At 48.9% G+C, this 282,983-nt stretch overlaps 8 protein-coding genes, 2 long non-coding RNA genes, 1 other non-coding gene and 1 pseudogene across 23 annotated transcripts; 7 read left to right on the top strand and 5 right to left on the bottom strand.

Moving 5' to 3' along the window:
- Positions 1 to 85,136: 85,136 nt before the first annotated feature.
- On the top strand, positions 85,137 to 97,458 carry CSF3R (colony stimulating factor 3 receptor). The gene is made up of 17 exons (XM_037499821.2): positions 85,137 to 85,248; positions 86,314 to 86,368; positions 88,135 to 88,218; positions 89,278 to 89,577; positions 90,447 to 90,570; positions 90,721 to 90,908; positions 91,559 to 91,728; positions 91,853 to 92,006; positions 92,105 to 92,184; positions 92,965 to 93,178; positions 94,043 to 94,231; positions 94,638 to 94,739; positions 95,325 to 95,471; positions 95,583 to 95,723; positions 95,929 to 96,022; positions 96,263 to 96,344; positions 96,753 to 97,458. Exons 3-17 carry the CDS (start codon positions 88,155 to 88,157, stop codon positions 97,230 to 97,232), a joined length of 2,529 nt encoding a protein of 842 aa, XP_037355718.1. The 5' UTR covers positions 85,137 to 85,248; positions 86,314 to 86,368; positions 88,135 to 88,154; the 3' UTR covers positions 97,233 to 97,458.
- Positions 92,756 to 105,043, bottom strand: LOC119236147 (uncharacterized). Of its 4 annotated transcripts, XR_008550393.1 has the most exons (5): positions 104,695 to 105,043; positions 97,911 to 97,986; positions 96,733 to 96,815; positions 93,457 to 93,484; positions 92,756 to 92,867 (listed from the first exon to the last, which is right to left on the bottom strand). It is a non-coding gene; the product is annotated as an uncharacterized LOC119236147 (long non-coding RNA). The 4 variants fall into 4 exon arrangements; XR_005122989.2 differs by lacking the exon at positions 92,756 to 92,867 and having other exon boundaries at positions 93,093 to 93,484; XR_005122988.2 differs by lacking the exons at positions 92,756 to 92,867; positions 104,695 to 105,043 and adding an exon at positions 99,912 to 100,031 and having other exon boundaries at positions 93,093 to 93,484.
- Positions 100,090 to 108,412, top strand: MRPS15 (mitochondrial ribosomal protein S15). The gene is made up of 8 exons (XM_037499815.2): positions 100,090 to 100,324; positions 100,602 to 100,646; positions 102,253 to 102,328; positions 103,115 to 103,163; positions 103,641 to 103,725; positions 104,614 to 104,672; positions 105,940 to 106,131; positions 106,379 to 108,412. The coding sequence occupies exons 1-8, from the start codon at positions 100,189 to 100,191 to the stop codon at positions 106,511 to 106,513; spliced, it is 777 nt and encodes a 258-aa protein (XP_037355712.1). The 5' UTR covers positions 100,090 to 100,188; the 3' UTR covers positions 106,514 to 108,412.
- A 1,726-nt stretch (positions 108,413 to 110,138) lies between these two features.
- Positions 110,139 to 133,359, top strand: OSCP1 (organic solute carrier partner 1). The gene is made up of 10 exons (XM_037499816.2): positions 110,139 to 110,355; positions 120,762 to 120,916; positions 123,319 to 123,486; positions 124,021 to 124,101; positions 128,800 to 128,903; positions 129,340 to 129,468; positions 129,939 to 130,008; positions 131,587 to 131,726; positions 132,682 to 132,745; positions 132,986 to 133,359. The coding sequence occupies exons 1-10, from the start codon at positions 110,244 to 110,246 to the stop codon at positions 133,100 to 133,102; spliced, it is 1,140 nt and encodes a 379-aa protein (XP_037355713.1). The 5' UTR covers positions 110,139 to 110,243; the 3' UTR covers positions 133,103 to 133,359.
- A 5,837-nt stretch (positions 133,360 to 139,196) lies between these two features.
- LSM10 (LSM10, U7 small nuclear RNA associated) lies at positions 139,197 to 141,653 on the top strand. Of its 3 annotated transcripts, none has more exons than XM_037499819.2 (2): positions 139,197 to 139,343; positions 140,822 to 141,653. In XM_037499819.2, the coding sequence occupies exon 2, from the start codon at positions 140,869 to 140,871 to the stop codon at positions 141,238 to 141,240; it is 372 nt and encodes a 123-aa protein (XP_037355716.1). In that variant the 5' UTR covers positions 139,197 to 139,343; positions 140,822 to 140,868; the 3' UTR covers positions 141,241 to 141,653. The 3 variants fall into 3 exon arrangements, with proteins under 3 accessions (XP_037355716.1, XP_037355717.1, XP_037355715.1); XM_037499820.2 differs by having other exon boundaries at positions 139,197 to 139,472; positions 140,846 to 141,653; XM_037499818.2 differs by having other exon boundaries at positions 139,197 to 139,472; positions 140,822 to 141,652.
- A 6,334-nt stretch (positions 141,654 to 147,987) lies between these two features.
- On the top strand, positions 147,988 to 185,057 carry STK40 (serine/threonine kinase 40). Of its 5 annotated transcripts, XM_054690804.1 has the most exons (12): positions 163,026 to 163,127; positions 163,695 to 163,808; positions 164,648 to 164,767; positions 167,907 to 167,992; positions 168,363 to 168,506; positions 170,457 to 170,684; positions 171,504 to 171,556; positions 176,943 to 177,058; positions 179,995 to 180,139; positions 180,285 to 180,404; positions 181,381 to 181,465; positions 182,790 to 185,057. In XM_054690804.1, the coding sequence occupies exons 1-12, from the start codon at positions 163,070 to 163,072 to the stop codon at positions 183,006 to 183,008; spliced, it is 1,488 nt and encodes a 495-aa protein (XP_054546779.1). In that variant the 5' UTR covers positions 163,026 to 163,069; the 3' UTR covers positions 183,009 to 185,057. The 5 variants fall into 5 exon arrangements, with proteins under 5 accessions (XP_037355711.1, XP_054546782.1, XP_054546781.1 ...); XM_037499814.2 differs by lacking the exons at positions 163,026 to 163,127; positions 163,695 to 163,808 and adding an exon at positions 147,988 to 148,089; XM_054690807.1 differs by lacking the exons at positions 163,026 to 163,127; positions 163,695 to 163,808 and adding an exon at positions 153,053 to 153,852.
- On the bottom strand, positions 157,383 to 161,651 carry LOC119236148 (uncharacterized). Its single transcript, XR_005122991.1, has 3 exons — positions 161,530 to 161,651; positions 158,914 to 158,975; positions 157,383 to 157,511 (listed from the first exon to the last, which is right to left on the bottom strand). It is a non-coding gene; the product is annotated as an uncharacterized LOC119236148 (long non-coding RNA).
- A 7,069-nt stretch (positions 185,058 to 192,126) lies between the features above and the next one.
- On the top strand, positions 192,127 to 194,086 carry EVA1B (eva-1 homolog B). Its single transcript, XM_037500668.2, has 2 exons — positions 192,127 to 192,452; positions 192,748 to 194,086. Exons 1-2 carry the CDS (start codon positions 192,383 to 192,385, stop codon positions 193,176 to 193,178), a joined length of 501 nt encoding a protein of 166 aa, XP_037356565.1. The 5' UTR covers positions 192,127 to 192,382; the 3' UTR covers positions 193,179 to 194,086.
- An 89-nt stretch (positions 194,087 to 194,175) lies between these two features.
- SH3D21 (SH3 domain containing 21) lies at positions 194,176 to 206,148 on the bottom strand. 2 transcript variants are annotated; one of them, XM_037500666.2, is made up of 17 exons: positions 206,056 to 206,148; positions 205,744 to 205,901; positions 205,593 to 205,656; positions 205,246 to 205,364; positions 204,914 to 205,004; positions 204,695 to 204,750; positions 204,564 to 204,609; positions 204,317 to 204,417; positions 204,102 to 204,188; positions 203,906 to 203,948; positions 197,023 to 197,070; positions 196,104 to 196,203; positions 195,956 to 196,008; positions 195,727 to 195,821; positions 194,613 to 195,571; positions 194,460 to 194,523; positions 194,176 to 194,391 (listed from the first exon to the last, which is right to left on the bottom strand). In XM_037500666.2, the coding sequence occupies exons 1-17, from the start codon at positions 206,057 to 206,059 to the stop codon at positions 194,320 to 194,322; spliced, it is 2,160 nt and encodes a 719-aa protein (XP_037356563.1). In that variant the 5' UTR covers positions 206,060 to 206,148; the 3' UTR covers positions 194,176 to 194,319. The 2 variants fall into 2 exon arrangements, with proteins under 2 accessions (XP_037356563.1, XP_037356562.1); XM_037500665.2 differs by lacking the exons at positions 204,914 to 205,004; positions 205,593 to 205,656; positions 205,744 to 205,901; positions 206,056 to 206,148 and having other exon boundaries at positions 194,177 to 194,391; positions 205,246 to 205,377.
- Positions 206,149 to 207,168: 1,020 nt separating this feature from the next.
- On the bottom strand, positions 207,169 to 263,504 carry THRAP3 (thyroid hormone receptor associated protein 3). 3 transcript variants are annotated; one of them, XM_037500662.2, is made up of 12 exons: positions 263,402 to 263,504; positions 249,395 to 249,499; positions 228,961 to 229,128; positions 223,825 to 224,727; positions 221,031 to 221,741; positions 220,097 to 220,269; positions 218,633 to 218,744; positions 217,540 to 217,624; positions 215,465 to 215,652; positions 209,602 to 209,797; positions 209,013 to 209,156; positions 207,169 to 208,727 (listed from the first exon to the last, which is right to left on the bottom strand). In XM_037500662.2, the coding sequence occupies exons 3-12, from the start codon at positions 229,095 to 229,097 to the stop codon at positions 208,506 to 208,508; spliced, it is 2,871 nt and encodes a 956-aa protein (XP_037356559.1). In that variant the 5' UTR covers positions 229,098 to 229,128; positions 249,395 to 249,499; positions 263,402 to 263,504; the 3' UTR covers positions 207,169 to 208,505. The 3 variants fall into 3 exon arrangements, with proteins under 3 accessions (XP_037356559.1, XP_037356561.1, XP_037356560.1); XM_037500664.2 differs by having other exon boundaries at positions 209,013 to 209,153; XM_037500663.2 differs by lacking the exon at positions 263,402 to 263,504 and adding an exon at positions 263,081 to 263,152.
- On the top strand, positions 258,673 to 258,840 carry LOC119237389 (U4 spliceosomal RNA; annotated as a pseudogene).
- Positions 263,505 to 280,968: 17,464 nt separating the features above from the next.
- LOC119237305 (U6 spliceosomal RNA) lies at positions 280,969 to 281,070 on the bottom strand. Its single transcript, XR_005123251.1, has one exon. It is a non-coding gene; the product is annotated as a U6 spliceosomal RNA (small nuclear RNA).
- Between the last annotated feature and the right edge of the window lie 1,913 nt (positions 281,071 to 282,983).

Here is a 282,983-nt window from a genome sequence, read left to right as displayed (position 1 = left end):
AGAGAGGTGAAGCCATGTGCCTAAGGTCACCCAGGGGGAGCAGGGGTCCCAACTCAGATCTCCGGTCTTCTCTCCAAGAAGCTTCCTCCTTGTCCCATAGGAAGGAGACGAAGCACCAACCTGGGAGGATCCCAAGACTGTAGGTTTCGCAGCACCTTATGGCTCACAAAAGGGATACATGCGCACTGAGCTCTTCTGCTTTGTCCTTCTAAGACTCAGAGCTGACAAGAAAAGACCAACTATGGCCACAGCCCCACCGTGGGGTCACATCAGGGCAGGGAGAGAGGAGGTGCTGTGTCAGCACAGTCTCCCCAGCAAACCCTGGCCATTTGCCCTCCAAGTCTCCATCTTGCCTTGTATTTACTGGTGCTGCCTGCAACACATGTAACACACCGACCTCGCAGAACTGAAGAGCTGCCTGCAGAATGCCAGCATTGCCAGGGCCAGCAGATCAGATGAACAGAGGCTGGGACATTCTGCATCTCCCTCTGGTGCATGTCAGTTGCCCATGAACTCACTGGGGACAGCAGGCAAGGGAGACTCCACGGGCCTCTCCCTTCTTGCCTGCCTGGCAGCCCTGCCTCCAGACTCAGCCTGGGACCCAGATTCTTCCATTTATAATTTATCATTATTGATTGATCAAGTCAATGAGTGCAGTGAACAGGGGCAAGAGGCGGGAAAAAATTTGAGCCCCATGAACATGTCATAGCCCACACAAGTCCAGCTGTGCTCCAAATATGGCCGGTCTTTGAGCCCCAGACTTCTGAACATGGAGGCCCCCAAATAAAATTTTTTGTTTATCATTTATTGAACATCTACTATCTACCAACCCTCTCACCCACAACATCATTTGCTTTATTACCTCTAATTTATAAGAAAGGTAACAGACACAGAGGGAGGCACTGAGCCAGGATTTGAACATAGGGCAGTCTCACTTTGAAGCCTGTATTTTCTACTTTTTTGCACTTTCCCCGTGAATTGTCTTCCTTGAGAATTCCTATTCATCCTTCAAAACCCAACATTACCCCTCTCCCAGATCTACTCACCCCAATTGATTCCCTCCAGTTTTTATTTCCTGTTCCCATAAGTCCCTGTATCCAGGGCTCTTTACCATGGCCCAGAAGGTCCCAACAATCTGGAGCCCGCCACTTTTTCAGCCTCTCTTTAATGCATCCCTCTCCCCAGGCTTCATGCAGTTTTTTTTAAGGATCTTGCTCTGTTGTAGATCAGTCTTCACACATACTGTTCCCTCTGCCAGTAACACCCTACCTGCCCTTCCCCAATACCCCTTTAGCTGGCCACTTCCTACTCATTCTGTAGGTCTCAATGTCACTTCTTGAAAGAAGCCCCCTTTACCCTAGGACTCCCAGGTTAAATCAGGACCCTATGTTTGTCTTAACATGTCAGGATTCTGTGTGAGACCCTGACTTCTTTGTGTTCATAGCAACTACCAAAAAGTATAATGGTGGAGTTAGTAAGATAATTATTTGTCTCTTCTCTGTCTTTCCCACATGATAATCAGCTCCATGAGTGTAGGGTCTTTGTCTACCTTGTTCCTCAATGTATCCACAAGCTCAAAAAATTATTTCAAATAACAGTTACTAAACACAAAAGTACCTGACATCAGAAACAATCTCCAACTACGGGTGACTTTCACCACCACCTCCTGACTCAACCGGCAAGCAACTCCTCACCAAACACACCTGCCATCCTACACAGGTGCTTAGTGACATGCAAACGTCCCTGCACCCGGACTCTCACAGGTACAAGCGGCACCCATGTCACACCCAGGCGCACGGAGCCACGGGGTCACACACAGGCAGAGAGAACAGCATAGCCCCACCAGCCCACACTAACACTTACAAGCAGAGACAGTGACGACAGCCACAGTGTCCCATGTACACATTCTCACATGGACGGTCACACAGTCACAGCCCCAGTCACACAGACACTAGCACACATGTAGCATACAGCATCACTCACACAGTCTCACACCCCTAGACACTGTCACACACACACACAGGAAGGCACACCCCACCCCATTGCTCCCCTTCCTGCCCATGTACACACAACCACACACGCACACACTCACACACACCCCACAACAGTGATGTCTGGAGAGGGCTTCTAAAAGCCTCGGGGACAACCCTTCTCAGCAAATGAATCTCTTTTCAGGGTCTCCCAGAAGCCTCTGCTCCCTTCTATCACCCTCTACCCCTTCTCTTGGCATCTGCCCACCCATCTCACCCATCCCAGCTTCTGCACATTCAAGGCTGGAGCAGGTGTGAACGGCATGGCCAAAGCAGGCAAGGACCACTCCACAGAACTGTTTACTACTCACAACCACTGGTAATTATTTGCTCTCCTCCTTTTTTTATGCATTTCCATATAAAATTACTCTCTCTGATTCTTGGGAAGAATTTAAATGAGAAAATCGCACAATGAAGCCTGCTGGGTAATGAGAAGCCATTGTCGTTTCTCAGGTTCTGAGTGATTCTCACCCCAGAAAACAGGAACTTGATTGTATAGAGAAGCCTGATTCCGGTGGCTCTGAAGAACTGGGATCAGAAAGGGACCCACATGTGTGGGAGTGTGGTTGCACGTGTGTGAAGTTCTTGCTGAGTGTGCGTCTGCAAGCGTGGCGCTGTGTTGTATGTGTCTTGGTGTGAATGAGTGCCTGTGTGTGTGTCAATTCCATGTCCCTATTGCTGCATAACAAACAGCCCTCAAAAATTAGTGGCTTAAAACGAAACTCATTTTCGCATTGCTCATGATTTTGTAGATCAGAAGCCAGGGCTAGGCTCACTGGGTAAGAGTCCTGTTCCGAGGAGTCTGAACAGAAATAGTTATAGTGGAAGATGGACATTCTGGTGGGTTCAGAGTAGCTTCACTTACAAGTGTTGCATTGGCCAGAATGAGCAGGCTAGGTTCTTGCCAGAACATTCAACAAGAAAGCTACATGTAGCCCCTCCTGCAGGACAGACTCGGGGTAGCTCAGAGCACCCAGAGAGTTTCCTAATGGGGTATAAACTGCAAGGATTCTTCTGGGCTGGCTTCAGAAATTTCAGAACCACATTCTATTGGCCCTGCCAGATACAAAGGAAGGGAATGAGATTCCACAGCCCTCAGCAGGAGAAGTGGTGTAAGTTTTGCAGCCATTTCTAGTGCATCTGTGTATCACATTCCAGAAGCATTGCAGGGCAGAGGAAAGTCACTGCATTTAAAAGAGGCGGGGAGGTGTATTTGAATCCCAAAGTCTCAGAGTGCAAGCTGCATGGCCTGGGGCAGCCTGCCTCCACTGAGCCTCAGGATCCTGCTCTGCCAAATGCTGTTGTTATAAAGTTCAGACAACAGCATTAGTGAGCATATACCATGTGCCAGGCAGGGCACTCCACCCCGCCCTGTCCTGGGTCACACACCTCAGGGGACTTGTGGGGTGGGGCTAGGGATAGAGGGAGTAAGAGAGACACAGACACTTCTCTGAGGCCCAGACAGCCTCTTGCAGTCACATCAAGACCCCAACCCCCAGCAGCCTGCCTCCCGCCAGCTTCCTGATGATGCTGTCTATTCTCTATCCCGTGCCAAGGCCCAAGGTGAGCCCTAGAGCCTCCACCATCTGCTCCAGCTGGGCTGGCTAGAGGCGGCTTCATCAGCTCAGGGGCGTCCCTGGCTAACAATGGCGTTAATTTTTCATTTGTTTGTTTGATTTTCCACAGTGAATGAGAAATGTTGGAACAACATCTGGAACCGCCCCAGGCTGAGGCACGCAGAGCGGCAGTGGCAACAGTGACAGCTCCAAATACAACACTCGCCACAAACATACACAAACTATGGACATGAAGGCACATCTGCACACACACATGTATGTCTACGTGCACGCAGGTGCACGTACACATTCAGAGCACCAGGTCTGGGCCAGTGCCTGGGAAGACCACAGCCCCAAGGTGGCCCCTGAGTCCTCAGCCCAGTCCTGGTGATGTGACTGTGATTGTGTAAGTGTGTCCCTCTAAGGCTGAGGATGGGCTGCAGGGTAGCCACATTATGGGCCTCATCCCCCCAAACACCCTTAGTTTCCAATTGGATCTGCAGTCCCTACTGCCTGCTAAGTCCAAGCTCAGTGACAATCAGTACACCCCGCCCCCGGCAATACCACCCTCCCATTCCAGGTCTACACCTGCCACCCTCCCACCACGCCATGTAGGCCAGCCTTCATGGCACCTCTACCTACCTCATTCTCACCTCCTGTCCTGGCTCCACCTTCCTACACATCACCATCTAAGAACTCCCCCAGGCTGAGGGCTGTAGTGGTGCTCAGATAAGCACCAGTACCCTCCCCTCCTGTTAGGGGGAGCTACGGCCCCAAACTACAGAAGAATAGGAAGAAAGACTTCTTGCATTCATAATTCCAGTCATTGAATGTCCTTCCTTTAGATGAAGAAGGACAGTGCAAGACTGTGGGTCCTGCTCACTGTCAGGGTACAAACTTACCAGTTCAGGTCCCTACGTCATTTTTGCTATAAGACACAACAAAGGCCTTCAAAGCACATGGTCTCTCCAGCCTCAGGTTAAGACCTGGATTCCCTTGGTCTGCCAGCAATTGTGCTGACAGTTAACTATAATAGTTATCCTAACTAACATTTAGTGAGCACTTACTATGTGCCAGGCATCCTGCTAAGCACTTTATAGGCATTGTCCTATTGAGTTCTTACAGCTTCCCTATAAGGTAGGTGTTATTTTACCCAGTTTGGGGTAAGAAAATGAAGCTTAAAGATTAGGTAACTTGCCCATGGATGCCCAGCTAATTAGTGGCAAAGCCAGGGTTCAAATAGAAATTTTGTACAACTTCAGTATCAGAACCCCACATCCTCACCAGGACACACAGGTGTGATAGTGTCTGTGGTCAGGGAACAAGTGCTGAGCGTGACTGAATGGTCTGCCCTCTGTTGCCAGCAGCTGAGCACTGCAGATACCAAAAGGATGGAAGCTAACCAATGCCGACAAGAACAAAAAGGTCCAAGCTTAGCGTAGATTCTGTCTTCCCAAACTCGGTCATCCTGCACTATCTTGATCTCTGCTTCAAATCCTGTTGTCCCCAACTAAACTCTAAACCTCTGGGACACATGCATGTTTTATGCATTTCCATGGAGATTCTATGTCCTCTTTTTCACCCACATTTTGCATGGTTGTCCACTAGTTGGTTAGGTGGATGGTGAGTGAGTTGTTTGCATGGGTCATTGGTTGTTAGCTTGAATGGTGGAATGATCAATTACTTGAATGTGGATGAACTGGTTGGATGGGGTTGGCATGTAGGATGAGATTGTGGGGGTGAGGGGTGCTGATCCCTGAGTGGGAAACTTAATATAGGAATTCTAATGGGGGTTCTCTTAGGCTAGAACAGCTCTCCCCAGGAGAGAAAATAGAACCCTGAAGTGCTTCTGCCTTCCTGTCTTCCCTCACCCTGCCCAGCCAGGTCAGGGCTTACAGGAGGATCCAGTTGATTCTCCTTCCCTATCCTTGGCCCTAAATGGCCCAACGAGAAGAAACCAGTCACTAGGAGGGCATTGAGAAGCCTGACATGGTCACCCCTGGAAACACATGGCTACCTGAGTGCCCTTGGTTGAATGAGTGGGCACTGAGTGGTCCTGAAGGCTGGGGTGCCACAACCGAGACAGCAGGGAGCCCATCACTTACAACAGTTCGACTCATGCTGCCCGCAAAAAAAGGTCATGTGCTCCGATATGAGTAATTAATTTTCTCCAAGCCATGTTGAAAAGGTTAACCTGATTTATGGTACGCAATTGAGTGTAGAATGGGTTGTGTATCTTGTAAAAGGCCCATTCCAGCGTCTGCGTCTATAGACTCGCCTGCGGCTGGGCATCAGCTGGGAGCTGGCCCTACCTTTGCCATTATGCAGAATTCACATGAAATCCCAAAAAGGAGCCCCACTTGGCTATGAAGCTGCTTCCTGTCCTCCAAATCCTAGCAAGGGGTCACTGGAGTATGCAAAAGCGGATGTCTTCTGCTCCTGTCACAACCCCCCATGCAATTAAAGTCTTGATCTTAATCTCCGCATCATTCAGGGTCCCAAAAAGAAAAACCCTGTACTGAGCTTGAATTCTGAGTTCAAGGTCAGGCTTCTTCACTATCTCTCTGGCCTTGGTGCTAGGCTACACAGTCTCCCAGCTTCTAAGATGGGGTGAGGATGCATTGCCTCTCGCCTTCCTGATGACAACTCACTAGCTGTGTGAGCCTGAACAAGATACCTAACCTCTCTGTGCCTCAGTTTCCTCATCTCAATACACATGTCAATAGTAATAGTACCTATCTCATAAACTTGTTGTGAGAATTGCATGAGTTAATAATTGTAAGATCTCAGGACAGTGTTGAGTTCATAGCAAATGGTACGTAAGGTTTATTAAATAAATGAATAAAGTCTTGCGATGAGAGATGACCAGGGGCTGAGATGTCTAGATGTCCTCAGGAGGGGGGTCAGACAAAGCCAGAGCCTGGGCAGCATGGTCACCAGAGCCTTGGCTCTCAGCTGAGGACCCTGATAGTCCTGGGCCCCCAGAATGTATTGCACTCTGGTGGGCATATAGCATGAAGATGGAAAACAGGATGTTATGACTGGGGGAATTTTTTCTTTCTCATGTCAGACTGTGCTCACCCAAATACAAACTCTGCTCCCCAGATCTGGCCAGGAGTCTGCCCATCAAACCCAAAGATGCTAGTCTAGCACCACCTAGTGGAAAGACTGAGGTCAGCATGGGGGTGTCTTCTGAGCCCCTACTTGGGGAGGGAAAAGGAGTAGAGGTGCTTACCTTTGCAGATCCGTGGTAGGTAGGTCTATACGCATGTATCATGTGTGTGATTCTGAATGTCTGTGTGATTACTGAGTTAGTATGTATGAGGAACTTAGACCAGTGTTTGACATGTAGAAAGCATTTAATAAATGTTTGTTGTCATTATTCTCATATGTGTACATGAACATCTAGACAGCTGAGTGTTTATATAGCTGTGGGTGTACAGATATTTACATGCCTTTATCTGTATTTAGGATTGGTACTGACTATCTCCATTCTGCAGATGAAGAACCTGAGGCACAAACTTAGGTAACTTGCCCAAGGTCAAAGTTAGCCAGAGGTAGAGCTGGGATTCAAACCCAGGTGGTCTGCCCCCAGTAGAGCAGGAATGGCAGCCAACATGGACGCGTTTAGTAAATAAGTATCACTATTAGTAGCTCCAGGTCTGCAGCTGCTAGAGACACTGGCTGCTCCAGACTCTCCCAACCAAGAGTCTATGCCCAGGTGAACAGTGAAGGTGAGATAGTTTCTGTCACAAAGGCTTGAGCAGAAGACCATCCCCGTTCTTTGTGGAATAAAAAGGTGAAGGGAAGGATGCAACTGAGCTGAGTTGTCAGAGACACTTAGGGTTAATTTGGTGTGTGCAGAAAATAAATCTGGGTGTGGAACTGAGAGCCAGAGCAGGGGGTCGAGAACGCGGGAACACATCTGTGCATCTCCCTGTCATCTCGAATTTCATATTTACTTCTCTTGATGAGATTTCGTCATGCTCGATTACAATTCATAGACTCATGTTTCCAGATTTTATGCATCAAAATGCTCTGATTTACAGAGTCACCCTAAGCCTGACACTGGCCTCTCCCAAAGTGCTGTTTCTGAGCATGGGCTCTGAAGCTTGTCCTGGGGTCACCCGGAGGCTTCTTTCTGGGTACAGTGGCCTCTGGAGAGCCTCAGGAGGAATGCAGCCTGGCTGGCAAGAACACCAAACATCCACCTGTGGTCACGCCAGGGTGCAAAGATTGTGGGGTGGCCACCTAGCAGCCAAGGACATACCCACGCTGACCCTACCTTCCAGCCCTCCTCCTGCCCCCCCCGGGACCCTCCCATCTGGCTGTGAGACACTCTCCCTTGCTAGTCTTGAGAAAGCAAGTGTTGCTTCTAACCAATAGAACGTGGCAAAGTGACAGGATGTCACTTCTGTGATTACATTACATAAGATGGTTCTCTTGGTTAGAAGTGAGTCACAGGTCCTCAAGGAGAGGAGATTATACAAGAACATGAATTCCAAGAGGGGGATTATAGAAGCCACCTCGGCGAGTGCCTGCCACACCAGTCCTCACAGGGGCCTGTGACACTGGTGACACCACCTGCATTTTACGACAAGAGGAGGCTGAGGCTTATCAACATCAAGGACATTGTTCAAGGTCACACAAGTAGAAAAACACTGGTCTAGGACCTGAACCCTTGTCTGTTTCCTTCTGCAACCTGAGTGCTTCCCCACAGGACAAAACCATAGAAGAGTAATCAGGTGTAAGCCCAAACCCACCTACTTGGCAAGAAATCCCTGAGGGACTTTCACATATAAACTATGTAGCACCTCAGCCTCCTCTAGGAGAAAAACCCCAGAGCTCCAGGGTAGGGGCTCTCGGTGTGGCCAAGCCTATACATGGCAAATCCCCAAGCCCAGGAGGCATTTTCACCCCATTCTCAGGCTGGCATCTTGACCATGACGGCAAAGATGGACCCCTGTTAATTTTGCTGACTGGCCTTCCTCTTGCCAGCTCCTCCCAGAAACAAGATTACAAATCTATCCCTTGGCTCCTGCCTGCCCATCTGCATTTTGAGTCTCCTAGCATTCCCCGTGTCCTCTCCTGGAAAGGTTTGAGGAAATTTATGAAAGCAGGTTGCCTTGAAAGAATTGAGGGTAAGATACCTCTACTGCACACCTATTTTGTGCCTTGACACACTGATTATTTAATCCTCTCAACAAACTTCCAAGGTAGTTATTATTTCCAGGCTATGTAGAAGAAAACTGAATCTCAGGGAAAGCAACTTGACCAAAGTCATATCTAGTATATGAAAGAATTTGGGTTCACCCAGGTCTGTCTGGTCACAAGCCAGTGTACATCCCCCCAGTCAGCTCTCTTTGAAGTTCCTCTCATCTCCTTCTTGGCCTCTCCATCCAGTTTCTGGACTCCTGGTCTTTCTAACCTATTTAGGACAAGGATCAATGCTATTCTGATTTGTGGGATTCCCTCTCCCAAACCCGCCCTCCCATAAACTCGTCCATCATTGGCAGGAGCGGGAGGAGTGTCTCCATGGGACAGAATTCTTTCATGCAATACCAGAAGCCAACCAACACAAGCAGTTTATAACTGAGTCCTGGCTACCTATCATGCATCGCTGGTCTCTGACCATGGTGTTAATCTGTTATTTTTCCAATTCTCAAAGTTCAACTAAAGACTCTACTCGAACCTCACAAATGGCACAGATGTCTGTCTTGCAGCCTCCTGCACATCCGGTCTTTGGAATCCCTGCCAATCTGCCAATCACCTGCCCAGGTCCCTGTTTGGGATCCTGATTCCGGGTGAGTTGTCTGTTTCTATGGGATCCAAGCTTCGCCTCCAGTTCCTTTCATGCCCCAAAGGGACCTACAGCACCTGTTGGCTGCTGAACTCGCAACACTTTAGCCATTGACACCTTACCACGTTTGCCCCGGGACTGGCAACTCACCTGGCTCTAGTTGACTCCATCTTGGCCATCTCCTGTGTTTTTCATCTCTTGCTTCATTTTCCCTCCCTGATCTCCTCAAATGCATTCTTATGGATCTTATCCAGTCCATATCCCTACTTCTAGCTGCTTTTTCAAAAGAGATCACCTCTCTTTGCTACACTATCCATTGCCACTATCACACTACATCCCTACCACTGCCCCCATCACCACCATTGTCATCAACAAGCTGTCACTTTCATCACAACCCCCCAAAACCATCCACACCATCACCTCTAATTCCACCATGACCTATCACCACCCCGCTTTCCTAGCATCACCTCTAATAGCATAATCCCAACACAATTCACTTTTTCATCATCCCCACTCTTACATATCCATCACTACCATCCCCACTGCCATTGTCACTTACCAAAACCTTTATTAATCACTTAATCAGGGCTCAGATGTCTTAATTGGGAACTGAACTAAGTTAGGAAGGCATAGGTTCTATTCTCGGATTATTCATGGGCTAATGCTAATTTGTCAGGACCAAGATTGATTTGCTCACTCTTTGCTGTCCTTATCTCCTTTGCCAACACTTCTGTAGTGCACTTCTAAGAAAATGCCTGTCCTTTCTGATGCCCAGTCACTGTCGGCCTCGTGCCTTTCTGGGAAACACCATACTTCCTCCTTCCCAGAGTCTCCTCTATCTGAGTTGGAGGCCATTTCTCTACCAGGCCCTCCTGATCCCGGCTGCTACTACCACTTCCAGTCTTTCCTGGAACCCAGGAAAAGCTGTGCCTCTACCCCCACCCTGGGCAGCTAAGAGGTTGGCATTGATTACCAGCCCTATAATTACCCTGCAGGCACTAGCAGGGATTTCAAGGCTGATTGACTTCAAATGAGAAATCCATGGGGATGCAGGGAGGGCGGGGACCCTTTGCTGGAGAAGGGGTAGGGAGGAAGCTGCCCTCACCTGCGTGGGCCTCTGTGTTCAGAGCCACAGCTTTGGCAAGGGACTATGTGCCTGCTGTGCCAGTGCCTGGAGGCCTCCCCTGGAGGCTGTGGGATCTAAACAAGTCAGGTCCCCTGCCCTCAGGCACATAACCTTAGAAAGGCTGAGAGAAGAGGAGAGACGCTGGCGACACCTCTGGGAGCAGACACTGAGGGCCCCTCCTTCCTGGATGCACAGGGGAAAGCTAGAGAGCTAGGGTGACAGCTTGGGGGTGTGCGGCAGTTCAGCATGCCACTTAAGGCATTAAAAGAAACTGTTCCTGAACCCGGGGGATTCAGAAGTGCGGCCCCACTGGGAAATGCCTTCTGAAATGAGACACATACATAAACATACTCTGATCTCACGCCTATTTATAAGCCTGTGAATTTACTCCAGGCACCTGCACGCACACACACCCCTACGCTCATGAATTCAGATCCACAAGTTCAGAGGCAGAATCATCACAAAAGGAAGGGCGCACACACGCCAGGCCTACCTCTCTCTCACACACACACGAGCACATTCTACACTCTCATACGTCATCTTCACGCACATGTGTGCACACCTCTTCAAACACATTCTCACATACTCAGAAGTCAAATACCCAGAGAAAAAGAGATGTCACCCACGCACTCGTGTGCTCCTTGAGAAATTGCGGAAAGAGGTGAACCACTTGTTCTTTTCTCCTGCTCCCCCTCGCAGAAGGGTTTTCATTTAAGAGTTGCCTGAGCCCAAGCTTTCAGATTACAGTCTAGACTATATAGGTTTCCTAAAGATAAGGCTGAGAAATTGATTTCAATTACCAAAGTGGAGAGGCTGCACTTCTCAGCCTCCAGAGCGAAGCATTAACCCTGGAGATCCGGGAGCTGGCGAAGCGGAGAGCTCCTCAGCTGGCACACGCAAGCCCAAGAACGGGTGCTAGAGTTCACGTGTGCACACCCGCATGCAAAGTCTGCCTTGCACATGCACACAGCTTGGGCAATGAGCCCAGGTCTTTGAGTCAGGAGCCCTGGGCCCTTGCCTCAGCTCTGCAAGATGCTGCGTGTGATCTTGGAAACACACCTTCCCCTCCTAGCTTCTCTTTGACTGCATTCCTGCTCCCAAGTGAGGCTCCTGGGGCCTCAGTCTCTCTCCTGGATGAGTACCCATCTCTGTCCAGACTCCAACTCCCCCAGGAGACTGAGGCAGGCACTCAGGTGCCTTCAAACCCTGCCTCTTCTCCACGCTGCATCAAGGCTGGGGCAGAGGTCCCACACGCCAGAAGCTAACCGGGCCTGTGTTTATCAGACATGAACAGCATCAGCTGCAGCAGCAGGCACTCTGGAATCTCAGTGGCTTCAAGGGCTTTTTCTCTTATACACAAAATCCTGTGTGCGTTCATTTTCTATTACTACCACAGCAAGTTCCCGCAGAATTAGTAGCTTTAAAAAATACCATTTATTATCCCATGATAGACAAGATGTCCAAGCTGGGTTTGGCTGGTTCCTCTACTTAGGGTACCACAAGGCCAAAATCAAGGTATTGGCCAGAAGGGCTCTTACTGAATTCTGGGGAGAATTCTGAGAAATTCTAGGGAGAATTCTGAGAAATTCTGGGGAGATTGCTTCCAAGTTCATTCAGGCTGTTAGTGGATTATAAGACTGAGATCCCCATCTCTGTGCATCTGTGTGTGGCCAGGAGCCATTTTCAGCTTTTAGAGGCTGCCCACGCCCCTTGCTCCATGACCTCTTCCATCTTCAAAGCCAGCAATGGCACATCAAGTTCTTCCCACACTTCAAATCTAATTCCCCTCCCTCTTCTGCTTTTAAGGACTCACATGATTGCATTGAATTTACCCAGATAATCTAGGATAATCTCTTTATCTAAGGTCATCTAATTGGTAATTGTTGTTGTATCTGCAAAGTCCCTTTCACTGTGTAATTGAATATATTCATAGATATCACATCAGAAGACAAAGGTCGGGCCTCCCTGGTGGCGCAAGGGGTTAAGCACCGCACTATGAAGCAATCCGCAGCCTCTGCAGCATGAGTTCGATCCCCGGCTGGCCAGGGAGCAACCCACATGGCGAGGCAGACCTCTCCTGTCTCACCCGCTGCTCCTCAGCAGTGTATTTTAGTCAATCTGCATGTTCTGTTCCCTACTCTGTCTCTGGTGAATCCTCTCACCCCCCTCATCTCTGGCCTGTACCCCAGCTCTTGTATGCACAAATAAATAAATCTTTTTTTTTAAAAAAAAAGGACAAAGGTCATGGGGATTAAAATTCCACCTACCCCAGTCAGTCACGCGGCAGGGGTCCAGGGTGTCCAGGCTCCCCTGTAATACAGTCCTGCCCTCCTCAGGCTGTGGCACCCATTGTCGCCATGCAAGGCTGGGTAATTTCAAGGGTTGTCTCCAAGTGCATCCTGGAAGTCACTTGCATCAGTTCTGCCTACATCTCATTGGCTAGAACCAGTCATGTGGCCCAACCGAGCTGCAGGGAAGGCTGGGAAGCATACTGCAGCACACAGCTGTTCTCTCCCAGGGGCCAAGCTCCAAGTACTCAAAAGGCAGGGCCGTGGGAGGTAGAGACAGCCTGCTATGCTGTTTTTTATGGAGAAGCTGCAGGAATCTGCATCTCAGAACCTCGGCCTGGGGGTCTCCTTTCCAAGGCCTCTGGGGGGAGAGGGGAGGGGTTCTGCCATGAGCTGACACCCACTGACACGATCTGATGCATGGAGTTCAGGAAACGGAATGTGAAGGACTCGCAAGCTCAGAGCAATATCCAGAACACAAGACAGGATTGTGAGGCGATCCTCAGGAGCTCCTAAAGTGGAGTTTCTGCCAAGTTCCTGAGGCGCCACCCCTGGGGAATCCAGTGGGACCTCCTCAGAGTCAGTCTAGGGGACGGTTCCATCAGCCATGCCCGCTTCTCTCCTACCCACCCCTCCCCGCACCCCCGTGCTCTCCCAGAGTCTTAATGAGCTTGGCCTCTGGTCTCTCCCGCCCTCCCCCCACCCCTCGTGGAGGACCAGCACGAGGGCCCACGTCCCATAGCACCATGTGGACCAAATGTAGCTGACAAGGGAAATGCTTCCCTACAAACCCAGGGCTGACATTCTTTAGTAGAAGGACAGGGAGGAAAGAATGCCCAGTCTTCTTCCACTGTGGCCTGCCTGATTTTCCAGGGATATGACCATCTCAAGGAGACAAGCACCAGGATCACCACAGTGACTGCGCATGACCGAATAAGCTAGAAAACTCAAACCATCACCCAACCTGCTCAGCTGAGTACAACCCATAGAGCTCTGGGGAAAACCAGGACAGTAAGCCTTGGATAGGAGCATGCAGGGCCAGGAGCACGGCAGTGGCAGCTTGAAGCCAGTCAGGCACGTGATTGGGGAAACAGAGGCAAGATTAAGACATAGAAAACCTGTTTGGAGGGTTAGGTGACCTGGGAGTGAAACCTCCAGCTTTAAGGTTCCTGGGTGGCTGTGATGGGGGAATATAATGGAGGCATCCAATGATGAGAAGACCCCGGTGGTGGTTATATTTGCAAATGGAAAGTGAAATAGGTTATCAGAGGAAAGTTAGAGCAACAGGCAAGAGACTTGCCAACAGCACTTAGGCCAGAAGATGTTTTTTTGCTGCCTAAATCAACTGAATATTTTAAAATCTTTTTCCACGGCTGCAGAAGATGTTCCAAGGCAAATCAGGAGTCGTTGCCTTGGGAAGACTCTGTACAATCACAGTTAGACAAGGGAATAAAAACCACAGGAATAAAAAAGACAGAAATGACGTGCTCTAGGCAGGGGAAGCAAATAGTCTATTTAAAGGAACAGTCTTGGCTTCTGCACCTCTGAGCCCCTAGTCCCTTCCCATCCCAAGAAAGTAAAGTCTGAGACAGAGGTTTACACACAGTAGTGTATTTTGGGGAAGTATCGTTGGGATAGAAATGGGCTGGAAAGAAAAATGAAAATCCAGTACAATGGTGCAGTAGCCACTGCTACAGGCAGCTTGGGCTCAGCCCTGCCCAGACCCTCTGAGGAAAGGCACTGTGTAGAACACAAGGAATGATTCATCTGGAGGTAGAAGGGGGAATATTTATCCACCAGCTCCTGATCGATCCCCACTACTCAAGGGTTGCCCCAACAGTAGTGTCCTGGTATATCAGCTTGGGGGCAGGAGAGTCCTGATTCTTAGCAGTGGCCAATCCCCATGGTGCAAATACTACCACTGAGGCTGATTTAAGCTGCAGTGGTTTAACACCTGACTAGAAAATTCCCTGAATATACACAAACGGCTCTCACAGGCTGGATGAGGTAGCTCCAGGGTATCACCCACCCACTCTCTCAGGTTGCACATGTTTGGGCACCGAGTTTGGCCACAGGAACCTGGAGCCTCAGACTGGGAGACCCTGGAGCAGGCTGGTGATGTGGCTGGTGCCCTGCACCAGGCGTTGTCACTTTGCTTCCTAGGGGGTGCCAGCATTGGTCTCACTGAATTGAGTGTCCCCCAGGGTGGTACAGAAGGTCATCCTGCAAACAGTCAACTCTCCCCACTCACAGTTCCCTCAAATTTCCACCTCTGAGTCCCCATAAGGCCGGGAGGGATGGTGGGCAGTCCACAGGCCTCCCAGTCAGGCCTCCCAGCCCAGTCCACACCTAGTCCACAGGCCTCCCAGCCACAGTGGAACTACACTGCTTCTCCTCCATCCAGGCCCCAAAACCCCTGAGAATGGCTTCTGCCCATCTACGTCTGTGAGCAGATGAACCCTAGAGGTTGCTAACCACCTTGTAGTTAGGTAAAAGCCCAGAGATAGGGCAGGACTCACATTAGGAAAAGCCAGTGGCAAGGGTCACATCCAAGCCAGGGGTTGTAGAGGCCGACGTTTGAACACCAGTCAAGACAGAAGGTAGCAGGAGCCAGGTGAACAACAAACACTCAAGTGTCACTGCCAAGTTTGTAGACAACAGGGGCGCCTGGGATAGCAGAGAGGAAGGTCAGGGGGCTATATCTGAACCACCCAGAAAATTCTGGCACCAGCATCTTCAAGTGTGTGAACACATGTGTGCATGCATCTTCTCTGCTGCACTAAGGGTTGCTTTTCAGGAGCCCAAAAGAAGAGAAAGCGTGGACTATGGAGTCTAGACTATTCCTTCTGAAGAAAGGAGGGGGATCACACGGACCCTCCTAGTGAGGGACCTCCCTCCTGTAGTCATAGGGTGATAGGGCCGAGAAAGCTCTCCTGACCGGAAAGGTCACATTTTAACAGCATAGATTCAGACCCAGGAGAGGCATTTTCAGGCAGGTCTTGCTGCTTATCACTGCCCCAGCATCCACGGCCAGGTGCCTGCTTGGGATGCATGTGGACGGGCAGCAAAGGACGGGACATTTCCGATCGGAACAAGCTCCAGCTGGGGCCAGATGCCAGGGACCCCTCCAAAGTCTCATCTCCATCTTTCATCTCCAACTCTGCCTGCCCAACACGCTGAGTCTCAGTGGACGCTGCTCGCTGCCCTCCGAGGGGAGGTGGGGGAGGCGAAGGGAGAGCACGGAGCCGGGAGCATGAGTATTCCCTTTCCGCTCCTCTGCGCCTTAATTAAGTGCTTCCATTCCCTCCTTCCTCTCCACACAGGCCGGCAGAGATAAGGCATTGATCCCCTCCCAGGGGAGGGGGGAGCCGGCTGGAGGCCTGCAATTCTCTTTGTGGGACAAGACAGATGGCTTATTAGTGAGTCCTTAATTGTGTGGATTGTAACTTGGAGAAGTTCAAAAAGGAAAGAAAAGGCATCTGAGCTGGGGGCTGCCTGGAGTCCATTCCTCCCCTCAAGGAGGGTTCAGCTCTAGCTACACCCTTGACAGAAGAGCTGCGCCTTGGTCAGCCCAGCCCAGCACCTCCAAGGGAGAAGCTAGAACTCAGGAAGTTTCTGGATCAAGGACAAGGAAACCATCTCAGGGAACCAGAATGACATTCCATGTTGCCCAGTACAGTGAAGGGTACGGTCCTGAGTGCAGAGCCCAAAGCCCTGGGCTTAGGGTCCAGCTGCCACTGGGCCTTGGTCTCCCTTTTCATCAAATGAGAAGACTGACCTGCATCCACGGTGTTGAAACTATGTGTGAAGATGGTGGCCAGGAGAGGTAAATGGAGAAATCAGAGCTCCACCCTCTTCCAGGTCCATTTAGCTCTCTTTGGGTCCTGGAATTTCATGTAAGCTCTGAACATGAGGCACACTATTCGGCTTCTTTGTCTCAAATGCTTCAGCTCTAAAATGGGTGTACTAGGATAGTCATGCGCTAACGGTTCCCCGTACAGAGCAGGAACTCAGTCATTTTTACTTCTTTTTAAAACAGACAGCCGAGGCCTCCCTGGTGGCCTTGGGGTTAAGTCTCAGCACTATCACGCTATCTCCACTGCGGCCTGCCGGGGGGCCAGGGAGCTGACCCATACACGGCGCAGCAGACCTCTCCTGTCTTCTCCACAGCTCCCCTTATCAGTGTATTTCAGTAGATTCGCCTATTCTGCTCCCCACTCTGTCTCTGGTGAATGCTCTCACCCCCCGCACCTCTGGCCTCCACCCCAGTTCTTCTATGCCAAATTATAAAATAGACAGCCAAGATATGGAAACAACCAAATGCCCCAGAACAGATAAGTGGATCGAGAAGATGTGGTACATAGATACAACAGAATACTACTCAGTGATCAAAAAAGATAAATTCATGCCATTTGGATGGAGCTGGAAGCGATTATTCTAAGGGAAGTGAGCCAGAAGGAGAAAGATAAATACCGGATGGTTTCACTTGTATGTGGAATCTAGAGAAACCAAACAAAGGATCAGACAAAGACAAACTGTAAGACTGACCTGTGAAAGCAGACCAATCTGAGACACTCAGGAGGGGAGCAGGGAGCAGAGAATGGCCGGGGGAGAGAGCGAGATGGCATGTGGTGGAGGACTGTGGGTACTCTGGGGATGGGGAGCCTATGGTGACGCCATCCCAGGGGAGAAACCCTATATTGCAGAAAAATAAACAAGGATTTAAAAAAAAAAAAAAAAAGAGGCAGTTTTTTTTGCTTAAACAAACAAACAAAAAAGATCAGATTGAACCACAAAATAGCTCCAGGTCAGGTTATTGGCCCTATCTTCAGGGTAGCTTAGAGACTTAGGGAAGTTAATTATCTTGGCAACAGACACACAGCTGCCCGTAGCAGCCCAGGGCTGAGCGCTCCTGAGCCCTCCCCTTCTGGGGTCCATAGAAAGGGGTGGTGGTCTCCCACAGGTGACTGACTCACACCACTCCCCAAGCACACACTGACCACACCCAGCCAGAGAGGAGACACTTCCCTTAGTATGTTTGCACCCCCCCCTCCTCCACCCCCATCCCCCCCCCCCCAAGCTTGGTCTCTTCCTGCCCCTCCCTGGTAGCCCAGGAGGGCAGGTGCCCTGACTAGGAGGAGCTGGAGAAAGCAGGTTCCCAAATCTCTGGCTGGTTTCAAAAAACTGGAGCCCAAAGCACCAAACGTTCTTTCTCAAATGCAGATGTTGAGAATCAAGACCACAGTTTCCTGCAGGGGTTTTCCAACCAAGTGCCATAGCACCCCAGGGCCGTTGAAAGGAGTTTTGAGGGTCACCCAGTATGTAAGAGTTCACAACCAGGGCTCCCCCACCTTTCCCCCCGCTGGCCGCTCTCCAACCAGAACATCTCCACTTTCCCTACTTTCTTTGGGGGTGTCCAGATGAGATTTCACTTTCTTTTTAAAAGTTTAAAAATTCTCACTTTGTGGATTTCTCAGAGCAGAAGTTAGAGAGTAAGGTTCCAGCCCCAGCTCTGTGCTATGGCCTTTGCACACCCTCCCTCTCTGGGTACAGACTGGACAAGGAAGTGTGTCTCCACCAGGCACTTCCACCTGTCTGCCAGCTGGAAAAAACGGGGCTGCACCGTGAGAGGGGTGGGACCAGGTGTGGGGGGGACATCACATAGCCTGCAGCCCCCATGTGCTTCTCTCCAAAGTAACAGGAGGACTAATAAAGCCTGGCCTGGCCCTGTTTTCTTCCTCTTCTCTCTCTGGAAATATTGATACTGGTTTGCCAAGGAGGAAAAACAACTCTTCTCTGCTTACAGCAGGAGGAGGACAAGGAAAATGAGCCTGCTCATTAGCAAGACTGGCCAGAGTTGGCTCCCCCTTGTCCCCCTGTTCTTGGAAACTGGGAGTAAATCACAGATGAGAGATATTCATCTGTTTGCATTTAATTTGAGGCTGAAGTTCTTGGCTCTTGACAATGAAAGCTGCATTCCAACGTGCAGGACCAGGAGGGGGTAGGGGGTGGAGGAGTGATTACTACCTGCAAGGCGCAGTAATTATAAATCAAGGGCTTCTCTGTAATATCTGGGTCCCTTCACTGTTTCCTTGGTGATTAAAGCAGCACGGATAAGTCAGGGCAGGGTGGCTGATTTAAAGGGGCATTGGTGAGAACTGGCACTTCCCAGTCCTCTGGGAAAATCTATCTCCCATCAGTTACAGGATACAAAGCCCTTTATCAAGTGCCTACCATAAGCTAAGCCTGAGCGCAGAGCATTAGAGACTTTATCTTCATACATCCCCCAACAGCCCTGGAGGGAACATGGGGAGAGTGAAAGCTCCATTTTACTTCTGTGGAAACTGAGGCTCAGAGAAGGTTCATCATTTGCTCAAATCACAAAACTTGAGCCAGAGTCAAAGCAGACCTGCCTCACTCCAAATTCTACACCTTCCCCCTGGTTCCTAAGTCTCCAGATAAGAACAAATGGTTCCTACCTGAGTGCTTCCTGCTGCTCTGGGTGTTTTGATCATCTTGTTTATTCCTTTTAGTGATCTATGAGGCGAGGGCTAGTCCCCATTTTACAGATGACAAACCTGAAGCAAAAGAAATGAAATCAACTCCACGATCACACACCTGTTAGAAAAGGAGCTTGAGTCATCTCCAGTTGACTCAGTTGGCTACTTCCCTTCAATGACTGTCCGGCAGCCAGAGGGCTGAGAAGGCTGCGCTGGAGCCCGGGGCAAGAGAACCACAGTGGAGAGGAGGCAGCTGCCCTGGGTGGCCCCACCCAGGGCAGAGTTTGTGGGGGCTTGACTGTGCAAGCATTTCTGGCAGAGTCAGAAAAGCGAAGGGCTTGGGGCCACCTTAAGTCCTGCCCAAGGTGACAGCGGGAAGAGCAAGGACTCCACAGTAGGAATCCATAGAGAGGACCCACAGAGCAGCAGCTGAGGGGAGCAGAGGAGACACAGAGCAGCCCCCTAGGTTATGTTAGCGGGCAGAATGAGGAGCACCTGGAGCCCCCAAACCTTGCATGCTCTAAATGAGTTCTGCCATCCTCAGTGCATAAGACCTTCAATAGAAAAGAACTTTAATAGAATTAGTGTGCAAGAGTGAGAAGAAAATAACAAATATAGTTTTCCAATAAAACACCCAAAGTTACCCATGCCCTGGTGGGTAAATGCCCAGCCAAGTAGGGTTGGCCCAAAGCAGGGCCACTCAGGCCCGAAAGCCTTCCCCAGGTCTAAGGCACCTTCCGGTGGGGACCCATAGCAAAGGGGCAGAAGGGGCCAGGCAAGTCTGGAAGGAAAAGAGCAAAATCAAAGTACAAGCCAAAGTATAGGCTACTATTGTCGGCTTCCCCATGGTCTCTTGCTCACGTCTCTTTCAAGTCCCTGGTGCAAATCACATGTCTCTGCCCCACAAGGCTCCTTCAAGTCTTCTCTTTGCAGTGGTGCAGCTTCCCCTCAATTCTCAGCTCAGCCCTTCACTGAGTGAGCAGGAACAAGGGCCCTCCCCTTTTTAGATTACACTGTTACAATTACAGAGCCTTATTCAGACTGCAGCAAGCCCTTCCCCAGCCCCCAGGGGTCAGTCCTCACAGCCACACCCACCTGTCCCCTATAGCCTGTCAGCTGCTCTGCTGGGGGCGGGAAAGATTTGACACTGAACCAATGGGGATTACTATCTGGGACAACATGCAAAGTTTTGAATTGAAACCCGCTTGATACCTAAAAATGACTTTTTTTTTTTTTAAGATTTGTTTATTTATACAAGCACTGGGTACAGTCAGAAGCACGGGAGGGTGAGAGAATTCACCAGAGCCAGAGGGGAGAGCAGAGCAGGCAGACTGATGAAGTACACTGCTGAGGGGAGCAGCGGGCGGCAGGAGAGGTCTGCGCGCCATGTGGGACCCTAGCCTGGCGGCCAGGGATGGAACCAGTGCTGCAGAGGCTGCGGGCAGCTTCTCAACCCAGTGCTCAACCGCTGCACCACCAGGGAGGCCCCTAAAAATGACTTTTAATATGAACGTGTTGCTTAAAGGTGAGCCATTGAACTACGGGAGTAAAATTTAAAAGAACAACGGGAGACACCAATAAATTTGTATTTTGCTTACATTCCCATGAATTGCAATTTGCAATTTTTCTATATTGGATTGTGGGATGAGGTATCCGAAATTACAGAGAAAAATTCTAAGGTCCAGCCCAGAGCAGAATTAAGGAAAGGATTTGTCCGCTAATGGAGCTGTGCAGATGAGCGTGAGCCCCTGGTCCAGGCTGGGAGCTCACACTTCAGGAGAAGCAAGTGTAAAGCTCTGAGAGCCTTGTGAGTAGCAGCACTCCAGGAGGCCCAGGGAGCCTGTACTGTCTCCACACTGGCCTGGCTCTGTCCTTGAGACCACTTGTCCCCCTCACAAGCCACAGGAGGCTGAGATAAAATAATTCTGGAACTTATTCTGCAGACAATTGTAAATCACTGAAAATATTTAAGCAAGAAAGTAGCTGGGACTTCACTTACTTGAGACCCCGGGAGTCAAGAGGGCAGAGAAGGAGTCTTAGGCTCTCCAGGGCATGACTTCTGGCTATATCTGGGGTACAGCCACCCATCTACCCAGCCTCTGGCTCCCGGTTATATGCCTTTCCAGCTTCTCTCTTTGAATGGGTCTCTACCACCCCAGGAACAGGCCCCAAGCCTTCAAGGGTGCCGTTCCTGATGCAGTTGTCCTTTCTTCTTCCAGCCCGAGACCTCCTTGGCCCAAACACCAGCATCTCCCCAAATGCCTGAGATGCCGTGTCTGCCTGGGCCTCAGGAGAGCCAGTCAGAAACCCAGTGAACCAGGAAGGTGGTAGGTCTCCCAGGTCCCAAATCCCAGATCCCTTGAGGTTCTAAGGAGAGCAAGGTAACCCTTGCATCTCCCCCGCGGGCCTGTTCACAAAGATGAGCAGAGAGTATTCCACGCAGACATGCGCTCCAGCTGGCTCCCACCCACCTGACTTCAGATCTCAAGTCACCACCAGTTCCAGATTGGATCCACCTCTTGCTGTAGCTCCAGCTTCTGCTCTAGAACCAGGCTCAGGAGCCAGGCTTCCTGGATTCAAATCCTCACCTACTACTTAGTAGCTGTGTGACTTTAGGCAAGTTACTTAACCTCTCTGGTGAAACAGGCTCACCTGGTAGGCCACAGTGAGACTGAGAGTTAACAGAACAGTGGCTCCCTGGCACATCTGCTCTACATAACTTCTTGCCCCTGGTTCTAGTGCTGATTCCAGACCTCACCTGCCTTCCTGGTTTTCTGGGCTCAGAGGGCTGATTTATTGCCCTCACCCCCCTCTCTCTCTCCAAGGCGGATTGCTTTGAATGCGATCTGTAATCTCCCAAAAGGCCCCAGAGGGACCCATCGGCTCCTTCTAAGGAGCATTAACTCAAACAGTAACCAGCTCTCCGCGCCTGCCAGGAGGCCAGGTCCTTGGGGAGCCCTCAGACTGCTGAAGGGGAGCTAGCAGCTCGTTTTCCAGCCCAGGAGTGAGGCTGCAAGGTGGCCATCACCACCATCCCATGCATGTCCAGGAGGCTGCTACCTCAGAGGCCCTGCCCTACTGCCAGGTGAGTCCAGGGGCAGGGGAGAGGGGATGGCTGCAGGGCCCCTGGACAGGCACCACATGTGGCTCAAGCTTTCTCTCTTCCTGGGGTTGGGAGCAGCCCTCAACCTCCCAGCAAACGGATTCCCTATGGGTTAGACCACAACTTCTGCCCAGGACACTCTGCTTCTTGTCCTTCCCATGGGGTGAAAATTTAGAGTCCCCCAGTAACTAGTTCACTGAGGTCCTCCCAGAGCTCGGGGAGGGCTTGCTGGAGTAAGGAGCTGCTCACAGGAGTGAGATGCTGCTGGAGCCTGGAGCCAGCCCTCAGGGTAACAACAGGAGCTGGGCCCAGGGTGGGGCAGTGGGGTGTGGGGAGACCACCAGCTGCCAGGGCTGCCTCAGAAGTTCTCACTCTCAGCTGCAGACACTGTCCACAGCCCCAACCCCCAGATGCTGAGATTCGTCTGGGCCCCCAGAGAGTGGGGATGATCCAGGAGAGAGGGCTGGGGCCTGGGGAGAGAAAGAAAAGTTTCTGCCATGTTGTTAACAAACAGGTTCTCCTAAGGTCAGAGTTGGGGCTCCCCCCAGACTGGGCTCCTGAGGACAGAGTTCAGCATCTTTTCACACAGAGCACCTCTGGAGCCCTATCTCCAGACATTCCCCAAATCTGGGACTCTCTATGGAATGTTCCGGCCATTCCCCCATCCTCACCACCAAGCCTCTCTCCACTCCACCCCTGCCCCCTCTCTCAATCTGAACAGCCTCTGGAGTTGACTGGGAAGAGCCAGGGTTGATAGGAGCGAGGAGCCTCATCCACCCCATCCTATTCTAGCTCTGGCAGAAGAGAAGGGGGTGCTGTGATGCCTCGGGGCTCATGGGGGGGCTTTCAAAATCCCCTTCCCCTCTCTCCGATCTCCCCTGTCTACTGCCTCCTCCCCTCTGCATTTAACCAAGAGCAAGTCCCTGTGCAAAAGTACAACAAACCTCTCTCTTCACCTCTCCTGCCTCCTGTTACAGACCTGCAACTTGGAAGCGTATAGACTGGATTCTGATGGGAGTGGTCAAGGGGGCAGCCAGTATCTAGTTACACCAAGGAGTGCCCACTGTGTCCTGGCTGGAGACAAGACTTGGCAGTGGACCCTTGGCTGTCCGCTCAGCCTGGCCACTGTCCTGCTGTCCACTCCCACAGGCGAGCCACAGGGCTCAGGAAATGGAGCATAATGAACCCCCATCACGAACTCTACCCTCAGTAAGACCCGGAATCAAAGGGTAAAATAGTAGCAAACATTGGGACCCTCACATGGGCCACCCCAGGTCCCATTCGCTCCTCCCAACAAGCCTCTGGGTTCATGCCTGATTCTTATCACTCCTGTGTTACAACCGAGGCACAGAAAGTTCAGGCAGCTTCCTAAGGCAAAGGGCTAAGAAAGGCAGCATCAGGTTGGGGGTGCAGTCCCCATCTATGAAGTTCTGACTGAGCTTTCCAGGGCTTTTACAGCCTTAGCATCACTGATTCCGCAAACCTCCCTGTGCGGTGAGCGCTACTATGTCACTATAAAACAATGAAAGAGCTGAGGCGGAGGTTAAGGAACAAATTCCTATGTAAACTCCTAGAAGGCAGATATTTCTCAGTAATTCACTTCTATATCCCCAGGCTCCAAAACCTCCAAAATGGAAACACTCAAAAAAATATTTCTTGTGCGAATGAATGAATGAACAAAAAAAACAAATGAACAATTGCTTCTAGGCTCAGGCCGTGGCGCCTTACAAGCTTGACAAATGATCTCCATCAGCCCCAACCTCCCCCAGCATCCCCTGAGGCTGGAACACAGAGGCCCAGCCTATAACCCCAGAAGGTCTAAGAAACCAGGACACCTAGGTGTAGCTGTGGCCTCCATGAGATCTGATGAGTGCAGGGGAGACAGAAGAACATGCAGTCCCATCAGTGCCTTCAAGTCAATGCAGCAAGAAGTATTGAAAGCTGGCCCCTGAGCCCAGCTTGCTTGAGACTGGTCTGGGGCCGGGGGGGTGATCCACCAGTAGGGAGACCTATTATGCTGTCTGCCAGCCTGTCCACAAGCTCATAGGCCAGAGTCAGCCAACCCCTTGCCCAGCTCTCCACAGAGAGAGGTCACAGTCTGAACCTAGAAGCCCCCTCCAGCTAATCCCCCAGTATATTCAGACCCCCTGACCTCTTACTCCATGCCTGAGTGGGGGAACCCACTGGGCCACGAAGGGATTGAGCCCTAGGGAGGAGAGAGAATAGAGAAAAATAAATGATTCCCTGCCCCGCCCCCTCCCGATAGGCACAGATGCAGGTTGCCACTCAAAAAGCAATCTCTCCAAACGTTTAAAAACTGCCTGCAATTTATATCTTGTGCTTGACAGAGCATCTCCAAGTCATTTCCTGGCGCAGAGAAGTATAGACTCCTGGGCTCAGGGGGCTTCTCCCCCCAAACTAGGTCACTAGGTTGGGTACCCCCATAGGGGAGGGGAGGGAACAGATAAAGAAACCCCCTTTGAGCCCCTTCCCACCTGGGAGGGAGTCAGAGGGAGATCCCGAAGGCCAATAGCTGCAACCACAGCCAAGAATCTCCCAAAGGACAGAGCCACAAACAGCTCTGTGAGTAAACTCCCACTCACGCCACGGGAAGCAAGTGATTCTAATGCAGTGTGTCCTGTGCACTAAGACAGAGAGCATGGGGACCAGTGGCCTCAGGGCAGGGCGGTGTCAGCCTTCTCAGACTGACACAGAGGAAGTAATCTCCAAAGAAGGCACAGCTTGGGCCAAAGCACAGAGGTGTAAAAGAACCTGAACTGGAGCCCGCAAGGCCAGAGGGGCAGTAGGAGGCAGCTGGATGGGCAGGGATTGGGGCTCCTTGGCCCAGGGGCACTAGTTGTGCCTCTCATCATGTGTCCATTGGGTCTTCAAGGACTTCAAGGGATATTAATGAAGGAACAAAGAGAGACAGAGACAACCGGAAGAGGAGAGAGGCCACTCAGGAAAGAGGTAGGTCTCAGAGCAAGCTGGAGACCTGAGAGCTGGAATGTCCCTTCCTCCCTTGCCTCCCACCAGGGGCTAGGGAAGCCTTCACCCCTTATCTCCTTCCATCCTCCCCTCTAACGACACCCCCTGCATGTTCACCCTTGCCCGTCTGAAAGTTCCCTCCCCAGAACCTTTGCCCCTGCTGTTTCCTGCCTCGAATGCCCTTCCTGTGGCCCTTGGGATGGCAGTCCCTTCTCCTGACAGGGTGCCCATTCAAGGGGCCTGGAGGGCCTCCTCTGACCTCAGTATGGAACCCCTCCCCAGGCCCCACCACCCTTTCCATTGTCTTCAGGGCATTTACCATCTGAAATTAGCTTATTATAGTTTCCGTCATTATTCTTTGTCACCTGCCCAGAATGTTAAACTCCATGGGCCCAGAGCCTTTGGCTCATTCCCAGAGACAGCCCAAGCACCATGAACAGTGCCTGGTGCATAGTAAGCATTCAGTGAATACCTGCCCGCTGCACAGGCCTCACACAGCACCTGAGACGCAGGCTCCCTGGGCAGGGTGGGGCTTTTCTGCCCGCACACTCCAGTCCCACTGCTATCTGTGTAGTTCCTTGTGCAATTAATCATGTTCTGTCAGTGAAACTCTCTGTGTTGTCATTGGAGGCTGCATCTCATTCATCTCTGTCTTGCCCCAGGGCCCTGCACATAGTATGTTCTCAATCAGGGGTTCCCTGTCATTAGTCCTCCCCACCTCCCCCCTGCATGAGTGATGGGCTCCGCAGCAGACACACCTGAGGGCTGATGAGACGCCCCCTGCCACTACCCCTGTTGGCCCCTTTGAGCAAAGGGGAGGAGCTATGGGGGTGGCAGCTCAAAGAGGACACTCCTTGGCAAGGACTCACCACCTTGCCCAAGTGAAAATTCCCGGCTTAGGCAGGAAAGTAACTGTGCAGCCAGAATGACACAGGAGGTCTTGGTCTCCAAAGGACCAGCTTCCAGCTCAGGAGACAGCTTCGCCACTCAGGAGCTGGGTGACTCTGGCAAAACAACTCACTGCTCTGAACCCAGGTCTCAGGTCAGAAGAAACTCGGTGTTACATGGACACAGAGCGCCTCGCACACACTTAGCATCTGGTCAGGCTGATAATGCTAGCAATAAAGATAATAGCAGGACCAGCTAACAGAGATCAAGCCCGGCTCAGTGCTGACCACTTTCAGTGCTGTATTTAGTCTTCACAAAAGTCCTGACCTGGGGTCTCCCCGGTGGCGCAGCAGTTAAGTGCTGGGTTGTGAAGCTGCCCGCAGCCTCTGCAGCGCCGGTTCGATCCCCAGCTGCTCCAGGGACACCAGAGGAGGGTCCCACATGGCGCACAGACCTCTTCTGCCGCCCGCTGCTCTCCTCAGCAGTGTACTTTGGTCCTTCTGCCTGCCCTGCTCCCCGCTCTGGCTCTGGTGAATTCTCTCACCCTCCTGCGCTTCTGACTATATCCAGTGCTTGCATGCATAAATAAATAAACAAATAAATAAATAAATAAATCTTAAAAAAAAAAAAAAAAAGTCCTGACCTGGGGACCTGGGTACTCTGAGGAACACCATGTTGCAGGTGAGCGCAGGGGGATCCTGAGAGGTTAAGTGACTTGCCCAGGGTCACTGAGCTGACAAGCAGCAGAGACAAGCTGGAAGCCAGAGAGTCTGGCTTAGGAGGCCACCCTATTCCTATGGCTAAAACACCACCTAACTGAAGTAAAGCCGGGCTTTGCCTCTCCCAGCCTCAATCTCCCTGTCCATGAAATGGGTGCAGTGACTCTGCCTGCCCAGAGGGATGTCAAGAGGGGTGGGCTGGGCCGGAGAGCACCCTCCACAGCCCCGCCGTGGCCTCTCCCTCTGCGCCCGGGGGGGTGCAGCCCGCTCCAAGCCAGCGCTCTAAGCAGAAAGCCGCCTGGAGAACAGAGCCAGCTGATAAAACAAGTATCGGCTGCTCATTTGGTAAATGGGATTTGGTTAGAAAGATGAACGCTGCCACTTCTGGCTAATGTGTCATGTAAATTCTAATGATAATACAGCTCCCGCGCCCGCGCCCGCCCCGCGCCCGCCGCCTCTGCTGCTGCCGCTCAATTATCTCCCGAGGCTCCTGGCAGAATCCATGCTTCACTGGGATCCGCGCCCCAGCCTGCCTCCCCAGCCGCAAATAATGAAAACCCGCCTCGTCCGCGAGATTGCTCACTTACATTTTCTATTAATTTTTTCCTTTCAGAGGAAAAATGAGAGGAGCTAGGGAAGAAGGCGGGAGATGGGGGTGGGGCCGAACTGCAGCCTTTCGAGGCCCTCGAGGCCCACGAGGCCGTGATCCCGGAGTGGACACGCAGACGGCCTGGGGAAGACACGGCCCCGTCGTGGCCTCCCTTGGCTATGGGGTCCTGAGACAGAGGGAACTCGCAGGTCAGAGGTTCAGCGGGCAGAACCAGGCCCTTGGGTGGGGGAAGAGGCACTGGGCTAGGGTTGGAGCTGGAGTGCCCACCCTCCACTCGCTTGCTGTGTGGCTTTGGGCAAATATCTGGTGGTGACGGGGCTGCCCCTAGAGAAAAGGTGTGGGGGTGAGAGGGACCCTCACTCTGTATTCTACACACTTCTGTTTTGTTTTTTATAGTGAGGATGTACTTCATTTGTAACAATAACAATGACTTAAAGTGCAAGAAAGGTGTAAGCTTTGTGGACTAATTCAAAATTAAGTCTAAGGGCCTCCCCAATGGTGCAGTGGGTTGAGGGCAGCACTGTGAAGCTGTCCGCAGCCTCCACAGCACGGGTTCGATTCCCGGCTGGGCAGGGAGATACCCACATGGTGAGGCAGACCTCTCCTGTCTCGCCCGCTGCTCCCCTCAGCAGTGTATTTCAGTCAATCTGCCTATTCTGCTCCCCACTCTGCCTCTGGTGAATCCTCTCACCCCTATACCTCTGGCCTGTACCCCAGTTCTTGTATGCATAAATAAATCTTTAAAAATAAATAAATAAAATAAAAATTAAGTCTATCTGAGAGAAGTTTCCTTTGTCCTTCCTTTTTCTGGCCCAGTAACAATCCCTGCCAGGAAGTCCTCTGACACCAAACGTAAATCCTTCAAATACCAGGCTCATTCCTGGGCTGTCTCCAGATGAGAGGGAGAAGCAGGCAGGATTCTCTGCCCAGGCCCAGCCTGAAGCTCTGGCCAGTGCTGCCTGCACCCACTGCCCTGGGAGCCAGCCCTGGGGCCCAGGAGTAGAGAGGAGGGAGACAGATTCAGCCTTGCCCCACCCTGAGGAGAGCTCCCCACTTCTAAAGAGGGATTTTCCTGGCAGAGGCAGCAGCCCCTTCAGCTCCTAGGATGCGTGGGATGCCTTCAGGCCCAACATATGTGGGATCTTCTAAAACAGGGACAGGGAAGGAGGAAAAATAAAGTCTGTTCCCCCAGATCTGTTGCCTCAACATGCAGAGGCCTCCAGAAATGCTTCCCGCAAGAGACAATGGAGGTCCAGATTCAGAGACAAAGTCCCAGTGCACAGATGGGTAAACTGAGACCCACTGGGCGAGAAAGGATGGGCTCTGGCTCACCCTGCATGGTAGGTTAGAGGCAAAACGAGGACTGAAACTGGAAAGCCCTGGCTTGGAACATGAGGAGGAGACCACTGGCCTCCTCCATCCAGGGGATGAGAGAAGAGAGATGGGGAGACCAGTAGTTGTACAGACAAGAGCTGGAGAAGCTGGTACTGGGTTAAAAAAGGAAGAAGGGCTGCCCACGCTGGCACACTAGGGGGCTGTTTCAGGGTCCCCTGTCCCAGCTGATAGATGGTAGACATGACAGGTACTGCTCAAAAATCTTCTTCCTTCCTGGCTGGTGGTAGTATTGCACTTCCTGTAGTTGGAAATCAGGCACACTACTATTCTGGCCACTTCTGTTAGTAGTGTGGCCACTCCTGGGCCCGAGCATTTAAGTGCCATCATATATTCCAGAGCTGTCTTGTCCTCTGCCCAACAAGTGGCAAATCCAAGATGGCAGCTGCTCTGTAGGCCAAGGGAGCAAGATAGAGTGGCAATGATGAACAGAGACTGTTGACTCTTTCTGGACATGGAGCAGAAATGAGAAAAAGTCTGCTGATTTTATCCACAGAGTCTCAGGGCTATTTGTTAAGACAGTACAACATGGCCTGTGCTAACTGGTAGGTAATATATGAGTTTTGGAACCAGATGGTGGGGATTCAAATCCCACCCAGTCCACTGACTCTCTGAATGACCTCAGGCAAGTCCTTTTCCCTCTGGCTCTCTGTCTCCCCTTTTATAAATATAGAGGACCCAGGCATGAGATTCCCTCCAGATCCCAGAATTCCAGGGACTCTCTAGCCTTATCTTAAAAATCTCCCCACCATGACCAACGTCGCACAAGTTCCTGATGGCACCAGGAATACAGCACGTCCCTGAGGGTTCTCGGAGGGACATCTTTCTGAGGCAATGGGGATTTCTAACCTTGCCCTCATGGAAATGATCCAGGAACTTTAATCATGCAGATTTCTTACCCTGATTCCCAGAAATTCCCTTGTGGTGGGTCTGAGGCAGCACCTCTGAGGCCGTGTTTGGGAAGTCCCAGGCCAGCGGATCTTCCATAGATCTCCCCAAATCTGGCAAGGGGGAGGCTGGACTAAACAGGCCAAATCCAGCCTGGACCCCCAAAGAGCCCACTGCCCTTCCTTTGTACGGGAGACACTGCCTCCACCCCCTCCCAGGGCCCGAAGGGCCCCCTCCTCAGGCGGTCCTGGCTATATTTTAGATAAAAGCGAAATGGGTACTCAATAATGCAGCTGGAACCCAGCTCACCTGCACTGCCACATGTCTCCCCAGCGGGTGCCAGCTGGATGAATCTAGCCTGGAGGCTGGCTCCTCCCACCATTTCCCTCCCTGCTCCTCCCCAGTTCCCCACTGGGCCAAGAGGAGAAAAACAACAAAGTGTGAATTTCTGATTAAAACCCAGCCTCTGCTTATCACTCTAGCTGTTCTTGCAGGAGTGGGGACAGATCCACTGGTGTGTGCATGCTCCTGTGTGTTCAGGGTGTGTGTGTGTGTCACTGGTGGAGGATGCCCAAGAAGGGATATATGTGAGCGTCCCTGTGTCCCCTGGAGCCTGGGGTATAAAAGTGTGTGCCCATCTTGGGTGAGTGTATGTATTTGCGTGTATCTGTACGTACAGAGCCCTGGGTGCGAGTGTGTGTGCGTGTATGCATGGATATGCTTAGGAGGGTGTGTGACAGTGAATGCATTCAGACACACACCTTCCTACAGAAAAGCTTCTGGTTAAACTAATACCCTTAGTTTGCAGTAGTGGGTTAATAAAAAAAAATTGATTCTGGGGGAAAATCTTAAAAAAATACAAACACCTTCACACCTTCACAGTGCCAACATTTTATTTCAACTCAAAGCATCTAAGTTTTTGCCTTTTTAAATATCTCTAGTGCAGGACCAAAGTCTTCCCTTTTTCTGGGTCTGCTGATGGGGGCTCTGTCATCCTTCTTGGGTAAACTAAACCCACAACACATCACTCTCGACTTCCAATTTCAATTTCTCTAAAGTGGAGCAAAAACTTAAAAGACACTCCTAAAGTGATATATGAGTGCCAAATCTTCTAGATTTCTACAATTTTGTTTCCAATCTTCTCTTACAGTTGCTTATCCACACCTAATTTGACAGCAATTTTTTTAGCAATTCACCTATACAGTCTTTCTAAAGATTCAATTTCATTTTCTAGAAAGGACAACTTTTTGTGTGTTCACAATATTTCGGTTGACTTATTTAATGAAGTTACACAACCTTAATAACAAATGCCACTGGCATAAACAAACTTGGCAGTGAAACTGATGAAACTGACCCTTTCTAAGTCCTTGATTTAGCCTGTGAGAGCAGAAGCCCTAATCTGTTAGAGAGTAGACTCTCCAAGGGGGCAAGGCATTTGTGTGTGTGTGTGTGCGTGCGCACGCTCCCACCCTGGCCGGTGTGAGTACATCTGAGTGCCCCAGCCCAGACCACTGGGAACCATGGTTATCCACTCAGTCATCTGTCCACCGCAGATGACAGTGATGGGATTAGGGCTGGGGCCTCTTCTTGAGTGCTCTGCATACTGGCTGTTGGTGAAATGAGCTGTGTCCCGGGCAGCAAGACATAGCTAGGGACAGTGCTGAGCCAGCAGGTCATGAGTATCCACTCACTACCATTTCTTGCACTCTCCCAACAACCTATAAGACTTGAGCTTTCACCCCACAAAAGGAAACAGACTCTGACAGGTGAGGGACTTCCCCTGCAGATGGGGTACAGTCTGCTGTAAACACAGGACTCTCAGGCCACCACTGGCCAGAACACCTCCCCAAAAGGTGTGATGCCACAGGCCTCCTCTGAAGCACTTTTGATCCATCATGGATACAGCTCCTCATGGGCTTCTGTAGAGCTGGATGGAGGGTGGGGTAATAGGGAGGCACACTAGTGGTGCCAGGAGATGGGGAGGGAGGGTGCTGGGGGAAAGCTGGCACCCACTACTAACCAGACCAGGGCTTATCGCAGCAAAGTCTCTGGGTTCTTCAAAGTCACCCACATCTGGGCCTCCCTGGTGGTGCAGCGGTTGAACGCTGGGTTGTGAAGCTGCCCGCAGCCTCTGCAGCGCCAGTTCCATCCCCGGCCGCCGGGCGAGGGTCCCACATGGCGTGCAGACCTCTCCTGCCGCCCACTGCTCCCCTCAGCAGTGTACTTCGTCACTCTGCCTATTCTACTCTCCCGCTCTGGCTCTGGTGAATTCTCTCACCCTCCCCTGCCTCTGACTGTACCCAGTGCTTGTATAAATAAATAAATAAATCTTTAAAAAAAAAAAAACAAAGTCACTCACATCCACCTGGACATGACGCTCTCGTCATCCTCAGGAGGGAGGAGAAGAAATTCATCTCCTTATTTTACAGATAAGGAAACAGAGCCCAGAGAGGCCCCCTTAGCAGGGAGTGGGGATTCGCATGACCCCCCAACATCTCTGCTCTCTACCACCCCTATGCTCAATACCTGATAATTAATAAGTGCACAATAAAATGCATACTACAGATCTGGGTGGCCAGATGAACCACACAACATTTTGTGTAGTATATGCCGAATGCTGAATGGAGTATACTTATTTCATATTCAAAAATATTAGGCATCCTGTATTTTTATTGGTTAAATCTGGAATCCTATGATGACCCCCTCCCACTCACCCACTTAAAAGACACCCAGGGAGACACTGGGAAAGGAGTGTCAGGCCCCACCTTGCCAGAAAAAGAGGTGGCCCAATGGAGAGGCTTTGGGAGGAACTAGGGGGACCCTCACACGCAGCCCAGCCTGAGCTCCTGGGTGTTCCTGCACTGGGGGTGTTACTCGTCAGCATTTAAAATAAGAGCACATGAAAATGCTGTGATACATGCACCTGTCCAGGGAAATGCAGCCGTTTTATTATTATTATTATTATTATTATTATTATTATTATTATTATTATTATTATTATTATTCAGGTGGTAAAATTAAGGCAGAGAGAAAGAAAATGACTAGTTCAAGGCCACCAGGAACCAGTAGCATATCAGACAGATGCCCATGCCCATGCCAGGCCTTCTATGTCCTGGCCCTGGGCACTGCCACTGTCCAGCTGCTATCTAGCTTTGTGACCAAGAGGCCGCAGCTGGCTGGGCCGTGAGGCTCAGAGATCTATCGTGATGTTCTCCATCTCTGAGCAGCTGCTTCCTCCAGCACCCTGGGGCACAGGCAGCAACTAAGAGCCTGTGAGGGGTCTAAACTCACCCACTGCTACCTCCTGAGTCCCCCTGTTATCTGAGAGTGCTTCCCAGCCCCCAACTCTGGATAGTCTGGATCTGTGCTGGGCTAAGGGAGCAGGGAGGCCAAGCCTGTGGCTCCTGGGAGGGAGGGGCCTCTCACACCCAGGTCACTGCCGGTTGCAACTGCCAGGAGAAACAGGTCCTTCTGAGCCTCTCCTGGGGTTGGGGAGCAACTGAGAGAGGGAATGTGGTGGCCTCACAAGAGACCAGCACAGCTCCTGCTGTGCCCTGCCTGAGGCTCCACAGGGGCCAGAACTCTGCCCGCCCACTGCCCCACCTCTCTCCCCACCCCCAGCTCCCCATCTGTAACCCTAGGAGCTGCTGACAGTTCCCATCTGCTCCTCCCTGACTTCCTGGGGAAAGGGAGGGATGAGGGCAAGCCAAGAAAGGTGGAGCAGAGAGAGGAAAGTAGGTTTCTGATGTTTAGCTGCTCCCATCTCATGCAGAAGGACTACTAGTCGCTCCAGCCTACACAGGTGCCCCCTGTCCTGCTGCCAGGGACCTTCTCTGACCTGCACGTGTGGCACCACTGCTAAAGGTAGGAGGATCTTTAAGAGAAAAATTACAGCTACTTGCTGTCCTGCCTGGACTCCCAGACCTAACCACTGGAAATCTTTAGCTCCCAGAGGGACTTCCTCAAGAAAAGAAAGGAAAAACCTTTCTCCCAATCCAGGAATTCCTAAGGTGCCTCCTCTGGGCAACCCACCCAACCTTCTTCCCTCTTTTTGTTCTGGGGGCGGGGGTGGGGTAGGAGGGAGCTTGAAGACCTGCGCCCAGGCCACAGCCTCAGCCCTTCCGGCCCAGCCCCCTCCTGGCACTTCCAGCTCCACTCCTGCTCGCCAATGCTGCCATCTAGAGGCAAGATTGAGCACTGCCGGGACTGGTGCGGGGTCCAGGAGCCTCAGGGACTCTGCACTCCCAAGCCCACTGCGAAGAATGGACCCAGGAAGGCCACGCGCAGACCCTTTGTCCTGAAGGCGCTGGGGGAGGTTATCTCATCCACCCCCTGCTTCCAGGCAGCTGTGCGGCCATGAGCTGTTTCCTGGCCCCTTGTCCACTGAGCAACCCCCTTCAGGAAACCCAGGCCCAAGAAGAGAACACTGAGTGCTGGGCACTCCTTGTATGTCCCCTCCTCAGAGACTCAGGCAGCGGCCGTTTGGGTGATGCTGCTCCGTGTTACGAAGGACACAGACGCAGGTGGGCAGAGACCTCCTGCACCTCAACATGAGCAGTTTCCTGCTTTCATTTCCTGGGGCTCACTTGAGCATCTCGAAGCTTTGCTAATGCATCATCCCTATGCTGGAGGAGCCCCTTTTGTCCAGGCAACCCAGAAACATCTCAGACTCTGCCCTTGCCCTGAGCATGCTCCCCAGGGGGGTGGGAGGAGCAGGACTCCTGGCCTGTTCCACTCACCAGGAAGTTACCCCCAAAGCATGAGCCATGAGATCCTTGTGAGAAGTCATCACCTGTGACAGGAATATCCACAGAGTCATCCACGCCAGGCTGCACCCCCTGGAGTTCCAGCTCCTGTCCTGCGGAGCTCTGCTTCAGAGGCTGCCAGTGAAGGGCGGGGAGAGGCCGCCACGCTCCAGTCCTCTCCTCCAGAGGGCCAGCCTCTCCCAGGGCGTCTGTGCCCACCCCAGTCAGCTGACGAAGCTAGAGAACCCGCAGGGCCTGACTCACAAGAGGTGCTAGGCCTGTTTGAAGAATGAGGGAGTAAATGAATTTCGGGGCTGCCTCCACCCAGGGCCAGTGAAGCTCTAGAGTAGAGGAGACCAAGAGCCAAGCATTCTGGTCCCTGTTCTACTTCTCATTTGCTGTGTGACCCAAGGCAAGATTCTGCTCTCTGGGCCTCAGTTTCATGTGTGCATAAAGGGGAACTGGACTAGCCAGGATGCCTCAAAAGCAGGCAAAAGGAAGGGACTTGGTATAAGGCAGGAGGCCTAAATCCACTCAACTGCCCTGACTCCCCTGCCCTTTGCAGCCTGGGTGGAAGGCGCAGCCATGAGCTGGTGCCCATGCAGACTCAGGAATCGCTGACCTCTACACTGTGTATGACGAAGCACAATTGTGTGTACACGCAAGCTTGTACTCAGGTGCATGAAGTCACATGCACACACACGTGCATGCACAAGCACCGTGTACACACACCCGCATCTGCACACCACACACTCCAATGCACGCCCCCTGCTCAGCCCTGCAGAGCCTCAGGAACAAGTTTAGGGACGCACTGAAGTTATGAAATTGATTTCTCTGAGAACAGTTGGAATTAGTTTTAATTATCTTTATCTTTCTTCCAATTGTGCTCTCAGCCTTCTCCTTGCTGTTTAATCCATCGCTATCGACTTCCCCCGCAGGCGCCAGGGAGGGGAGTTGCGGGTGGGGTGGGCAGTGTATTTGTTTTCAGAAAAAATAAACAACAGCGACAACCACCCCTCCTAACCTCTTCCTCTGCACCAGCCTCTCCCGGGCAGTCGGCAGGGCTTTCTGCACCCAGATGCATGTACACGCGAGCACCCCACAGCCAGACCTCATTTTCCAAGGACGCCCACTCTGGAAACCCTTCCTGACCAAGGCATGGGGGAACTGAGCTGTGATGTGTTCAGATTTCAACATCTCACAAGGTCGACCTTTGGTGGCTGAGCTTCATTCAGGAGTCTCAGATCCCTGCTGAAAGCATCTGTCCACCTCACTCTCCAGGCTCCTTTCCTGAGCCCAGCCCCAGCACACAGGGCCTCCCCAGTCAGGGCCTGGGTCTGACTCATCTCTGAGACTCAATATTTATTGAGTAGGTAATCAATAAATATTTAATGATGAATGAGTAGAGTGAGTGAGTGAATGAATGAAAAGCCTCTTTCATTCTTTCAACCAACGCTGAGCACCAGTAATGCTTCAGCCACTGGAGATATAGAAATTAACATGGACGCATTCATCCTAGGGGACCTACCCACCTGGGGGGTTCAATGGTGGGCGGGTGTCCCCCTGAGCTAGAATAAAGGGGATACCTGGGAAAGAAAAAGACAAAGGCAAATAGGCAAATCATTTTTTTTCAGGTGGGGTTGATTTCCTCTTCCTGATCTACCTAGACCTGGGGGGACTGATCGACAGGATGCCCTGTTCTTTGGGGTTCCCCTGACTGTGCCTCAGCCTGAGCTCATTCCACAGCAGGCACCTGAGAGACCGTGCTGCCCTGAGTGTGTATGTGGAGGGGGATGTAGGCCCCCCTCCATGGACTGCTTCCCCTGGAGCCCACAAGGGGGCGGGGGGCCATCCCTCACCAGCGAGGTGCCAGCACTAAGTGCCCTGCAGCGCTAATATTTTATGATTAAAAACCATTAAGGTTTAGCCCGTGAAAATCTGAGGGACACAAAATCAATGGCCCAATATTGCTTCCCCCGGTAAGTTGTGTAAATATTGTGTCTTTTATTGTTTGGCCGATGGCAAAAGCAGAGATACAGGTACAGATTATACTAACGAATCCCCACCCATCCCAGTCCTGATCTGGTGGAATTAGCTAGGGGAGGCTTGGAGAGGTCTGGAGAAACCTGGGGAGCCCGACAAAAGGAGGTCCAGGTCAGCCCTCTGCAGGTCACCCCATAACCTTCCCCTCCTGCAGAGCCTCTCCCAGGCAGTGCAGACCCAAGTGGCCCAGGCTCCTCCTCCTCCCCATGCAGTCCCCCCACACTATCACACAGACATGCTTGCACACAGACACACACATCACATGGTGACGTGTCTCCTGACAGCCCGTCCATCACTGTGCTCCACCATCTGCTTGCATTTGCATATTTAATCAAGAGCTGTCTTTTCTCCTCTGGGGGTTCAGATGAAGGTGGGGAGGATGATTCCAGGGTTGCTCCTGTCTCTATGAGGAAGGGTATGATAAGGGGGTATCTCTCTTGTTGGAGCTGGGGTGACTGTAGAATACCTGGGGTTCCTCCTTCCTCTCTGGGTAATGCCAGGTTCTCCCCCTGACTCTGGCAGGGGACCCTCCTAGCAATAGAATGATAGTCTCTCCACCTTATTCTGGTCTGGGGTGCTGCCTCCTCCATACTCTGTCCCTCTCAAGGAAAAGTCATGAATGACCCTGGGATTAGACACCTCAAGCCTTGTCCCTGCTTCCTGTGTGGGTGAGGGACCCACTAGCAGTGCCAGAGAAGCTGCCCTGGAGGACACTGCCCAACACATTCCTTCCCTGCCCCTATAAGGTGCCAGAATAGAGAACCACAAAACTGCTGCAGGGAGACAAGAGCCAGCTGAGGGGGGCAGCCAGGCTGATGTGGTGGGGGGAGATGCTCGACCCCTGTGGCCGGAAGCAGCCCAGGAGACCTGAGGAGGAACAACTGGGCTGATGTTGGGGAAGAACAGCTGGTCTGTGGGGGGAGAATGGCTGAGCAGATGGGGAGGGACACCTGGACTGATGTGAGAGCAGAACCACTGGTCTGAAAAGGTAGAACATCTGGTTGACATGGGAAACATCTGGACCAATATAGGGCAACAGGAGGCAGATGTGAAAGATAAGAGCTCACGCTGGGAAGCAGCTGCGCTGCTGTGGAAGGTCATCTTTGCTCACCAGGGGAAACAGCCAGGCTTCTCTGAGTGGTGGGCTGACGGGGGTACAACTGGGCTGAGAGGGGAACAGCTGTGCTGAGGGGAGGAGCAGCTGGGTTGAGGGGGAGACAGCTAGGCTGAGAAGGGAGAGTTGGGCTGAGGGGGGACACTTGAGCTAAGGGGGGGACACTTGGGTTGAGGGGGAACACAGGCTGAGGAGGCAGTTGGGCTGAGGTGGAGGACAGCTGGGCTGAGGTGGAGAGAGCAGAGCCACAGGGCAGTGTCAGTGAGATCCGGGCTGAGACCTTGGACAGAAACCCCTGTCTTCAGTCTCTGACCTAAGCCCGGCTTTCCAGAAATGCCTCAGGAAGGCCCTACCACAGAGTCACCTGGTGCCTCCAGCCATGGTCAGGGGAGATCACAGGTGAGAAAATCCTCCCCCTGCCCTCCCCAACTTCTTCCTCTACCAGCCCCAGAACTGGGGTGGGAGAATAGATAATGGGGGGCATTCGGGTGTTGCCTACCCCTCCTCCACTCCGGAGACTCCCGGAAGACTGTGAAAGACCTTCAATTCCAGGGCCACATGGTGTCAGAAAGCAACCACAGACAGAGCCCACCCAGGCACCCTGCTGGAGCGCACTCAGCAAAAGGCCCAAGAACCTGGCCTCTGAAGGGACAGGGAGCCCCTCGTGCCAGGCCCTGTGCCCGTGCCACTCTGCTTAATCCCTCAGTAATCCTGTCTGTCAGGTGCTCTTATGAGCACCATTTTTCAGACAGGGAAACAGGATCAAGTTAAGTACCTGCCCACAGCCAGAGAGAGGCAGTCGGGGGCAGAGAAGGGACCGAACGCGGCTAGCCAGCTCCAGGCTCGTGGCAAGGCTGCAGTTCCAACACCTTTTGAGAACATGTCCCAAGGAGCAACACTCCGAGCCCAGCTCACTGCTGCCCTGCTTCCTGACTCATCCTACCCTTCCCTATTGGAGAAGATCAGTTCCCTGGCCACTCTCTGCCCTGACCTGGAAGACCCCAGCTGCATGATGCAGCAGCACTAGTGGCATGCAAGGAGGTCTAGGGCACACAGAGGAAGAGGCCGGGGCCAGCAGGGACGTGCTGGAGGGCGGCTGTGCTCAGGCAGGCTCCGGGAGGAGCACACATCCACTTCAGCCTCAGGACTCTGCCTTTTCCAGCCTGAGATGCCCCATACAGATGGCCACGCTGCTACCACAGGGGGAACGTCTGTGCGTACAGATGCATTCGACCTGTGACCTACAAACATAAAGGCTACATGTACTCAAGAACCTGATGGACTGGGTTCAAACTCCAGCTCTGCCGCTCCAGAGCTGTGTGACCTTGGGCAAGGCGCTTAGCTTCTCCGTGCCCAGGTCTCGCACCTAAAACTGAGACTACCTCCAAAGATTGCTGTGACGGTTTTAAAAGCTTATAAGTGGAAAGAGCCTCGCCTAGGACAGGTGTGTGACCAGGGCTGTGTTACACGCACAGGACATGCTTCATGTCTGACCTACGGTCTGCTGGTGCATCCATCACCCTGCTTGAAGCAAGGTCGCCTGATGGTAGGCACCAAGGTCCACTCTCCTGTCCGGCCCAGTGCCTGCCCTGGACACAGCAGGACGGGTGTTCAGCCCTAATTACAGAGGGCTGAACAGAGGGAGCCGCCGTGGATGCAGGAGCATATGAGTGTGTCGACACTGTGCAAGGGTACGTGTGTGTTATGTATGGGGGTGGCAATTGCTTGTGTATGGCTGGTAGAAGCAAGCACACCTGCCAGCATCACCACACATCTGTGTCCACGAATAGAGGCCGTCGTGGGGTACGTGGGGCTTGGCTGTGGGTGCTGGTGGGTACTGGCTGTGTCTACAGAGCGCAAGTCTGTGAGTGGTTATTTATGTGTCAGTGCTGAGCGTGCGCCAGCACTGTGCAAGTGTGCCTGTGGCTGTGTGCGGCTATGTGTGTCAGCACAGTGAGTCTATAAGTAAATCAGAGCCATGAGTTTCTCTGCATTGGCACCGGAGGATGCATGTGTTGGGGGTGGGAGTGTGTGTAGTGTGTCGGTGTGGGGCGTTTGTGTAGATGTGTGCCGATGGCAGGTTCATGTGTGTGACCATGTCCTTGTGTGTGGGCATCCATTGTGAGGATGTATAAGTGTCAGCCTGTGTGTGCATGCAGCAGTGCTGTGCCCGCGTTGAGTGTATACATGGGTCAATGTCAAGTATGTACGTGAGTGTGGGTGTGTAGACATGGGTCAGCTTTGGGTGCATATGTGTGTCAAGTCCCCCCTACCTCCCCCTGTCCTTTCATCTAGAAGGAGATAAGGACCCTGGTTCTGAACCTGCATCCCCAGGGCCCCTAGCGCCTGCACCCGCCCAGTCCCTGCCCCCACCCCAACCTCTCCCTGACTGGCACCCGAGTTAATAAGTGTTGCTTTTCTCCTATTCTACTCAGGCCTGTGATGGAAAATCCTCGGGCTGGAAGTGAGCCCCGAATCGATAGTCCATTCCATTTAACAGGGTGGCTGTCACCATAACGAGATAAAAGTGGATTAGCTTCTGCGCTGCTGCCGCGTCCACAGGGAGCCCATCTGTTCCCTGCACAGCCAGCCCGACTCAGAGCAGCCGCAGCCCAACTGGACCTGGCCACGGGGGCTCTGGCCAAGGCCTGAGATGGGCAGCGTGGCGGTCAGAGATGGCTCAAAACTGGGATCTGGATGGGGCTTGGGAGGAGGCTCAGGATGGGGTCTCCAGAGGTTCAGGGAGTTCAGGATGAACTTGGGGACCAGGAGGAGCCCAGAGTGAAATGAGGGCCAGCTGTGGGCCCCTGTATCCAGGCTGAAGCCAGTGAATCCTCTGAGAAGCCTGACCCCTCCCAGAACAATGTCTGCCAAGGCTTGAATGGCCTGGCCCGGCCTGGCCTCGCCTGGACACCCCAGAAGCCACAGATAGACCTGAATCATTTTTTAAAAGGCCCTGCCCACAGGGGGTTGAGCACAGCACTATGAAGCAATCTGCAGCCTCTGTAGCATGAGTTCGATCCCTGGCTGGCCAGGGAGCAACACACATGGCGTAGCAGACCTCTCCTGTCTCGCCCGCTGCTCCCCTCAGCAGTGTACTTCAGTCAGTCTGACTGTTTTGTTCCCTGCTCTGTCTCTGGTGAATTCTCTCATCCCCTTGCACCTCTGGCCTGTACCCCCCAGCTCTTGTATGCATAAATAAATCTTTAAATAAATAAATAAATAAACAAATAAATAAATAGGCCCTCCCACTCCCTGAAGGCCTGAAGGATACAAATGCCTCCCTTTGCAGCAAGAAGGATACAAGGTTGGACACTAGGAAGAACTTCCCAATCATGATGGACACGTTCATAAGCAGATGCCCAAATGTTTACCTTTTCAGAATTTGTTCTAACATTTGCTGAGTTTCTAATTCTAAGTGTCAGGAAAAAACTAAAATGGAGAAAACTCAAACCTTACTCAATTTTTTTTTAACATTCTATAGGGCATTCCGCCAGTATATTTTCTCAGCTGGTCTGCTTTTTAACTTTGGGGTTTTTTTTTTTGTCAGTTTGTTATAGGACAGGGGGGGACCACCCTGTTACAAGTTCTCACCATCTTGTCTGTGGTTTCTTCCCTTATTTCCTTGGGAAGGCCCATCTCTCCTGAGGCAACCACCTTTATTTCTTCTAGATATTTTATGATAGCATTTCTTACACTAACATTTTTAGCCACTTAGAGTGGACATGTAGCAGGTATCTTTATTTTTCCCAAACAGTTAACCATTCATTGGCATTCATGACTAAACTATCTTTTTTTTTTTTAATTCTAATTTGAAATGCCACTTTTATTACTTATCAGGGTCCGATTTTGGGCATTCTAGTAATTTGTTAATTCTGTGCCAACCAATACCAGATTTATTAGAGCAACTTGGTGGTCTAGTTTGATGTCTGGGAATATGTTACTCTTTAACCTCAAAGCATCGGTATTATTTAATAGTTGTGAAATGCAGAGCTTTGTCCAGTGAAGGTACCAGAAAAGCTTGGTATTTGAAACCTCTGGCATCTGCTTTTGAAATGTAAATTGTACAAGCTGCTTGTATTCGGCTTTTCTGGAGGGGGATCCAGGGTCACTAGGAAGCCCTCCCTTTGCAGCTTAATGGACTAAGAATTGAAGCACTGAGGATTCTTGTACAACCCCAAAAAGAATGGGGTCAGAGGCGGGCATCCCAAGGCTCCCCCAGGACACTGCCTTGGTTGGTTGCCCTAGAAGCCAACTCTGAGATGGGCTTTAAGGGCAAGCTGTTTCTTTGGGAGGTGTACTAGGAAATCCCTGCAGGGTGGGGAGTGAGATGGGAGGCTGAGAAGCCAGATACTACAATAGGGACAGGGAGCTTCATTGCAGGGTCACTGTGGGCCCCGTTACCCTCCCCACAGGGGAAGGGGTGGAGGCATTTCTACACCAGCTCTCTGCAGTCATTGGTCCAGGAGCCTTTGCTTCCCCAGCACTTCCCGCCCACTCGCCAGTGGAAGAATCAGGCTGCAGCCCCAGAGAAATGCTGCAGAGAAGAGGAAGTTAGACAGGTACCCGCAAGGATGGGAGAGTCCAAGAGGGTCACCTGGCCAGTGTATTGGCCAGTGAGGGAGGAAACAGATGCGGTGGCCTAGTAAGAGAGAAGAGACCCAGACACCCAGACGAGGGCAAGGGTAACAAGTGGGGAGGTGAGGGGGAGGGGAGAGTGCTTTAGGAAGAAGGGACAGAGCCTGAGGACAGTGAAAGGTCGATGCAAGAGGCCGGAATGCAAAAGCCCACCAGGAAGCCCACCTGGGGGCAGGAATGCAGAAGCCTGCCTAGAAAGTTCAGAAAATGAAACCCCTCCCCGCCCTAGAATCTTTTCCTGCCCTGCAAACCCAGTCCCCACCTGACCTCTCCTCGCCCTATAAAAGCCTGCTTCCCCCTGGCAACTTGCACCGGCTTCACAGACCCCCACCTTGGGTCTGTGAATCCCGCCCAGGGCGCAATAAATTCTCACCCCCCTTCAAGAAATTTACCAACCGAACCTTTCAGACAGGTAGCCAGAGAGTATGGGAGGGAGGAGACTGGGGCAGTCCTCAGATTTCTGGCCTGGAAGACAGGATGGATGGTGGAGCAAGGCCCCCCGGATGGGGAACTCAGAGGAAGACCAGGTTCTGTCTTTGGCGCACAGGAGAGACGATGGGGGCAGGCAGATAGGCCTGAGAGTCTGGGGCAGAGGGAGGAAGAGGAGAATAGAGTCACCACAAAGCTAGGGAAGCCAGGGGGTGTGAGTGAGGCAGGTCACAGGAGCCAGGGCAGGACTGAGATGCTCTGTGTGGAGCCCCAGGGGACATTCCACAAATGTGCCACCGCCCTGCGAAGACTGGTGGACTCCCCTTTCCAGTGGCTGGGAGGCCCCGCCCATCCTTTTGGGGTGGGAAGTGGGACAAGGTATGGAGGGTGGGAGGGAACAGGGTGATGTGGATTCCAAAGGAGCCGACAGCTGTCAAATAATAAAAAACCTCATATGTTAATAATTCTTACAATTTTGCCAAAGACTTAATGGCTGGCCTGTCAAGAGCGGTGACAGAAGCTATTATGGAAACAAGACGGGAGTATTTTGGAGGCACCGTCGACAGCACAGCCCGTGCAGGGCCTCCAGGACCCGGAGGAAAATGGCTGGGCCTCCTGCCCGCGGCTCCCAGCACAACCACATGCTCCGCCAAAGAGGAGCTGGGTCATTGCGATTCAGGCCATTGACTGCGGATTGATCACCTCTGAGGACATTTTAATTAACCGTCAGGTCCCAGAACTGCCCCCTCCTTCCTCATCCCCACACCCTTCCTGGTCTGTAGCCACCTCCACCCTCGACACACAAATAAGAAGCCATCAGACAACACAGGCATGGGGGCGGGGGGGTTCCAGGTTGTGGGAGGGACAGGTAAGGGGTCCTGGGACCCCTGCCATCTGGCCTGGCTGATCTTAGATCTAAGGAAGTCTTGCATTTGTCACAGACCCAAGTCTGGGGACTTGACAGATCTGTGGCTGATGGACTAAATGAACTAGCACTAATCGCTTGGTTTTGAAATGCCTTCATTTTTCACATATAAAATGGGAACAATAGCAGAAAAAGTAAATAAAACATGTGCAGACTTGCTATGAGAGCTTCGAGATCTCAGAATCTCTGAAGCACCTTCTGCTGAATCTTGTGTAACTCCCCACTAGCTGCAAGATGGCATCGAGCCCTCCACTCTCCCTTTGGGGAAGGAGAGGCAGAGGGCAGGCTCGTGGGGCAGAGCTAGGATTTGAGCCCCTGGTCTCCTCTCCAACACCAGACCCTGCCTTACTATAAGGAACTCTGAATATAAGAGATTTTTCTAAGGCTGTCGTGAGAGGTGCCACTTCTCAGTTCCCACCTAGTGCCAAGAGTTATGCAACATCAGAGCTCCTCAAACTTGACTGTGCACCAGGAACCCCTGGGCATCCTGTTGAAATGCAGATGCAGGTTCAGCAGTTCTGGGGAGACACATGAGATGCGTCTCTAACAAGCTCCCAGGAGATACGGATGCTGCCAGTCCAAAGATAGTACTTGGACTATCAAGGCGCTAAATGCTTCAACTCACCTCATTGCTGCAACATCCCTATGAAATAGGCACTGCCTCTATTATCCTTGTTTTAATGAAGAAACAGGGAGATGGAGTAACTTGACCAGGTCACAGAGCTGAATGGAAGAACCAGGTGACCTGGCATTAGTCTGCCCGCTTCGGCCTGCGCGCCTCCATCTGTCTAGCTCCCCAGCCTTGGCCTGCAAAGCCACACCCTGGGGAGAGGCAACAGACAGCAGGCAGAGTTGGAAGGAGTCAGGGGTCTCCAAGAGAAACCCTGGTCTCTGCGAAGAGGAACCTACACATTTGAGGCTACTCACACTCTTTCCTTCTCTTCTCCTGCCCAGAAGGGTCTTTGCCTCCCAGCCCCTCCCCATTTATCGTAACAACTGAGAAAGATCCCAAAATCTGGCTGGTCAAATGGGGAAGGCAGGGTCATGGTAAGGGAGAAGTCACAGGCCCCAGAAGAGGGAGGGAAGACAAGAGCAGCACCAGTGCCGAGTCCCAGGGGTGTCAGGAGTGAGTGAGAGGCCGTGCTGGCAGATGAGCACCCAGCTCCAAAGGGCTCGGTGTCACCAGAGCTTTTTTTTTTTTTTTTTGTGGGACCCTCGCCAGTGGCTGGGGATCGAACTGGCGCTGCAGAAGCTGCGGGCAGCCTTGCAACCCAGTGTTCAACCGCTGCGCCACCAGGGGAGGCCCTTACCAGAGCTATTTTTCAAGTGAAACTGGAAATGTAGACTTTTGTGAGAAATCCCACTTCTTAATCTTACCCACTACTGCCAAAATAATGTATGTGTAACATTGTGCAACCTAATAAGATGAGTCTATGAGCTAGGAGATGCCCTTGGGTGGGTCACCCTTTTGGCAACCTGAGGCTGGGTTCGGAGCAGAGTTTGGGGGAGTCCTGAGAAGTTCAAGGGAGAGAGCAGGCCTGTCTGGAAGATGATAGATGATGGATGGATGGATGGATGGATGGACGGACGGACAGGCAGGCAGGCAGACAGACAGGATAAATCGCAGAAACGAGAGTATTAAGATGCAATGCTCTATTGTGAATAGAATCTTCCTTAGTGATCTTCAAAAGACTTTAGCAAACATTCAAGAGGTTTTCCTCTTGTTGGCTCCCAGACTGGTATGCCTTTGACTGTGACAACAGGCAGGCACTGGGCCACACAGCTGCTCCGTTTCTCCCAGTGTCCCAAGGGGAGACTGAGGCCTGGCAAAGTGCCAGCCATGGCTGAGGCAGGACTGGGAAGTGGCTGCCCAATGCTTTGAGCTGACACCTGGGCAGAGCAGGTGAGGCCAGGCCCTGCCTATACCACTTGCAGTGGAGGATTTCCCAGGACCCCGACAAGTACATCCTATACCTGAGCCACAGACAGCAAGGGGAAAGCAATCACTGGTACAGAAGGCAAGTGACTGATGGAAATAGCACAGGACAGCCGTGCCCAGGTTGGGCAGGGAGTCTCCTGTTCACAGGTACAGGCCTCATGGAACCAGTCTAAGCCAGCAGAGGGACAGGGTGCAGGTGGCAAAACAGCTTAATGTACCGCCACAGAGGAAGGGAGGAGGAGGAGTCAGGAGGGGAAGGGCTAGCTAACACTGGTGATCACCAGCCATGACTGAATCCTCATTTCATCCCCACAGCACCCATTGAGGTCCTTCATTTCACTACCCCCACTTTGCAGATGGGGAAACTAGGTCTGGCAAGATGAACATAATGGTCCACAGGACCTGCACCTGCTAGGAAGAGGCACAGCAGGTCTGTGACCCAGGAGCTGTCGGGTGGCAGATTCCAGGCTAACCCAGGCTCAAATCAGACTGGGGGGGCCCTTTTCTGGAGTCTTAGTCAGCTCGAACATCTCCAACCAATGACCATAAATGAGGTGACTTAAAGAATATTTATTTCTTACCATCCTGGACAGGCCACCTCATTGTTTCCGCAAATGGCAGAAGCAGGAGGAGGAAGCAAGTTCTCCTGGGTCTCCTCTCAAAAGGGGGGTAACCCCATCACAAGCACTCCACTCCCATGACCTCATCTAACCCTCATTACTTCCCAAAGACCCTACGACATTGGAATTTAGAACCTCAAGATATGAATTTGGAAGGACACAAGCCTTCAGTCCATAGCACCTGGTACAGGAGGTGTTTCCTGCAGGAGAGGCCCAGGGTCCACCTCCCGCAAAAAACAGAACCCTAAAGTTCCAGACAGTTGCAGCGCTCTCCTCCACCCGCAGCTGCCCCCACCGCCAGCCCCCGGGCCACTGGGCTGTGTGCTCACGCTGCCAGCAGCCGCCTGCCCAGAAGCATTAATTGAAAATTAATCCGCTCAGTACGTGCCGACGTGCAAATCAAAGCTAAGTGTCTCAATTAGGAAGAGAAATGGAGTCAGGCACTCTTCTCGGTCGCAGGCTTATTTATGGGGATAATATCATTTTTAATGAGGGGAGCTACTAAAAGGCACAACAAATGCAACATTTAATAGAAAAATATTACAGCATTCCATCAGCAGAACAAGACCGGGAGGGGGATTCCACGACACATGAACACTCGGGAATCTAGCTGTTGTGTGGGCACCTGCGCCAGCAACTGTGTGCACGTGTCTACCAGAACACATGTGTCCTCACGTGCACGCACACCAGAATCATGTCCATGCCTGAACATGAAACATGTATACATGTGTCTGAGTTGGAGGAGGGGTGCAGATTTCCTGTACCCCCATTCAGGCTCCTGGATGGGACAAAGAAGAACTCAGGATATTAACATTAAAGGGGATCTGATCTATTTGGTGCCTGGAGAATTGTAGGTCTGTTACCCGCCTCTATGGAGGGCCATAAAGGGGGGGGAGACTAAGCCTCTGGGCCCCAGCCACTCTGGGCTTTCCTTGCCAAATGTGAGCCTCCATTATCTCAACAACATGACTGACAACACTAGGACAAGGCCCTCTGGAGACCACCTGGGGCACCAAGTGGCACTTAGGCCCTGGTGGCCCCTTCAGCCTTGCTGGGGCTCAAGAGCCAAGGAACTTGCTTACCAGGCTCAAGTCCAAGTTCTCACAGCACCTGCACACCCTCCACCCAGGTGCAGCTCAACTTAACATGTGAAGAAGGGGAAGCAGTTGAGGCTCAGAACCCAGCCTGACCTCCCAGGCCCCCACACAGCATGCACACACCAGCCTCATCTCTGCTCATGGGGTCCAAATCCTCCCCTTACTCCCTTGCCTGGAACAGCACCACTCCCCGCCACTCCCCACAGGCAGCTTGCTAACCTCCCCACCCTCCTCAGGCTCCTCCCAGGACCTCAGAGTCCTCACCCAAAAATAAGAATAATAATAGGGCCTGATTCACTGGGAGGAGTGAAGGGAAACAAGGGGTACAGTCAGCACCCCCAGCAGCACAAGAGCCAGAACAGCTCTCAGTTAAGATGGACTTTAGTAATGGCATCAGGGGCACAACTGCCACCTCTGCCCGCATGCGTCCTGGGAGGCCCAGAGAGGTGCTTCTCCCTGTGTCTCCACAAAGGAGCCTGAAGCTCAGAGAGGTTGAGATACTTGCCTTAGGCCACACCTCGGTGCAAAATACCAGAAGGTTTGCAGAGGCTCCATAGATCATTGTTCCTGGCTCCCTTCTGGGGCCCAGATCTGGGCTCTCCCATGTCAGAGAAGCGGTGCTCCAGGTCAGGGGGTTCAATTTAACCTGGCTGTGCCTCCCACCAGTTGTGGACATTGGCCTGTACTTAACCTCTCAGTGTGTCTGTTTTTTAATCAACAATGAAAAGTAATAACAGCACCTATTTTGTGGGGTTAAATGAGCTAATACCCACAAAGCTCTAAAATAGAGTTAGACTCAGACCTTGCCTCGCATACGACACACATTCAGAATGCACTGAGGTGTTGTTGCTAATATAGGCCCCAAACCATTCTCCCCCTGGTCAGGTAGCAAGAACCATGCTTCAGTCTGCGAAGGTCCTCACGTCAGGGCCCCCCAAAACATCCAGCCCAGGAGCCAGTTCCCTTTCTGATCTGGACAGTGTGCTTCTGAGCTGCAGTCACTTTCTACATATGGGTCACACTTGAAATTTTTTCAAGTAAAATAATAATAAATCCAAGCAGGGGAAGGGGTTCTTGCCCAATAGAGGGGTACTAGCAGGACTATTGGGGGTTACTCATTTAATATCTGCCTCCTCTCTATACTCCATGGGGCAAGGATGGTGTGTATGAGCCCCCCCACCAGCACTTCTGAACTTGGGAGGTGACAGAGATCGTTGACCAGAGGCGGGCATTGAGAGTGGGCTCCTTGCTGGGTGGAGATCTGCGTCCAGGAGCTGAGACCCCCCCCAACCCAGAGGCCAGAACAGGGGGCGCCCCCTCCGTCCCAGACCCAGGCACCACCAGACTGATGACATTTGAAAGTTAACTTCCCACAAAAGTCACTTTCCAGGATTAATATTTATTTCTTATGAAATTTAAATTTTTTAGTGTAATTAAATTTTTATTTGCCGTGAGTTATAGATAAAAATATTTATAACTTTCCCTTTCGCGCCACTGAGGATGAGGTTTGATGGAACCAATTACCCAGACCTCCTCCTGGTGCCGCTCCCAGGTCAGAGGCAGGGAGGGGGGTCAGCGGGGCTGGGGGGAGAGTCGGGGTAGGTGAAGGGGAGGACTCTGACCCACCCACCCCCGGCTTCCAACAGCAACCCAGTGGGAGGCGGGGTGGGGGTCAGGCGGATGATATCAAATAATGGTCTCGGTCCCCCTTGGCCAACAAAAGGAAACAGTTTGAGGAGAAGGAAGTTGGTTTAATTTGTCAACAAATTGAGGGGGGCAGCAGATGCGTGTCTGAAAGACCACCATCCTGCTCTTTGGCAGAGGGCAGGGGTACTTATCCAGAGCTACCAGGGAATAGAAAGGGGGAGTGGGCAAGGGTTGGCATGTTTCTCCTTGGAATACAGGCAGCTGGGGCTTTGAGGGAGACTCAGGCGCCAGCTTGCTCTGCTATCACCTGGTGGACAGCAATTTCGATGCTATCTTCTTAGGGATATTCTTTTTCCCTTGGAATATCAGAAAACACGGTTGCTAAATCTAGAGGGTCTGGTGGGACAGGAAGAGAGACATGTCCTTCTAGCACCGCATCCTTCCTGGTTCAGAAAGAGAGGTCACGGGAGCTGGAGAGGACAGGAAAATGAGGCCCGAGAATGAGGGGAAGACAGTGGGAGAGGACAGAGAAAGAGGCCCCACATCTTCCCACCCAGCACGGGACATGCTGGAACCGTCTCTCCGAACAGCTCATGTTGCCAAGGACACCGTGGCTCTCAGCTCTGGGGCCCTTCGTCACTTTATGCCCAGAATCATCTGGAGGAACTTCTCAGGTAAGGGGCAGACCGAAGGGCAGTGTCTCCACCACAGAGGGGAGGTACAGCTGGGGGCCAGAAGGCCACATCCCAGTCCTGGTTCTGAAGGATTGGGATGTTATGTAACCTCAGTTCCCTCATCTGTTAAATGGGAGCCTTGAAATTCACATCAGAGGATAGGAAAAGAGCCCAGCACACAAGTAGGGGTTCTGTTTAGGGCAGAGAAGCTTGAGCTTGTAAGGGGCCACCCCCTCACAAGGGTAGTCAGCTTGCCTGGAAAATCCATCTTCTCCCCAGAGCTGGACTCCTTCTGATTTCACACATATTGTTCTGGAAGACAATTCCCTCACTCACTGGGAGATCAGAATCCACAAATACCACACAGACTATCAACACGGCCTCAAATCTACCCACAAACTGGCTGCCTTCCTAGAAGGTTCCAGTGCAATCTTGTTATAATGCGCCAAACAACAGCCTTCCTCAAACAGTGAGTGTGTGAGACACACCCCAAGGGGTTACACTAATGCTCAAAGTCAGTCGGCATTTGCCACGTCCTCCTTGCCCCTGGCCCTGGACCAGGACTGGCCTCCAAAGGCCCCAGGGCAGGGCACGGGGCAGGGCACGGCTCTGCTTCCTCCTCACCTTGCTGGGGCTGCAGTTGGTGTCACTAATTAGACCTGTCGCTGGCCCTGAATCATTCCCAGGCCGGGCTGCGGAGGTCATTAAGCTGGAGATGGATAAGTGCTAAGCCGGCCCGCTCTGGAGATTTACAAGGCTCAGGCTGGGAGGATTTATAAGGTTTGTTAAATTTCTAATTGAGTTTAGAGTGCAGCGCCACGGCCTCAGTGACCAAGCCGCATGGAGGAGAATTAAAACAAGTGCATCCATCCCTCAAGCTCAAAGACAGTGCCCCACCTCCACCCACCAGCCTGCCTGCACAGGCCGCGGACTGCCAATGGACAGTATGACTGGGTGAGTGGTCCCAGCCAGCCACTCCACACACCCCGCCAGCCCTGCCAGCCTGCGACCCCCTCCAGTTGTGGTTGGCCGGTTACCTGGATTTGGTTTTTGTTTTTTTCTTTTTTCATAGCTCATCCACTCAAATGGTTTAAAATTCAGAAAGTATAAAGGATACCCAGAATAAATCTCTCCTCTCCCACCCATCTCCCTGTCACCAGTTCCCCTCCCTGGGGAAAAAGAAAAGGAATGGCATACAATTCCAGGCAGATACTTCAAGATTCACACACAAGATCAAACATATATGCCTATTCCTCCTTCCCACCCGCCTTGATAAAAACTTGTAACTTCCTTGCTTTGCTTAATGCCAGATCTTAGGATTCCAGAACCAAATGCTGACTGGTCAGCATCCAACAGATCTGGGTTCGAATCTCAGCTTTGCCCCGTGATGGTGGGAGCTGGCTCACACTTGCTCACGAGAGCCAATGGTGAGTGTTCTTTCCAACTTTAAGTTCAGTGATGTCACAATGGTAGCTTGAAATTCGGTGGGAGCATTTACACTATGGAATTTGGCAAACTCAAATCAAGGCTTATTAAACTGCTTATTAAAGCTGCTTATTAAACATTGACCAGCACACTGCCAACTTTGTCATTTGTGAGCTGTCTGGCCTCAGGTAATTCACTTGACCTCGCTTTGTCTCAGTTTGTTCATGTCTAAAATGGATGTAAAGTAGTGTCAGAGTGTGGCTGATATAATGAGATAATCTAGGTGAGTGTGTAGCGCGACACCTGGAATGTTGGTGCTGCTTTTGTTTTTGTTATCTTGCTCTGGGCAGCCCTACTGAGGAGGTAGAGGGGGGCAGGGAGTGCTGGATGAGGATCAGGGAGAGGGGATGTGGATGGCAAGCTTGACCCAAGAGATCTTTGAGAACAAAAATAGTCTCAGGGACCCCATGCAGTGTGCCCCCACACTGTGGTGAGCCTGTCCCCATGCTGGGCATGCAGGATGCAGAAATGAATAAAGCCCCAGGCTTGCCAACCAGGGACCCCAGTCCAGCAGGACAGGGACAGTCATCTAAACAGACACTGCTATCTGGCTATGTATGATGCAGGCAGAACAGGGGACTCCAGAGGAAGAAGACGGACTCTCAGTTGGGGCAGGGAGGTAGTTTCCCAGAGGAGGTACCCCTTTTGCTGGGCATTGAAAGCTGGCCAGGAACCCTAGGCAGAAAGGCTGGGCTTGAGGGGTAGTGGTCCAGGGCCAGTCCCAGAAAGCAGAGGTCATTTCTTCCTAGTTCAGAGAAGTCACTTGCCAAAGTCACACAGCACAGAAGTAACTCAGACAAGATTCAGTTCAGGTCTTCTCAGACCTAAGCACGACTGGCCCTCCTGCTGCAGGGTGTGTGTCCACCCAGTGCCCGGCAGAGTGTTGGGAGCACACACAGTGAGGGCGTGCCCTCTACAGCCCCCGGCAAGACGGGTCCCAGACACCGACAGGCGCTCACACAGGGCAGCCATGCGGTTAAGACACCCCATCCACAGGCCTAGTCTGAGTTTGGAAAAACTCCCTCCTGTTCTCTGGGCTTCAGTTTCCCTCTCTATCTGCGAGTCAATAGTAAAAACATCCCCACTTACAGAGAGAATGAAATTAGTGTGAAGTGTGTGAGTCATTTGCCCAGCAGGACCTTGGGAGCCTGAGGGACAGCCCGTGGCTGGGATGGGGGCTGCCTGACCTGAGTGAGGACAGGGAAGGGAGTCAAAGGACAGGAACAGATTTGCCAGGTGTCTGACTCCATGGAGGGAACCCCAGGATAATAGGGTCATCCCACTCGGTGATGCCAGACTTGCTTGTCCAAGCCACAAAGTGGCTTGTGGGTCCAGGACATGTGAAAAGCACTGAGCACCCTGCAGTTTCCATTCCTCTGGGCCCACTTCTTTCCTCCCCCAAAGAGACACAGATGAATTATTTCTTAGGGTCTTTCTCTTAGTGAGCAGCAGAAGCCGAGACCCCACACCTGAGCACAAAGACCGGGCTTATAGAAATACCTGCCACAACCCAAATGCATTTACACTACCTGCATACAGGGTAGTGTATGGGCCACCAACCCAAGGAGAACCTTGGGCACTGAGCCGGGTCCAGAATGCAAACATCGAGCGCCCTCTGCTGGTGATCATGACAGTCCAAAGCCTGGAGCCAACAAGTGCTGAAGGAGAACATTTGGCCCAACCCTCTCCAGCAAGGTGGGAAACGGAACAGCAAAGTATCATCAGGCACAGGGCACAGAGGAGGACCCTGACTTTCAGCCAGTGCCCACTGAGAATAGACATACCTAAGAAGCACAGGACTTGTGCACAGTCACATAGCCAAGTAGATTATTTCTAGCGTCTAAGAACACTCATTCATTCATTCAATCAATTTCATTGATCATCTACTGTTCCAGGCATAGGTAACCCATAAACAACCAAGAAAAAGCCCCTGCCCTGTCGAAGCCTGTATTCTACTGAGGGAGAGGGACAATAGTGCATGAGCACATAAATAGGCGGGTTTCAGGCAGGGATAAGTTCTGGGATGGAAAATAGAGCAGAGCAGGGGAAGAAGCAACAGGGGTGCTATCTTAGATCAGGTCATGAAATGGATTTATGAGAAGGTGGCATTTGAACTGAGACCAAATGAAGAGTTAAGAGGGAACTATCTGGGGGAAGCATTCCAGGCAATGGGAAAAGGAGTATTCCCTGAAGCAAGAGGGTTCTTGGCATGTTCCAGGAATGTGACAAGGCCAGGTGCCTGGGGTGGAGGGGGCGAGAGAGAGAGGGGAGAAGGCGTAGATGTGGTGACCCTATATCATCTAGGGTACTGTGCACCACAATAAGGACCTTGGCTTTCATTCCAAGTTGTCTTTGGAAGTCATGGCAGGTTTTGAATGTGATGGGGCTAACATCTTTGAGGGCTCACTAACTGCAGAAGGAAAACTGGAGGGGAAAAAAAAACCTGATATAGGAAAAGAATCACCATAACGCAACATTTATTCGTTATTTTTATGTGCTCAGCTTTTTAAAAACTGAACAAATTAAGAATAGAAGGGAACTTCCTCCACCAGAAAAAGACATCTATCTACAAAAAACCTATAGCAACAACTACAATTAATGATTAAAAGTTGAGTACTTTCTCGCTAAGATTAGGAACATGGTAAATATGTCCACTACTGCCACTTCAAATCAGTATTGTACTAGAGATTCCAGTCAGTGTAATAAAAGAAGAAAAAAAAATAAAAGCATAAAGATTGAGGGAAATAGGTAAAATTGTCTTTATTAACAGATTACTATGTAGAAAATCCAATGGAATCTATTTTTTTTTAGAGGCATGTTTTTCATTTATTTATTTGTTTGTTTGTTTGTTTTTTGTTTTTATACATGCACTGGGTACAGTCAGAAGCGCGGGAGGGTGAGAGAATTCACCAGAGCCAGAGCGGGGAGCAGAGCAGGCAGAAGGACCGAAGTACACTGCTGAGGGGAGCAGCGGGCGGCAGGAGAGGTCTGCGCGCCATGTGGGACCCTCCTCTGCTGGCTGGGGAGCAGGCGGGGATCGAACCGGCGCTGCAGAGGCTGCAGGCAGCTTCGCAACCCAGCGCTCAACCGCTGCGCCACCGGGAAGGCCCAGAATCTATTTTAAAAAGTTATTAGAACGATGAAGTGAGTTAAGCAAGATTGCAGAACAAAAGAAAAAATACACCAAAATTTTTTTGATCAAGTTTGAGGAATCTCCACACATCTTTCCATAGTGGTTGGACCAGTTTGCGCTCTCACCAACAGTGCAGAAGAGTTCCTTTTTCTCCACATCCTCGCCAACATTTGTTGTTGCTAGTTTTTTTAATATGTGCCATTCTCACTGGTGTAAGATGGTATCTCATTATAGTTTTGATTTGCAGTTCCCTGATTACAAGTGATGTTGAACATTTTTTCATATGCCTGTTGGCCATTTACAGTGGACTACTACTCAGCAATCAAAAAAGATAAACTCATGCAATTTGCAGCAACATGGATGAAGATGGAAGAGATCATGCTCAGTGAAATAAGCCAGAAAGAAAAAGAAAAATACCGGATGGTCTCACGCATAGCAGGAATTTAGAAAACCTAAATAAGGGACCAGGAGAAAACCTAATTATAATAAAGTAAAAATCAAAATCAATAAGCAACTATAAATCAGAGACACATACGGGGGTGGGGAAGGAGGGAGTAGGATCAAAACAAGGAGGGTGGGAATTGTATGGGGACTATAACCAAGATGAAAATGCATACATTGTGCAAAAATGAAAAATGATGTAAAAATGTATAAAATAAAATAATAAAAATACACCAAAATTAATTATATGTTTATATAATAACTATTGGAAATTGAAATTCAAAAATCAATACCATTTACTATAGCATTTAAATTATTAACTACTTAAGGATGTTACAAAAGATGAGTTAAGACCTTTACATGAAAATACAAAATATTGCTGAGAGAAATTAAAGTGAGCCTAAATATATAGATATGCCTATTCATAGGTTGAAAGACTCAATATTGTTACAAATGGCAATCTTCCTCAAGTTGATCTATAGACTCAACACAATCACAATGAAAATCCCAGCAGAATTTTTTTGTAGAACTTGAAAAACCTATTCAAAAATTTATGAGGGAAATACAAAAGACCCAGAATAGTAAAAACAATCCTGAAAAAGAAAAGCATTGGAGTAACTACCTGGTTTCAAGACTGATTATAAAGCTATAGTAGTTAAGATAGTATAGATAAATATATAGACCCATAAAACAGAGACCAGAAGTATCTATATACAATATCCCTCACAAGCATGTAAGTACACATATATTTTCAACAAAAGTTCAAAGTCAATTAAGTGAAGAAGTTCTATTCTTTCAACCAAAAAACTAGTTTTTTGAATACCTATAAAATGAATTTTGATTCATATTCATATGGTATCAAAAAATTGACTCAAATACTATCGTAGAACTAAATGTAAAACCATAAAACTTCCAGAAGATAAGTAGGGAAAAAATTCTTTGTGACCTGGGGTTAGGCAAAGATTTCTCAATAACAAAACCAAAACACAACACATAAGAGAAAACAATACCAAACTGAAGTTTAGAACTTCTGCTATTTGAAAGACACTTTTAAGAGAATAAAAAAAGCCACATTTGGGGCTCCCTGGTGGTGCAAGGGGTTAAGACTCATCACTATGAAGCTATCCGCAGCAACTGCAGCACAGTTTTTGATCCCCAGCCAGGGAGCTAACCACACAGTGCAGCAGACCTCTCCTGACTCACCTGCTGCTCACCTCTGCAGTGTATTTCAGTCAATCCACCTGTTCTGTTCCCCACTTTGTCTCTGGTGAGTCCTTTCACCACCACCACCATCCCCGCCCCCCGCCCCCAGCCAGCACCTCTGCTCTATACCCCAGCTCTTATATGCATAAATCTTTAAAAACAAAAAAAAAAAGCCACACACAGGAGGAATTGTTTGCTAAGCATATATTGGATTGAGAACTTCTATCCAGAATATATAAAGAGCTCCCAAAACTCAGTAATAACAAAATCAAACAATTTAATTAGAAAGTGGACAAAATATTGAAAGAGGCCCTTTACCAAAGTAGATACATAGTAAAGAAGCGCCCAAAACAAGATGCTTGACATCATCATTCATTCAAGAATGAAATTAAAATCACCATGAGGTAACACCACATACTTATCAGAACAGCTACATTTAATGTGCTGCCCTCCCCACCCGCGTCCGGCCCGTGGTAAGCATGTTTAGTTTGTCATTTGCTCCACCCAGCTCACAGGGAGGCTGGTGCCACCCGTCCGGGGTTTGAGTTTCTTGTGCACCTGGGTTCTCAGAGTAGGTGGGTGGGGGACGAGTTCAAAGATGCTCCCTCCCCTAACACAGCTAGCACTCCCATCCCTCAGCTCAGCCAGCAGTTTCATAATAGCACCCCCTCTCCACAATGCTGCTAATCACTTCTCTAGTGTCTGTCTGAGCTCTGAAAGCTTCAGCCCAGCTGCTGCTCCTCCTCTTCCAGCAGGGGCCCCTCCACCCTGGCCCTGATGCTCCCAGCTTACATGCAAGGCAGGCCCAGCAGAAGCGCAGACCCCATCTGTCTCCCTCTGATGGTGTAGTCCAGCAGCTAAACATGGACTTAGAGCCCAACTACCTGGCTGTGCCTCCCAGCCAGGGACTTAGGTAGGTCACTTGACCTCTCTGTGCCTGTTTCATAGTCCATAAAATGGGGCTAAGAATGATCTCCCTTCACAGGGTTATGGTGTGGCTTGAATCAGCGAATAAACATTTGGTGCTCACAACACTGCCTGGCACCCCTAAGTGCCATGTACGTACCTGCTATTCTTGCTGTCATTGTTGTCTTTACCCAGCACATAGCCAAGCGCACAGTAGGTTTCAAGGCAGGCTTACTGAATGGATGGATAGGCAGATGGATGAATGAACCCACCAGCCTCTGAGGGTCTTAGCCCATTGGGAACTAACAATAATGGTTATGGGTTTGAAGAGCCTAGATAGTGCAAGTGCTCTGTGACTTATGTTCTAACCAGATCCTCACAACACATAAGGAAGTCACGACTCTTAAGAGGGTAATGTGCCCAAGATCATTTTTTCTTCCCTTTAATTTTTAATAGATGACAGAAATCACTGAAGAAAAAATTTAAATAGAGAGATACACAACAAAAACAATAAGGATAAAACCAGAAGTTCCACATCCAGAAATTTCCATTGTTTGCTGATTACCGTGTATACTTTTCTCATAGATACATATATGTAGATAGATGACAGATACAGACAGACAGACAGCTTTTTAACAAAGATAGGCCCCCCTTAGGCATACGCTGCACTCCAATAGCATGTAGCTCCCTTTCTATGTCAATAAATCTACACCACCGCCAGCAGCTAGAATTCTATTGTACAGCCGAATCACAATTTATTTAACCAATTTGCTGTTGTGGGATATTTAGGCTGATCCAATTTCTCACCATTTTATGTGATGAATATCCTCCTTATCCATACAACTTTCTGGACTTGTCCAATTATTTCCTTAGGATAAATTCCTAGAAGTGAAATTTCTGAGTCAAAGACAATACACTTCTTTAGGGCTTTCATATATACATACTGCCAAATTGTTTCCCAGAAAGGTTGTAATGATTTACACTCCCACTGGTGGTGAATGAGATATGGGTCACTAATTTTGAAGCTATATTAAATAGATCAGAAATGGTGCATTAGTCAAGAGAGACGAGGCCAAGTTGCAGTGAAAAATTAACGCCAAATCTCAGCGACATAAAACAACAAAGCGCTCTTTCTGGCCCATCTTGTAGGCTAGAACTGGGTCAACAGAAGGAGGGTCCCTGCTTCCACGGTGAAGTTCAGGGACCCATCTGACAGCAAGAGACCCCTCATACAAAGACCTGTGTTGCCTGCAAGGTTGCAGGGATTGGAAGAGTGAGCACCCAGGCCTGGGCTCTGGGGCAACAGGCACCCTCTGGCTCGTTTCATTGGTTAGAACTGTCATCACACAGCCCTGTCTCACTACGCAGGGCAAGAAGAGGTCAACCTGATATGCATAAACACCAGGAATGGCAGCTACAAATCAGGAGGGGTCAAAGTCACAGTAAGTTTCCTTTGGCAAAAGAAATCTGCACTGAATGCTCTTGTGACTTGCACTGGTGTAATTCCCCCTGCTCTGGTACGGCTATTCTTTACAAGGTTTGTCTCAGTGTAATGAAGATAATCTATGTTGGGGGTGAGGGAGTTGCCAGACTAGTCAGTTGGTGAAAAGTCCCCTCCACCTGCAAGGCAACTTACCACAAATGTTTGTCCTGGGGTCCTCACCCAGAGCCGTAAGGACCCCAGGAAGCCTGGGCTCAGTCCCCCACCCCTGCAAAGGTTATGAGGTCCAGGAGAAAGCCTGCCCTTTGTAGCCCGCTCAGCCAGCGCCTGACCTGTTGGCAGTAGAAAGCAGCACGGGGTCAGCCCACCCTAAGGAAATCAGGGAACCAAAGTGGTGACAATGAGGGATCTGTGTTCCTCCAGTGCACTTCTGGGCTCCCTTTCCCCCGGCACATCACTCTTCTCCACAGCCCATCATGGGTCCATAGTCTTCGAGGCCAGGGGCCTGGTCCCTTTGCCCCAGAACACCAGCTGGCAGCAGGGAGAACACACAGAGCCGCCCTTAATGGGTCACTTCACACAGAAGAAAAGGGAAGGGGGACGAAAACAATGGAAAAGACAGTCTAGACACAGACTTGTGTCCTTGCCTTCAGGAATAAAAACTGACCTTTCTTGAGAACTTACCTGGCAGGCACTATTCAGACTTCCAGTTCTTCTCCCAGTTCTACGGAGGAGGAAAGCGAGGCACAGAGAGGCAGATTTGTCAGCAGCCAGGGAACAAAGATGGGGTTCAGATTCAAGCACATCAGCAGAGCGCCTGAGCTCATCATCATCCTTGACCTCCTCTTGAAAGGCAGATTTCTTTTTTTTATATTACAGAATTGAGTTCTCCCCATCCCTCAGACAGCAGGTCAGCTTGCTAGGACACTGCACTGACCCGAGCTCATATCCCGAGGGGCACAGTGCTGGGAACTGGTGAGTGCAGAGCCTGGATACAGAGGTAGAGATGATAAGGGGCTGTAGTATCCCCCAAGACCCAGAAGGTGGCTGTGCTCCGGGCCGATGTATCTGTTCTCTAGCTGCCTGACTTGAAGCTACCCTATGCGCTGATCTATGAATCACAGACAGGACAGAAGGAACATTACCAGAGGGAGGGGAGGGGGAAGCACAAATAGGAGGTGTAGCTGGAAATGAGCCGCTGCCCTCAGCACCGAGGATGCAGTCCCAGGGGTGCAGCTCAAGGTATCAGCAACAGGAGGCCATGGGCCTGGAGGGGCAGTGATGTCCACATGGGCTCAGCAAGTATAGCTCCAGCTCTCCCAAAGGGACAGGAATTCTAGAAACCCTAGGCCAGGGTATAGTGCCAGCAAGGCACAGAGCAGGTTCTCGATCGATTCAGGCAAGCAGGTAAAGGAGAGTCCTGGAGCCCTCAGTGTCTTTTTTCAGGCTTTAATACTCTTTCTGTGCCAAACGTAGTGAGGCAACCAGGTGCAGGCTGGCAGGCCCCCCAACCCCCAACAAATCTGTACGCTTTCTCTTTTGTCTCTCTCTGGTGTTCTCTGTGGTCTCTTCCTCTCACAGCATCGTTCATCCTCTTGTAGCTGTTCTCTGCTGCTCTCTACTGCATTCCATCCTGTGTGATGCTGCCCTTATAGCATCACTCTCTCAGCTCAGGTGTGCCTACTTACGCATGTCCACACCACACACCATCAGGTACTGTACCCCGAGCCCACACTCCCAAGTGCCTCCTGCAGTCAAGGGTGGAGGTGGTAGCCACAGAGGCCAGTGGCGTAAAAGCCTGAACATCTTCACTGACCCCACACAGGAGCACACGGTCCACTGGCATCACCAAGCCCCTGGCATATGTCCCACCTTTCAGAAACCCAGTGCTGGAGCCGGGAGAGAAGAGACCAAGGGTGTACTAGGGAACTAGAGGCAGCGAGGATGGCCCTGGAGGCCATCAATCAGGCAAATCAAATTCAAACAAGGATACAGCCAAGGCTGTTGGCCAATCTGGAGGATACCCTACAGAATGAGGGCTCAGCTTTAGGTATTTGGACATAATGAGTTCGTTTAGAGAACAAGCTACCTCCGCCATATGGTTGGGAGCAGGGGATGGTCCCTCCCAACATGCAGGTGTCTGAGTGAAGATTCCCCAGCTGATGGTGGTTACCAGTGAGGAAGAGGAAAGTGAGTGGGTGAAACCGGTAAAGGGAATCAGTTGTACAGTGGATGATGCTGTATACCCAAAGCCTAGAGGATGCTTTATACCACTGTTACTGTAATTAAAAAATATACTTTAAAGAACCCACAGTTGATATATATATATATATATGTATATACACACACACACACACACACACACACACCATGGAATACTATTCAGCGATCAACAAGATAAACTCATGTCACTTGCAGCAACATGGACAGTACTAGAAGGGATTATGCTCAGTGAAATAAGTCAGAAGGAAAAAGAAAAATATCAGACAGTTTCACTTATAGGAGGAATATAGGAGAAATTTGGAAAATTCCTCTATGGATGTCACCTCAGGATGTGATCTGATTTGGAATATTCCAAAAGTCCCAATGGGCCACATTAGCCAGTGTGGTGGGTGGAATCTTTTGGGACATAGTGAAATGAAGACTTCCAAATGATACGTCCATCTAGAACCCCAGGATGTGACCTGACTTGGGATAGGGGTCTTTGCAGAGGTAATTTCTCCTATGAGTGGATTTTTTCTCCAATACAGGAAGAAACTGAACAAAGGGTCCAAAAAAGGGCAAAACTCACAGGCACACTACAGACCTGAGGCATACAGCAGGGGAGAGGGAAGGAGCAGGACCAAACGGGGGAGGGGTGAGCACAAGGGACTTTGGTGATGGTTCACAGGTGATGTGGTAGTGGGAGAGTTATGGGAACTACACCTGAAGGGAGAATTCAAATATTGCACAAAAAATGAACAACAATGTAAGAAAATAAAAAAAGTTTAATCAATAAAAAAAAAAATAAGAATCCACAGCTGAAGTGAATCAGTGACGGCCCTGGCCTCCCAGCTCAGGGCCAGGAGTTGGACTTCAGAGTAGATGGAAGAAGAGCAGAGAACAAACTAAGCCATAATAGATGTTCCCATGGAGCCCCATGGGAGCCGAGCAGAGGAGAAGTTAATCCTGCAAAGCCCTAGCAGACGCCAACGTGGATTATCAAAGAGCAAGGCTGTGAGGACTCAGAGAAGGCGTGATCGTATCTCATCCTGCAGCCCGCATTTGCTGCTCAGGCACAACCTAGCCATCAGGGAAGGCTCCAGGCTCCAGGTGAACGGACTGCAGAAAACTTTCAACACAAATACTATGCTCTCTATGTGAAGAGAGGGGGTAAGAGGAAGAGACCTTTGATGACTGCTGTCCCGTGAAGTGCCCTCTGCTGGGTCAGGCTGTGGGTCAGCATGTGTGGCCATGGCTTGGAGGAGATACCCTCCTGCTCTCTCCAGGAGAGAAAAAAAAAATTGCCCAGAGCAACAGTGCAGGTTGACAGTGATCTGAGAAGCAACGTTGGCTGCAGTCACCATGGCCCAGATGGGACGACCAGCAGAGGCCACACGGAAGTCCCAATGGGCCATGTTACCCAGTGTGGGGGTGCAATAGCCACTCACAAAGGATACGTCCACCTAGAACCTCAGGATGTCACCTGATTTGGAAAAGGCGTCTTTGCAGAGGTAATTAAGGTAAAGATCTCGAGACGCGATCTCCCTGGATTAGGTGGGTCTCAAATCCAATGACAAGTATCCTCAGAAGAGACAGAAAGGGAGAAGTCAGAGAGACACAAGAGAAGTTTGTGTAGAGAGAGGCAGAGATTGGATCTTCGCAGTCCCCGACCAAGGAACACCAGGGATTTTCCCCTCACCCCCAGGCCAGTAAGAGGCACCAGATTCTCCCTCAGAGCCTCCAGAGGCCGCCCACACTACCCACACCTGGCTTTTGGCCCTTTGACCCACAGAACAGTGAGACAATAAATTTCTGTTGCTTCAAGCCACCCAATTTGTGGTCATATATTACCATAGATCTAGGAAACTAATACATTTCGGTTATCTGCCTCTGGGTAATACACTGCCCCAAAGCTGAGTGTTTTAAAACAAGTTATTATTTCTCTAACTCTGTGGATGAGGAATTCAAGTTAGATGGAGATAGCCAAGTGTTTTTACTGCTCTGTACAGGCTCACCTGAGATCATAAACATTCAGTTGACAAGAGAATGAGGCTGGAAAATTCAGGAAGATCTCTCTCACCCATCTGGTCCCTCAGCACTGCTCCATGTGGCCTCGCTGCATGTGTCCTCTCTCTCCAAGTGACCTACTTGGGCTTCCTCACAATATGACTGTCTCAGAGTAGTCACACTACTTACATGGCAGCTGGCTTTCAGGAGAGACCGTCACAGATAACCCTCACCAGAGTGAAGTTTACAGCTCTTGATTTGGCCCTGAAGTTGCACAGTATCACCTTGGCAGTTGTAAATACTGTCAGGGGACAGCTTGAATTCAAGGGGAAAGAAAACAGTCCTCCAATTTCCAGTGAGAAGAGTGGCAAGGAGTATGTGGCATGGCCTTCTTTATCCTACCCTAGAGTCCCAGACACTTGATGGGGTCACTCTGGGCCCAAAATGGGAGTTCAAACCTCAGTCAGGGCTCTGGCAGGAAACTGACTGCTCTTAAAAAAAGTGCAAGAGAGAGTTCAATGGCTAGACTGTGCAGGGGGTGGGCAGGGCTAAAGGGGCCAACAGTTCTCCACCAGAAAGAAACCTCCCCTTAGCCAGAACAAACTAGGAGTCAGAGGGGGTAGGCAGGTGATGGCCTCCATAAAGATTCTACCTCCCAGGATATAGAGGAGGATGGAGGGTGCTGGAAGCAGGGTAGGGGCATGGGGAGCCCCTAGAAAGAATGTACTTTCCAAGCTCCTGGGCTTGCCCACCTATGTGACCAGCACTTTCTGTATGTTGTTGTCTCTTCCTGAGCATTCCTGGGCTGCAGGCTGAGGCAGGGCAGGGACAAGACAGGCCTAGAGGGGGCCAGGCTGGGATCTGGGAGGTTGAGGAGTATAGGGATTCTGCCCAAGCTGAAGGGGGTACTGACTCTGATGCCTGGAGAGGGTTTAGGTCCCCTGCAGCCAAGTGCCCCCCCACCCCACTGATGGGCCACCCTGTCCCAGGCCTCAGGACAAGACAGCCCCCACACACACCAGCTCCAGCCCTGGCTCCCTCCCCTAGCCAGGCCCCACCCTCACCACCTTAATGAAGTTCCCCTGCTGACACCTTGTAATTCCCCAGTGATTAACTTCCAGTGGATTAGAACCAGGACAGCTATTTAATTAACACGCATGTCTGAGATTACTCAGGACTCATTAAGACTCCATGATTGACTTGTTAACGTGCAGGAATTCAATTACTTGCCTGGCACTGAACTCCTGGCCAGCGGAGGTGGGGGGGGGAGGCGGGGGGCAGGAGGGGGGAAGTGAGGGGTTGCATCAACAAGATGCAACCCAGGAGCCCCAGTCTGACAGAGGAGACTCAGCTGAGCCCTGGTCTCTCTGAGAGGCAGTCTCAATTCTGTCTGCAGAAATCCCCAGACTGATGGGCAAGATACAGCCTTCATCTTCCAACATCTCCAGTTGTGAGGGGATATCATGTGTCACCCCCAAGAAACTTCCTCAGGAGGATACTCTACTCACTCCCTGGAGCCCTGGTCTAGGGAGACAACTCCTCTATTTGGGTAGACCCATTTCTGAGAGGGAGCCCCATTCTGGGGGCTTCAGTTGAGAGGAAAGTTACACTCCCTTCATTGGTGGCCCCAGTCTGAAAGGGGGAATATAGTCAAAGAGATGGGAAGTCCAGACTGAGGGGGTGTACCTGGCCCCTTCCAGAAGAGCCTCTGATATGAGACAGGAGGCAGGGTGCAAGGCCAGCATCTCCACTGGAGAGAAACCCCCAGGGAACCCCGTTTCCTCAAAGGCCGATGGGGAAAGGATGAGCAGATCAGGAAAAGGACAGGAAGAACCAATCTCAGGCACCCCATCTCCAGGCCTGGCTGCTTCATGGCCCCCCATACTCCCTGCAGCCCAGCCTGGGGTGTGAACTGCACTGTTAGAGAAGGAGTTGTGGGGAAAGTGAGGAGAGGACGGAATCCAGGTAACAAAGCAAACAAATAAGTTTGGGGTGGCCAAACTGATGATGATGGTGACTTCACCAAGCTCTTTCCACAAATCATCTTCGGTATTCTCCCCACTTTACAGACGTGGACACCGAGATGTCCAAGTCTGCACAGCAGTCAGGAGTGGAACCTCGTGGGGTAGACCCATGCCCTTCCTCAGTATACTTTATTGTCTCTCGCCCAAGCCCCAGGAGTTCTGGTGGCCTCTGGGATGGACTACTGACCCCTGCTGTTGCTGCTCCTGTGAACTGAAACTCCACAAATCTGCACTGAGGAATTCACAAGGGCAGAGCATGGGTCACACATGACTGATGCAACCCCAGGGGAAGAGGAGACCCAAGAAGAAGCTGGTATCACTCTACCAAGAAGACCTTCACTACAGGGCCGAAGCCAGGGCAGAAACTTGGTGCCATCGGAGAAACTGCAGTGCTTTACTCAGTGGGTATGACGGCACCAGCAGCAGCGTGGGGATGCCAAGGGGTGCTCTGGAGGCCATCAGGCCCAGACTCTGGGCTCAGCTCTGCTTCCTCAAGCTGTGACACCTCAGGCAAGTCACTTCACCTCTTGAGCCTATTTCCTAACCTGGACAATGAAGGCGGGCCCAGGACCTTCCTTGTGAGAGTATTTGGGGAAGTAAACAACACATTGTCAAATTCACAGAGCCTGGCAGGCGGAGGGTGCCATTTTGTGGTCATAGTCGTGGGGTAACATTTCAAGAAGAAAAGAGAAGTCACCAGGAGCCAACAAAGGTTCACTTGAAAAAGTTATGTCCTGCCAACCTCCACATTCAATAGCATTTCTGCTATTCTCTGATGAGTCAGAGAGCACTGAAGACATTTCAGAATACACTGGGTGCTCTCCTGAGAAAACCTGACTCCTGTAAAACATGAGTGGGTAAAATACTACCCTGTGTTCATTGAAGCCAAGTGTGGATCAAATGGTTCAGAGGTCATTTCACGGGGGTGGGGGGTGTCACTGCAAAGACGCTAGAAGTTGACAAGAGGTTGGAAAGCAGGAAGGGCCAACAGGGGAATGTCAAGTGAGCCCAACAGTGCAAAAACAGGCCTACAGGCCCAGACAACCGAGTGCTACAGGAAGAAGTTAATCTGTTCTTTGAAAACTGATGGGGAAAGGGTCTACCTTATGCTGTTTAACAAAGAAATAGAAGTAGGGGGGAAAGGGGTGAGGAGGAAAAAGTGTGTGTGGGTGTGTGGGGCTCACACATACACCCACGAGGACATGTCCTTAGGGACCTTAAAATTCCCTTTAAAATCCTTTAAAATAGTCCCACTATATCTTAAAAGATCTTAAAATAGCAAAATATCTTCAAATATCTCTGTAAATATACATCAGAAATTAATTTTTCAGTCTGGGGGAGGAGAATGAAGGCTAGAGGACAGAAGTGTGGGAGGGAAATTTTTCCCTGAATAATACCCCTTTATAATTTTTAATTTTAAATCCTGGGAATGTATTGCCTATTCAAAAATTAAATTAAAGAATGTTAACACTGGTTATCTCTGGTTGCTGGGGTGATGGGTGATTTTGCTTTCTTCATATCTTCCTGTATTGTCTGAATTTTTTAATGACCGTGTATAACATTTTTAAATCAAGAAAAATAATAGAGTTATTAACATTTTCTTCAAAAGCCTGCCTTGCTTGTGTAGGCTAAGGAGCTGGCTGGACCACAAGTGATATGGCAGGAGAAAGGTTGGAGGCTGGTGGGTCCAGGGAGTGGACAGCATGGCCACCAAGGGCAGGCAGGGGAAGCCGGGGCAGAACGGCATGTTTGCCTGGGCAGCAGCCAGAGGAACTTTCTACCAGGGCTGATCTGCAAGGAAATGAGCTCCCCGTCACTGGAAGTATGCAAACAGAACCGAAAGTCCTTGTCAGCAGGTGACACAGAGAATGCCTGGTTGGCCAAGGAGGTGGAGAGTCTTGGAGCTATGGTGGGGTGAGGGGGAGTTTCAAGGTCTGATCTCAGGGAAATAGTTTGCTAAGCTGGAAGCCCACCTTGGAGGTTTGATCCTTGCTCACTGCCCCTGGCTGCCTGGACCTGCCTTCCATCACAGGTACAGTCTCACCTGTAATGCAGCAAATGTAAAACTCAATATACTATAATAAGTGAACATAACAACAGCTCTTCTTCACTGAGCACTTGCTGTTACCAGACGCTACCCTCAGCACTGCCCGTGGATCAGCTGCTTGAATTTTCAGAACTCCATGGAAAAGTACAATTTTTATCCCATTTTAAAAATAAAGCCAAAGACACTGAAGTAGAGCCTAGTCAAGATGTCCTCTCACACAGAGCTCTGGGCTGGAGAACTTCTCTCCCAGGGTTCTGGGAAGCAAATCTCCCATAAATGTATATGTTCAAGACCTATCCACCCCTCCATACTTGCAAATGTGACTGTATTTGGAGATGGGGTGTTCAAAGACATGGTGAAGATAAAACAAGGTTTTAGGGTGGGCCTTACCCAACCTGACTGGGTCCTCACAAGAACAGGCAATTAGGACACACACGCAGAGGGGACCAGTAAAGACTTGGGAAGAGACAGCCACCCAAGAGCCACAGAGAGGAGCCCTGAGGGCAATCAACCCTGCCAGCACCTTGATCATAGTCTTGCAGCTTGCAGGCCTCTGAGAATTTAATTTCTGTTGTTTCAGTCACCCAGTGTGTTTGTTATGATAGCCCTAGCAAATGACCACACCGTCTGAAGACCGGAGGGCTGTGTGCCTGTGCTGTGAGCAGGTAGGCGTGAGTGCGTGCATGGAACAGGGCCACTGCCAGGTTGTGTGTGTGCGTATCCCTGCCTGGAGGTTTGTAGGTGTGTGTGCAGGTGTGTGATGACACATGTGAAACCACAGGTGAGTGGTTACCCTAGTACACCCAGGTGGGGAGAGCTGTCTGTACGCAGCTGAGTGTGTTCATTCAGCCGAGCCTGGACACATTCAGAGAGGACACCTCTGCACACACGTTTGTGTTTGTCCGCACATGCAACACCTTCCCTCCTGAGCACCCAGGGCATCTCAGTTGGTAAAGGGCTTCGGCAGCACCCTTGAGTGTAATGCCAGCCCTGAGAGGTGGCCAGGACCAGGCATATTTCCTGGCCACATAAACACTCAGTCAACATTGCTCTCAACATTATCATGTTTATCCCAATCTTACAGATGAGGAACAGGTAAAATGGCCTGCTCAATGTCACATACATAATAAGTGTGTGGGAGAAATAGAAGCAAAACTCATAGAATCCAATTCTCAGCCAACTGCTTTTTTTCCCCCTGCTCTTTCATACACAGACCTGGACACACACCACCACGTACAGACACACGCGTGCTCATCACAACACGCCCTGCACGGGTATCCATCACAGCACGCACATGCAGTGTCCATCACACACACCCAAGCAGACACCTAAACCTAACAACATAATCATAGCTCATATTTTCTCAACAATAAACTTAGCACCTTATATGCATAATCTCATTTCATACTCTCAAAAATGCCACAAACTGCCTTCTTATCTTACAGACCATGAAACCGAGGCAGGGAGTGGCTAAATTATTTACCCATAACCCACCACCAAATCCCGAGTTTTCTACCCTCTGCTCAGCACCTCCCTGTACACCCCTTCCTTCCTTCTGTCGTTACCCAGCAGAGGCATATAATTATTCCTCATACAATGGTCTGATATAAAATGAAGTTAGCAGCGACCTTGGCGTGGGCAGACACTCTCAAACTTGGCTCCCTCCCGCCTTCTTTTTCAGGGAAGCTGAAGTATATCTGCATAATGGTTTCCTTTGTTTTTTTTTCTTCCCATTTAAAGTGGTCAGAACACTCTGGCCTCTGTCAAATCCAGAGGCCTTCAGATGAGGGTGTCCAACACGACTGCCCATAAACAAGGCGATGGTGGTCAGTTGCCAAGGGTCTGGAATGTCCGTTTCCCTCTGCCTGGTATGCACAGTCTAGAATACTGAAATTTTCAAGTCTGACTGAGGGCTCTGAGGGGTCAACTGAGGGCCTACTTGGAAGATGAAAAGTTGAGTTAAGAGCATGGAGGAGGACAAAGAGTGAAAGTCTTAGCCACAAATTGTCTCCCCTGCCGAGGTCAGGGTGTGGAGAAGGAGATGAAACTGGCAAAGAAGTTACTGTCCCTTCAGGAAACTTTCTCCGTGAGTCAGGCTGGACTCAAGACTTTGCTGACCCTCATCCTATGGACTGTGCTACTCACAGATAAAACCCGCAGAATGTTCTGCCAGCTAAGCCACCTCGGTCTTGGTTTTTATCATGCAAAAGGTGTTGGAAGCCAGCTATGGGACAACAGATTCTGGCATCAAAACACACTCCTGAAATGAACATTGATTGAGCAGCTGTTGTGTACCAGGAGCCAGAGATGCTGCTGCAAAGAAACCATGGTTCAACCCTCGTGGGGGTCGTGGTCTTGGGGGCTCTGAATGGGAAGCACCCTACTTGCCAAGGACACGTTGTGCCTGCCTAGGAAGCTAGAGCGGTTTCCTCGAGAGCTTCAGCCCCTCCTACGCAGGACTTAGCTTGGGAGAGGCGGGACAGAGAGCAGAAGCCCCCCTGTGTATGTGGGACCTTGTGCGCAGAGTGAAAAGGCAGGAACATTCCCAGAAAGGACAGTGGGAAGCAAGACCCGGCTCAAGGGAAGGAAGTCTCCTAGCCATGCCCCCTCCTAGCCCGAGCCTCCTACTTCCCTTCTCCTCTCCCTCCCTTACCCCTGCACACCAGGCACACACAGACACACACACACACACACACACACACACTGCCACCTGGGACAGTCTGGCCACTCCAAAATTAAAGGGGTGAAATAAAAAAACCAAAGTCTCCCCCACACAGTTTTCAGACCAGAGACGACCACGACCCTCCGCTAACCCACAGCTCCCACAGACGTGGTTGGGCCCTATGGGTGCTCGCGCTGCCGGCTCTCCCAGGCCTGTCCCCTTGGCCAGCACACACCCTCTATGCCCACCTGCCCCACTGCTGCTTGGGAGTAAATCTTAACAACACAGCCCCTCAGACTAATGCATTAGAACCAGGTGCTGCCTAGGAGGGCTCGTGGCTTAGTGAGCAAAAGGCACCACACACTCTTAGCTGTAAGTTGCCAGGAGGAAAGGGTGTATGTAGATCATACCAAAGGGGTCAGTCATGTTGAAGATGGGACTAGGTTTTTGGTGTTGGACATAGCATAGTATATAGGTAGTAAATTATAATGTTGTACACCTCAAACCCAAGCCCATTGGTTTATAATGATATAAACCTATGTAACTTCCAAAAAATATTTAAAGCAAAGAAATGAAAAATTAAATTTAAAAAGACATCACGTTTAGTCCTTCAGGAGAGCCCTAAACAGCACCTGAGCTTGGTGGAAGCTATACTTCCCCAAAGCCGATCACTTTGGAACTGAGCCGGAGTTTGGAACTGAGGGATGAGGTGGAAGGAGGCACCGATGAGGTTGCAGCTAGTAAGTTAGTGGAAGGAGAATTTGAACCCAGGTTTCCAAAGTCGAGCTCATGTAAACATGAACTTGCACGCGTGCCTATTACAGACTGCCAGACACGCATCCATACGTGCAAGTTGCAGGGTCCCCGGGGCTGCTGAGGGCCACTAGCATTTCTCAAGGAGTCTCCAATCTCAGAGGAAACAGCCCCACCCTCGGTGGAGCCCCTGCAGAGAGCAGCTGTGGCCTCAAGGTCCAGCCTAAGGGAGGAAATGTAGCTCTCCTGGGGAGTTCAGCCTGGAGGGACAGACCTGGCCCTGCCCTCGGGGAGCCTCGCTAGGGGAGACCTGAGCCCACCCTCATGGGTCCAGGCTTCAGGGGAAGACCGGATTATGTCCTCGGAGAGCCTAGCCTGAGTTCACAACGTGGGGGACTGGACCTAGCCCTGGGGTGCTCCATTCTGAAGAGAATCATGAAGCAAACATAAAGGGAAGAAGCCCTGACAGGTAAGTTCTGCCCTTCACCCTTCAACAGGTATGGAAGCAGGCCCCCTCGTCTCCCTGTCTGTGGGTCAGAGGGAGCCATATCAGCCCCAGGGCCCCTTGAGGAAGAGCCAGGCAGAGAGGCGGGGAGCCGGGAACAGGCTGTCACTCAGCCGCCGCAGCTCCCCAGGGAACATTTTACAACTTCACCTATTCTATGTCGCCTGCTTGACGGAGCATCCAAAGCAATTCCAGGACTATATTTCATTGTCACATTTATTTGCAAGGGGTGTCAGTCAGGCCCCAGAAGTTGGCTGCCCTGCTGCTCCTCGCTCTTTGTTACACACACTCACAGGGCACACACCTGCACATTCAGGTACGCCTGGAGATACACGGAGGACACGCAGAAACACGCAATCATGCATATGTCATGGACACACAAACACAGAACCCAGGAACAGTGGTTGGGGGGACCATCACTCTTCCCACCACCAGGGGGCGCCATTCAGAGATAATCGTGTGTAGGGTCATTATGTGCACACAGCAAGGCACAGAGGTATAGCGTCCCTGTCAATGCAGGCATATGTTTACACACACACACACACACACACACACACACACACACACACAGAAGCACACCTCCTCACACACAGACACCCAGAGAGCCTGAGTCTTCAGATCCAAGGCACTATACCCAGGCAGGCTGGGAAGAGACCTGCCACAGTCCCAGTCTTCTGGGCCCCTAAGATCAGGAGCCAAGGAAGGGGAGAATATCAGGGGGCTCTTTGAAGGCCCCCTTTTTTGTATTCCATGGGTTTCTGGAGCCGAGAAAGCCCTGCTACACACAGACACACACACACATACGCACACACAGCAGGAACCTCTTGAGTGGCAGAGCTGAAGCCAACCATTAGCACTAATTACCACACTTGTTGCGAAAAGGATTTAATTAACTCTCCACTAGGGCTCACGGGGGGACTGAGGGTGCAGGGTAAGCTTGCTGAGGTTGGGTCTTTAGCCGTCCTAGGTTGTGGGGGAAGGGTGTCCAGGAAGGAAGTAGAGGGGGCACACATCTGGACATCCAGAAATATACTGACACATCCTACATATTCACATGTATGCATGCAGACACAGACATACTGGGAAGCTGCCCCCACTTACAAGCAGCTTCACACCTAGAACAGATCATGATAGGCAGATGGATGATGGATGATGGATGACGGATGGATGGATGGATGGATGGATGGATGGATGGATGGATGGATGGATGGACGGATGGGTGGATGGGTGGATGGGTGGATGGGTGGATGGATGGATGGATGGATGGATGGGTGGGTGGATGGGTGGGTGGATGGATGGATGGATGGATGGATGGATGGATGGACGGATGGGTGAATGGACGGTTGGGTGGATGGGTGGATGGATGGATGGACGGATGGGTGGATGGATGGACGGATGGGTGGATGGACGGTTGGGTGGATGGGTGGATGGATGGATGGATGGACAGATGGGTGGATGGATGGATGGGTGGATGGATGGATGGGTGGATGGATGGGTCGATGAGTGGGTGGATGAGTGGATGGATGGGTGGATGGATGGAATATAAATATATGGCAGATGAATGGGGAGGTAGATGGAGGTGGGGAGAAGGAAGGGAGAGGGAGATGTGAGTGTGCAAGTGGATGGCCAATGGATGGATGGTTGCACAACTATAGTTACTCAGTCAAGCACACACAGCACACACAGCTGTGTACTGAACTCAGTCCTACAGTTACACATTATAATCACTTATACTGTTCTCTCCCCACTCCCTCCCTTCTCCCCTTTATCCTTCCAGTGAAAGGAGACTTTACAGCTTAGTGGCTGATTAGTTAACTCTGGAGCTCAACTACTTGGGTTTCAACGGCTCTGCCTTTGTCTAGCCATGTGAATTTGGGCCAGTTTCTTAAGTTCCCCACACCTATGTTTCCTCTTCTATAAGATAGAGACCGTGGCACCTAGCATGCAGGGTTGGTGTAAAGGAACAAAGATGAAAAGTCTTTAAAGTACATGAAAAGTGCTTGGCAGAGTACCTTTTACATAGTAAAGGCTCACTACACCCTAGTTGTTATCATCGCAATAGGTGTATCTCCTACAGGGAACAATCTGGAAGTCCCAGAAATATGTGACTCCACCTCTCACCCCTAGCCAACTTACCTCACCACACACACAACACACCCTGGAGAGCAGGGCCTAGACAGAACCCCAAGGCAGGGGAGGAGATCCCCCGGGGACCCCATATTCTCGCAATCAGCAGAGAAGCCACATGTGTGGGATGGAGAGAGTCAAACCCCAAGCCATCAGCCAGGGAGAACCAGTCTCCAGGGCCCCTCAAGCCCCTAGCCCCAAACAATGATATATATTTTCAATTTTCTCAAAGATTATTATTTTTTCCCTCCAGACGTTCATCCTGTGCTTTTTGACCAGGATAAACTAAAAAGTAATAGAATCCAGATGGGAAAGAGATAGGCATTCATCCCACACAGATTGCAATGCCTGCACCAGCGTCCCCACCCCTGGGTGGGCAAGTGGTCAGGCTGCAGCAGGATGGGGGATCTGCAGGGACATCTTGTAGCTCCCGGGATGCCACAGCCCTTGCTCACAGCCTGGGGCAGGAAAGAGCCGGAGTTTGGAACTGAGACACTAAGTGACCATAACTAACTCACTGCCTCCCTCCTAGAGACTCATTCTCTTCACCTGCAAAATGGGGGGCTTAATTCCTCATTTGTCAACCCAAAGAAAAGAGGGGAGATTTATATGAACTGTGCATGTGTGGGAAGGCTTTGTGAGATAGGCCCCCCACACACAGGCAGTGGCAGTATCCTGAAGGGCCCTGGCTGCCCCACCCACGCTCCCAGGGCTCTGGGCCTCAGACCTGGGTCTAACGAGTGGACCTCCTTGTTTCTTCTGCATCCATCCTGCCAAGTCTCCCTGACTCCTGCACTTCCATCCCCAGCTCCCCAAGCCCCATTGGATGGATTTCCTTTCTGAAAGACCATCAAAGGTGAAACATAGACCTCCATTCATCTATGTTAGTACCCAATACCTTTGGGAAGGCCTGCCCTGTGTCTAACTCAAGTCCACTTTGAGGCAATGTACTTGCATCTCTTCTTATGGATCCAATGGGATCAAAGCCTGATTGGCCAAGATTGTCATGTTTGTTTGTCAAACAAAATATTTTCCAACACTCCTTTCATGGAGACGAGGCTGGCAAAATGAATAAAAAGCCACTGGAGTTTGGAGCTCAGGTGCCAGCGCTGCCATTCTTTGGCTATGTGACCTTGGACAAGTTACCTAACTTCTCTGAGCCCTGATCTCCATAGAGCTCTGGAATGTGCTTTGCCTGCCTCCGTGTGCAGAGACCTGGAAGCCCTGGGTTACCAGGGATAATCCCAGCAGATTTGAGGGACACCTGCTCTCCTCTCCCACACCCCAGCTCCACCTCCCTGCAAAGGGTGAGACTTTATCTCCCTGAGCAGGAGGGAGGTGACTTGAAGGAGAGGAGAGGCTCTGCTCACTCTCGCCCAGAGTAATTGGTGGTAATCCCGCAGCCTATCGGCTCACTCCCAGCTGCGGGAAGCTGTGGCCTCATCATTCGTCATTAACCGGAGACTCTTCTGGCGGCTCAATTGTAGAACATGATTTTAATAACCCTGGCAGGAGGGGATCATTTTTCTTTTGTCACTTAACTCTGATTCTGTTGGAGAGAGACAGAGACACAAAAAGAGAGAAAGACAAGCTGACAGAGGGGCAGAGACAGACGAGTAAAAGGAAGAACTAGGGGCGGGAGGCAGGGGGAAAGGAACTAGGGGGAAGGCAGGCACCCTTTCCACCTGCGCTTCGCACTGCTGCTAACGCTCCCATTGCCTCCTCATCTGTGAGCGACAGGGGTGGTGTGGTCAGGGTTAGACCCCGGGGGAGCCTGCCCAGGCTGCTCTCGTGAGCTGTCCCTTCCCGCTCAGCCTCGGGCCCTGCGTGGATGGACAAGGTGCTCCAGGTGAGAGGACAGTGAAAGGAAGAGGAGGCTCTTTGCTAAGAGCAGTGATTCCTCAGGGTGCAGCTACAGTGCCCTGCAGGGGTGAACACAGGGGCTAACGAGAGGGACACGTACTATGTCCCGCAGCCAAGTTATGGCAACAACATAAGTGCCCAACCACAGATGAGTGGATTGAGACGTGTCTATCCACACAATGGTCCATAACACAGCTCTAAAAGAAAAAGATGAAATCTTGCTATTTGTGACAATATGGATGGAACCAGAGGGGATAATAGTAAGCAAAATAAATCAGAAGGAGAAAGACAAATATTGGATGATTTCACTTGTGTAGAATACAGAGAAATAAAATAAAGGAACAGATCGAACTAAATCAAAACTTTAAAATCTCAATGTACAATTCAGGCTACCAGAGGAGTCAGTGATGGGGACTAAAGAGAGGAGAGGGTCCAGTAGACCAGGGTAAAGGTCTATGGGCACCTTGGTGGCAGGTGGAGTGTGAAGGGACATGAATGCATACGCCTAAGTCATACACTGTGCAATAAACCAAAGTTACCTCAATAAAAAATAATACAAGAGCCTCCCTGGTGGCACAAGGGGTTAAGCACCACACTATGAAGCAATCCACAGCCTCTGCAGCACAAGTTCAATCCCCGGCCGGCCAGGGAGCAACACACATGGCACAGCAGACCTCTCCTGTCTCACCCGCTGCTTCCCTCAGCGGTGTACTTCAGTCAGTCTGCCTGTTCTGCTCCCCGCTCTGCCTCTGGTGAGTCCTCTCACCCCCTGCATCTCTGGCCTGTACCCCAGCTCTCATATGCATAAATAAATAAATCTTTAAAAAAAATACAGTTACAAAACAACAACACAGGCATGAGTCACACAGACACCAGGCTGCAGGCCCAGTCCCGCCACACGCCGGCTGAGGAGTCTTGCTGACCTTGCCTGACCTTGATGTTCTCACCTGTACAACAGACACCTACTTCACGATGACCTGACACATGTGTCACACCCTACACGCACAACCCATAGAAATAGGAAATGGAACACCCAGGTCACAGAGAACAGGCTGCCTGGGCAGTGGAGAGGCCGCTCAGGACAGCAAAAGGGCTCTGCCGATCCTGAGAGACATCCCATTCCATCAGGAAGAGAGCCATAAAGGAGCCTTGGCAGGATTCACTGAGACCCTCCAGGGCTGCAGAAGGGACCCCAGTGAGTATAGACTGGAACTGCAGAGCCAGCGGGGCAAAGCTGGGGGCACAGCGCCACCTGCTGGCCGTGAGGGGAAAGACACAGAGACCTGCTGGGAAGGAGAGGGGCTTCTCAGCCTGAGGGGAAGTTTTGGGGGCTTGCCCAGGAAAGTACTAGACTGCATCCCTGGGTCTTTCTGCACCAGGGTCTACCCAGATCTCTCCCAGGCCCAGGAAAAGGTGGCAACCAGGTCAAAGTTCAAAGTGGGAATTACAGAAATGATAGCTCCATCATCTAAATCAGCACATTTCCCTTTAAGGCCCAGGCCCTCTATTGTTCCGGCCCAGCAGTAGGAAAGGAATATCACTAATTCATGTGTGCAAGGCTTTGCTGTAGACTAGGGGTCTTGGGGAAATCAAATCCAGTTCCTTACCTGGGGTGCTACAATTTGGGGGTGAAGAGACTGAAAGCAGAACCTATAGCAGGGTGGGGGGATATGAGGCACACAGGCTGGGGAACACACAAGCAAGGGTCTAGGGGTGAGAAATCCTGGGCTGTGGGGGAGCAAAGGGTACAGTTGGGGTTCTAGAAGTAGGGGGAATCCCACCACAACTGTCATTAATGCGGCAAGACTCAGCTAACTCTGAAGGTCAGGCCCATGGACAGGGTGACTCCAAGTTCTGTCCAGTGACCATCTATGTCATATCTTCCCTGGGTCAAACAAGGAGGGTGCACCCAAGCCTAGTTCTGGGCCCAATGCACACAGCCCAACTTGCCGGTTCTGATTTCTGCTTTCTCATGTCCAGGAGGAAGCCGAGCTGCTCTGGGAGACGCTGGTAATTCCTCTTTCCCAGGAAGGGCAGGCAGCCCAGTGGTGAGCTCAGAAACTGGGCAGGAAGAGCAGCAGTGACATCTCTTGGGCCTGGGTTAACCAGGGCAGGAGGCACTGAGCACCATATGCTCAGGCCAGGAAGTCAGCCTCAGCCTGCAGACCACATGCTCCAGTCTCTTGATGGAGGAGCACGGTCAGCATGTCCTGGGACCCTGTAGAGCTTCCAGGACCATCTGAAGGACAGGCCTGTGGTCAGCCAAGGTTTTTGTCCTCAGGTTCAAACTTGGTTGGAGGCCCCTACCTTCCCTGGAGCACTTGGGCCTGGTTTCTGTAAGGACGAGATGGCGGCTCTAGGCGAAGTGGGGCGATGAAGGGAGGGGGAATGAGGAGACAGACACTTGATAGGGTGCAAGTATCTCTCGCTGAGGGTCTCAGCAGGCCTTTATTTATACATCAGAAATTCTTTATGTGATCATTACATCATGCAATCATGTGACTTCACTTTTACATTGTTTCAGAACTTTTTGATTATCAATCAGTGCCCAGCCCTTTCTTAATTTTCCCAGTATATGATTAACTTGGTTGTTTGGTTACATTAACATGGCTACCTATTTTCCTAGGTGATGAATGTTATTCAGAAAATAGAAACAGGTGCTACACACGTGATTCAAGTGGTCAAGCTAGGTAACTAAAACAAGGCTAAGCAGGCACAGTAAAATTGAGGGCGGCCTTCTATTTCCTATATAGAACCAGGGGGTCCCTGTGTCATGGAAACAGCATGTGGTGTGTTTTTCTCGGACCCCTTTGCCTCCCGGGGCATCTCAGGGGCTTTCTCTTGTGGGGGGACTTTTCCTGGGTTCGATTCTAAGAGCTCTATCAAGCGTGGCTAGAGAACTCAGTGTTACTCACAGTAACAGAATTATAAATTGGAGGACATGGAGGAATATTGGAAACCATTTCATTATCAATCATGTTGGAAGGTACATTTTTTCAAACTGCTGCGGTGTGCATTACCAAAACTGGCATTGATGCCAACACTCATTGTGTTAGTTTAAAACTTATAGAAAATTTCCATGGTTTCAATAACTGGCACAAACAAATGAAAGGAAGTAACAGAGGCCAGCTATGGCGCTTTCTGACTTTTCAGAAATTTCTCCCATGCCTGGACCTTGTCAGACAGCATGGGTAGCATGGCCTGTGCCACAGCCCTATTGTATAGGACTGCAATGAACATAGGTGTGCATGAGCCCCTTCGAATTGGTGGTTTTGCATTCCTCAGGTCGACAACTACAAGTCGAGTTACAGGATCCTGTGACAGGTCTGTTTTTAATATTCCGAGAACCTTACAGGCGTTGGGCCAGTCTGCGTTCCCACCAACCACATTTCTGGCTCCTGTGGTATCTGGAGCAGCCTCCTTTTGTCAGATTTGCACAGAGGTGGTATGGGGCACCCCTAGGAGTGGGATGTAGCCAGAGATTCTGGGAAGAGCTTGCGGGTGTAGAAAACTTACTTGTCAAGACCATGAGAACCTGACTTTTTTTTTTTTAAGATTTTTTAATTTATTTATCCATACAGAACTGGGGTGTAGGCCAGAGGTTCAGGGGATGAGACAATTCACCAGAGACAGAGTGGGGAGCAGAACAGGGGGATCTACTGAAATACACTGCTGAGGGGAGCAGCGGGTGAGATAGGAGAGGTCTGCTGTACATGGGGGTCAGCTTCCTGACTGGGGATCCAGCTCATGCCATGGTGGTGGGTGATAGTTTGATAGAGCTGAGACTTTAACCCCTGTGCCACCAGGGAGGCCCTGAGAACCTGACTTTTTATGCCACTGTCCACAGTAAGCCCAAGTGCCCATGGTTGGTTGTAGGAATTCAAGAAAATCTGCTGAACAGATGAAGGGAGGTGGGTGAGTGCCCTGTGGCAGGTGGATGATTGAGCAGGTGGGTGTGATGGATAGATGAGGGGCGGGCAGAAGAGTGTGTGGGTAGACAGATGGACAGGTGACTGAGGATAAATGAAAGGAAGGTAAGAAGGTGGGGTTTGGGGTGGGTGAACGAATTTATTGAATAAACTAGGTGCTATAGGAAGCACAGGCGAGCAGCCTGAGAGTCTAGGTGATTCAGCAAGTACATTAGGCCTTGCCCAAGTGTTTAGACCATTCATAACAACAATTCTAGCCACAAGGAGTTAAATATATTTGTTCAAAAGCCACTAGCCCTCTGCATCCTGGTGCCCCTCAGTGCAAAGATTTATCTGTGGGCAGAAGCCCCCATCCATGAGCCCTGGGTCTAGAATGATGACTCTGGGGACATTATTTTCCTCCCAGGATCCAGGTCAGGAACCCCAGAGAGCAGGCAGTATGCAGACCCCAGTCCTCAACATGGAAGTTATTGACCTACCTTCATTCTCTCTTGCCTTAAACGAGTCATTTGACTTTTCCTGGCCACTCTTCCTGGCAAAAGCTTTAGGACAAATGCTTCTGTCTTGCCCCTTCCACCTGTCTACTCCAGTGCTGTGGGGACAGGAACCAACTGCTGGGGTCCTGATCCCTTACCAAGGAAGCTCTTGATCAGGACAGAAGCCGGTCCCAGCTGCTTGGCCTGGGGACTCTCTCCTTTATCTGACAGTCCCCCACCCGGTCTGCCAGCCACAGGGTTGCAGACAGGATAGTTTCCTCCAAGCCAAGATAAGCATCTCAGCTTTATCTCACCTCACCTGATTCCCCACACTCCTACCACCAGGACTGTACCCCTCCCCAGCCACACTATGGTGAACCGAGATAAGGCCCTCCTGGCCAGCAGACCACAAGCAGGGGGTGGGAAGGGGGTCTTCCCTTTGCCCAGCCAAAGCTAGAATTCTGCTTCCTTTCCTAGAACCAGGCCCCACGAGAGCATTTGGGCAGCCATCCCAGCCTCTTCGCAGTTCTGGGCCCTGTGTTTCACCCTCTAGCCTTCAGCATTGATTATGTCCTAATTGACTCATTTCTCATTCAGATGCACCAACCAAAAGCAGAAAATCCTGCCAACCTGACCACCAGGGAAGTAGGAGAATCTAACGCCAGCTACCACTGGGTGGGAAAGACTCCTCCAGACCTCTTGTCTGTAACCTGTTGGCCACTGAGGACCCCTCAAGTCTGAGGACCCCAGTCCCACATCCAAATTGTTTAGCACCATTTCACAGACACCTCCTCCATGTCAGGCCCCAAACACGGGTGCTGGGGTCACCCATGATTCAGTCCCTGCCTTTACAGAATACCTGGGAGACCAGGAGTGTAGCACCTAATCCAGCCCAGGAAATCCAGGAGGCTTCACAGAGGAGGTAACATTTTGACTGGGTTCCAAAGGATGGAAGGGATTTCTTCAGACACAGAAATAAGGGGAGAAGCATTCCAAACAGAAGGAACAGGGTGGGCGAGGCCTGGAGCTCTGAAAAAGCAGCACATGGTCTAATGTGCTGGAAAAAGGAATGGAGGGTGAGAGGACTTGGAACATAGGACAGAGAGATGCTGCAACTTGTGGTCTGGAAGAAACCCTTGACTGAATACAAGGGCATCATCCTAGGTATGAAGGTCGGGAGACCAGGAGGAGAGTCCAGCAGAGAAGCGATGAGGTCCTGGCTCCCGCCATGGCATTGAGAGGGGAGAGGAGGAACAGGACCCACAGGAAGGTCAACAGGCCAGGTGTGGGGTAAGAGGGACAGGGAGGAGGCCAGGCCAAATCCAGGTATCCAGACTTCATTCACCAGGACAGAAGAAGAGAGTTTCAGGAGAAAACTTGAGGGAGCTCAGCTGGGAGTATATTGAGTTTGGGATATATGAGGTATCAGGGGGATATGGGAATCTGAGCAAAAGGACTATGAGTTGCTGCCCAAAGTCATACAGTCAATGTCACCTCTGAGTCTAGAATGCAGACCTGTCCCCCTTGCGTCCCCAATCTGTGCTCTTTCCTCCTACCTCTCTTCAGGTCTCTTGACACACTCTTCCCACTCCAGCCTCCGTGCCTTTCCTCCTGCTATTCCCCTGCCCAGAACCCCTTTCCCTCCTCTGTACAAATCTCACCCATCCATCAAGTTCCAGGTGGAGGCCCACCTCAACCCAGGCAGGGGCGGGAGCAAACAGCCAGGGTGAAGGAAGGGTGGGGTTCGAAAGCGAGGTGGTGATTGTGACGCAAAGTGCAGAGACCTAATTTAGAGCCCAGCTCTGCCTCGAGCTGCTGTGTGACATGGGGCAAGTCACTCTCCCTCTCTGGGCCTCGGTTTCCTAATCTTTCAGAGGTTAAACAAGGAAAGGTGCTGTCCTCAGGGAGCTCATAGGCTAGAAAGGCCTGTGAGGTAAAACATGATCAGTGGTTTTGGACCAAAGGCATTGAGTAAACAAATGAGGGGAAAGTTGATGGAGACAGACTCAGTGGCATTTTTGCTGAACCCTGCAGAAGGGGTAACACTTTGACCAGTGGCGGTGGAGTGGCAGAGGGCACTCTAGGCAGAGAACAGCCTGGGCAAACGCTGGAGTGGGGGCAGAAAGTTCAGGGCGTGTTCAAGGAAGAATGAGTGTCCAGATTCTGGTTTCTTTCTGAGTCAACAGCTCAGGCACTTTTTGTAAGCAGGCAGTCAGAGCCTAGCAGCCTCCAGTAAACCCCTATTTGCACAATCAAGGTCACACACAAGGACATGTTTGCACAATGACCTGTTTGCACAATCTCAGCCGACTGGTGTATTCCAGCCAGAGCAGCCTCTGGTAGACAAGCACAACCTCTACTTCCTCTACTCAGCCTGACTGGCCCACCCAGGCCCTGCCAGGACCTCCCCAAGAACTGGCAGCCCCTGGGCACACCCAGCCACCCCACACATTATTGACAATAACAGAAACTGAAACCATCCAACACTCAGTAGGACTGCTGAGAACAGGGTGCCCTCCCCAGGCCCCCCTCACTGGGGTTTCCAGTTCACAGAGACTGCCCTGTCTGATGTAGGAGGAAGCAAGGGCAGGAGGGCTAGAGGAGAAAGTATCCACAAGGCAGACACTGGGTGTGAGTGGAGGACATAACTCCACATCTGTCTTCACTGCTCAGAGTAAGCATTTACTAAGCATTTACTGTGTGCCTGGCTCTGATCCACAGCCTGATCTACATTATTTCATCCTTTACTTTTGAGAATTCCATGAAGCAAATACTATTATTATACTCACTTTAAAGATGATTAAACCAAGGCTCAATGAGCTTAAACAATTTGCCCAGGGTCACAGAGCTGGTAAGTGACAAACCCAAGTAGTCTGACTCCTCAGTCCCTGCTCTTAACCTCTCTGCACAAAAAAATGTCTCTCCCCTAAGGAAAGTTTTCCTTAAATCTAACTTTCATTTCAGCTGCTGCCCCTCCATCCCCCAATGCAGGTGCTCAGTGGAGAAGGGAACACATATGAGATCAGTAAAATCCTGTTCTGAAATACTGAGTTATGCAGGAGGCGGGCAGGGGGAGAAAGGAATTTTACTGAACATCTACTAAGCACTAGGTTCTGTGCCTCCCTCCCATAGCTCATCTGACCCTCACAACACCCCTGAGTTGTGCCTGTGGCAGATAAGGAGGCTTAGACAGGATAAACAACTTCTCTAAGATTCTGCAGCCCTGTAGGTCTACCCTGAGTGTCCTCTTGTGCCCCACCCTGTGCTGAGGCTGCAAGCAGAGAAGATATCTTGATTGCCCTTCTTCATGAACTGATTGTATGTGGGGGTGTGGAAATGGGGGTGCAAGGAATGACTCCAGGGTCCCAGGGTTGGTTGAGTTGGGGGAGTGGAGATGGTGGTATAATTTACCAAGATAGGCACGTGAGGACTGGGGTCAGGTTTGATGAAGTGGCGGAATGCGTCCATTCGATCATTCATTTAGCAAATACGTACTGAGGGCCCAAATGTGACAGGCAGTGTTGTGGACGCTGAAGGCAGTTTTAAACAAAACAGACTAAAGTCCCTCCCCTTAAGGATTTCCATGCACTTCCACTGCACGGTAGTCAAAGAAGGTCTCAATGAGAAGGTAACATTGAGCAAAGATTTGTAGAAGAGGAGGCAGTGACCCATATAATTATGGGGAAGGGAGAATCCAGGCAGAAGAGACAGCAAGTGCAAAAGTCCTGAGGCAGTAGGGAGCCTAACCACCTCAAGAAACAAGGAAAACAGAATGGCAGGAACTGAATAGCAAGGAGGAGCAAATAAAGACAGGAGGGGGGTCTCCCTAGTGGCGCAAGGGGTTAAGCTCAGCACTATGAAGCTATCCGCAGCCTCTGCAGCACAAGTTCAATCCCCGGCCAGCCAGGGGGCTACCCACATGGTGCGGCAGACCTCTCCTGACTCATCTGCTGCTCCCTTCAGCAGTGTACTTTGGTCAGTCTGCCTGTTTTGCTCCCCACTCTGCCTCTAGTGAATCCTCTCACCCCCCATACCACTGGCCTGTACCCCAGTTCTTGTATGAATAAATAAATTTAAAAAAAAAGACCTCCCCAGTGGCGCAGCGGTTGAGCGCTGGGTTGCGAAGCTGCCTGCAGCCTCTGCGGCGCCGGTTTGATCCCCGGCCACGGGACGAGGGTGCCACATGGCGCGCAGACCTCTTCTGCCACCCGCTGCTCCCCTCAGCAGTGTATTTCATCAGTCTGTCTGTTCTGCGCCCCACTCTGAATTCTCTCACCCTCCTGCACTTCTGACTATAGCCAGTGCTTGTATAAATAAATAAATAAATCTTTAAAAAAAAAAAAAGGGAGGTCTCCCTGGTGGCGCAAGGGGTTAAGACACAGCCTGTGAAGCTGTCTGAAGCCTCTGCAGCACAAGTTCGATCCCCCTGCCTGCCAGGGAGCTACCAACATGGTGCAGCAGACTTCTCCTGACTCTCCCGCTGCTCACCTCAGCAGTGTATTTCAGTCAATCCAACTGTTCTGTTCTCCATTGTGTCTCTAGTGAATCCTCTCACCACCCCCCCCCACACACACACCTCTGGCCTGTACCCCAGTTCTTACATGCATGAATAAATAAATCTTTGGGGAAAAAAAAAAGACAAGAGGGGCCAGGGAGAGAATGGGATCCGTGTGTCCCCTGTGGATCATGGAGAAGGCTTTCACTTTGACTCTAAGTAAAGGGGAGCCATAGGGAGGTGGGGCAGAGGGTGTCATCAGCTGGCTTCTATTTGATAGGTATTAGCATGAACGGGGATGACCAGATGCTGAAGGGATAACGGACAAGTGGGGGACAGGAGAGCAGGGAGGAGGCCAAGGTGAGAAACAAGGGTGCTCAGTAATGGTTTAAATGACATTTCTATTTTCAACATTTTATCATGAAAACATTCAAACACAGAGCCAAATTAGACTGTAGGGCAAAATCCTGTCTACCCAGGATTGTCGTTATATTTTGCAGGAGGACTCACTGGGACTGTCTGAGGATGCGGGGCCTCCGGGCCATCTTAGAAAAGTGGCTGCAGGGCCTCTCTGGTGGCGCAGCAGTTGAGCACTGGGTTGCAAGGCTTCCTGCAGCCTCTGCAGCGCCGATTCTGTCCCTGGCTGCCGGGCAAAGGTCCCATATGGTGTGCAGACCTCTCCTGCCGCGCCCACTGCTCCCCTCAGCAGTGTACTTCATCGGTCTGCCTGTTCTGCTCTCCACTCTGGCTCTGGTGAATTCTCTCACCCTCCCGCACTTCTGACTGTACCCAGCGCTTGCATAAATAAATAAATCTTAAAAAAAAAAAGGAAAAGTGGCTGCAGACAGTTGGCTGTTTTAATCTGGAACCAGAATTGCAGCCCAGTCTGCTCCATCACACTAGACCCAGAAACCCATGTTCTCTATAAAGACTCCGATGGATAACCCACTGGTTTGTTGGTACCTAAACTTTAATTGGTCATAAATCCTTGTAAAGTATGAACAATCTGAACCCTCTTCAGAAAAAAAAAAATGTGCAGAAAATTATTTGTGAACATCAGGGAATCACGGAAGCAGATAAGAGACGCTACTCTATTTCACTCCGTCAAAAAAATGTTCAGTAAGGTAGAATTGCTGTCGGTAAGCATTAACCTCCAGTGAGCCTATGAAGACCCTGAACCTCACCAGGGCCTCTATCTGTCTTGCTCCCAGGAGCCTGGGCTGTGGGCAATAGAGGGGAGCACGTCGTGAAGAGGGGCACAGTGAGGAAGGCACTGTGTCATGAAACCCTGTAACCTATAAGATGCTCCTGAGTCCTGTGAGGATCAGGGCCCCACGCCAGTGCCAAGCCTTTGAGCTGGGGGTCTGCTCCCAGGGATGCTCCCCCAGGGCTAGGGGGCGGGGGAGACTGGGAATGGCACCCAGTCGTACTGGAGCCTGGGCCCTGCTCAGCCTCAAAGCTTTGAGGTCAGGAAATCCGGAGGCAGAGGAGGGGGACATCGTTGCCACATCCCCCAACCCCTTTAAGACCCCCAAGGCAGGAAGGCTGCCAGCCTCACCGGCTTCCCTCCAGGCTCCTTCCTGGGAGGAAGGGGCTGCCTGCGCAGCAGCAACTACAGCGCAGGGGTGGGGAGGCTGGGCAGGTGTTGCAATCCGCAGTCCCGGGTCGGAGGCGAGCCATTAACGACAGGCTGGGGAGAGAAGCCTGCTGCGGCTGTTTTCAGGAACCTTCCTCCAAGAGGAGAGCAGAGACGGGGAGGCCAGGCAGGTGCCTGGCCGGTGGCCTCCAGCGTAAGTAGGGGATCCCCAGGAAGGAGCTGAGTTTGGGTGTTGATGGGACCCTGGAGTCCCAGGTCCTCCCAGCTCTGCCAAGGGGACTCAGCCTGGGACCAAGGCTCCTGCTGTCAGGATTTGGCTCTGGAATCAGGAGCCCTGGACACAGATTTTTTTGTTTGGTTGGTTTTTGGTGGGGGATGCATCAGAGAATTCACAGACAAATATCTGAGGCACTGAGCTGGGCTGAGGGAAGGCATGATCACGATCGCTCTCCTCATCTCTGCCTCTCAGAACCTGTGTCTCCCGTCTCCGTCCCAGCCCCTCTCTGGCTTGCCTTCCTCTGACTTTCCGTCTCAGAGTCTGTCTCTCTGGGGTCCCTTTGTCTCTTCAATCCTTGCCCCTGGGGTGTCAGTACCCCCTGGGCTCCCAACCCCCTTTCCATGCTGGCCTCTGTCTCTCAGGCTCTTTCGCCCTGTTTCCTCGGTCTCTTCATGGCTCCTCCTCAGGGAACGGCTCTCCGGTTGTGTGTCTGCATGGCAGGCCACATTCTTACTCCCCCCTGCCTGTCTCTCCTTCTCTGAACCACATCTGGGTGGACAGCTCCCTGAGGTCCTCTACAGCCCCCTTCTCCCTCTGACCAGCGCAGAGAGTAGGGGAAAGAGGGTGTGCACGCCCTCTGGGAGAAGGGAGGGGGAGGACAGAAGGGGAGTGTGCTGGGGGGTGACGGTAGTGACTGAAGGGCAGCAGCATGTGCTTGGATTCAGTCAGGAGAGCAGAGTGGAGAAGGCTGAAGAGACTGGGGGGCCACGGGACTAGCAGTAAGGCCCCAGAAGTGAAGCAATTGCAGCCTGACTGAGATGGAAACCAGGAGGCAGTCCCCGGAGCTGGGCCCACCCCACCGCCTGTGTCAGGGAGGGGGTGTAGGCCACACAGGATTCCATGAGGCACTGCCCTGCTTGGGCACTTGAGGATCGCTGAGGGGCTGAGCGTCTGCAGGCGCCCTCAGTGGAGTGCTCTGATGGTGATGTCATTTCACCCTCCATCTGAGGAGTGAGCCCCATTGTTATTCCTCTTTCACAGATGGAGAAACTGAGGCTCCCAAAAGTGAAGTGATTTGTCCCAGGTCACCAAGCTGGTAAGTGGTAGAGCTGGGCCAGGTGGTCTGGGCCCCAAGCCTCTCTGCACAGTGGCCCTCAGAGAGGGAGGCCATGCTGTCAGGCTCCAGGGAAGGGGACAAGCAGAGCTCAGTCACCCAGGGCTGCCACAGGGGCCCTGGAACGGATGCCAAACATACAACCCAGAGGGAGAAGGCCTGGGGCCTCTTGGGATTCAGTTTGGTTCCCTACTCTGGACAGGAGCCAGTGGAGCGGGATCAAGTTGTACTTTGTTGGGCACAGGCTGGGCACTCTTGCTAAGGCAGCAGGACTGGGAATGATCAAAAAGGTACAGGGAGGGGAACCAGTGTCCCAAAATCTGGGCCTAAGAGGCTTAATCTTCCCCAACAATATGCATAAGAGATAATCAGACTAGTATGCTGTAATAGGAAACGTGCCAGCCACTGATTAGCAGAGCAGGGTGCTCTGAACAGTTGCACAGGTTTCTCACTGCACAAAGCTGCCTGGTTGAGAGGCAGGTAGAGGCTGGAATCCAGGCTGTTCTCCAGTTGCCAGGTCCTAATGTGGGGTGGCATCTGTCCAGGAGATGCTTGGATGCTGCTTCTTTTCTGATTCACAAAAAAAAAAAAAGTGACTTTAGATTGGCTGTCACCTGGCACCCTGATACAGCCATAAATATGGATACTGGGGCTTTGGGGAAGGCTCATCTAAGCAGGAACAGCCTTGGGTATCTGGGAAGTTCTTGTTCAACCTCCAGGCAGGGAGAGAGTGGCTTTCTCCCTCTGAGTGCAGGGGGTCAGCTGGACACCACCTACACGCAGTGTCCATGCACATACGTGCAGGCTCAGTGATTTCCACTGACCTGCAATTACTGCTGGAGGATCAGGTATCTGGTCCCAAGACCCATGGGGAGCAGAGTGGTATTAGACCCTCTGTGTGCCCCATCTGGCATCTTCTCAGCCCCCCCTTTCCCTGCACCATCGCCGTGGCAGCCAGTTTCCTCAGGTGCAGCTGACACCCCTCGCCTCAGCCGTTCTGTGGAGCCGACTCTTTCTACCAGGGAGCATTTCTGCCCCATCCAGCAGGGCTCACCAGAGAATCTGCTCGTCCTCGTGCATGTGTGACCTGGACATCCAGGGAGTTAATGCCCTACAGGACAACCCTTGACCCATAAGGGAGAGGAGTCAGAGGACAAATGCTCCTGTCCTCTCTTCCAGTCAGGGGATAAATTATCCCTTGGGTGGGCCATTGTGAGGCTTGGTCTACATGGTTCCTTGGAAGGGTCTATCAGGATCGAGTCCCAGGTGTCCACAGAGGTGACCGTCAATGAGGCACGCTTGCCTTGGTCCTCCCTCCAGGCCTGTTTCATCTTCCCCACTCCCTCACTCTGTTCTTGGGATCTTCCCAAGATGAGCTACCTGCAAGCAAGCCCTAATTTCTGGCTCTGCTTTCTGGGAGGAGGACAGAGGGAAGGGGGGCGAATGCTGTTCCGCGCTGTTCCTTCCCCTGTTTTGTCCCCTGGAAGGTGGGTCTAACAGTAACAGTAGGTGCCCCCTCGGAGGCACTTCCTACGTGCCAGGCACTGTGTGAAGTTCTTGACTTGCATCATCTCAAGTCTTCTTCCCAAAGCAGCAGCTGCGAAGACTGTTGTTACCTCCATTTTTCAAAGAAACTGAGGCTCAGAAAGGTTAAATAACCTGACCAAAGCCATACTGGGTCAGAGCGTGGATTTAGCTCATCCCTGATGCCAAATCCCATGACCTTAACCACCCGCCACTGCCTCCAGGTGAGCACCAACTTGGCACTATGGCAGGGCTGGGGACCTGGAGCCTGACGAGAGCTGCCCTCATCATCCTACTGCTCCCCAGAAGTAAGTGGGGGGCAGGGTGACGTGGGGAAAGGGGAGGTACAGGGAGAGAGATCAGGGGTGGAGGAGGGAATCATTTCCCTGCATTGGCAATCTGCCCCTGGGGTTCCCAAGAATCCCAAGGGAATCAAGTCCGGGCCACAGTAGGTGGGTGGTCAGAATCCCACTCACAGACCTCTGCAGGCAAAGTGCCACCTATGAGGAATGACAAGAAGACCTAGGATGATCAACATGGAAAAGGCCCGGGACAGGGAAGGAGCTAGGGCTTCTCTGCAAATCACTGCCAGGCTGTCAGAAGGAAGTCCCAGGGCCCATGCAGCCTTCTTGGGCAGTGAAAGGATCGGGGTAGAACCCGCAGAAGATAGGTTTCATCCACTCCGGTTATGGAAACTCTATCTTGAGAGGGGGAGAGCCTCCCATCTCTGGGGGGTATGCCAGCAGGAGCCAGGATTGTTGGCTTACTTTAATGGTGATATTTCAGCTTTCCAGGCCACAAGCAGTCCCTGTTGCAAGCTCTTATTTGGTTTTTGCTTTGTTAGTCTTTAGCCTTTTAAAAAGGAGAAACCAGCCTTAGCTAGAGACACCGCACACAGTATAGAGCAAGTCTGGCCTGCTGAAGAGGATGCAGCACCAGGTGAAGCTTGAAAGTAAAGAGTTTTGCCAGGTCCCTTCCGGTATGAAACGCGGAGTCTCCACATCCATGTTGAGTCGTGAATGTGTTCTGTGACCTGTGTTCCCCCCTTAGGGCCTCAGCATGCCCATCAGCAAAATGGGCCAAAGGACACCTCGGGAGGAAGAAGGCCGAGGTGCAGGGCTCCCTCGTGCAGTTAGTTATTGGGTAGCTACCCGCCCAGGGCCTGCTTTGTGCCGCAAGGCACTGGAAATACAGTAATGAGCAAAAGAGCCAATGTCTCCAGCCTCACAAAACCTATGGCCTTGCTGGGGAGACAGACCAGCGAATAACCACATGGCTCTAGAATTATGAAGGATAAGGAGAGCTTTGGGAACATTCAGGGCCCTCAGCCAGAGGGATCGCTCAGGGCATGTTCTCTTCCACCCCAGGCCTGGAGGAATGTGGGCGCATCACCCTATCAGCCCCCGTCATCTGCCTGGGGGACCCCATCACAGCCTCCTGCATCATCAGCCACAACTGCATCGAAGTGGGCCCAGAGCCACAGATTGTATGGAAATTAGGGACAGAGCTTCAACCCGGTGGGCACCAGCGCTCTCTGCCAGATGGGACCAAAGAATCCAACATCACCTTGCCCCACCTCAACCACTCCCGGGCCCTTCTCTCCTGCTACCTGAGATGGGGCAACAACAGCCTACAGATCTTGGACCAGGCTGAGCTGCAGGCAGGTTGTAAGTCTCTGTGCTCACTGTGTCCCCCAGTAACCAACGGAAGTTGTTATTTTGCTCAATTAACGCATCACCGGCATGATAATCTTCCCTACCGGTGGTTGGTGCTACTAAGCCCCATTTTGCAGGTGAGGAAACTGAGGCTCAGAGAGGGCAACTTGCTGAAGGTCACAAACTAACAAGGCTGGAGCAAGACTGACACGAGGCAGTGTAGCTCAGAAGCCTGATTCCATGAGGCTGCCAAGTCAGCCCAGCTCCCTGGCCATCAGAGGCTTCTCCAGGGAGAGCAGTCCCTACCAGCGCAGCTTGTTCCTCCCCTTGGTTTCTCCCAAGCCCAGTCCCCCACTTCCGCTCAAACTGAAAAGGGCCAAGTCGATACATAAGAAAAAACAAAGACACACCAAGGCTCTGGTTTAAGAATCACCAGCAGCAGCGCTGACACTTACATAGCACGTACTATGTACCTGTGAGCAGTGCAGGTACAGTGAGCCGTTCAGTTTTCACAAGGACCTGAGGGACAAGAATATTACCGCTACCCCATTTTGTGGGTGAGGAGACTGAGGCACAAAGCAGTTAGGTGGCTTCAAGGCCACACAGATAATGAATGACAGAATCAGCAACCCTGACACAGCACAGTCGAAGGAGGCGCAGCCAAGGGGGTGGAAGCTCTGTGATGCTTGTCCTGTACGTGCCTGAAACTTGGTTTCCCCAAGGCTGCCCCCCACCCAGGGTCACCCTGCACAGAGCCCGGAGCACAGACAAGGTGACTCCAGAGGGAACAACCCAGAGTGAGGAAGCAAAGCCAGCTGGCCCCAGTAGGGGAATTCTGGCTGGTCCTACCCAAAGCCCTCATGCTCCCCTTCTGTATGCAGACCCCCCTGCCGCACCCTACAACCTGTCCTGCCTCATGAACCTCACAATTAACAGCCTTACCTGCCAGTGGGAGCCAGGACCCAACACCCACCTGTCCACCAACTTCACCTTAAAGAGCTTCAGGTGAGTAGGGGTCGCTCCACCAGCCCTGTTTCCTTGAGTCCTGGGGCAAGGCAGGGGCAGGACAGTGGGTTCAGGGGCCCTAGAGGTAAAGATGGGTGGGCACAAGGAACCTCACTTCCTTCCTCAGCTGACAGCCTGGCCTATTGGCAGGAGCCGGAGCAACTGCCAGACCCAGGAGGACTCCATCCCGGACTGCGTGCCTGAGGAGGGGCAGGACCACTGCTCCATCCCACGGAAACACCTGCAGCTCTACCAGAAGATGGTCATCTGGGTGCAGGCAAAGAACGCGCTGGGAACCAGCAAGTCCCCACAGTTGTGCCTTATCCCCAGTGATGTCGGTAGGTGACCTGGGTGTAGGGGAGGACCAGAGGGGTGCAGAGGGGGAAACACACGGAGACCTAGGCAGAACTAGAGACAGAGACAAGTTGGGATGCAGCTGGAGACCCACAGAGACAGGGGAGAGACACAGCCAAGGAGACAGTCTTTCATCTTCCAGCAAATTTGAAGCAGCCATTGTAGATGAGGCACTATTCCAGGTGCTGGGAGTACAGCAGTGAACAAAATACCATAAACCTGGACTCTGCCATGTTGCATTCTGGTGGGCAAAAGACAATAGAATGTCATGTGATTGGGTAATTAAAGTGGGAAAAGGGCACAATAAAGGCCCCCCCAAAAAGGTGACATGAAAAAATTCTTGGAGGAAATGAGAGAAGAAGTCACCAGATCTCTGGAGGAAAAGTCTTCCAGGCAGTAAGGACAATCAGTGCAGAGGCCCCGGGGCAAGAGTGTATACTGGAGACCTAGGGAAAACAGACATCACACAGACAGACCTGCAGAAACATGATGACACAGAGGCGAAGAGAGACAGAGACAGCCCACGGATGGAGACCCAGGAAGGAAGTGGAGCCACAAAGGGGGACAAAAGGGAGCTAAGACAGAACCCTATCAATGAGGCAGAGAAAGGGTCTGACAATGCCTCTTCTTGCAGTGAAACTGGAACCCCCCACACTGTGGGGCCTGGACCCCAGTCCTGAGGTGACCCCACCCCAGCCAGGTTGCCTGAAGCTGCGCTGGGAGTCATGGAAACCAAGCATGTACATTGACCAGAAGTGTGAGCTGCGCCACCAGCCCCAGCTTGGGGAAGCCAGCTGGGCCCTGGTGAGGCACAGGCTAAGCTCACTAACCTTGGGCAGGGATGGCTGAGGGGAGGGTAAGTCAAGGTATCCCCGAAAGGCACAGGGCTCCAGGCTCAGAGCCACACCTTTCCCACCTCCCCCACCAGGTGAGCCCCCTGCCCGCCAGGACCTTCCAGCATGAGCTCTGCGGGCTCCTCCCATACACAGCCTACACCCTGCAGATGCGCTGCATCCGCTGGCCCCTGCCTGGCGACTGGAGCGACTGGAGCCCCAGCCTGGAGCTGACAACTGCACAACAGGGCAAGTGGGGGGTGAAGGGCTGGAAGCAGCCACCAAGATCCAGCCCAGCCACCAGGGCCCTCCCTGACTGCCACTCCCTCCTCTTGCTCCATCCGTAGCCCCCATGGTCAGACTGGACACCTGGTGGAGGCAGAGGCAGCTGGACCCCAAGACAGTGAATGTGCAGCTGTTCTGGAAGGTGACTCCCCCAAGGCCATCCTCCAACCCCTGAGACCCTCTCCAACCCGACAGGCCCCTGCATGTTGTGGCCCAGGACCCTGGCAGGTCTGGGAGGCTTGGCTGCATTAGTATGGGATTTGTATGCACTTTGCATGAGCTCCCCGGTGGCGCAGCGGTTGAGCGCTGGGTTGCAAAGCTGCCCACAGCCTCTGCAGCGCCGGTTTGATCCCCGGCTGCTCCCCGGCCACCGGAGGAGGGTCCCGCATGGCGTGCAGACCTCTCCTGCTGACCGCTGCTCCCCTCAGCAGTGTACTTCATCAGTCTGCTGCCTGTTCTGCTCCCCGCTCGGGCTCTGGTGAATTCTCTCACCCTCCTGTGCTTCTGACTGTACCCAGTGCTTGTATAAATAAATCTTTTAAAAAAAAAAAAAAAAAAAAAAAAACAAAGCTGGGCTCACCTACAGCAGAGGCAGAAATATCTAAGTGCCTGCTGCGCACACCAGTAGGGCTCCCTCTTGGAGGGAGCGGGTATGGCTCCCAGCCTGGGAGGCTCAATACCTGTAAAAAAAAAAAAAAAAAAACAAAGCTGGGCTCACCTATAGCAGAGGCAGAAATAGCTAAGTGCCTGCTGCGCACACCAGTAGGGCTCCCTCCAAGAGGAGGGAGGGAGGGGGTATGGCTCCCAGCCTGGGAGGCTCAATACCTGTGATCTATCCATACCACCCGTCTAGAAGTTCTCCCCCTACTCACAATAAGCTGTGCCTCCTCCCATCCCCCATTTTCTTCCTATGCCTTCCCAGCCAGTGCCCCTGGAGGAAGACAGCAAGCAGATCCAAGGGTACCTGGTCTCCTGGAGAGCCAAAGACCAGGCTGGGGCAGCCCCACCCCTCTGCAACACCACGGAGCTAAACTGCACCTTCCACTTGCCTTCAGAAGTCCAGGAGGTGGTGCTTGTGGCCTATAACACAGGCGGGACCTCCCAGCCCACCCTGGTGGCCTTCTTGGAGAGCAGAGGTAAAGCAGGCTGGCAGGAGGCTGAGCATGTAAATTCACAGGCCAGATTGCCTGGGTTTAAATGTAGTCCCACCAGTTGATAATAGTGTGAGCTGGGCAACTTAACTTCTCTGGCCTCTTTATTCTTCTAGCAAGTGGGGCACCCACAGAGCCTACTTCAGAGGGTCGCTGTGAAGATTACATGACTTAAGGCCTGTGACTGGCACAAATTAACTGCTCAATACATGGGAGTATTATCATCATTGACCCAAGCAGGTTAAATTGGTGGTGGTGTCTACCTTCTCTCTCTCTCTCTCTCTCTCCATCCTGCAGAGGAAGATGGGAGAGAAAGCCTTAAGTTTTCCTAGCTAGAACATGGTCCCTGAGTTAACTGCTCATTCATAGGGGGCAGCCATCAACCCCCAACCCCCACCCCACCCAGATCCTCACAGGTGAAGTTATCAGCTATAACAATAGCCAATATTCCACTTACTAGCCACAAGTTACTTAACCTCTCTGTGTCTTGGTGTCCTGATTGAAACAACAGAGCATGGTGGTACCTCTGTCATGAGACTTGGTAGAAGCAGCGAGTAAACATATACCAAGGACTAGACCTGGCACATACCAGGAGCTACAGGGTCAGCTCTTCTTGGGACCCAGCTGGACCCAGTCTTAGGCATTAAGCTAGACTTGCTCTGTGCATCAGTTCATTTAATCTGCACCAAGGCCCTATGAGGCAGGAAATTTTATCCCCATTACCACTTTACCAGGTCCAGATGTTGACTTATCCACGGTCACCCCACTCTTAAATCGCAAAGCCAGGATGTGAACCCAGGACCCACCTTCTTTTCACCTTCATTCCATCATTTCCCACTCTGTCTGCAGGCCCACCCGTGGCCAAACTCCACACCATGGCCCGAGATGCTCACAGCCTCTGGGTGGGCTGGGAGCCCCCCAGTCCTCAGCCTCAGGGCTATGTGATCGAGTGGGGACCAGGTCCCCCCAGCCCCAGTGACAGCAGTAAGATCTGGAGGATGGAGCATAACAGGAGCATCGTAGGAACCCTGCTGCAGGGTGAGACAGACCTGGGAGCTGGGCAAGGGGGCAGGCCTGGGGAGAGGGGGAGGCAGTGCTTGGCTGCCAGTAGGCAAGGGGCAGCCTGAACACCCAAGAGAAGCAGACTCCTCAATCCTTCTTGATCCTTCACTGGTCTCACCTCATCCTCAGAATCAGAAGTTCTTCCCATGGTCCAGCCAGATCTTCTCTACAGCCTGGAGCCTGCCACCTCTCTAGCACCCTCTTCTACTTTTCCTCCTTTACCCCCACCCCCCACCCTCCCCAAATGATCAGAAGAAGGGATGGCAGAGGCGAGCCCTACAGCAGGGGACCAGGCCATCCTTGAGTAGGGGGCCAAGGTGAGCTCCTGTTCGTGAGCAGAGATCAGCCCCTAACCAGAGCACCTGCCCCCCTTTATCTCTAGAGAACATCAGGCCCTTTCAGCTCTACGAGATCACTGTGACGCCCCTGTACCCGGACTCCAGGGGACCCTCCCAGCACACCTACGCCTACTCCCAGGAGATGGGTTTGTCTGCACCAGGCTCTTTCTCAGAGTCTTCTCTCTCTCAAGGCCGCCTAGGCCCTAACAATCAGGAATATGAGGGAGCATTTTCTGCCTCCCCACCCCCTAGCCCAGATGGGGGTCTCTCCCAATCCTAAGCTACCCCTGGCTTACACTGAACCCTGCAGTTGGACAGAAGTCAGGTGGTGGGAAGACAGAAAATGGACATTGAGTTTGGCAGAATTCAGGGGGTAAGTCCAGTAAAAATGGATCAACTGCCCTGTCCCGGTGATAGAAATTAGGCAGAGGGCCTGGCATAATTTAGAAAGAGAATGGCAGCAATGAAATCGGGAGTGAGACAAAATCAGGCCAGGCAGAAGTCAGGTAGTGGAGCTGAGGTTCCACAGAGAACCAGATTTGAATCCTGACTCAGCCACATACTAGCAGATGGAATCAAGGGAAAGCTAGGCTTGGAAAGGTGTCCCCTTGGGCTCTCTTTTCCCATTTGCCCTGCAGCATGTCTGGGTTCTTGAGTCTGGGGCTCACAAGAAGTCCATCTGGGCCCTCCATCTGGCCCTGCTCTGGGCCAGCCCGTCTCTCTTCCGACAGCCCCCTCCCACGCCCCGGAGCTGCATCTGAAGCACATTGGTAAGACCTGCGCTTGGCTGGAGTGGGTGCCCCAGGCTGCTGAGCTGGGGAGGAGGCCCCTTACCCACTACACCATCTTCTGGACCAACGCTCAGAACCAGTCCTTCTGTGAGTCTATCCTCGGCACCCCACGGCCCAGAGGGCCCAGGATGGGTTGCTCAGCAGCCTCAGAGGGAACCTCAGCATCAGGGCCCAGGCTGATCATTCTCTCTACTCCAGCCACTGTCCTGAACGCCTCCTCCCATAACTATGTCCTCTGTGGCCTGGAGCCGAGAAGCTTGTACCACGTCCACCTCATGGCCACCAGCCAGGCTTGGGCCATCAACAGTACAAGCCTCACGCTGATGACCTCCACCTTCGGTAAAGGGGGAAGGGAGCTGTTAGGACACGGCTGTTGGGAGGGTGCTTCACCTAAAGGAGCTCTGTTTTGAGAGTAGACAGGCCTTGTCTCCGTCCCCTAGTCTGAGGGAGAAGACCCAGTCCTGTCCTGGGGTCCCCATCTGAGGGAGGAGACCGGGCTTCCTCGCATGCACTCTAACCTCTTGTGGCCTTTCCCTCACCCCAGATGAGTCTGAACTGCACATCTTCCTGGGCCTCTCCAGCCTCCTGCTCTTGTTCTTCTGCCTTTGCGTGGCAGCCTGGCTCTACTGCAGACCCACGTGAGTCATTTCAAAATGACACCCAGCTACCCTGCCCACCAGGAACTGCAGGGCTACGTGGGTCAGTCTAAATCTCCCCCAGCCTTCCCAGGCTTCAGGGTCCATGTCTGGGAGTCAGGGCTCCCACTTTCTCCTCTCTGCACTAAAGAGTTATCCCTTCAGCTACCAGAGTGGGTAGGGGAAAGGATGGAAAGATGTCAGGGCACACCTGACCCAGTCTTTACCTGCCTCCTTCTTTAGCAGGAAGAATCCCCTCTGGCCAACTGTCCCTGACCCAGCCCACAGCAGCCTGGGGTCCTGGGTGCCCACCATCATGTCAGAGGTAAGAACCCTGCAGGAAGGGGGGGGGTGTGGAGCTAGGGGTGTTGGCCCAGGCTCCAAGTGGAGGGTACCCTTCTGAGGGCGAGGATGCAGGCCTTCCCAGCACTTCTTAGCAAGATCCCCTCCTTGGAGCACAGCAGACCTGAGTTCTATCCATTTCAGAGCCACAGTCATCTTACTATGAAACCAAACTAATCCCACACATAATCATTAAGGAGAATCACCGAGCCAAGTGAACAGCACATAGAATGCATCAGGAACACACGAGGTGCTTTGTAAGTGCAACCCTCTGAGTTCCAACAGAGAGCAGTCAGAATGTCCCCACAATTGCCAAAGCTCAGGAAGGGCCAGAGGTTGGGGTAGACATCTGAAATGAATCATGCCCTTACCCCAACATCCTTATGTATAGGAGATTTTCCAGCTGCCCAGCCTTCAGGACCCTGGCATGCAACCCATCACCAAGATCACAGTGCTGAAAGAGGAAGAGAAGAAGCCAGGGCCCTGGGAATCCAATGACAGCTCAGAGACCTGTGGCCTCCCCACCCTGGCCCAAGCCTATGTGCTCCAAGGGGACCCAAGAGCACCTTGTACCCAGCCTCAGCCTGAATCTGGTACCAGTGACCATGTCCTATATGGGCAGGTGCTGGGCAGTCCCACTGGCCCAGGGCCAGGGCATTACCTCCGCTGCGACTCCACTCAGCCTCTCTTAGGGGGCCTCACTCCCAGCCCCAAGTCTTACGAGAACCTCTGGTTCCACACCAGTCCCTTAGGCACCCCAGAGCCCCTAGTCCCAAACCAGGAAGACGACTGTGTCTTTGGACCACTGCTGGACTTCCCCCTCTTGCAGGGGCTCCAGGTACATGGAGTGGAGGGGCTGGAGGGCTTTTAGAGCTTCCCTTCCACCTAGGCCTACCTCTTGAAAGGAAAGAGTAGGCATGCCCACCACTATAAAAACCACCCAGCCCCAGAATAGGCATAAAGACTCTCAGTCTCCTCAATCCCTGGTCCCAGTATCCCTACCCTATCACCCCAATCTCCATGAGCTGGGCATCCCACTTTAAAGGTCAGAGAACAGGGGCCTCCCTGGTGGTATAATGGGTTAAACACCGCACTATGAAGCAATCCACAGCCTCTGCAGCACAAGTTCAATCCCCGATGGGCCAGGGAGAAACCCACATGGCAAAGCAGACCTCTCCTAACTCGCCCGCTGCTCCCCTCAGCAGTGTATTTCAGTCAGTCTGCCTGTTCTGTTCCCCACTCTGTCTCTAGTGAATCCTCTCACCCCCTGCATCTCTGGCCTGTACTCCAGCTCTTGTATGCATAAATAAATAAATCTTTAAAAAAAAAAAAAAGGTCAGAGAACATTTCGTCCAGTCCTATGCACTGGTCTTTTATGATTATTTCTTGAAATTTCAGTCTCTTAATCTGATTTATGTATTTGTTTTGTTTTGAAAAACTGGAATGTGCCTGAGTCTCTGTTCTTTTATGTTAGGGCCCTAGCACTCAGGGGATACATTTCAGAATTGTCAGGTTGCTTAGTTTTTCCTCGATCCATTCATTCACTCACCTAGCATCGAGGCCCTGCACTGGCAGCTGGGATTCAAAAATGACTCAGCTCAGTCCACCCTCAAAGAACTCCCAATCTGTGGAAATTTGAAAACTGGTTACTAGGACATAGTGGCCAAGATTACCTGGAGCGAGTCACAGAGTGCCACGGGACATGTGGGCCATGGGGGATAGACCTCAGAAAAGACTGAGCCCTGTGGTATATATAGACAATGGAATACTGCTCAGCTGTAAAAAAGGATGAAATACTGCCATTTGTGACAATATCGATAGAACCAAAGGTGATTGTGCTAAGTGACATAAGTCAGGAGAAAGACAAATACCAGATGGCTTCGCTCATATGTGGAATATAAAAAAAAACAAAGCAAAAGAAAAGACAACAACAAGCCCTAGAAATCTGCCGGTAGAACTGAAGCTACCAGAGAGGGAGGGAAGGGATAAAGAGCAACAGTGGAGAGGGAGCCCAGTGGACTAGAGTGGAGTACTATGGATCTTTGGGTGGTGAAGGTGGCATTGTAACATATATCTGAAGAGATGTGAATCTATACTCCTAAATCATTTTCAGTGTTGTAAGTGAATGTTACCTCAATTTAAAAAATGATACAATATTTTAAAAATCTGCCAACCTAGAAAACCTCCCCACAAGGTAAGAAGAGGAAGAAGTATTATTATTGAGTGAGTGTCAAGCCAGATGTGATATAAATCACAGACAATCTGCTAAAGAGCTTACAAAGACAGAAAGAAATGTTATCCTTTCATATAACCATGTGGCTACAACTTTTGCATACATTTTCTCAAAACAGTAACCTGATAGCACCATTTGTCACAGAGTTCATCCTAAATTTACCTGGTAAATAGGGTAGACACCTCTGTTTGTGAGTTGCATTTATCTAAAGGAAAAATAAATTTCTCCTATCTTTATGAGGAGGTAGGTTGCAACTTAGAGTTCAAGTTAAGCTACTACTCTCCCACAGAAACTGAGAGATCAGGGTACAGCAGTCCTAAATGATGACATCGCAAAGACATGATTTTCAGGTCCTAGGAAAAAACATTCCTTCTCATAAAACCAGCCAGAAGGGCATTTAGCTTTTTAAAAGATTTACATTTATCTCCAAAGGACAGTTCAAGTACCCTGAAGTAAATGCTCTGAAAAATATGAGGGGGTGGACCTTCCTGGTGGTGCAGGGGAGTAAGCCCTGAACTATGAAGCAATCTGCATCCTCTGCAGCACAAGTTCGATCCCCGGTGGGCCAGGGAGAAACCCACGTGGCAAAGCAGACCTCTCCTGACTCACCCGTTGCTCCCCTCAGCAGTGTATTTCAGTCATTCCTCCTGTTCTGTTCCCCACTCTGTCTCTGGTGGATCCTGTCACCCCTCACATCTCTGGCCAGTACCCCAGCTCTTGTATGCATAAAAATAAATAAATCTTTAAAAAAAAATGAGGGGGAGGAGACTTTTCCATATTGTAGGGAAGGGAGAATTAAAATTGATTTTTCCTACGTTTAATTTGTACTTGTCCTTAAACTCGTTTCACAAATAATATGACAGCTAATATTTGTTGAACCAATGTTCACTATTCAGCAGTTGTACTGCACATAACTGCCTCAGATAATCCTCTAACACGCTAAAAGATAAAGATAGATGCTGCTATTACCATCCCCATTTGAGGGATGAAGGCACTGTGACCCAGAAAGGTTGTGACTGGTCCACAGAATTACACAATGAGTAAATTAATGGGTGAGCTATGGTACCAGCCCACGGCTGATTCATTCCAGAATCAAGGACATTAATCACCAGGCCACACGGCTGCCAGAGAGGTGGCTGAGATCCAGTAGTTCTCACAGGGCCCCTGTCTTGGACTTTGTGGGAGGAGTGGGGTGGAAATACTGGATCAGGGGTAGAAGGCTATGGAACATCCAGAAGCCCCCCAAATAACCAGAGCCAGAGACTAAGAAGTAGAGTGGAATTAAGGGCACGATACATGCCTAAGAAAAAGCCGCACCTTAGAATGAATACAGCACCACACAGCAATGACAAGGTGCGGCAACCTCCGAGCTCCTCAATCTGCCTCAACCGCTAATTAGACCTCTCCACTCGATCTAAGCGTCATCACCGAGGCCAGCCTTCTAATCCATTCTCTCGGGCCTCATCTGCTCCGGCCTCGCAACGATACTCGATTGGTCGAGCCTGAGACAACATGGCGGCGCCCGTGTAACCCAGTCCGTACCGCCAAGGCGACGGCGCCGAGGGCGCGGGCCCTGCGGGTGTTAGAAGTAACCATGCTGAGAGCCGCCTGGAGGGCACTGAGTTCTATTCGGACCCCTGCACGGGCCCACGCCCCAGTCCTAGGGCTGCCGGCTGGAGGGTGCGCTAGGAGTCCCTCTGACCGACTGGGCCTACCCTCAACTCCTCGAGGTGAGCTGAGAAACCCAACATTATGAGCACGGAATGGGATTCAGCGGGGAGAGGATTCCAGGGGACGAGAATGGGGGAGAAGTGCAGCGGGGTGAGAGAGAAAAGGTGTTAGGTGGAGAACTAAAGCGAAGTGGAAGGCGGTTCGGAAACTATGGTGAGGCGGTTAGGCACAGAGGGGCAAAGATCATGGAAGAAAGGTATTGCAAGGACTATAGGAAGGAATGGAGACTGGACTATTTAAGAAGCCGCGGGCCTCAGCCCTCTCTCTTCCCTGTAGGTCTTATGTTCCACGCCACCCGTGAATATGCCATCCAGAAACAAGGTAGGAGCTCTTGGGCTAGGACTTGGGGAGAATCTGCTTGAAAATCTTGGGGCCACGGGGACAGAGGTTGCTGATTAGTGCCACTAGATGAGCAAAGGGGTGGTCCAGAAGTTCTGAGCAGAAGACCCCCACATCCACCTAATCACAAAGCTGGAGGCCTGAAACCTGCATAGGCGGCGAATGGGGAGGTGGAGTGTAGGTGTGGGAGCTTCTGCACTGTCTGGAAGTGAAGATGAGCACGCCAGAGAGAGCAGGTTGCTGGCACTCCCCAAACCTAAAGATAATAAAAGCACTCTGTGTCTGCCCTTCTCAGGTGGAGGGCATGGTTTCCCATTTCAAGGCATTCCATACATTAGTTAAGATCCCTCTTGCTGGGTAAATGATACTGGGCAAGTTACTTATTTGAGTCTCATTCAGAAATGAGTATGAAAGTATTTGGGAGGATAAGTATTATGACTCAATGATTATACATGAAAAGTGTCCTCAGAACTGTGTACCATAAACTATAGCATGTATTTGTATCTATTGATATTGATATTATTTCTATAATATCTGAGTAGCATCTGACTGAAGACAACAAGTTGATCTCCCTCATGTCTCTCCCTCTCCTTCAAGAGAACATAGGGATGTACACATCAAGGCTAAGGATATCCTGTCATCTCTCGTGCTTACCAAACAGGCTTCTCAGTGCCTTTATTTCACTCATGCAGCCAGCTGGCAAGTGTTTATTGAGTGTCTAGTCTATGCTGGAACATGGACCAGACTGGGGGATCCAAAGGTAGTCAAACTTAGTCCATCCACCAGAGGGATCCATCCTAGTGAGGAATCTGATAACTACAAAGTCAGACAAGTGTGTGACTTCTGGGAGTAGATGGTCTTTCCCAAGACCTCATACTGTGCCTTGTCTCAAAACAGTAACTCAGTCAGATGCTGCTCTGATATTATAGAAATAATATCAATATCAATAGATACATACATACATACAATATCAATAGATACATTTTTCCTTTGGAAAAATATAGTATGTATCTATTGATACATACTATTTACCTGGTAAATTTAGGATGAACTCTGTGTGACAAATGGTGCTGTTAAGTTACTGTTTTGAGACAAGGCACAGTATGGGGTCTTGGGAAAGGCCATACTCCCAGAATGAATTATCAAGCCAGGCAGGTGTCTAAGCAGGTTGGCAGAGAAGAAAGTGAACCCAATGATATTCACTCTCTGACAAAGGTAGGGAGCACTGGAGGCGCAGGGGTGAAAGTCTCAGTGCTATCAAAGTTATCGCCAGTCACTGCTACCTGAGTTCGATCCCCAGCCAGGGAGCTGACCCACATGGTGCACCAGACCTCTCCTGTCTTACCCTCTGCTACCCTCAGCAGTGTATTTCAGTAGATCCACCTATTCTGCTCCCCACTCTGTCTCTGGTGAATCCTCTCACCCCACACACACACACTTCCAGCCTACACCCCAGTTCTTGTATGCATAAATTAATAAAAATAAATCTTTAAAAAAAAAAAAGTAGGGAGCAGGTGGGAAGAGCTAAGTTTGGGAGGACAGGCAGTGAAAGCTGACTCTGGGTGTTTTCCATCTTTATATTTAACAGTTCAACCCAGCCGAGATGATGATCCACCCCCTTCCACACTGCTCAAAGAGTACCAGAACATCCCTGGAATTGAGAAGTAAGCAGGAAGAAATCTCTTTGAGGAGGCAGAGGGCCCTGGGAGGACTGGCAAGGAGAGGGGAAAGACTGGCTGTGATTCTAGAATCAAGCTTGATTATAGAATGGGGCAGAGAACCACAGAAGCCCAGACATGGGCAGGGTGACTGGGCACAAAACAGATGAGGCTCTTTTTGTACTCTGGGTAAAGACCCTAGACCACTAGATAGCAAGGAGGGAACATGCATGCATCATGGGTCTTTGTAAAAATCTCTCATCTCTTGATCCTCACAAAAGATCTGTGAGGGAAGAAATAGTGGTCACGTTGTATAGACTGACAAGCTAGCCAATGTCAGACATTTCCAAGGAGGCTGAGCTGGGATTTGAATCCAGGATGAACAGCACAAAAGTCAAGCTCCTCTACTTAGCTCCCGTCCTACGCAGGAGCTGGGTAATCCCTCCCACTGTGCAATGTGACTTGAAAAAGAAACAGTGATTATAGAATTGATGTGTCTCAAGACAGGTTAACCCATATTCTAGTGAAAATGGAAAGTCTCCCTTTGTCCTCCCTGTGATGAGCCTGTAACACTTGACTGACAGCCCCAGTTTTCTAGGGTTATCACCTTTTTCCCTGTTCGCAGCCCAGAAAATCAGATACACATTGATTCCTAGTCCCTGGGAAATGGCTCCCCATCTCATTAATTGTAAAAGAAATCTTCATTGTTATTTTTCAAACTAAAATGAAAACAGAATTCTTGCCCTTTTCCTTCTCCTATTCTTTTCTCTCATTACTATGGTTTTTCCACAGAGTTGATGATGTTGTGAAAAGACTCTTGTCTTTGGAAATGGCCAACAAGGTGAGTGGCCTGTGCCAAACCTGATTACCTCAGCCCTTTCCTCTGGGGACTCCCTCCTACCCTGGTGACATCACCCATCCCATGCTTCCAGAGTCACATCACTTGCCCACTGTTATTCTATGTCCATTTGCCAGTACCCCCAGATTGAGCATCTCAAGGGCAGAGACAGTCTTACCCCCAATTACCTCCCTAGCACCTGACAAACAGTAGGCTCAATAAAGATTGAAGCCTAAATGAATGAGAAGGCTTTGGGGACATTTGTCCCACAAGCCATTTCTCCTGTCAGCAGCAGCTGCCTTGGACTCACTAGATATGAATAGCTCTGTGGTTGGCTCAAGGCCTTGCCTGGTGAGCGAATGAAGTCAGTCCCTGAGCTTCATGGCCTAGTTGCTGTGACTACAGCCATGACCTCGGAGGTAAGAGGGCTAGTTCTTCAAGGGTGGCAAACCTCACAAATTCTCTGTCTACTTTCAACAGAAGGAGAAGCTAAAAATCAAGCAGGAGCAGTTGATGAACAAGATCACGGCAAACCCTGAGGACAACAGATCTCTGGAGGCTCGAAGTTGGTCAAGGAGCCCTTGGGGAGTGGGGGTACAGGGGAGTTGATAACTGGTACTTGATCCAGGCCCCTTGTCTTCAGGTGCACTAGGAATTAAATGTCGCTCATTTAAAGGGTGAGACAGGTAGGCCCAAGGGCAGTAAGAACCACACTCTGTGTCCTGAGCTCTGTGATGCCGGAGGTCCTACCGCGCACCTCCCGTGTGAGTTCAGGCAGGCTTCCTCAGAAACCAAAGCTCGTGTCTGTCTTTCTCCACTCTGCAGCTGAGGTGGTGTGAAGGGACCATGTGGTCAGGGCCCAGATTCCCACGGCTCACTCTACAGCACTCCCAGAACTCAGTGTGTTTTTGAGGAGGGTCTGCTGTAGCGCCAGCCTCTCCTTGGGGCCACCTGCTTTTTGCCTTTGCTGCCATTTTTGCACACAGGCAGGAATCAAACAAGAAGACACCTGAAGGAAGGGTATTCTGGGACTCTAGGAGATAAGTGATAAACTTATTTGAGCTATGGGTGGCAGCTGGAAGGAGAGTGGCACAGATCCATCTTGACTGCTGTGGAATCTCACAGCATTGGCTAGGACCTCTCACAGCATTGGCTAGAACCTTTAACCGTTAGAGCATACATCCTAGACTAATTGCTGAATTCAGTAGTTTTACTATGTTTGGGAATGAAACCTTTATAAGATTAAGGAACTTCCCTTCCTTGGACTTTGTCTTGTGAAGGAAACATAACCCGGTCATTTGAGCTCTCAAAACTCAAAGAGTGCTTTGGAAGTTGTGACGTGCTGTAAAGAGCATTGTCTATTATTATTCCTTGAGTTCTTGAACCATAACTCAGGCCTAGGCCCTTCCTTCCTCTGTGCCCAGTTCTCATCCTCTGTGGTTTGTGGTTTCAGTTATTGCCTTGACTGTCAAGATCCACAGTTATGAAGAACATATGCAGAAACATCGAAAGGTAAACCTTAGGCATCACTCACAGTTGAACACCAGCCGCCAGGGGAGAGGGCCTGGAGGTGAAGGGCTCTAAGTCCAGGAGAGTGGGTCCAGTGGGAAGCCAGGTGGCCACACCCCGGCCAGCCTGCTCCTCAGCTGCAGTGGGGAAAACATTTCCCTCTTGTCTCCAGTGAAGAAATGGGGGTCTCACAGGGCTGTGTCAAGTATCACCAGTGGAGACAACACAAGGGTACCCATAGTGTCTGGCTGATGGGGGCTGCTCAGCAAGTATTTGTTGAATGTATGAAGGGGCTCAGATTTCCCTGAATTCAAATCCCAGCTCTGCCATTTCCATTTAACTAGCTGTGTGAGGTCAGGGAATTCTTTCACATATACAAGCTTCAGTTTTCCTTTCTGTAAAATGGGCGTCATAATAGTATCTGCTGACAGGGTTGTACGGACCATATGACATAACAATAGTCATTATCATGCACATAATACTTGCTAAATACTTGACATGCAGCAGGTCATCTAACCCTTCCACCATTTTTCTATGCCATTTCACAGCATGATAAGCTAGGCGTGGAGTAACTAAGTTATTCAGCCACCATTCAGGCATACCATGAGGGCGTGAATGCTAGGACTTGAATTAGGTGATCTTGCTCCAGGACTCATGTTCCTGACCATCAGGCCTTATCTCAGCACAGTGTTGGGCACAGAGCAGCTGTAATTATTAGGCAGTTGATGATTTTTAATAAATACAAGATTGTGAATATAGACTGGGCAGCTCCATAGCTGGCACCTCAGTGTTCCCTTGGGCTGGTGGCACCTACCTGGAGATCTAACTCGTTCATTTGGAATGGCCTGCCAGCCCCACTGCAGAGGTCCTTCACGAAGCAGCAGCTGGCCACAGATGAGGGTCTCCAGGAAGAATACAAGGCCTTCCTCTCCACCCCAGCTGACAGTTTGCTAAGCTGAGGAGAGACTAAACAAGTGGTGTGAGAGAAATAGCATTAGTTTTAGGTCAGATCAGTAGACCCACATTCCAGACCAGACCACACACAAATTCCCCACCCAGCACCCTCCTAGGACCTTTGATGTATCAGATACATCTTTGCATCTTTATTTTCCCATCTGTAAATGGGAATAGCAGTAGTAATACCTACCTCAGAGCTGCACTAATAATTCTTGGAAAGTTTTAGTGACAGGATGAAATGACCATCCTTTGTCATTAGGAAATGGCACGCCACTTACTCTCTAGTGCTAACAGTATACCCACTCTCTTACAGGACAAAGCCCACAAGCGCTACCTACTCATGAGCCTTGACCAGAGGCAAAAGATGCTCAAAAACCTCCGCAACACCAACTATGCTGTCTTTGAGAAGACGTGCAAGGAACTAGGGATCGAGTACACCTTTCCCCCTCTGTACAACCGAAAGGCCCACCGCCGCTCGGCGGCCAAGAAGGCTCTGTGCCTTCAGGTACAAGTCTGAATTGCTGCTTTGGTCGGTGCCACCCTGGGACTGTGGCAGAGCGAGCAGAAGGAAAGGGTCATCTTTTCTGATAGAGGCATGGATCTGGCCTCAGGGTCTTGAATGGCCCCAGATCCACCGACCCTTGAAGACAGGCTAGGGTCATCATCAGGGAGGCAGTTTCCACCCCACCAGCTCCAAATCTGAGATTTTACATAAGATGACAAAGTCCTTTCCTGTTTCCTTTCATCCCCAGGTTTTCCAGGAGACTCAAAAACTGAAGAAGCAAAGAAGGGCCTTGAAAGCTGCAGCAGCAGCACAGAAGCGAGAACAGAGGCACCCCAGCAGCCCTTCCGAAGCTGAGCCAGAGACAACCAATAAGAGCCAATAAATTCTGTTAATGTTTTTTCTGCCCTGAAGAATCATAGAAGTTGGGTCTTTGTGGCCTGAGGAGGAGGAATTCTTTCGTTCTTTCATTCAGCTCTGGGACACCAGGTTGTCTGAGCCAGTCCCTCCCTCATATCAGAAGGCACACTCATAACACAATTCCCACATCTCGCATCAACAGATCCCTGTCATCCAGGTGGTGTTTCAGTGGAGGTGAGACCGAGCGCACAGCACCCAGTGTGGCTGGCTGACTGCTGGGTGAGGCCAGCTGCAGGAGCTGCCTTCTAGACTGGGCCCTAAAGCATGAGTGGAAGTTCACTGGGCAGAGGTGAGGAGGGGAGGCGTTCCCAGCAGAAGGGACTGCAAGTACAGAGGGAAAGAGGCCCATAGGTGTGGGCTGTATTCAGAGAACAGTGAGTATCAAAAATAAACCTGGCAGATGAACTGAAGCAGGGCTGTGACAGAGTTGATATGCTGACCGGGGAGACCGTGCATTGCCCCCTGAGGAGTGGTGGGGGACAGTTAAGGTTTAAAACCAGAGGAGTAAGGAAAGCAAGACATCTGTGTTCTAGATGGTTAAGCAGCAGCAGCATGGAGGGGTGATAGGATGGAGAGAGGTCAGATCAACATATTGTTGAGTAGGAGCACTGGTGTTCAGCTTCGGAATCTGAGCAAAGCTACAAGTTCCCCAGTTATTGCACATACACAAAACATTGCATATAAATTCTGGGAGGTGATAGACACCCCTATCCCCAAAAAGCTACCCAAATTAAGTGCCAAAACCTTTAAGCCTAAACATGCTTGGCATGTCTGAAGAGCCCAAGGAAGACTGTCTAAAACTGGAGAGCAAGAAGGGATGAGGTCAGAGAGGTAAGCAGACGTGAGGTGATAGAGCACTTTCTGGGTGTGTTTGTCTGTTCAGGCTGCCACTAAAAAATTAAAGGACTGGGTGGCTTAAGTAGCAGATACTTACTTTCTCACAGTTCTAGAGGACAGAAATCCAAGATCAAGGTGCTGGTCAATTTTATTTCTTCCTGGCTTGCAGCATCACTTTCTGACTGTCATCACATTGAAAGGGGGTGATCTCACAAGGGCACTGGACCTATCCTGAGGGCCTCCCCTCATGCCCTAGTCAGGTTCTCATCACCTCCCAAAGATCCAGACTCCAAATGCCACCACATTGGGGGTTTGGGCTTCAACATAAGAATTTGTGGGAAAACATTCAGTCCGTGACAACAGAGAAAAGACCTGGCTTCATCCTGAGCAAGGAGAGCCTTTGAGGCAAGCCAAGAGGAAGAAAGATGGATCAAACTGATGTCCAAAGAGGAGGTGAAAACTTAGATTTGAAACAGTGTAAAGAGGCTTGAGCTAGAGACAGCTTTGGGGATTCTGTTCAGATGGTGATGGAAGCCATGGTTATGAGTAAAATTACCTAGGGAAGGAGTGTAAAAGAAGAGAAATGCACCACCATCAGGAAGGGAAAGATGTTTCTGATGGTATCACCTGAGCCCTGAGGAGGAGTGGCTAAGACTGAGGGCAAGGTGAGGAGAGGACAGATCAGCACCTGAAGACTCAGAAGTGAGAGAAGTTAGAAATGAAGATGAACTATTCAGCTGTCACCTCCAGGAACAGCAAGGGAGACCTTTCATGGGGCATGACTGAATGGACACAGCTCCTAAGATAATATGCTGGAAGGTCAAGTGACAACATGTAAGGGGTTCATGGAGCAAAAGAAAAGGAACATGTTAGTGGAGAGGCTCTGCAAGAAGGTACATCAGGTGCCACCTTAGGCATATAATCTAACCATCAAAGCGACCTTTACACACACACACACAGATTGGCATAATTATTTTACCATGGAAGAATTGGAGGCTCAGTGGCTAGGTAACTTGTCTGAATTCATACATTTGGTTAGAGACAGGCCTAAGATTCAAACCTATATCTGTCTTGACTCCAAAGCCCAAGTTGTGTTTACTATACCATGCTACCTAGGGGCATAAAATGGTCTGTGAAGCTATGGGAGGGATCTATACTGCAGCAAACTCAAATGCCTTTAGCAGCCAGGCAGGTAAATGCTGGGAGGCCTGATGGAAGGGATGCTAAGTTGCTTGTTACATTCCTATCCTAGGTCTGTTCCCTTCGAAAATAGTACAACCAGGCAAAATCAAGTCAAAACCTTGGCTGCCAGCTTTTAACCGGTTAAAAGGAGGACAGCATGCAGAGATGCTGGTTAAGGACCAAAAAGTCTTCATGTGAAAGTTCCACTGGGTTGGAGAGAGCTGAATCCCCATTGCAGTGAAGAGGGAAGTGAGGATGTGAAGGATATTCAGGTTGTGGATTCAGTGATGTGAATGCAGGCTACTCTGAAAAAACCCTGGCTGAGAAAGAAGGAAATGGACTAGAGAAGGTGTGGCAAGGACTTGTGCTTGTATGTCAGCCCTCACCCACCCATTGGGTGTGGTTGAGGGAGAGAAGGTGATGCTCCATGAGGGTGATTTACTGGTGAGGTGAGTTCAGCTAGATGGGGAGTAGGGGATAGTGAAGCTATCTGTAGAAAAAATTGGAGTACAGAGCTTTGATTGCCACGGATCTAAAAATCAAGGGACCACTCAAGGGATGTCACTGACAGTAGTGCCTCTGAAATTGAGCCTAGCAGCCAGTGTGAGAGAGAAAAGAGCTGTAATATGGAGGAACACAGTAATGCAGACAGAAAAAGTAAAGGGATACATGTGAAATTTTGGAGGAAAATGTAGAATTTGGTGTTTGATGTTGAATGACTAACGGACCCAGGGAGAGAGCTGGAAGCCGAGGCTCAGGTTTCAAGTCTGAACAGCGGGAAGGAAAGCTAACAGCGGGCTCTAGCAATAAAGGTTCACAGACACAGCTACTCATGAAAGTAAAAATGGACAGCAGATGGCGGGAAGGTGATACTGGAGTTCAAGTCCGGGTCCTGCCCTCAAAACGGAGAAATGGATGGGAGGCCGCTTTACAGGAGTGACAGAGGGCACTTCCGAGAGCCCCGAGCGCGCATCTCTGGAAGGGGGCAGACACGAGAACACACCGTGTCCTCTCCAGAGGCTGAAACCCGGTGGGGCTTCACTCCAAGCGGCTTTCAGGATGGAGACGCAAATAATTCCAGGGTTTCATTCCAGACACAAATAATTCCACCTAAAACAAAAGTCGTGGCACTCTGCAAGATCTCATGGATTCCTCTCTGCACCCCTGTGCGGTGGGCGCCACCTCCACTCTGCGAAGGCACAGGCCGAGGCTCACATCACCTGCCCAAAGCCACACGGCTAGGTAGCAGCGGAGCGTGACGCAAGCCCAGGTCCGTGGGCTGCAAAGATGTCCCGCGTGAGCGTTCCTCGCTCGTGGCGCCGGGGCGCGCGGCCGGGAGGGCGAGGGCGGTCGCGTGAAGCCAGCTGGGCCGCGCGCCCCCCGCCCACTCCTCGGCGCCGAGTCGGGTCTTAAGAAACTCAAAACCCGCGCTTCCGGCCCAGGGTCTGCGGCACCCGCACTTCCCGCGCCCACCAATCACCCAAAGGGTCTCCGTCTCCCAGCCCAATAAGAGTCAGCCCCCGGACGCCTCCCAACAAACCGCCTGCTGATTGGCTGCTTTTCCCCACCGCCGCGTTGCCTTAGCAACTAAGTCACAGGGACGCGGCTGCCGGGCCTCCAGGCCTCTGGCTACCAAGCCCCAGGGCTCTTCACCAACCCTGCGCGCTTCCGGCACCATGTCCTTGCGCACGCTACCGCTGCTCTTCCTGAACTTGGGCGGGGAGATGCTTTACATCCTGGACCAGCGGCTGCGAGCCCAGAACATCCCAGCAGACAAGGCCCGCAAAGGTGAGAGGCGCCCGGCCCGCACAGCCAGACCCATGCCCCGCAGCCCGTCTCCCAAATTGCCGCCCCAATCCCACAGCCAGACCTTCACAGCCAGACCCCTTTACAGAATGACCAACATCCATGCACACTGCGCTTTTATAACCAGGGACCTTTCTCTCAACGCCACAGCCTCACCACCACAGCTCCTCCATAGTCAACTCCCAAAAATATCCATTCACAGCAGAGGGATGTAACCCCCCCCATGGCTATTGTTAGGTTACCTTACTCTCCCCCTCCAACCCCTACCCCTCATTTCCCCATCCCCTCGAAATGGGGGATGATTTCCCATGGTCTCTTGATAACCATTTCTCCCAAATGTAGGAATGCTCTGCTTGTCCCAGCATCCTCGTCCTCTCTTCCCACCCCCCCAAACCAGGTTCCGATTTTCTTTTCCTCTGTGTAATATTTTCTTTCATAAGCTGGAGGCCAGCCTTGCTAATTTCAGAAGGTATTTTTATAAAGCTGGGGTTCTGAAATAACATAGATAAATAAGTTATGCCATACCTTTCACGGTTTTTGCAAGAGTGCAATCGTGGAAAAATCACATGAGAATTTCTAAAATGCAAAATGTCCCTCATTTACAGCTAATCCTCAGTGACCACCCAGAATTCTCTGCACCCTTTTCTTCTCCCTCTTTTCCTCTCTTCTCAACGAACAACCACTTTCACCAAGTTTTCACCAAGTTTCTGGGATTAAGCATGAAGGAAATATTATATTTCAAGGTAGAGGAAGATTTAAATGTAGCTGACATGGCTACTGATTAAAACATGTATCCTCTTCAACAGGCTCTGTATGCTCAATTGATGTTAAGCATACATATTCAGTTGCTAAGCATACATATTCAGGTATTCACTATTGTGTCTGTGCAATTGACTCCAAGTCCATGCATAAAAAGAAAAAGAAATCCCTATAGCACGACCCCCTCAGTTCATTCTGTACACAGCTGTCAGTGAGCTTTCTAAATGCAAATCTGTCCATACTCCCCCCTACTTAGAACTCTTTGTCAGCTTTCCACTGCTGTCTGGCTGGTAGCCAAGTCCATGGCAGGGCCCTTCCTGATCTGATAACTGTCCACCTCTGCAATCCCACCACTGCCTGCCTCCTGCTTTGTATCTTAATACCAAACTTGTTCATTTTTTTCATGTTGGTAATCCCCATCCTACCCAGTCCTCCCATTTTCATACTAGTAACTCTGCTTCCATTCTGCATTATTCAGCTAAAGAATCATCTTCAGGAAGTCCCCCTACTTGGGGACAGGGCCTGCACATTCTCCCATGGCTGCCCATGTGTACCTCTCTACCTTATATCACTGGCCTGAGATGCTGAAATGGTCTGTGTATGTACTTGCCTCCCCCACGTGATTGTCTTACTCACCTTTGTGTTCCAGTATCTACCACAATGCCTAGACCAAAATATAAATTGGGGCTCAGTAAACATCTGTTGAACTGATCGTCTAAATTGGCTGTTGTATATGATGATGCTATTTCTTCCTGAAGAAGGTGGTTTTCCTTGGCTCCTGTGATGGGGTAGCTGTCAGGCTGATAGCACCAGGGAACTGACAGGTAGTTCCTGGGCCAGTAGCCTGCATCTTGGAAAGCAGTGTAAATTAGCAAGCCCTCCTGAGTCCTACAGATTCCCAACTTCAGCTTTGCCGTTTACCTAGGTGTATGACCTTGGAGTGTGATTACAAGCCTGTTATTTTTCCATAAAATGGGGAGAAGAATGATATTATACCTTACAGCAAAGTTGTAAGGATCAAATGAGTGAATGTACTTAACATGTTTAGCACAATGAGTAGTACATGTTGTTTTTCAAGAAGTCTGGGCAAGACTGGGGATCTTAGGGGACTGGCTTCCTTTGTCTTCAGGAACTATAGTCCTTCTGGGTTTGCTAGAGATAGCTTTAGGGAGTTGCAGCCATCCTTGGTAATTCACATTTACACGCTCATTCCTTCCACAGTTTGGATGAGTGTCAGGTGTTCGTGTGAGAGGCCCTTCTGCACATTCACTGGCTATAAGGCTGTAGATTGGTCCAGTGCAGAAATTATTCTAAAACTGGGGGATACCGCTTCCTAATTACTACAATGATAAACACAAAGCTCTTACCATGCACCAAGGTCTTCTCTGTAATCCCCACAGCCATCCTATCGTGTAGGTAATACTGCCATCCCCATTTTAGAGATAAGGAAACCAAGGCTAATCTGCACAGGGATACACAGCTGGTAAGAGGGAAGAGTAAAAGATTTGAACCCAGCTCACAGGCTCCAAAACTCTTAGCCAACATGACCTTCACTAACCAAGCACTCTGCTGGCCTTCCTGGGGAAATGGTTTCAGAATCTGGAGGGCTTTGAAGGGTGAAAGGGGAGAAAGAGGACTAAAAAAAATATCCATTATACCCATTGATTTTATAAAAGAAATGCCAGGATGTAGGTAGCTGGTGGGGTTGTAGAAGGCAGAGTGAGAATGCAGGGGAAGGAGAGGAGGCTTCAAAAAGTTGTGAAGTCCTCATGTGCCACTGTTTAGAAACGGTGTAGCTGTGGGAGCAGGAGCCTCTCTGACAGACGCCTGTGCATGGAGGCCTAGAAAACACCAGACACGCAAACTAGGCCTCCTACAAGCTTTCAGTGGAATTCGTATTTCTTGTAGATGTTTTCATTACTTCACACAACTAATTGGGCTCCTGGAGCACATCTGGCTCCCTCAAGGCCACTGCCAATGTTGCAGTTTTCCCCCACAACTCAGCCTCTCTCGCTCAGCATTCAACAGAAAGGAAGTGCTGTCTCTATGGGGCAACTTCTGAGTGTTGCGTATTGGATGTTGTCCTACGTTTTAAGCAATAGTGAGAATAATAAAAGCTGCCTTTACCTCACTCTTCTTTTCTCACAAATACTCACAAATAAGACCCTATTTCCTTTTATTTACAGTCCTCATTTTACAGAAGGGGAAACTGAGGTATAGAACCATTAAGTGACTCCCTTACCACCCCACTCCACCCCAGTGTTGCCGATCACAGTATAGTACAACCAAATGGTGGTGAAGTTCTATTTTTCTATTCTTAGTTACAATTCAATAGCCAGCTCCAGATAGTTTGGACCTGTCTCCCACTCAAAATACAACTAAAGTGGAATTGTCACCAACAAGTCATCTGGAGAAATAATAGAAAAACAGGGCAGGGGTTACCTTCCCCTGGATCCTCAGGAGGGTGGGGCCAGGAGCTCACAGCTCTACAGAGACCTCTGCTGGAGCTCAGCGTCATTACCGGGGCAGTGCCTGGGTGCCCCTGGGCACACATTACCAACTCCGTTTTGTCAACCATGGGCAATCACTGTCCCTGGGGGTAGGTGAGCACCTCTGTTCCCAACACTCCTTCCAGAGGGTAGAAACTCCATCTCTGCGAATTCCCACAAGCCTATCAGGCAAGCTACCTGGTAAATGCATGGCAAAGAAAGAAAAAGATGTGGACATTATGCCAAAGAAGCTAGTATCTGCTTTAAGAAGGTCAGCCCCTCGGGGCTTCCTGCCCAATGTTTTCTCTCCAAAAGTCTGTGACTGTTGTGGAAGAACAATGGTGAACTTTCCCAGAGAAGCCTGACTTCGGTGGGAACCCTGACAGCCAGCTAGGACATGGAACTAGCTGTGCTTTCAGACTGGTCTCTTAGGGGCTGTTGTTTTTTTGCATTGAAAACACTTGTTTCCTTTGAGTATAACATCTGAAATCATCAAGTGGCAAATGTTTCCAAAAGAGACCATTAAATACAAAATGTTTTTAATTATGAATGTGCATAGAACTTTTTATCTAGGGGGTGGTTTTTCCAGATTGAAATCTCCCCCAAAAAATTTAGGGAAAAAAGTTTCACCCTTTATGGATGGTGTCTGGTGTCCTGCAGCAAAGAATATGGAACTAGGAGAGAGGCCAGCTAAGTACATGATGGGTATTAATCCATTTCATCCCCACAACAATCCTTTGAGGAGGGTGCAATTGTGATCCCATTTTACCGATGAAGAATATGAGGTTAAACAAAGTGCTTGAAGTTCTATAGCTAGGAAATGATAGAGTGGGGTCCCAACCCATAAAGGTCCTTGATTCCCACAGATTTCTCTAGCCATACACATTTTCCTTTATTTGTCATCCTCTGGCATCTCCTTAACTGCATTTGCCCTCAGGACCTTGCTTTACAGTGGTCCTGTCATTACTTCCCTCTTTCCATCAAAGTTGCACATCTATATATGAAAAGTAAAGGTATGAACAAAGGCATTGTTTCCTTTTAATTCACACTTCAAATTTTCTGATTTGAGCACTTCCATCTAGACTCTAGAAAGGGAAATCTTGCATTAATAAAAAAGAAATCAGGGGCCTCCCTGGTGGACTAGGGGTTAAGTCTCAGCACTATCACTGTGACAGCCCACCATTGCAGCCTGAGTTCGATCCCCAGACCAGGGAGCTAACCCACCTGGCACAGCAGACCTCTCTTGTCTCACCTGCTGCTCCCCTCAACAGTGTATTTCAGCAAATCCACCTGTTCTGCTCCCCACTCTGTCTCTGGTGAATCCTCTCGCCCCCTGCACCTCTGGCCTACACCCCACTTCTTCTAAAAAATAAATAAATATTTTTTAAATAATAATAATAAATGAAAAAATAAATCAGATTGTTCAAAAAGAAATTCCTTTCTCTGGGCTTCCCTGGTGGCGCAAGGGGTTAAAACGCAGCCTATAAAGCTGTCCGCAGCCTCTGCAGCACAAGTTTGATCCCCCAGCCGGCCAGGGAGCTAACCCACATGGCACAGCAGACCTCTCCTGACTCGCCTGCTGCTCCCCTCAGCAGTGTATTTCAGTCAACCTGCCTGTTCTGTTCCCACTGTCTCTGGTGAATCCTCTCACCTCCCATACCTCTGGCCTGTACCCCAGCTCTTATATGTATAAATAAATAAATCTTTAAAAAAAATTCCTTTCTCTACCTGGCCTGAAATTATTCTTCCTCCATGGAAGTTAAAAGTCTTGTTTTAAAGGATATCCATCCTCGTACTGTTAGAGAAGATGACTTCCTGAGCCTTTCCAGAAGGATCCCAGGTACTTAGTCTTCCTGAGTTTCCTCTCCCCCTAGGCCACTCACTATAATATATAACCTCTCCAAGACTTTGTTGGAATTTGTTACTCATCCATCAACCTTTTAAGCGTTTCAAGTGGAAGGCAGAATATTTACATTTGGCATAAAAGCAAACCTGAGAAGTCAAGTTTCATGGACCAGATCATTGGAATTGGTATTTTTAAAGGCTCCTTGAAAATAATGTTCTTGCTTCATGAACTGGTGTTTTCTTTTTATATGCTTCATGTAGATGAATGGACAGAGGTGGACAGAAAACGAGGTATGCTATCTCTGGGCTGCATGAATCCAGTCTACATCCATAGGTTCAGTCCTTTATCAGTGGGGCTTAAGGTGGGACCGCCCTAGATATTTCAAAATGTAAAACTAGGCTTGAGTTTCTCTTTAGCCAGTTAAACATTTGGCTCTTTTACTTAAATCAATACAGCATCTAAGGTGAAAACCAAAAGACCATCTTGTCTCCTTTCATCAGTTCCAGGCTTTGCAGAGACAGCTGGGTAGACTGTAGCTATACTTCTGGGTAGGCTGTCCTATTTGTTAGTCCTTAAGACAATTCTCCGGTAGTATTGGGTAGCCAAAGAATTAAGCTTTAACCTGAGTGACCCCTGGAGTGGTTCTCCTCAGCACACAGAGATACCAAGAAAAATGGAAGCATGTGGCTGCATGGCTGCCAAGACTGTGGGTAGAAGGCATGACATCATGCATGCAATATGGCCTTATCATGCCAATCTTCCATCTCCCCTTCACCTACCAGTAGCCGCAAACCTGAAAAAGTTGCCAATTCCTCAAAATAAAACTTGAGCCTTTCTCAGAAACCTCTAAATGTCACAAGCCCCTCCCATCACCTGATACTTGGGTGCCCTTCATGGATGTGGCCAGTCATTATCCACAACATTTTGGTGCTCTCACCATGCCAAGGATGCCCAGGAGACCACACACATCACATGTAAGAACATAGCCGGTAGAATTCAACAGTCCCAGCCTAACTTCGACTCCACTGCCAACTGGGTATACTTAGCCTTAAGCCTCTGAGACTCAGTTGTCCTGAATAGAATAAGCCCAGCCCCGGGGGCCCAGTAAAGACTGGAAGCAAGGCAACCGTCCCGAACTAGCAGCTTGTCTCTTTCTACCCTCTTACTTTTCTGTCTCTTAACTTGCATGTTCCCACAAACAACTGGATTTACAGCTGCAGTACTTGGTTAAAACTCAGTGGCTTTCATCAAGAGAATTATTTCATCAGGCCAGACTCAAAGAAAAGCCCAATTGAAGTGCTTGATACACTTATATTTCACAACCATCCTTTTCCACTGCTCTTGAGCAATTTTTGGCCCACCTCTTGACACGTGGCAGAATTTCAAGCAAAAAGTGTGCATTCTGAAGGCTTTTGGGATATGTCGTTGAGTCCCTGGAACTTACTTTAACTTAGGCATTCCAAATAATGAGCAGAAACCGCACTCACCACCTGACAGCGGGCTTAAAAGTCTGATAAGCTGCGAACGAGGTTCCTGACCCTCCTGATGCACCTCTGATCCCTCCCTCCCTTGGTCTCTTCCTGATGGCCTCTGGCTCCTAGTACATTCCTGCCTCGTGAAATTATGCCAAGCTCATGTGAGCACCAACAACAAACACCGACAGATGGATCTGGTTGAAGCCACTTAAATACATGACTGCCCTGGGTTTGTCTCAGGAGATAAACTCCTCAGAGGAGGCCTCCCTCAACCAAAAGCCAGGGAAGCACGCATGCCATGGAAGCCTGTTCATGTGTGCCCCCATGTTCTTTCCAAAGAGTTAAATGAGAGGTGGGAGCCCTGGATGCTGGGGCCCAACCCTAAAACTGCCATTTCCTCCTTGGGGGCATTTGTTTTCAAGGCTCTGCCCACAGAGACAGGGCCTGCCGTATTCTCTCCAATGGGAACTTTCCAGATGTTCTTGTGCTAAGCACCATGGTGATATATAACTTATTACTTCCCTGGGGGGAGAGGGGAGGCTTCATTTTGCTTTTTACTTTGCCAGAGTGGCTAACAATCAACTTGGGATTTTCTTTCTTTTAGAACTGATTTATTTGGATCTATTTTCCTAGATCCTGCTCAGGGCTCAAAGACCCTAGAGAAATGACTCAGCACCTAGATGAATGGGAGCTCTTTGTAAGTCATAATATAATCAGAGCTGATGTTATTCTTTAGCCCGGAATTCTTCCCCTCTGGCACTCTTCCTTGGCCTAGATAAATCTGCAGGAAAATTCTTCAAATACTCTCCTTTGAGGCCTTATGGATGGCTTTTCAGTTGTACGTATTTCCTTGCAAATTCTACATTTTATATAGGTTGCAATAAGGAAAATGTCATTTATTCAGGTCCTTGCTTGTTTAGGCTGATAAAACAGGCCATGCAAGAGGCAGATCCAAAAGTGTTACTATGTCCTCAGGTTCCACATTGGGGAAATAGGAGTGCAGTGAAGGGGAGGTTACAGTGGACTGACATTGTTAGATGGGAGGGGTACCCTGCATTTGGTTCTTCCTCACTAATAGGATAAAATCAAGAGTAAAATCCAAATGTCAAGTGTGAATGCAACACTTGTGTAAGGAGTCACAGTCACTTCTTTTGTTATACAGTGTCAGGGAGGAATGTTTCTCCTATCCTCTGTCCCCCTGCCCTCTCTCTGAGGCCTTCCATTTAAGATTCAAGTACAGGGCCTCCCTGGAGATGCAGGGGTTAAAGGCTAGCACTATCAAGCTATCACCAGCCACTGAGGCCTGAGGTGGACCCCCAGCCAGGGGGCCACGTGGCACAGCAGACCTCTCCTGTCTCACCCACTGCTCCCCTCAGCAGTGTATTTCAGTAGATCCGCCTGTTCTACTCCCCACTCTGTCTCTGGTGAATCCTCTCACCACCACCCTCACACTTCTAGCCTATACCCCAGTTCTCGTATGCATAAATAAATAAAAATAAATCTTTAAAAAAAAAAGATTTAAGTACAGTCAACCCTCAGCTCCCCCTTCTCCCTGAAAATGCTCTCTGAGGTGCTTTAAAATACTGGCCTGTGCCCTCAGGGTACTTCTAGCTACTATTTAAAGGTGAGAGAGTACCTGAAAGCATGACCTCACCCTCTGAGGTCCATGACCACAGCCACTCACCTGGTGCATCCTTCATGTGGCAAAAGAAAGAGGCCTGTATATCTTTTGGGAATAACCACTCGTGTTTAATGATTAATTTTGTATAATTATCTTAAGTGACCGGTTTTCTTTCAAATTTTAATGACTGGGGTCTCCCTGGTGGCACAGGGAGTTAGGGCTCAGCACTATCAAGCTACCTGCAGCCACAGGGGCCTGAGTTAGATCTCCAGCCAGGGAGCTGGCCTACATGGCACAGCAGACCTCTCCTGTCTTGCCCGCTGCTCCCCTCAGCAGTGCATTTCAATGAATCCACCTGTCTGCTCTCCACTCTATCTCTGGTGAATCCCCTCACCCCCATACCTCTGGTGTGCATCCCAGTTCTTGTATGCATAAATAAATAAAAGGTAATTTAAAAAAAATTTTAACGACTGTGAATGGGTACCCTCAGCATCTATATACCCCACCTTTACGCCCAAATATATCTGGCTGAAGCAAGAATAATCTATGTTCAACCATACCTGTTCCTTTTTCCTCAACCAGGGCAAGACAATAAGTCTAGACAGATGAGTGATGAATTAGAGATACTTGGCTTGCATGCTCGTTAGGCCCTTCTCACCAGGAAAATTTCCATTTAAACAATAGACAAGACATCTTGCCACATTGTCATTTCCGTCTTAGGATCAAATACAGAGGGCCTCCCTGGTGGTGCAAGGGTTAAGATGCCACCTATGAAGCAACCCACAGCCACTGCAGCATGAGTTTGATCCCCTGGCCAGCCAGGGAGGAGCCCACATGGCGCAGCAGACCCCTCCTGACTCACCCGCTGCTCCCCTTAGCAGTGTACTTCGGTCAATCTGCCTGTTCTGTTCCCCACTCTGTCTCCGGTGGATCCTCTCACCCCCCACACCTCTGGCCTGTACCCCAGCTCTTGAATGCATAAATAAATAAATCTTGGGGAAAAAAAAGAAATACAGAAGTCAAGGCATTCTGGGTTGATGCTAATCTAAATACAAATCTTGTAGCAACACTAGAAATGTTTTCATCTCCAAGCAGTGGGTCAACTTGCTTATTTTCATGAAATGTTTTGCAAAAAAGAAAGTTAGATATCATTATTGGTCCCATTAAATAAAATTTCAGTTAGTAAAAATGTTAAAGGGGCCTCCCTGGTGGCACAAGGGATTAAGATGCAACCTCTGAAGCTGTCCGCAGCCACTGCAGCTAGAGTTCAATCCCCGGCTGGCCAGGGAGCAACCCACATGGCGCAGCAGACCTCTCCTGTCTCACCTGCTGCTCGCTGCTCCCCTCAGCAGTGTACTTTGGTCAATCTGCCTGTTCTGTTCCCCCCTCTGTCTCTGGTGAACCCTCTCACCCCTCAAACCTCTGGCTTGTACCCCAGGTCTTGTATACATAAATAAATAAATATTTTTATAAAGTGTTAAAGATTTGCAACCCAATCAAAGAGTGCTGCTATTTCTCATTTTAAGGTAGCGATCTCATCAAAAATGCCATAGGATTCTTTTTTTTTTTTTTTTTTTTTTTTTTTTTTAAAGATTTATTTATTTATTATTTATACATGCACTGGGTACAGTCAGAAGCGCGGGAGGGTGAGAGAATTCACCAAAGCCAGAGCAGGGAGCAGGGCAGGCAGAAGGACCGAAGTACACTGCTGAGGGGAGCAGCGGGCGGCAGGAGAGGTCTGCGCGCCATGTGGGACCCTCCTCCAGTGGCCGGGGAGCAGCCGGGGATCGAACCAGCGCTTCAGAGGCTGCGGGCAGCTTCACAACCCAGCACTCAACTGCTGCGCCACCGGGGAGGCCCGCCATAGGATTCTTTGTTAAAGAAAGAGGAAGATTAGCCCTTATCATCTAGTAAGATTATATATACAACAGTGGTTTGTAACTTCTGAAGCAACACACATTGTATGTTCTCACATTTATGTTTGCCCTGAGAGGGTTTCATAAAGCACTCTGGACCCTGCTTTCTACTGGGACACCTGTGCAATTCCCCCCTCTGCCCTGGGACACAAATCTCCCCAAGCACACTGGCATCCCTGCTCCGCCTGAGCCCAGCCCCTCCATCCCATTCGTACAGAGAGCGCCTGTGAATACTCCTTCCCCCAGAACCTGGCTCAGCTGTGTTCTCTCTCATCTCTGCAGTTCTGAATGACATCATCTCAACCATGTTCAATCGAAAGTTTATGGAGGAATTGTTCAAACCCCAAGAGCTCTACTCCAAGAAGGCCCTGAGGACTGTCTACGACCGCCTGGCCCATGCCTCCATTATGAGACTGAACCAGGCCAGCATGGATAAGGTGAGCAGGAAGCTGCCTCTGTCCCACCCTCCCCAGCTGCATTTCTTGTATTTGGGTGGATGTTACATGAGATCCGGAGTCAAATGAAGGACTTAGAGGATAGTGCAAAAAACAGGCCCTTGTAAATGCTAGTTGTTCTTACCAAGCTTCAGAGTTGGGAAGAATCTCCAAGTCAACAGCACCAGGCCCTCTGTTGCTTATGTCCTTGTACCTGTCCAAAGAAATTGCTGGTTTCAATGTCTGCATTTATGAATACCTTAACCCCATGTAAGCCCCCAATCCTGAAAACCTTAATTCTGCTTTGTTCTTAACAAATCTCAGCTCTGCAAAGCAGGTGTTTTGTTTTTTTCTATAACAAATTCAGAACTGCTCAGTCTTTATTCTGTACACATATCTACTTCTATGGAGACAAGTATTAGAGTCCGCTGATTCTGAAAGTAATAATCCCAAATAAATAAAAGGCAGAGAATAGACAAAGCTGTTCAGAAGAATTCCAAATAGTTTATGTAGAGCATAACTCCACCCCTCGAGTATAGATGGCGCTTAGTGACGTCCATGCAAATAGGAAAGTATAGAGAGGAGGCCTCTTGCAGCATGAATGTCTGAGGGACATTAATTACCTTCCACATCTGCTTGCTCTTCTCCCTCAGTCATCATAAAGGTTAAAGTTTCCACAGAGAAAGGACACAGAATTCGGAACCAAAAAACCTGGATTCAAGTCTTTGCTCTACCGGTATCTAACGGTGAGACCCCCAACTTTCTGATTAACTCTGGGCTTGCATTCCTAGTACAGTATCACAAACACAACAGGTTTGATTGTGATGGCAGAGTTCCGACTCTATGTCTCTAGTATTATACGCCCCCCATCGCTTCTCGGCGCTTTGGCTAAGATCAAGTGTAGTGTCTAGTATTATACGCCCCCATACACCCACAACCCCCCCCACACACACATCGCCAACACGACGCAGCAGGCGGTTCCCGTCGTATGCCACACTGAGTGTATCTTGGCTAACTGCTTGTAGGAGAAATGGGATTGTGCAGGAGTGCTTCAGGACCCTGAGTTCGTCTCTCAGCCTGCCACTTACTACCAACTACGATGCCACATTAGGCAAATGTCCTCATTTTTTAAAGTGGGGTGATACCTACCCCCATAGAGTTCTTGTAAAAATGAAATGGAGTCAGAGGAGGCCTGAGTGTCAGTGTGAGGGCCACAACTCGGGTGGCAGTAGTTTCTATTTTTACTGCCACCCTGCTTGTGTCTGTAACCTTTTCCCCCAAGATGGTTCCTCCTGTCCCCCACTTCTCCCGGCCTCGCTGCCCCCGTCATCAGTGTCCTCCTTTTCCTAGACACTAAGCTGAAAGTGCTGCGGTTATCTTGGATACACTCATCTATCCAGACACTCACTAAACATGATAGCTTTTCCTTCCAAGTATTACATGATCTTCCTTTCCCTGACTTTTCCATCCTCGCCATCTTAATTCCAGGCCTTTGGTCTGGATTACCCCGAGAAAATTTCTTTCGCTCATACAATCAATAGATATTGTTGCAAACCTCTGAGGAGCCGGTACTAGTTAATCTCCCTGACTCAAGTCTCCCTGTGCCTTCGCATCGTCTCATCCCAAACTGTTTAATCACTACTTTCCTCTTATCAGCTCAGAAAACTTTAGCTTCCTACCACGTCTAGGCTATGTTATTTTATCTGTGTTTTTAAAACCTTTAATATCCTAATCTGGCCATGCTTCCCCAAATTTTTCCCATCACCCCCAATATAAACTGTCCCTTCTATTCAGGCTGTTCCATTCTTCATCATTCATGCTGTTCCCTCCAGCAAGAAAGCCGGCTGCTTTCTTCCTCCGCAAAGCCTCTTTCGACCTCTTTGATTCTCAAATTCCTCATCTCTGGGTTGCTGTGCCAGGCAGGGGGCTTGTTGATACATATTAAGTACTGGTCATCCTTCCAAATTGTGCTGATGGGGCTGTGGGACTTTACACTTGCCACTTTCACACTTACCATCTCATTTGCTTCTCTAGCCCCGAAACATTGGAACACTGGGGAATATTTTTTACAGATGCAAAAATTTAGACTCAGGGTTAAGTTAGCAGCAACAGAGGGCTTGAATGCGGGTCTGCTACCTCCAGGGACCCACCGCTGCCAGTCCTGGAGCATGCGCGTAGGACTTTGTGTAAGCTGACCAGAAATCCCACTCACTGGGAATGTCCTGGCTGGCTCCTGGCCTCATTATTAACATCACCCTATTTTACTCCCAGAAGTGTCTTGGGTTGAGTGATAATGGATTTGACTGAATAATAAGCCCAAGTAAATGCTTGACTGAGTCATTGTCTGGAAGTTCTGATGCCTGCTTTCACAGCCCTATTGATTTTGTCCCTGTGTGGCTTGGCAGCTCTATGACCTGATGACAATGGCTTTCAAATATCAAGTATTGCTGTGCCCCCGTCCCAAGGATGTGTTGCTCGTCACTTTCAATCACTTAGATGCCATCAAGGGATTCATCCAAGACTCTCCGACCATCCTTCATCAAGTGGATGAGACTTTCCGGCACCTGACTGAAGTAAGAGAATCATCAGTTCACCCCCTCAGCCCCGATCCTTGCTCTCATTCCTCTGAGCTGAACAGACAGACTCTACAACAGAGAACAGGATGAGGAATAGCAAAGTCTCCCACTCTCACCGAAAACTCTAAACATCTACAGGTATCCATTTTAGTAATACAAGGCATTATAATCTTATGCCTTCTTACAGGGGCCTTCAGAACTGGAAAAGCAATAATACGGAGCCTGCCTAGGCTCCTAGCTTTTCTGAAAGGGAATCAGTGGTATATAGTTGCTAAATCTTGAGGAACAGCTGCCCCAGGCCTGTAGGCAGCAAGAGAGGAAAGTGTGCCCCTGCCCGGGTCTGGCATAGTGGGGTCTGTCCATCTGGGGAGGAGCAGGGCAGGCTCCCCTGCTGCCCATCTCGCCCTGGCAGCCAGGACTTCCCCTTGCTTGTCTGGCTCCCACCCCTAAGCACCTGCCTACCCCTGCTTGTCTGCACTTCTCATCTCACTTCTCAAAGTGAAATGCTGCTTGCTGCTTTGCCTCCGGCAGATATATGGAAGCCTCTCTGCAGGGGAGTTCCAGCTGATCCGGCAGACACTCCTCATCTTCTTCCAGGACCTGCACATCCGGGTAAGTGAATGGGCAGCCCTGGCAGCACCTAGCGACTGCCGGGTCCTGGGGAAATGAGGTACAAATCATTAGGCAGACAGGGGCTGAGATTGTCCAGTTAGTGATGTCCTTGGTGTTTGGCTCCATGATGATAAACTTTCTGATAATGAAGCTCTTCAGCTTTTTTTTTTTTTTTAAGGTTTATTTATTTTTATTTTATACAAGCATTGGGTATAATCAGAAGCGCGGGAGGGTGAGAGAATTCACCAGAACCAGAGTGGGGAGCAGAGCAGGCAGAAGGACCAAAGTACACTGCAGAGGGGAGCAGCGGGCGGCAGGAGAGGTCTGCGCGCCATGTGGGACCCTCCTCTGGTGGCCGGGGAGCAGCCGGGGATCGAACCGGTGCTGCAGAGCAGCTTCGCAACCCAGTGCTCAACCACTGCGCCACAGGGGAGGCCCTCTTCAGTTTTTTAATGGGCCAAGGAAAACACTGATGCCACCATTCCTTCCCAGTGACCCTGTGTATTTCTTTAAAATATGGATTCTTCCCTTGCTTCTCCAGGCCACCACCCTGATCTCAGTTCCAAAGCTTTTTCTCAAGCCTTTATCGTCTTGCCCTCTTTTTTTTTTTTTTTTTTAAAGATTTATTTTTATTTATTTATTTATTTATTTTACTTATTTATACAAGCACTGGGTACAGTCAGAAGCGTGGGAGGGTGAGAGAATTCACCAGAGCCAGAGCGGGGAGCAGAGCAGGCAGAAGGGCCGAAGTACACTGCTGAGGGGAGCAGCGGGCGGCAGGAGAGGTCTGCTCGCCATGTGGGACCCTCCTCCAGTGGCCGGGGAGCAGCCGGGGATCGAACCAGCGCTGCAGAGGCTGCGGGCAGCTTCGCAACCCAGCGCTCAACCGCTGTGCCAATGGGGAGGCCCCGTCTTGCCCTCTTAAGTCTCTGACGCTGTCAGGAGGCTGCTCTTCTACTCCATAAAACTCTCCTTTCCCAGACACTTTCAGGGCACTGTGCTGTCCCAGCCTCCCCTTGTCTAGCTCAGTGACTACCCCTTCGTCTCCCTCCTTCTGCCTCTAAACCTTCTCCTTCAGCCCCTTCCTACCCCCTGCTCTTTGGGAATCATTTTTCCTCCCTACTTTGGTGACCACCTCCTTCCCCTGAGACCTCCAAATCTAACCTCCCTCCCCTGCCATGCAGAACCAAGTCTCCACAGATGTGCTGAAACTCTCCACGAGGCTGCCCACCAATGCTCACGGCCTAAAGTCGGTAGCTAAACAAATCTCCAAAATTCAAGTCCTGCCCCAGCTTCCTGATTTTGAGGCACCACCATCCCTTCATGCCCGTTGCTCAGACCCAGAGTCCCTTTGAGTCCCCTCTCTGGTCTTTATCTCACCACTTCTGAGGCCTACGGCATTTGTCTTTTCAATACCCATGCCCTCCTGTGGCCACCAGCCCAGCTCAGGCTGCATACTTCTATTGGCTATGGTCTCCCAATCGTCCCTTCCCTTTCTTGTCATGCCTACTCTGCACAATTCTACACCCTAACTTGTTTTTAAGATTTATTTATTTATGCATACAAGAGCTGGGGTACAGGCCAGAGGTGTGGGGGGTGAAAGGATTCACCAGAGACAGAGCAGGGAACAGAACAGGCAGAAGGACCGAAGTACACTGCTGAGGAGAGCAGCGGGCGAGTCAGGAGAGGTCTGCTGCGCCATGTGGGTAGCTCCCTGGCTGGGGATCGAACTCACACTGCAGTGGCTGTGGACAACTTCATAGGTTGTGTCTTAACCCCTTACCCCCACCCTAACTTTTAACACACATTTCTGAGCTTTTGGGTTTGGGGCCTGTCATCCACAGATAGGATTTTGTACCTTCCCATAACCTAACACTCTCAGGTGACATGACAGAAGAAGCCCAGCCTTCGAGTCAAACCCTCTTGTGTTTGAGTCCCAACTCCAGCCCAGCTCTATGACCTCGGGCAAGTTAATTCCCTTGAGCCTTAGTTTCTTCATCTGAAGAGTGGAAATGATAATACCTGCACTAGGAGGTATTGTTGGGAGGATTAACTGAAACAGCGTTTATAAACATACATATTTATTTATATGTGTTTAGTGTGAGGACATCTGGAAGGGTAGGCTAGAAACTGGTCACAGCAGTCACCTGCTGGGAATGGAGGGCAGCATGGAGACACATGGCAGGGGTAGGGGAGACACTTAGGCCCCACTGTATGGTCTTGAACTTTTTGAATCTTGTATATGTACATGGGTAACCTGTTCACAAAATTAAATTCAAAAAAAAAAATAGAAGATGTTTAGTGCCTGCTTAGTTTTCCCTTTCCACAGACCAAGGAAGATAAATCGGTTTCGACTCTGATGCCAATTTTATTTTTAACCCTCATGAATAATTTTATTTGCCACGGGTGGAAAAATAACATCAATATAATTAAGCTCTCTAACAGTCATCGATTTAAATAAAATATATGAAAGAACAAATAGGATTAAATTTTGCATTGCTTTAAAATATTGAAAAACTCTGCATCATAGTGTTATCAGACATTATTTTATGGATTGTGGTAATATAAGCAGCAATATTGATTTCTCAGTTCTGACCAGATAAAATTCATTATAATGAAAAGACTTTCCTAATAATAAGACTATAATAAAATCATTAAAATGTATTAGCTGCAAAATATATTAGGCTTTAATTGCTAAATGAACAGGCAATGAAATAATAAATGTTCATCAAGAGAAGTAGGAATCACGTATCTTGACGATATTTAACCACTGATCTATAACATCTGGGAGGTTTTCTAGGTCCAGTCTTTAATGATATTTCTGCTCAGCTGCAATTTATAATTGCCTCAACAGATTTCTCTTTTCAAAAGTCTTGATAACTTTTAGATTTATCAGTAAAACCAACTATCTAAATCCCAAAAATACAGCTTTGATCTCCCTTGCTCATTGTTTAACAAAAGCAAATACACAACTCCTCATCCTGTGACCCATTTTCTGTAATATCAGGAAACAACATGGAGATATACATATATTTATGTCCCCACTTCTTTCTCCCTGCCTGTATTTACATCCGTGTCACAGAATTTCAAAGTTAAAAATGCCCTAAAGGTCATCAGCCAAACTCCCTCTGATCAAACCAGTTTACTCACTATCCCCCCAACATACCTGTTGCCTGCCCATGTCTGCTGCTGAAGTGTCTTCACATCCTCCTTCTTCCATGCCCAGCGCCAACCCAGTAACCCCCACCTACTTGCATGCCTGCAGTCCTTGTCAGTGGGCTAACGTGCATGTGAATTCAGCATCTCCTGCTTTACAACATCAGTTTTTCCATTTTACATGTGTCCTGTATCCAATTAGACTATAATACTGAGAATATTCGCTACCATTATTGAGCACTTCTTATGTGTCAGGCTCTGTGATAAGTGCTTTTTTGTCCATTATCTGGTTTAGCTATCACGCTAACCCAAGTTCCCTGTTTAACAAAGAGAAACTAATGCACAGAAAGGTGGTATGACTTACCAAAAACCCAAAGCTAGGAGGCAAGCTGGCTGAGCCAGGAGCGTGCCAGAACGAGCTTATAAAGTCTTGCCACCCTGCATTTCCACAGCCTTACATGTAGCAGGTGCTTGTTCCTGATGATATGACTAATACAATCTTATGGAATTTTAGAATTTGAAGGGAACTTCAAGTTGTTCTCATTTTACAGATGAGGAAGCTAAGACCCAATAAAACTGATTGACTACTACACTCTTTATGGCATTTAATCCGACCAAGACCTCATCACAGAATGCACAAATCAGGGAGCAGAAATAGCAGAATGTGGCGTTTTCAGTCTCATAAAAGATCTTCAAACTCACCCACTGGATCCACCCCTTCTTACAAGTTGAGCATGTGCCTAAGAGCTCAGGCTCCAGAGTCAAAAGTACAGGGTTTGGGGCCTCCGTGGTGGCACAGGGGCTACAATCTCAGTGCTGTCCAGCTATCCGCAGCCTCTGCAGCACGAGTTCAATCCCCGGCCAGCCAGGGAGCTGACCCACATGGCGCAGCAGACCTCTCCTGTCTCGCCCACTGCTCCCCTCAGCAGTGTAGTCAGTAGATCTAATTGTTCTGCTCCCCACTCTGTCTCTGGTGAATCCTCTCACCCCCCAACCCCCACACCTCTGGCCTGTGCCCCAGTTCTTGCATGCATAGATAAATCTTAAAAAAAAAAAACAGGGTTTGAGACCTCAGCTCTGCCCCTTATAAGCTGACCAGCCTGGAGAGAGTATCTTAACCCCTGAGCTGCCAATTCCTTGATTATAAATGGAGACCGTGGAGCTCATGTAGCTCCAGCCTCACAGCTGTACAGAAAGTGATCAGGGAACCACAGAATGGGGTAGAATTGGGAGGCAGCCTTGGTTTTGATTCCTGGCCCTGTTTTCTTTGGGCAAACCACTTCATCCTGTGAAGTTTAGCTTCCTCATCTTTAGAACAGGGGTCATAGAACCCCTGTGGAAGATGTGCTGTGAGTCTCAAATGAAGTTCTGTTTGAACCACATGGTAACTGTAGGTGTTAGCTGTGCTGAGTTTTCCTCTCTTCTTGTTATGGCCTTGCTGGATAGCATTCCCAAGCCATTGTACACTTTCCAGCCTCGAAATGTTTATGTCTATGAAAAATATAGCAGGAAAAATGACAACAAGTATATTTTTTCCCCCAGGTGTCCATATTTCTGAAGGACAAAGTTCAGAATTCTAATGGTCGCTTTGTGTTGCCAGTGTCCGGGCCCGTTCCCTGGGGAACTGAAGTTCCCGGAATCATCAGGTGAATTCCCAAGAGTAATCATCAAACCAATGTGCGGGTACCAAAAGCCGCTATGTGGACCACCACCAAAGCAGGTCCCTTCCCTCCCCTCAGTAAAGCTCAGCAGTTAGAAGGTCAGGTTCTAATCCCAGCTCTGCCACGTAGTAGACTTGAAGCAAACTTCCCTGTTCTCCAGGATTCACTTCCTCATCTACCAAATGGTTTCTGTGAGAAACAAATCAGATAGGGATGCTCTAAAGTATTGACACAGGACCTGGCACACAACATTCAGTCAGTAAACATTGTTTTTCTTCTTATGTTGTTATTGCCACAACCAACATCTTTATCTTGAAGGAGTGCATGAATTCCTTTGTGTCCCATAGTCCAAAGAATAAAGAAGCCTCCCGGACTACCCAAGCTTGGAGAACATTCCATCATGTCATGCTTTGTATTGTAGAATGTTCAACCACAAAGGCGATGAAGTGAAGAAGGTAGAGTTCAAGCATGGTGGAAACTATGTCAGTGCACCCAAAGAAGGTTCTTTTGAACTTTATGGAGACCGAGTTCTGCAACTGGGAACTAATATGTAAGCAAATTCTCCCTTCCTATGAATCCAAGTCCAAGAAAGTTACTTTATCTATATATTGTGCTTGACTTGTGCTTAGAAACAATCCATGCAGAGCCCTGTCCTTTTCAAAGGGCACCTCAATGGGTTGAAAAGAGAAATAATTTTAAATAGCCACGAAAGAGAACTGGCCAAAACCTTTGTTGCACAAAGATGCAGAAAGGCTTGAACTTCATGTATCATTTGTGGGTTTTTTTCCAGTGATACACATTGCTTTGCAAAGGAGGCGTTTCCAGGCAACCTCCTCAGATAGTATTCTTTGGGAAGAAATTTGAATAGTGGACACACACTTAGAAGAATTCTGTATACCTAGTACCTTTCTGGATACTTTGTAATGTCTTAAAATAAAAGCAATGAGCTCTGTTTACAGGTTAGAAGGAAGTCGGTGTAAAAGCTTGGACTGCATTTTCACCAATTTCTGTTGACACCAGGTACAGTGTGAATCGGCCTGTAGAAACCCATATGTCTGGAGCATCAAAGAACTTAGTTTCACGAGCACAGGTGAGCTTCTGCCTCCCTTTTTCATCCTCAGAGCTTATTTCTCGATGTAAAAGTCAGGATAGGGAGAGGAGTGGGAACGCTTAGGTTTCAAAGCTAGCCAGTATTTCCCTCATTGTTTGCAATCTACCCGATTCAGCCTCGCAGGTTTTTAATTGTAGTTTCTCATGGAGACTTCCAGTGATCTGACTAATTAGGTAATTTTAGGCTTGGCTCAACCACCATAATTAAGCAGGAACCACACACTAGGACATGTGAAAACAGCATTGTACCAGTGCCATGAGGTCTACTGTTGCTGAGTCCCATGCTTGTGTGTTCTGATCACTAAAATAGCCCTTTTCAAAAAATAAATAAGTAAAACATCCATTTTTAATGCCTCCTAGAGAATGAGGTGGTAGCTAAATTCAAATGGAGTTTTCAATTATCTGAATTCCACGTTCACAATCCTTCACCAAACTGGCTGCCAGCCAGCCATAGGACATGTCATAGAATATTCAGTTATTCAGTAGATGTTAATTGAGCTGCTTCTATGGGCTGGGTGCAAAGGGACACAAATCTGGCTTAGCTGTGGTCCCATCCCTAAGGGGCCCATAGTCCCCTAGGGAAAAGGACCACAGAGACCAATGACTCCAGGAGGTAGCAGAAGAGCTTGCTGGGTCTCCTGAACAAAGACTTGTTCTGGAAGAACACTTGTTCAGTCCAGTGGATTGGGAGACAGGGAACAGGGATCAAAAGGGCCTTCAGCAGTCTAATGGGGCTCTCAAGTAATGAGATACTAAATAGCAGAGAGGAAGACATGGGCCTGCAGCCAGAGGTGACAGTATGAGCGAAGGCACAGATGGCAAAAGAGCGTACAGTTTAGAGGGAGTCAGGAGGCAGCGTCTCTCCCGTGTGGCTGAATCATGGCATAAGCCAGTGGCCAGAGATTCCACTGGACAAGGACACTGGCTCCAACACTCTGGATTTGGTCCTTCAGGCACGAGCAGAGGGGGTTGTTTCAAGCAAGAGAAATAAGAGATGCGAACTGTATCTTAGATGTAGAGTGGCAGAGCCAGGGAAGAGCTGGGGAAGGCAGGTTAGCTGGGTTGTGAGGGGTGAAGGCTGGAGTAGGGAAAGACAGTGGGAGGAGGAAATGGATTTGGGGGCAAGTTCCTTGCCTCCACCACTGGAGGGCAGTATGGTAGCTCCGACAGCAGGAGTCCCCTCAGTGCTGGAACCTTGACTAAGGCCTTGGGTAAATGCTGAGGGAACTAGGTTGACTGAAGAGGAAGCAAATGTTCTTCTCCTTCAAGGAGGAAGGTCACTTGAGGAGAAGGAAGATCCCTGGGGCCTTCCACTCATCTTGAAAGTGTGAAAATCACTGGTTGGCTGCCTGACTAGAGTGCCTCTGCTTCTGATGTGAATTATTTCTCTTTTTCTTACGCCTGTTTTCTATGCTTTATTTGGACCCAGTTCTTCCCAGAAATAATTTCAACAGTTATTGTTTTGCCTTGTTTTATAATACCACCCTGGGCCTCTGGGGTCTCAGCAGGAAATGTGATCACCTTCATGTGGCTAAAAATCATGAAATTGTTTCTGCAGGAAAGCATTGCTCCAAACCCTCTTGCTAAAGAAGAGCTGAATTTCTTGGCCAGGCTGATGGGAGGGATGGAGATTAAGAAACCCAGTGGTCCAGAGCCAGGATTCCGGTTGAATCTCTTTACCACTGATGAAGAGGAGGAGTATGTTTTAAACCTGTTTCTTTAAAGGCATATGTGAAAATTGCAAATGTGATAAGAACCAAACAGTGTCAGTTATAAACCAGTGACACATACAGACAGATGTGAAGATTCAAAATGAAATACCAGCAGATTCGATATCCTAGTTAAAGAAGAATCCCCCAGCATTAAAAAGCCTGAACCTTCTGGGTTCAGTCCAAACACAGTTCCAACATTCTATTTAGCAGAGCGCAGTGGAACAAGAAGTATTGGTCATGAAGATAGTCATATTAAGAATAGTCTGTTAAGAAACCAGAGGGCGCTTGGAATGTGAGGTCTTTGAGATTAATAGTCTCCCCTAAAACTCTTAATGGCAGCAATGCACCCAGATCCTACAGTGCTTTGCAGCCCACAGAACACTTTTGATTCATTATCTCCTGTGTGCCTCCTCACAATCAAACACTTGTGGTGGGGGTGGCCTCTATTCCCCGAGCCATTGAACAGACCTCTACTGTGCACTTCTACTGTGACCTCTCCTGTGCACTACTACTATGGTGGGTGCTGGGGCCACAGAGCCAGAGCAAAAGATCTGGAGCCTGTCCTCGGGAGCTCCCCGCAGGGTGGAAGGATGAATCTGTACCTAAGTTATTCCAGTGCGGTGTCATCAGTGCACTAGTGGAGGAAACGTGGCTGGCTGATCCGAGGAGCTGGCATCCTATCTGGGTCTTGAAGGTTGCCAAGCCGAGCAGGGGGGAAAACATTCTTGGCAGGGTTTAGTAGGTGCAAAGGCATAGAGATATAAAAGAACTTGACTTTCTGGAGTCTTGAATGTATTGGATGGGGATGGGGGAAAGTGAAAGGAAGTAAATGGCAGAAGGTGAGACGTGAAAAGACAGTTTGCCAAACTGTTAGTACCAGTTTGCTGGGCTAGCAGGGAGAAACCTTAACCTTTGACCCTTTTCTCTACCATCTCATGCAGACAAGCCGCACTGACCAGGCCAGAAGAGTTATCCTATGAAGTTATCAACATACAGGCAACCCAGGTGTGTACAGGGAGTTAAGCGAGTGAAATCTCATTCCCCTCCCCATCTGGTTATAGCCTTGAAAGTCACACTCCTCCCCCAGCCCTTCTCTCTAATCAATATGCAACCACTGTCCCTGTTCCAACTCACAGGTGAGAAACTGCAGTGCCTCACAGAGGTGGGATCAACGGCAGGTGCTGCTGCCCAGAGGCGGTCCTGCCCACACAGCCTTGTGCCCTGTCTCTCTCATTCCTCTAACAGGACCAGCAGAGGAACAAAGAGCTGGCTCGGATCATGGGGGAGTTTGAGATCACAGACCAACCGAAGCAGAGCACCAACAAGGGGGATGATTTGCTTGCCATGATGGACAATTTGTAGCTGCCCTGACCAGGCGCACCTCCCTCCCTGAGGGCAGCAAGGCTGCTTGACCGGCACCCCTAGGGGGTGCCCCAGGCAGTGAAAGGATGCTGCCGGCTTGGGACTGAGTGAAGCCTTTCCTTCATTCCTGTCTGTGTTGTAAGAAGTGTGCCTGTCCCTCAGGGGCACGTGCTCTGGGAGATACAACAGACATGTTATTTTCAGCAAAATATATTCTGCCTTTTAAATGGGACCTTTCCACCTTCTTTCTGGTTTTATGGCAACCATGCCAAACAATCTAGGCGCAGGTTCAAGCCCCCAAGTTGGTAAGGGGGTGCTACAACTATCACTTTTAATTACAGCTTTACTGGGGTGACCACCAGCTCACATACGCCAATGGATGTCACGAAACTTTGAAGCCTTCTGGGATGTGTTCAGCCTTGTGAGTCTGAAATTAGTGGATAGGGCAAGGACCTCAGTGGGGAGCAGTGTGGACACCCTCCTCTCTCTGGCACACTAGGAACTGTCACCTCGGAGGTAAAGTAAGAAGGCAGTGATGAGGAGCACTCGGCACATGGGTGGGGGGGCCTGGGGGGTTCTCTCTCCAAGTGTGCTGGTAGCCTAGCCCAGACGGAGACGTGTCCCAAAGAGATATTTTTCTTTTCAGCATGATAGGGTCTCCTTCCCCTGCCACTCAGTGTACTTGCTTTCTAAAGACACCCAGCATGGTGTGTGTGACGCCTGCCTCCGTGGCTTCACCATCAGTGGCCTTGAATTGGAGACATGGGAGGCACCAGGGTGTGCACTTGGCAGGATACCAAGTCTAATTGAAATTCATGTAGACGGTCTCAGACCAGGGCTGCCCTAATTGTTTCAGGAAAGAGTGTCCACCCTCCACCACACGCTCACCTGGAACTGAGTAACAGGCGGCCAACATCCAGAGCTAAAGGCCAACATCCAGAGCTAAAGTAACAGGCGGCCAACATCCAAAGCTAAAGATTCCCATTGAATCCTATGGGAGGAATATGCAGAGTGACAGAGGGTAGAGGAGAAACAGCTGGCATTCGCCTGTTACAGGCTTACAACATGCCTCTGTTTTCATCTCTTTTAAGCAAGCTGGCCACTAACAAGGGTGGCCCAATTGGGCGACAGATGAAGGGGAAGGTTCTGTCCTGTTCTGAGTCTGGATCCCACCACATAGCTACACATGTCCAGCATGTGTAGTAGCTATCTGTCTGCTCCAGCATGTCCCAGGGCCTTGGAGGTGGGCCACGAGCAGCTGACAAATAGGCTCCTCCCTCCACCTAGCCCAGGCGACTCTGATGATCTCAAACCTATCTGTCCTCTCCGTAAATAAACAAGATATAGATCTCTGGTGAAGCAGCCTAGTGATGAGGCAATCTTTGAGTTTCATGTCTCTAGACTTGCACAAATATTGAGAAAAACAAGTTTATTTGCATGGAGGTTCAGAGCTGACAAAGAAAGCAAAGAGTCGGGAGGAGGCTAGAACGCAGACCGGCATAAACAGCGCCATAAGTGGACATTTAAAGCCAGGCCTTGGGTACTAGCATGTCATACAACAAAGCCCATCTTCAGGGGATGCACAGCTTGGGACCCCTGCCCCAAATTCACCTTGTCGTCTTGGGCAGTTATCCTCACCAAGTCTCAGTTCCCTCATCTCTAAGAAAAGAGAAAGAACCACCCTCTAGTTGACATTCAATGAGAGACAAGAAACCACAGAAAGACGCAAGTTTTAGAAAATAGATGTAGTGACCCCGATAGCTAATCATAAACACCCAAATTAAATCTGAAAACTGATATCATCTTTTCCTTCCCCTTACCCCCTTTAAATTATGTCCCAGATAACGCCTTTTTACTTGCCAGATACCTGACAGAGGATATTAAAGGGAGTGCGTACAAGGGGTGGGGAGAAGGCAGTCCCTTCACAGCTGCCCCGTCCCCACTCGCTTTGTGACTTGATGTAAATTCTCAGACCATAACTCACCCCTTTTCCAATGCAAAAACCAAGGGCCCTGGGAACCGTTTTGGATTATCTGATTATCTTAACACCCCCACACACACACACTCCCTGCTCACCAGTGGTGCCCTCCTGACAAAATAGCATTAACTCCTGTTAATTCCCCAAACAATATGAAACTTCAGCTGCACTCGCCATGTGAGCACACACATAGCAGCACAGGCCCAGAGGAGCAGGGGGCAGAAGCCAGGACTCCCAAACCCCAGGCACGCGCATGTGCCTTGGATCATTCTCTCCTCCTTTCTCTTATAAAACCCCGAAGATCTTTTGAAACCTTGGGGCCAATGTTTGCTCAGGTTTCCATGGGGAAGTCATGGCATCAGCCAAGGTCATTTGATTCAGGTGTCTAGATTTCCTGATGACCTCAGCTTTGGTTACCATGGAGAAGCTAATGCTTTGTTTGGTTACTCTCCCTGACGCTCCTCTCTACCCAGCATATCTTTCATCTATTACCCCTTTCCTCAGTTGCACCTACCCCTCTACCTTGATGTCAGGTGTTTATCTGACTAAGGATGACTAAGGATCTCCTCCTAGCTAGGTGGCTCCCCCGCCCCCACCGCGCATGCACACACACACACACACACACACACACACACACACACACCCCACCACCCCACCCCCTCCTGAGGCAGCTTCTCTCCATCCTAATTCTCCTCTGGATGCTGCTAGGTTCCTGTCCAGCCTGCCAGGCTTCCTCCTTGCCTTTCCATGTGGCCTTCCCTTACACCTCTTGCTCCACCACTACAGGTCAGGCCCCACTTCGCTAGCCTCCACAGCTTTTCTCCTCCCCCTTCTTGACTTTTCAGAGCTCCTGGCAGACTAAACACCCTTTTCTTCTTAAACTCTTTCACCCTCTGGCCTTGGTGGCACAGGTCAGACTATTACCTGACCACACTTCCCCTCTCTCCGTCAGTGGTTTCTGATTAAAGAGGACCCTGTGTGTTACAGAGAGGTGGGTGTAGTCATTATTAAAGGTCTGTCAAAATGGCCAGGTCACCTACCAGATGATCCTTATTTCATCCCTGTCTCCCCCTACCCCTTATTCCTCACCCTCACCTCATCTGTCACTCTCACTCTGCTTCTCACCTTCACCCTATCCCCTTACCGCATACCACTGAGACCAGATGGTTTCCGTGCCCTGCCAGCTTAGTTTGCATTCCCCTACAAGTTGCTTTTCATCACTTTTTTCAGAAGCTATTACTTCCAACCATGAGGACTGACTTGCAAATCTCCCTGGTCCCCCGCACCTGGATGGCAGTTACGCTTTCTCTGAAATGTTCCACATCACCTCCCACTTAGTGTCTAACACTGATGCAGTTTTGATTTATTTAGTGCATTTGTTTCACTTTCGAACTGCATGAAGAAACTTTTAAAATTAAATATAATACTTAGGAAAGACTTGGCAGCAACGGGTGGAAGTTACCCCAAATTTCCTAGTAATAGAGTCAATAACCTGGGAAAGAAGTAAGCTGCTGGGCCCTGGGGTTGGTTGGGCATTTGGGCAGTGGTTATGGGAGCCTGTGTGGGGTGCTATAGAGGGGACTTAGGCACTGGGTGGTAAGTGGGAGTAGGTGACCTGGGAATCACCCTGTCAGGATTCTCTTACAGCTGGAGACAGAGCCAGAGCAGACTTCACCTAAAGAAAACAGAGAAATTCAAGTCTCCTGAAATGAACTCAGTTCAAGGGACTCTGTACTAGTCTGGGTTGTTGGTTGCAAGAAATTGAAACCAATTCTAGCTGATTTAATAGAGAAAGAGTTTCTGAATGGGCATTAGACAAAGGACAGACTTGTCAGGAAGACTGGAGAACCATGTCATGAAAAAATCGCCAGGAACCAAGGAAAGGCAGGAAGCATAGGACAGGACCAGCAAAACCCCTGGGACCAGGGTACTAGGTGAAGTAGGTGACAGACACTAAGACAGAGCCCAGACGGTCCCTGCTGGCTTGTGTCGCTCCAGATTTAAAGTCCCCCAATACCTGAATTTAGATCACCAGCCCTTGCTTAGCTGCAAAGGTCCAGAGACAAAACCTGGCCTTCAAATCATCAGTAGCAGAAAACAAAATCCCATCTTCTGCTAAAAATCATGGAATGTTAGATTTTACCAAACTTGGAGACAGGAATTCAAAGACCTATTAGTAAAATATGAGAGGCATCACCCCACCTCCACCCTCCCCTCTTATCAGTGACCACCATCTCTGTTTAAATCATTGATTCCTCCTCCTCCTACCTATACCCCAGATTAGCTTCCAAAGATTCCCATTAGCTCTTTTCAGAATCTTTAACATTCCCCCTTTCTTTCCATTCCACCGCCACTATCTTCATTCAGATCCCTATCCCCTCCTCACCACACTTACAAAACTAGTGTTTCTCCTGTGACTGTGGTTTGGAGTAGGAAGCATTTGGGTCTCTTAAGGTCTTCTCCCTGTCCCAACACCCAGGATACAAGTAGGAGAAGTAAGATTTATGTAAATAACTACAGTGAATCTGCATGCAACAGCAAACATGTAACGAGAAATATGCTATAGGACCGGCCAGAGAAGAGACATTACTTCCAATGGGATAATCAGTGAAGACTTCAGAAAAGTGTAACAATTGTGCCAGGCTTTGAAAGACATATTAGATTTAACATCCAAAGATAAACATGAGGTATGGGACTGTAAAATCAGCGGCAAGAGCATAGGGTTCATCTAGGGTTGCCGAGTGGCTGAGTCTGACTGGAGAGTACGGCAAGGGGCCTCAGGTTTGTATTAGGGGCCTCCCTGGTGGTGCAGGGGTTAAAGTCTCAGTGCTATCAAGATATTGCCTGCCAAGGAGCTAACCCCATGGCACAGCAGACCTCTCCTGTCTTACCCGCTGCTCCCCTCAGCAATGTATTTCAGTAGATCCACCTGTTCTGCTCCCCACTCTATCTCTGGTAAATCTTCTTAACCCCCACACCTCTGACCTACACCTCATTTCTTGTATGCATAAATAAAAAGATTTTTTTAAAAAAGAATTATTGTTTTGTATTTTAAACAATGTTTTCCAAGGGAAAAACAACTAGACAAAAACAACTGGAGAGATGGGAATCAGTGAAGGAAGAGGGAAGGGATGAAAAAACCTAACTCTTAGGGAGCTTCTCTTATGTACCAGGTGCTTTAATATGGTAATGAAGGTCACTCAAACCTGACAACAGGTCTCGAAAATAGGCATTATCTTTTTTTTTTTTCCTACTGAGCAAACTGGCGCTAACAGAAGACAAGCAGCTTTTCCAAGGCTACATATTTTAAAAACGTAAATCAGATAATATGCTCCCCTTTGATAGTCCATCATTGCACTTCTAGTAAAATAAAACCCAGGCACAGAGAGGATAATTAAGGTCTAAAGTCATATAGTTAGCGAGGAGCAGACTTAACTCCAGGCACTATCTCCAAAACCTGCACTCCTAACCAAAAACTCCTAATTCCTTACCTTTGCTTACAAAGTCCTAAATCCCCTGGTTCTTCCTTTCCTCTCCGACCTCAGCTCACACCGCTCTCCCCAGTCTTAGGGACCTTCCCGTTTCTCCACATTGTCAAGTTCATTTCCACGTTGTTCTTGGTGCAAACTGTTCCTTCTAATTACAATATCCCTCTCCCAGCCTTCACAAGATTAAGTTTCATGCCATTCGTCTTGGCTCAAATGTCACAATCTCAGGACATCATTGTGAAGGTCATCCAGTCACTATCACATCACCCTATTTTAATTCTTTCAAGAACTGTTATCATAATTTTCTTGTTTTCATATAGGAAATCCCCATTCCCCAAAGACCTGAGTTTTGAAATGAAGGAGTTTTCTCCTTGGTTATCACTCTATATCCAAAGTCTGGGAAAGGGCCTGAACAAGTGAGATGGCTCCACGCATGCTGAATGAATGAATGCAGGAGTGGATGGATGGATGATGGACGAATGACTGACTGGCTCCAAATGAAGGGGCAACAACAATGACGGGGGCCCAGGGCTTGTGGGAAAGCGAGCCGCGGCGTCCCGCAAGGCATTCTGGTACTTGTAGTTCCGCCCCACCACCGCCTCCTCCCGCGGCGGTTCGGCGCCTGCGCACTGACGCGCTCTCTATGCCCGGGGAGGACAGAGCGGCCCGGAGGTTGCTATGACCGCTTACCGGGTGGCCCGAGGCGGGTAGCCGGCTAGTGCTCCAGCCAGCTTCGGCCGCAACGCGGATCGGGGAAGCGGAAGGAATCGGAGCGGTGGGTCCGGGAAGCGCGTGGGCGGAGCGCGGAAGAGCCCCAACCCCGCGAGCCGGCGGGAGCAGGGAAGTGCTGTCTTCCAGGTTTGCCGAGTGTAGCTCATCGCCCCAAGCCCGCTGCGATTGCTCTGTGAGTAAAGGGTTGTCACCACCCCCATTTTACAGACGGTCTAATAGACATGAAGAAGCTAAGGCCGGACCTGGAACCTAGGCCTGCCTCTTTGCAATCAGTCACTCGCTTGATCACACAGACCTGGTGATGCCTGGATCCGGGTGGAGCCAGTAGGCTCTTGCTGGAGCCCAGCTTCCAACCTCCTTCAGTGATGGGGTCTGGCTTCCCACACCTGATGCCACTCTACATAGCCCTGTTGGGATTCTGAGTGAGAAAGTTCCACCACCTTCCTCTCGGGGCCTGAAAATAGGAGGTAGATATGGCAGAGTTACGTTAATACAGTATCAGGGCATCTTGAAAGCAACGGAAAGTACATTCAATGAAGTGAGAGTCTGTTAGACTCTAGCCTATGGTTTAATCGATGTGGAAACATGTTCAAAGACGTTAACTAACTAAGTTTACAGTTTGTGGGTGGAGTAAGGATTCCAACCGAGGTTTCTCCACTTTCAAAATCTTTGTTTTTTTAATAATTGCCTAAGCTACTTGAATGTGGCAGCTGTCTGATATAGACCAGTCATTCTAGAATGTGACTAGCAACAAAGCATCAACTGAGAACATCTTAGAAATGTACACTCTTGGAGCCCACCTCAGACTTAACGAGTTATAAACTGGAAAGGGAATCCAGCAATCTGTTTTAACAAGTTCTCCAGGTGATTTCAATGCATATTAGCCTTTGCGAACTGGTGATTCACCTAGGGGTCATGTTGAAATGCAGATTCCTTCAGGAGATCAGAGAACAGATTCTGTATTTTAACAACTACCTGGATGATGCTGAAAATGCTGGTTTACAGACCAGACTTTGAGAAGCAAGAGTGTAAACTACACTTTAGAGCAATGGTTCTCAAACTTGAAAACACATTAGAATTACCTGGGAAGCTTTTAAAAAATATTGTACCTGCACCCCACCCCTGGCCAAATGAGTCAGAACCTCTGGGGTGTGGTGGCCAGGTGAAAATGCACTGGGTGATTCCGAAGTAAGGTGAGGGTGCAGAACCACTGGGGTGGAGTTGGGCAGCCATGAGTTTCAGTCCCAGCAAGTACACTTACCAACTGTGTGACCTTGGGCAAGTTAATTTAACCTATCCTAACCATATTTTCTTCATTTATGAAATGAGTATAAATAATCCTTATTTTGCAAGATAGTATGAGGATTCTGTGGGATGTGTACATAAAGTACCTGCCTCCTAAGGGTGACACACAGACACAAAAATGGGGGAGGTGGCAGGCTTAGGGAAATCTGTGCTGGGAATTTTGTGCTAGAACTTGAAAGAGGTGAGTTGGCAACTGTACCCTCTCCCCTGTTGCAGCTCCCATCTGTGCTTCTGTCATAGCGTGCTGCCAGTGGCGTGGAAGGATGGCCGTGAGCCACTCGGTGAAGGAGCGGACCATCTCCGAGAACAGCCTGATCATCCTGCTGCAGGGCCTCCAGGGCCAGGTCACCACCGTGGACCTGCGGGATGAGAGTGTGGCCCGTGGACGCATAGACAATGTGGACGCTTTCATGAACATCCGTCTGGCCGGCGTCACCTACACGGACCGTTGGGGGCATCAGGTGGAGCTGGATGACCTCTTTGTGACAGGCCGTAATGTCCGCTACGTCCACATCCCAGATGACGTGAACATCACTGCCACCATCGAGCAGCAGCTGCAGATCATCCATCGTGTGCGCAATTTTGGTGGCCAGGGCCAGGGCCGGCGAGAATTTCTCTCCAAAAAGTATAAGTGAGCCTATCCCGCCAGCAAGCCCCAGTCCCCACTCAGGTTCCTCCAGAGTTCTACTAAACCAGCAGCCTGCTACCCCGCTCTGCCTAGAACCTGGAAGTTGTGCAGGACTGGCCTGGACACTGGTATTTGATAGACACCACCTGTCACAGCTGCCTTTCATAGCGTCTGCGTCCCAGACTCACCCTGGGACTCAGAATCCTATTTATCTGTCTGTGGCCTTGGCGTAGATGACAATCCCCCCCACCCCCTTGCCCTTGGATCAAGTGCATCTGAATATCTGATCTACTGATTTAGAAAATCTGTCAATTTTCAACACTTTCCTAATGACAATTATTAAATGTGCTCAGCCTGAGCCACCTCTTATGTGTCCCTGTTGCTTTTGCAGTCGTGTTCATTTTCTCAAAAACCTTAACTGGGATACAAGCAAGTCCATGTGGCATGCTTTCTGGGATGAATGGCGGGGTCCCTGGTGGTTTTGCATCATAGGGTGCCGGGTCTCACTTGGCTGCACATTGGAATCACCCATCCCACGCTTGGCTACTTGAATTTAACTGGTACAGGTATGACTTGGGCATCAGGATTTTTGCTTCCCAGGTAATCCCAACATGCAGCAAAGTTAGAACATTGTAGTAGGAGAGTCTGTTCAGGTGGCAAGTGGCTTTTCTGTTCACATTCCCTGTTGAAGAGGCTGTTAAGGCTCCTCACTGTTTCCTGAGGTGGAGACTTTGGAGTAATCCTGGGCCCTCCCCTCAAGTGTGGGAGTTCATCCAATAGCAAGAAATCTGCTCCAATTCTGAGAATCATTGGGTCCTCAGGAAAGAAGAGGTTCTTGAGGTTAGGACCCAAGTCGTTGTAGCTGCCCTGCAGCCACACCAGCCCTGTTGTAGGCTAACAGTCACCTCAGTAAAAGCAGCTCAGCCCTGCTGAGTTTGTCTTCATCAAACATCCACAGACCAGCTGCCTGTGGCTCTTCAGGCTTTAGTGGCTCTGACAATTATTTCCTGGTGTCTTGGGTATAGCTGGTCATTTAACTTTCATTAGAGACTGTCCTACCTGCCTTAAGTGTCTAAGGGCAGAAGGGAGGGCTTCACTGTGGAAATGTTCACATACTTGCTGCAAGGCACACCCACTGCAGCTTCTCTTGCAGACATTTCCCATGAGTCTACATGTTTCCAAACTTGAAGAGGACTTGTACTGGGAGTTTACCCTAGGAAAGCTGGGGAGGTTTAGCTCTGAGTCTTTGAAATGGTATCCTAGAGGCTTCTACATTCTTAGCAGAGCAAGGGAGAGCCACTAGGCCAGGAAGGGAAGTGATGGGGCTAGTGTGGATTACCGGCAAGAGGAACTCAGGACAAATTCCATAAACTTGCGCACCAGACCCCACTGGGCCCTCTGTCATTCTTAGGCAAGGAACTGGATAGATAAAAGGGAAGGGAAGCAGGCCCCAGTGAGACATATTGAATCCCTGGTGGAGCACAGCTAAGTCTTCTAGCCCCAAGGCTATAAATCTTTTGGCATCTGGTCCTGGATTGCTGGGGAATGCTGTTGGGCCCAGGTAGGGTCCAAAAGAACTCAGTGCCCACCAGCCTGTGGCAAGTCAGGAATTCTCTAACTGCCACCTGTCATTCATTCTACAAGTAACTCCAGTCACAGTGCGTTACCAAGGGAGCACAACAATGGGCAAGGGCCCTGCCTTCATGGAGCTAACAGTGTAGAGGGGGAAACTGCCAATAAACAGAAACAGTAAATATATTTACCAATGTCACTTTGAGAGAGAATGTAGAGGTTGTTTTGTTTTGGAAAGTGTGATCTGAAGAAGTGAAATTTATAGAGCCAAGGAAGGGGGCTTCCCTGGTGGCACAAGGGGTTAAGACACAACCTATGGGGCCTCCCCGGTGGCGCAGCGGTTGAGCGCTGGGATGCGAGGCTGCCCCCGGCCTCTGCGGCGCTGGTTCGATCCCCGGCTGCTCCCCGGCCACCAGCGGAGGGTCCCACATGGCGGCCAGACCTCTCCTGCCGCCCGCTGCTCCCCTCAGCAGTGTACTTCGGTCCTTCTGCCTGCTCTGCTCCCGGCTCTGGCTCTGGTGAATTCTCTCTCCCTCCCGCACTTCTGACTGTACCCAGTGCATGTATAAACAAAACAAACAAACAAATAAATAAATAAAACATGCCTCTATTTAAAAAAAAAAAAAAAACTTAAAAAAAAAATAATAATAATAAGAAAAAAAAAAAAAAAGACACAACCTATGAAGCTATCCGCAGCCTCTGCAGCACTAGTTCGATCACCGGCCAGGGAGCAACCCACATGCACAGCAGACCTCTCCTGCCTCGCCCGCTGCTCCCCTCAGCAGTGTATTTCAGCCAGTCTGCCTGTTCTGTTCCCCACTCTGTCTCTGGTGAATCCTCTCACCCCCCACACCTCTGGCCTGTACCCCAGCTCTTGTATGCATAAATAAATAAATCTTTTAAAAAAAGTAAAGAACCAAGGAAGGAAAGTGCCAGTGCAAAGGTCCTGAGGTAGGAAAGCCTATAGGGTTGGGGCAATCACAAGTACAGCAAGTCTTCAAATAACATCACTAACAGCAGGATTTTGGGCCTTTCTTTGGGCCAGTCCTGTTTGCATGGGCTTCTACCCTCGAGGGGTGGGTAACTTTGGGTGCTTGATTTGGAAACTACATTCTTTATCTTTTCTGTATTGCACACTAAGGGTATTAAAGTTCCTTTCCATTAAAGGTCCATATGTTTTGTCTCGATGTGGTGGATGACAGAACCTATTTAGATTAGGCAGGTTTGGAGGTTCTGGGGTGCTCCTCTCCCTATCCTGTAATAAGACCAGTCTTAGCTCCCAGATCCCCCTTGTTTTTTGTTTTTTTAAAGATTTGTTTATTTATGCATACAATAACTGGGGTATAGGCCAGAGATGCAGGGGGTGAGAGGATTCACCGGAGACAGAGTGGGGAACAGAATAGGCAAAGTACACTGCTGAGGGGAGCAGCGGGAGAGTCAGGAGAGGTCTGCTGCGCCACGTGGGCCGCTCCCTGCCGAGCCAGGGATAGAACTGGTGCCACAGAGGCTGTGGATTGCCTCCTAGTGCGGTGCTCAACCCCTTGAGCCTCCAGGGAGGCCCCCAGATCCCCCTTGTTACAGAGTTTTCTAAATTTGTTTCTGCACAGAAATTCTTTCCACTCATCCCTGAAGGCTAAGTTTTGGGAATTCAGAAGCTAAAAATGAACCCTGCATTCTGTTGGATCATTTGTTTCCTAAAGTAACAAACGCAGTTACCTAACGCTCTACATCTGCTTAAAGAAAGGGCCCAGGGACACCAAAAAAAAAAAAATATGAAAAATGTCTTTCAGAATGCTACTTTCCATCAGAATTTGGGTTTTATGGAAACCATTAACAGGGCTTTAGTTCAAGCCTGCACATACACCAGTGAGGGGTCCCAAATGATGACTGAGCCCCCAGGATTCTGACTGCTCAGGGGACACGGCACATTCCCTCACTCCTGTCCCATTCCTGGAGGGAAGAGGACAAGGGTCACTCATTAGAGGAGGCTGTCCCAGCTCTGAGGAGGGCGAGGTGGACATGCAGCTTGAAGTTACATTAGCTGGATGAACTTGAAGGGACCTGAATTTCAGTGGCTTCCAGTTTGGCACCCTTGGTTGAAGGGTCCCTGACAGCAATAGGGGTTCCCTTAAGGTCATTCAAGGTTTCAGAAGGACCCAGAGAAACAGCACATAGAATGTGAAGGGTAACTGAGCTGCCTTGCTTTCTGCTTTGGGCAAGAATTAGACCGACAGCCTGGTGGTCACACTGCCTTGCTCCTCCTGATCACAAGCTCTTATGGCTATCATCTGAGCTATAATTAATGAAAAGAAATGACTCAGTGCAGATATATGGGGCACAATATCTTAGTAACGGAAGGTTCTTATGGAGGGAAAATATGACAAGAGGCTTTGGAGGTGAGGAGGTTGAGAACTGACCCATCCAACTCTGTTGGTTTACAACTGAGGAAACAGATCCATTTTCCTCAGGGAGAAAGGGAAGGGCTCTCTCCAGGTTCATGATTAAGAGAATGGCAGACTGCCAAGACGGTCATCATAAAGAGCTACTTCTGATGAATCTCACTGCATGCCAGGCCCCATGCCAGGGCTTCTGGGTGCCCCCAGAGGGTAGAGCTATGGTCTGTTTGGACCCACTGGACATCCAGCATCTAGCTCAGTGCCCTGAACATAGCGGGCACTCCATAAATCTCTATGGAATGAAAGAATCCTCTCATGTCGTCATCACAACCCTGGAGGTATATGTGAATAGCCCCCCTTTTCAGATGAGCAAACACACCGGAGAGGCCATGTGATTTGGTAGCAGTGAATGCCAGAGTGAGGATTTGCACTCAGGTGTATATGACTCAAACTCCATGATCTTAACCTCCACACACACTAATCTGTTTCCCAGCACTCCTGACATCCTAGTGATGACCAAGACAAGCATCACCTCTGCTCACCTCAGTGGTGGTACTCAGCCCCCCACAATGTGCGCCTGGCACTCAAAACTCGCTATATCAAGGCCTTGGGGTTTAGACCCAAAGAGAAATCAGAAGTCAGAAATCAGAAGCCAGTTAGTAGGGTTTGCTGACTTTCAGAAGCCTGAGGGAGCTCCTCCGGGTTGAAGGTGTCCTCTCCTTATGTGAGAGGCAGATCTGCCTGTACCTTGTCAAGCAACCATCTCATGCTGTTGTGACAGGCGTCACTTTGTTATGGCAGCGTTATGTGCCGTATGCCCAGAGTTGGAGAGCCAGCAGGAGAATTCGTCTGTGTGTGTGTGTGTGTGTGTGTGTGTGTGTGTGTGAGTGGTCTCTTCCTATTGGTGTCTTGGTGACAGTTTTTCATTTCCTCTGACTGGCACCTTTCATTTCTATTCATTACGTCTTCTACTACCTCTTTCTCTTCCTCCTCCTCTCCTTTGTTAAAATCCTTTCTTTTGAATCAGCTGCGCTAGTCTCCTGGGGGTGGGGATGGTGGTGTCAGCTTCAAGTGACTCATCTAGCTGATAATTAGAGCTCTGGAAAACCCAAAACTCATTCCTGTCAAAGTCAGGGCTTCCGGAATCCCTAGGCTTTTCCCTTTGTCAGAGCGAGGAGTTTGGGGGACCAGGGCCTGCCTTCTTTATGCCTGATTTTGGTCATCCACTTCCTCGCAGCTCTGTAACAGAGAGGAGGTCTTGTGAGAAGCTGTTTCCATACTCACTGAGTCCTCACAGTGATCCTACCAAGGGTTGGCCCTATTCTGGCAGATAGGGAAGGTTAAGGAAATTGCACATATAAACCCTGCTTGTAAGGCTGAAGATTCAAATTCAGCCTTTTTGCAATCTGCCAGAATTGACTCAAATCAAGGGATTATTAGCTGTGCATCTTTGGGCAAGTTAATTTCCCTCTTAGAGCTCTAGCTTCTTTACCTATAAACAGACTGCTAAGGTTATTGTCGCTAAAGTGCTGAACACGACGTGTGACACAACAAGGGCAGCTGTTTTGATTACTGCTGTTATTCAGTCCTATCGATTCAGCGGGCACCAGGTATTCCCAGAGACAAAGAAATGGACACTGGAGGAGGCAGCCAGACTCACTCACACCAACTCATGTCCTGGCTCTGCCTGCGTGGAGATGACAAATGTGCATACACGTACTGCCTGGCCACAGGCCCCAGGAAAACCCAGCAGTGCACACAAGCTTGGATACGTGTGCCCACACATGGATAGAGTGACCCAGAGACAGCTGGAAAGCCACCTGGGATTACAGTCACATGCAGCCAGCACCCTGGCTCACACCTCTGAGACAAAGGAGTGAGGCCCCGGTCACTGGTGCTGCTGCCACTGAGCCCTTCGAGCTGCTCTGCATGCCAGAGGAGGGAAGCCAGGCTCTCCGAGGGCCCCAGTGAGTCACCAACCTGATGCAATCCCTTTAAAGGGCTCATCCGCTGGTGCAAGAAGCTGATTCATGGAGGGCGTGGTTGCTGGCGGAGGAGGAGGAGAAAGGGACCGAAACTGCAGCAGGAGGTTAGAAGGCTGAATCGTTAATAGAAACTCTTCCCTGTAAATCTTCCTGGTCAAGACTCCAGACATCGTCAGGTTGAAGCAGGATTTCTACAAAGGCCCGGGGCCCAGAGAAAAATGAACTGTGAAAGTTACGACAGGAATTCCTGTCATGTACTGAGCCAAATTGCAGCGCTCTCCATATAGAGGTCCAGAAACCGAGGAATGAGGCTCCAAGAAGAGCCAGTTTTCTCCTAAATACATTACATGACAACTGGCCGATCCTCCAGCTCCTGGAGCGTCCTCCACAGCCGGCAAGCCAGAGCAGGGCAAGCGAGGCTGTGTGAGTCTGGGCGGGGGTGGTGCCTCTGTCCCAGCCTCACCTCAGAGATAGATAAGCGGTAAGTACCGCCTCCTCAGCGTCCCAGCCTCCAATCGTTTTACAGGTTTCGGCCCAGGCCCCACCCTGAACCAATCCTCGCTCGGACTCTGGCCGCTGGCCTGAAGGCTTCCGCCCACTGTCAAGATGGCGCCCACCCTGCCCACGGCGGGGCTGCGGACACGGGAGGGGGCGGGGCGGGGGCGGGGCGGGGCTCGGGCCGAGAGGAGGGGGCGGTGCGTCACTTCCGTTGTCAGGTGGCGGCGCCGCAGCCATGGAGGGAGGCGGCGGCTGCTGCGGCGGCGGCTCGGGCGGCTGCGCTGGGAGGCAGCGGTGATCGGCTCCCACGCCCCCGGCCCGGCCCCGGCCCCCGGGACGGAGAGCCGCGCAGCCCCGGCTCCGGGCTCCGGACTATGGGCGAGCGGCGTTGATCAGCGGGGGAAGGTGAGGGCGGGGGTCCCGGGCGGGAGGCACGAGCTGGCGAGGCGGGCCGCGGGGGCCGTGGGGTGGGACCGCGCTGACAGCCCCGGGCCCTCCGGGGGCGCCGAAGGGGCCGCCGCGAGCGCCCGGTGCCCCGCGGGGTCTGCCCGGCCGGCCGGCGGGGGCGGGGTGCTGCGCGCCGGGCGCGGGCGGCCGCGGGGCCGGGGTGGGCGCTGCCCGCCGCGTCCGGAGCCCCCGGCCCGTCCCGTCAGGGAGGACGCCGGCGCCGAGCTCCATCCGGGGTTCGCGGGGGACCCCTTCCGCGCCCCCCGCGTCCCCCCGATCCCGAGAGCGACGGGAAAGTTAGAACGAGTCCCCCGGGAGAGCCCGCCAGGGCTTCCCCGCGTCCCTCAGCCGGGGGCGCGGGCACCGGGCTGCCCAGGTGCGGGCGGCGCTGCCTGCCGGCCCGGCCTGTCCCAGGTCAGGGCTTTCTGCTGCAGGTAGGGCTTCACCTGCCGTGCCGGTCAGGCCCGCGCGCTCCCCAGGCGCTTAGTCCCACCTTGTAGTCGGTAGGTAGGGACCTGGGGACTCCCGACGGCCGGGGAGCCTTCCCACCTCCTGCTCCCTCCGTTTGATGCCCGTTCGTTGGGGGAAGGAGATGACAGCCACCTTCTGTGACAGGATAGACTTTGCTCTGTTTTGTTTAAATCACAGGAGGAAACTGCTTGACTTTGCTTGGTTTTGAAAAGGGTAGTCACTCTGGACCGTGTGCATTTCCTTCTTGGCTTGGTTTTGCAGGAGATAAGGAAGAGCAGAATATGTAATTGTAAAGGCAAAAGCATCCTTGTTTGTAAACAGTGTTTGTGAACTGCTGCAGGGCTCCTTAAGGCACTGCTGTGTCAGTCGTGGGGTAGATGTAGACAGTCTGGAGGGAACTTTCATTCATTCATTCATGCACTCATCACATGAGGACAGCAGCGGCCCTACCTGAAGAGGGAGGTATACCATAGGGCGTTGTGGATAAGAGTGGGCTTTGGAACCACACTTCCCTGAGTTCAAATTTTGGCTCTGCAACTTTCTAGAGCTGTGTGACCTTGGGCTCGTTGTTTAAGTTGTCTGTGTCTCAGTGCCCCTATCTACAAAGCAGTGGTTGAGAGTTGTTAAGGAAGATTTTAAAAGTTAATACCCATAAAACACATAGAACCATGTCTGCCACATAATAAGAGTTCAGTAAATGTTAGCTATTATTATTTCAGGATGCTCGTGGTCCGGTTAAGGAATGCTGACCTGTAAACATATAGTTGAAAAGTGGTCTAAAAAAGCTAGTATCAGGAGGAACAGAGGGCTGTGGGAGTCCAATGGAGGAAGCTGTTACTCAGCTTGGATTGGAGAAGGGTCCTGGAAAGGCTTGGCTGAAGTAATCTGAAGTTGTATCTAGAAGGATGGGAAGACTTAGCTGAAAATGAAGGGGCACGGTGTCCTCCTTTAAAGAGAGAGACAAGTAGACTCATGCTTTATTCCAGAAAACTCAGCTTGATCAATATAGTGGTAAGGAAGTCAACAAAGTACCAGGGGAGGCACAATAGGTTGACCAAGGAATGCCACATAAATAATTTGGGTCCAGGCAGTGGAGAGAAAGCAGAGGAGTGACACAGTTGGATCTATGGTTTACAATTATTTCCAGAGGAGGGAAAGAAGAGAAGAGAGACTAATGGAGACCTCTTAAGAGGCCACCACAGGCCCCTGAGAGTTAGTGCTGGATGCTAGGTCCTTGCTGAGAAAGGACCTAGAGAAAGGACCTATGCAGCTGGTGACAGGTGATGCTCCCACATGTTCCTCTCTCTTCCTAGGACTGCAGGTTGCTGGAGCAGCTGGGGAGTGAGCCTGCCCTCTCAGAAGGTCACTGGGGGGAGGGGTGCTGCATCTGCTCCCTTGTGCATTTAATTTGACCTCTTGAGAGGACAGCAGATTGTAGTGGTTAGGAGCCTATTTGGCTCTGCAATCATAGATCTGTATTCTCAGCCCTGCCAGCCACTAATGGCTACTTTGTCCATGCCCAGTTTTCTTCTCTGTAAAATGGGAACCGTGAGAGCCCCTCCCTAGTAGAGCAGGTGTGAGGATGAAGTAAAATGTTGTAGATTGAACATTTAGCATACACCGAGTAAGAAATGCTTGGTGAGGGTTAGCTGTTATTACAGGCTGCAGGAAAGAACTCCTAAGAATTAGTTGAAGCAATTAGTGGCAGCTAGAACTGTGTCCCACTGAGCTGTCAGAAGTGTCCTCAGGGATCAGAGGATCACAGAATTTTATTGTATTCTTTCTGAGAAGGAAATCTGTGGGGAGTTTACCAAGACTGTATGGGAGCCATGCGGATGATTCAGCTTGGCTCTTTAAACCGTTTTTTAAAATAGAAGTAGGACTGCTGAGGAAAAAAAAAATCATTTAAAGTATACATGGGAGAAAAAGTATTTAGAGTTTCTTCCATGCATGTCCCTGTTAGCTTCCCTAGTCTGGTATCTGATTTAATAACATCAGAAAGTATTACACACATTGATGTGGCTCAAAATTCAGAACCTCAGATCCACACACATGAGCTTGTGTGACTGGGGATATGCTGGGCCAAGGGGCGAGGGTGTGGCAGTGGGGGGAGAGGCAGCTCTGCCCTGGTGGAGCTTGTGGTCTAGCAGGGACAGTCAGACTCCTAACCAATTAACACTTGCATAGAGTTTAGTGAATCTCTCACAGAAGTCTGTCCAGCATGTAGTGGGAGCTTAGAGGAAGAAATGATTCCCTGTTTGGGGTGGTGGGGAGAAGGGAGGGTCTGGAAGATTGGAAAGAACTTTGGAGAGACCTTAGAACTTGAACTGGACCTTGGTGAATGAACTAGATCTTGAAGGGTGAATAGAATTATCTGAGGGTTTCCTGCTCTCCAGGCAGGAGAGCAGCATAGCATAGGCATGGGTGCGTGCTGGCGTGTGCACCAAAGAACCACAGGGGATTCTAGCACACAGTGTGGCGGGACATGCCAGAGGTGGGCACCAGTGCTACCTTCTTATTCTGTTGTCGAGGCTTTGTTTTAAGCGAAGGAAATACCATTAGACCTACATCTTCCCAAGAACCCTCTGGCTGCTGGTGGAGGATGGGCTGGGGAGACAGTGAGTCTGGAGCCCCCACAGGGAGGGCTGTTTGGTTGGAGAGATCAGGGTTGTTTGGAAGGAAAGTCAACTGTTCTCTGTGAGTATTTGGAAATGAGGGTTGAGGGAAGAGCAAGAGTGGCAGGTGACCCTGAGATTCCTGGTCTGGGTGACAGAGTGAATGACAGTGCAGAGATAGGACAGCTTGGGAGAAGATAATGGCCAGTGAAAACTGCCAGCTCCATTCAGCAGGCCCTGTTCACCCTCACGGGAGAGATCAGTTACAGTCCTGGGGTGCCCTGTCGGGCTTTGGGCCAGGCTTCCCTCTGCTTTTACCTGAGTCAGCAGCTTGAGAAGGGCAGCATTCCTCTTCACCTTTCTTCTGCTCCCGTTCGTCTCAATTATACTTCTTTAGTTTTTCAGAAACTCAAGGGCCTGAGTCTGCAAAATACATTTTCTTCAGCTTTCAGATGTCTTTAAAGAGCAGCCCATCAAGCTGAACTATCCGCACTGATTCAGCAAGGAGAGACAACTAGATGGGGCCCTAGACGGTAGGGTTCCCTCACAGGGGAGAGAGTTTCCCCAGTGCTCCCCTGAGATCTTGCCTAGAAAGAGATCTTGAGGTCAGATTGCAGTCAGTCCTTCTCAGGAAGAAGTATCTGCCAGAGACCACCTTGGACTCACTCTGAATCATCAGGGAAGTGAGGGGAGCCCTTATTCTGGTGCCCTTATCCCTCTGAGCTCTATGGGACGGGTGCGTGGAGCCAGACCGCAGTCTGACTAGGCTGTGGGAAGGCTGCTGGCGGGTGGGACTTCAGGAGATTATCGCAGGATTTGTTCTTGCATTTGTGGTATAAAGAAAGTAGAAGAGAAAGTGATACAAAACAAGAGCATTTCTTCGTCCTCTACCTGCTCAGGTGAGACTGTGGCCTTGAAGGTGACCCAGTGCCCACAGCGAGCATGCATATCCCCTTGGACTCTAATCAGGATCCCAGAGGAAAGGGTGGTGTTTGATTACTTACTCTCTCAGACGCGGTGCCCTTTTGGCACATGCATGTCTGGGTCCTTTGGTGATGTTGTCTCCTGTCGTGTGTGTAATTTATCCAGCAAGCTCTCTGTTGATGAACGTGGGCTATTCTCTTATCTAACGCTCTCCAAACAAGGCTGAAAGGAATCTCTGCATCATATGATTATGCCCATCTTAGGTGTCTGCAGGATAAATTCCTAGAAAAGGGGTTGCTACCTCAAGCAATACCTTTTATTAACGTTATTTTAAAAAGAATTTCTGGTCCCCCTTTTAATATATTGGTGCAGCGTACCACACACACACACCCCGTTAAAGGGCAAAGTTAGTCTTTGGATTGAGGTTCATCTTCCTGAGGGGATACTGTGAACCCCTCTCCCTGAAGAAGCTCCATCCCAGTGTAGACATCCCCTCCCAGCTAATGGCAGTCTGGCTTGGGTGTGAGTTCAGGCTCCCCAGAGCTTATGTGTAAGCAATATATTTAGGCTTTGATATCAAAGAAAGGCTAGTTGTTTGAAAGACCAGAGGTAGCAAAACTAAGAGGGGCTCTTGTCATTTAAATTGAAGCTCTACATGTTTATAGACCACTTGGCAACAGAGATAGAGTACCTTTCATCTTTAGGGTGTCCGTGACCCAAGCTTCCAGAAGGAAGAGCGAATGACCTAGATGTTTTAGTGGGCACCGGCAAGAGCAGGACGCATGGAGCCTATCATTTGTCTTTGGGTTTGGGCAAAGCTGTTCTGGGGGTATGAAAAACAACAGGTCCTTCTAGGAAGAGACTCAGTTCAGCCCCATGGGAGACCTGTGGGGCTTTTGGACCCTCACTGCGGGCATCTGCCGGCTCCAGAGAGCAAGAGTCCTGCCACTTTTTGCTATATGTGTGGCGCTCCTGGCATTACTATGTTTGGGGTGAATTCCACGGGGCATGTTCTCTTCTGACTTTTCTTCCAAGGTGGCCCCTCCTGAAGGTACAGGAAGGAAACCAGCCACAAAAGAAGGATCCCCATCGCCCTAATATGTATTAAACTCCTCTCACAGCCTAAGAAAGGACGGGTGTCTGTTTTACACAGAACACCCAGACGCAGAGGGTTTAAGTAATTAGTCCACTGTTACATAGCCAGTAAGGGCAGCATTTCCAGCCCACCCTCGTGTGACTCCCGAGCTCATGCCATCCCAGGCCTACGTGCTGGCCAGGCTTTGGCCCTAGGGATCCCAGCCCACAATGAATCTTGGACTCAGAGTTGTAGAGCTGAAAGGGACAATGACAAAGCTGAAGCCATCCCACTTGGCCAAAAGACTGGAATCTGTCACTGCCTGGAAATAAGCCTCTCCTCCTGCTGCCCATGGGTAGTGGGTGAGGAGACTTTTACCATGTCACCCAGCAGTTAAGGACCTGGCTCACATCAGACCTGGCTTCAGAACCCATTTCTGCCACTTGCTAGTTGAGTGACATTGAGCAAGTCGCTTCCTATCTCCAACTTCAGTTTCCTCCTTTGTGACAGGGAAACAATGCTCCCTGCTCCTAAGGCAGCAATGAGGATTGGACACAAGGTGTTATTTTCTGTAGCAGGTTCAGCTTGGTGCCTGCTCTGCAGTCGGAGGCCCAGGCAGGCTCTGCTGAGGCCCAGGTGAGTTCTTTGTTAGCAGGTCGGTGAGTGTCCCAAAGAAGTGTCACGAGTCAGCTTCCAGATCTGCAGTTTGGTAATCCTCCCAGCCCTACAGGTGCCAGGTGGCGAGCAGGAAGTTCCCTATGGGTGTGTTTGCAAGTTACCTGGGAGCACTTACCTATACCAGGAGTGGTGCTTTTGTCCCTTTCGTCCCCATTCTGAAGCAGCCTGGCACCGGCAACCTGCCCTGGACCCTCGGGGTGCTTGGGCTTGCGGTGAGAGTGTCCCACCATACTCCCTCTAGTGTGCACCTTGGAGGCCAGCCTCCCTTGATTCCATTACTCTTAACAATTACAATGGATTCAGAAAATGTTCAGAGCTTTAAATATTATTAGTATAGTTGTCTGTGATAAAAGAATTAAACAGTACTAAAGAATATAAAATAAACCTTCCCTCCCTTCCTTGGGCCCCCAGTTCTACTGCCTAGAGGTATCACTGTTAAGTTTCTTCTAGAAATTTCCTATGCATATTCAAGGGTATCTCTTTACTCAAAGGGGTCATGTTCTACAACTAGTGCTGCACTTTGCTTTTTGCTTTTTTTTATAATGTGTCAAGGCATCTTGATCTATTGGCAGGTGTGGACTTAATTCTAAAAGGTTGCGTAGTGTTCTAGTATCTGGATGGAACACCACATAATGGACCAGTCCTCTCTTGGTGGACATTTCAGTGGTTTCCTCTCTGAGGTGTGTGTGTGCTTTGATTTTCATGATTTTTTTTTTCTTTTGTGGGATTTTGGCCACCGCACTTGGTACTACAGGGGCCCTCATGCACATTTATCTTTGTCACTTTGGGCGAGTAACCGCTGTTCAGCAGCAACAAACCCCCTTACCCAGCGGTGATCCCAACAGGCTCACCCATATAGCCTAGGCCAGTAGTGGGCTTTACCACCCAAGCTTGTGTAATTACACTCCTTGACATTCACGTGGGGAAATCACCTAAGGACAATGCATTTCTCAGAATTATCCCTGTTGTTGAACAACACATAATTGTATCTGTAGAATAAATCCCTAGAACCAATATTGCTGGCCCCAAGTTATGTGCGCCTTCTTTTCAACAGTGGCTTCACATGTTTTCTGCCCATCTGCCAGACCTGCACAGGGGGTCTGAGGTGGACACGGTCCCAGACCCTGCCTCCGGGACTCAGCCTTTTGATAGACACAGGCAAGCAAGGGAGCATGCTCTGCTGCTGAGTGGATCAAGTGTCGGTGGTGGGTCGTGGCCCTTGAGATCGGCTCTGGCTGGCCTCAGCGGCCCACCCATCTGAACAGCCTGCTGAGGGGCTCTGATGTCAAAGCCTGCCGTCTGCCTCTGTGATCTCGGCCCTCTGAGCAGCCATAGCCAGCAGCGTTCAGTAGAACAGCAGAAAGTGAACGGTATTGTTCATTGTCAAAGTTGTGAAATGGAATTGAATTTTTGATAGAAGCCGTTAAGGAAAGGCAGTTGGCTGGCCCCAGTCCAAATTGCCTTTCGCACAGGATGACTGTTGTGATTTCTGCTGTTAAAAACTGTATAAAGAGAGAGAATCACATGCACCTGGGCCTGGCCCGGGCTTTCCCGTCTGTCGCTCTGGAAATCTGGAATGAAAGAAAGGAAACTTAACATTTGTCTGGTGCCTCCCACACACTGGCTCCCGGCAGTCCTCAGGGAACCCTGTGTGGGGGCAGCACTGTCCCCCTCCTCTAGGCAAGGGGGCTGCAGAGCAGAGGAAATCATGTCCAGGTCACAGAATGAGCACAAAGGTGGCTCTCGGGTTCAGCCAGCCATTTTTCGGTCGCTTGCTGCTTTCTCCTTGCCTGATTTGGGTCGTGGGTGGGAAGAACCCGAACTCCACGCATGGCACACCTTTTCTTGGGGCCACATGACTGCAAAAAGCAAGGACTGCTTTAAGCTGTGGAGCCCCTTAATCACATGCTCACACCAGGGTGCTCCTATTTGCAGTCTTCTCTGCGAACCCCAGTGAGGCAGGGCAGGCAGGCATAAGGGAGGCAGGGCTGTCAGTGACTCAGTCTTTGGTCATTATACAGGGCAGAAGACCCCCCACAGCACCACGGGGCCACACCAGGAATGTCTCCTAAGCCAAGTGCTTGGTTACCCCCACCCCACCCCGCTGCTTCTCTGCTGCTTCTCTGCATGGGAGATACGGGGCAGAACAGCCCGAGAAAGAGCTATGAAATCTGTCCCTTCCTCCTCCAACACCCACACACAGTGACGGATTATTTGTTGTCACATCAGCTGCTTCCGGAGGCCCATGGGAGGGGTGAGCTGGTGGCAGGGTTGGTGATGCTGCCCTGGATTTTGCTCTGGTGGATCTGGGTTGCTGATCTGATGAAGCCCTTTGTCCCTTCCATAGGGACTAGTTTCTTCCTCCTTTTATCTTCTCCCCAGAGGGGCCCAGGGCTCCACCTCTGTGTGCCCAGCCCTTTTCTCCCCAAAATGCTCTGGGACTGACCTGGTGCCTTTAGCCTCCAGTCTCCCCCACCTTCATGGAGGTCACAGAGGAGCCCAGTAGGGACTTTCTCAGGGCAGTGGGGTGAAGAGGGACACTGCTGATTACATAATCTCCTTGTGTGTGACTCTTGCCTCCTGGAAGCAACTCGAGCTAGACCCCCATCCTCAGCTGCAGATTCTGGGCTCCCTGGGAGCAGCACATCTTCAGGCCTCTGCTGGACCCCAGACTGCTGTGCTCAGCATGCTGTGGCCCTGCTGAGGAAAGACAGCAACAGAGGCCAGCCTGGTGCGGATGTACAAGGGGGAGCCGGCTGGGCACAGAGCCCTCTTTCTGACTGCCCCTCCCACTTCCCACAGGGCTGAGTCACTTCCTCTCTGGCTGCTGCAGGTACTCTCCCACATGCCTGAGAGCAGAGCGGGTTGGGGGGGGGGGTTCACCCTGTGCGAGAGCTGCATGAGAAGCAGCCAGTTCACTGGTTACCCCTGAGGCAGTCATTTACAGGATGATGTGATGTTATGTATTCTTGACAAATTGGAGCTATACATATCCCGCATTTTAAAAATGAATAAAATCATCACTCTGTTTTGGAACAGTGAGGATGACAGCACTTGCATGAATCTCTGTCATCAGGGGAGTCCTGGCTGAAGGCAAGCGATTGCTACTCTACCTTCCCCACCCACCCAGCATCCATCCTGAGCAAATGGCTTCCAGCTGTTCTAGGGAGGTTGCTTATAGCCTTCAGGTTACCATGCCCACTTCAGGGATGGCTGTCATTCAGACTCAAAGGAAAAGCCTTCAAACAGAGCCCCCTTCCAACCGGTTACAGGAGCAGAAGAGAACAGGCCTCAGGAAGCCTCCTGTGGCCCAATGAGGTGGGCCAGGATCTCTAGGCTTTGCTTTGTCAGCAATAAAGTGGGGGAAGTCTTCATAAAATTATGACAATAAAAAAAAAAATCTGGGAAGCACTAAGAAGAGTTCCTAATGCCAATCAAAAGATAGTTAGAAAGAAATGCGCCAGGAGAGATTGCTACCGGGGAGCTTACCTCAGCATGGGGCACAGAGCTCTCAGCTCTTACCCAGCAAAGAACTCAGGACACTGCCAGCCGCAGGATCACATCTGGTCCCTCAAGCATCAGGGATGGGGCAAGCGAGGCCCGTGCAGGGTAGGTGACTAGTTCAGGGTCACAAAGCAAGAGAGGTGACAGAAGCTGAAGGTAGGTTTTTTTGTTGATTCTTTTTTTGTATATCTATTCGTGTACTCTTAATCTAGGCTACATTAGGATCCTCCCCTCAGGCATGGCCACTGTAGGGTCACCCATAGCCTGCCACCATAGTCCTTCGTGCTTCCTTCCCTCTACCTTCTCTCCCCTCCTCCCTCTGGATGCTTCAGTTGCATGTTGGCCACAGAAACCGAATTTTGGACCGGGTCTACATGACCCCTAAGTTCATCTTGTTCTCAGCTGGCATTTGGGTAACTGGCTTATGGTTTAGAACACTGGGTTCCAGTGGGCTGCAAGCCCCTCTTGGTTCTGTGGATTGACCTTGTGGATGGAGAGCAGTCTCTAGGGAAGTTGGTGGCACTGGTAGGAACACTTACGTGTGAGCACTGAGGTGCTATTGGTGTTAACTCCCAGAGTGCTTGGGTCAGAGAGGGATGGGGGACACTGCCTTGTTAACTGGTGGAAGGATGTCTCGGTAACCCAGGCTTGGACTCGGCCCTTTTTTCCAGAGTCAACCTGCTCAGGAGGCGCTGAGATGCATCTTTTCCCAGGGACAAGCGCAGCCCCTCTCTCCCTGCCCTCCTGTAGCTCCCAGGAGAATGATTGCTTATACGGAAGTCCAGAAGGTGCTATCTCCTCTGTGGATGAAGCCACAGTAGATATGAGGTAGAGAAGGAGCAGCTGAGGAAGCAGTGTGGTCAAGTAGAAAGAACACAGCCTTCTGGAAAACCTGTGTTCACATCCCAACTCTTTCAATTGCAATAGCCAGATCATCTCAGCATCTCTGAGCCTCGGTTTCTTTTTCTTTTTTTAAGGTTGATTTTTATTTATGCACACAAGAACTGGGGTGTAGGCCACAGATGCAGGGGTATGAGGATTCACCAGAGACAGAGCAGGGAACAGAACAGGCAGACTGACTGAAATACACTGCTGAGGGGAGCAGCGAGCGCGACAGGAGAGGTCTGCTGTGCCATGTGGCTTATCTCCCTGACTGGGGATCAACTCATGCTGCAGTGGCTGCCAATTGCTTGATAGCCCTGACTTTAATCCCTGTGCCACCAAGAGAGGCCCTTGGTTTCTTTTTCTAAAAAATGTGTTTGGGGGCTGGGGGGAGATCACTTACAATCATGTATTTGAAAGTGCTTTGTAAGCTACACTGCCTTGTGCAAAAGTTAGTTGTGATAGACAATGTGAGGGCCTGGGCCTCCCAAGTAGGTTCCCAGTCTGAAGCTCACCATTTAGAAAAGGGCCCAGGGAATTTACAAGCCCTTTAATGTGAAAGGGTCTAGTCTTGAAAGCAGGGACCCACAGATCAGCTTAGTTGAATGGCATATTCAGATCTCACATTCTTACCTCAGGCCTCATCACTTCACTCCGGGGCAGTCAGCTAAATGCATGGTTGGGCCAGGACTTTTCTGGGGGAAGAAGGAGTAGCATTAATTTTTCTGACTAGCAGAAGGACCTCCACACTACAAATCTAGAGTGGCCCAGAGGATCCGTCACTGGTATGAGGGGGCAGAGCAGGCTGTCACTTACTTGCTCCCACATAATACTGTAAGAAAGCAAGTCTTTTTGCTGGATGCAGCAAAAAGGGGGCTGTTCTGTCTGTGAGGGGGTTGGCATGGGCTGCAGGCCTGCAGGCAGGTTGTGAATGGGTTTCATTCCTCAATGGGGGTTGCTCTTCAGCAGCAAACACTGGGAAAGGACAGCCCCTGGCTAGCTGCCAGTTAGAACCTGCCCTGCCCCAGGCTTGCATTTCTGACCTGGGACTTTTCCTGGACAAGCTATTCCCAGCACCACTGCAGCCCACTCACCTTTGGCTGTGGCCCTCCAGTTTTGGGGGCTACCTTCAATCCCTGGCCTTTAGTTGGGTGCCTCAATATGGGCTTTAGTGCCATCTGGGGAGATAATTCTACACTGTTTTCTCAGCATTTTGCCAGGCTTTGAGTTCGGATACAGGGAAGCAGAGATGACTTGAGTAGCTCCCTCAGGGAAGCCCACAGCCTGGGGACGCGGGTAGAGTTAGATAAACCAGTGGTTACAGCACTGGGGGGACAGAGATGTGCTTAGGCACTCTGAGAGCTGGAGGAAGAGAGGATTTATGCAGAAGGTAACACTTCAGTTAGGACGGAGGGAGAACGAGCCGGCCAGAGAGAGAAAGTGGGCAGGGCAAGGGTAATCATGGCACATGCAGAGAATTGTGAGTCATTTGGTAATACTGAATTTCAGGGGCATGTAAGGGCAGTGAGGCTACAGAGGTGACCAGGGTCAGTGTGGAGTTTAGGATGGAAGCACTGGAGGACCCTCATCATCTGTCCCATAGCAGAGACAGATACTGCATGCCCAAGCCCCCCAGCAGAGGAGAAAGGGCAACCTGCTGGAATGTTTGTCCCCAATTATGCAAGTAACTGAAGGGAGTCTTCCGCATACTTCCTGATGGCGAGCAGTGCCCACCATCTTGCACCTGTGCAGAGAAACCCTTTCAAGATGTACTGCAGAGAGACGCCACCAGGTGGTGGGCCTGGAGATTGCACAAAAGCCTCCTTTTTACCCCTGATTGCTTAATTGGGGAGAAGGAGGCATACAAGACTGAACTGTTTATACCAGACTGGCTGTGCCTAACAAGTGTGAGATTACACGTTCTGCCACCCTGAGCTGTGTGCCCTCAAAACTGAACAGCAGATTCTTCCAGGGCCTTGGGAGCTATTCCAGCACCTGCTCCTCTGCCTTCAGGGACCTGAGATTAAGTTGCAGACATTGTGACCCTTTACCCCCAAACACTTCACCCTCTATCATCAAAGAGCAAGATACTCTCCTGTATAACCACAGTGCAGTTTTCAAGTTGAAATTTGAAATTGAACATGGCTGCACCACTGTTTCCTGGCCTGCATGCAGCCCAGTGCAGCCTAGACCCACATCTCGCCAGTCATCCAATCATGTTGTTTTTTTTTTAAAATTTATTTATTTATGCATACAAGAGCTGGGGTGTAGGCCAGAGGTGTAGTAGGGTGAGAGGATTCACCAGGGACAGAGTGGGGAGCAGAACAGGCAGATCCACTAAAATACACTGCCAAGGGGAGCAGTGGGGGAGACAGGAGAAGTCTGCTGCGCCGTGTGGATCACCTCCCTGGCCAGGGATTGAACTCGTGCTGCAGTGGCTGCCAATAGCTTCATAGTGCTGAGACTTAACCCCTTGTACCACCAGGGAGGCCGCAATCATGTTCTTTCCAATGTTTGCCCTCCAGGATCACCTGTCATATTTACTTAGCATATGTGTTTAATCTCTTTCAATTCTTCAATCTTTAACAATCTGACATTGCTGTTGTGAAGTATACAGCCTGTCTTTGTTGAAGGCCCCTCAATATAGGTTTGTCTCCTGATCAGATTCAGTCTGTGCGCTCTGGCCAAAAAAATAAGTGATGTGTCCTTCTCAGCATATCACATCAGGTTGACTGTTTGGTTAAAATTGTAACTTGCTTTTATTTTTTTTAATTGAGGTATACTTACACACAGTGAATTTCACATGTCTTTTAACTGTGTCATTCACTTTGACAACATCCAGAAGTTATGTCCTTTCACTATAAAAGTTTTACAGCCCAGGGCCTCCCTGTTGGCGCAAGGGGTTAAGGTGCAACCTGTGAGGCTATTCACAGCCACTGCAGCAGAATTTCAGTCCTCAGCCAGGGAGCTACCCACATGGAGCAGCAGACCTCTCCTGACTCACCCACTGCTCCCCTCAGCAGGGTATTTCAGTCATTCCTCCTGTTCTGTTCCCCACTCTGTTTCTGGTGAATCCACTCACCCCCCACACCTCTGTCCTGTACCCCAGTTCTTGTATGCATAAATAATCTTAAAAAAAATGTTTTACAGCCCAGTGCACATGCTGTTTCCTCCCCCCAGTCCTGCTCCTGGAGATCTTAGACTGGTGGCTCCATGTCTCACTGAGTCCTCTCTGCCCCCAACACTCACCTCCAGCTGGAATATGATGAAGGGCCCGTTCAGGTGGCTTCATCATCATGGATAGTCCCTTCCTGTGCCTTTAGTTCACGATTGCCAGCTGGTGCTCCAGCCTCTGCTCCCCCACAGACAAGTAAACAGGAGGATGAGATGCTGTTTGCCTCTGCCCAAAAGGGCAGGCGCTCCCCAACTGTACTGTGCCCTCTACTGCAAGATGTGCCTTGTCACTGTCCAGCAGCCCTCTACCTCCTCAACAGCTCAGCTGACCTCAGGCCTCCTGTCCTCCCCACCACAAGTTGAGCTTGCCACTTAGGCTGGCTAGCAGACCCCCAGGCCTACAGCCTCAAGCCAGCAGACAGACACCGGTGATTCAGCCTGCCCCTGCAGTATAGACTCAGTCCTTGGCCTCCTGATGGGCATTGGAAGCTGACAGACTGTGGCTACCAGCTAGTGGTTATTAGCCCACACAGTGAGCACTGCGCTGGCCAAGGTGTATGGCTTGCTCCCTGCAGGGGCTGCCCTACAGTCTGCCTTCACTGGGTTTGGTTTATAGGTTCACCTATCTCTCCAGGGATGCAGAGGTTGCCTAGAACGTGGTTGAGTGCAGAACCTTCTGCACCTGTGTGGCAGGCCCCATGGCTGCCCCTCATGTTTGTGAGGGCGGGCTCACTCTGGCTTTGCAGGTGTGTGTCCTCTGCATGGGCTGTGTGTCTGGCCCATGTGTGTCTGGGCTCCTGTGGAGATGCTTCTGGATGTGAGTGATGGGCCTTGCCTTGGCCAGGTTTCACCCGCCTTGTGGTGGGTAGAGCTGAGGAAAGACTAAGTTCCGCCCCAGGACCATCCCTCTTTGCAGCCTACCTCCTTTTGGAAATTGGTGGTAGATCCAGCATGTTGAACCTTGCTCAGCCATAGGGTGTTCTGCCTGGCTCTCCCCCCACACACACTAACTTCCATGCCCTGTCACACCGCACCCCTGGACTTGGCATCATGGGCCTTAGAACCCTATGTGGTGCTCATGACCCAGCCTTCATTGCCTTCTGGGAGAGTTGGGATCACATTACCTACCCAACCCCAAATTGACAAGGTAGGTCAGGCAACCCCTTCTCTGTGCATGTCCTCATGGTTGTCATAGAACCAAGGCCCTCTGGTACTATGGACCACACCTCATTCCCCAGCCTGGGCTGGCAAATAGAACCCCTGTTTTCAGGATTGAGGATCACAGCCATGCAGGGGGCGGGGGTACCAGGCTGGGTTCTCTTTCAGTACCTCCCTCCTGGCCTCTACGCTTCATCCTCCATTATTGCCTCATTGAACTTCCTGTTGAGTTCAGGTTCTAAGGTCACTGGGGCTGACTTGGGAGGATAGCACATGGAATAGTTGACAGATTTAAAGCTCCAGAAACTTCTAAGCCTGGACTGAGAGTTCCTGTGGGATTGAGCCATGGGCCAAACCAGGCTCAGTCAGAGCCCTTCACTCAGGTTTGAGCACCAGTGTCTCTGGGCCCAAGTCCTGAGACCAGGGTAACCAGAGCCTGAGAATCTCAGATCTTAGTATGAAGGCAGCAGCCCTCAAAGTGGCCTCCCCTGGGAGTATCTGTGGACCGTTTGCAGGTGTCTCTGGAGGGAAACTCGTCTGGGAGATGTGAGGGTGGGGCACACCCTCCCTGTGCATCAGCAGGGTCAGGGGACAGGAGTGGCCCCAGCAGGATTTGACTTTGCTCACTCCACCAGTGGTCCTGCTTACAGTTTCCACTTTTCCAGGCCTGTCTCTTCACGCTGCTTCCTCCAGCTCTGGATGACATGAGGGGATGGCCAGGAAGGGAAGCAGCCTTCTCCCACTTCTCCTGCCAGCCTCCTTCCCTCTCCCTGCCCCTCTGCCCCGTCCTTCTGTCTATCTACATTTTGAAGCAATTCCCATGCCATTTGCTTGTATTGAATCTTGAGTGGGGCGGGTGGGGTCAGGCTGAGCCCACTCATTGTCTGTGCTGCAGCTGCTCCCGGCAAACTGTTGTCTAGACCGAGCCTGTGCGTAGGCGCCCAGGCAGCGTCTACACAGATGTGACACGCCTCCATGCTGCTCTCCAGGGAACCAGGAAGGGAGAGGAGGTTTGATGCTCTAGGGAAGACAGATGGGGGCTGGAATGGTAGTGAAACCAACTTACCAGGAGCTGCCTGAAGCCCACAGGCACAGGACCGCTGAGCAGGGAAGAACCGTCACCAGACCCAAGGGAAGACTTCTCTCCATTCACAGAGTGTCTGCTGGGCCAGGCCAGGCCACGATGCTGTCTGCTGGTGTGCAGTGGCTTTATTTTACTTTTTTGCGTCATGGAATTTTTACCCTAGTGGTGGTAGGCAGATGTTAAGCATACAAATATACGAATAAATACGTAGTCTTAAAATATGGGACGTGTTCTGAGGGAAAAGAGACTTACTGGGACTTACTCATATACATGCACAATATGTATTTTTCCCCTTACGAGTAATTAAGGAAAAACTGAAAATAGGAGTGAGGGAAGAGAGAGTAAAACCCTCATTGACAATTTGGAGGTGTTCTTTCTGTCTGAGAGAACCAGAGAGTGAAGGAAAGCTTGAGAGCGGAGACCCTCAGGGCAGTTATCCATACTCCATGGATATAAGACCCCCCACCCCGCCTCTCCACAAGACTCATGTCCTCATGCCACTTCCGGGCCCAGTTCCCACCATTCCCCAGAGACGAAATCAGTACAGGTGCAGTGGAACCCAGGAAGTGGCACGCCCCTCGGGCCCCTCGGCTTAGGGGCTTGGGGGAGGAGGCCTCACTTTGGGAACAGTCACGTCAGCTCTCCTGTGTCTGGCAATTTCTTGGGGCCCGTCTGGCCGTAACAGCTACACAAATCCACTTTCTGCTGCCTGAGCAGACTGCTGCCTTGCTGCCTTGCTGCCTTGAGCACATCCACCTTTAGCCTCCCGTTAACCCCAAGTAAAGGAGCTGCAGTTCTTTGTCCCTGGGAGCCTTGGATGTGCCCCAGGAAGGGGAGGAGGTGGCAGCAGCAGCTGCGTGACACATCCCCAAGTTAGAGACTTTCAGGCTGGGTTAGCACAAGGAAATTCGCTGACTTCCTCAGTGAAAAGGCCCTTTTCTGTCTGTCTAGAGCTGAGAATGAAGCGGAGAGCATCAGACAGAGGAGCTGGGGAAACGTCGGCCAGGGCGAAGGCTCTAGGAAGTGGGATTTCCGGAAATAATGCAAAGAGAGCTGGACCGTTCATCCTTGGTAAGCCTCTGCCCTCCGGTGAGCTGGTATGCTGGGAGCAGGAGCGGGTACTGGCTTGCACAGTCTCACTGTGATAGGCAGAGCGAGGCATGACACTCGCACAGCGTGGGGTCCTGACCAGCCCTCAGCCTGGCCCTAGCTTCACCACTTTAAATGCAGTATAATTTATGTCGGCAGAAAATCTGGAACCTTAGGTCACTCATTTTTGTTGAAGCTGCATGCTTTAGACCAGTTTCAACTGAGAACTAAATTCTGTCCCTTCCTCTAGAGAATCCTGTGTGTGCCCCACAGTGTCACACAGGGGCAGTGGACAGCAGCTTTAGAACCCGAGGCCACCATTCAGGGTACTCCTTGAACTTTTTTGGAGGGCAGAATTCATTTCACAAAGTGATATAACCCACAAACTGCTTGTAAAATAGGCATAGAAATCCTGTAGAATAGGTGTTCCCAGTGGCCCAGAGAGCCGCAGTCTTTTCGTTTTTTGCTTGATGTCAGAGGCCCGGGAGGTCAGTCATGTGTGCTCAGGCTTGCATGTGGGTTAAAACAGTGCCAAAGACAATGCCATGGTTGGGACAGGTTACTGTGGCTTCTTGCCTATGTGCTAACAATTGCAAGACCACTCATACTCTGGTGCAACTACAGTGGGATATATTTAACAAACAGGAGGCTGGGGAAATAAAGAGTTTTTTTAAGACCACAAGCGGCTGGCTATGTCATCCCAGATAGTGTCCAGAGCGTTCAGTAGTCCCCACCAAAGGCCACTCGCGCAAGATGGTATTATCCGGTCGATGAGGGCCTGGAGCTGGTGGCATACCAGTCAGCAGTACACCAGAGTCCAACTCACCTTGGTAGCTGGAGGTGCTCACAGGTGGGACCCTTGAGGTGACACCACAGCAGCTCACAGCAACAGTCTCGAGGCTGGGCTGGACAGCACTGGACACTGAACTGGACAGCAATGGAGGCAGCAGCACCAGGAAGTTGTGCTGGACATCACAAGCGGTGGACTGCTCAAAGGTGGCCAGACACAGAGTCAGTAGCACTGGTTAGCACTTGTCAGTGGTTCCCCCTGCAGGCAATGTCAGAGGCAGGTGCCACAGCCTAGTCTCTGCAATCTACAGAGGTCTGCAAGTCTGCTGAGTCCCACAGAGATTGTCTGCTCCATGCTTCTTTGGAGCTCATCTGCTGAATCCTTTTAGAGGTTGGATCCTGAGTCCTTTCTTCCGAGACCTAGAGTAGAATGAATCTAGGCTGGCTTCTGCCCTGCCTTATATACTCTTTCAGGGTTCCCTACCCTACTGCAAGCCTGATTAGACCATTTTCAATCCTAAGGGCACCAATCAGTTTGCTTCGATTTTTCAATTAGAATAATTAAGTCACAAACTGAACTCAAATCTGATTGGTTCATATCTTGAATCGATTCCATTTACAATCCAGGGATCAAACACAAATACAATCCAGTGCCTGCACAGACTCGGCAGGCCCTGAGGTTAGGGTAGGTTCATGGGTGGGCTGGGAGGAGCCATGGCCAGGACCAGCCTCAGTGAGGCCAGAGGTACACTACACCCAGAGCCCCTTCAGCAGGGCCTGGTGTAACAATGCAGGAAGGTTGGGGGCGGGGGGTGGGGTGGGAGAATCTGCAGCAGAACTGGGACACAGGTCCCTGCTACTGCAGGGTGCGCCAGTGCGCCACTGGGAGCCCACCGTGTTGACCTGGCATTTTGTGGGCCTCTAGTGCCTGCGGCTTGCTGTGGTGCTGGGGCTATACCAGCAGGGCCCAACGCTCCTCTAAGCAACACCTGTCCAGGAGCAGCTGCTGGAGGTGTGACCTTGCAGCTGCAGTCCCAGTGGGGCTACATGCCCTGAGAAGGCAGGATGGGAACCACCGCTGCCCAAAGGCAGCGCACTTGAGCAACAGGCAGGGAAATTCTTGCCACTGCTGTCCAAGTGGATGCCCCCAGAGCCTCGGGTCTCCCACACTCAAACTTGGCTGGCACTGGGAAAGGGGGAATGCCTATAGGCGGAGAATCTCAGCCCTGACAAATCTGCATACCCAAGGCCTCTGGTGCTGCAGAACTGAGTTACAGGGTGAGCACCCCAAATCTCCTGGCAGCCAGAGACTGGGCATGAATTTTTGGGGCAGCACCTTGGATTTGTGAGCACAGCTCCACTCATTCAGCAAATAGTTAACAGTGCTGTGTACCAGGCCTGTGTTGTTTGCAGCAGTGATAAGATAGACAAGTTCCACCCTCACTGAACTTAACATTCTAGCTGGAAAAAGAAACAGTAAACAATACACAAGATCATCACAGGCCACTGAGTGCCTGGAAGGAAGTAAACAAGATGATGTATGTGAGTGTCAAAAGGGCTTAAAGATAGTGTAGGCAGGAAGGTCTGTATGGGGAGGTCACCTCTGAGCTGACACCCCAGGATGAGGAGCCAGCCACATGAAAAGCACTCTAGAAGGAACAGCAAGTACTAAAGCTCAGAGGCAGGAAAGGAATTAAACAAGCCTTAGCAATTAAGAGCCCAGTATAGCTAGAGCTTGGTGGGGGTGGGGTGGGGAAGTGCAATCAATTAGAAAGGAGATAAGAACAAAATCATGCAAAAAAGGAGTTGCTCATGTATTAAGAGCCTCCGAACTCTAATAAGACTTTCACTGCATGGTGACAGTGACATTTTCTGATTTATGCTCAGAAATTTCAGGCAGGGTACTATCACAAGACAGCCAGCAGTCTGTGTCTCCAGGAGTATGGGGTTTCCTAAAGCTGGTACTTGGACAAGGGCCAGGCAGTTCTATCAAAACTGCCAGGGAAACGTGTTACAGCCACAGTGTTCTGGATCTTCACCCTGGAGCCGCTGATTGAGAGCATCCAAGTTGCACCTGGGACCTTTCTTTTTTGAACACATGCTCCCCAGAGATTCCTGCATGTACCTGGAGTCCCTTTTTTGGAGAAGTGTGCCTATAAACGCCAGGTGTACCTCAGGCAGATGCACATATAACTTCTATGCCGGGGAGGTGAGGTGATTACAGTGGGCATGATCTGTGGTGCCCTCCTGAAGAGAAGATCTAGCCAAAAAACCACATGGTGCCACAAACACAGGTCCTGGAAAGTAAGCCAGCAGCTTCTCTTTGCTGTAGGTCCCCGTCTGGGCAACTCACCGGTGCCAAGCATTGTGCAGTGTTTGGCGAGGAAAGACGGCACGGATGACTTCTATCAGCTGAAGGTAAGTGAGACACCTAACCGGGAAGCTCAGGGTCCAGGGGCCGCCCTGTCAGCCTGAATCCTCCCCTCTCCACCTTCATACCTGCCCCACTTGTGAACAAGAGTAGCACCGTTTCTTCCCAGGAAGCAATCAAGTTCACACAGTCTCACTCGGAACGACTTGATTTCAAGAGCTTTATCTGTGCATAAATTACACTGCTGTCACATTAAGAAAAACTTCTGTTTCGTGTGTGCATGTGTGAGTGTGTGTGTGTTGGGGGGGGTGTTGCATGGTGGGACATGAACCCCCTGCTTTTCCTGTTCTCCTCGCTCTGCTTTCTAAAGTGTTTTTGGTTTTACTTTGTTTTTTGTGTGTGTGTGTCTTCCTAAAGATCCTTACCCTTGAGGAGAGGGGGGACCAAGGAATAGAAAGCCAAGAGGAAAGGCAAGGCAAGATGCTGTTACACACCGAGTACTCTCTGCTTTCCCTCCTCCACACGCAGGATGGCGTGGTTCACCACCATGGGCTCTTCCAGGTGAGTGGCAGAGGGCGCGCCCTGCCCTCCCAACCCTTGGTGCCCCCGCAGGCTGGGTGCATCAGGCTTCCTGGGCAGGCGGGCAGGCGGGCAGGAGGTCCGCCCGGGGCTGGGCTAGCACTGCAGCCCTCTGCTTGACGGTCACCGTGGCGAATAACCCGCAGCTTATGCTTTTCCAAGAAAAGAGGAAAGCAGGAAGTCGTTTAAAGACACGGGCTGTGGCTGTGTTGTCAGGAATTAGCTCGGCTAGGGTCAAAGGGAGGGCAAGGAGGAAGACTAGGCACTCGGTGCTGCCTGTAGGTCTCCACAGTTGTTTCGGTGCCAGCAGTCCTTTTACTTGCTCAGGCATTTTAGTTTGTTCCACAGTGTCCCTGGTGCTTGCGTGTACCAGGACCCTGAGGAGAGGTACTAGCTAGCAACTTGTACCCTGAAAAGAGCCCTTCTGCAGACAGGACTGAAATTGTGTCTGTAAAATGAAGAACCAGGTTCAGAATGCCCAGGGGCCTCAAGCTCAGGCTCTGGCAGCACCTCTGCACAGCCCTGAGCCAGGCTGCTGACCGGGCTGCCCCTTGCTAAGATGGAGCTGGAATTTCAGAGGCAGATGGTATCAGGGAGGGCATCCAGACTTTGGGACCGACAATCCTGGGTTCAGGTTGTGGTGGTCCCGGCCCCTAAGCCCCCAATTCCTCCTCTGTAAAGTGGGAATAGTAATGGTGCCCACCTCGGAAGGTGCTGGGAAAGATGACTGAAAAGTGCCCAATAGCACGCTACCCCGAGATGCTCTCGTCATTATTCCTGGCAATAAAAACTTGTCCGCCTGATTTTCTGAGATGAATAGAAAATGCCTCTACTCACACACATGGGCCCTACCAGAGGCAGTTCATTATCATTAGGCAACTCCAAAAATTGGTTTCCCTTCAAGATGAACTCAAATTGAGGGGGATTGTGATTTCTTAGTATTTCATCTCTGACAAGCTTCCAAAGCTTGGCCTTGGTTTTTGTCATTTTGGGAAGGAGAACCTGGATGATTAACAGTATTTCTAGACTCATCTGTGTTTCAGACTCTGGGCTGGTCCTCTCGGAGATCGAGACTAAGAGACCTGATCCTGCTTTAAGGGGAAAAATGATATTTGGTCCTCAGGAGTTCCCCAGTGGCCACAGTCAGCCTGCTGGGGATGAGACCAAAGGCTTCTTCAAGCTAGTAGGACCCGATTTTGCCTTACTTGAGATCCTTTTCAGTAAGGAAATGGATCCAGAACTCGCAAGCCTCCTTAATGAGCCCTGGCTGGGACAGGACTAATCACTTGGTTGTCTTATTACTCTCTCAACAACCTGTGAGGTAGGCATTGCTGGCTCCCTTTTACAGAGGAGCAATGAGCGACTTGATGGGGTGAGCAGAACTGCCCCAGGTCCCACAGCTAGGACAGGGCATTGCTGGGGTGTGAACCCAGTTGTCACAGGCCACTGCCACTTTTAACCACTGTTACATGGCTGCCCAGAAGCCTGGCTTCCATGTGAAGGCAGTTCTTGGATGCACAAAACACTTGACCTCTTCCGTCATGGACATTGGAAGGAAGTTTACACTGGTCATTACTGGAATTCCCAGGAGTGTGATAGACGGGGGAGGATGTACAGGGCCCTGAGTTTGCTGCCTGCACACTGAGCTCAAAGTCCCTTTGGCTTTAAATGCCCATTCCTGATCCAGAATCTCTGTATTAGGAACCAAGCGCGAAGCCTGAACCCTTGCTGATTTAACTTCAGCCACCGACTAGGCTATTCTGAACAGCCCGTGGTCCATGCTGCCTAGGCCTTAGGCATCAACCGCTCCACCACCCCATATACAGCTTGTTCCAAACTCTCACTGGTCTGTGCTGCGTTCCAGATGAGAGCCCCAAGCCCCGTCCTCGCAGGGCCTACAGCTCAACCCTGGTCCACTCCCTTCCTTCCCAGGACCGCACGTGTGAAATTGTTGAGGATACAGAATCCAGCCGAATGGTTAAGAAGATGAAAAAGCGAATCTGCCTTGTCCTAGACTGCTTGTGTGCGCACGACTTCAGCGACAAGACTGCTGACCTGATCAACCTGCAGCACTACGTCATCAAGGAGAAGAGGCTCAGTGAGCGGGAGACCGTGGTCATCTTTTATGACGTGGTGCGCGTGGTGGAAGCCCTGCACCAGGTGAGCCCCACTCCCCTGTAGCCCATCCTCTGGCCCAGGGCATCCTGGGTCCCCCTGACAAAGGCCTCTGGGCCCCACATAATGCAGAAAGCCACCTTCTTACTGAAGCTCAGTGGGAGCAGCTCTTTCCTGCCTTCACCCAGAGGTGCTTTACAGCTAAGAGTGTTCAGAGGAAAGCAGAGTGACATGTGCACCAGATGAGGCCCAGCACTCCAGCCCCAGCCCAGCTCCCAGGGAGCACTCCAGGGCAACTGAGCAGCACAGTAATTCCCCGTCAGAAAGGTTAAACTATAGTTCCAGCTTGGGGGACAACAATGAAATAGCCACCCGACTGGCCACAGCCTGTCTAAACTTTTCCCAGGATTAGGGGTGAAAGGTACCCCAAGGCACAAGTTAGAAGGGCCTGGACCTCTTCGAGGGCCAGTTTCTACAGGCCCATCCCCAGAATCTTGAAAGTTCATTGCTGACCCCAGATCCAGCAGATGCTTCTTTGATGTGTGATGTTTGGTGGAGTAGAAGAGAAGAGAGGGGTGGTTTCCTCATCAGCTGCCCTGAGGGAGGACAAGCTGGGAAACCTCCCTGGGTGGGGTGGAGACTGCCCGGGCTCCCATATTACCCAATTCGTCACCTGGCTAATGAGGCCTCAGCATGGTCCTGATCTGCCTGTGGCTTACAGATCAAAGCACGACACTAAAGAGACATATCCTGGCACTTTTCCTGCCTTCCCAAATACCTGGAGTGCCCCCATCTTACAGGCTAGCCGAGTGCCACCACAGCTCTCACCTTCATGGAACAAACCACGTACCTCTTGTTTTCCAGAAAAACATTGTGCACAGAGACCTGAAGCTTGGGAACATGGTGCTCAACAAGAGGTAAGGTTTGCCTTTCTTCTTCCGTGGTTCCTCATGGGGATCTGACCCCAACAGCTTCTTCTCCCAGGAATCCCAGCAGGAGGGATGGGGTATCTGCTTCTGTCTTCTGCCCTATGGGAATATGGTACCACTAAGAATGGGAGTCTTGAAGGCCATAGAAGGAACTGTGGGAATGGGTTCAGATTTCAGAGCCCCCACCCCCCATGCCATCCATTTGTCAGGCCTCACGTGCTCTCAGTGAGAAAACTGAGGCCATGCTTTGGTGAGTTCTGAGAATATTGAGATGTCCGTGCAGACTTACTAGAGGGTGCTCTCAGGGAGAAGGAGGTGTGACTGACCTGAGGTGTGGTCATGACAGGACATCGTGGGAGCCTGATGTCCCACATCAGGGTAGGGGGTATGGGGTGCTGTGCCCTGACTGTGACCTGCCAGTGAATGTGGGCTGTGTTGGGGTGGGGCATAGCCTTGACCAAGGGGGCTTCCTGGAAAAGAACAAGGTGCAACTGGACAGAGCCAGCACTCCCAGCCGTGGGAAGGAATGATCTTGCAATCGTGGAGGGGATCTGGGCTCACCCCAGTGTCCTCGGTGAACCAGTGACAGAGGGAGACCACGTGAGGTCCCTGCCTCAGGCTCTCACCCTATCCCATTCAGGCACAGCATCTGAGCCCTTCCCCAGTGATCCGGGGCAGCACCAGAGGATCACCAGCCAGGCATGGCAGAGGCTTAGGAGCAACAGGAAGAGGCCCCTCTCTATGCGCCACCTCCACCCTCAAAGCGCAGAACTGAGAGGGCACATCTCCCTCACCTGCTCCCCTGAGCCTCTCACCCTGCCCCTCATCTGTTAGAGTGAGCCGGAGGGCTCACCAGTGGCAGGCAGGCAGGCAGAAGGAGTTGGTGGGATTTGTTCCATAATGGGTTGCCGACGCTGGCAGGTCCACTGTCCAGTGAAATGCCCAAAGGCACAGTGAAAAGGAAACTGCAGGGAGATGGGCCTCTGGAAAGGGGTTTGGGGGCCCCAGCTCCTGCAGCGCCAGCCTGAGAAGCTAGCAGGACATTGCTGTACCTCAGTGCATCTCCACGTGTCCAGGAACCCAGCATCCGACAGGGCACTGGCCAGAAAGCGGAGAGCACCGTTTGGGGGTCGGCGTGTGGAGCGGAGGGGCAGCATCTCTGCCATCTGAATCAGTTCATGAAAGATGAGTCAAGATCTGCCAGGCTGAGAAGTGATGAAAATGTGACCTGTCGTGCTCTACAGGGAGAAGGGAAGGGAACGGAAATTCCAGGGTTGCTCCAACTCTGCACTGTTTGAGAGAGTTAGTGAAGGAGGAGAGGGACAGGACTTGGGTCACCCTGGCTTGCAGCCCAGAACTGCCTCATAAATACCCTTGAGACCATGAATTCATTCATTCATGTGCTGAGAAGCTGCTGTCGCAAAGCTTCCATTTCCTCACCTATGAAGGTGGAGGTGGTTCTCCCTCCCTGCAGAGATTAGCCTGAGACATGAAACTGCCTGACAGGGTTGGCCTGTCATAAGCGCATTCCCATACTAGACCTGCCGGGGACTGGAGGCCCACTGTTTGGGGGTGGCTGAGGGTGCCCCGGCCCCAACTCTGAATGGTGCCAGGAGGCTGACTGTCCCCTCCCTGAGAGCACATTGTCTAAGAGTCAGGAGACTTGGGGCCTGGCCTTCTGCAGGAAGTTAGGCCAGTCACCATCCCACTGTCCGCAATTCACTGTGCACAGAGGGCACATCAGTCCTCTGGCTGCTGAGCGCATGACCTCCCCAGCCCTCTGTGCAACTGTGGCTCTAAATGAGCATCCCCTGTGTGTCACAGAAACACACAGTTGAGGCTCCCAGCTGCTAACCCCACCAGCACTCAGGGACCTTTGTCTCCCTGAGGGTTTATTTCCAGTACCATTTTTCCAGGCCTCCAGGTTCTGGGAATGTAGTCAAAAGGTCACACCTTTCAAGTATGGCCAGTGTAGCTTAGTGACTCTGCTGTGTGGTGTGTGTCTGTCTCTGTGTGCACATGGACATGCATGTGTTCATTTGTTTGTGTCCTTTTCTTAGAGGTCTAATTGGCTTTATTAAATGATTCATGGATTAGGCGGCATCCCATCTAAGTGCCACAAGGACCTGCACAAAATGGAGGCTGTTTGTAGACTGAAATGCCTGTGTGTGCACATGCGTGCACGTGTGTGTGTGGTGTGCATATATGCTGTGCACATGTGTTTCTCAGGTTGCAGAGCACCAATACCTGCGTCTTGGCTGCACTCCCTTTAGTCCAATAATCCCTTTGTCCTGCGGCAGTCAGAGGTCCGGCCTCCTGTCATGTTCGTCATGGGTGCTCCAGGAGGAAGCAGGGTGGTATGGGGCAGGGATGGCTGGTGCCCAATGATGGCTGGTGCCTGCTCCACACCCCCTACTCCAGGACCTCACTTTCATCCCTGGAAGTTGAAGATTGATCTGGAGGAGGGGGCGCACCTTCCTGCCCTGGTAGTGTGCCCTTGCCCCAGCCGGAGCTGCAGCAGACACGCTAGAAGCCTTGTCTACCCCCGGGGAGGACACAGGGAGATGTGTTTGTGAGGCAGCTGCCAAGGACGAGTTCATTCACCCTGCTTTGGATAAAAGACAAAGGTTGAAATCTGAAATCCCCTTTTGGGGTTATGTGAGGTTTGCTGTGGGTTCTTTCTCCTTCCACCTTGCTTTGGGTAGGCAAGTTGCACACCAAGTTCCTAGAGAAGGAGAAAAACACTGCGGTAGCCCAGAGGGCCATATCTAAAGAATGACTCACTCAGAGCAGCTCCTGTTGACGCACAGCTCTCTCCCAGGAGCCCTCGCTGCCAGGACAAGACTGGGGGGTCTGGGACACCCGGTGATCTGTGCACACCCAGCCATCTTGGATGCATGTGGTGGGAGTTGGTGGCAGTGCAGGGAGCGCAGCCAAGCTCCAGGAGGTCTCAAGGCTGACCATGTGGTTTCCTCTGGGAGAGACCAGCCTCCTCCGCAGCCACACAGCACAGGCCTGCTCAGAGCTATGTCCCTGCACTACAGAGTCTCAGCTACCTTCTTCTCAAGCCCCGCCTGCCCTGCCCTGGGCACAGAGGGTCAGAAGGTCATGCCAGCAGCATCGAGCAGAAAGCTGAGCCCACACACCCTTGTGGATTGTTGTTACAGTGTGACCCCTCACACCTGCCACCTCGGACGTGGTGTCTTTGTTGGGGTCTCCCATTGGCAGCCTCTGCCGGACCCCCCCTACCGTCTGAGGAGGGATGAGGATATAAGCTTGTCACCATAAGTAATCAGTTACTACTTGCCAGTTGCTGGGCCCAGTACTTTTCCTGGGATGGTCTTATCTTGTTAAAGCCTAACACAGTCCCAGGATCTAAGTGCTAATATTTTCCCTGTTATACATATGATGGAACTGAGGTTAGAAAAAGAAAAAATAGTGGGCCTCCCTGGTGGCGCAAGGGATTAAGAAACAACCTATGAGGCTGTCCGCAGGCACTGCAGCACAAGTTCGATCCCTGGCCAGGGAGCTGCCCACATGGCGCAGCAGACCTCTCCTGACTCGCCCGCTGCTCCCCTCAGCAGTGTACTTCAGTCACTCTGCCTGTTCTGTTCCCCACTCTGTCCTGTTCCCCACCCCATCTCTGGTGAATTCTCTCACCGCCCCCCACCTCTGGCCTGTACCCCAGTTCTTATATGCATAAGTAAATCTTAAAAAAAAAAAGGAAAAATAGCATGGCCAAGGTCACACAGCCAGGAGTGGCCAGGCTGGGACAGAAACCCAGGAATCTGACCCCCAAGTCCCCTGGACTTCCTGAGCCATCCTCCCACGTCTGGCGCCTCGGAGAACACATTCCAGCCGCAAGTGGCCATCTCTCACTGGGGAGCAAGCACAGTGTTGCTGCTCAATGGGGACATCCGGCCAAGAGGCCTGAGTAGTTCCACGTTCCACAATGACATGGAAGGTCAGAGCTGGAACAGGCCACTTCTTGGTGTACAAGTATCCCTGACAGAGACACTGCCTACCCCCCGGGACTCTAGCCACCTTAGAGGCCACCAGTCAGATTTCTGTGCCATCTGACCAGACAGGCCTGTATGGAGAGCTAGAGTCAATGTTTCCGTTTGGAAGGCAGAGGACAGACTGGCCTTTGTTTTGCACCAGGCAAGATCTGCCAGCAGAATTCCCCAAGATAGCAAAGGGCTCTCAGAGCCTCTTGGACACCACGCCTGGGGAATTCCACCCTCAGCCACACATACCCGAGGCCCCTGAGCTGAGCTTCCTCTCCAACCTGAGACTTTTCTAGCGAGAGGTGGCCCAGGGCCCTCATGGGGCTTCCCTTCCTGCCATCCCCCCTGGCTTTTCTGCCCTGCTGGCTGACAAGGGAGCACGCCTTTGAGGTGGGGGTGTCCTTTCTCTCAGGTCCTTCCCCGAGGTGAGGAAACCTTCCCTGGGCCTCTTCAGGGGGGCCTGCCCACCCGCCTTCCTGGGTAGGGAGTAAGGCATCCTCTCTGGGCCACTTATTTTGTTCATATTGTAAGCTTCCTAGAAAGGGTCATAACCCATAGCCACTCTGACTAAGTCTTGAGTTGGGGGAGTGCCTGGTTTCTAAGTCAGGGCAGAGTCTAAAGTCCAAGACAAGATGAGTCAACTTGGATGGGGCAGAAGGGAAAGTTAGGCCCCAGGCACTCTTCACGGACACAGTGGGTACCCAGCAGGGGTCAGCCCAGAGTACAGGCTGGGTTTGGGTCCTGCTCCACCACTCGGCAACCGCTTGATCCTCAGCTTGGCCTCCTTTTGTCCGTGCCAGGTCACATCACCTGGGAAATAGCTGGGCAGTGAGAATGCCCCTCCCCTGCTGCTGTGAGGCAGGTGGAAGGTTGCGTTGGGAGCAGCCCCCAAGTGCTCAGCGAGCTGTAGCATCGCGCTCGGCCAGGACTCAGCAGAGGGGAACTGAAGTCATACCTGAGCGTGCTGCACAGTCCAGCGGCCTGCCTTTTGCTCACGTGTAATGGGGGAATTGAACAAATCTCAGGTTGTTTCCAATGTGGGCATTAATGTGAGGTCATTTTGGGAAGTCTCTGCAAGCTATCCCCAAGTCCTAAGCCAGGGTAACAGGTTCAGAGGGCACTCCTGAAACACCTACTTGGTCACAATGACTCAGATCCCTGCCAGAACAGCTCCAGGGGTGGCATCCCAGGGTGACTGGCCTCTGTCAACACCCTTGGTGGCACTCTTCATGCAGCCATACTGAGGGCCAGGGAGCAGAAACGGCTATGGGCATGATCCCTTAGCTTCCTGGACGAGGGGTAGGGGCAGCCAGGGCACCCAAGGGTATAGACACAGAGGTTTGCTCACTCTCTGCCTCTCGCTCCAGGACGCATCGGATAACCATCACCAACTTCTGCCTCGGGAAGCATCTCGTGAGTGAGGGGGACCTGCTGAAGGACCAGAGGGGGAGCCCCGCCTATATCAGTCCAGATGTGCTCAGCGGTATGTGCATGGTGCCAAGCTCTGCAGCATTTCCTTCATGCCACAAACCAGGGACATGACTTTAGTAGTGGGCCAAACTGGGACCCTACCTCCTGCTACAAAGTTTGGGGTCTCATGGAGGAAGAGAACATTGTCACACTCTGCAGGTTTGCACTCTGTGATTATTGCTTAGAAGGAAAGAAACATGATTTCTGTGAGCACAAATAACTGGCACTCAAAGGACTTCCCTGAAGAAGTCACTTTTGGGCGGAGATTGTAGGAGAAATAGGAATCCATTAAGGTGTGTGGCTGGGCAGAGGTGGCACAGAAACCCATGGGTGGCTGCTGCTCAGAAAGTGAGCCTGATTCAGGGGAAGCCAGAGAGGTGGGCAGTGCCAGCCCACACCAGGCCCCGGGGAGGTCCTGTTGAGAAACACCATCCTTTATCTCAAGCGCGGGGGGAAGCCACTCACCAGGTCCTCACTGAGTGCCATGGTAAGATTCTCATTTCAGAGACTTAACTCCCTTTGTTCGTTGGTCCAGTCATTCTGCTGGTATTTTCTGGGGTCCTACTGTGTACAAGACACTGTTGTAGACACTTTGGATACAGCAGTGAGCAGGCACACAAACATCCCTGCCTCCTTAGAGGTGAGCTGACTTTCTAAGAGCTGAGACAGGTAATACACAAACGAATAAGTTACTTGTGTACTTCTTACCTACTGCCCACATCACTAAGTCCCAGGCACTGTGTGAACACGAGATTTGTGCTGTTAAACCACACAGCTACCCTGTGAGGGAAATATTCCAAGTCTCTTCTTTACACAGGAGAGGGAGAGAACACATCTCTTATTCAAAGTCATAGTTAAGAATAAACTAGTAGGGGCCTCCCTAGAGGTGCAGGGGGTTAAGACACAACCTGTGAAGCTCTCCACAACCACTGCAGCACAAGTTCAATCCCTAGCAGGCCAGGGAGCAACCCACATGGCACAGCAGACCTCTCCCTGACTCGCCCACTGCTTCCCTCAGCAGTGTCTTCCGTCCGTCTGCCTGTTCTGTTCCCCACTCGGTCTCTGGTGAATCCTCTCACCCTCCACACCTCTGGCCTGTACCCCAGTTCTTGTATACATAAATAGATAAATCTTAAAAAAAAAAAAAAAAAAAAGAACAAACTAGTAGCTTGAGGGCTCCATCTTAGGTCTGCCTCCTGCCTAGCTGACTGTAGGCTTTTTCTCTCCCTTCCCCCTTGGCACCCCAGCAGAGGCTTCTGCTGGAATTCAGACCTCTCCTGGGGCTTCCTATGTGCAGAGCGAGTGGTGCCACTTCCCAGGCCTGGGGATTTTGGTTGGGGTCACTGCAGCCTCTGCTAGAGAGATCTGGATGTGGGATGTACCCTAATTCTCCATCTCCCAGCCCAGCCTGTATGCTCCAGGAGAGTCCCCAGAGCCACACTGTAGGTGACAGAGCCAGGAGGATGAAGTAGTAGGTCCTTCCCTCAGCCCAGGTCTGTGAGGTGGAGTCTGTGTTGGTGTCAGGCCCAGGGGAGGAGGGCTGACTCCTCAGCAGTGCCAGGCTATGGTGGCCTCCATGGCCTCTCTCTGGTCAAGTCTTGCAAGATGAAGCAAAGGAACCTGCATCAGAAAGAGCCCTACACTGAGAGGCCAGCGATCTGGGCTCTACTGAACCAGCTGTGTGACTTGGCCTTCTCTGAGCCGCAGTCTCCTCCTGGGCTAAAAGCTGAAGACAGCCCTCCCTCCCGCAGTGTTAGGAGAATGGAGTGGAATGATTAAGTGTAAGTGCTGATATGTGGGCTGCAATACCACTTTGATATTCTGTGCATCAAGCACAGCCCTGGGCACTGGACGTGGAGCTACAAAAAGGCAGACGTGCTCTTGTGCTCATGGGGTTTATAGTCTGGTTAATACCTGGGTGACCTTAGGAAAGTTAGTGATCTCCCTTGGCCTCAGTTTTCTCATCTATAAAATGGTCGTGATAAAATGCCCTACTTCAGTGGGTCCCTGTGGGATTAAGATCTTTTACCTAGTGTCTGGCTCAATGAACATTGGCCTCACAAAAAGAAAAGCTTGAAGCTCTGTGATCTCAAAAGCTGAAATTCAGGGAAAGGTCGCCTGCCAGTTAGAGCTTCTGGGAGAGCCTGTCTTTATCATCCCTTTCCAAGTCAGGACTGAAGTTCTGGGTCTCTCCCTGTGGACTGGCCCAGGCCAAGAGTCCACACACACATACTGCACCCCCCAGGCAACAGCACCCTCCCTCCTTGGCCCATGATCCTATCTTAGGCAGGAAACACCTCCCAGCTGCTGCAGAGGAGGAGGGGCAGGCCCTTCTGGAAACCATACAGAGCAAGAGTTGTGACTTGATGGACTCCGCATTGAGGACCCATGTGGTAGAGTGGGGTCATGGGGAGCGACTGCCCTTGAGTGACTAGGGCAAGCTGCACCAGGTCACCCAAGCCGCTCTCGGTCTTTAAGGGTTGGAAAGGGTCAGGGGTAATGCAGCCTTGGAGAAAGCTTGGCAGAGGCTCATCTCCACAACACTGCTTCTATGCCAGCCGGGGCAGAAACTGACTCCCACAGCAGCCTGCTAGAGCTGTACAGATGAAGTACAGGTTCAAGGAGGGAGGCCTGTGGGGCCTTCAAAAGGCACAGGCCAAGGCCTATAATGGTATTGTGTACACATGCACATGTGCGGGCACACACGCAGGCACATGCACACATACACACACGTGCACGCACACTACACTGCTTCACCTTCAGGGGTACTGGAGTCCTTTAGACCCAATGTCCCTGCCACAAATGCACCTTCAGGCCATCCTGGAGGCTGAGGGATACAGAGGAGGGATTGTAGTTGTCGGGCACAGTCCGGTACCCAAGGGGATGACGTGCAGGCCCATCCTCTCTCCTGACACTGGGCTGAGTGTGTGTGTGTTCATGTGCCCACAGGCCGGCCGTACCGGGGCAAGCCGAGCGACATGTGGGCCCTGGGTGTGGTGCTGTTCACCATGTTGTACGGCCAGTTCCCCTTCTACGACAGCATACCGCAGGAGCTCTTCCGCAAGATCAAGGCCGCCGAATACACCATCCCTGAGTGAGTCCTGCCTCCCTGGGGCGGCGGGAGGGAGGCCCAGCCCTTTCGGCTCGAGGAGTGGGGACAACACAGCGAGGCTCGGAGTCCTGGGTAGGAGCCCCAGCACCAGCCCACCCACCTGAGCCCTCTCCTTCTCCTGCGTCAGGGATGGGCGGGTTTCCGAGAACACCGTGTGTCTCATCCGGAAACTGTTAGTCCTCGACCCCCAGCAGCGCCTCGCTGCCACCGACGTCCTGGAGGCCCTCAGTGCCATCATTGCATCATGGTGAGTGGGCGGCGCTGGGCCGGGTTCTGCCCATCCCATCCAAAAAAGCAGCCTAAGGGTGGGCCTGTTAGTCTGCTGTCAGATTTCCAGATTTTTTGACATGGGCAAGATTGGGAGAGTAAAGGCAGGACTCAGGTCAAGCATCTCCTGCATGCCAGTGGATACCAGCTATGGGATGGGCATTAGCTCACCATGTTACCACAGACTGTGAGGTAGAAATGGTGCCCCTTTATTGGATAAGAAAACTGCAGCTCAGGGCCTCCCTAGTGGTGCGAGGGGTTAAGCACCTCACTATGAAGCAATCCGCAGCCTCTGCAGCATGAGTTCGATCCCTGGCCAGTCAGGGAGCAACCCACATGGCGCAGCAGACCTCTCCTGACTCGCCCTTTGCTCCCCTCAGCAGTGTATTTCAGTCAGTCTGCCTATTCTGCTCCCCACTCTGTCTCTAGTGAATCCTCTCACACACACACACACACCCCCATCTCTGGCCTATACCCCAGCTCTTATATGCATAAGTAAATAAATCTTTTAAAAAAAAAAAAGATTTATTTATTTGTACAAGCACTGCGTACAGTCAGAAGTGCAGGAGGGTGAGAGAATTCACCAGAGCCAGAGCAGAGAACAGAACAGGCAGACTGACAAAGTACACTGCTGAGGGGAGCAGCGGGTGGCAGGAGAGGTCTGCGCGCCATGTGGGACCCTCGCCCAGCAGCCAGGGATAGAACCAGCGCTGCAAAGGCTGCGGGCAGCTTCGCAACCCAGCGCTCAACCGCTGCGCCACCGGGGAGGCCCAATAAATAAATCTTTAAAAAAAAAAAACTGCAGCTCAGAGAAGCCAGGTCAGTCATGTCAGAAAGGAGCTGTTGACTCCAAACAAGTCTGGAAGCTGTGGGCACCTGGCCTTGCTGGGCTCCTAATAGCCCGGCCTAGGGAGCAGGGGTCCTGGAGCCAGGCTGACTTATCTGCCTCCCTGCAGGCAGTCTCTGTCATCCCTGAGTGGCCCTTTGCAAGTGGTTCCTGACATCGACGACCAAATGAGCAGTGCAGACAGCTCCCAAGAGGTGAGTGTGAGACAGGCCCTCACCCAGGGGCAGAGGAGCAGCTTCTGGCAGACCACTGGGCCTCTTTGCCTGCTACCCAGCCTTGGCACAAAAAAAGTGAGACATAAATCCTCAGCCTGGGCCATACCCTGTGTCTGGCTCAGTAGGCAGTTCTGTGGCCTAAGAGCGGGCTGTGGGACAGCTGAGGAGGAGGCCTACAGCAGGAAGGCCTCCCCATGGCCCAGCCTGGCCCCTTCTTAGCTTCCTTTCCCTGCCCAGGCCCTGACTCTGCACGTGCTAGCCCTTTAAACAGTCACATTTCTCTGCCCCTCTGACTCACAGGCTTCTCTCTCACCCTTCCTGCTTTTCATTTTTTCAGATGATTCATTTTCTCCTAGTTTTCTCTCCTCCCCTGTTCTCTGCACTGAAGAAAGTGCTGGGCCAGGGTGGGGGCCGAGAGCTAAGTGCTAAACAGCACCTGGCAGGGGTGCCCCCTGGAGGCAGGGCCTGGCCCAGCGAAGGGATGCTGAAAGGCCCTCCCTTCTCTGGCTTCTCTGAAGTTCCAAGCACTGGGCAGTTACAACCAGAAAGGACAAGTCTGGAACCACAACATAGGCTCCTGGCTCTTGAGAAGAAAGTTCTAGGTCCTACCCCACAGTTCCCACCCTCTCCAAGGGCAGTTCAGCAACTAAAATAAATCACCCCTAGCATGCCATGAGTGCATCTCACACAGTTCTCACTATAGGCCTGTGTGGCCTTTGTTTTTTGCCTAGTTTTACAAAAAGGGAAACTGGGGTTCAGAGAAATATGCAATTCTCCAAGTCACACAGCTTGCAAGTAGTGGGGCTGAACCCTGACCTCAAGTCTGATTCCAAAGCCCTGCTTTCCCTTTCGCTGAGCCCTGCAAGGACCTGGCACTTCAGCTTATTACTCTCTGACTGGGCCAGTCCAGGGAGCTCAGCACTCGACAAAGAGAAAAAACAGGGTCTCCTGGGTGCTATGCACCCCAGCTCTTAACACTTGACAGGCCCTGGCTCCCCAGGGGTTTGAGAACCCCTAGGAGATTACTGCCCCACTTCACAGGCGAGGAGGCCAAGACTTCTGAGGTAACGTGCCGTCTCCCAAGGTCAGTAAAGTTAGGAAGAGGAGCATGCAGCTCAGATCACAGATCTGTGCTTCAGCAGCGCAGGCTCCAGGTTTGGAGGGCTCCAGAGGAGACCCACACTGTCAGCTGCCTGATTACAGGCCTAAGGGTGTGGCACCCAGGGAGGGAGGCCTCAGGACCAGGCTGTCCCTCACTCACTGCCCTGCTCTTCGCTCCACCTCTCCCTCTCCTCCCACGCAGGCCAAGGTGACAGAGGAGTGCTCCCAGTACGAGTTTGAGAACTACATGCGGCAGCAGCTGCTGCTGGCCGAGGAGAAGAGCTCCATCCACGAGGCCCGGAGCTGGGTGCCCAAGCGGCAGTTCGGCAGCGTGCCGCCAGTGCGACGGCTTGGCCACGACGCGCAGCCCATGAACCCCTTGGACGCAGCCATCCTGGCACAGCGCTACCTGCGGAAGTAGCCTCAGGCAGGGGCACCACCCGCCACCTCTTCCAGCCCCCAGTCAGTGTCCTGGCTGTCGGGTCTGTAGTGCTGAACTCTCTCCCAGGCTGCAGCAAGGACAGGCAGGCCAGCCCAGGTCACACATGGGGTCAGCAGAGGTACCACGAAGCTACCTTTTGGAATGATTGCTTGATTGTTTGGTTTTTAATCTGAGAATCCTAGATAACTAATCTGCTTTTAATCATGACGTTTTAATCTACCTCTGTCTCTTTAACCATGCTGTCTCTGGACTGAGTGAGAGGGAGGAGGAGGGAGCCCGCCTGCCCACCCAGGGGCCTGGTCAGCCACCCTGCCCACCTGACCCACCCGGGGCAGCTGCGCCCTACAGTCCAAATAAGCTGAAAGTGCAGCTCAGTGCTGGCTCCCAAATGATACCCACCCCACTGCTCTCCCAGGCCTCTCCCACAGTCTGTTTTCGTCCCTAGGCCCCTCAGTCCAAGCTTTGGGAAACCTTCACCTCATCTTAAGCGGAATTCAAATATATTTATTTTTGTACTGAAATCACCTCCTTTCCCGTCTCTAGGTGGCTCAGCCTATGGGTACTCCCTGCCCCCAGCCTGTCTGGAAGCAGGGTGTTCACGGCCCACAGATGGCCCCTTCTCTCCCCCAGGCTCAGAGAAGCCCTTTCTTGCCGGCCCCTCCACCTCCAGCCACCAGTCCCTCTTTGTTTCTGGTGATGGGGAGACCTTTCTAGACCTGGTTCTTTTCTCCATCTCAGTAGCTTCTCTGAGGTGCTGTTCACTTGCATTAACCCTGACCTCCCTCCCCACCCTTCACCGTGGTACCGTGGTAACGCTGACAGAGACGTGGGGGGTACCTGGTGGTGGGGCTGCCCGAGAACAGGTGGCCCAGTTTGCACACCCTCCCCACAAGAGAACACCCGACTCTGTTCAAAGAAGGTGGGGGCATTGCCCCTGCCTCATAAAAGATATGGTGTCTCCCAGTGGACCCTGGGGGTGGGAGCTTTTGGGGAGCGGGAGGGGGCCCTGCCTGGTTTGAGAACAGCCCTGCTGCCCTTTTTGAGCCGAGATTTTGAAGTGGATGCCCGTCTTGCCAGAAATGCTGTTCTCACCAGAACGCCCTCCGCTCCCACTCCCCCTCACTGGACTTGACCCTGCCCCCCGACCTCGGAGAGGCCAGGTGTACCCCTCCAGGAAGCCCTGGGTCCTCAGACCCTGCCTGCCTGTCCTTGCTCCCCAGTGGGGGGTGACCAAGGCCTCCAGGACCTTGTTTCCCAGAGTGTGAGCTGTCCCCTCCCCAAAAGCTGACTCACTGTGAGTGACTTGGGCAAGTTCCCAAACCTCCTTGTGCCTCAGTTTCCCCATCTGGAAAAAATGGGGCCACCTCTTGCCAGCAGTAGCAGGGCCACCCACGCCCCTTCATCCCCATGCCCCCATCCCAGCACTTGGGCGTCTCGTGCCTCTGCCTCAGTGGGCCTGTGGGAGCCCACTTGAGCCCAGCCCAGCACTTATACCCCTGAGCTCCCGGATCTGCCTCCATCAGCAGTACAGCCGCTGAGAGCCAGGGTCTCGTGCTGTGGGGGTAGGGGATGCCCTCTTTTCTATTTATTTCAAAAAGAAGTCTCCTAAGGGAGTAGAAGTGCAGTCTGGCCTAGGGCTCCTGGCTCCTGTGACTGTCCTGTCAGGGGCCAGGCCGAGCCCCTTGTGCCAGCAGCCTGCCCAGACCCTCCGGGCCTGCTTGCCACGTGTGGTCTTTTTCCTCCTTTTCAAAGCAATATCCTCTGGTTCTGCAAAGCCCTATCAGACAGACTGGTCCCTCCCAAGGTCAATCCATGTGTCTGATTACATTTCTGGCAAAGCAAATGAGAGGAGTTTGAGTTTGGGTCTGCCCTCACTGGGTGTCACACGCTGAGAGAAGTCCTATTGTAAAGAAAACAAACGGAAAAAGTCACAAAAAAGTTTGTATAAAGACATATTTTTGTACTACATGGGGACTCTTCCTGCATGTTAGCAATAAAACTTCCTGATCTGGAGCCACGGTGGCCTGTATGGACTGCAGTTCTTGCCCCCTCGCCTGTGTCTCCCTCTCTGCCTCCCAGCGCCGTCTCTCACCTGCCCCAGCGAGACAGTGCAGGCTCTTCTGCCATCACCATCTTGGATGGGGGAGGGGACTAGGACTACCCAGCATTCTCCCAGCACCACTGGTCCAGCCTCCAGCTAAGCGCCCAGGTGGAGATGCCCCAATTGGCTTAGCCCCAGACCCGTGCACCCAGAGCAGCCGCACCTGGCAGACATTGATCCTCTCCCTGTCAAGCTCCCATCTGAGGTGGGGGATCCATGTACTCACAAGCCAGGACAGGGGGGTAAGCAGAAGAGCCAGGCCTGGCCTTTTCCTGCACCACCTCCCTTCCCTGCCCTTCATAGGAAGCAAAGTGGGTTCCTTCCTTTCTTCTTTCCTTCCTTCACCTAAATTTAGACTTTGCCCTGAACATCAGGGCAATGAAACTAGAGGTAGCTAGCCCACCCCTGGCACCCCATGGCACATGGGAGGCCTAATTTTATGTTCAGGAACCCACGCATAGGTCCAGGTCACTAAAGGAGCAGAGAGCCATTCAGGTAGGCGGAACCCCTTCCCAGTCAAAGGTCCACACAGCAAGAGAGGGTGGCACCTCTCCAAGATGTGAGAAGGCCCTGACTCTCCACAAACACTTCAGAGCAGTTCCCAGGCCCCTAGTCCCTACCTCCACCCCACCAACCCAGATGGACCCCAGCAGCCAAGTGGCCACCCATCTTCCCAGCCTCTCCCACACTGATACAAGCCTTGCCCATTCCATCTGGCCCATACCTCAGCTATCCGGGATGCACAACCAGAAGGCGCCCTCACTTCCAGCCCACAGAGCCACACTGCGGCTCTTCCAGCTGCCACCCTGGTTCTTGTCTCCATTTGCAGCCCCCACCCTGTCCCCCAACCCAGTCAGCCTGTTCCATGCACAGATACCCCGGGGCACCCGCCTGTCCAGGCTTACACTTGGCAATACCAGCAGTTGCCCATGGGCAGGGACTTTGTCTTGCTCCCTCGGATCCTCAGCACCTACAAATGGCCTGGCATGCGGCTGACACTCCAAAACTATTGGTTTATTGATCTAAACTTCTTAGATCTCACTTCACAAGTTTTTACTGAGAGTCCTGGAAACAGAGGAAAGGGAACGTTCCAGAAAGGTATGACCTTCAGGAGCCTCCTATGGCTCCCGAAAATGCAAAGAAATGTGAAGTTTCCATTGGTTTAGCCGCTGCATGGTCCTCACTGTCCTCAGGGAGAACAGCCTCAGTGAGGCCAGACTGCAGCTCTGAGGCTATCTGAAGTGGGGAAGGAAGTGAGGAAATGGAGTCTCTGACTATTGTTCAGGCTCCAAAGTCAAGTTAGGCTTGTCTTCTTGCCTCTCCCCGCTCCATCTGGTGCCTTTCCTCCTCATACCCCATATTCAATCCACAGCTAACCCTGACAGCCAGCGGGGCAGAATTTGACCACTTCTCCCAGCTCCCTGCGACCACCCTACGTCTTCCTCTTCCTTTCAACAGCCCAGAGACAAGCGGCAAGTAAGCTTTTGGAAGCTCAGTTCTCCCTCTCCTGTTTGCACCCCTTGAGGGCTTCCAACCTGTGCAGCTTAGAATGGGCTCCGCACCCGCCCTCCTCTCTCACTTTCGAACCACTCACTCCTCACTCACGGTCCCAGCCACGCAGGCCTACCTGCTGATCCTGTGGGAACCGAGCACTCCTCCACCTCAAGGCCTCAGCACTGTGTTTTGGCAGCAAGGTTCTCTATCGATTCAGGCAGATGGATAAAGTCCTGGAGCCCTCAGTGGCTTTTTCAGGGTTTAATGTTCTTTCTATGCCAACTGTTGTGGGGCAAGCCCGCAGGCTGGCTAGGCAGGCAGGCCTCCCAAACCTGGGCAAATCTTGACTCCTCTTTGGACTCTCTCTGGCTTTCTCTCGGGGTCTCCCCCTCTCACAGCCATCCCGCCATAGCCGTTCTCCTGTCTCTCAATGATGCCGTCCTATTCTCAGCCTCCAGGCTCAGGTGTGCACATCTGCGCATGCCCACGCCCATGCTCCAGGTGTCCACAATCACGCACACGTGCCCCGCGCCTTCTACGTTCAAGGCTACAGGTGATAGCCACAGAGGCCAGCGGGGTAAAAGCCTCACCATCTTTGTTTACCCTATGGATTGGCTATTCTTTCTGGAAGGCTCTTCCACTAGCTATTTACAAGGCTCCCTCCCTCACTTTCCTCTGCTCAAAATGTCACCTCCTCAGAGAGGGTTTCCCTGGTGTTCTCTAACCCCTTATTCTGCTTTGTTTTTCTTCCTTATGCTGATCACAGCCTGACATCATATAGCTGATGACTATCTCTCTCCCCTACTCCATATGTCCCTCATGAGAACAGTAATCTTTTTTCTGTGTCCATGTGGGGGTGGGAAGTTTGGGAGGGGGGCTGGTCATCACAGTGCCTGCGGGGTGCTGCTGGCATTTGCAGGATGGGGAGCCAGCGGCTCCAGACAACCCCACAGGAAGGCAGACTCCACATCCTGTGCACAGAAATGGAAAACTTGTTTATAATTCCTAGCGCCAAGAATCTAACTCCATTTGACACATAAACACAAAGGATGTGGCAGTACATAAAATACACCGAGATTGTGGGGACGCGTCTGCTGTGTAAAGTAGAGGAAACCTATACTTTGTTTTGTTCAGAACTTCACTGAGAGTCCTCCACCGATCCAGACAGCGACACCATCACAGCCCGGAGTCAGCTGCACAGGCACCTGTCACCTCCTGCTGTTGCCTGCTTTACAAACGTGCCATTATCCTTTATTTCTTTTACATTATGAACTAGATACAGATATATTAATATAGATGGAGGTGGGCATTTTAGCCATCAATCTCATGTCGGGAACATCAGAGGGTACAACACAACAAGGTATCATAAGTGTGAAAAGACAGCTTTGGGCCCGACAGGTGGAGAGGGGTGACCCAGAGCTGCCTAGTGGTAGACTGGCTGGCAGTGTGGGCTCTGAAGTTCCACTTCCATCCGTGTGACCGCACATGCATGACTTAACCTCCCAAGCCTCCTTTTTCTTCTCTGTCAAGGGGGGATGGTGCTGCCGACCACACAGGCTTCCCTGGGGGTCTGAAAGTCGGGGTGTGCACAGTGAGCTGCAGAGTGCCAATCGCCAGTCCATATCCATAACTATCATTCCTTTTGCAAACGTTCACTGTGCCCTTTTTCCAGCAGCTGTCCTGGGTGCTGAGAGGGCGCTCAGAGAACTGGGCAGGTCTCAGAAGGCCTGAGTGAGCTCCCTCCATCCAAAACCCAGACAGCTCTTGAGGTCCCAGGGGCGAGAGGCCCAGGTGTCAGGAAGAGAACAACCACGGCCAGCCTCCCCCTTGGCCACTGAGGAAGGGGGCAGAGTCTTGCTTGGGCTTTGCACTGGGCCCTGAATATGCCAGTCCCCCAAAGCCACTGCCAGGGGCTCTGGATGTCTCAGCTCCTCCACCCCTCCTTCAAGTCCTTTTTCCCTGTGTTTCATCCCTCTCTGTGCCTCCCAAAGTGATGAATCTCTAGTCTCACTGGCAGACAGTACAGAAAGGAAGTCGACAGGTGGGTAGGTGGGATGCAAGCCAGGCAGGCAGGTGACAGATGTGCAGATTCCACCGCAGTCAGAAAGCAGGCAGCAGGGTAGGCCTGCAGGTCAGTGTCAGGGAGAGTCAGGCAGAAAAGCAGATAGGCAGGCGGCCAGGAAAGCCCGCAGGCAGTGGGGAAGATACAAAGCTTTGGGCACCTCCGCAGGACCTCTAGGCACAGCCCTCGGCTCCTTCCAGACTGTCACTCCTCTCCTGGCTTGGCCGCAGGCATTCCCCTCTCTGAAGGGCCTAGCAGTCACCTCCCCCCCGCCAACCCCCACCCTGCTGCAGCTGGCCACCTGCTTCACCAGGGCTAGGCCATACCTGACCCACTCCACACATACCACATGGCAATCCAGACATTGCCTGGCACCCAAAGACCTCAAGGCATGTGCAGGAACAACACAAACATATCCAAAAATCACATAGCCCCCACATACAGAGAGGTATGTGTGGGACCTAACAGATTCGTGTGTGTCCCACAAACTGAGGACAAGTCCCTCAACACAAGTCCCTGTGGTCAAATGAGCACAGTCATGGCACACAGCAGCATTCACATGGATGGGAGCCTCTCAGATGGCAGTGCAGCCCATGGGGACACGTCCCCATCAGTCAGTGCTAGGCTTCTCAGCCCGATGTAACAAGCTGATCGCGGCTTGTGCGGGCCAGGTCTCTCTCCTGACTGGTCTCTCCCGGCTGACTCCAGGAGACCTTCCACTGGGGAAGTGTCCAGGGCTCAGGCATCTGGCAGCTTCTCTTCCCTCCTTGCTCCCTAGGTGAACTCATCCATTGGCTGGTGGTGGGGAGATGTGGGAGATGTCAAGCCATCTTTTTTTTTTTTTAAATTCTTTTTTTTTTTAAGATTTTTTTTTTAAAGAGGCACGTATTTTATTCATTTATTTATTTGTTTGTTTTTGTTTATACAAGCACTGGGTACAGTCAGAAGCGCGGGAGGGTGAGAGAATTCACCAGAGCCAGAGCGGGGAGCAGAGCAGGCAGAAGGATGGAAGTGCACTGCTGAGGGGAGCAGCGGGCGGCAGGAGAGGTCTGCACGTCATGTGGGACCCTCCTCCGGTGGCCGGGGAGCAGCCAGGGATCGAACCGGCGCCGCAGAGGCCGCGGGCAGCTTCGCAACCCAGCGCTCAACCGCTGCGCCACCGGGGAGGCCTGATGTCAAGCCATCTTATGTGTTGTGGATTCTCAAATACATCCCCAGCCCAGACTCCTAAGGGGTCTCTCTTCCTACCTGACATCTCAAATGGAACTAAGTAAAGTGAAATCTGGATTTCCCAAAACTTGCTCCCCACATAGCTTCCCTCGGATGCTCAGGCCAGACATGAAGATATCAAACAGTTGCCTACCTGCCTCTTTCCCTCACATCCACATCCCAGGCACCCTGTCCAGTCCGAATACCACCTGATCCAAACCTGTCTCATCCCCTCCACTAGGCCCACCTGTCCCAGCCCTGGGCCGTTGCTAGGCTGGATGGCCTAGCACATTGCTCTCCCTGCCCTGCTGTGGCTCATCTTAGCTAAGCACCCCACCCACCCACCCACCAGGGATCTTTCTGAAGTGCACCAGGAACCACAACCACAACCACAACTCTCTCCAGATTAAAAGTCTCCAAAAGCTCCTTACTTGCTTACAACAAACCCCAGCTCCTTCCTCCATTACTCTCCACAGGTGCCGGGGAGAAAGGTGTCCGCACCTACCTCAGGGCCTGTGCCCTTGCCTCTGTCCTGTCTAGACAGCCCCCCACCCCCAGATCCTGGCTTGCCTGCCCCCTCCTTGGAAGTCAGGTGTCACCTCAGATTTCCCCCGAGAGTCTCCCCTGGTGTCCCCATTACTCTAGTCCATCACCCTCCACCCAAGATCATCTTTATCATGTACTGTCAGCGCCATGAGGGCAGAGATTTCTTTTCTTTGCCCTATTAACTGCTGAAGCCGCATGACTAGGAAGTACAGGCATCCGTGCTGGGCGTTTGTGACTAGCAAACAGCTCCATGGGCTTGGACACCTCCCCCCAGAATGCCCAAGCAGTGTGACATGAAAATACACACATTCAGACTCAGGCAGAAGTGTGAGTCCACACCTGCTCCCAAAACAGACAGACCAGCCGCAAGGACACCCGAGTCCCTTTTTCATCCCCCGGAGCATCCATCCTAGTTCTTTCCCCATCTAGATTTGCCCTCTCCGTGAACCCAGTCTGAGCACTGGGAGTGGGGGGTCTCCATCCTGGACAGAGGGGGGGTCACTGGCCCACAGGCCTCAGGCAGCGCCTTCAGCTATGTCTGCAATTTCCTCTCCCACTTCCTTCCCTCCTCCTCTCCGAGGCTCCCGCCAAGAAGGCCTCCCCCTCACCCCAGCCCAGGAAGGGGGCCTCCTGAAAGCCGGGGCTGGGAGTCTGGCCAGGAGGAAGACCCCAGCCGCACACTCTGATCATGCTAGACACTGCCCAGGTGGAAATGCAAACCCGTTTGGGGCAGGTCTGGCCAGATGGGAAACTCATCAACTGCGTGGTGCAGGAGAGCCGGGTTCTGCAATGCTGGCCCGGCCCTGGCTGGAAACCAGAGTCCAACACTCATTAACCCTGCGCCACCAGGGTCCTGCCAGCTGGTCACACTCACCAGCCCCGGCCCGAGAGGGGACGCGAAGGGGGTGGGCCACGGAGGGGGGCCGTCTCCCCTGAGTGAGGGGGAAGAGCAGGGTGCAGGCAAGTCCTTAGGGGCACCGCCGGGCGCTAGGATCAGCGCAGCGGGTTCAAATCCTGACCACTGTGGGAAAGTCCTTCGGTCTCTGACTTACTTGCCAAGTGGGGATCATGGTGCCCCCGCCCCCTTGTAGGGCTGCTGGAAACGATCCCATGAAAGAATATGGCAAAGGGCTTAGGCTCTCGCCGGCGCCGGGGCAGAGCTCGGCTCTCAGGGCCGCGGCGGCAGCGGCCTGGGGGCGGGTCCCCGCCGCCCGCCTCCCCCGCGGCTTCCTCTGGAGCCGCCGACGGCCCCCGGGCCGGCTCCCCTCCTCCGGGCCGCGCTCTCCCCTTCCTCCGCGGCCTTTTCCTCCCGCCCCGCCCCGCCCCGCCCCGCCTCTTTCCTCGGAGGAAACTTTCCGCCGGCGGGTCCCTCGGCCCGTGTCCGGCCCGCGCCGCCGCGGCCTGGGATCGAGCCGGGCGGGTGGGGCGCGCCGGGACCGGACGGGCGGGAGCGTCCGGGCCCCGGGGGTGCGCGGCGGCCGGACTCGGGGGAGCGGGACGGCGACGGTGAGTGAGCTGGGGCCCCCGAGCCGCCGGGGCCCCGCGGGCGGGCGCGAGGGGAGAGGGAGGCGGCTTCCCCGGCCCGGAGCCCGCCCAGGGAGCCGCGAAGCGCTCGCGCCTCGCTCCTGCATCCCGCCCGAGGGCCGGCCACCCGGCCGCGCCGGGAATCCCACGGGGCGGGAAGGGGCGCCTCCTGCGCCCCCCTCCCCTGGCCCCTGGCTTGGAAGGGCGGCTGTGCCCCTGGGAAAGTTCCCGAGACAGGCCAAGGGCTGCAACAAAGTTAGGAGCCTCTCTCTCCAGGGTGGAACCTGGGGTTGCTCTTCCAGGGAGAGAACTGCCCCAGGAGGCGGAGGTGGGGTCAGCGTCAGCCCCAGGCTGAGGACTAGGAGCTGTCCTAACTGACCTCTTAGAACGGGGGAGCCCCCCACACACTCCAGCAGCATGGATGCCCCCCGGAGAGACATGGAATTGCTCAGCAACAGCTTGGCGGCCTACGCGCACATCCGTGGTGAGGGTGGCCCCCCTGGCACGGATTCCTCACTCCCACTCAGGCCCCACCCCACCCCTGCCCACCCCTCCCCTCTGCCCACCCTCCTGCCCTTGCCTTTATAACCTTCCTCCTCCAGCCAGTAACCTACTCCCAATTTCCTCCATCCCCAAGGTCCTTTAATGCCAGATGGTGGCTACCTAGTGTCCTTCAAATAGGAGCACTGTCCCTTGCCCCCAAACATAGAACCTGGAGTCTTTTCAGAATGGAATGCCTCCCACCACCAGCACCCATAACTTCTGTCCTCTGACCCCCAGCTAACCCGAGAGCTTTGGCCTCTACTTCGTGCTGGGCGTCTGCTTTGGCCTGCTGCTAACCCTGTGCCTACTGGTCATCACCATCTCCTGCGCGCCCCACCCAAGGCCCCGGGGTCCTGCCTCTCGAAGGGACCCCCGCAGCAGCACACTGGAGCCCGAGGATGACGACGAGGAGGAGGAGGAGGACACGGTGACGCGGCTGGGCCCAGAAGACATGCTACAGAGCCCGGAGCTTTCCACCGAACCCGATGGGCCTCTCAGTGTCAACGTCTTCACTTCTGCGGAGGAGCTGGAGCGGGCACAGCGGCTAGAGGAGCGGGAACGGATCCTGCGGGAGATCTGGCGCACCGGGCAGCCTGATCTGCTGGGTACTGGCACCCTTGGGCCCAGCCCTTCTGCCACAGGAACCCTGGGCCGCATGCACTATTACTGACTGGCACCCACTCCCACTGCAAGACACTGTGGGTACTGGACATGCACTTGAGCTCAGAGCTGCCCCAGGACCTTTCTACTGCTCCTGTGCACGGTGCTATAAAGGCCCCACTCCCGCGGCTTCCCCCCAGTGCTGTTGGGCTTGGATCCCCACCCCCTGGGAGGCACCCTTCATCCATTCCTGCCAGAAGGCCCTGGGGGGAGGGAAGGAAGCAAGGGCCCCATCCTCTCTCTGGGGGATCTTTAAGAGGTGAAGTGACCAATGAAAGCTATATTCACAGTGACTCAGTTTCCCTCTGTTACCTCTGCCCCTAAAGTCTTGTCATGCAGGGGATCCCTGGTCTGAGACCTCCCCCTACACTCCTTTACCAGGGTGACCACCTTCAGCCCCTCACCTGACTTCTCAGGACACAAGCTTGTGTTCACTTCACAGAGGGCAAAACACCCCCCCACACCCAAACTCTACCACCTCACCAGTCTCTCAGAGTACAGTACCACGTGCAGCCTTACAAATGCGTTCCTGCCTGTCAGCCGCCTGGGCAGGCACGCGTCACCCCTGTCCCTACAAATGCCCTGGGCTCAGGCCTCACGCAATTACACACCAGGCTGCAGGACCCTGACCTTGACGCGGAGGCACCATTAGTCCTAGTGCAATGGTGTGTGCGTCTGAACAGAGGTGCGTTGCTGTGAGTCCTGGGTGGAGAGAGGACAGAACTGGGAGGGGTCCCAGCGCCAGGCCCCTCCCCAGCGCACAGCTGGATTCCGGAATGAACCTCGGGTAAACTAGCCAGGGCCCCAGCGGCCAGTTATTGCTCCAGTGAGGCTGGCGTCCCAAGGAGACACTGCCTCCCTCTCCCACAAGCCCTGCCCCCCATCCGGTGGATAAAAATAGCAGTGCTCAGGCCTTGGGAACAGTAATGGGAGCCACATGTTGGCCAGATGTGCCGAGGAGGGGGGGTGACCGCCAGGAATGCGGAGAGCTGGGCGCCCCAGCCTGGCCCCGCCCCCACACGGACCAGGCAGGCGCTGCGCGTGCGTACACCACAGTTTACTTCAGTGTCCCGAAGTCAGCATTCAAGAACATGGGTGGCCGCAGCCAGAGCTCCCATCAGGTCCCACAGTAGTCCCTCCCGGGCCTGCCCTCAGGGCGTCTGCGTCTGGGAGTGGATGGAGCCCTTGGTTCGGGTCTCCTGGCTCTTCCGCTTCAGTTGAACCTGGTCAGGAGAGGGTGTCAGGGAAGGGCCAGCTACCAGCCCCCACCCCAGACCTGCACCCCACCCACCTCCAGCCACTGGCGCTTCTCCCTCTCGCTCTTCAGCTCCTCCCAGATGTTGTTCAGCTTACTTCTGCAGACAAGACAAGGGGGTGGTAAGGCAGGACGACTTAACAGCCCCCACCTCTTTTCCAAACTCCCTTCCTTACCCTCCCCACTTACTCCAGCTGCACCCCCATCTGCTCCAGAGACATCTTTAAAGACTCCACCTCGGCCTTTAGCATTATTATTTCTTCTCTGTCACTTCTGCTGTCCGTGGGATTTGGGGGGACCAGGGAATGGAAGGGGTGAGCCTCTTGGGAGTCTGGTGTCAGTTTGATAGGTTGCAGATTCTTTTGAGTGGGGGTTATCTTTTGGGGGGACACCTCTTTGGGGGGAGCCCTCTCTTTGAGGGGCACCTCCAGTTGCAGGATAGCTTCATCCTTCCAAGGAGCCGCCTCCAGGAGGGTTTGGGCCGTCCCATGGGCAGGTATGCATTCACAATGGAGAGGGAGATTGTCCCTCTTACTCAGGGAGTGCTTCCTCATGGAAAGGAGGGGGTCCTCTGGTATGTGGACCTCCTCTTGAGGTTGAGTCTTATTGGCCACAAGAGACTTGACCTTCTCCAGGTCTTCCTCTGGAGTGAAGTGATGCAACCTAGTGTTGTCTTGGGTGGAGACCTTTTCAGGGAGCACCTGCTCTGGGGTCAAGACCTCTTCTAGGGTGAGGGCCTCATCCCCAGGAGGGGCCACCTTTGGGTCAAGGGCTTCATCTTTAGGTGGGATTTCTGGGGCAGGGTCCTCCTCCACAGAAAAGACCCTCTCTAGAGTGGGGGCCTGGGCCTCCAGAGTCAGGGTCGCCTCTGGAGCAGGGACTTTGTTCTCCAGAGTTGGGACCTCTTCAGGAGTGACAGTCTCGTCCTCCAGAGTCTGGGTCTCCCCTGGGGTGGGGTTCTCTGGGGTGGGGGCTTTGTCCTCCAGAGTTGGGGTCTCCTCTGGGGTAGGAACCTGATCTGGTGTCAGGGTTTCTTCTCGAGTAGAGGTCTTTTCTGATGGTGGAGTCTTCTTGGGGGTGGGGGTCTCATCCAGAGTGGGGTTTTTATTCACAGGATGGGCCTCTGAGAGGCTGCTCTGCTCTTCTTCCTGCGGTGATGGGGGAGATCTCAGCTGAGTACTGGGTGCTTGGACATTCGGAGTCCGGATCCTCCTTGGCCTGGGATCCACACCTTCACCCTTGCTGGGCAAACCAGACTCTTCCAGCAACCCCCTCTCCTGTTTTGAGTATTGGGGCCTCTCACCTGACTGGATGCAGGGCATTGCCTGGAAACCTGGGTTTTGAGTCGCTTTCTACCAGAGTGACCAGGACTCCCACTGAGGAAGCTGCCACTGGAGCCTAGGAGAGCAGAACCTCAGGGACCCAAGCCTGCTGGGACCCCCCAGTTTCTCCCCCATCTCTTTCCTTCCGCACAACCACCCTATCCCTATACCCCAGCCCTTACCCCACTGGAGTGAGGCAGCAAGACTTACCAGGGTTCCGGGAGGAGCGCTTCTGACCATCTCCACTGGGTGTCCCAGATGGCCTGGAACATGTCCCCATCAGACCCAGGGGTGGGAGGCAGGAAGCAGCATTTCCTCCATACCCTCTTCCTTCTCCCACCCTCACCCTGCTCCTTACTTGGCTTTGCTGGGCCCGGTGGGGACTGCGACCAGCTTCTTGGCTGTAGGGAGGGTTGTTTTGGGCACCATCTTTTTCAGTTTGGGTTCCTTTATAGGAGCTGCGAGAGAAAACAAGGGCATGGTATCCATTCACTCCTTATCTGTCCAGCAAGCAGCTGCTGGCCCTGTCCCGTGCTGTGCACAGGGGACTAGGGACAGAAGATGAATCACAGGAGACCACTCTGAGGCCGCATGGGCATATGGGAACTAGGAGACCTGAAGTGTCACCCTGAAGGTACACCTAGCACTTACCGGGCTTTATGTGGGAGATGGCTCCTTAGCCTGCTGGTTTTTATCTATGCCTTTGTAAGTCCTGTCCCCTGTGCCCATGGCTGCTTCCTGTTTCAAACTTCATCTCCTTCCTGGATCCACAGCAATAACCTTCCCCTTCCAATCCACCTTCCCTTGACCCTCTGTCTTCTCTATCTCATCTACTCCCTTAGAGCTCTCACCTGTCTTATGGGTTGATTTATCAGTAAGCCAACAACTCCCGGATCTTCCTCTTCCCTAAACTCCAGGCTCACCCCCGAGTGACCTCTCTCAATAGTTCCACATGGAGAGCTAATTGGCATCAACATACTTAACATACACAAAACTCATTTCTTGCTTCCCATCCCCTGAACTCCTAAACCTACCCCTTTCCCAGTTTTCTCTGTGTCACCCATTCACCCCCTTGCTCAGATGTCAAAACGAGGAGTCATTCTTGACCCCCTTTTATTCCCCTAGGCTCCATTTCCAAAACATCAGTAAATGCTGTTTGTTCTACCTTCAAAACAAGTCCTGGATCCAACCCCTTGCCCCCATCTCCACCACAAAGCACTCTAGATCCCTCCCTGAACTCCTGCAAACAGCCCTCCCCTGGCTTTGGCTGCACTCACCCTGCCTGTAGTGTGTTCTTCCCACAGCAGCCAGAGGGAGGTCCCGTTCTGGGGAAGCAGACAAAAAAAAAAAACAAACAAAAGAAGTAGGACATGTGCATGTTAGAGAGTTGTTAAGTGTTACTGAGGAAGTACCAATGTATGCATGGATTGTACAACTGGAAATGGGGTGTCAGAGAAAGCCACACTGAGCAGATGACAGCAAAGTGAATAGTCACACACAGTGACATTCACATCCATGGACACAACAAACTGTCACTGTAGCATCTGTACACATGCTGGCATTTAGTCACACACACATCATCACACACAGATACACAACCTGCAACAGCGTGTCCTAGTGGGCAAGAGGACAGAACACCAGGCCAGACACCAGACTATGAATTCTGCTGCATTACTCGCCAGTTGTGTAAGAACTTGGGTAGGTAACCTAACCTCTCTGGACCCCCAACATCCTCGTCGGTAAAATATGGAAAAAATATTACACATTTTGTAGGGCTGTTGGGAGGCTTGACTGACTATTAAGTCATGTGAGGTGCCCAGAAGGGTGTCTGGCATGGCACGCACAAGCATACCTCATTACCCTGCTTCACAGGTTTTTGCAAATTGAAGGTTTGTGGAGACCTTGCATGGAGCAAGCCTATTTGAGCCATTTTTTCTAATGTTCTCACTTCATGTCCTCGTGTCACCTTTGAGGTATGTGCTGTGATATAATGATTTGGCAGATTCAAGAGATTAAAATATAGTGGAAACAACTTTTATATGTATCAGAATCCCAAAAAAGTTGTGACCCGTTTTAATGCAATACTCGCCTTACTGCAGCAGTCTAAAACCAAGCTACAATATCTCTGAGGTATGGCTGTAGTGAAACTACAGTAAACATTAGCTTTGACTTAATGTTTCTTGTCATATGGTTAATTAGGTGCTCTGTAGGACCCTCCCCCTAGAGAGTATTCTATCCTGTTCAGGGTACAATTCTGAGGCACTGTAAGGGAGGTCCACAAAAAAGGGGGCTAGGAAAGTGGTGAGAAGCACCTCTGTGTGCATGTTCAGCCTGGGGCCTATGACAAAGAACAGGCGTCCTAGGTTCAGTTCCCTCAGCTCACCCTAGGCAGAGAGAGGAAAAAATGTGGTACGTTCACACAGTGAACTACTACTGGGCAACAAGAAGGAGTGAAGTACAACATATACTATAAAGTGATGAAGGGCCTCCCTGGTGGTGCAAGGGATTAAGCACAGCACGGTGAAGCTGTCCGCAGCTTCTGCAGCATGAGTTCAATCCCCAGCTGGCCAAGGAGCTACCCACATGGCACAGCAGACCTCTCCTGTCTCGCCCACTGCTCCCCTCAGCAGTGTATTTCACTCAGTCTGCCTGTTCTGTTCCCCGCTCTGTCTCTGGTGAATCCTCTCACCACCCCACACCTCTGGCCTATAACCCAGTTCTTATATGCATAAATGAATAAATCTTTAAAAAAAAATAAAGTGATGAACCTTGAAAACATGTAAGATGAAAGCAGCCCATTACAGAAGATCATATATGATAGCATGTATATGAAATGAGGGCAAATCTCTCAAGAGAAAGTAGACTAATGGGTTGTCTACTTTCAACCCATTAGTGTGAGGGGAGAATGGAGAGACTGGTGGAGTAAAGGCTATATAGGATGCAGAGTTTCTTTCTGGGGTGATTAAAATGTTCTAAAATCAACAGTGGTGATGTTGCAGAGCTCTATGAATACACTAAACACCACTGAATTCACATGAGAACTTTACGGTATGTGAATTACATCTCAAAATACTGTCTCAAGTGAAAAAGGGATGCGGAACAGCTTTGGCCCACAGACTCTAATTAATTCCTGGTCTAAATACTCAAAGAGGCAGAGATTGTCAAAATAAGAAAAGCAAGATCTAACAATATACTGTGTACAATAGACAGACACAAATACGTTGACGGTAAAAGGCTCGAAAAAGATACCACACAAATGGTAAGCATAAGTGTATGATTATAATATCAGATAAAACAAAATTGAAGACAAGAAAAATTACTAGATACAAACAGGGAGAGATCATAATGATAAACAGATAACTACACCAGGAAGAGATAATTATAAATGTGTATGTGTCTCACAAGAAAGTCTCAAAATATATGAAGCAAACACTGATCGAACTGAAAGAAGAAATAACAAGATTTTGTTAAAGAGGAAGGCTAAGACTATGAATTTAGATATGTAATGTTAGCTATACAAGAGAAATTTCAAAGGTAACCACTAAAATAATAAAAACAAAGTGTACAAATTTAATAAATCAATGAAAATTTTAAATAAGATAAAGATAAGAACCATTTAAAAATGTTGTAAAGCAATTATGGCTCATATAGTCTAAACTCACCAATTTATCACCAAAGACTGACAGACTAGAGTAAAAAAACAAAGGTAATTTTTAGAGGTTTTTGCAAACAATGTACATATAGTTAACACTACTGTACTGTATACTTTAAGATGGTTAACACTGTAGATTTTGTTTTTCCTCAATTGAAAAAACACAAAGATATGATAGAAAGGTTTTTTTTTAAATCTTTGAATATATATTTTTTAAATTTTAATTTTCCTTTAAGATTTATTTATTTATTTATTTATTTATTTATTTATTTATTTATTTATACATACAAGCACTGGATACAGTCAGAAGCACAGGAGGGTGAGAGAATTCACCAGAGCCAGAGCGGGGAACAGAACAGGCAGACTGACGAAGTACACTGCTGAGGGGAGCAGTGGGTGGCAGGAGAGGTCTGCGTGCCATGTGGGACCATAGCCCGGCAGCCGGGGATAGAACCGGTGCTGCAGAGGCTGCGGGCAGCTTTGCAACCCAGCGCTCAACCACTGCCCCACCACTGCCCCACCGGGGAGGCCCCTCTTTGAATATATTAACAACTCTGGTGACACTGAACAAGAATAGAGGGAAGAAAAACACTATTCCAAAAAAAGTCTACAACTACAGATAACAGATAAGACTAAAAAATTAGAATATTACAAACAGCTTACACAATTAAAAAACATCAGCTAAATGGATACTGTTAAAAATATAACTAAAACTGATTCAAGAATTTTAGCCTGGGGCCTCCCTGGTGGCACAGGAGTTAGTCTCAGCACTATCAAGCTATCGCCAGCCACTGTGGCCTGAGTTTGATCACCCAGCCAGGCAGCTGACCCACATGACTCAGCAGACCTTTCTTGTCTCACCTGCTGCTCCCCTAAGTAATGTGTTTCAGTGGCTCCACCTGTTCTGCTCCCCACTCTGTCACTGGTGAACTTTCCCACCCCTCACCTCTGACCTACATCCCTAATTCTTGTATGCATAAATAAATAAAAATAAATCTTTCAAAAATAATAATTTCAGGGCCTCCCCGGTGGTGCAGCGGTTGCGCACTGGGCTGCGAAGCTGCCCGCACCCTCTGCAGCGCCGGTTCCATCCCCGGCTGCTCCCCGGCCACTGGAGGAGGGTCCCGCATGGCCCGCAGACCTCTCCTGCCGCCCGCTGCTCCCCTCAGCAGTGTACTTCGGTCCTTCTGCCTGTTTTGCTCCCTGCTCTGGCTCTGGTGAATTCTCTCACCCTCCCACGCTTCTGACTGTACCCAGTGCTTATATAAATAAATAAATAAATCTTTAAAAAAAAAAATAATAATTTCAGCCTGATTTTTGGCTAGACACTGTTATCCCAGGGACTGGGCAAAATACAAAATACTGTCTTGTCAAGATACAAGATTTCTTCCCCTCTGAGCTACAAGATGAAATCATTTGAAGAGCAGCTGTATAAGTCTTGACGGATGTAATCAAATTAAGATAAGATCATACTGGATGAGGGTAGGTCTTAATCCAAGGACTGGTGTCCTTATCAGAACAGGGAAATTTGGACACGGACACACAGGGCTGAAGACCATGTGAAGAAATAGGCAGAGAATGAAGTGATGCATCTACAAGTCAAGGCTATGTAGGGATAATTGCTTCTCTGGGATATAACCCTAGGAGTAACACTACCTAGACTGTAGGTTATATGGATATTCCGCTTTTATGAATTGCCAGCAGATACTGGAAGCAAAGAAGCAACTACCAAAAGCTAAGAAATTGGTTTCCAAAGTGATTATCCTCAATACTTGGTATTATCAGATTTCATCATTTTTGTGAATCTAGCATCTCAGTGTGGACTTAATTTGCATTTTCCTAGTTAGTAAGAATTTGTTGAAGTTATTTATATATATATATATATATATATATATATATATATACCTACCTTTTGTCTTATACATATTATAAATATTTTCTCAATTTGTGGCTTGTCTTTTTTTTTAATCAACAGGAGTTCTGAATTTTACTGCAAACATGTTAATCTTTAAGGGTTAGGTTTTTTCCTTATTTAAGAAATCCTTCCCACCCCAAGCTGTCATTTGTAGATGTTTTTTCATTTACATATTTTTAAAGACCTTTATTAAAGTGTTGTTTTCATTTTTTAAGTGCTTTTACCTATTTTATTTATTTTTATATATATCTTGGGAGTTTCCTCACATCAGTAGTTTTATCTCTACTGAATTCTTTTTATTTGTTTGTTTGTTTTCATAGAAGAACTGGGGTACAGGCCAGAGGTGTGGGGGGAGGTGAAAGGATTCACCAGAAACAGAGTGGGGAGCAGAACAGGCAGATCCACTGAAATATACTGCTGGGGGAGCAGCGGGTGAGACAGGAGAGGTCTGCTGAGCCATTTGAGTAGTGGCCAGGGACGGAACTTGTGCTGCAGTGGCTGCGGATAGCTTCATAGTGCTGAGACTTAACCCCTTGCACCACCAGGGAGGCCCCTAGATTTTCATTTTCTGTGAAAACAGTTATGTTGTTTGTGAGTAATGACAATTTTGTGCTATATTCTCCACTCCTTATATCTTTTAATTATTTTATTGCCTTATGGTGGCTAGGACCAAAACAATATTGAAGTAGTGATATTGAACATTATCAACATATTCCTGATTTTAAACAGAATGCTTCTAACTTTTCCCAATTAGCAATGATATTTGCTTAGATCTTTTGTAGATACCTTTTTGTCAGGCTTAGGAAGGTCTTTTCTATTTCTAGTTAACTTAGAATTATTATCAAGAATGGGTGTTGAATTTTCTCTATTTATATGAATCTTTTGGAATGACTAAAAGCGTTTTTCTTTCAATCAGTCAATATGATGAATGATATTTGTAGAATATTTTAATATTAAGCCAGTCTTGCATTCCTTGGATAAGTTCAGATTGGTAGGGTTTATCATCTTTTCATATGCTTTGGAACACTTTCCCAATTTTTCTTTTCCTATGATTTTTTTTTAAAGATTTATTTATTTATGCATACAAGAATGGGGGTACAGGCCAGAGGTGCGAGGGGTGAGAGGATTCACAAGACACAGAGGGGAACAGAACAGGCAGACTGACTGAAATACACTGCTGAGGGGAGCAGCAGGCGAGTCAGGACAGGTTGCTCCTCCCTGGCCAGGGATCTAACTTGTGCTGCAGTGACTACAGTAAGCTTCATAGATTGCGTCTTAACCTCTTGCGCCACCATGGAGGCCCCTTTTCCTATGATTTTTGTACTTATTTTTACTGTTCTCATCTGGTTATCTATGTCATACAGGCCCCATGAATGAATTATCTGGTAGAACTTACATAAGATGGGAATCATTTTTCCTTGAGAATTAGTAAAACTTTGTAAATTCACCTGGCTTTGTTTTTTTTCCTATTATGGGAAGATTTTAAACTACTTTAATTTATTTTATAGTTATAGACAAGTATGGCTAAAGTTCTATGTTTTTCTTTCTTTTTTGGGGAGAGTGCTTTAAAAAACAACAGATATTTAAACTCTCACAGTTCTAGTTAAGAAATGTACCTCTTCTTAGCTTCTTGTAGCTGCTGGCAATCTCATAAAAGTTGAATATCCACATAACTTATAATCTAGTAGTGCTACTCCTAGCGTTATATCCCAGAGAAGCAGTTATCCCTACATACTAGAAGACAGGCATATAAATGTTCATGGAGCACTATCTGTAATAGTAAAAACCAGAAAAAGTGAAAATGTTCAATATCAGAAAGCCAGATACACAAACTTTGGTAAATTCCCTTTGAGGAATATTATATAGCAGAGAAAAATAAATTAACCCCATTTATACACAACATGGATGAATCTTAGAAATAATGCTGACTGGAAACAGTAAGTCCCAGAAGATTGTAAACATGGTATCACTTTTCCAAAGCTCAAAAAAAAAGGAAAAATAAATTAAGTCGTATACAACTATATAATAAAGTATACAAGTAAACTCTAACGCTCAAAGGAATTATAAACACCAAATCTGGGATAGTGATCACCTTTGGTGTAAAGGAAGTAGCAGAATGAGAAAGAGGAACAACAATGTTCTAATTCTTGGGTTTGGATGCTAGACCATGGGTGTGTATAAGTGTTCATTATTAAGTTTTAAAATATATATGTGACATATACTTTGGCACATGTGAAATATTACATTAAAAATAAAAAGATACACACCCCCACAGATAATTATCCACTGACATAAGATAAGTGAACACACACACAGATGGGTCTCACAGACCCATCTCACAAAATGAAATAAATCTCAATGCATTGACAGCTACATTTTCAAGACACAGAAACATAACTATATTAACACATAAACTGACAAATTCCCACTTACAGAAATACATTCCTACCAGGTCATTAATCTATAGGGAGTGGCTCCTAAGTGGTATACTGGACCATTAGGGAGCTGCAGCTGTTTATAGACAGCTGGAATATTGGGTCTTCCAGAGAGGATTCCCCTCCCCTGAATGAGTCCAGGCTTCCCAGGGGCCTACCAGATTTCCGAGATGCCACTTTCCGAGGGGCCAGCTTCTTGAGCTGTGCAGAAAAGAAGTATCAGAATCTGAAGAGGCGCACCCACATTTCTAGGTCTACCTTCATTTTGGCAGAACCTTCCAATTCTGAGTACATGTCCCCCAACTTAGTCCAGAGTAGCCCACCCTTGGGCCACCTGAATGACTCTGTACTCACTGGGGGTGGTGGAAGCACAAAGTTGTCTGGGAAAACTCCTCTTCTGCCTTGAGACTCACCTTCCCACCAGCCCTCATCCTCTGTGATCTGTGAGAGAAGGATGTGGTGTACAGGTGAGTCAGGTCCCTAAGTTTCTTCCTTTCTGGGGTCCACCCCTTCTCACCATAACCTTCCCTGCCCTTCACTGCACCCACCCCTGCCCTGTGCCCTCACACCTTCCTCAGGACTTTCACCACATCTCCTTTCCGTAGTGCCAACTCGTCCGGGGCCTCGGGCTGGTAGTCGAACAGGACCCTGCAGGTCTCAGGGTGGGAGACTAAGGGAAGATGAGTCAAATCACCGTGTCCAAATCACAGAGCAGCTCCTTCCTCCATAAACCTAGGTGCACCCTCCCCTCCAGCCCCCAAGTCAGAGTGGCTTGGGGGAAGGAATTCCCAGGGACCCTTTGAGCTGGGTGCTCACCTGTGCGAAGATAGTCTGGAGGGCTGTCATAGGTCAGGCTGCTCAGCTAGTGGGGGCAGGGGAAACAAAAACAAGCTGAGCTTCCCACTGCCCTGTGAAGAACTCACCTCGGCCCACTCCACCCAGATTACCTTGGGAGGTCGCTGGGGGTCAGAGCTGACTGAAGGCATGTCTGGATTGTCAAGGCCTGGTGGGGGACAGTGAGATTAGAAAGTTGGTCTTAATTTGCATCTTGGATCATGGGAGAGGTCAAAGGGGTTGCAGGGCAGGTATGGATCACAGGCTCAGGTCACTGGAGATTGCAGAGTCTGGTCACAGGGGTTCACGGGGTCACAGGGTCCAGGTCTCACTTGGGGGCCCACTGTCCAGCAACTCCACAAAGTTGGATGGGAAGGCTCCCAGCTGCCCGTTCTTCTTCCCCAGCCACCAGCCGTCCTCAATCTGGGGAAGGGGGTAGGACGGAGGAGCTTCTGGTTCTGCCCCAAGGGTCTGTCTAGAAATCTTACATCCATGGTTCTGTCCTATTTTGCCCCATGAGTCCCTCCCTTGCTCTTCCACTTTCCCATCTCTGTCCTCCCCACCCCCCATCCCGCCAATCCAATGGCCCACACCCTCACTACATCCACCCCCTCACATGCTCCCTCATCTCCCCTAAAACCCTCTCAGCAGCTCATCCCCTCACCTCCTTTATCACTTCTACAATCTCCCCAGCTTGCAGCTTCAGCTCGTCCTCCTGCTCCGGGTTGTAGTTGAAATTCACTTTGCACCATCTTTGGGGGCCCCGCGATTTAGCAAGGTGACCTAAGGAGGGACGAGTCAGGCAGCTTGAACCCGGTGCCCGGGGAGGGGGCGAGTCAAGAGCGCCCATCGCAGTACCTACAGGCCCCGCCTCCGGGGCGGAGCATTGTACTCGAGCACCAATCAAAGGCCGCAGAGGGCTCACGGCCCCGCCCAGAGCCGCGCCCGTCACTGCGTGCGCCGGCCCAGGTCCCTCCGGCTCTGCGCGCCCGCCCGCCCCCCGGCGCTCACCTTGGCGGCGCGCACAGCGCGGTCTCCGGGGCTCCCCAGCACCGCGCAGGCTCTCGGGGATCTCCTGGGAATGAGGGCATGGGTGGGTGGGGCTCTCAGCCCGGCAAGGCGCACGCTGAGACCCCCAGCCCGACCTCCGGCCCGGCCTCACCTGCACCAGGCGCTCCGGGAAGAGGCCACAGTGGCCCCCCAGCTCTCCGCGCAGCCAGCCCCGCGCGGGCCCCTCGCACACCTGCCGGACCACATCCCCGGGCGCCAGACTCAGCTCGCCCTCCTTCTGCGCACGGTATCCGGACAAGACCAGCACCTCTGCGGACGGAGGACAGGGCGGAGGCGCGGCTCAGAAGGGCACAAGTAGTCCCGGACTCCGTGTAGAGGCAGCGGGAGGGGGTGGTGATGTAGGCTTTTGCTGCCGTCTTATCACGGTTTCCCAAAGGGGCCACCCCAGACCTTCTGGACATACCCATGGCTTCCGGGGCGGCCGAGTCCGGCTGGCAGGACAGTGCCGTCCCGCTGGCTGCGGAGTAGTACTGGGCCGGGGTGGGGTGGGACGAGATGTGAGATTACGAAGCGAAGGAGGCGGAGACAGGAGCCGATAGGTCAGGCTCCAGGCGCCGGCAGTGGGTGTTGGAGGGGGCGGCCCGGCTCAGCAGGTTTGGCCCTCCACCCGGGGGTGAAGATGACTCCAGGGTCTCGGGCCAGTGTTGGGGTCACAGCTCCCACGTGCTTTTCCCCTGTCTAGTCAATAAAGGTCCAGTCTTAGCTCTGAGGCTCCCACCCACCAACGGCACTAGCCTTCCTTGGCCTACCCGCCGGGAAGCTTTTAGCTGCAGGCTAAGAGGTGGGGAGAGGCACATACCAGATACCAGGGCGGGTGGGGGGGGGAGGGCGGGGAGGCACCAGCAGGCACCAACCGCTCTAAGGCGGGGGCCGTGGGTGAAGGGTGTGGTTGCGCACACAAAGGCACTCCAAACTTCTTTCCCTGGGAGGTGTATCCCTCGCTGGGCTAATACCAACTACCGATTAAAGAGAAAGAACCCAAGGACCCCTAGGCCCCTTCTTCGAGCCACAAGGACGTACCCTGGCTTCCGAAAACACCTCTGGGATTCTTGGGGGAAGGCAGAAAGTTTAGGACTTTATAAGGTTCCTCCTGGTCACAGCCAAGCCCAGAGCTGGCAAGGACTGAAGGCTGGGGTCCCCCTAGAGCCAGTCTCAAGTGGGCCTAGTTAATGCAATCTTCTTGTTGGGTCAACTCCAAAGGCTGAGCCTGTTAACCACACACTTTGACCCCTGCCCCCACCACTTTGGAAGCCAAAGTCCTTGGTTATGACACCACAATGAATAAATTTGGTCCTCCTGGGGTGTCCAAGGTACAGGATAAAGCAAAATCACAAGGGTGGGAATGAGGAGTTACTAGCTGGCAGAGGGATGGCTGAGGCTCCTCCCAGGTTAACAACTGTGTGGGGCTGAGTAACAGTCTGGGCCAGACCCCAATGACGTTTTTTCTTTCAAGTTCCCTGGAGATACCCACCCACACATGCATACACACACTCGGGATGACAATGACCAGAGCTCATTTACATCTGCCACTTCATTTATTTTTTTATTTGCAGGAGGAGTTGAAACAAATTTTTAATGGTGTTTTCATTTTTTCCCCCAAACATGAATCATTCAAGTAAAACCAACTTAACTATAGAAATGTAGCAAAGTAAGGGAGAGTAGCACAACAACCCAAGAGGCAAAGGCTGGGGGGGGGGCGGAGAGGGAGCCAAAGTGGGTGCAGTCCGCATATAACATATGCATAAATGCCTTATGATTCACCTGCTCAGGACCGCCTCCCCAGAAGGCAAGCACAAGGACCCATTTTAAGAGGATGTTTTTCCCCCAAACATCTGAGAATGTTTCAACTTAAAGCTTAAGGTTAAAAAAGGTAAAAAGAAAACAAAACCAAAAATAAACCAAAAAAGCCACCCAGCCATAACCACCTTCCTTAATCGATCATAGGAGTTTCATTTTATAAAAAGATTAATAAAAAATATTGAAAAAATTATTTTCTCATCTTATATTTGTAAAGATAATAGAATTCAGAAGTTTCTTAGAAAACAGACCAGAAACTGCCATCCAGTTTCCACCCCTGTTGAGCTCAGGATCAGCAGGACTAGAAAGTTTGGGATACTGGAGTTGCTGGTGGAGAATGGGAAGCCCAGCCCAGAAGAAATCAGAAATACTGAGGGGGGGGGGGTGTACACATGGGGTGTGGTTAGGAGCAACACCACGTGTGACAAGACACATGGCTGTGCAGAAAAGGGGAACACAGGTGGTCAGAAAGGCCCTGAACTCCTCGACATACAAAACCGATTTTTACAAAGATCCAAGCAGTTTGGTCCCAAACTGAGGTGAACACGTCAATGTTTATTCACATGCTTTTTAAGAATCAAAGTTGCTCAAATTAAATCTTTCTGCTAATGTTACTACATATGCCTAAGAAAAGGATAAAAGGGGCTTTTAAAATCAGGAAAAAGGAGACTGAAAATCATCAAATTATTCCTCGTAGCTCCAAATGAAATGAAATTTAAGAACAAAAACTGTTGGTTTCTAATAGGGAACAAACCAAAACCCAAATATTGCTCTCCCCTCCCTACCCAGCCCCCACCCCACACAACCAACAACAAACGAGAAACAGCGAGAGCCCAATGTATTGTATTCTGCTCAAGAGCTGGGTCTGACCACTGCCAGCCACCCCTATCCACTGGGACACAGCGCCAGGGATACTTTCATGATAGGATTCTGCATGGCTGCTGGGGAGTAGAGATAGGATTTTCGCAATTTTCTTGAGGCTCCTCTGTTTAGCTCCTCATCAGCCATCTTCCCAGCGATTCTCCCCCCTGGGCAGGGCTCCCATTAGAATGGACCCTACTCAGTTGTGGGTTGTAAATTGTCCTTTTCTTCTCGGTTCTCTGTCCCACTCTCGTCGTCTTCAATCTCCCCTTCTTCCCCACTGAACTTGTCATGGGCCCATTTGGGACTGGTGCTGGACTTCCGGAACATGAACCGGCCCCGACCCCGGGGAAAGGCTCCTCGGCCCCGGCCCCGGCTCACCCACTTCTCACTTCCTTCACCTTCGCGGTCATCATGCTGAGAGGGAAGAAAACGCCATCAGTGCAAGCTTAAGAGTAGCTAGAACCTTCTTCCCTGCACCCACCCAAACGCGCCTTTCCCAAGCAGATTATGCCACAGCCATCCTTTTGCTCCTGTTCTGTCCTCCTCTTGGCCCTCCATTCCAAATGCCATTCGCACAGCTCTAAGAGAGTATTCAGTTGGGTGCCTCAGGAATTCTAAGGCCTACGTAGGCTTGGGCAATGTAACTTTCTTGGTGGTGATGAAACCGCCACTGAACACTGGTGATCCCCAGATACATACCAGGTAATACTTCTTGCTTTTGGGTGTGTACTCAGGGTCCCACTCCTCCTCCCGGTTTCTCTTCTGAAAGTCATTGTTGCTGCTGCTGTTGTTGTTACCAGAGTAGCTGCCTCTGCCCCAGCCTCTCCCTCTGGCTCTAAACTGCTGTGGCAATAAATGGAGGGGAAAAATAACAAAGAATCATCTCAGGAATGGAGGGGAAAAAATCCTTGCATGCTGTTCAAACACTTTTCTGCCACAGAATACAGTTATCCCCCAGTCATGTGCTGGCCAACTGGTTTCCAGCCATCCCTTTCTGCTCTCGTCAACTCAAGTCTATAGTATAAGCTGTCGATATGGCACATGGACCTCCCTAAATACAATAGTAACAAAGGGAGAAGTTTCAATGCCCGAAACCCTGAGGCTTTGTAACTAAATGTTTATGAACGGAGAAACAACTAAAACTGGAAAGCCTAGGGAATGGGAGTCACAGAATATGATCTATAATGGATTATTTGTATCAAGGTCAACAAAACTGGTATTCTGGGAAATGCATAGTTAAGAATTATGGAAGCAGAGGCTTAAAGAGGAGGAAGGAGAGAGGTCTTACAAAGGTCCCCCGAGCTCTGCCTCCTCTTTCACTTGGACCCACAAAGTCTTTGGTCCCCAGTCTTGATTTGTCAAAGCCCGTTGTGCTCTCCTCTCTTTCCTCAGTCTCTTCAGTGTACTCTTCTGCTTTGTAGGAGTGGGATGACTGGGAGGAAGAGGATGATGACCTAGACCGGTCTCGTGCTCTCCGGTGCTTCCTATGGGAAGAGAAGAGGCAGGGAAATCAGTAAACCTCTGTGGTACAGCCCTTGCCTGGGGTCTCATGGTTAAGCAGCACAGAACAATCAGGAATATATTGGTGATGAGAATAAGTAACCTAAAAACACCCAACTCACCCCCATCTTGCCCTCCCAGGGTAATTCTGTCAATCATGTTCAGTGATACATCTATGAATACAGGACATACACAGAAGGGAGAATACAACCCATGGCCTCTGGTACACAAGCATGAATTAGAAAGGCAAAAGGAAACTAAAATATTGGTTAGTATTTTACTAGCACTTTGCAGTACTGAGAACCACTATGTATCTTGTACTGAGACACAGTTATTATATATTACTCTGTGCTTTAAATTTCTTTCTTTCTTTTTTTTAAAGATTTATTTACTTATTTTATTTATTTATTCATTCATTCATTCATTCATTCATTCATTCATTCATTCAAGCACTGGGTACAGTCAGAAGCACAGGAGGGTGAGAGAATTCACCAGAGCCAGAGCGGGGAGCAGAGCAGGCAGAAGGACCGAAGTACACTGCTGGGGGGAGCAGCGGGCGGCAGGGGAGGTCTGTGCACCATGCGGGACCCTCCTCCGGTGGCCGGGGAGCAGCCGGGGATCGAACCGGCACCGCAGAGACCGCGGGCAGCTTCGCAACCCAGCGCTCAACCGCTGCGCCACCGGGGAGGCCCTTAATTTCTTTTTTATAGCCAGAACAGTCTTGTGGGGGTACTCTAAAGATTAAACAAAGCACTCAAATGTTTTACAATGAAGTAGCAAGCATGCAGTAAATGGTAAGTAAAATAAATCAGTACCAGATCCATTTTATAGATGGGGATCAGGTGAAAGAACTAAACAGAACTTGGATTCAAATCCAGCTCTAATTATACCACTAATCCACACCCCACCTCCCACTAAGCTCAAACAGGTCATGTTATGAAGCACAGGATCTGGAGAAACTCTTCCCAGAGTTATTTCCCTCCATTCCCTTCATCTGGGGTAAATTACAGACTAGGGCAAATTGTCTTAATATGATGAATCATGGTCTATATTCTAGAGGTCGGTGCCAGTCCTGCCATTTGGTAGATGAGTTTACCAGCTGCCTCTAAGGTGGAAGGCCAGGCTCCCAGGAATAGACTACTTACAGGGAGAAACCAGCCAAGTGTTAGTAACCTGCTGGTGTCCTCCCTCCCTCAGTCCTAACCATCCTTTTCCACACAAATTTGATGACCTCAAGAACTTAAATATGTGAATCCTACCACAGTTCTAGCATCTACTTATAAAAAGGAAAAATTTAAGTTATTTTCTGATCTAAGTGTTCTTAGATCAGATGTGTAAGTGGCTCCTAAAAATCTATGCTATTTCAGTTTCTAAAGACTCCAAAACAAAAGAGTTACAGTACTGAAAAATATAAAACATTGTTAAAATAGAAGACACGAAAGAATACCGTGTTCATAAATAAAAGAACAAACACCGGGGCCTCCCTGGTGGCACAAGGGGTTAAGCACAGCACTATGAAGCTGTCTGCAACCATTGTAGCACAAGTGGTTGTGCTACAATCCCCGGCCAGGGAGGTGACCCACATGGAGCAGCAGACCTCTCCTGTCTCGCCCGCTGCTCCCCTCAGCAGTGTGTTTCATCAATCTGCCTGTTCTGCTCCCCACTCTGTCTCTGGTGAATCCTTTTACCACCCCACACCTGTGGCCTGTACCCCAGTTCTTGTATGATAAATCTTGAGGGGAAAAAAACAAAAAACACTGCTTAAGTGGACGTATTACCCAAAGCAACTTACAAATTCAACACAATTCTTATCAAAATCCCAAAGACATTTTTTCAAGGACATAGAACAAGTCTAAAATATGTATGTAACCATGAAAGACCACAGACAGACAAAGCAATTCTGAGAGAAAAAAAGAAAAAATGGAGGTATCACACTCCGTGACTTCAAACTATATTACACAGTGACAGTAATCAAAATAGTAAAGTATTAGAACAAAAACAGACACAGAGATGAACGGAATAAAGAACACAGCCCAGACATAAGCCCACACAAAGATGGACTGTTAATCTATGACAAAGAAAAGCCTCTGAACAAATGGCTTTGGGAAACTTGAACAGTCACGTGAAAAAATTGAAAATAGAGCATTATTTAACACCAGACACAAAAATTACTCCAAAATGGGTTATAAGACTTGAATATAAGACTGGAATCATAAAACAGAAGAAAACACAGGCAACACATGCCTGGACATCAACCTTAGAGATGTATTTGAAGACTCAACCCTAACAAACAGGGAAACAAAAGCAAAAATAAACAAATGGGATGACATCAAACTAAAATGCTTTTGTATGGTCAAATAAACCACTGCAAAAACAAAAATGCAATCTACTGACTGAGAAAATAGCTGCATGTCATTCATGCAGACATACTGCCAAAAATTAAAAATAACCCATACAATTGAATAGCCAAGAAAACCAAACCACCCAATCAAAAAATTTGCAAAGGACCCGAGGAGACATAGCTCCAAAGACCTACAGATTGGAACATAAGCACATTAAAAAAAAACAGCTCAACATCATCTATTAAAAGGGAAATGAGGGGCCTCCCTGGTGGCACAAGGGGTTAAGATGCAACCTATGAAGCTGTCTGCAGCCACTGTGGCACAAGTTCAATCCCTCGCCAGGGAGCTACCCACATGGCACTGCAAACTTCTCCTGACTCGCCCGCTGCTCCCCTCAGCAATTTGCCTGTTCTGTTCCCCACTCTGTCTCTGGTGAATCCTCTCACCTCCTGCACCTCTGGCCTGTACCCCAGTTCTTATATACATAAATAAATCTTTTTAAAAAATAAAAGGGAGGGCCTCCCCGGTGGCGCAGCAGTTGAGCGCTGGGTTGCGAAGCTGCCCACAGCCTCTGCAGCACTGGTTCGATCCCCGGCTGCTCCTCGGCCACCGGAGGAGAGTCCCACATGGCACGCAGACCTCTCCTGCCGCCCGCTGCTCCCCTCAGCAGTGTACTTCGGTCCTTCTGTCTACTCTGCTCCCCGCTCTGGCTCTGGTGAATTCTCTCACCCATCCCGCGCTTCTGACTGTACCCAGTGCTTGTATAAATAAATAAATCTTTAAAAAAAAAAAAGGAAATAAAAATCAAAATCACAATGAGGTTATCACCACACATCTATGAGAATGTCCAGTATCAAAAAGACTATAGACAATAATCATTAGTGAGGGTTTGGCGAAAAGGAACCCTCATTAATTGTTGGCGGGAATGTAAATTGGTACAGCCTCTATGGCAAGTGGTATGGAGAGTCCTTAAAAATGTAAAAATGGAGGGGCCTCCCAGGTAGCACAAGAAGTTAAGATGCAGCGCTATGAAGCTGTCTACAGCCACTGAAGCACCAGTTCAATTCCCCAGCCAGCCAGGGAGGTGACCCACATGGTGCAGCAGACCTCTTCTGTCTTGCCCGCTGCTTCTCTCAGCAGTGTATTTCATTAGATCCACCTGTTCTGCTCCCCAATGTCTCTGGTGAGTTCTCTCACCCCCTGCATCTCTGGCCTGCACCCCAGCTCTTGTATGCATAAATAAATCTTTTTAAAAAATGTAAAAATGGAAATACTGTATGATTCAGCAATACTCTTATGTATTTATCTGAAGAATATGAAAACACAATATGAAAAAATATATACAACCCTATGTTCCTAACAGCACTACTTTCACAATAGCCAAAAACATGGAAACAGGTCCAAATGCCATCAATGGAGGACTGGATAAAAATGGTGTTTTATTTAATTATTTATTTTTAAAGATTTATTTTTATACAAGAGCCGGGGTACAGGCCAGAGGCGTGAGAGGATCCACCAGAGGCAGAGCAGGGAGCAGAACAGGCAGACGACAGAAATACACTGCTAAGGGGAGCAGAGGGCGAGGCAGGAGAGGTCTGTTTCGCCATGTGGGATTGCCCCTGGCCGCCCAGGATTGAACCTACACTGCAGAAGCTGCGGACAGCTTCACAGTGCGGCATGCAACCACCTGCGCCACCAGGGAGGCCCCTAAAAATGGTGTTTTATGTCAATGGACCACTACTCAGTCATTAACGAAGGTGAAATCTTGTCTTTTTCAACAACACAGATGGAACTTGAGGTGATTATGCTAAGTGAACAAGCCAGAGTATGAAAGGCAATAGTCAGATAGCTTCCACTTGTAGAAAAATGCAAAAAACTGAAGACTTATAAGAGAGACAGGACAGCTCAGTGGGTATAGGAGATTGATAAGATAGTACAATTACACTAGAACTTTGGTGGGTGAGTGTAACATATATACATATCAAGGTGTGAAACTACACCTGTGAAACTATAGTCTTGTAAATGAGTATCAATAAAATTCGATTGAAAAAAATAAATCACAAAAGCCAGAGAACTGAGTCCTAGCACTGCTTATTAACTATACGGACTTCGGGTAAATCATTCCTTAGTCATGAAGAAATTTGTGTGAAATGTAGTGTGATATATACTGAGTGACAAACTACCATGTAACAAAAACACAAATTTTGTTCTTGTGTCAATCATAAAAGTTGCAAACACAAGGATTCCAAGAGATCCATTCAAGGTACAGCATACCATGGTAGAAAGGATGTGTTCTAGGAAATCAAGATCAGTAATCCAAATCCGACTCTGAAATGCTTGAGGAAGGTTCTGTTTCCTTTCCACAAACAGCAGTGTTGAGGATTACTGTACTATCACTTCCAGTCCCTCTTCAGGATTATCAAGGTCTTTATCTTTGTGCAGCTCTGAAGCTGCTAGGACTCCTAACACGTAAGTAGCACAGTGGAAAGTGAGACTAAGTGGAACACAAGATCTTAGTGTTATGTCAGCTGATACTTATGTGATCTTAAATCACTCTGAGCTTTAGCGTCTTTATCTTTCAAATGGGCAAAGTAGTTATAACTTGTCTCAATGGATTGCAATCAGAAAATGGGCATGAAAATGTTTGCCAGCTGAAGTTCAGAAACAGAAGTGTTGCTTCTATGGGAAGGTATGGAACGTCAGTTCTTTTTCATTCACTGAGACATGACTGAAAAGTCATGGAACTTCCAAAAATATAAACAGAAACAACAGGAACCTTGGCATGAATGCTGCCCTATGATCAACAATGCTACCTTTGTTTAAAAACCTCTTGGAGGTGTCTACGAAACTTGTTTACAGGGCATTTAAGATCAACAATCTTCTCCTATTGGTACCACCCTGCTTCTATGACTAAACAGTGTTATTACCTGATGAAGACTTTGAGCCATTTGTTAAAAAACAAACAAACAAACAAAAAAAAAAAACCCACAAACCCTCCATGAAGATTTGTGATGAAAAATAATATGCTTAAAACAACTGTAAAAGGAATCCCCAAATGTTTCTCCATGCTGTCCATATAGCCAAATTAATGGTCGATCTCCTGGGGAACATTCTGTGAACAAGGATCACACTTTCTTGAATGCAAAAGTTTTGCTTTCAAGCTACCTGGTATGAAAGAAGAAAATACACAAACTGCTATCCTTCCTAACCCCAAAATTCTGTGATTTGGAAGGTCTGGTGTATCGCCTAAAGGGAGCAGACTAGAAATGCCATTCAGGAGTCTGGATGTGGTCAAACACAGGGGCTTACTTCTGCTTCTTTGATCCTTTATGAGTTTTCTCTGTTTTCTCAGCAGATCTTTCCCTTGAGTGGCTTGAGTCTCGGGAATCCACTGATTCTCTTGATTTACCTCGTTTAAGATCTCTCTCCTTATGTTTTTTACGACGTTCAATATCAAGGCGGAGATCAACAGGATCATCTTTGTATTTTCCCTCAGTCTGCCAACAGAAATCAAAATTAAGGTTTTTGGGATTCAGGGCTATCATCTCAACCACCCCACAACTGTGGTTTCTACTCCAATGGAGTGGTATAGAGGAAGGACTGGAAATTGTGAGGTACCTCACCCAAGGCTGGGAGGGATACAGGATGTCCCACTGAAGTCACTTCATGATGATCCCTCAAAGGCCAAACCAGCTCTCTTATGACAGCCTTCTGAAACTGCTACATATATATATTGACCTTGCTTTGCGTGTCTCGTCTGTGGCCCAGCAATGACTGGCTAAGCTACAAGTTTAGATAGCCAAGAGTTCTGGAAGGTGACTAGGTCGAATTGCCTCAGGCTTAGTTACTAGAAGGAATGGAAATGCTCAAGGCATTCTTACCCTACCTACACTGAGCAGCCACCCTGGGTTTATTCTCCTCCACTGGAAATTAAAGACTTAAGTAGCCTGAGAAATTTCTCTGAAGAGGGAATAGCAAAAACCATAACATGGAATTCATAAAGTGAAAATACCAGATTGAAGTGTATTTTGGAAAAGAAGAAAGAAAAACCATTTTTTGCTAACTTCCTAGGGAGTATAACTATAAGGGTATGAATGCAGCTGACATGCAGATACAATGAACCCAGTTGCAGCAGCAGCAATGGCCTCCCACACTCCAAGCTACCATTAACAACGGCTTCCTAAAGTTCTTAGGCAACTCAGAGCAGGATGCAAGGTGACTTTAGGGACATTATGTACTCAGATTTCTCTTGGAAGTAAAACTTCCCTAAAAGATGAAGAAATGAGTGGCCCACTCTGCATTAAAATGTTACTTACAGACTAATAGAAGTTTTTTTTTTTGGAAATAGTTTGATTTTAATTAATAAGGTTGGTAATGAATAGTAACTGTATTTTATCACGTTCTTTTGTATTTGCGCAGGGAATGGGATCTGTGCATCCTCCAAAGACAAAAAAGGAAAACTGCGGTCACTGCTCCCTTAGGCAGTGCAGACAGCACCTCTAATGAGTTGGCTTTATGAGGCATAGAGGACGAGATCTCTTCTGATGTTTCAAAACCTTGACTTTCACATGTTTCAAAACCTTGGTTTCACATGGGTAGTGCCAAGCTGGTGGGTACTTGGAAAAAAGAAAAAGGGGGTGGGAAAGAGACTGTGCAAGAGTACCTCTCATCACATTCAACCAACAAGACAAATTTGTTTGGAAACTTGAAAATTAATAAGTCTGTAAGAGGTTTCAATGGTCTATGTGAACCAAGGCCAATAAATACTAAGATTTTAAAAAAACCCAAATCTAGTATTTCATAGTAAAAGATTGCATACAAGCTTTAACCTCTTAATGACACTGTTTACGTGCACATCATTGCAAATGTAGTTGGGTTATCAAAGTAATGTTTAGCTTTAAAGTAACAGTAACCAACAGATGATAGATATGGTACAATGTTAGAAAAAACTGGACTAGCTGTTTAAAACAGTCTACTAAGTTAAGATATGAATCATTTCCCTCTTCTCTGACATGCATGTCTTTTTGAAATCATGGTTGGAAATAGTGCATGTATATAGTTGATTTGATAATACTTACAAGCAGAAAAATATCACAAAAAGTTTCTTCTCTCATCATGGGCACTTGTTCCAAAACTCCTCTCTTTTTTTTCTCAAGCTCACCTCAATAGACTTTGGGGTCATTTACCATATTCTAACCACTTCACAAAGGTTGTTGATACATTTAATAAAAATTAACCCTTTGTAGTTCATTTTTAGAATTATGCCCATCCTTAAAAGAAAAACACAAACTTAAGTAGAGAGTAATTTAAACAAACACATTTCTGTCAAGTTCATGCCCAACGCACTCATTTTGTTGGAATTACTGATCAAAGCAACAGTTCACCTTGTAGCCTGGTTCCCGGGGACTTTTCATTTCATCATGAGCCAAACCATGTTTTCTGAATGTACTGGGAGAAATGTCTATCCTCCTAAAATTAAAAACACAAAAAACTGTTTAATATTCCACAGTGTGAATGAATTTCGACTGGTAAGTTGGGTAACAGAATCATGCAAGTGTTCCTTTCTATTATGTTTCATGATTTACATATGTATTACTAATATTCTTTGCTTTATACTTATCCTTTCCCATCGACCTGCATGTATATATGCGTGCATGGGTGCATACACAACTTACCCCCCACCCCAACACACACACAAAATGCAAACTGTCTAAATTCAAACAAAAGAAACTTCTTACTCCCTCTCAGCCAGGAAGACACACTCACCTAGAGCTGTGCCTATAATTTCAAGTTCACATCACAGCTATCTATGGCCTGCTAACCTCAAAGAGAATCATCTTGGTAAGTACAGTTTCCATTAATCACCTATGGAATTAGTTCTAGATGAGAAAAACAACTGCCTGGCATATACACACCACTCAAAAGCCCCTAAATCTAAGACTGTTGTTCAAAATCTTTACCTACTGCAAGATTCAAAAGTTGACTATTAAGGAATCTAAGATTAAGGCCAACTTAGTTTCTCAACAAAGTCCCTATTTGCTGAAAAGATTCCCATAACCAAATATGATATTCTTTAAACATGCTGGATGGGCTTTTAAATTCTTTTGACATAATCCTATAAGCTCCCTCACTCTTGGACCACACCCCACTACAAATTCTTTCCCCAAAATAACTGAAGTCTCTTAAAAAACATTTCCTCTACCTCACAGTGACCCTGGGTTATCATTTGTCAGCTCCCAAAGATACAAGGGTTCATGTATGTCAAAAGAGATTTTTTTTTTCATGCCCAAGGTGAGAAACCGGTCATCAAAACATGTCCTTTCAACTCACAACTACAAGTACCAATTGCTATCCAGTAGTCTGGAAAGTGCTACCCTAAATTTTGCTGCTAATGTACTTAACATGGCAAAAATAAGATACTTTAACATCTGATGAGCAGTCTTTTATGACAACTCCAGTGGAAGGAAAGGTCCTCACCTGTGTATCTCTGGGCTTTTCTTGTTTTTAGCTGCTTCCTGCTCAGTTCCTCTCTTTAGGTATTTAGTAAAGCGTTCATGCAATGTCATTCCTGAGGACCCAAAATGATGCTCTGTGGGAATACAAAGAAAACACATTATTCTACCAACGGCAGATATATTATTCCAACTCTTCTGCATGAACCTGCAGCTGCAGAGATGTGATTTAACTAGTCAAATCCATACAACAAACGTACTGAAAAGATGAAGGAAAACAGGCCAGTTCAGACATATTTCAATGTTGGGCACTGGGTTTCCATTGCAACTCCCATATCTTAGAATATACACGAGCAAAACCTGGATCTTATATCCCTTTGAATCCCAGCACTAACTCCTCTTTGAATTGAAATTTCAGATGGAACCTGTAACTGACCTAACCCAACTTTGAAGTCACTCTTTCTCTGCCATCCCCCAACTTGCCCACCTCCATGGGGCCAGGAAATGGGAGAATAATGTGTGGAAGAACCATATCATATCACAAGAAAACTGTAGAGGTTTCCACCTGCTAGACAGAAAAAGACAAGAGATACTGGAAAAGCCAATTTTCTTCCCTCTTTCTTCATGCATTTTAAGCCTTCACATGAAGTATTTTACCTATTCTCATGACCACAGATTTTTAAAACGTTTAGTTTTAAACATTCAGCGGTATAATTAAAAAATGGGAACACACTGGGCCTCCCCAGTGGCGCAGCGGTTGAGCACTGGGTTGCGAAGCTGCCTGCGGCCTCTGCAGCGCCGGTTCAATCCCCAGCTGCTCCCTGGCCACCGGAGGAGGGTCCCACATGGCACACAGACCTCTCCTGTCGCCCACTGCTCCTCTCAGCAGTGTACTTCGGTCCTTCTGCCTGCTCTGCTCCTTGCTCTGGCGAATTCTCTCACCCTCCCGTGCTTCTGACTGTACCCAGTGCTTGTATAAATAAATAAAAATAAATCTTTTAAAAAAAATTGATACAGCATTTAAAAAAAAAAAATGGGAACACAGGCCTCTCCAGTGCGCAGCGGATTGAGCACAACGCTGTGAGGCTGTCTGCAGCCTGTGCAGCGCAAGTTCCATCCCCAGCCAGCCAGGGAGATACCCACATGGTGTGGCAGACTTCTGTTGTACCCACTGCTCCCCTTAGCAGTGCTTCTGATCATTCTGCCTGTTCTGTTCCCTGCTCTGTCTCTGGTGAATCCTCTCACCCTCCCGCGCCTCTGCCCATGCACCCCAGCTCTTGCATAAATAAATAAATAGATAAATAAATAAATAAATAAATCTGTCTATCTTTTTCTAAAAAAAGGAAACTCCTCCCTGGGAAGAATCTCCTTCAAGTCAGTCCCTAACTTCAAGGGCCCTTTTCATGAGATAAAGAGCCCCAATGCCCTTACTTATCCTTTCACTAAGTGCACAGGAAGGAGGCTGGCAGCAGGCTGGGTCCACACTCACCTTTAACATGGTGAACAATGGTCACAATATGCTGGGCGAACAGTTCTGAGGGGCTCCGCTGAGACTGAGCTGACTGTATGTGTTGGAAAATGGAACGAAATTCCTGTTCCTTTTTGTTGCTATGAACTAGATCGCGACAAAGTTTGCGTTCCTGAGCCAATAAGCCACTGGGTCTGAAAAAGAAATTACAGGGAGGCCCAATTGTAACAAGATACACACAAAGTCAAAAGATTTAAACTTTAAAAATACAAAACAGCCAGCCTGCGTCTCACCATTCTTTCCTAAAGTTCTGCCCCCACTTCCCTAGTCCAACTCTAAACTACTCTATTATTTGATGGTGGAGGCATGTAATTAAGATTCTGGTGACCTGGCTAAGAATGGAGAAATGGATCCTGGATAGCTCCAAAGGAAAAGGACATCATCAGAACATATACAAAGAAACAGGATGACAAGGGTAGGGCTGGAAAGGCAGGGAGTTTGGGATGGGAAGGGGTATAATGGATTGGCAAGAGAGAAGCAGAGGGTACATAGCAGCAAGAGAGCCAGTGATTAAAGAATAAAAAAAAAGCTTCACCGCTGCTGCGATACTAATCCAAACACGTAATCACCCAATGACACTTTTCTACTGAAAACAGGTACTACACTGAAACTTGGACAGCAGGAGAAATATAAGAGGGGCCTGGGGCTTCCCCTGGTGGCACAGCGGTCGAGAGCTGGGCTGCGAGGCTGCCCACAGCCTCTGCAGCGCTGGTTCGTTCCCTGGCCACCGGCGAGGGTCCCACAAAAAAGGCCTGATCTGGTTCCAGAATTTCCTAAGGGCAATGCACGACAATCTCGGGGTGGGGGGGGGGTGCACTGCAAGTGGGGGCATGAGGGGTGGTTTGGAGACATGACTTAGGCCACTAAAGCCCTGAGATCAAGAACTACATCTCACCTTGCAAGATCCTCATCAAAAGAGTCCATCCGGACATTGACCTGCGCCTCTCGAGTAATGGAAAAGGAAGACTTCCCCGTGGAAAAGTCTCCTTTGGCTGCCAGCTTCTCTCGGCTCTCAGAGGTCTTCCTTGGAGGAGGTGATGAGCTTTTCTCCTGGACTGCTTTGTAAGCAGTCACTCGGAAATTCTTTTCAGGCACAAACCCCCTGTGCCCACTTTCGGTTCTCTTGGGCCCGCCCCGATCCTCCTTTTTGGATCTCTCTGAGAAGGACTCCTCCTCCAACTCCTCTGTTTTCCTTTGCTTTTCCTTCCCTGAAGGTGCATATACCAGGCCCTCCCATTTGCCCGACTTTTCTTCCTCCTGGTTTTTGTTTGCACCTATGACTTTCGACATAAATTTGGGTTCATCATCAAACTCGGACTCCTTCCTTCCCTTAGCTTTGTCTTTATCTTGCTCATCCATCTCCTCCTTGTGGAAGTCAGCCATCTTCTTCTCAAAGTCATCTCGGAGTTTATACCTTTTAGGAGACTGGCTACCTCGAAAAGGCTTCTCACTATCAGTTTTGGGAGCAAAAGGATCAGATTTCATTTTTGCATCACCCATGCCTGTGTCTGAAAAGCTCCCTTTCTCTTTCATTTTCTCTTTATCAGTATTTGTTTGTTTCTGTTCCTTATCTTTTCCATTCTCTCCTTTCTGCTCTTCTAGGTACCTAGTTATAAAAACAAAAGGGAGACACACAAGAGCTTCTTAAGCAACCTGATCTAAAACAATACCATATGGTCTTGGGTTTTTGGTTCTCTGAATAAACATGTCTTGTGGATTCCAATGTTACCAAAGGACTTTCTACTTGGTGACTTTCTAATAATTTCTGAATAATTGCGCTTCATTGAACTTGGCATTTAAAAGAAAAATATATTGTCCACATAGTTGTGTCTTACAAAAGCAACCAAAAACCAAACAGCAAAGGTAATGTTTAGGATACTAAAGAACAAAAACTTACTTACCTGTAAGTAGTCTAGGAAAAAAAAAATTAAGGTCTTATCCAACCTTCACTCAGTCACTTAATATCTGCTTTCAGCAAAGTTAACATAGAATGTTCAACCTTGGACAGTTTTGCTTTATACAACTCACATTTGGAAAAACAAGTCTCAAAAGAGACTTCAAATTTGCTTCAAGTCACCTAGAAGATCTAATATGAAATATACTGCAAACACAAATAAAAACAAAATATAGGTTAATTGGGGGAGGGGGCAAAATCATCCTACTCTTTCTTATGGAAAAGCAGAGCTCATACCTATAGTCTTTTGAGATTCACAGTCCTGGCAAGGAACAGACTTACATTTTAAAGTAGACTTACTGGAGGCTGGAAAGTAAAGATTCTGAACATCTCATTTGTACCATTAATGGAGAAAGTCTAATCAAATCATAGCTGCATTACTATGGCAAAGAAGATTCAAAGGACAGCAGGGCATCAAAGAATATGCTATTAAGGGAAAAAGAAAAGAGGAAACCACTTGCCTATTAAGTTCCTCCTGACAACCTGATCCCAGGGGCAACTTCCCTGCTAAATCTCCACCATACCAATCCAACCAACTATACAAAAATTCTGGTTCCAACTCACCATGTCCCCCAGAACAGAAAGACGAAAGCACTGTCATGTCCTCTCCTAACATGCAGCCTGACTTGCTTCTACTTGGACATACAGCAACCTTATAATTTTAAAACAAAGCCTTCTGGACTAAGCCTTGGGCATTCCCATTCTGCCCAGACTCCTCAGCTAAGGGTGTTGGGTGTGAGTGTGGCTAGAGATTGATCACAACAGATGTTGGGTCCTACAAGATCTAACAGTTCCAATGGCTATTTATTTTAGCAAAGACATATTTTTGATAGCTGACCTACAAATCTCTATGTTCTACGGCTTTTAGTGGTAGAATCCGAGGCAAATTTTATTTTATTTAAAGATTTATTTATGCAGGGCCTCCCCGTTGGCGCAGCGGTTGAGCGCTGGGTTGCGAAGCTGCCCGCAGCCTCTGCAGCGCCGGTTCAATCCCCAGCTGCTCCCCGGTCACTGGAGGAGGGTCCCACATGGCGCGCAGACCTCTCCTGCCGCCCGCTGCTCCCCTCAGCAGTGTACTTCGGTCCTTCTGCCTGCTCTGCTCCCCGCTCTGGTGAATTCTGTCACCCTCCCGCGCTTCTGACTGTGCCTAGTGCTTGTATGTATCAATCAGTCAATCAATAAATTTAAAAAAAAAAAAAAACACTTTGAAAAAAAAAAAAAAAGATTTATTTATGCATATAAGAGCTGGGGTACAGGCCAGAGGTGCAGTGGGTGAAAGAATTCACCAGAGACAGAGTGGGGAACAGAACAGGCAGGCTGACTGAAATACACTGCTGAGGGGAGCAGTGGGCCAGGCAGGAAAGGTCTGCTGCACCATATGGGTAGCTCCCTGGCTGCGGATGGAACTCATGCTGCAGTGGCCGCAGATAGCTTCATAGGTTGCATCTTAACCCCTTGCACCACCGGGGAGGCCCCGAGGCAAATTTTAAATGTGAAAACATCACTGAGTAGTCTAAAGTAACTCTATACTACAATACAAATTCAGGAAGGTAGGAAAGCTAGAGTTAAGTTAAAGGTTTCCTGGGGTAATGCTTTTAAAGTATGCTAATGAAAAATTTAGGAAATGGGGATTGCCTTATTACCGCTAATCAGAGCTCTAACTTAGGCCACATCACAATTAAATTGCCAGCTGGTGAGATGAAAACACAAACAGGCAGCAGGGACAGATACTTGCCTCTTTGTATAGGTTGCTCCTCCTGGAGCAGCAGCCTCCTCCTTCTGAGATGAGCCATACGTGGAGCCAGTAGTCGGTGGACTCTTACCCACAGGGCTCTTTTTGGACGGACTCAAGGACCCAGAGCCATGATCAAACTGACCTTGGTGTGTCCCAGCCTGGTACCCAGAACCACTCTGCAGAGTTGAGCCCATCTGGGATGTGTTGGAAAGCGGAGGGCTAGGTTTTGGCACAGGGCTAGGACGAGGTGACCGCCGCCTCACCACCACAGACTGGAGGGGGCTTTTAAGAGCAGGGCTTCGCTCCCGGGGACTCAACTCAGAAGCTGAAGCCCGTGATGCAGAACTAGCACTGTACGTGGTGGCATCTGGCCATGACTTCGAGCTCTCAGATGCTTTTGTATCTTGAGAGGTGCCTCCAGAGAATGTCTGCTCCTTGGCCTCATCTCCCTGGTTATCCCCGGCAACTTGAGACGGCCGGCTATCCTTGGAAGATGACTTTTTCTCCTTTGTAGACTTGCGCTTAGAAGACTCAACTCGGCTGTGGTTGGAGGAAGAACGAGAAGAAGAAGAGCGCCTTGATCTGTCCGAGGAAGACTTATCAGAGTTTCTAGAATGGCTCCTGGATCTTGGTGAAGGGGACCTTCTCTTTGGGGACCGGGATCGGGAACGGCCCCGACGAGGGCTGTATGCTTGCCGGTAATTCTGCCAATTTGAACGGTAGTTTCCATAGCCTCCTCTATTATACTGGCCCCACGGATAAAAGCCTCTATTGCGCCCACGAAAATAATAGGGCCTTCTATAGCCTCTGTTGTGACCTCGGAAATCTCGATTCTGATACACTCTTGGGTGATTTCTCTCTCTGTTATGAGCTGGAGAATATGATCTGGAACGAGACCTAGAACTGAAAGGGGGAGTTGGGGGAAGGGGGGGAAGATGTTTGAATTTTTGACAAGCATTTTAATTTTAAAAAATTAATAAAACAAAAACCTGCCAACAAATAAGTAACATTGTGAAATCCCTGCACTTATGTATCATTTATTTTTCAGTTTTGTTTTCGAAGGGAACAAAAATCTCACTGCTTATGGCCCATATTAAGTATAAAACTGTAAGAATCATTTCAAAAATTAGACACCCAAGACTTCCTCAATAACACTGCAGCATATCTTAAATGATGATATAACTCTACAGTGAAAGAATATCTATGTCCTTAATGTCATAAACTGATAGATAACAAAGACCATTTTCATATAGTATACTAACTGCTTAAGGCACAGGGGCTTTTACCCATCCTAGCTCACTGGAAGTAAGAAGACCTGTAAGGTGTAGTATGTAGACAGGTAATTATTAGGTCCTTTGACCCCCTACATTGTTATAATACTCTACTACTCCCCATTCTACCCATTTCTGTGCCAGGCTAATTTCTTAAAAGATATAGAGACTGTAAAAGTACAATTACAGCAGGTCTAAACGAAAGAACACTTAAAAAGGGGCTTGTAGGATGCATCTATTCAAAGTATAAAAGAATTTACTGAAATCTGATCAGCAAAGCATACAAATAACAACTTTTTTTTTACTGGAGTCTGGAAATGGTCTCATTATTTAGGTCAAGTTTCTGTGACTGAACTATAAGATATTACCTAGATGCCACCAGAGGGCACCATCTGACCATGACGATCTTGACACCCAAGCACCCCGGGGGTTAGCAAAGAGAAACTATAAAAGCAAGCCCTCCTCGTCTATGTATTTTCAAGTCAACATAAAGCTAGCATTGTGTTTTCCTTCATTTAACAATATAAAACTCTTTTAGCAAGGTACAATTCCAGAATCACAGGGATTCAACATTAACCTAACTTTGTAAAAATTATGGTTCATGAATGTCAGGCTTGTTAATAACAGGGAGTTTTGTTTCCATCAAAAAACCTAGAATACTATTTGCTGGTATAAAAATTCACTGGGGACTTGGATCCTGCTAGTCTTGATAGCTGTGATACAGCAAAGAATAGATCATTCACCACCACTCCTAAGTAGCTAGAAATGTGCTAAGTTACTAGTACTCTTTCCAAAATTACTCTTTACATATAGAACAAAAACTGTTCAGTTAATTGGCAGGCTTTCTCACTCCAAGCCTGAATGGGAACAGATCCATTTTGTTTGTTCATTTTATAAGTAACTCCACTTTGCAAATGTGACAAGTTTTAATTACTGAACAAAGCAGTATTTTTTAATTTTTATTTAATCTAACGAAGATAAAGTGAGATGGGTTTACTACTACATATTTACCCATAATGCTTAGGCTCTTCTATTTCAAGAACAGTAGCAACTGGCAAAGACATCTTATTGCTGTTTGTTAATGGCTGCTATTTAAGAACAATTTAACAAACAAAAAAAACCTTACCTTCCACACTTTTCATTTGAAAATAGTAACATTATAAAGAAAAGAAGGGAGAGGCAGATGCAGGCTACAAAACTGATTAAGACCCAATGAAATGGCTACACATAAGGAGGTGATGCACCACCAGCACTAAGGTGAAAGGCTTAACTCATGTTCCCAACCTCAGAGGCCACTGATGCTTCTGTCATCAATTACTAGTGAGGACCCTGCAGCATACTGCATCCAAACCCCACAGTCACTGCGCAGATGCAGGAACATGAATCCCTGCAGATTGCAAGTGAAGTTTTTTATAAGAAGTCACTTAAAAGGATACAGCCTGTGAAATACAAGGAAACAATCAATTTTCTCCAATTCTGTAGAACTCAGCAGTTAAGTTAATTTAAAGACATGGTTTCTCAAACTCTCTGGATAGTATACATTCCTTGTAGGAGGGAAAACAGAAGGGGAAAAAAAATCATGAAACAGATAAGCCAGAAACAAAAGTTGAACATCCAGTGGCAAATTTATCTGTTTCTAAAAAACAGAGATGTCAACTAGAATCAAGTATTAAAACATGTTTTCTAGTGGAAAAATCCCTCCAAAATAACAATCTTAAAGGTACAGGTATAAGATAGCACATAAAGTGGCTCTAGACCCACCCAGCACATAACTGCTGCTTAAGTCGTCTGCCCCTCACTTGCCAAGTCACTGACCATGCCAAATGATCTGTAGAACAAGGAGATCTGTCCAGAGAGATCTGCTCAGAATTCTAATTATCATAAATACTTTAAAGTTTATTAACATTTCTCAATTTGGTTTCTATCAGTTCAATTTCTGTCTCAGTTTTGTCTATGTAACACCTTGTTTTTGAACTTAATTTCCATTTACTAGATTGTTTAAAAACATTACCTTTCGAACCAATTGAGCTAAAACTGCATTTTAAATAGTTCAAATCAAAAGACTCTGGATACAAGGTAGGAGATACTAAGGGTCCTATTCAGCCCCAAGGCCTTGACAGCAACTAAATTTATTTAGCAGGTTTTCCCTCTTCTTTTTGAGGGTGTTAAAAGCTGGGATAGAATTTTACTTACATAGACTCTGACATAATTGAGCAAGAGTCTAGCCTCAGGCTTAATCAAAATTTAATCATGAGTAAGTATGCTCAAAAAGCCTGGGGAAGAGAAAAAAACTAGGACTGCTTATCCTCAAAGGTGTAGTATTAGCTTTAAAAAAAATTTAGTATTTGAGGAAGAGACAAAATTTATAATGTGCTACATAATATTGGTGTCATCAATATTTATGTATAAATATTTTTTGTTCAATCCTGATCTGTAATTAATTTCCAGGCAGGCTTCATACAGTGTCTATTTAAAAATTAACTTGTTCTTGTTGGGGGAGAGGATATTCCACCAACCATTTGTTTAAAAGACCCTTCAGAAGTACTATCAGGGAATGGAAACCTCCAAGAATAAAGCTTAGTAACTAGTTTTCCTGTGGTTTATTTTAAATTTCATAATTCATTTAAGAATTCTAGAGAACACATCCGAATTAAATAGCAGGGGTTCCAGTTGGAAAAAATGAGAAACCTTTGCTTAGTGCAATTCTTTTTTTTTTTTTTTTTTAAAAACAGGCATGTATTTTCATTTATTTATTTGTTTGTTTGTACATGCACTGGGTATAGTCAGAAGCGCGGGAGGGTGAGAGAATTCACCAGAGTCAGAGCTGGGAGAAGAGCAGGCAGAAGGACCAAAGTACACTACTGAGGGGAGCAGCGGGAGGCAGGAGAGGTCTGCGCGCCATGTGGGACCTTCCTCCGGTGGCCGGGGAGCAGCCGGGGATCGAACCGGCGCTGCAGAGGCTGCGGGCAGCTTCGCAACCCAGTGCTCAACCACTGCGCCACCGGGGAGGCCCTGCTTAGTGCAATTCTGACAAAAGGAATGAAGTTATACAAAGATCCCCTTTTGATATTTAACTATGAGTTATTTCCCTACCTCACATAGAGAAAATTGTATCTACCAAAAAGTTCTTACCTACTCACAAAAGAAAATGAAAACAGTTTTAAAGAATGAGAAACCCAACTCACAACACATCAAAAGAAGAGATGCTGGAGGTTTAGCATTCTATTCGAAGACATAACTGAAATAGGGAAATCCACCTAAAGGTGTGAAAATTGACTGAAAGAATAATGGCAATGAATAAAATTTGTACATTTAGTAAGACAAAGCGGTGTCTATAATAGTGGTTTTTAGATAATTAAGATGTGTTTTACTAAATAGATGTAGCTTGTTAGTAATCAGAACATCAGGTATAAATGATTCCTGGTGAGTTTTTTAACATCTATTTTAGTGGGTTATAACTTCTCTGCAATGTTGATCATACTATTAATACTCTTAGCTGTATTTCTTTTGCTAATAAGGCAAATAAACTTTGATTCAAGACTCCAAAAGTGTTTCATTGAAAAATAATCAGGTGAGAGCATTTGAAAGAAGCAGTTCAAATAAAATTAAACGTTCTTTCTTCCAAAGTAGATGAGAAACAGTACGTGATGGCAGAAAAGACAAAGAATTAGGCAAACACCATCGCAATCAAAGCTGATTTGGATTTTAATGTTTGAAGAAACCTGGAAATTACACCTCAACTCTTAACCTCAAGTCAAACTCATCCTCCACCCCCCACATCCATGTGAAAGAGTTTAATAAAATATTTAAAGCCTCACATTGACCAATGAAATGACTGTGTCAACATACAACCACACTCACTTACCTCAGCCTGCGCTTCCTTGAACGAGAGACTGATCGACTTCTGGACCGAGACTTTGAAAATGAACGAGAACGAGATCTTGATGCTGATCTTGATCGAGAAGAGCGAGATCCAGACTTGGATTTGTTTGTTTTTGACATCTCTGAAGAAAGGGTCACTTTTCAATTACACCTAATGTAAGAAAATAGATCGAAACAAATGAGAGTTCTTTCGTAAACTCAAACTCCTCTGAACACATAAAAATAATGCTTAAAAATATGAAATGACTGAATAAAAAGACACCACCACAAAAGAGATTTCTGAGCAGCACAATCCTAAACAGAAGAGGTTGTAGTAGCAAATGGAAAACCTATGAAATCCTGGGAAAAATGAAGGAAGCTATACTTAGTTTAGTTCAGTCTTTTCTCTATAAGCAGCAGGTTTTGTGGGTTAAATCAGCAGTTATAAAGTACTGAGAGAGGGCTCCTGGTTCTAACAAACGAAAACCTATGCAATGATATTTTGATTATAGTTTGTAACATATGTGACCATTGCATCACTCCCTGAATCTTAAGGCCACAGGCAAGTCCATAATACTGATATGCAACAGAAACAATTAAGAAAGTGAGAGTATTACTACTCCTGCCAACGTTGCTCCCCTCAGCAGTGTACTTCGGTCCTTCTGCCTGCTCTGCTCCCCGCTCTGGCTCTGGTGAATTCTCTCGCCCTCCCGCGCTTCTGACTGTACCCAGTGCTTGTATAAATAAAAAAATAATAAATAAATAAATTTTAAAAAAAAAGTGAGAGTATTAAATATTCATGACAGTATACACTATCTATCTACATCCTGTAAAACATAGGGTGTCAATCCATAAACATAGGAGTGACATAATTTATGAGGCAAAAAACTGTGACTTTCTTCTAGCTCTTTATTAGCATTAAGAGTCAAACTTCTGGGCATCCCCGGTGGCGCAGCGGTTGAGCGCTGGGTTGCGAAGCTGCCCGCAGCCTCTGCAGCGCCGGTTCAATCCCCGGCTGCTCCCCGGCCACCGGAGGACGATCCCAAATGGCACGCAGACCTCTCCTGCCGCCCGCTGCTCCCCTCAGCAGTGTACTTCAGTTTGCCTGCTCTGCTCCCCGCTCTGGTGAATTCTCTCACCCTCCCACGCTTCTGACTGTACCCAGTGCTTATATAAATAAATAAATAAAAAATATATTTTAAAAAAAAAAAACAAACTTCTTTCAGGGTCATTTCCCCAAGAAAACAAGATTGTCTTTTTCTTTATCTCTCCACTGCAAAGAACAGCTTCAGAACTGTCCTGACAAAAGTCTGTTGGGTTTGAGCTTCAAGGTGCTCTATCAAACAATCTATTTTTCTTTTGTACCTAACCAGAACTCTGAGCATCTGCTGAGAAGCAAAAATTTGAAGTGCAGCAAAAATTTGAAGGACAGTTCAAAACTCAGAACAGAGGATCTGTCAAAGATCACAAAGTTAGTTAACAGCTTTAATGTGATTTTGCCCTTGGCTCAACAGGAAAATAACCATCAAGAAACACTTCACCTTCCTCTCTCAGATTCTTGTTATTCAAATCTCAGCTCAAAAGTTATCTCCTCAGAGGTTAGCCTGGCCACAAACGCTAACATAGCCCACTCAAGTCACTCTCCAGGGTCTAGTTCAGTACCCTGCTTTTTGTTTGTTTTCCAGAGCACTGAACTCAGTACTTGAAACAGTCTTATTTACTTTTTTGTTATTTTTTTACCCAAGCGGAATATAAAAGGACTCCCCCCAGCAAAAATCACATCATTATAGTTTACTACTGTATCCTCAATGCCCAGAACAGAAAATGCTTAAACAGTATTTTCATTAATTTATCTTATCCTCAAGGAAGGTATGCACAATGACATCTCATTTTACAGATTTGGAGATCAAAACGTACAGAAGCACTTGCTCAAGGGCACAGCTTAAGTGGCAGAACTGGGATTTGAACTCAGGCAACCTGGTTCCAAGCCAGTGCTCGTCGCCACTATTACAGTGTCTCTAGATCACTCAGAAGGGCACCTGTAAACTTGTGGAATGAATAAGTAAGTGCAAACCTCTACTCTTACTAAATCTGGAATCTGGTGAAGGGGGCGTAAGCAAACGAACCGGAATAGGGTGTTTCTAATCAGCACATTCAAGCTTCAGACTGTACTCTAACGAGCATTCGGGAAGGCAAAGTCCAGGGAGCTGCTATAGCTCAACAGCCCTTACGGAAATAACCATAATCTCAGAGACATGATTCAGAGGAGGATGAGAAAACGCAAGGAAGTCAGAAACAAAGGGCGATGCATAAGAGGTTGCTAAGCAAGGGTAGCAAAGACCCACATTCTAGATCCTGCCCAAAGACTCACTGATTGGTGCGCTAGAACAAGGTCAAAGATATTTTAATTTGGAGCAGATCTTATTTTTCAACTCTTGAGAAAAAGGAATGATACTGGCAGAGACTAAAGCAAGCTTCCTAAATAAAAAAACTATCAAAGATAAGGAAGAATTCAACCACTCCTTTCCTTCTTCACTCCAGATTGTGAAGTTTCTTCTCGATGTCCCTAATGACGATGCCAGCACTGTGGTTGGCACTTGATAGGTAGCTTGTTGAATTCACCAGAGCAAACACTTTGGGAGTATTTATTCTACTTGCCCCATGTTTGTAACCCCGCAAATAGCCTAATGATAACATATTTAGCAGGAGTTTAGATTCCTGAAAGTGGCAAATATATCCCTTTTTTTTTTTTTTTTTTTTTTTTGTGGGACCCTCGCCGGTGGCCGGGGAGCCAACAGGCGCTGCAGAGGTTGCAGGCAGCCTCGCACCCCAGCACTCAACCGCTGCACCACCAGGGGAGGCTCCAGCAAATATATAACCTCTTAACAGGCTGCCATGAGGGTTGCAACTTTTAGCAACCCTAAACCACCAGCTACATACCAATCACACTATTGTTTCAATCCATTAATGTAGGAAAAGCTCTAAAAAGGTGTCATAATTGTTCATAGAAAAACTGATTTACTAGACAAGTAAATAAAAATGTAAGGCAAACATCTATAACCTGAAAACAAGATAATTTAAACAGACCTAAAGTCTTCCCAATGTTTAAAGTCATTTAAAAAATAAGTTTTTCACCCTGATGAACCAGACCAGCTGCAGGCCAGAGAGGCTCATAGAGGCCAGGCCCTGGCACCACATGAGCAGGGGATGCTGCCAGTTACAGATGTCTTTCAGCTGGCACAGCAGCCAGACCAGGGCCAGGTGAAGTTGGTGATGGTACTGAGTCACACCTACAGCACACTGTTACATACAGCTAGCTGACCCTTGAACAACACGTGTTTCAACTTCAGGTCTACGTATAAGAGGACAGACACCATACCAAAGAAATTAGCAGAAAAAGACACTGGAGATATGTGTTTCTGAACCAGTGCTAGATGATAAGACATTAAAGCAGCAGTGCTAGGAAACAAACTAACACTAGACAATCTAATAGAAGGGTTCTGACTATTCAAGCATACGGAGCTCTCTTCTCCCCTCCCCATCTCTAATTCCTAACATATGCAAAAAATAGAAAAAACAGCCTCTGTCTTGAAACCTCTCTCAGAACTTCCAGTGCAAAAATAAGTCTCTTGCCAAGGAACAGGAATGTTTCTGCTGTTGGATTTAGAGTCTAAAGTAGGAAAGCATGAGAACAAACAGCTTCATGTAATAAGAGAGTAGGAACAAGAAACATGAACAAAACAATGGGTTACGAAAGATACTTGGAAAGGTGTAAGGGCAGAACTGGGCACAGTGCAGGTTTTCTGATCCCATGCAGATCGGGTAAAGGAGGAGTCAGAGTCCTCAGTAGTTTTGCAGGTTTTTTATTTGGGGTTCACCAGGCATATGGCAGGCAGGGGTGTTGGCTGGGGGGCTGGGAGGCTGGCAGGCCTCCCAGCCCCCAGCAAGTCCTCACTCTATCTGGGCTTTCTAGCGTTCGTTCTGCTGCTTCTCGGCTTCGGCTTCGGCTGCGGCGGCTGCTGCTGCTGGTGCTGGTGCTGCTGCTGGTGCTGCTAGCGTCCCCCCGTGACGCCGCCCTTAAAAGCACAGTCTTAGCTCAGCTGAATCCCATCTACCTATGCCCACACCCTATTCCAGGTGCCCACCATCAGGCATGCATTCAGGACAAGGATCCATCATCTATCCTGATGGCGGAAGGGCAGAAAAGCCTGATATTTTCTTTACCCTACAGTCCACCCCCTCAGGGTTTTCTGCCATACAGTCTATACATATATACACAATTTTCTAAGCAAACAAACAATGCAGCCATGGCCCACAAAAGCAAATACATCAAATAACAAAATACAACATAACAAAATACAACAGAACACAAATAAGTCCAGGCAGGGCACCAACCAAGTGCAAAAGACAATTATTGGTACCAGCAGATAAGCCACCAAATCTGCTGCCGAAGGCACTGCTCATACGAGGGAGGGGAACCACTCACGGCATCTACTATAACATACCAGGAGCCGTCAGGCTTCCTGGCCTTCTCTGGCTGTCGTCTAGGCTACAAGGCACACAGCATCCACCCCCAGGATGCACTAGCTCTGGGATTGGCAATTTTATTCTGTTGGGGGTAATCGCCAACCCTCAGGGTTTCTGTCTGCAGTCGCTCCAACACTCGGCCTTCATGGCCACCCATGCGACTCACAGACCCCTGCACTCAGGCCAACCCACTGCACAAGCACATGGGTCGGGGATCCAAACTTTGCATTTGGCTTGGGCTCCACCCCAAGCCACATTCCCCACCCATCCCCCAAGGACGGGCTCCTCAGCTCCTCACCCTCACTCAAGAATGAGCAGGGCATCACCCATAGGTGATTTTACGAGACTCACAGGGCTTCAGCATACCCAGGCTGCTTAACAGCCGCTTTAGGGCTTCTCAACTTAGCATCAGTACCAGCTTTTGCCACCTTAGTTGGCTTTTCTCCTCCACCTGGCCACTGGGCATACACAGGCTGCTTTTGGCCATCTAGGCCCACTGGCCACCCCCAGATTCTCAAAAAATAAACATAACCTGCTAAGGTCCTCCGCCTTCTGGCGGGATTGTCAGTCCAAAATCATCAGTTCATCAGTCTATCAGTCCATTGGCCTCTCCCTGCTTCAGCAATGGCCTGCTGCCTCAGGGGTCATTGGCTGGTCCTTTCCGGTGTCGTTGGCTGGTCCTATCCGGTGTCGTTGGCTGGTCCTATCCGGTGTCGTTGGCTGGTCCTATCCGGTGTCGTTGGCTGGTCCTTTCCGGTGTCGTTGGCTGGTCCTTTCGGGCGTCTCCTTCACGCCAGGTCTCATCCTGTAGCTCGTGGACGTATCCATCTTCTATACCGCCATGGTGCCTCCAGCGTCGTCACAGGCAAAGTCTGTTCTCCTTAGTCCCTCCAGGTCTTCGGAGGGCTCCAATACCCGTCTGCATGGATCCTGCCGACTACGCCAATTGTAAGGGCAGAACTGGGCACAGTGCAGGTTTTCTGATCCCATGCAGATCGGGTAAAGGAGGAGTCAGAGTCCTCAGTAGTTTTGCAGGTTTTTTATTTGGGGTTCACCAGGCATATGGCAGGCAGGGGTGTTGGCTGGGGGGCTGGGAGGCTGGCAGGCCTCCCAGCCCCCAGCAAGTCCTCACTCTATCTGGGCTTTCTAGCGTTCGTTCTGCTGCTTCTCGGCTTCGGCTTCGGCTGCGGCGGCTGCTGCTGCTGGTGCTGGTGCTGCTGCTGGTGCTGCTAGCGTCCCCCCGTGACGCCGCCCTTAAAAGCACAGTCTTAGCTCAGCTGAATCCCATCTACCTATGCCCACACCCTATTCCAGGTGCCCACCATCAGGCATGCATTCAGGACAAGGATCCATCATCTATCCTGATGGCGGAAGGGCAGAAAAGCCTGATATTTTCTTTACCCTACAAAAGGCATCTGCCACAGGGGCAGCTTTAAGGGGATTCTTTGCTGTAGAGATTGTCTACCAGGCTTTTCCAGAACAGCACTGCTTTTAAAATTAACCAGAATAGGATAGAAAACCACAGTAATGAGAAATTGAAATAGACAGTAAAACAAAATTCAACATGTAAAATCACTTAATGAAGTGTGAAAACAGAGCAAAAAGGAAATCTGCTTTTTCTCTACAAGTGGCACTGGTTTTCTGAGTTGGGGTGATCAATTTCTAGAATCTATTATTTGTAGTAGTCATCTTTAGAGGCTGAAATCACTTGTTTTGGCTAGCTGACAAGATGTTTTTGTAATATACCAGACACTGAAAAAAAAAACATGATACAGACCCACTGGATTTACTTACCTTCAAAACTAAAAGTAACAGTACCAGGAGATACTGACTGAAACTAATTTTGTAATTAAGAAGATGAGAAACTTTGCCTTCCCATAATTTTTTTTTTTTAAGATTTATTTATTTATTTATACAAGCACTGGGTACAGTCAGAAGTGCAGGAGGGTGAGAGAATTCACCAGAGCCAGAGCGGGGAGCAGAGCAGGCAGACTGATCAAAGAGGATATCTGATTTGTTCTCCAATTTATCTTCACTGCAGTGTTTAGCCAGGGAGTAAACACTTGGTATTTGCTTAAAATGAACAGCCTTTTTCAAACTTACTCATCATTCTCCATCATTTCCAACACACAAACAGGAACAATAAAAAAATTGGTTCAAGTATTAACAATCCAGTTCCAGAATAAAATTAAGTGTGTTCCACTGTTCTGAAATAGAATATTGCTGGTGAACAACACACAAAATGAGATATAGATACAAAAATGACAAGAAAGAAATTTATCATTCATAAAGGATTGCAGCAAAGCAGTGCACCTGGTTTATGCTCTTTGGATAGTGAGGGGAGGGGTAGGAAAGCAAGAGTTCAGGTGAAATATTAAACATGTTTACTATTTTATGGCTTTTCTCTGGAGATTATCCTCTCCCGAGTAAAAGAGGGAGAAGAAAAGAGAATCAAGAGCAGCTGTGACCATCACTAGGGTAACTCTGCCAGGACCTCACATCCCCAAAGAAACCTAATCTGAGACTCTCCTCCGTGATACATACTCTGGTATTAAGTAGCTGTCTTAAATTACTAAAAAAAAACCTGTAAACATAATACTAATTTCAATTCTGAGGACTTAATATTTATAGACGAGAATACCTTCATATACATAACCACTTTCCCAAAAGGGTACATGGGGCATCCTTTGGAGAGAATGGCAATTTATTGCTTAACTTAAAGACAATAATAAGCTTGTCTCATTATTTGCTGTTATTAAAATGTCAGTTAGTCTGGTGGTACTAAAACATTTTTTTTCCCTAAAGATTTGTTTATTCATACATACAAGAACCAGGATATAGGTCAGACACATGGGAGGGTGAGAGAATTCACCAGAAACAGAGCGGGGAACAGAACAGGCAGAATGACCGAATTACACTGCTGAGGGGAGCAGCAGGCAAGTCAGAAGAGGTCTGCTGCGCCATGTGGGCAGCTCCCCAGCCAGGGATCAAACTCATGCTGCAGTGGCTGCAGATAGCTTCTGAGGTTGCGTCCTAACCCCCCCCACAACACCAGAGAGGCCCCCTAAAATTCTTAAACTTTAAATATTGAATTCTATGAAACTTGGCAGAACTTGTTTTAAAGACATATAATATGCAGGTATACAGGTGTACATATAAGCCATATGTATAGAAGTACAAGCAGCAAACTGCTTACAGTGGTTTTACCTCTATGGAGCTGGAACGATCTGAGGAGGAAAGGGCAGAAGAGGGGAAACTAAATGGTGCAGGTAGAAGCACCTGTTATTATATAACTATTTTTTAGCTAGTGATTTCATAAGTGACTTCCATCCATTATTCTACAAAAGATGTTGCTATTCATAGATTCAATGGTGCTTTCACCTCGAATGTAGAATATTTCAAATATCAAATATTTCACATTCTTCTCAGTAAAAAAAAAAATCTAAAATAGCAATTTCCACATAACCCTAATAAATAAAATTGCATTTTAATTACGTATTTCAGAGAACCTAATTATAATGAAGCTATCTTACTCTTTTATGACTTCAAAGATGGTTAAGAAAGGTCAATCAACCTTACAGCCAAGTGGGTTCTATTCTTTTAAAATGTTTTTTTTTTGTTTTTTTGTTTTTTTTTTTTTAGAGGCATGTTTTTTATTTATTTGTTTGTTTGTTTGTTTATACATGCACTGGGTACTGTCAGAAGCACGGGAGGGTGAGAGAATTCACCAGAGCCAGAGCAGGGAGCAGAGCAGGCAGAAGGACCGAAGTACACTGCTGAGGGGAGCAGCGGGCGGCAGGAGAGGTCTGCGCGCCATGTGGGACCCTCCTCCGGTGGCCGGGGAGCAGCCGGGGATCGAACCGGCGCCGCAGAGGCTGCGGGCAGCTTCGCAACCCAGCGCTCAACCGCTGCGCCACCGGGGAGGCCCCTAAAATGTTTTTTTAATGGAAATATTGAGTCAAGCATTTATAAAATAATGTACGAATCATGCAGCTTCAAAAATTAGTCAGTCCTAGCATGTGTAAGGAGCTATAACCAATCTCTGAAACTATTTTCCCATACATTTTCTCTAAAAAAATAAGAAATTCCTTACATATTTTTAAAAAATGCAATAAAAGGACTCAAATGATTCACCTCTATAGTCTTCCCCATGTGTGCTCTGCAAATAAGTCTAAAAGGAGAATCACTGATCCACAAGTAACAATCACTCCAAGTTAAGCTCAAACACATTTAAAGTAAATTCCAAAGTGCAACCTTAATCTAATTATATAACATGAGCAGTCCAAAATCACCGTCATAGTGAGCTGTTTCATCAACTTGTTTTTAGAAGTGTGAATACTTCATAACAGCTGAGAAAATTATGATAGAGGAGAAAACATACTTCCATAAACTACATTTTTCGATTAGCAAGTCCCCCCAAAAGCTAAAGGTTCTAACTCTAAGGAGTCCAAAAAGCTACTGTAAAAACCGTGAGCTCAGTTCAGCTGTTTGGCATTTGAGCAATCATTTGACACTGTGATTTTTTTTTTTTAGAAGATCTTACTTATTTATTTTTGCATGGAAGAACTGGGGTGTAGACCAGAGGTGTGGGGAGTGTGACAGAGTGGGGAGCCAAACAGGCAGATCTACTGAACTACACTGCTGAGGGGAGCAGCAGGAGAAACAGGAGAGGGTTAGCTCCCAGGCAGAGGATCAAACTCAGGCTGATGCGCTGAAACTTAACCTTTAGGTCACCATAGAGGCCTAAAATTGTTGATTTCTTACCAGTGGGTTTTTGTGCTAGTCTTACTATCAACTTTCCTGAAAAATAACTTCCTCAGCAAATAGAGCATGCATTTTATATCACTTATTCTAACAACGGACCTGTTTACAAAACCAATTCTCAATTGTCCTTCCTAACAGTTGCTGAACTGGAAGGAAGATTCAAAGAAGCAACCAGTCAGGCAAATTTCACATTGATCCCTTTGTGTTCAGAAACTGGAAGGTTAAAGAACAGCCAATGAAGCCAAGCCCACACCCTCAGAGAAACAGTATCTGGCCTTGGTTCTTCAGTCATCACGGTAACTGCAGAAACAAGAAGCCCCAACTCTCTATTGTTTTCACTACATTAGAAAACTTGTGTTAGTTATCCATGTACACACAGATAGCTTTTCTAAGGGAACATTAAAAAATTTCCAAAAGCAAGCTCTGAAGTAGTTTAAAAGTACAGCAAACCTGATAGAAACATACATATGGATTGTTCACCGTAATAAAAGTGCTTCTTTTTCCTATGTCAAGAATATTGCCAGTGTGGGAAATACTGGGTCAGCTCTTATACACTAAAATTTGATTCCAAAACCTCCAAAAAGTTTGATCTCTGTTCTGACCTTCCCAGCACCAGTATTTCTTTTGATGGCAAACAGGAATCTGTCTCTTAGAAAATTCAACTGAAACTGCACAGCAAAAGAAGGAAAAAACTGACTTTTTTGCTGTTAAGCTTGAGGAAAAAGGGTAATTGTATTTCTACTTAATTGGATATTATTGCTACTTATTTGGAAGCTTTGGGTTCCCAAATGCAAACAAGACCTGTTCTCAAAGATCTCCAAAAATTTCCTGATGCTCTATATTCTAAAAATGGGGTGAGGGCTATGGGCGAGCCCCACCTCAGAAAGTCTTGTTAACTTCCATCATTTTAAATCAACCATCAACTAATAAACAGATGCTGCTCTAGCCTCCTGTTTAGCTACTGCAAACTGCTTTCTTCCCCACCATGGGAAGACTAAAAATATATTTTTCACTGCCACTGGTGAGCAATGGAAAGCTTGGGGGTGGGGAGAAACGCGCGGGGGAATACCAAACAAGCACTAGAGTACCTTAAATGAGAGGAGCCAAAGCTAAACACACTAATAATCCTAATAGCACAGAAATTATTAGTGGCAAGGGTTTTCACCTCACTATGTTTCCCCCACCCCCCAATAAAATGAGGATTTGGAACAGCTTAATTCCCAACCATAAAACTTAAGTTTGCACAAACTGTGCAGAACATCCCTACTGCCTTAAAAAATGGGATTAAATGGTGAGGGTTAAACTTTTTGCTTTAAAAAAAGAATTACCCTGGCCTCCCTGGTGGCACAAAGAGTTAAGATGCAACCTATGAAGCTATTCACAGCCACTGCAGCAGGAGTTCGATCGCCAGCCAGGGAGCTGCCCACATAGCGCAGCAGACCTCTCCTGGCTCGCCCACTGCTCCCCCCAGCAGTGTATTTCAGTCAATCTGCCTGTTCTGCTCCCCACTCTGTCTCTGGTGAACCCTCTCACCCTACTGCACCTCTGGCCTATACCCCAGTTCTTGTATGCATAAATAAATCTTTTGTGTATGTGTGTGGGGGGGGGAATCCTCGCGAACCGGCACTGCAGACGCTGCGGGCAGCCTCGCAGCCCAGGGCTCAACCACTGCACCACCAGGGGAGACCCACACCCCATTCCAACAACTCTGAAAAATATATTTTTCACTGCCACTGGTGAGCAATGGAAAGCTGGGGGAGGGGGCGCGAGTGGGGGGGAATACCAAACAAGCACTGGAGTACCTTAAATGAGAGTAAATAATTTGAATTTTTCCTACCTTACCAAGTAGGAAGCTGGCCTGCACCCCAGCTCTTATATGCATAAATAAATTTTAAAAAAATTTTAATTATCTTCCACTCCTTTATAAAAATTAGCCATTCTGCTTAATATTAATAATATTAGTCTGCTTAGGTATAAGCTGACCAGGACCATGGCCACTTACCTTTTCTGCCTGCACTCAAACTTACCACTGGTGTCAGGAAAATCCACTTATACCAGCTCAGGCAGCACCAAGCTTACTTAGGAAAGACTGAGTTTACAGAGCAAGTCAGGCTCTGCTACAAAATCCAGTGGGGAACACTGCTGCTAGCTTCTTTCCATTACAGAGTTAGTAAGAGGTCACATTTCCTTCCCACTCTTCAGTGACTAAATTAGTTTCATGTCCCAAAGACATGGCAAACTCCACCCCTTTCATCTTTCATTTTTTAAAGGAACAGAACATATAACTTCTCAAAGACTTGGTAAGGTAGGAAAAATTCAATTCATGCTATATAGAATACAGCATGCAGAAAACACAGCATGCAGAATACAGCATGCAAACCTAATTTCCACAAAAGGATCAAAGTTTCATAAAGCTTTTATTTTTTGAATATTAGAGAAAATATTAAATAACAACATAATGAAAAACCTATGCTGGAAAAAAACAATTTTATTCATTATTTCAAAATGCTGTTTCTCACCCCCTCAGAAAGTCAAACATATGCCCAGTTGCGCAGCGGTTGAGCGCTGGGTTGCGAAGCTGCCCGCTGCCTCTGCAGCGCCGGTTTGATCCCCGGCTGCTCCCCGGCCACCAGAGGAGGGTCCCACATGGCACGCACACCTCTCCTGCCGCCCGCTGCTCCCCTCAGCAGTGTACTTCGGTCCTTCTGCCTGCTCTGCTCCCTGCTCTGACTCTGGTGAATTCTCTTACCCTCCGGCACTTCTGACTGTACTCAATGCTTGTATAAATAAATAAATAAATAAATAAATAAATAAATAAATAAATAAATAAATAAATCTTTTAAAATAAATAAATAAAATAAAATGCTCTCAGGACAGCCCAGTGGCGCAGCGGGTTGAGCACAGCACTGTGAAGCTGTGCGCAGCCTCTGCAGCATGGGTTCGATTTCCCACCAGCCAGGGAAATTCCCACATGGTGAGGCAGATCTCTCCTGTCTCACTGCTCCCCTCAGCAGTGTTTTCAGTCGTCTGCCTGTTCTGTTCCCCACTCTGCCTCTGGTGAATCCTCTCACCCTCCCATGTCTCTGGCCTGTACCCCAGTTCTTGCATAAATAAATAAATCTTTAAAAATAATAATAGGGCCTCCCCGGTGGCGCAGCAATTGAGTGCTGGGTTGCAAAGCTGCCCGCGGCCTCTGCAGCGCCGGTTCGATCCCCGGCCGCCGGCAAAGGTCCCACATGGAGGGCAGACCTCTCCTGCCGCCCGCTGCTCCCCTCAGCAGTGTATTTCGTCAGTCTGACTGTTCTGCTCCCCGCTCTGGCTCTGGTGAGTTCTCTCACTCTCCCGCGCTTCTGACTGTACCCAGTGCTTGTATGAATAAATAAATCTTTAAAAAAAAGACTTTCTTTAAAAATAATAATAACAACAATAATAAAATAAAATGCTCTCTCCCAAACCAAGAGTCCTAGAGAGTCACTTTATAAAACTTGGCCAGTTCTGCAGTGAGAAGTGACTGGCACCAAAACAAAACAGGGCTCATATCTTCACTCATTAGCTAGACATGAGATACTTTCTGACTCAATCTTACACCTCAAAAGAGCACTACAGGAATTAAGTGTATACAAACTTGCACACAGCGAGTTCACACCTTAATCTATGCTTAGCTACAACCCCTACATGGTGAGAAGGAAACACTTAGGAACTTTTGTGAGACCAGAGAGATTTCATCATAATTCTATTTTCTTGCTATTAGTAAGAAATCAGCTATCTTCCTACACATCACACTCTAAGGTCATGGACCACTCATTTAGAAGCTGTTCATCACAATATTCCCAGTGTGGGCAACCCGTGGTATCTTCTCCTGAGAATTTGTTCAACAGGTATCTATTAAACTCAGGATCAACTGTGCAATTAATCTTTCATCAGAGAACAGAATGAACAGCATAGTCCAGCAGCTTAAATAATCTTCGATTTACCCCAGAGGTTCCTCTCCTATATCCTCAAGGGAAAGTAACAGTAATTTTAGTTCCAGTTTTAAGTGGTATGTGTTTCCACTGGGGAGTATTTTCTTCTCAATTTTTAGAAGAATAGTCAAGCTTTCTAACTAAAGCTCTACAACCTATGCTAACTAATGACTTATGGCTTTCTTCTAGCTCTATGATAAACCTTTTTATTTATTTCTTTTTAAATAAATTTTATTCTTATATTCCCCATACAATTACAATCCCCTTATTTTGACCCCAATCCCTCCCCCCTCCCACCCCCCATAGAGTGTCTCTGGTTCATAGTTGTTTGTTGATTTTGATTTTCACTTTCTTTTTCATTTTCATTTTCCTGCTCCCTTATTTAAGTTTTCTAGATTCCTGCTATAAGTGAGACCATCTGGTATTTTTCTTTTTCTTTCTGGATTATTTCGCTGAGCATGATCCCTTCCAGCTCCATCCATGTTGCTGCAAATTGCATAAATTTGTCTTTTTGATTGCTGAGTAATATTCCTTGGTGTATATGTACCACATCTTCTTGATCCAGTCATCTATTTTTGGGCATTTGGGTTGTTTCCAAAGCTTAGCTATTGTAAATAGTGCTGCTATAAACATAGGGGTGCAGGTGCTCTTTGGAATTGATGTTTCTGTGTCCTTTGGGTAAATACCTAGGAGTAGAATTGCTGGATCATATGGAAGATCTATGTTTAGCAGGTCCAGAAATCTCCACACAGCTCTCCATAGTGGTTGGACAAGTTTGCACTCCCACCAACCGTGCAGGAGAGTTCCTTTTTCTCCACATCCTCGCCAACATTTGTTGTTGCTAGTTTTTTTAATATGTGCCATTCTCACTGGTGTAAGGTGGTATCTCATGGTAGTTTTGATTTGCATTTCCCTGATTACAAGTGATGTTGAACATTTTTTCATATGCCTCTAGGCCCTTTGCATTTCCTCTTCAGAGAAGTTTCTTTTTAGCTCTTCTGCCCATTTTTTTGACAGGATTATTTTCTTTGTTGTTGTTGAGTCTCATCAGCTCTTTGCAGATTTTTGTGACCAGTCCTTTATCATTAGTGGTGTGTGCAAAAATGTTCTCCCAGTCGGTGGGGTTTCTCCATGATAAACCTTTTTAAAAGCTAAACAGCCAATTGTGACACTTAACAATTTTTTAAAATGAAGTTATCATTGCTAAGACCTTGGGCTGAAAGAGTGGTACATGTTACAATCACCTTCAGAGCGTTTTAAGTCTGTCAAGATTCTGATTCAGGAAACTCGGTAAGGGCTTCAGAACCAGTGAGTTATGGACATTCTTTATAGATTGCAAGGACTGGGATTGTGGTCTCCCATTAAGTAATCAACCCAACATTTATACAGAGACATCCACCACTGTTTTACAAGGAGCTCAAACATAAAGCTTGTTTACAACCCCACAAATTAGTTATTTGACATCTTTTATATGTATTGCTCTTTACAAGATCAAATTATCTTCCCCAAACAAGCCTATCACACAGGGTTGTGTGTGTTTCGTTTTTATGTTAATCAATCACTGCTTTGAATTATGTTTGGAACAAGGCAGGATACTATTTTTTTTTTTTTTAAGATTTATTTTTTACTTATTTATACAAGCACTGGGTACAGTCAGAAGCGCGGGAGAGCGAGAGAATTCACCAGAGCCAGAGCGGGGAGCAGGGCAGGCAGAAGGACCGAAGCACACTGCTGAGGGGAGCAGCGGGCGGCAGGAGAGGTCTGAGCGCCTTGCGGGACCCTCCTCCGGTGGCCAGGGAGCAGCCGGGAATCGAACCGGCCCTGTAGAGGCTGCGGGCAGCTTCGCAACCCAGCGCTCAACTGCATCGCCACTGGGGAGGCCCAAGGCAGGATACTATTTAACGATACACATTAAAATTTATCTTTCCTTCAGAAATATCTCAGAGTTACACTGTTTAATATACATTTGGCTACTGAGAGCACCTGAATGTGACTGAGGTGAACTATAGGTATAAAATAAATACAAATTTCAAAGATTTAGTACAAAAGTCAGAGTGTAAAACATCTCATTAACTGCATTAACTACATGTTGAGATGAGTGTGTATTGGCTATGTTAAATTACATAATATACATCTAAAATTAGTTCCCTATTTTATTTTAATATTGACTTCTTAGAAATTCAAGATTACATGTGGCTCACATTAGACTTCTCTTGGACAGCACAGTAGTACAGGACAATTAATGTCTTTTCAAATGCTCAAATTCTCAACCAGATCCAACAGTAGTCACTTTTAAATTCATTATTTACTTTAGCAGTTTCTACAATGCACAAAGACCTTCCTGTTCCTGTTGAGCCCGATAGCTTTTCACTTACATGTACACTTACCGGTAAATGGGCGGGCGGGGGGGGGGTGTCTTACACACACACATACTTCCACACAAGAAACCAAAATAGACTAAGATCTGCTATCATTTCAGATTTTATTGAACACCTGGGTCTACAGAAGAAATCAAGACTCCAACTTGTTGTTTCCATGTAAAATTAAGGCACCATTCAAAGCTATCTAAATTTAGAAACAAGTTAACTATCCCAACCCCAGATATAGTTACTCAACCAGAACTCAGTTTACTTTCATGTGGTTATGCAGCTTCCCCCTTGGGGATTTCATTCAGGAACAGCACATAAACTACATATAGAAATAGGTCTTATTTTTTCCTAGAACATCATCTATCTGCTTTTTAAAGGGAACAAAACTGAATTCATCCAATTTCTATCTGAAGCTCCTACTTTCCATAGTTTCAAAATTCTAAATGGTTTGATCCTTGCCTACTTTCCATCATCATCTCAAATCATTCTCCCATTCAGTTACTCTACCTGAGTCACAGCTGCCTTCTTTCTATTCCTCGAATAATAAGTCAGGTACTACAGCTTCAGCACCTTTGCACTTGCCATTGTCTCTACATGAACTCTTCCAGTCTCAAGCACGGCCAGCTCTTTTCTCACCCTTCAGATCTCAGCTCACTGCTGACTGCAAAGGTCTTCCGTTAGCATCCAATCTGATAAAACCTATCTCTTCCCTCACTCCCAAGCTATCTTGTAGTCCTATTTCTAGCCTAGCACTTACAAAAATCTAAAAATATCGCAACTTTCTCCCCAAACTAGAAGGTAAGCTCCCCAAGAACAGGGATCCTATTTTGTCTCTATCCCCAGCACTGGGAACAAGCACAGTAAGCACTGAAATGTCTACTGACAACTGAATGTGAAAAAATCAAAAGCAGTCTTAGAGGCAAAGATAAGGATCCTACAGGTCAAAATCCAATATACGTATTAAAGAAGAAAAAATAAGCAACTAGTTTCATATATACATGACCACTGAGTCTTTCATTTTTAGTTGCCAATACTTAAATCTCTTAAAGATTTATTTCCGTATGGCTAAAAGTATAGGAAAAATTTTATTTTGAGGCTGGAGAAGACTTGCATCATTATTTAAAGATATAAGGCTATAACAATAAAAACACTGAGTATTAGTACTAGAAGAGACAGATAAATGGACCAAATACAGTCTAGACATAGTAGCCTATAATACACCCTTATAATGGTGATTTTTTAAGTCACTAAAAAGATAAATCAATAGTTGGGACAAAGTCTCCCTGTGGATAAGTCTCAGCACTATCATCACTACAGGCTGAGTTCAATCCCCAGCCAGGAAGATAGAGCCTACTGAGATCACTGTTATACAGATGGCCTGGGGACAACTTGTTAAGTTTATTAAGACTGTACATACAGTGGAATACTATTCAATCTTTAAAAAATTCTGCAATAAGTAATAACATGAAGAACCTTGAAAACATTTCTAAGTGAAGTCAGTCACAGAAAGACAAATAATCCAGGATTCCACTTATATAATGTATCTTAAAGAAAAAGGCTCAGACTCAGAGTAAAAGGCTGGTAGACACAGTGTAGGGGAGAGAATATGGGGAATTACCACCAACTGGGATGAAGTTTCAGTTAAGTAAGATGAATCAGCTTTAGAGACCTGTTGTAGAATACAACACCCATAGTTAATAATGATGTTTTTTACTCAACATGTCAGAGGGAAGATCTCATCTTAAGTGTTCTTACCACAAAATCTGAAAAATAAATCACTCATGATGTCAACAAAGTGAAAAGTCTTCATGGGAGATGTGAGGAAGCAGTTTCTAACTTATTGCAACTGTAATCTATTAACTCACATGGGAACACTTAAAGAACCAACTATTACCAATTTCTGGCAGCTACAGAAGGCACACATTTCTACAAATGTACAAAGGGTGTAACTATACTCTTGTAGGTACTGAGGTTCTTTAGTTGTATAAAGAACTAATTAACAAAAATCTTGCTGAAATGGAAAAAAAAAGGGTATGTATATATGTGTGTCTGTACATGAACACAAATTTAAAAATACAACAATTGAAAAACAGCCAACAAAATTTCCCAGGAGGTAGGACAAAAACATTATAATGGAAATAATGGACAAAATAAAATTATAAGTTCAGTCCAAAAGAGGGCCTCCCTAGTGACACAGGGATTAAAGTCTCAGCATTATCAACCTACTGCCAACTACTGACGCATGAGTTTGATCCTGGCCAGGGAGTTAATCCACATGGTGCAATGGATGTCTCCTGTCTCACCCACTGCTTCCCTCAAAAGTGTATGTCAGGGCCTCCCTGGTGGCGCAAGGGGTTCAGACGCAACCTATGAAGCTATCTGCAGCTACTGCAGCACAAGTTCCATCCCCGGCCAGGGAGATATCCACATGGAGCAGCAGACCTCTCCTGACTCGCCCACTGCTCCCCTCAGCATTTCAGTTCATCTGCCTGTTCTGTTCCCCACTCTGTCTCTGGTGAATCCTCTCACATACACACCCCCACACATACCTCTGGCCTGTACCGCAGTTCTTGTATGCATAAATAAATCTTTAAAAAAAAAAAGACGGGCCTCCCCGGTGGCGCAGCGGTTGAGCGCTGGGTTGCAAAGCTGCCCGCGGCCTCTGCAGCGCCGGTTCGATCCCCGGCTGCTCCCCAGCCACCGGAGGAGGGTCCCACATGGCGCGCAGACCTCTCCTGCCGCCCGCTGCTCCCCTCAGCAGTGTACTTCGGTCCTTCTGCCTGCTCTGCTCCCCGCTCTGGCTCTGGTGAATTCTCTCACCCTCCCGCGCTTCTGACTGTACCCAGTGCATGTATAAACAAACAAACAAATAAATAAAAAACTTTAAAAAAAAAAAAAAAAAAGACAATAAATAAAGTGTATTTCAGTAGATCCGCCTGTTCTGCTCCTCACTATCTCTGGTGAATCCACTCATGGCCCGCACCTCTGACCTACACCCCAGTTCTTGTATGTATAAATACAATCTTTTTTAAAAAAAGAAACCACATCCAAATAGTTCCCAAAGGAAAAAGAAAACAGATGGCAGAAAAATCAGTGACATAATCCCTGAAAATTTCCCAGAACCGAGTTTTAGTTCCCCAAGTGGTCAAATACTGGATAAAAACAACTAAGCAAAAAGATCATTGTGAAATTTCAGAACACTGGGAAAAAGATGTTTTGACGTTTCAGAGGTTACATGCAGGTTTCTATGCAACGTTAACTGACACCTCACCAACAATGAAAGCCAAATAGCAGATTTTCAAAACTCTGAAGGAAAATAACTTCCAAACTAGAATTCTAAAACCAGCCAAACTAACAATTAAAATAAAGGCATTTTTAGCCACGCATTGGCTAAAAAACTTACCTCTTTCTAAAACATATACGATGTTGTCAATGTTACTTCAATAAAATAAATTTACCTCTCTGTGTACTCCTTTCTCAGCAAGCTAGTGGGAAAAAAGTGCTCCTTTTAAAACAAGGGATTAAATAAAAAAAAAAAAAATGATACAGGATTCAGTAGAAGAGAAGTAGGAAAAATCATCAAGATGATGACGTTGGATAGCCAAGTATGACAACTGCACCACTGCCTAGAGAACATGTTCACAATGTATCACCAAAAAGATAAAATTTATGATATCGCTAAAATGCTTAAAATACTAAAGAAGACTTACAATTCTTAGAAGTTGTAGAGAGGAACTAATGACAAAACCATAGACACAAAGTTAAGCATCAAAAAAAAAAAAATTATTAACAGAAAAAAAGTTGTGCAAAAAGGGAAAATGAACTATGGCTATAATTAAACTGTACATAACCATAATATTGCCAACTGTGATTATTGCTCTAATCAAAATTATGTTATAACCAATGCGACAATAAATGTGTGCGTGTGAGGTGGTGAGGGAAGTAAGTCTACCAAAACCACCACTATCCAAGGTAGAAAGTTAATATATAACACCAAAATCCGGAAAATCAATAAACAGCAAAATAAACTTATTTAGGTAATACCAAAAGAATTGGCAGTCACTGCTTCTAGAGACTGGGAAGTAGTACAGAGGGACTGCTGCTTTTCATGCAAAGCCCTAAGGAGCCGATACTCTCACATGTAAAGGATTTTTGTACATGTTTTTAAAAGTTTTTAATGTATAAATAGATACATAAAGTATTTTTTAAAGTTAAAAAAAGAAAATGCACCAAGGGGGAAAATCAAATGGGAAGAGGAATGTATTTGTGTCCATCACAAATACAGCAGAAAAACATTTTTTTCCTATGACAGTAGAAAATGAGAGCCTAAATGTCTACCAAAAGGAACTAGTTAGATAAATGTCACATCCATGATGAAAAGCCAAAATGCGAACAGGAAAAAACTTATTCTTATTAACAAGAACTAGGTGACAGAAAAGTATAAGCCCCAATTTTAACTAAACTCACACATTTCCAAGTACCATGTATATGAAGAGTGTTCACCAAAATATTAATGATGACTAATGGATGTCAAGTTTAATGGATGATCTTTTTCAATATTTTCAAATGAATAAATGTGTATTATTAAAGAACTCAAAGTAAAAAAGTAACTGTTGATTATACAATAATTTGGTAAGGAATCAGACAGCAAAGCTACTTTATCAGCTTGTTTTAGTGTGCTAAACTGAAGAACAAACACTGTTTAACCAGAAGGCAGAACTTCTATAAAGTAATCTTCTGGACAAAGAGTTATTAACATAAGATTGTTTTCTTAAGTCAGTGAAGTTATTGAGTCCTTTTTCTACCATTCATTTACCTTATTTGAACAATGATTCAACTTGCACCAGATCCCAAGCAGACACTCCCTCAGAATACTGACAGTGCCAGTGGCTTCTCTGATGTACAAAGTCAGCATACAATTCTGGAACGAAAGGAAATAAGCAGTGATAAATAACTTGCTAACCCTTGCAGATTACACCTTGAAATACAGATGCCTGGAAATCATAAACTTCACTCTCACATTTTCAACCATCCAAGTTCCCACAGTAAGACTGTAGTTTGGAAAGCTAAAATCTTCCTTCCTCTTATGATACTTTCACTGGTAATATTTCAGGTGTTACAGTTTGCATTATGCAAGACTAACTCACATAACTTCCTAATTCAGAGAATTCAGAAGATTTAGATACTTGAAAAGGAACAAAAATTAACTGAAGTATATGCTGAACTAAATTTAACAGATACATTTCAAGTAAAGCAACTCTTCATCTTCCCACCCATCAAAGAACTAAGACCCAGCCAGGGAGCTATCCTGTTTCTCCCACTGCTCCCCTCAGCAGTGTATATTTCAGTAAATCTGCCCTTTCTGGCCCCCACTGTCTCTGGTGAATCCTCTTAACGCCCCCCGCCACAATCTCTGGCATGAAAATGGAAGGTATTTAAAGAATATGGTTATTCTCTGTACTATTCATCAGCAGATGTACTGCAGAAAAAAAGTTTAATCTATCACATGCCAAAATACCATCAATACACTGGCCTTCGTTCACTCTGATTTACTCCTGTAGACTTACTTATCATCAGTTCCATGAAATTTTGTCCAACTTACCCTACCAAAGAGCAGTTCAGCAGCTTATAGAAGCAATATTTCATTGTGATTTTTTTAAAGTTAGGGCTAAGAAGAAACACCTTATTTTTGAATAATAAATGGTTTCGGAAATTTAGATTTTACTTGAGACTTGATAATGTTCTTCAGAAAAGTCAATCAAAAATTACATGGTGGGCCTCCCTGCTGGCACAAGGGGTTAAGGCACAACCAATGAAGCTATCCGCAGCCACTGGAGCCAGAGTTCCATCACTGGCCAAGGAGCAAGCCACATGGCGCAGCAGACCTCTCCTGACTCACCCAAGGCTCCCCTAAGCAGCGTATTTCAGTCGATCTGCCTGTTCTGTTCCCCACTCTGTCTCTGGTGAATCCTCTCACCCCCCACATCTCTGGCCTGTACCCAGCTCTTGTATGCATAAATAAATAAATCTTTAAAAAATTACAAGGTAAGGGCCTCCCCAGTGGCGCAGCGGTTGAGCGCTGGGTTGCGAAGCTGCCCGCAGACTCTGCAGCGCCGGTTCGATCCCCGGCTGCTCCGTGGCCACCGGAGAAGGGTCCCACATGGCACGCAGACCTCTCCTGCCGCCCACTGCTCCCCTCAGCAGTGTACTTAGGTCCTTCTGCCTGCTCTGCTCCCCGCTCTGGCTCTGGTGAATTCTCTCACCCTCTCACGCTTCTGACTGTACCCAGTGCTTGTACAAATACAAACAAACAAAAAAAAAAAAAAATTACAAGGTAAAATAACACTTTGTGGGAAACAAACACTGCCGCAAATTAATCTGAACAACAAATGTTATCTGAACAAGTAATGTCAAGTTACTTTATTTGCTTCAGGATACTTTCAAAAGTTAAAAAAAAGCAGTATGACTCCATTTCCACACAAATTTGAAGTGGACAAATTTTCTGAGCTCAAACAAATTTTCTGAGTGCAAAGGAAATCTCCATTTCAAAACACATCTAACTATGCAACTGAAAGGCTTGCATCTAATTTTCAACTGGAAATGATTGATTTGAAGTGTCATGCTAAGAGGCAAAATATCAAGAATCTAACGGAACTTTTAAAAGCCTTTCAAATGATGGATATGCTCAATTAAAATCATATGCTCATGGACGAAGATTAATATTTGGCAGTACCTATCTGTGTGAAAAGAAATTTTCCAAAATGACATGTAAAATTTCACTACAGATTTCAGCATTAACAGATTAACATTTGCCATCAATTTTCATGGGTAAAGCTAATCTTGAATCCCAATTAAGTGAAATGCTGTCTCCCAAATTCTATTTTTCTTACTGACATACCTATATTACAAAAATTATATTCAATTTTTAAATAAATATATATATATATACACTTTTGCACAAAAGAACTGGGGTGTAGGCCAGCAATGCAGGGAGTGAAGAGCAGAAGTGGCAGATTTACTGAAATATACTGCTAAGGGGAGCAGTGGGCAAGACAAGAGAGGTCTGCTGCGCCATCATGTGCGTTAGCTCCCTGGTCAGGGATCGAACTCAAACTCAAGCTGTAGTGGTAATAAAGCTGACTTAAGCCCTACGCCACCAAGAAGGACCTCAATTATATTTTTAATCCTGCTGATCATTTTATCTTATTATTAAATGCCTACATAATAGTCTCAATTTCACCTCCTTACCACCAAAGCATAATGAATTATTTGGAACTTTGCAGAAAGTTTACCAACTCTAGTTCTACCGTCATTTAATGCAAACAGTCAAACAAGAATAAATCCTTAATAAGCAGTAATTCTCAAAACTGAAGTGTAAATGATAGAAACTGCCATTTTTAAAAATAGATGCCCAACAACTTTAAGAGTACAGCAAATAAAATTAGTAATCAATCATCCCAAAGCACTGTCTCAGTAAATAACAACAGCATATGATGGAAAGCCAGACTGCTTTATTCCCAACTCCATCAACTAGTATCAAGACTCATTAGAATTACTTAATTAAATAGCACTCATCTGTAAAAACTGGTTTCTACAACAGAGGGTTGTAAAGAAAATCAAATAACTTAACAGAGGTGTAAAGTTTTGAGACAGTGCTTAGTACATATTTCTCCTCAATAAATATTAATCAAGTTAATGTCAAAATGCCAAGAGTTAATAGATAAGATTCTATCAGGGGGTACCTGGTAGTCACTGACAACTATGCTTGAGAATTCAGAAACTGTCTTTTTGGCAGTCTGGCAATGTAAAACACTTCTTACACATTCTGGTAACAAACCAAAGTCTGCATATGATTGCAGATTGAATGAACATCCACCAAATAACACTATTATTCTGTGCCCCAAAGTCCCAATTTAGGGCCTCCCCTGGTGGCACAGCGTTCGTTGAACACTGGGCTGCGAAGCTGCCCACAGTCTCTGCAGCGCCGGTTTGATCCCCAGCCACCGGCGAGGGTCCCACATGGCGCGATGGACCTCTCCTGCTGCAACCGCTGCTCCCCTCAGCAATGTGTTCATCAGTCTGCCTGCTCTGCTCCCCGCTCTGGCTCTGGTAAATTCTCTCACCCTCCTGCGCTTCTGACTATACCCAGTACTTGTATAAATAAATAAATCTTTATTTTTTTAATTTTATTAATTTTTTTTATATAGAGGCATGTTTTATTTATTTATTTGTTTGTTTGTTTGTTTGTTTGTTTACACAAGCACTGGGTACAGTCAGAAGCGCGGGAGGGTGAAAGAATTCACCAGAGCCAGAGTGGGGAGCAGAGCAGGCAGAAGGACCGAAGTACACTGCTGAGGGCAGCAGCGGGCGGCAGGAGAGGTCTGAGCGCCATGTGGGACCCTCCTCCGGTGGCCGGGGAGGAGCCGGGGATAGAACCGGCGCCGCAGAGGCCGCGGGCAGCTTCGCAACCCAGCGCTCAACCGCTGTACCACCAGGGAGGCCCTAAATAAAACTTTTTTTTTTTTTAGAGGCATGTTTTATTTATTTGTTTGTTGGTTTGTTTATACATGCACTGGGTACAGTCAGAAGCGCGGGAGGGTGAGAGAATTCACCAGAACCAAAGCGGGGAGCAGAGCAGGCAGAAGGACCGAAGTACACTGCTGAGGGGAGCAGCGGGCGGCAGGAGAGGTCTGCGCGCGCCATGCGGGACCCTCCCCTGGTGGCCGGGGAGCAGCCGGGGATCGAACCGACGCCGCAGAGGCAGCGGGCAGCTTCACAACCCAGCGCTCAAGCGCTGCGCCACCGGGGAGGCCCCTAAATAAATCTTTAAAAAAAAAAAAAAACCACAAAACATAAAAACCAAAGTCCCAATTTATGAGAGGGCTCAAACACAAAACTGAAAATTTCTACCTAGACCATTAAGTGCTTTGGAAAAACATTCTCTCAAGCTATGCAGAGGTGTCTTGGGGCAAACTAACATTCTTGCTAAATCTTCCAGCCTATCCAGCAGATTAAGACAATACATAGGAAAAGCTCCTTTCCCAGATTCTCTTCCTATATCACAAAATTTTTATGAACTACCACCATGTCCTTACAATTGAAGGCTCTATTTCCTTGCAAACTACTAGTGACATAATAGATTACACAGCTCCTTGAGGGCAAGTATGAGATCAAATTCCTTTCTGTATACAGTTTATTGAACAAAAATGAGTATTAGCTATAAATTTTTTTTACTGTGATAAAAAATACATAACGCAAAATTTGCCCTCTTAACCATTTTTAAGAGCACAGTTCAGTCATATACTGTACATTCATACTATTAAGCAATCATTACCACCCTATCTCTAGAACTTTTTCATCTCCCAAACTAAAACTGTGTCTCAACCAGTAACTTTCCCCCTCAACCACCATTCTACTTTCTATGACTTTGACTATTTGAGGTATACCAGATTCTCTAATAACATGTGAATGTTATTATAAACATTAATTTTTAAATAAATACCAGCTGAAGTTAATGGAGGACCTGCAAACTCCTTTCATTTAATGTTGCTGTTTCTAAGAACCTACCAAAGAACCCAGTGAATCAAGTTTTTTAAATTTATTTATTTATGCATACAAGAGCTGGGGTACAGGCCAGAGATGTGAGGGGTGAGAAGATTCACCAGAGACAGAATGGGGAACAGAACAGACAGACTGACTGAAGTACACTGCTGAGAGGAGCAGCGTGCGAGACAGGAGAGGTCTGCTGCGCCATGTGGGTTGCTCTCTGGCCGGCAGGGGCTACGGATTGCTTCACAGTGAGATGCTTAACCCCCTGCGCCACCAGGGAGGCCCAAGTAGAACCATACAGTATTCGCCCCTTTTGTCTAGCTGATGGCAGCGAGCATGTCACAAGGTTCACCCACGTTGTTGCATTACAATTTTCAAAAAGGGAAAGCATGTAGATAATCATAGAAATTCAGATGTTAACAGTAATGGTCTTATTTGCCTAAGCAAACTAAATTGTTTAACTCATCTTTTTACCCAGTTGTCTTCATCCACAGTAAAAACCTCAAACTGTACTAGAATAAAGAACAGCGGTCTCCTCCTAATTACTACCCAACTCCCAGTCCCCCTGTCCCAGTTTAATTTTTTTATTTTGGAACACCACTGCCCACCATATGTTGCCTGCCTTGAGGATGTCCTATTAGTAAGATATTCAGTTGGCCTATCAGGAATGATTCCTCTGAAAATACTAACATAAAGATCCAAAATAATGTACTCAAAAAACTTTTAAAACATTTTACATAAACATTACACTGGATTAACCTTCATTAGTGTGCCCTATGGATAATGTTTTTACTAGGCAATATACTGAGGCAATAAAGGAGTAAAAGACAGGCATATGAACAACCCAGAAGACAAAATCTCTGTCCCTGTAATTTTGCAGTTATCTTCAATAGGCAACAAGAAACATGCTCTACCACTCAAAAAGCACCCATTTCTTGCTGGCAACTCTAAGGTATATTACCAGATAAGACCAGGTTATAAGGGCAAGGTCAAAATTCCAGCTGGAATAACAAATTGTACACAAAGTAGCAGCTTAGGTACACTTTTGAAAAGTACATATAATCTTACTTTCCCAGTAACCAAAGCCAAAATTTAGACAACAAATTCAGAACTAAATAATTTATCTTTCACTTTACTTTTCACGGTTCATGTACACAAATACCTTACCACATAAATGATCGGACTAAGTATTATCAGGAAGCTTGGTCTCCAGGTCAACCAGGTTCAATTTTTTTTCTTTTTCAAAAAGTTCTTTTAAAATATATAAATGGGGCCACCCCGGTGGCGCAGCGGAGCGCTGGGTTGCGAGGCTGCCAGCAGCTTCTGCGGCGCCAGTTCGATCCCCGGCTGCTCCCCGGCCACCGGAGGAGGGTCCCACATGGCGTGCAGACCTCCCCTGCCGCCCGCTGCTCCCCTCAGCAGTGTACTTCGGTCCTTCTGCCTGCTCTGCTCCCAGCTCTGGCTCTGGTGAATTCTCTCACCCTCCCGTGCTTCTGACTGTACCCAGTGTTTGTATAAATAAAATACAAATAAATAAATCTTAAAAAAATAAATAAAATAAAATATATAAATGTTAACAACTCAGTGACATATTCATGTACCACTTATTCAATAAATACCTATTGATGGAACTCGTGAGACAAAGATATTTCACGGACCCACTACTTTCTGAACCAATAGTCCAAAAATTTGTTTAAAGTATTACCACAATAATTAAACTCTAATGGGATTTAAAACTTACATTTGAGAATTTTCAGTGAGCTCAAGTTTCTGTGTACTCAACTGTCAGAAGAGCACTAGAGGTTTTGGTTTCATTTGTGACTAAACTTGAAAGAGACAAGCTTTTCACAACTTTTACACATTCAAACCATTTATTATCCACTTACCAATAAAAGAAATGATAGTATGTGGTTATGATGAGTTTTGTAAGCTCCTGAACAGTGTCATTTTTCATATATTCCTTTTATTAGTGCTAGATGTATGTAGAAATTCTCTCAAAAAGGAGGGCAGAATTTTAATTTTAAATACGGAAAGATATAAAAAACACGAGGCAAATATCAATTCTGAAATAAGCTTGTCATTCTATTCATTAAGATGAAAAACCCTGTGTTAATTTAAGTTCATTCTGAGTAAGAATTAGATCATTTAATTTTGGATCCAGTAAGTATGACAATAACAAAATGGAGCTAGCTGTATTATATGAGGACTGTCCCAATCAGTAGCCCATCTACTTCCCAGAGTACTTATTCTGAGCAGTACAGCCAACGGTTAACAGAAGTATAGCAAGTCAAACCTAGGTTCAAACTGTTACCTCCCTAAATTAATCTCTTGTACCTCAACTCCATCTTTCATTTAAAAAAAAAATCACTTACCTCATATAGTACAATATTAAATGAGATAATAGATGTAAAGTGTTTATAAAAACATTTACTTTGAAAAAGATCTCAACCTATAAAAGTAATCTTAAAGGAAAAAAGTGTTTTAGGTGTTTCTTTAATCATTTAGGTTGACCTTAGAGCCAGATTTGCTCCAGTTTACACCTGTTGTCCCAGAGTCTTAATAGCCCCTCTCTCAATAGTGTCCAGGTTCAAAGAGGTAAATTATATGGTCACAATACTATTTGGGCAAAAAGAAATCTAACTCAAGACAAAAGTCATCATTAAATCCAGAAAAGTGAATCATTCTCTAGTAAGAACTGGAAGTCAAAACTTGAAGCACATAAGAAAGAAATCATGGTCACATTTCACTGTGTATAAATTTGCCCTCTCTTCAAAAACAGAATCATAAATTGACCTCTAACTAATGGTATGCATGTTAAATTGTTTAAATGAAAAGGGCACTCATGTCGGCAAGTTACTTCAATAAGATGGGAGACGGACAAGGGCCTTGAGTAGACATTTCTCCAAAGAAGATACACAAATGGTCCATAAGCAGATGGAAAGATGTTTAACACCACTAATCATTAGGAAAACGAAATCAAACTTTAGGACGACAAACATTAGGACGACTACTGTAAGACAGAAAATAAGGGCTGGCAAGGGTGTGGAAAAATTAGAATGCTTGGGTACTATCAATGGGAATGTAATTGCTACAGCCACTGTGGAAATCAGTTCCTCAAGAAATTGAACATAGAATTACCATATGATTCAGTAATTCCACTTCTGAGTATATACCCAGAAGAACTGAAAGCAGGGTGTTCGAGGGATATTTGTACACCCATATTCCTAAGCACCATCATTCACATTAGCAAAAACCTCAAAGCAACCCAAAAGCCCATCAGTGCATCGATAACCAAAGTGTATACCTGTGACGGAATATTTAGTCCTGAAAAAGAAATTCTGACATACTACAAGACCAACGAGTCTTTGAGACATAATGCTAAGAAAAATAAGCCAATCACAAAAAGACAAGTACCATATGATTTAACTAGTATGAAACTTACAGTCAAAGTCATAGAAACAGAAAGTACAATGGTGGCAGTGAAGAGACTGGAAGGGAGAATGGGAAGTTTTTTTTGAGGGGTAGAGTTTCAGTTTTACAAGGTAAAAAGAGTTTAAGAGAAGGATGGTGATGATGCTTGCACAACAAAATAAATATACTTAACACCAAATTGTACACTTAAAAATGGTTAATTTGGTGAACTTTGTTATGTAGATTTTACCACAATGTTAAAAAAGCTTGGGAAAAATGATAGGTGTAAATATATGTAATAAAACACATGCTGTACAACAAAATGCCAACAAAAATAGAATTTAGGTGAGGGCAAAAAAAAAAAAGTCAAACATCAAATACAGTTCTTGCATCAACCTAAATTCCATTTCAACCTCAGTTATTTTTAAAGTGGACACAATTTGTAATAACTTGCAATAAAAATAAATTCTAATCCAGAATTAAGAGGTTTAGCAAAACTGCCCCCATGTTGCTCACTTCTGGTCAGTGGTAACAGCCTTCTTTCGGCATTCTGAACCAACCCAATGCTAAGAGGTAAAGAGAATTTATAGAGTATAAAAGTGGTGATGCACAAATGACAGTTAACTGAAACTAAAAAACTCTTCTGTGAAATCTAAGGGGAGAAACTAGCAACTGCTGTGAAGCCCCACCTATGACTGGCAGAAGTAACAGTGACAAAAACATGAAAAGGCAATCCAGACCAGCACTGTCCAACAGAACTTTCTGAAGTGATGAAGCATCACTTTATCATATCTCAAAAAAAGAAGTTATATTAAAAACTTGATCCAAGGGCCTCCCCAGTGGCGCAGCGGTTGAGCGCTAGGTTGCGAAGCTGCCCGCAGCCTCTGCAGTGCCGGTTCGATCCCCGGCTGCTCCCCGGCCACCGGAGGGGGGTCCCACATGGCGCGCAGACCTCTCCTGCCGCCCGCTGCTCCCCTCAGCAGTGTACTTCGGTCCTTCTGCCTGCTCTGCTCCCCCTCTGGCTCTGGTGAATTCTCTCACTCTCCCGTGCTTCTGACTGTACCCAGTGCTTGGATAAATAAATAAATATAAATCTTTAAAAAAAAAAAAAAAAAAAAAAAACAACTTGATCCAAGCTTTGTGCAGTGGCAGTATCGTAGCCAATGAGGTTTATCCGAGGTGCGATTATTGCTAATTGAAAAAATTTATCCAATTCTTTTTTCTACTGGATAACCCGGTTCTGGCTTCTGACTAACCTCATTATCCTTCATTTTCAGTTTTTTCTGACAGCCAAAAGTCTGGTACCAAAGATATTAGTCAAGGACATATCCTGGGCCTCCCTGGTGGCACAAGGGTAAGGGGTTAAGACGCAACCTATGAAGCTTTCCGAAGCCACTTCAACGCGAGTTCGATCCCCGGCCAGGGAGCTACCCACATGGCGCAGCAGACCTCTCCTGACTCACCCGCTGATACCCTCAGCAGTGTACTTCAGTCAATCTGCCTGTTCTGTTCCCCACTCTGAAAGCAAAGCAAGGGACTTCAGAGGCTTATTATTAAAAAGCCAAAACCGGGCCTCCCCTGGTGGCGCAGTGGTTGAGCGCTGGGTTGCGAAGCTGCCCGCGGCCTCTGCAGCGCCGGTTCGATCCCCGGCCACCAGAGGAGGGTCCCACATGGTGCGCAGACCTCTCCTGCCGCCCGCTGCTCCCCTCAGCAGTGTGCTTTGGTCCTTCTGCCTGCTCTGCTCCCCGCTCTGGCTCTGGTGAATTCTCTCACCCTCCCGCGCTTCTGACTGTACCCAGTGCTTGTATAAATAAATCTTAAAAAAAAAAAAAAAAAAAAAAAAGGATGTTTAAAAAAATAAATAAATAAAAATAAAAAGCCAAAACCAAACAACTTTGGTTATTATGCCTCATTGATAGGAGCCAAAAGCCTACTAAATTGATATCCTTCTATCTACTCAGACAAGCTGAACCATGCAATGAGAACATTCCATATGCTAAAAAGCAAACTGGGCAAAACAAAAATGAGGACACTGCATATACACCAGCTAGAGGATATGGGTAGGGGTCAGATCAATGTTTTTATGCTTTCTGAAAGTGCTTGAGTTTCTTCAGTTTGGAAACAAATTAATTCAATGTTTGAGTATTTCCCCCTGGATGCTTCATTTTCCTCTTCTAAAGTTACCTTGAGTTTCCTTCTATGCAAAACAAAGGAAAGAACTATGTCATGGAGAGAAAAAAATGTTTACGAAGTAAAATGACTTAAACTGGGGGGGCCTTAGAGGCCTGTATCACACATCTAGAAGATGGATAGCAAATCAAAATTTCTACAGACAGACAAGTAATATAAAGGTGTAAAATAACAGACCAACTGAAACTCTGTTCCTTGTCAGGTTGTAGTGAGGAATGTGATAAAACTGAAGAGTACACGACTAAAAGTAAAAAGTGGCTGCTGCAGCAAAACACCAGGTCCATGGCTGCCACATCTGATTTTTCAGAAGCAGCCTGAATCCAAATTTTTACATGAAATCTCCCTGTTTTTTAATGTTGACAACTAACTCAAATTTACAACACTGTGTAAGCCAAACAAAACACATCTGCAAACCAGATTTAGTTCCTGAGCCTTCAATTTTCAGTCTCTGCCATAAAAAGAAAAATAAATGGTTCTCTTTCAGTGGCAGCACTCTAACTCTGGGAAGTACACCCTATGCTTCCAATAACACACTATTTCCAAATAATATACTACAAAATAGATGATCTACATCTGAATTCCATAACCGCTGAAGGAAACTAGCCAATGCTTCATAAACACTCTATTTCTACCACTAAAATATGAACTGTAAATAAAACACAATGAAAGAAACATTAGGAAATGGATTTTTGTGAAACTGAGCTCACTAATGTTCAGCTTTCTCAGTAACTCAGTTTCATCAGCCAGTAACTTCTAGACAAAAAAAAACAAAGAGAGATTTCTATCACATGGTATTTAACCTTGATTTTGAGAGTTCCCTTGAAAGACTAAGAATAAGAAAGTTCACCCTGGGCCTCCCTGGTGGTGCAGGGGTTAAGTCTCAGCTCGCTAACACCACTGCTGCCTGAGTTTGATGGCCTGAGTTCAATCCCAGGTCAGGGAGCTGACCCACATAAAGCGCAGCAGACCTCTCCTGTCACACTGCTGCTCCCCTTAGCAGTGTATTTCAGTAAATCCACCTGTTGCTCCCCACTCAGTCTCTGGTGAATCCTCACACACACCCTACACCTCTGGCCTATACCCCAACTGTTCTTTAAATAAACAAATAATCTTTTTTTAAAAAAAGGTATTTACACAATGAGTGTGAAACAACCCATCAAAATCTCATGTTTGAGAGAACAGCATTAATCACACTTCCTTCACATCAGGATGTCACCATGGTCAAGAGAAATAGGCTAGAGCGCGGCCTCCCTGGTGGCGCAAGGTGTTAATACACAACCTATGAAGCTAACGTCAGCCACTGCAGCAAGAGTTCGATCCCCAGCCAGGGAGCTACCCACATGGTGCAGCAGACCTCTCCTGACTCGCCTGCTGCTCCTCTCAGCAGTGTACTTCAGTCAGTCTGCCTGTTCTGTTCCCCACTCTGTCTCTGGTGAATCCTCTCAACGCCCACACCTCTGGCCTGTACTCCAGCTCTTGTATGTATAAATAAATCTTAAAAAAAAAAAATAGGCTAGAGCATCTTAAGATTATTAGTGTTTTAGGCTATCCAGTCTTAAAATAAAAAGTTAATAAATCATGTCTTGTGCTCTGTCAGCTTATTCCCTCCCTCTCCATCTCGGTGCTAATCTCAGAAATACTCCAAGCTTCCTCCCTGCGTTTCCTCAGTACAAGACACTTTCTGTCATCAATAATTTCACTAGCTAACCCAAATTCATAAAGTATGAAAGAAAAGCTAAAGAACTACTATCACAGCTGCGGTTACTACTATTACTATCACCACCACCACCACCACAATCACAGTTTGCATAAATAAATCTTTTTTTAAAATAGCAATGAAAACTAAGAGACATCATTTCTTAAAACTGGAAATATTTCACTGGCTCTAAAAGGTTTAAAAAGCTGAGATGAGGGCCTCCCCCGTTTGGCACAGCAGGTTGAGCGCAGCCCTGTGAAGCAGTCTGCAGCCTCTGCCGGGCAGGTTCAATTCCCAGCCAGCAGGGGAGATTCTCACGTGGTGCAGACCTCTCCAGTCTCTCCCGCTGCTCCCCTCAGTAGTGTACTTCAGTCAGTCTGCCTGTTCTGCTCCCCACTCTGTCTCTGGTGAATTCTCTCTCCGCCTCCCCCATCTCTGGCCTATACCCCAGCTGTTGTATAAAAATAAATCTTAAAAAATAAATAAAAATAAAAAGCTGAGATGAGACTACTGAGCATAGAGATTTTTGGTTAGTTTCTTAAGCAGGAACTTCACTTCTTTTGCAAAATACAATCAAGTTTACAATCAAGTTTAAATGGCTGCAGGAAAAAAGTCTGCATTTTTGGTGAAGTACTAGAGTGAGTACACTAATTTACAAAACACGTTTCCCAGCAAAGAACAAACTAATTCTTATTTCCTGCACAAGTTGTTCAAAGCAGAAGCCGTTTTTGGATCTTTAACAGGCTTCTGTAGGATGATACTCTGATAAGACAGTTAAAATAGACAGTATTTTCACAAAAGAAAAGGGAAAAAAGAAGTTGATAGCCTGATACATATTTTTTCACTTTGGGTTCACAATCTAAAAATCCTACAAATGACGGTAATAGTAACAACGTTCAATACATGTCAGGTAGTAAACTAAGCGGTTTTCAATTTAATCTCACTTAATCTTCACAATAACCCTATAAAGTGTCACCGTTATTCACCTTTGCTTTCAAGACAAGGAAACTGAGGCAGCCCGTAAGTCCTCCTGACCTCAGAATCAAAAGCCAGCAGACCCAAGAGTTAAACCCCGGCAAGATGGCTCCAGATCCTTCTGTTATACCACCACAGGAAGCTTCATCGGCTGCCCAAACCCTCCAAGCCCTAACATAATCTCGGAGGCATTTCCTTCAATCCAATTAACCATCTCCCCGGAAACACTGAACTCCCACTGATGGCTTGCAACTTGTGGGCTCCAAAGCTACTAGGCAGCTTATGCCGCCGCCATGCTCCACCCCTAGGATTTAGAAGCCCCCCCCCCCAAAAAAAAAAATAAAAGAGCTGATAAAAGTTGCTTAGGTGCTAAGAGAAACAAAAAAAACTGCCTCATGTAAGCAGAATGCACGCCGATTACCAGTGGAATGCGAGCTGGCTTCCCCTCCAACCCGAGAGACTGAAGTAAAAAGGAGGCACAAATATTCCCGTAGCAGATGGATTTGGACTATGCCTCCTCTGGTCACACGGCAAAAAGAGAAGAGGCACTAAAACTTACTTAGTGCCAGCCACATGCGCCCTAGAAGACAGAACCAGAGCCGTGTAAAATGGGGGGGTGGGGGGCCCCCGACAAACAAGAGTTCCGAGAAAAGGGAAAAATTCAAAAAATGGGATTCATACGGTCAAAGGGAGAGACGGACGTGGTGGGACCTCGTCCCTGGCAGCTTGAAAGGCGGGGAAAGGCTGGGCGCCACACGAGAGAAAAGGCGGCCCGCAGCGCCGGGAACTAGGCCCGAGCCAGGGGAAGCCCTGAAGGGCGGGGAGGGGGAGGAGTCGGGGGAGCCGGGCCCGCTCTGAGCAGGCCGGGGAATAAGCGCGGGGAGCGGATCCGCGCCAGGCCTGCCCGCGGACCCTGACCCAGCCGCCGCGGAGAAAAGATGAAAGACGAGACACCTGGGGCCGATTGAGCTGCCCTAACGCCCATCGAAGGCCCTCACTTACCTGAGCCCAACGCAGGGATCGCAGCTGCAGCCTCGCAACGGCACAACCGGCCCGAATCTCGCCCCCGCCCGACAGCGCGCCCCGCGTCCCCGCTCTCCGACGAAGCTGTGGTGGCGTCGCCTCGCCGCCTCCTGGGAAATGTAGTCCTTGGCCCCCGTTTTCCTTGGCAACCTGGCCATCTACTGAACTACGCTTCCCACAAGGCAAGGCGAGCGTTAGGCCGACCGCTTGCGTCACGCGCCAGGTTGTCGGCAGTCACGTGGGTTGCTCCGTTCCATCCCCTCCCCCCGCCTGGGTGGCCGAGGGAAGAAGAAGGGAGGTGGACGGAAGGGGCGGGGGCGTTGCTTACGCCACTGCCCCCACCATTTTGGAACCAGCTTGGAAGGAGAACCTGCGTCCCACCCACTCTCGGCCTGGAAAGGTCTCAGGGCTGGGAATCCAGGCGCCCGGCTTTCGGTCTCTGCCTTGCCATATCTTGCTTTGTGACCTTGAGCAGATCGTCTCCTCTCCCTCAGCCGGTTTCCTCCCTTAGGAAATGAGAATAATTTCTACCCGAGTTGTTACAAGGCTCCGACTAAGTAAAGCACATGAAAACGCCAAGTAACCTGAAAGCGCATAGGAAATGGAATTTTTTTTTTTTTTTTGGGGTAATAGCGTGACCTCTTTCGGAGACCCAGGGACCTGAATGGATAAAACTTCCTCATCTCCCGCCAGTCCCCATCCCTGATGAGAGTGGGTGAAAGTTGGTGAAAATGGAAGTTTCCTGGGGATTGTGGCCCGGGAATCTGCCTTTTATAAGGCCTTGCCAAGGATTCTTACACGCTTGAGAACTATCAGAGTTTTACATAAGCTAGTTTCCTTTGGGAGACCTGCTCTACTGAACTGGGATCTTAAGACTCAGCTCAAAAAAATCACCTCTTGTGGTGAAGGATTACAAATTCATAAGCACCTCCCCACCACAGGACTCCCTCAGTACCTTGACACTTATTTCAGTATCAGGGCCTTTGTTTGTCTTTCCCAGTACACAGTGAGGTCTATGAAAACACATTAGTTTTGATGGATTTTTGCATCCCCAGGGCAAAGTAAACGAATAAATATTGAAGGAATTTATGTTCTTCCCTGAGGAACCAGACTTAAGTCTGAGAATGTCCCATCAACCCTCACCCTCACTGGTCTCCCGCCCACACTGTTCACTCCTTTTCTTTGAACAGTTCTGTTTGCCGCCTGCTGGGTATTGCTGCTTGAACAATTCTCATTCAATTTTTTAATTCAGAGATTTCCTGAGTGTCTATTATTATGCCCTGCAAAATACTAGGAACACAATGGTGAACTACATGGATACAAAAATATAACTCATTCCTCTTGGTTTCTGAAATAACTATGCTGGATCACTTACCTCTCACCCACCTCTGCCCCTTCTCTGGCCCACAAAGTACCCCATGGTTCCAACCTCCACTTTCTCTTCTGATTCAGCCTCTCTCTCTGAGAGACCTCTGGAGTGATCTGGCATACTCAGGAAGCTTTTTTATTTCTCCTATGTATTTGACTCCCCTATCTATATCTTTTTTTTAAAGATTTATGTATGCATACAAGAACTGGGGTACAGGCCAGAGGTGTGGGGAATGAGAGGATTCACCAGAGACAGAGTAGGGGGCAGACCAGGCAGACTGACTGAAATACACTGCTGAGGGGAGCAGCAAGCAACTCAGGAGAGATCTGCTGCACCATGTGGTTAGCTCCCTGGCTGGGGATTGAACTCTTGCTGCAGTGGCTGCAGATAGTTTCATAGGTTGCATCTTAACCCCTTGTGCCACCAGGGAGACCCTCTCTTATCTATATCTTAATCTCAACTTGGATAGCTCCAGATGTTTTGGGAAGCACTATATACTCTGGATTCCTACTGGTATCTCAAATTAAACCTACCAAAAACGGAACTCTCCTCTCTAATACATTACCTAGTTAACTGTGTTCTATAATCTCCCCTGGGCTATGAGTTCTCATAAAGAGAACACCTTATTAGTCCATTCTTTTATTGAGCACCTACTATGGGCCAAATACTCCAAACTCAAGAGGAAAATAGTATCTGTCCTCAGAGAACTTACTTCCAAATGGAAAGCCATTAAGAATTCTTATCAGGGCCTCCCTGGTGACACAGGGATTAAAATCAGCACTATCAAGCTATCACCAGCCACTGTGGTTTGCGTTCCATCCCTAGGCAGGGAGTTAACCCACATGGCACAGCAGACCTCTCCTTTCTCACTGGCTGCTCCCCTCAGCAGTGTATTTCAGTAGATCTACCTGTTCTGCTCCCTACTCTGTCTCTTGTGAATCCTCTCCCCCCCAACCCTACCTCTGGCCTATACCTCAGTTCTTATATGCATAAATAAATAATAAATAATTTTTTTAAGAAATAAAAAAATAGTTGGAGAAAAATCAAAAGAAGGCTAGTACTCTGTGACATGTGAAAAGTGTGTGAAATTCAAAGTTTAGGATCCATATAAATTTGGTTCTGCATTGTCGATAGTTGCCATGACCCAGAGTTGCTTAGTTATGACACTCTGTGACCCACTAAGCCTAAAATATTTGTTCTCTGCCCTTTACAGAAAACTGACTCAACATAGAATCTGGATGTTCTGACCTAGGCTAGAAGATCAGGGGCGGCTTCCCTGAGGAAGTGGCCCATAAACTTGCAGTAGTTAACCAGGTTAAGAATTGAGGAAGAGGGCCTCCCCGGTGGCGCAGTGGTTGAGTGCTGGGTTGCGAAGCTGTCCGCGGCCTCTGCGACGCCGGTTCCATCCCCGGCTGCTCCCCGGTCACTGGAGGAGGGTCCCACATGCCCACATGGCGCGACCGGAGGAGGGTCCCACATGCCCACATGGCGCGCAGACCTCTCCTGCCGCCCGCCCCTCCCCTCAGCAGTGTACTTCGGTCCTTCTGCCTGCTCTGCTCCCTGCTCTGGCTCTGGTGAATTCTCTCACCCACCCGCGCTTCTGACTGTACCCAGTGCTTGTATAAATAAATAAATAAATAAATAAATAAATAAATAAATAAATAAATAAATCTTAAAAAAAAAAAAAAAAAGAACTGGGGAAGAGCAATGAACAACACATGGGAAAACTCTGTGGCCTAAAGAAATTTGGCACATTCTAAGTATTGTCAGACCTGCCATTGACTCTGGAGTGTAGTAGGAATTAAAGCATAATGAGCCCAGTGAGGTCATAAGGAGCCAGACCCTAGTGGGTCTCATAGTCTCGGCTGAGGATACCGGATTTTACTGAGAACAATGGGAAGAAATTGAAAGGTTTATTAGTAGGGGAGAGACTTAGCTTTCCCTTTTAGAGGATTGTTCTGCCATTGTAAAAGTGGATTAGGGCAAATCAGAATGAAAGTGGAGAGAGCAACTAGGAAATTATAGTAGCTCAAATGAGATGACACAGTGGCTTGGTCTAGTGTATTCTTCTCAGTGGTAATGGAGAAAAGTAGATAGAGTCAAAAGATATTTAGGAAATCAGGGGCCTCCCTGGTGGCACAAAAGGTTAAGACACAACCTACGAAACTATCTGCAGCCACTACAGCATGAGTTCGATCCCCGGTCAAGGAGCAACCCACATGGCACAGCAGACCTCTCCTGACTCACCCAAGGCTCCCCTCAGCAGTGTATTTCAGTCAGTCTGCCTGTCCTGCTCCCCACTCTGTCTCTGGTGAATCCTCTCACCCCCCACACCTCTAGTCTATAACCCAGTTCTTGTATGCATAAATAAATAAATCTTTTTAAAAAAAGGTATTTAGGAGAGCAGATCTATTGGTCTTGGTGACTGACAGACAGCTTTTTTAAAAAAGAAATAAAAGGGGGCCTCCCCGGTGGCACAGCAGTTGAGCGCTGGGTTGCGAAGCTGCCTGCAGCCTCTGCAGCGCTGGTTTGATCCCTGGCTGCTCCCCGGCCACTGGAGGAGGGTCCCGAATGGTGCATAGACCTCTCCTGCCGCCCGCTGCTCCCCTCAGCAGTGTACTTTGTTCCTTCTGCCTGTTCTGCTCCCTGCTCTGGCTCTGGTGAATTCTCTCACCCTCCTGCGCTTCTGACTGTACCCAGTGCTTGTATAAATAAATAAATAAATCTTTAAAAATAAATAAATAAATAAAAGGGAGGGAGGCTTCAAGACTGACCCCTAGGTTTCTGGCTTAAGTAGCTGAGTAGGTGGACCTTCTCTTACTGCCTCTTTGCCCTACTCTGCCTGTTCAAGTCTCCCCATACTCATCAATCACAGTGTATTAAAATCAGTCATTACTAGGATGGAGACGTTTGTGTCTCCTGGAAGGGAACAACTAACTGTTTTTTTGTCTTCTGAGGGCCCTGTACTGGACTAGACACAGAATTGACAGCATTTATTAAATATTTACGGACTTTTCTTAGTTTTTCTTTCTCGTGTTTCTAAGAAAGTCTTCTCTTGTCTTCTGAACACCCAGGTTCAAAATGTCAGAGGAGTCCTGGCTTCCTCTTTCTAACTTATACCCCATACAGTGTCACTCACAAGGTTCAAGGTAGTCTACCCCCCAAGAATATCCTACCACCCTGTTTGGTGAATTCACATGTTTTAACACATGTCAAATCAGATGAGGGCCTGGGCCAGAGTAAGAGGTAAATACATGTTGGCTATGATGAAGGTCTCCTCTCTGGCCTCCCTGCCGCTGGCCTTTCTCCATCTAGTCCACACTCTAATTGGCGATGAGAGTGCTTCTCTCACATACAACCCTGAATTTATGTTTCCTAGATCCCGAGCTCCAGCATCAAACCCCAAATCTTCAATGTGGTGGACAACGCCCCGAGTAGCCTAACTTCTAACTCTCTCTCCAGCTTCATTTTCACTTTCAAAAGCACTCCATCATGCAAGAGGTGAAGACGCAGTACTATGAAGATATCCGCAGCCACTGCCACACAAGTTCGATCCCCAGCTAAGGAGCTGACCCACCTGGCGCAGCAGACCTCTCCTGTCTCACCTACTGCTCCCCTCAGCAGTGTATTTCAGTGGATCTGCCTGTTCTGCTCCCCACTCTGTCTCTGGTGAATCCTCTCACCCCCCACATCACTGGCCTGTACCTCAGTTCTTGTATGCATAAATAAATAATTAAAAAAAACATAACAAAAAAAGCACCCCATCAGAGTGAAGATAAGATCAAAGCCTTCTCTCACCTGTCCTCCACATCCTCGCCAGCCTCAACTTTTTCATACAGAGTGCTCCAGTCATGGGTGCTTGTGCAGACCATACTCTGGTCTTCCAGACTCTTTGTGCAGCTGACCCCCTACTTCCCCAGAGACACCCCCCCCCCCATCAGAGGCTTATTCCAGCAGTTCTGGGTCCCCCTCCCTCAGGAATGCCCCAGTTCCTACTTTGCATTTGTCAGACTCTACCTTACATGGTATGATTTCTGTACTTTTCGTTCCTCCACAGACCTGGGAGTGAGCAAAGTGGCCATCTGTTGCTCTGCCTGCTCATCATCCTTCCAGTTCTCCTCTTTCTGGTAACAGCTCTCTGATAATCCTTTAAGAAGCCGTCCCTCCCCCACTCTGGCTCCAGGGTGAGCAGGAGTGATCAGCGCTTTGGCTGAGTGACTGTGAGCCTCAAACCATTGCAAGTGAACAGCATCCTGAAACCTGTGTTGAAAGACTGAAAAAGGTCCCTCTCTTCTGGGGTTGTTAAATTGGGAGAGCAGTAGCCTAAGCTTGTTCATGGCCATCTTTGCCACTGTTTGGAGAAAGTCCTTCTGAGAATAAAGCCAGGCAGGAAGCAGAGCCATGCATTGAGAAAGACTTTCCTGGCTGTACAAGTGTCGCCCTTGGGCTCAGCCATGTGTGAAGTCAGCAGCCCCTGGACTCTTCCGTGCATGAGCCAATAAAGTAAGTAGTTTTGGGTTTCTTTCACTTCTAATTTGGAGACATGACTAGCTGAGAGAAGCTGTGGCCATATCTGTTGTATACAAGAGGCCCTCAGGGCAGGAAGGAAGATAGGAAGAGAAATTAGAAGTGACCCTCTACACTTAAAGGGCCACCTGCATAAGAGGAGCGATTGCTCGGACCAGCTAAAGTAACTTCACCCGTGTCTCTGCTTGGTAGGAGAATCAACCTCCCTTTTTGGTCAGGGCAGCCGTTCTTTGTCTTCTATAGGAAGTAATGAAGAAGAGGCCCTTTATGGCTGAGCCTAAGCAGAAGATGGTTACTCTTGAGCCAGCGCCTGTCTAGCATCTAGCATCAGGGGATAATACTCTAGCCTACTGGCTCCCAAACTTGTTTGCTCATTAGAATCATCTCAGGATATTTAAAAAATTCCAATACCCAGGTCACACCCCAGGCCAAGTTATTCACATTCTCTGAGGGTGAGACACAGACATCATTATTTTTTGGTGTCTGCAGATGATTCCAAGATAACATTTTGGGGCCTCCCTGGTGGCACAGGGTTTAAGTCACAGTGCTGTGAAGCTATCGGCAGCCACTGCAGCACTGCACGAGTTGGATCCCAGGCCGGCCAGGGAGTTGACCCACATGGCCCAGGGAGCTACCCACATGGCACAGCAGACCTCTCTGGCTCTCCTGCTGCTCCCCTCAGCAGTGTATTTCAGTCAATCTGCCTGTTCTGTTCCCCACTCTGTCTCTGGTGAATCCTCTCACTCCCGCACTTCTGCCCTGTACCCCAGTTCTAGTATGCAGTATGGGAACCACTGCTAAAGGCCCCAGTCTTTCTTCCAGGGCTTTCACTGGTATAAAGCATATTCTCCACTTAGTTGCTATATGGCCTGAAGATTTTTTTCAAAGGCAATATGCAGATTTTTAAAAATTAAACTTCTATTTTTGAGATAATTTAATTGCTGTTAATTCAACTGATGTTGTGCAGGGTTTTTTTAAAGATTTATTTTTATTTATATATGCAAGAACTGGGGTGTAGGGAGGGGTGTAAGAGGATTCATCAGAGTGGGGAGCAGAACAGGCGGAGCTACAGAAATACACTGCTGAAGGGAGCAGCAGGTGAGACAGGAGAGGTCTGCTGTGCCATGTGGGTTGGCTCCCTGGCCGGGAATCAAACTCATGCTGCAGTGACTAGCAATAGCTTGATAGCACTGAAACTAACCCCTGAGCCACCAGGGAGGCCCAGGTGGTTTTTTTTTTTTTTTTTTTTTTTTCCATGTTCATGTATGGGTCCTGCCTCCTGGAGATTCTAATTCAGCTGGTATGTGGTGAGGCCCCAGTATTAACTGCTATAAACTAAATGTGTCGGGCCTTCCCTGGTGGCGCAGTGGTTGAGCGCTGGGCTGCATTTGTTCCCTGGCTGGTGGCTGGCGAGGGTCCCACATGGCGCGACAGACCTCTCCTGCCGTGCCCGCTGCTCCCCTCAGCAGTGTATTTCGTCACTCTGCCTGTTCTGTTCCCTGCTCTGGCCCTGGTGAATTTTCTCACCCTCCCGCACTTCTGACTGTACCCAGTGCTTGTATAAATAAATAAATAAATCTTTAAAAAAAATAAAATAAATGTGTCCCCCCCAAAGTTCTTATGTTGAAACCTAATCCCCAATGGGATTATCTGAAGGGGAGTCTGTGGAAGGTGATTAGGTCATGAGTGTGGGCCCTTCACAAATGGAATAGTTACAGCCCCAGAGAACTCCTTTGCTTCTCTGCCATGTGGGTCACAATCAACAGACTGTCATCTCTGAGGCAGGAAGCATGTCCTCCTGACCAGACACTAAATCTGCTGGCACCTTGACCTTGGACTTGCCAGCCTCCAGAACTGTGAGAAATCAATGTTTGTTTTTTAAGCCATTCACTAAGGTATTTTATTACAATAGCCTGATCTACATATTGAATCTCCTGGGGAGTGTCCTAACACTCAGTAAAGGTTCAGAGCTATGTTCCCTCGCCTTCCTTCTCAGACACTCCTGCTCCTAAGCTGCTTGTGGTGAACTCATACCTGGGGCTGAGACCCCATTCTCAGGGTTGACTCAAGAGCTGAGTAGGTGTGTCTGTCCCCGCCCACACAGACTCACCCTTGGGTGGGTCTTCCCAAAGTCTAGACATTGGAGAGGGAAATTTTTGAGCTTATGTCCAAATATGAGCAATGAGGGATAAAGCAGATTTGACTCTCCACCTTCCTGCTTTTACCCGCTGGGATGAACATCTCAGCTGATCTGAACCTGGGGGCAGGAATTAAGTATCATTCTCAAAAGCATTTGTGTTTCCGTTTTTAGTTTTGTTTCTTTGTTGTTGTTGTTGTTTTTAATTTCTTCGTTGTTTTTAATTTCATTTAATTAATCAATTTTAACAAAACAGTCTTTTAAACCAGTGTCTGTTCATCGGCTCTTCTCACTGAATCAGACTGTATATTATATCCCAGGACCTCTGCATATACCTAACAGAGACTGCCACAGGAGTCCTCAAATCACTCACTCAACTCAGTTTGTGACTGAATTCCTGCCGCCCCCCCTTATGAGATATAAAGGGATACAAAACACACAGGTGTGGGGCCTCCCTGGTGGCACAAGGGGTTAGGCACCGCACTGTGAAGCACTCTGCAGCCTCTGCAGCAAGAGTTCGATTCCAGGTCAGCCAGGAAGCTACCCACATGGAGAGACAGACCTCTCCTATCTCGCCTGCTGCTCCCCTCAGCAGTGTATTTCAGTCAGTCTGCCTGTTTGTTCCCCACTCTGTCTCTGGTGAATCCTCTCACCCCCTGCATCTCTGGCCTGTACTCCAGCTCTTGTATGCATAAATAAATAAATCTTTAAAAAAAAAAAAAAACACACAGGGCCTCCCTGGTGGCACAAGGGGTTAAGCACCCCACCATGAATCAATCCACAGCCTCTGCAGCACAATCCCTGACCGGCCAGAGAGCAGCCCACATGGCGAGGCAGACCTCTTCTGTCTCACCCGCTGCTCCCCTCAGCCGTGTGATTCAGTCAGTCTGCCTGTTCTATTCCCCACTCTGTCTCTGGTGAATCCTCTCACCGCCCTCCCCAACCCCCCATCTCTGGCCTATACCCCAGCTCTTGTATGCATAAATAAATAAATCTTTAAAAAAAAAAAAAAAAAGAAGGCATATGAGCTGGTTCTTAATGTGGGAGAGATGTTGTGGGAAAAGTACAAAGGTGCAGAGGTGTGAAAGGGTCATTGAAGCAAATATGATGCTTCCTCAAGGGGACTGGAGGGGCTGTTCTGGAAGATACGCCCCACATCCTCACACCCACCCCTGAATAACCAGAGGGCCAGGCTTCACTTCAGTTCTTCTCAATCCAATCAGGAAAGCAGGTCAATTGAGACTGAGCACTCACTACAAGAGCTGACAGAGGGAAAAGGCTCACAGAACAGGTCCTCAGTGTGGGGAGGGAGCAGAATGTGGGGCCAGTCTTTTGCTACACTCAGCTGCAGGCAAACCTCTCTTGTAGTTGGAGGCATTCCCATTTGGGGTGGTGGTAAATGTCACCTCACTGACCCCTTTTGGACTCTGATTTGTTAGAACTGGGTTCTGGCAAAGTCAATTATTCCCAGAAAGTCAGTCAGCATTTCTGTAGGCCCTGATTCAGACTGGGATCCAGGCGCTTGAAAGTTGCCTCCCCTTCCCCTTCTTGCATCAGCAGCAGAACCTCATCTGTCACTTCAGGCTACTTCAGAGGGGACTAATACTTCACTGGCACATCTTAATAATGCCTAAGACCTTCTTCAGCACAGCTGTCTTTTTGGTCACTGATCTAACTGAGTGGTTCTCAACAGGTGGCTATTTTTTCCCCTGGAGGACATTTGACATTGTCTGCAGGCACCTTGGGTTGTCACAACATTGCGGGTAGGGGGTGGGGGAGGCTATGACTGACATCTGGTGGGTAGAGGCCTGAGAAGCTCCTCAGATATCCTACAAGGCACAGGCAGATCCCTCAAAAGAACAATCCTGCCCAAAATGTCGATAGTGCTGAGGTTGAGGGACTATCTTGCTTATGGGGGGAAAAAGTTCAATAACACTAAGCTTAAAATATTCTATGGTCTGGTCAGCAAAAACTAACAAATCTGTCGGCTTGCAATTCATTGACAAATTCATGCTTTCTTTTCTTTCCCAGCTTCTATTTGGAGAATAGTGACGTGGCGATGCTGCAGGGGCTAAGAAATGGAGTCACAAAGCGCAAAGCACAGTCTTTGGAGTCAGATGGGAATCCATATTGCATCTTAATTACTTAGCTGTGTGTCTTCAGGCTAGTGACTTAACCTCTCTGAGCTTCAGTTTTTCATCTGTAACATAGACAACTCCTGCCTTACAAGGTTCAGACACTCAATTATTAATATGATTCATCCAGAGGTGGTAAGGAGTCATCAGGGTAATCCCGTGAGCATGGGTTGGCAGGAGGTGGGGGATTGCATGTCAGCTTTAAGTGGTCCTCGGGCAGCTGGAGGGGAGACTACTTACTACTCTTTACAGTGTCTGTGTTTCGTTTCCTCCACACAGGTCTGGAAGTCTTTTTTGAAACCTAACAGGAATCTCTCCTTTTCTACCCTAAACTCTTTTGTTTAGTTCAGCGCCTTCTCAGCTTGTTGCCACCGCAGTGATCAGACTGGGCTGCAGAGAAACATATGGAGGTTGTAATTAGCTTTTGGGTCTCCTGGCTGTGGGCAGATTTCCTCCCTTTTGGCCTGGGGTTGGGACTGAGGCTATTAAAGCCTTCGGGGTTGCCAGGCCAAACGCAGAGGTTGCCAGGCACCAGCAGACATCCCTCCTGCCAGAGCTTTTGTTTACTAAGGCCTGGCTCTAGGAGACATGGAGCTGGCTTATTCCAGAGCTCAGGGCTCCCAGGCTGGGAGGGGCAGAAGTGAACCCATCAGAGATGGTTTGAAGTTTTCCCAAGCCTGAGAAAGTCAACAAGGGTTGTGTGTCTTTGCTGCTGCTATTGTCTGTCCTTGAGTAATGGTGACTGTGTGCCTCTCCCACCCAGATCTCCCAGGACCTCTGATGGACCTGCAGAGCTGCTGCTTGCATGGATGGGATGAATGTACGAACACTGAGTTTGGGGGGGGGGGAGGGTGGTTGGGCAACAGATCCATGTGGCTAAGGCAAACATACCCATGAGGGTAGATCAAAGTGGATTGAAGATCAGGGTCCTGCCCTCAATGTTCCAGACTGCATAAATACTCAGGAATTATACACAGCACTTCAGAGGGGTGAGGCATTATAAAACATTTCATTATGTAGATATACAATTAAATAAAGTCTATTCAGAAGTGATAATGTTCAAAATGTCTTACTCCCTAATTATTTGACTATGAGTTGGTGTTATCTATGCTCTTGATCATTTGCTCTGTGTGGTGGAAAAGCTAATAAATGCACCTCTCCCCAGTGGCACCCTTAGCGACGTTATGATGACTTGAAATTGGTCATGCTAGAACATTTACAGCAAGGCAACTGACAAATACTGCAAGTCAAGTCTCTTCCAGCACCCCAATCCTTTAAGATATTTACCAGCACACACGTGGTAAAGGAATCCATTTGACTGTAATTGAATTTTCACCAGCCTTGCTAGCAGGGGTGTTTGGAGCAGATAATCTCATTTAGAGAAACAAATAATTGTGATAAGTCTTACATCTAAGTATGATGGATAGATGGATAGAATGCATGCTTTGCAGGGGCTTCCCTGGTGGCAAGGGTTAAGATGTAACCTATGAGGCTGTTCGCAGCCACTGCAGCACGAGTTCGATCCCTGGCCAGGGAGCTATCCACATGGTGCAGCAGACCTCTCCTGTCTCGCCCGCTGCTCCCCTCAGCAGCATATTTCAGTCAATCTGCCTGTTCTGTTCCCCACTCTGTCTCTGGTGAATCCGATCCCCCCACACCTCTGGCCTATACCCCAGTTCTTGTATGCATAAATAAATAAATCTTCAAAAAAAAAGAATGCATGCTTCTTACAAGTACCTTGTTCAGACACACTCATCCCTCCCTCCTCTCTTAGAGACATGAATGTACATCCACTCACAAAGCACCCCCGAGTATATCCCTAAACATACCTGTGGTGTGATGTAACAAGACTAGAAGCTTCCTGAGGATGGGAACTTTGTTCACTGCTGCTTCAGCAGCCCCTCAGACCTCTTCTCAGTCTCAGCAACACTCCCAGTCTTCCTGGCTTCCAAATCAGGGCTCTTGGACATGAGCTGGGGGTTGGGGATATACAAGGGCTGATAGGAGTCACCTCAAGCATATGGATGGGGGAGAGGGGAAGGCAGGGAAGGTGGCTGATTAGAGCAATTCCCAGGCAACATTTTGCAATGTCCAGACAACTTGGGGCAGAGACTACTGGCCAAAGATACTACTAGGGGGAGAGGATTATCCCCTAGTTAGGTGGCTGGATTTAATAAACCAAGGTACAGCACCCCATTCAAGTGTCAATAGAATTCTAGATAAACCATATATAATTTTAAAAAAAGATTTATTTATTTATTGATACAAGAACAGGGGTACAGTTAGAAGCGGGGGAGGGTGAGAGAATTCACCAGAGCCAGAGCGGGGAGCAGAACAGGCAGGCTGATGAAGTACACTGCTGAGGGGAGCAGCGGGCGGCAGGAGAGGTCTGTGTGCCATGAGGGACCCTCGCCGGTGGCCGGGGATCGAACTGGCGCTGCAGAGGCTGCAGGCAGCTTCACAGCTCAGCGCTCAACCGCTGCGCCATCAGGGAGGCCCTATATATAATTTTTTAGTATAAGTATGTCCCATATAGGGAATGGTTCATATTTACATTAACAAATTATTTGCTGTTACTGGAAATTCTAATTTCACTGGGCTTCCTCCCTTTTATCTAACAACCCTATCCCCTGGCCTATCTCGTCCCTCTGTCCATACTGCTGGTCCCTTTCTCCAATTTTTATTTTAAAAATTGCCTACAATACAGAGCCAGCCCCTCATATCAAAGAATTTTCCAGCTCAAAATGTCACTGGTGCTGAGGTTGGGAAACCTTGGGATAGGGGACACAGAGGGGAGAAACTCAGACAGGGTAGGGTCTCGGGAGAGATGAAGCACAGGTCTGCCTACCCCATCCCTCCTCCTGCACTGCACCCACGGCTCAGTGTGGGCCCTGCAGTCTCTTATCCTGCCCTGCTTCTCTAGCCTGTCTCTGGTGCTGTCCCTGTATATCTCTGTTTATCTCTTGATTTCTTTCTCTCACTCTCAGTCATGCCATCTGCTCTGACTGGATCTTTGTGTTCTGAGACATGAGACAAGACTTTGGCATTCGTATTCCCTCGGCCCACACTAAATCACGCCAGCTGCCCAGCCCTGGGAGCCAAGCCAGGAGGTTGCAGTGGGGGAGAGTGCAAAGACAGGAGGCCTAAAGGTCCCCTCCGACCCCACCACCTATCCTGCTTTGCAACTACTGCCTGCCCCCGGGAGGCCTGGAGCTCTAGCCTTCCCTTGTCCCCAGGACCTGGGGCTTAAGTTAGCCTGCCCAAGTGGCCTTGCCCTGCCTGCTGACCCTCCCACCCCACCCCTGGCTCCTTAAATTTCTCCTCTAGCCTAGTCCAGCAGCTGTTGCAAAATAACTGGGGGAGGGGCAGCTCCTCACCTGTACCCTGCCTTAAGTAGTAAGTAACACCAGGCTCAGGACAGCCACCACCACGAGCCTAGAACGTTCTGCGCAGACACCAGGAATTTGTGGCCTCTGCCCTGGTGCTGATTTCCAGGACCGCAGCCAAGCACTCAGGGCCAGGAAGTGGTTCCCTGGGTTTGAAACCCAGTGCTTAGCTTCCAGGCTCATTTAGCAGTGCCTGTCTTGGGGACATGGTCCTCTGCCTGGTGTGGGAGCTGCCTGATTGGCCCTCCCACACACCTCACCTCACTGACCCCGGGGGCCTAGGCACCTGTGTCCTGGGACAACAGGGCCTGGCATGGCACCAACTGAGGTCAGGGAAAAGTCTGGTAGCAATTTTAAAAACACATTTGAGAGGCTTTTATAATATAAATCATTCAAATGAAAATTTAAAATAAAAATTGGAGAAAGGGACCAGCAGTATGGACAGAGGGACGAGATAGGCCAGGGGATAGGGTTGTTAGATAAAATGGAAGAAGCCCAGTGAAATTAGAATTTCCAGTAACAGCAAATAATTTGTTAATGTATATATGAACCATTCCCTATATGGGACATACTTATACTAAAAAATTATATATAGTTTATCTAGAATTCTATTGATACTTGAATGGGGTGCTGTATCTTGGTTTATTAAATCCAGCCACCTAACTAGGGGATAAGCCTCTCCCCCAGGTGATTTGTGGCTATAGATGGGGAGATAGGGAGTGTTTCTGTCATTGCTCCCTTCTGGGTAGAGAGAACTTCTATTTTTTATTTTTATTCTGATTTTCATTACTTCTAATTGTATATCTTTTTCTTAAGGAGTCAGCTTTAGTTTATCATGAGAAAAAAAAAAATCTCATGTTAAGGACATTATGTCTTCCTTAGATTATTGTCCTCTCTTAAAATTGATTTTTTTAGATGAAGTAAACACACAAATCACAACTCCATGGACACAGGAGCACATGCAATGGAATGTCTCTTCCAACCCTGTGGGCCTTGGTCACCCAGCTCCCTTCTCCACTCCTCTGTATTTGCTGTCAAAGACATTTTACTGCCATGGCCTCCTGTCTTCCTGGCCCCAGCCTTGCCCACCTGCCTGCATGCTGTGATCTGTAGGTGTTTCACTTCCAATCATGTTGCCTCCTGAATTAAAATACTTCTGTGGTTTTCCATGGCATGAGAGAAAGAATTTGCCAGCCAATTAGGATAAAGGCACTCGGTGCCAGCTTCCGGGACACTTGGCAACATCCTTGCCAGTCTCACATGGCACCACAGAAACACGACCCACCTCCCAGCCACCCTCACTCCCCAGCTATTCTGGCTTCCATGCTCTTGCTCATGTTTCTCTGTCAGATATTTATTGCACACAGACAGATCTACCGAGTGCCAGGCACTGGGGGCTAGGAAGGACACAGCGGGAAGGAACAAAACTGAAATGTCCCTGCTTGGTGACTCAGGTTCTGGCAGAGAACGGTTAATAGACAAATAGTTACAATAAAGGCCTTTGTGGTGCTAGGGTTAGAGCAAGAGCTCTGGGGTCAAAGCAGGCCTCCTAGAAGAAGGGACATTTATGATCTGAACAGACATCAGCGAACCACAAGGGGCAGGCAGGGGAGAGGGTCCTGGGTCAAGGGAATGGTGTATGCAAAGGCCCTGAGCCACAGCTAAGCGTCACAAATCCAGGGTGGTAGGAACACCAAGAAGACAGGAAGAGTGTGAGAGATGCAGGGAGAGAAGACCCCGGGAAGCCACTCCACAGAGTGAGTTTCATCCTGAGGGCAATGAGAAGGTCTGGGGGGAGGACGGACACAGGAAACATGGGGTGGATTTGTGGCTGTTGGGCAGAGACTAGATTGGAGGAGACCTTGTTGCTCTCTCTAGAATGAGAGAAAGGACAGCAGTCTGGGCAAGCATGAGAGTACTGAGGACAGTGAGATACTTTATGGGTGAGGTGGTGTGAGGAATGACTTTCCAGGGACCTAGTTGGCTTGGAGGACTGATGGACCCTGGAGGTGTTCTCTGGGGTGAAGTTTCTGAGTCCCTTTTCAGACTTGTTGAATTGGTGAGGTTTGCCATGTCCCCATCAAGATGTTCAGCTGGCAGATATGCAGACTGTCAATGTCAGGAAAGTGGTCTGGGGTGGAGATTCCAGCTTGGGAGCCTAAGCATAAAGATAACAATAACAATGTTATCTAGCCCTTACTGAGCACCTGCTAAGTGTCAGACACTTTTCTACAAGTTCCATCCCCAGCTAGTCAGGGAGAAACCCACATGGTGCGGCAGACCTCTCCTGACTCACCCGCTTCTCCCCTCAGCAGTGTACTTCAGTCAGTCTGCCTGTTCTACTCCCCACTCTGTCTCTGGTGAATCCTCTCATTGCCCCCCCTCCCATCTCTGGCCTGTACCCCAGCTCTTGTATGCATAAATAAATCAATCTTAAAAAAAATAAATTCTTGACTTACATTAATGTATAGGACAACCCTATGAAGGAGGTGCCTTCACTCTCGTCATTTTATTGCTGAGGGGGCAGTTAAGACCTGTAACCAAGATGACACAACCACTAAGTGACAGAGCCAGGGCTGGGACTGAGCAGTCCAGCTCCGGCATGCCTGCTCGTAACACACCATACAGCCTCTCCCTCAGATGGCTGATTAAGGCCCAGAGTAGATGAGACAGACTTCAGAATTGTGAGGAAGAAGGCAGATGACCAGCCCTGAGGAACCTGAGCCTCTAAAGCCACCGGTGCAAACCTGTGGCCCAGGGCTTGAGTTCTGCTCTTGGATAATTTTTCCCTGAGATATTTAGAGTTTCATTTTTTAAAAATTAATTGCCATGGGCCTCCCTGGTGGTGCAGCGGTTGAGCGCTGGGTTGCGGAGCTGCCCACAGCCTCTTCAGTGCTGGTTCGATCCCCGGCTGCTCCCCGGCCACCTGAGGAGGGTCCCACATGGCGCGCAGACCTCTCCTGCCGCCCGCTGCTCCCCTCAGCAGTGTACTTCGGTCCTTCTCCCTGCTCTGCTCCCCGCTCTGGCTCTGGTGAATTCTCTCGCCCTCCTGCGTTTCTGACTGTACCCAGTGCTTGTATAAATAAAAAAATATAAATAAATAAATAAATCTTAAAAAAAAAATTTAATTGCCATACAAAAATTAACTTGAAACAAATCAAAGACCTAAACATAACAGCTAGAGCTATAAGATTCTTAGGTGAAATCACAGGTGGAAAGCCTCCTGACACTGAATTTGGCAGTGATTTATTGGATGACCCCCAAAGCACAGGGCACAAAAGGAAAACAGATAAATTGGACTTCATGAAAATCAAGCACTTAATTTTTTTCAACTTTACTGAGGTAAAGACACTTTCAGCAGAGTGAAAAGGCACCCCACAAAGTGGGAGAAAATATTTTTAAGTCACATATCTGATAAGCAATTAATATCCACACTACAAAAAAAAAAAAACCACAACAAAACCCTAAAACACAAGAACAAAAACCAAACAACCCAATTTTAAAAATGGACAAAGGATTTGAACAGATATCTCTCCAAAGAAGACATACAAATGACCTGTAAGCACAAAAAAAAAGATGCTTAATGTCCTGGTTCCACCACTGACTTCTTATATTGTATTATGACTCCTTCCCTTTCTAGACTAAGTCCCCCCAAAGTAGGAGCCTGGTCCTGGGGATCAAATTAGTGCTCAGTGTCTGGCCACATCCGCCTATGTCTAACCTGGCTGTTGGGAAGCTGGGTGGCCTGGGAAAGGGCATGTCCAGCTGCCCCAGGGTAAGGCTTCTCCAGGTGGGTGGGGACCGGGGCCTGGCAACACACAAAACTCCTTTATTCTGTGTTAGCTCAACGAATGCCCTCGCCCCTATCACCAGCCCGAACTTGCAGGTGAGGAAAGTGAAGCTCAGAGAGGCCAGGGCAATTGTTCGCGGCTGTGGCGTGACCCACTGGCTAGATCTGGACACACATCCAGTCCTTCCCCCACCTTATGAGAAAAAATACAGAACGCTTCGCGAATGTGCGTGTCGTCCTTGCGCAGGGGCCAAGCTAATCTCCGCATTATTTCAGTTTTACTCCAAGCGCGGAGCGAGCCCGCTGCCGCCCCTCAGCCCGGCGCCCTGGCCGCGACGCCCGGGGCTCCCACCCCGCCTCTTGCCAACGCGCGCGTTTAGCCACGAGGGGGAGCCAGATGTTCGCGCACGCGGAAGCGGGGCCCAGCCTGAGTTGGGGGTGCCGGCTGCTCCTTGAGGAAGGCCCTCCCGACTCCCGCGCGTGGAACTGGGGAGGCCGGGCCCCCAAAACGTGTGTGGTGGCTGTAGGGGGCCGGGGATCGGGGCGGGGGCGGCAGGGATCGCGGCAGGAGGAGGGAAGGGCCCTCGTGGCCTCAGGGCGCTGCCCCTTCTGGCGCAGCCGGGAATGGGCCGAGCTGGAGAGAGGGCGGGCGACTCGGGGAGGGCCCCCTGCCTCCGCCTGCATTCTCCTCAGTCTCGCGCAGAAAGAGGCCGGACATTCCTCAGGCTCCGGCGGGAAACCAGGAAATAGACAGGGGGGCCAGTCTCCCCGCAGCTTGGGTCAGTTCCTCCAAAGCCCGCCCCGTCCAGGGGCTTCCTGGAAGAGCCCAGGCCAGCCAGAGGCCCCACCCCCGCCCGCCCCCCCTTACTAACCCCCCCCACTCCTGCCCTCCTGGCTTTTTCCTCCCAGGCTGTGGGGTCAGACCCAGGCCCTCAGCGCCAGACCAGTACAAGGCATTGTTAGCCTCAGACTTCTCGGTTGACCAGTCCCCTGAAGCCTGGCTCTCTTCCAGAGCTCCCCTTCTCAGTGAAAGATCCCGGCATCCGTCTGGTTATTTGACCCAGAAAACTTGGGATCATCCTTGATGCCTCTTTTTTTCTCCCCCATGTCCAAGCCCGTTTTTCACCTCCTGTCTGCGTGCTGGCTGGACCTAGCAGTGCCCATCATTTCTCCAGAAGGGGTGCTCTTGTCCGGACCCCACCTGGGACTCCTCTGCCTCTCACAGCTGAGACCCTTTTTCAGGAGGGAGCCCTGAAAAATCCTTTCAAATCATCAGCCTGATCATGTTATCCACCTGCTGAAATCTTTCAACAGTTTCTCCCCACTTCTAATAAAGACGGAACTGGTAACATAGCTCATAGTCCGGTGTGGCATATCCTGCCGACTTCTCTAGGGCCACCCTCCGTGTTCCAGCTCCAGTCCTATCACTTGATGACAGGGATGTGTTGTGAGACACACACCCACCCATTAGGCAATTTTGTAACTGTGCAAACCTGGACTGTATAGCCTACTACATGCCTAGGCTGTGTGATAGGGCATTGGGACGCAGTCCGATATGTGATCCGTCGTTGACTCACAGAGCCTTTGCACAGGCTGTCTCTCCAGCTGGAACCCCACCTTTCTGCCTTAACTCCTACTCCTTCAGATCGTAGCTCCAGCATTGCTTTCTCAGAGACACACTCCTTGACTTCCCTGATCAAGTCAAGTTCCTTATATACTCTTCTAGCACCACATACTTTTTCATATTTGTCAATTATAATTGTCCACTTCTTCATAATATTATTTAACATCTAGTTCTTCTTCTAGGCTAAGCTCCATGAACATAAGGACCATTTCAATTTTGCTCACCTAAAAATCTATAGCATCTATGTACCTGGAGCATAGTAGATGCTCATTAAGTGTTTCTTGGGGCCTCCCTGGTAGTGCAAGGGGTTAAGTCTCAGCACTATGAAGCTATCCACAGCCAGTGCAGCATGAGTTCGATCCCCGGGCAGGGAGCTACCCACATGACGCAGCAGACCTCTCTTGTCTCGCCCGCTGCTCCCCTCAGCAGTGTATTTTAGTCAGTCTGCCCGTTCTGCTCCCCACTCTGTCTCTGGTGATTCCTCTCAGCCTCCACACCTCTGGCCTGTACCCAAGTTCTTGGATGCATAAATAAATCAATCTTCTTTAAAAAGTGTTTCTTGAATAAGTAGGCAAATTAAAGTTGTTCATTTT

Source organism: Talpa occidentalis, unplaced genomic scaffold, assembly GCF_014898055.3.
Source record: "Talpa occidentalis isolate TD23 unplaced genomic scaffold, MPIMG_talOcc4v2.1 talOcc4.9, whole genome shotgun sequence".
Classification (NCBI taxonomy): domain Eukaryota; kingdom Metazoa; phylum Chordata; class Mammalia; order Eulipotyphla; family Talpidae; genus Talpa; species Talpa occidentalis.
The sequence above is the reverse complement of the archived record's forward strand: the minus strand, read 5'-3'. Positions and strand labels throughout refer to the sequence as shown.

What these genes read in the sequence shown, in the direction of transcription:
- SH3D21 (XM_037500666.2), bottom strand. An exon ending in TCCAGACTATCTTCGCACAG is followed by an intron (nt 204,418 to 204,563) that starts GTGAGCACCCAG and finishes ATCTTCCCTTAG; the next exon opens with TCTCCCACCCTGAGACCTGC. An exon ending in AAGAACACACTACAGGCAGG is followed by an intron (nt 196,204 to 197,022) that starts GTGAGTGCAGCC and finishes TTTCTCTCGCAG; the next exon opens with CTCCTATAAAGGAACCCAAA.
- LSM10 (XM_037499819.2), top strand. Translation starts at nt 140,869, where the DNA reads ATGGCCGTGAGCCACTCGGTGAAGGAGCGGACCATCTCCGAGAACAGC.
- EVA1B (XM_037500668.2), top strand. Translation starts at nt 192,383, where the DNA reads ATGGATGCCCCCCGGAGAGACATGGAATTGCTCAGCAACAGCTTGGCG. An exon ending in CTACGCGCACATCCGTGGTG is followed by an intron (nt 192,453 to 192,747) that starts AGGGTGGCCCCC and finishes TGACCCCCAGCT; the next exon opens with AACCCGAGAGCTTTGGCCTC.
- MRPS15 (XM_037499815.2), top strand. Translation starts at nt 100,189, where the DNA reads ATGCTGAGAGCCGCCTGGAGGGCACTGAGTTCTATTCGGACCCCTGCA. An exon ending in CCTACCCTCAACTCCTCGAG is followed by an intron (nt 100,325 to 100,601) that starts GTGAGCTGAGAA and finishes TCTTCCCTGTAG; the next exon opens with GTCTTATGTTCCACGCCACC. An exon ending in CAGATCTCTGGAGGCTCGAA is followed by an intron (nt 103,726 to 104,613) that starts GTTGGTCAAGGA and finishes TTGTGGTTTCAG; the next exon opens with TTATTGCCTTGACTGTCAAG.
- CSF3R (XM_037499821.2), top strand. Translation starts at nt 88,155, where the DNA reads ATGGCAGGGCTGGGGACCTGGAGCCTGACGAGAGCTGCCCTCATCATC. An exon ending in GGGAAGCCAGCTGGGCCCTG is followed by an intron (nt 91,729 to 91,852) that starts GTGAGGCACAGG and finishes CTCCCCCACCAG; the next exon opens with GTGAGCCCCCTGCCCGCCAG. An exon ending in GGCCTTCTTGGAGAGCAGAG is followed by an intron (nt 93,179 to 94,042) that starts GTAAAGCAGGCT and finishes CTCTGTCTGCAG; the next exon opens with GCCCACCCGTGGCCAAACTC.
- OSCP1 (XM_037499816.2), top strand. Translation starts at nt 110,244, where the DNA reads ATGTCCTTGCGCACGCTACCGCTGCTCTTCCTGAACTTGGGCGGGGAG. An exon ending in TCCAGGACCTGCACATCCGG is followed by an intron (nt 124,102 to 128,799) that starts GTAAGTGAATGG and finishes TTTTTCCCCCAG; the next exon opens with GTGTCCATATTTCTGAAGGA. An exon ending in GAAGTTCCCGGAATCATCAG is followed by an intron (nt 128,904 to 129,339) that starts GTGAATTCCCAA and finishes TTTGTATTGTAG; the next exon opens with AATGTTCAACCACAAAGGCG.
- THRAP3 (XM_037500662.2), bottom strand. Translation starts at nt 229,097, where the DNA reads ATGTCAAAAACAAACAAATCCAAGTCTGGATCTCGCTCTTCTCGATCA. An exon ending in AAAAGCCCAGAGATACACAG is followed by an intron (nt 217,625 to 218,632) that starts GTGAGGACCTTT and finishes TTTTAATTTTAG; the next exon opens with GAGGATAGACATTTCTCCCA. An exon ending in AAAGCAAGAAGTATTACCTG is followed by an intron (nt 208,728 to 209,012) that starts GTATGTATCTGG and finishes CTTCCCTCTCAG; the next exon opens with CATGATGACCGCGAAGGTGA.
- STK40 (XM_054690804.1), top strand. Translation starts at nt 163,070, where the DNA reads ATGAAGGCAGCAGCCCTCAAAGTGGCCTCCCCTGGGAGTATCTGTGGA. An exon ending in AGCTGGACCGTTCATCCTTG is followed by an intron (nt 164,768 to 167,906) that starts GTAAGCCTCTGC and finishes TCTTTGCTGTAG; the next exon opens with GTCCCCGTCTGGGCAACTCA. An exon ending in GTGCAGACAGCTCCCAAGAG is followed by an intron (nt 181,466 to 182,789) that starts GTGAGTGTGAGA and finishes CCTCCCACGCAG; the next exon opens with GCCAAGGTGACAGAGGAGTG.